Consider the following 245927-nt stretch of genomic DNA (forward strand, 5'->3'; position numbering starts at 1 on the left):
CAGAAGAATAGACTGTAAGCCCAGACATGGACTTGAATGTTGACACAAGCACCAGGGCTGGGCTGGGTCATGGTCTTTTTCAACATAAGCATGATGTAAGCCACGTAATTCTGCCCACATCTAAACAATACAACATAGACTAGGTTATTTGAAAGTAGCAGGGCTCCAGAAATGGTTCCCTTCCTCTCCTTTAGTCATTCCTTTCTTCTCTAGCTTTGCATTTTTGGGCATGCATGCATGTGGAGACACACATGAGTTTGTAGGCACAAATGCATATGTGCCCGTGTGTGTGTGAAGGCTAGCAGTAGATGTTGAGTATCTGTCTCCACTGCTCTCTACCTTATATATTGAAGCAGGGCCTCTCATTTGAACACAGAGATCAATTGGGCTGGTCTAGTCAGCATCTTGCCCCAGGGGTCCCCTGTCTCCACCTCCTGAGTTCTGGAATTACAGGCAGGCTACCATGCCCATCGAGCCTTTGTGTGAGTTCTGGGCATCGAAACTCCATTTCTCACACTTGTCAGCAAGTATTTTGCATACTGAGCCCCTTAGTTCCTCTCTTCCTCTTCCATGCACTCACTTCTTTATCCTGATTTCTTTCTTCCTTCCTACAGGCTGGTTTCTTCAAACGTCAATACAAGGAACTGCTGAAGGAAGCAAATGGGCAGATTGCCTCAGACAACAGGACATCAGACCCCCAGGCTGACCAGTGAGAACTTACCTCCTTGTCTTCTTTGAACCTGCCCTCCTGAGAGGTTTCCCAGATCTGTACTCTCCCCTAGGACAGGCTCAAGGGCAAAGAAACATCCTGCACCAGGAATGCCGGGACCAGGCCAACTTTGCTCTTTGTGTCTTGTTTGGGAAGGGACATTTATCCCTTCCCCTGGAACTCTAAGGACATGGTCTCTGCCATGGCCCAGAGAACATGACTAGGAATTTCTACCTGGGAATACATGGGCAGTTCAGTGGCCCCTCGGTGAGCGCTCTGTGATGAAGAGTGGAAGTCGTCAGTCACCCGTGCCTGTTTCCAGTTCCTCCTGTCTACTTTCAGGATGTTAGAATTGAGTTCTGCTCTCAGGAGGTGAACTTCAGACAGCCTGGGATGCTCTGTGCTTCTATGTCATCCCCGTCTCTAGTAAAATATTGTTAGCATCAGTTTGTAGTTTTCGCTGTGACTCTTAATCCAGCTTCCTCTGAATTGGCAAGACAACATCTGCATGACATAGCCAATGGCCCTGGCTTCTAGTGCCAGCGCTGTTGGCTGGGAAGAATGGGGTCATGTTCTCTCAGGAGGGACATTGCTCCTGTACAGCTCCAAGTCAAAAGAGGCCTGTGCCACTTTGCTGTGTGACTTCTTCTGGGAAGAAGCATAAGCAAACGTCTGTTTACCCAAGATAGAGCCCTGACCAAAAAAAAAAAAAAAAAAAAAAGCCGATCAGCCCAGTCCTGTCTAGTGCATGCATGAGGGAACGCTCCGCCCCAGCTTGGTTCTTCTATCTTACAGCCAACATGTGGCATCTTCAGTGGTAGGTAGGAGCTTACCATCGAGTTCTAGCATGCCACTAACAGTAGTGGCAAAAGATTTTTTTCTTTGTTTTTTTCCAGGCAGGGTTTCTCTGTGTAGCTTTGGAGTCTGTCCTCGAACTCACTTTGTAGACCAGGCTGGCCTTGAACTCACAGAAACCTGCCTGCCTCTGCCTCCTGAGTGCTGGGATTAAAGGCTTGTGCCACTGTAGCCCAGTGGCAAAAGATTTTTTTATGGCTTTGGGGATATCATATACCTCTTTGACTAATAAATCATAGGGAAGTAGCCCACTTTATGGCTCCTAAGAATGCCTTTCCCCATAAAGGCAGCATGCCTTCATTCAAACTCTTTAACTGCTGTTTCATTGTTCTTTCAGGTTCTTCCCTAAATCTAAAGGCACTGAGGACTAGCATTAGATAATAAAGCATTATTTTCCCCAGCCTGTCTTTGCAGTGGATGGTGGTTAGTGTAGACTCATGGCTGGTTTCAGTGCTAAGACCAGGAGACTGGTGAGGGCTTAGCATTAGATGGGACACTTATATCACCCTCTCCACGGCTCAGAGAACATCTCAAAGAAAGTGGAAAAAATGCCAGAGCTGAACAATGGGGAGGAGGGTTGTGAAATACTGTCTGATGGTGTTTGTGAACAGTTGCAATTGTCTGCACAGGGCCTGTACAAAACTGAGCTAGTAAATATTCATAGAGAAGGGGCCTGCCATGCCCAGGGGCGCTAAAAGCATTCAAAGGTTGCAGGAGAAGAGGTTACTGTCTTCAGCGATGTCTTCATGCTTCAGTGGATAGCCCCTATACCCATGCCCATGCCCATGCACTTGCCTTGGTTAAACCATGGATCACCATGCAAAACCAAAAAGCAAAGCAAAACCTCACAAAAGTAGAATGGGACTCGTGGTACTGGTGAGTTGGTTGGGGTGGAAAGAGAATAAGAGAGGGTAAAGGGATGGATAGAATCAGAATATAACATGGCCCCTACCTCCACACTTGAAGGCCTCTCTCGTGCAGGTTGTACAGCAACTAGCGTGCTAAATCCCCTGGGCCCTCATCTCTCTGGTGAGATCTCTGCACTTACAAGCCTAACTCCCATCAAGTAGCTCATGCACTTGTTGTCCCAGACCTAAATTAGTCAGGAAGCTTCCGTACTGGCCCAACCTGAGGCAGGCTAGAATCTCACACCGGACATGAAATTCATGAAAGAAGTCCACCTGGCCAGGTGTCATGGTCACAACAGAAACTATAAGGAAGATCAAGACCATGTGTCCCCACTCAGGCCCTCTAGTCCTGTACAAGAATGATCCAGACAGTGTGTCCTCACTCAAGCCCTCTAGTCCTTTATAAGAAAAATCAAGACAGTCTGTCCCTACTTAAGCCCTCTAGTCCTGTACAAAAAAGATCAAGACAATGTGTCCTCACTTAAGCCCTCTAGTCCTAAAGAATGTTCTCCAATGAAAGTTACTTAGATGAACTCTAGGACACAGAATTTAAAAGAACAACCATAAACGTTATCAAATAATTTCAAAGGGCTTTAAAAAAGGCACAAACATCGAAACAACTTTGTGTCTTCTATCTGACCACAATGCAATAAAAGTTAAAATCAAGAGTGAACACGTTTCTGGCAATTACTCAGACACATATTGATCAAACAGCACATTCCTTAATGGTGAATGGGTCAAAGAAGACATTAGGAAAGATTTCTATTTTTAAGTTTATTTTTACTTATGTATATATGCATAAGTATACCATATGTGTGGGTTCTGGAAGATGTCATTGGATCCTCTGGAACTGGAACTTGGGTTACAGATGGTCATGGGCCATCTGATATGGGTGCTGAGAACTGAACTTGGATTGTCTGGAAGATCAACAAGTACTTTTAACTGCTGAGACATCTCTCCAGGTCAGGAAAGTTTTTTTTTTTTTTTTTAAATCATGGAACAAAATGAAAATGAAAACACAGTACAAAAAATCTCGGAGACACAATAAGAACAGTTCTTAGAGAGAAATTTATAATGTCAAACCCCTACATTAAAAAAAATCAGAGCAAGCACAAGTAAATGGCTTGATGCAACTCATGGATTTGATTTTAAAAAAGGGGGGCAGTGCTAGAGTGATGAGTCAGTGGTTAAGCGTTCTTGCTACTCTTTCAGAGAACCTGAGTTTGGTTTTCAGTACCCACATGACAGTTCACAACCATCTATAACTCCATTTCTGGGCACCTGATGTCCTTTTCTGGACTCTGCAGGCACTAGGCATGCATACATTCATTCATGAAGGCAAAACACTCATAGTCAGAAAACAAAAGAATTTGGAAAACAGTAATAAACCAAATCCAAATCCAGTAGATGTCAAGGGCTAATAAAAATCATCCCTCCAGCCTTCCCTTCTAGCCCATCTCCATTCCTTTGTGTCAATGGCTGATTCCCAGAAACACTTCCTATCAGGGACTCACAGTGGCCACACCAGGCTGGGCCTCAGGTAGGAGTTTCTCACTGTCTTTCCTGCTCTGTGTTAGTCTCTGTTCAGACTTGCTCTTACTTTAGTAACAGCTTGCTTGCAGGAGCCCCTTTACCCCCAAGTCCGTCCCCGGGGAGTCCACCTCTTTGTGCAGACCTAAGGTTCTCCTAACCCTTTCATTCTGGTCTCTCCACACTTGTTCTTGTACTACTAAAGTCAGCTTGCAGGAGCCCCAGCTCCTACTACACCTCCACTCCCTGAGAACTCTGGCACTTGGTGCGGACCTGTCTCCTCAGCTCTTTCCTACAGCCCTCTTAGCCTTTTCTCCTGATCCACTGTCATAGTTGGGGTTCCCATGGCTGTGAAGAGACACCATGACCACGGCAACTCTTATAAAGGAAAACATTTAATTGGGGCTGGCTTACAGTTCAGAGGTTTACTTTGTTATCATCATGGCAGGACATGGCAGCATGCAGGCAGACATGGTGCTGGAGAAAGAGCTAAAAGTTTTACATCTTGATCTGAGACAACAGGAAGTGAACTGTGACACACTTCCTTAGACAAGACCACACCTACTCCAACAAGGCCATATCTTCTAATAGTGTTACTCCCTATGGGGGCCATTTTCTTTCAAACCACCTCATCCACTCACCAACCTGCAGAGGCACTCTCTACCAGGAACATCACAGCCACCACACTTCCTAAAAACCCAGACTGGGCAACACCAACCAAAGAATAGAACATTTGCCTAACAAAGGCAATACCAGACATCAATATCAAGAAATTGCTCAAATATTATGATTCCAGATGCGTAGACTGTTGGAAGCACAAAGGTCCTTGTGCTCACTCACAGATAAGCACTAGGGAAACTAGGAATGTTAATCACACAGGGCTATCTCTTCAAAGGAAGAGAGGTATAACCTGTTTTCCACCCAGAAGACTGGGAAAGGAGGCAGTCAATAGCCTAGTGACTTTTTTTGCTATCTGCAGGGTAAAGTCACACCAGGCTCCTCCAAGTTGCTATAAGCTGGACCAAAGGTGGTTAATAGCCTAGGTAATCTTTGCACTATCTTATGCATGAGACCATACCAGATCCTCCCCAGGCCTTTAAGATAACACATGTAGCCTATCTATATAACCCACCTTCATGGAAGAAATTACATGAAGTGTTTTGATATAATTATGCCTCATTGTACACATGATATTGTGTACACCAGGAAACATTTTCCCAATTATGTTGCACTTATATATGCCTAAAATAAACTGCCCAGTGTCAGACTCTAGAAGGTTGAGCCAACATGATTATTGAGTTGTGTTGAACTGGATTTCCTTCTTGCCTCATGCGGATCATTGCTCTGCTGGCCCTGGTATTTGCAGACACACACACACACACACACACACACACACACACACACACACACGCGCGTATACATGGGCACAAAACAAAAACAAATGTGAACAGCTAAGACAATATACCTCTTCCAGAACCCAGTAGCCCTATTACAGTAGGCCCTGAGAAATGGAGTATAGCCGAAGCACAAGACAAATGACTTCAAAATAGCAATTATGAATATCTTCAAGGACCTTGAAGAGGATGAATAAATCTCTTAATGAAGATTGTGAAAACACAAGCAGTTAAATGAAATAATGAAAATGGTTCAAGACATGAAAGTAGAATACAAAGAAATAACTCACTGAAGAAAACCCAAACTGAAATAAAACTGGAGACGAAAAAGTTAGGCCATCAAACAAAAACCTCAAAGGAAAACCTCACCAACATATTACAAGACATGGGAGAAAGAATCTCAGGTCTTGAAGACAAGATAGAAGAGATAGATCAGCCAAAGAAAGTATTAAATTAAAAAAAAATCAGGCACAAAATATCCAGGAAATCTGGGACACTCTGAAAAGACTGAATCTACAAATAAGAGAGAGAGAGAGAGAGGAAAGAAAAGAAACCCAGGTCAAAGACACAGAAAATACTATAAACAAATCATAGGAGAAAATTTCCCTAACCTAAAGGAGATGCCTATCAAGGTACAAGAAGGATAGAGAATACCAGATATACAGGACCAAAAAAATAAATTCCCTATCACACATAATAATTAAAACACTACATGAAGGAATTAAAAGCTTCAAGGGAAAAAGACCAAGTCACATATGAAGGCAGACACATTATAATAACAACTGACTTCTCAATAGAGGTTTTAAAAGCCAGGAAAGCCTGAACAGGTTGTCTACAAACTCTGAGAGACCAAAGATGCCAGCTCACTCTATTATACCTAGCAAAACTATCAATCACAATTGATGGAGAAAGAAAAACGTTCCACAATAAAACCAATTATAAACTATCTCTCTACTAATGCAGCTCTACAAAAGGCACTAGAAGGAAAACTTAATTCTGAAGAGGTTAATCTCACCTACTAAAAAAAATAAATCAAGATCAGAAAAGTAATTTAAGCAGACTCACAACCCTTAATGAAATAAATAGAAGCAGTAACTTTAAAAAATGTCTAGGGCCAGATGGATTAAAGTACAGAATTCTACCAGACTTTTAAAGAAGAATTAATGCCAATTAACACCAATACTCCTCAAATTATTCCACAAAGTAGAAAATGAAGGAACATTGCCTAATTATTTTTTTTTTACAAAGTCACTATTGCCCTGATACCAAAACCATAACAGACCTGAAAATAGAGAAAAATTATAGACTAATATCCCTATGAATATAGATGCAAAAACTTTTTAATAAAATAGTTGCAAACTGAATCCAAGAACACATCAAAAAGATTATTCATCATGATCAAGTTGGCTTCATCTCAGAGATGCAGGGATGGTTCAACATACATAAATCAATAAACATAATCAATCCACCAAATAAACAGACTGAAAGACAAACAAAACACAAGACCATCTCATTAAATTCCTTAAAGGCCTTTGACAAAAATTCAATACCCCTTCATGATAAAAGTCCTGGAAAGACTAGGGATGCAAGGGTCATACCTTAGCATAATTAAAGGTAATTTACAATAAGACCACAGCCAATATCAACCTAAATGGAGAGTAACTCAAAGCAATTCTACTAAAATCAGGAACAAGACAAGGATGTTCATTTTTCACCACACCTATTCAATAGGTGTAAGCTATAGTCTTAGAACAGTAAGACAGCTGAAGGTGATCAAGGGGATACAAATAGAAAAGGGAGATATCAAGGGATCTTTATATGCAGATGACATACAGTTTTATACTTAAAGGCCCTAAAAAATCTACCAGGAAACTTCTACAGCTGATAAACACTGTCAGCAAAGTAGCAGGATACAAAATTAACACACAAAAATCAGTAGCCTTCTTTTTTTTAAAGATATATTTATTTATTATGTATACAGAAGAGGGCGCCAGATCTCATTACAGGTGGTTGTGAGCCACCTTGTGGTTGCTGGGAATTGAACTCAGGACCTCTGGAAGAGCAGTCGGTGCTCTTAACCTCTGAGCCATCTCTCCAGCCCCGGTAGCCTCCTTATATGCAAATGGCAAACAGACTGCGAAAGAAATCAAGGAAATAGTACATTTCACAATAGCCGAAAAATATTTAACCTTGCTGGGCAGTGGTGGCACATGCCTTTAATCCCAGCCCTTGGGTGGCAGAGGCAGGCACATCTCTGTGAGTTCAAGGCCAGCCTGGTCTACAAATCGAGTTGCAGAACAGATTGTTACACAGAGAAACCCTGTCTTGACTCCCCACCACACACACACACACAAAAACAAACCTAAACAAAACAAATCTAATCCCCCAAACAACAAAGAACTCATCACTAACCAAACAAGTGAAAGAGCTGTATAACAATAACTTTAAGACATTGAAAAAATTGAAGAAGATACCAGAAGATGGATCTCACATGTTCATGGATCCCTCAGATTAATATGGTGAAAATGATCACCCTACCAAAAGCAATCTACAGATTCAATGCAATCCCCATCAGAATTCCAACCCAATTCTTCACGGAAATCAGAAAACCAACCTTTAACTTCATCTGGAAACACAAAGAACACAGGATAGCTAAAACCATCCAGATAATAAAAGAATTCCTGGAAGTATCACCATCCCTAATTTCAAGCTATACTACAGAGCTATAGTAATAACAGCATGGCATTGGAATAAAAACAGATATGTGGATCAGTGGAACTGAATTGATGACCCAGACATAAGTCCATACACATATGTATAGCATGAATCTTAAAGGTATTTATTAATAAAATCAAACCTGAGGCCAGTTATTGGGGTGAATGCAGGAAGATCAGAGAAGCAGAACAAGCCACAGCTTCCTCACCTTGCTAGTTCCTCAGCTGATCCTGTTTCCTCAGACTGGAAGCCTCTGAGTCCTCATATCCGAATGGATCTGAGCTGAACTGCTGCTAGAAGCCCAAAAGCTTAACCAGCCAAATGCTTCTAGTTTCTGGTTCTCACACCTTATATACCTTCCTGCTTTCTACCATCACTCCCTGGGATTAAAGGCTTGCTTTCTGGAATTAAAGGTGTGAGTCATCATACCTGGCTGTTTCCAGTGTGGCTTTAAACTCACAGAGATCCGCCTGGCTCTGCCTCCCAAGTGCTGGGATTAAAGGCGAGTGCTAGTACTGCCTATCCTCTATGTTTAATATTGTGGCTGTTCTGTTCTCTGACCCCAGATAAGTTTATTAGAGTGCACAGTATTTTGGGGAACACAATACCACCACATTTCCCCTTTTTTGTCTAAAATTTTAAAAAGCTTATAACCTTGGGTGCCAAATATAGATGTTAAATAATCTTGTTAAATAAGAAACACAGAGCCAGTGCAGAGATGAAAGCCCAAGGGGTCAGAGCAATGGCTAAGAGCTAAAAACCTTACCCTTCCTGCCGCTCCTGTCCTTCCCTCGGTAAGAGATCCACTTCCTGTGTGTCTGTCTTTTTTTATAGATGTTCTGTTCTGCCTTCTCATTGGTTGTAAACCCAACCACATGACCTCCTCATCACCGCCTGTCTGTACAGACATCCAGGTCTTCTATGGCTGGTATTGTGGCTGTTCTATTCTCTGACCCCAGATAAGTTTACTAGAGTGTACAATATTTTGGGGAACACAACACCACCACACATATGGACACCAAAAACACACACTGGAGAAAAGCCAGCATCTTCAACAAATGATGCTGTTCCAACTGGATGTCTGTATGCAGAAGATTGCAAATGAATCCATATCTATCCCCACATAAGACTCAACTCCAAATGGATCAAGGACCTCAACAGAAGACCAGGTACCCTGAATCTGTTAGAAGAGAAAGTGGGGAATAGGCTTGAACTCACTGGCACAAGAAAAGACTTTATGAACAGGACACTAATAGCACAGACACCAAGATGAACAGTTAATGAATGGGGCCTCATGGAACTGAAAAGCTTCTGTACAGCAAAGGATGCCATCATTCAGGCAAAGAAGCAGTCTACAAGCTGGGAAAAGATCTTCATCAATTGCACAACTGACAGAAGGTTAGTATCTAAAATATACAAAGAACTAAAACCAAACAAAAACCTGAACATCGAGAAACCCCAATTAGCCAGGTGGTGGTGGTACACGCCTTTAATCCCAGCACTTGGGAGGCAGAGGCAGGCAGATCTGTGAGTTGGAGGCCAGCCTGGGCTACAGAGTTCCAGGACAGGCGCAAAACTACACAGAGAAACCCTGTCTCAAAAAAACCAAAAAAAGAAAATCCAATTAAAAACAGGGTACAGAACCAAGCAAAGATGATCAAAAGATGAAATACAAATCACTGAGAAACACTTGAAATGTTCAACATCCTTAGCTATCGGGGAAATGCAAATTAAAAACTACTTTGAGATTTCATCTTACTCCTGTGTGTGTGTTTTGGCACTTTTGCACAGTCTGAAACTGTAGCATGAAGCTGTAAAACTTGTGAGTCATTTCAAAGTAAGAGAAATGACCTCTCAGGGAAAGAAACAGGAACGTGTTAAAACAGGGCAGCAAAAGAAAAAGAAAAAGAAAAACTGTTGCTGTGAGCTCAGTTAGCGTTAGCACACAGCATGGAAGGGGTAGCAAATCTGTAGCAGCCCAAAGGGGTGGCGATGTTCCTGCGGCAAAAGCAGGAGAAGTCACAAGCGTCTTGAGAAGCTCAGGCCGATCAGCTGTAGTGACAGGAGGAAAAAGTGCAGAACAAACAACTGTCCTACACAGAGACCTATTAATGCATGGACGCAAGAAGAACATTAAAAATGCAGACTGCGCCAGGTGCCTGCGGTTCCAGACATGTGGGAGGCTGAGGCAGGAAGTTTGCTTGCGCTCGCGATACAGGGGCCAGGCTGAGCACCCCTGGAAACCCTATTGCCCTCTCTCTCTCACACAAAAAGCACAATATTTCACCTTAAAAATATTTAAAAATTGTTTATTATTATTATTATTAATTTTTTGTTTGTTTGAGTGTTTTGCCTGCATGTGTGTCTGCGTACCACATGTGTGCACTTCCCACAGAAGCCAGAAGAGGGTGGCAGATCCCCTGGAACTGGAGTTACAGATGGTAACCATGAGTCACCCTGTGGGGTCGTCTGGAAGAGCAGCCAGCGGTCTTAACCACTGAGCCACCTCTCTAGTCCCATGCCCAAGTTCTTAACCACCTTTCTTTCTGTGCTTCTGTCCTCACCTCATAAGGATTGCCATAGCTCCAGGCACTTGTTCTCAGAAAACTGTACCCTTGGCAAGAAGAGTGATTTCTCTTTCTCCTGCTTTTGTCAAGGAGATCATTCGCTCTCATGGCCTCTAGACCAGTGTTAATTTTATTCTCTTACTAAGTGGAATGCTGAGAAGGCAGTCACCTGCTTTTTGGAGGTCTGATAATTAGAGGAGGTCCCTGGGCAGATGCCTACAGTGGTAACATGCTTGCTGTGCACACAAGGATTTGAGTGTGATCTCTAGCATCCTGTACAAGCCCAGGCATAATATTGTTGTGGAATATTAGTCAAAGATGTGTAACATTTGTTTATGCTGTGGAACATTTGTTTAATGATGTAAAGATGTGTTGCGTTCTTTCATGTTGCATTTGTTTAACTCGGTGAAGCTGTGTTATTTTGCCTGTCTAAAACACCTGATGACCTAAGAAAGAGCTGAACAGCCAATAGAGTGAGAAAAGGAGAGGGCCAGGAGGCCGCTAGGGGCCAGCCACACAGCCACAAAGCCACATAGCCACACAGCCATACGGCCAGATAGCCAGCCATGGAACAAGAAGGAAAGAAAAGATATATAGAATAGATAAAAGTACCCAGAGGCAAAAGATAGATGGGATAATTTAAGTTAAGAAATAACTGGCTAGAAACCAGCCAAGCTAAGGCTAGGCATTCATAAGAAAGATTAAGGCTCTGTGTATTTATTTGGGAGTTGGGTGGTGGGTGGGCCCCCCACAGAGTAAGGAGTAAAAAACAAACAACTGCGTAATATAATTCCAGTGCTCAAGAGACAGTGATTTGGAGGCTAGCTTGGGTTTGCTGGCCAGGTAGCCTGACCTTAGTGTGCTCCAGGTCCCTGACCCAGGGCTCCTGAGGCTAACTTCTGGCTTCTGTATACATGCACATATGTGTACTCTCCTAACAAGAACATAGGCATACAATTACACACACACACACACACACACACACACACACACTGACAAATACACAATAAAGAAAGAGAGGAAGCCGTTTCAGGCAGGAAAAAAGTGGTTGAGCTGATGGTGCAGTGTTTACAAACATGCTTAAATAAAAACACCCCATCCAGCCGGGCGGTGGTGGCGCACACCTTTAATCCCAGCACTCGGGAGGCAGAGGCAGGTGGATCTCTGTGAGTTCAAGGCCAGTTTGGTCTACAGAGCGAGTTCCAGGACAGGCTCTAAAGCTACGCAGAGAAACCCTGTCTCGATAAAACAAAACACTCATCCTTGACCACAAAAGGCTTGTATCGTGTCAGCCAAACAGCAATGACTGACCCTCGTGTGGGGACAGTAAGTAGATGTGTCACTTTACGCCGAAGTCTGATGTCTTATTGCTCAAAGCTTTCTGCCATGCTGAAATGTGGGAGGAGTTAGAATTGTGGCCGTTGACTAATCACATGTTCAGTGTTTTCATGGTGAAATAAACAAGTAGCTGGTCGCTCTCCACGTTAATGTCAAAGATAGATCACCCGTATGGGATTACAACATGGGCACTTTGTCGGCTTGGCTGTGTGTCTTATTTTACCAATCTTTCAGTTAGTGTAGCAAACAGTGGTTTCGTGGTGATGTTGTCCCGGGTGTAGACAGCCCTGTGCTTTGCTCACACTCACACCTGCTACCCCCTTGCACCCCCTCTCTTCCGCTGGTCGCCTTCCTGGCCTCTGAGTGGATGACTCATATGTAAATATGCCACATCTAGATACCACATGTGAAAGAACCAAGTGTTGTTGCTTCCCTCCTTTGCCGTCTCTCGTTTCTCGTTCCTTTCCCCAGAAGTCCCTTTCTTCCCTAACTCGTCCCTCTTCTATTTTCATTATATCCACGGAAGCAAGAGGATCAGGTGTTGAGGGCCAGCCTTGGCTCTATAGCAAGTCTGAGGCCATCCTGGGCTACTTGAGGTTTATTCTGCTTAATGGAGAGTCTCCAGTTCCATTGTTTCCAGCAAAGGACGTAATGTTGTTCTTCTTTTTGGCACTGTGTATGTATGCCAATAGCCTTTGTCCATTCACCTGCTGCTGGCAGCTTAGCTGGTCTGTACCTTGGCTACTGTGTATGGAGCCACAGTTAACATGACTGCGAGGTGTCTGTGGTGTGCTAAGTTCATTCAGATACCTACCCCAAAGTGTTGAGACCGGAGTGTGTGTGTTGGCTACTTACTGTTGTAAGCACGGAGTAGGACGACATATCCAGAAGTAGACTTGAGCAATGCATCAAACTGATTTGAACATTTGACAGGAGGACACGTACTGTTTGTCACAAAGGCCACACTGTTTTACGTTCTCTCTCACAATGCTTGCGCTTCTCTACCTGCTCAGTAATACTTAGTTACTTCCTCGTGAGCGGAATGCAGGCCACTGTGGCTTTGACCTGTGTTTCTCCAGTGATTCACGAGGACTGGCATCTTTCTGTATGCTCATTGGCCATTTGTATATTTTCTTTGGAGGAATGTCTAAGTCATTTGTCCATTTGTCCATTATTTATTTATTTATCTATTTGATTCAGGATTTCTCTCTGTAGCCCTGGCTGTCCTGGAACTCACTCTGTAAATGAGGCTGACCTCAAACTCAGAGCTCCGCCTGCCTCTGCCTCCCAAGTGCCAGGATTGAAGATGTGTGCCACCACTGCCTGGCTCATTTGTCCATTTTTAAAAATCAGGTCATTTTTGTTAAATTGCTGCATTATGAGGCTTCATTAAATGCCCTGCATATGAAAACTTTGACACAAATAAAATTTGCAAATATTTCCCTCGTTCTGTTGATTATAGCTTTTGAACACAGATTTTTAGTTCTGATGTACTCTAATTTGTCTAGTTTTTCTTTTACTGCTTTTTTGTTGTATTAGCCATGAAATTATTATCATATCCAACATTCTGAGGAACTTCTGAGCTTTTTAAAAGCTGTTTGTTGTGTTTAAATCTTTGATCTGCCTTGAAGCAGTTTTCTGTATGGTGTAAGGATCCAACTTTAATATTTCATATGGGTGCCCAGCTTCTCAATCTCTTGCCTCTAATTCTACATACCCAGGCAACTAATGTGTCTTCTATTGCTCTGGCTCCGGGGTTCCCAACCTTCCTAGTGCTGCGGCCCTTACTGCAGTTCCTCATGCTGTGGTGACCCCCCAACCGTAAGATTATGTCGTTACTACTTCATAACTGCAATTTACTCTTACAAATCATAACATAAATATATGATATGCAGGGTATCTGATATGTGGACCCCAAAGGGGTCACAATCCACATATTGAGAACCATGGCTCTCTATCATTTTTTTTTTTTTTTTTGAGCTGAGGATTGAACCCAGGGCCTTGTGCTTGCTAGGCAAGCGCTCTACCACTGAGCTAAATCCCCAACCCTTTAACGTTCATTTTTTAGGAATTGTGTTAGTGGTTTTGAATCACAAAGGCTATTCCAGAAGAGGGAATCAGCCACACCTTAATTAGAACCTTCTCCCAGCCACATGGACCAGCCTCAAAGCGGGGTGGGGGGACAAGATGAATTCTCTCAAGTCCTGTCTAATACTTGATTTAATTCCTCCAATAATCTGCAGCGCTCACAGGCCCTTCTCCTTCAGGCTCCATCCTCTAAAGTCTGTAAACGTAAGGGTTCTGTGTTCTTCTGGCTCTCTATCTGCCAGCTTCTCTTGCTGCAAGTGGCTGGTGTCATTAAAAGACTGATGGCCTGAAATCTGTCTCAGGGCTTTTCTCTGCTGAACCTGGACAGCATCTTTGTTATTTAAAGCAAGTGGAGTCATTATATATTACTCATCCTTTTTGTCTTCTTTTGTGTGGTATATTTGAATTAAGAATCTGTGGTTTCTGGTTAGCTGGGGCTGAAGAATCGGCTGTGATTAACAGGAGACCTGAAGCACTGGTGTAAACGTTTACTTTTACTGAGTCAATTGATTCATCTAATGTGACAGTCACATGTTGTGCATGATGGTATTACTGTTTGAATATTGTGTGTCAGAATCCAAGCAAAAGTGAACCAACAAAAGAGAAGAATTAGGCTCTGAACGAGGCACTTAAGCTGTGGGAAACCCATGAGTCAGGCTTCCCATGGCTGGGGCAGGCATGGGTGGCTTTGGTTAAAGGTTACAAAAACACTCCCAAAGATTATTACATATGCAGTGTACTATTAAAACAATTTTTGTGGCTGGGCGGTGGTGGCACAGGCCTTTAATCCTAGAACTAAAGAAGCAGAGGCAGGCAGATCTCTGTGAGTTTGAGGCCAACCTGGTCTACAGAGTGAGTCCTAGGACATCTAGTCCTACACAGAGAAATCTTGTCTCAAAAACAAAAACCAGAAACAAAACAAAAACAAAACAAACAAACAAAAATAAAAACCAAAACAATTTGTGTGTGTTGGAGCTTGAACTCAGGGCCTTGCAAATGCCAGCCAAGTGCTGTTTACTGAGCTACATCCAGCACTTGGTTTCTCTGTGAAGTCTTCTGTGTAATTCAGTCTGGCCTTGAATTTGCCATCCTTCTGTCTCAGATTCTGAGTGCTGGGATTACAGGCATGTGCCACTTCCCTGCGGCAGTTGGTGGCTCTCAAAGTTATGGTGCCCCCTGAAGTCCCCGAGGATGCTGGGTTTGAGGGGTGACACTGTAACTGTGGTAGGAGTCAGTCTTGGCAACTTTTGCACTGTGTCTGAGAGGGAGATAACTTCATAGCAGGTACCTCACGGCATTTGAGTATTATATCTCACTCTTTGTTTTTGTAGACTTGACACAGGCTAGAGTCATCTGGAAGAGGGAACGTCAATTGAGAAAAATGTCCTCACCAGAGTGGCCTATGGGCCAGTCTATGGTGCACTTTTCAAAATGAATGATTGATGTGGGGGGGCCCAGCTCACTGTGGGTGGGCGTCATTCCTGGGTTGGTGGTTCTGAGTTGTGTGAGAAAGGAGACTGAGCAAGCTGTGAGAAGCAAGTCCAAAGCAGCACCCCTCATGGCCTCGGCTTCCTGTTCCTGTCTGTAGTTCCTGCAATGACTTCCTTTTGTGATGTAGTGAGATGTGGAAGTGTGAGCTGAAACAAACCCTCTCCTCCCAAGTTGCTTTTAGTTATGGTGTTTTATCACAGCACCAGAAACCCTAAGGCACTCTTGGTCTCTAAAAAATGCTAGGAAACAAAACACTTTTGCTGAGACAAACAATAATCTAGTCAAGGAGAAGTTAGAAATTTGTACAGTTGTTGAAATCAGCAAGATGCGGGCCTCAAGCACTGTTTAGAGAAGGAAGTCCAGAATAAAAGATCATGTGTGAAATGAGCAGCGTTCCAGACTGTGTCTAAAAGATGTGGAGGAAAGGGAGGCGATTAAAATCTTTATATTTTTACATAAAAGAGAATATTGACTTGGTGTGGTGGCTCATACCTTTAGCACCATCACTTGGGAGGCAGAGGCAGGTGAATCTCTGTAAGTTTGATGCCAGCCTGGTCTACATAGCACATTCCAGGCCAGCCAGGGCAACATAGAAAGACCTGATCTCAAGAAAAGGGGCGTGCGGGGGTGGGGGTGTCAATGATAAAAACAAACAAACAAACAAACAAACAAAAAACACTTTGTAGTTCCAAACACAGATGTTCAGTGACCCACGGAACCGCTGAAGAGGTGTGGCTGTTGTGAAGACAATGTGAGGAGAGACCCTTGATATTTTGACTGGAAAGGAGCCTCACAGCCATCCCCCACAGTTCTTGGCCTGGTTCTCTGTAAGGGAATCATCCACACAGTAATGTAATCAACCTCCTGGGAGTTACATTTCAGTCCATGTAAATTAATGTAAAGTTTCTGTTTAGGAAATGATTTTAGGAGGCGAGTGAGCTGGCTCAGGGAGCTTGCCATTCAAACCTGATGACTTGAGTTCAGTCCCTGGAACCCACATAAAGGCGGGAGAAGGGCTGACCCCCCCAGTTATCCTCTGACCTCCGCAGGTGTGCAGAGGCACATGCACCCTTCATCACACATAATGATAATAGATTCAAATAAAGATTTTTTAAAAAAGGAAACCGATTTTAGGGGCTGGATGTATGCTCTGTTGGTAGAACACTTGGCTCACATTTTGTGAGGACCCGGATTCAGTCTCCAGCACTACAAAACTAAAGGCAAAGCAAAGGGAAACAATTTTATACTGTTTGTACTTACTTAAATAACTGTCACCTATGCACATAAAGAATAACGTATGCTATGGGCAGAGACTTTGTCACCTGCTCTAACCATCCAAGTCTGGTCCCCAGCCTCTCCATATATGACCTGCCCCCATGTTTCTGTAAAATGATTATTTATGCTGATTTGTAGAGCACCTCAAACACACAGAAATGAAAGAGAATGAAGAACTGTCATGCGCTTATCTGCCTGCCAGGCTTCTCCTCATTTAACAAAAGTTAAAATGTTAAGTGTTGATTGTTAAATGTAACAAATGTTATGCTAAAAAGATAAAGTGCCCCTTTGTTACCTAGTTTCTCTAAGGCTGTGGATTGCAGCCTGATTATCCCTAGCTTTGCATCTACTATTCACTTAGGAATGATTGCATACCATGTTAGTCTTTCTGGGTCTGAGTTACCTCACTCAGGGTGATTTTTTTTCTAGTTCCATTCATTTGTCTGCAAATTTCATGATGTCAATGTTTTTTACAGCTGAGTAGTACTCTGTTGGGTAAATGTACCACATTTTCTTCACCCATTCTTTGGTTGAGGGACATCTAGGTTGTTTCTAGGTTCTGGCTATTATGAATAATGCTGCTATGAACATAGTTGGGCAAATGTCTTTGTGATATGATTGAGCATCCTTTGGGTATATGCCCAAGAGTAGTATCGCTGGGTCTTGAGGCAGATTGATTCCCAAGACAGCTGACCTGAGCTCATGGAGCTCACAGACTCTAGACTGACAGCTAGGGAGACTATCTGGGGCCAAACTAGGCCCTCTGCATGGGGGTGACAGTTGTGTAACTTGGTCTGTTTGTGACCCTGCACAGTGGGACCATGAGCTGGCTTTCTTGAGCCCTTTCCCTATGGTCAGACGACTCACCCAGCCTTGCTACAGGGTGTGGGGAGGAGCTTAGACCTGCCTCACTTGATATGTTGACTCCCATGGGAGGTCTTACCCTTTCTGAGGAGTGTATGGGGAGATTAGAAAAGCAGTGTGTGGGGGGAACGGGAAGAGAGCAGGGAAGGGAAACTGTGGTTGGTATGTAAAATAAATAAAAATTTTAATTAAAAAAACAATAAGGGGTTGGGGACTTAGCTCAGTGGTAGAGCACTTGCCTAGCAAGGGCAAGGCCCTGGGTTCGGTCCTCAGCTCTGGAAAAAAAAGATAAAACGCCCCCTCCTCATGTCTCCAGAGGTGACTGCTCTCTCTCTGATTTCCAGTTCCAGAGGTTAATTTTTCCTGCTCTTCATTTTTGAACAAAAGGAATCCTAAGTCAACAGGGTATCTGGCTCTTTCCATTTCAGAGAAAATTGTTTCCACCCACCTGACCCTTATACAGCTGCAGACTCTTCTTGCTCTTGTGCCCATCGATTGTGCCCATCGGTTGTGCCCATCGGTTGTGCCCATCAATTTACATTCTCATTGTCTTTCTTCCCTGCCGTTCACTTATTTATTTACTTTTTTTTTTGAATCAGACTCTTGTGTGGTCTAGGTTGGCCTAGGTTCTGCTATGTAAGCAGGTTGAGCTCTAGATAATTTCTCACCCCCAGCGTCTCAAGTGCTGGGATTACAGGCTGGGCCACCATAGCCAGCAAGGGATGCTGTGTGCTTCTTTAATCAACACCTGGACTCAGGGTAGACTCCCTCCAGCCCTTGCCTGTGACTCTCTGAGATCTTCCAGCTCCCACTCACGTGCTGCATAGCCTGTCTGTCTGTCTGTCCAGCTTCTTCTATTTCTACTCTTATACAGACTTAGTGAGCCCCAAGGCCCGGAGACCTATAACCCCCTTAGTACTGTTGTGCCCATGTCACAAGACCTCCCCTCCCAGCAAGACCACCACAGAGCCAATATCCGATGCAAAACACATGGGGGTTTATTGATAACAAGCAAGCCCGGGCTTGGTCCGTGTCCAACACTCTGACACAGCGGATGGAGGAGGATGGCCTCGAACTCTCATGGTGAGGGGTTTTTAAAGGGAAAAACTGAAAGCAGGTATGTTATATGATTGGGTGAGGGTATGTAACCTTTGAATTTGCTGGTTGGGGGTTACAGTTATCATTTTTGGGCAGGCCTGGACAAGTCCCAGGCTCTGTCCTTGAGCTGCCATGGAGGCTGGCTGGCCTCACACGTTCACATGGGACCCATGCACGTAGCTCTAAGTTGGTGAGGGGTCCCAGACAGTAAACAATGGCTGAACCTTGAGCAGTCAGAGTACGTGCAGAGAGGGAGCTACTGCAAGGACTATGTATGTCTTTTGTTCATGGCCCTCCCAGAAACTGCTTGCTCAAGTCTCAGGAAACAGAAGTTGAGGCCTGATCTCTGAGAGAAGACTGACAGCCTGCTATGGCATCTGCTTGGACCTTTCAATACCAACTCTCACTTTCATCTGACTAACCACACTGGGGAAAGGTAGTCACCAGGAGAAGGAAGCCATCTTCGAATGGGTGATGGGCAGGGAAGCATTAGACCTTTCTTCGCGGGGTGACTTTTGCCTCCTGCTCTACATATCTGATCTATTAGCCAAAGCCCTTTCGCCCACTGAGGCTCTCTTCCCGCCCCCTGAGGTCCTGAGTCATTATTTTAATTACCCCAAGGAGGTGTAGCACCCTCAGAGCTTTATAGCTCTCTGCTTTCCCGTTCACTGCTCAGTGATGGCTTGTGGAATCATGATCCTCCTGTGCGCCTGGGGTAAGGCTTGGTCGTGGGGAGGAGGTCTGTGCGTCATGTCTGCCTGGCAGGCTAACTGGGGACTGTAGATCATTTCCAACGGCTCTTAGGAAGAAGCAAGGGCAGGGGTTGGAATCAAAGGGAGGAAGGGTAGGTGACTTTGTAAGCTATGCCTGTATGCAGAGTGAACGGCTTTTCTTTTTTCTTTCCTTTCTTTCCTTCTTTCTTTTTCTTTTTGGTTTTGTTTTGTTTTGTTTTTTGAGACAGGGTTTCTCTGTAGCTTTGGAGCCTGTCCTGGACTAGCTCTGTAGACCAGGCTGGCCTCAAACTTATAGAGATCCACCTGCCTCTGCCTCTTGAGTGCTGGGATTATAGGCGTGCGCCACCACTGCCCGGCTGAATGGCTTTTCTAAAGAGTCATATTCTCCAAGGCTTCCCATTTTCAGAGACCCATATACAGAGGTGTAGAGGGGAGGCCACAGAAGCCACCAGGTAGGAGAAAAGGCTGGATTCCACCTCTCTAGGCCCTGGGTGTTCTCCAAGTCTTGACTTCAGGTAGGCAGGTCCCACCACTATCAAGAGAATAGTCTACAATTTGAAGTCTGTAGTGGGACTTCATCCGTGTATCAGACTCATACAAAATCCTAGATTTGCAAATTTGCAGATTCTCTTTAAAGATGGTAGGTCTGGGTACTGAGCCTGCTCATGGCTGTCCTGTTAGAAAGACCTCTGTGGATTCTCCATTCCCTGGTGCCTGCCAACTACACCATTTCACTTTCTGCTGCCCCTGTCCATGAGGGTTTGAGCTTGCTAAGAAAGAGAGTCACTTAAAGCAGAAAGGTAAGTGTGTGAAGCTCCTGAGCATGTGACCATAGTGTTCCAGCTTTCTGAATATCTGAACCACAAACTCAAACATCTCTCTGGCATGGACTCAGACAAATAACCATTTTGGAGTGTCCTTGCTCCTGATGTGGTGCAGAATCCAGAATCCAGAGACAGCTGGGGATCCTGGTGGTGTGGGGGAAAAAGATGATTGCTTAGGGATATGAGGAGGCAGAAAGTCTTTTGAAAGGTAGAGCCCCCCTGAGGGTTTGGGCTTAGCCATCAACAAGGGGTGTGTGACCTGATAAGGACTAGGAGAACATGCTGGGATTTTGTGTACACTAGCTAATGGCTGTACTGTAAGGGGAGCTGGGGATATAGCCTAGCAAGTCCGAGGTCCTAAACTCCAACTCCAGTACTAAAACCAGGGAGTGAGGTATTCTGCGGCTAACACAGTAGATGGCCTAATTCTAGATTCCGATGTCCTTCGATATCCTGGAGGGGATGTTCCCTGAACTCTGCCATTGCATTGGGTTTGTCCTATATTTTGTTCCTTTCTTACATTTTTGGTTATGAGCCTGGTCTTTAATGGCTGAGACATCTGCACGTTGCCCTGGCTGGCCTGGAACTCACTCTACTGTAGACCATGCCAGCATGGAATTTGCAGTATCTTCATGCCTCTGCCCCCCCCCAAGTGCTGAGATTAGGGGTATGCACCACCACATCTGTTAGGTTTGGCTATTTGTTTATTTTTTAAAGTGTTACATCTTTATTTTGTGTGCATATATGTGCTTGGGGGTACAGGGGTATGGGTGTGGGTGCAGGGGTATGGATGCAGGGGTGTGGGTGTGGGTATAGGGGTGTGAGTGTGGGTACAGGAGTATGATGTGGGTATGGGTGCAGGTGTGTGGGTATGGGTACAGGGGTGTGGGTGTGGGTACAGGGGTGTGGGTGTGGGTGCAGGGGTGTGGGTGTGGGTGCAGGGGTGTGGGTGTGAGAGCACCATGGTGTGCAGATGAGGGCAGAGGACAACTTACAGGAGTTAGTTTGCTCCTTCCACCATGGGAATCCCAGGGATCAGATTCAAGTCATCAGGCGTGGTGGCAGGCCAGCTGAGCCACCTCACTGCCCTGGGTTTGGTTATTTCAGAGGGAGCCAGGAAAGATGAGGCTAGCCTGGAGCCACGGTAGAAACACAGTGGGAGGAGAGGGCCCGGCTCTCTGGCAACACCTAAAACCGCAGCGGGGTGGAGCATCAAGAGACCGGGAGGCCCTGGGGCGTTTGGCGTCTTCCATGACTTCCAACCCTTCTGCCTTCTGTATTCCTTAGTCCTGGCTTCCTGTGATGGCTCCAGCCTGGATGTGGAGAAGCCCATCGTGTTCAGAGAGAATGCAGCCAGCTTTGGGCAGACTGTGGTCCAGTTTGGTGGATCTCGGTAAGAAGACGCTGCCTGCTCTCCTATGGCAACCCTTTCAGGCCCAGCAGGCAGGTAGCTGCTGGTGGCACATGGGTGAGAGAGAAGTCCTCTCCTGTCTCTCCTGAGGCCCCTGACACCATTTGGGCCCAGGAAGGACAGCAAAACTGGAAGTAAGGCCTCGCTTCGCCCTGGAGCCTCTGAACTTCCCTCCATCTGGGGCTTCTCTGGGTGTGGCCAGGGAAATGCCCCAAACCCACACTCACTACAGTTGTAGTCTACTGTGCCACTCTGAGGCTCCTGGACTGCTAATGGTTTTACCTTTGCTGTTGTGTTTTGTAAGGAAGGAAGGATGGAAGCAGAGAAGCATGCTGGGGGTTGGAGGTCTTGGCCCACAGGTCAGCTCTCAGCATCTCTCTGCAGAGATACTCCATTTCTGCCCAGTGGCTCTTGTGCTGTCCTCCCCTGGCACAAGCTGGGCATGGGCAGGGTTGATGAACTTACCCCAAAAGCTTGAGGGATTGGGGGGGGTGGTGCTTAGAAACTACCAAGAGACTAGGAGACAGGGGAAAATCTCACCCAACCCCAGGAGGCCCCACATTGTTATTTTGCACCAATAGCCACAAATTATATACCTGCTCCCCTGCCCCCTCCCCTGCACGCCTGTTCTCTTGTCCCAGAAATGAGGACAAAAGGAGTTCAAGTCCCATGCCACATGGGTATAAATCAAAATGTGGGAGGCCCACGGAGGAAGGGAGGGAACCCAGGAGGGAATTCCAGACTGCTCCACAGGGGAGGTGGTAGTGAGCCTAAGAAGACCAGGTTTCACAGGCCAACAGAATTCTGCATAGCCACCCCTTCACCCAGCCGGCAAGCTGGGGAGATGGGGAAAAGCATCAGCTGCAGACTCTAGGTTCCAGGGTCTTGGTTTTTTTGTTTTGTTTTGTTTTTAAATGTATGTAATGCATAGACTGGTGCATGAATCTAAAGGGTCCAAATCAGTGATGCGTTTACACACATATATGCCAGGGTAGCTGTTGTTCAGATCAGCTCATAGTCTATGCCATCCTATCCCTGATGGGCACCAACACCCAATAAATCAGTAGGTAGCCATCATCCCCACATTTCTCACCAGAAATTTGTTTTTAGGTTCCATTAGTAATTTCCTGATTGCTACAAATCTACAGTTTGTGCTGAAAAAAAAAAATAATAATGGAAACACTAAAAAGATTGAATTTCTTTAGAAAGAATGAGTTTGGCGAAGCAAAATCAGCTTTGTTCTTCATTATTGCCACCAAGTCCCAAACCCTGTAGCCAGCCATTAGGTTTTCCTCGGGAAGCTCCTGGATGCCCCTTGAATCATGCATGACACAGAGAATTGTAACTTTCTGTAAAGCAACCTCTTGAGGAAAGAACCCTTAGAAGCCCATTGGATTAAGACCGGCTTGGCTGATGAAAAGATATCAATAATTGTTTGCTTTTTTGGTCTGGATGGGGAGACAGTTGGTAGTGATAAAATGTTTCCAGTTACAAAATATCCCCTTGAGGTGTTTTTCAAGAAAACTATTTACATGTCTACTATGAGATCTGATATAACCATGTTAAATTGTCCAATTTAAACTGCTTACATTATATTGAAAATTTCCAGTTAACTATAACCATCTTTGTTTGGAAAGCTTATGGTCTCAAAAAGTTGTTCCATTGAACTCAAGGTGACTATTTCTCAAGTGGCTCAGAATGGCAGATTCATAATGTGTTCCCATGACTGGGAAATGTCATTTTTGGTGCAAATATTTTTTTGGTTAAGAAAAATCTGAAGTATTTACTCACCCAGCTATACACATGTGTGTGCACATGAAAAAACAAGCCAGTGAGCACCCTTCCATGCATGTGGATAAAGCACAGGACTGACTTCTAAACTACCTCTCATGTAGAAAATGCCCCAAAACTTTCCCACAGTCTTACTTCCTCATGGCAAGATAGTTCCAGGTACCCAGGGTGCTCCTGTTCCTTCTCTGACTGTGTGTTGTGGTTGTTCTTCTAGACTCGTGGTGGGAGCCCCCCTGGAGCTGGTGGCAGTCAACCAAACAGGACAACTGTATGACTGTGTGCCTGCCACTGGCATGTGCCGACCCATCTCACTGCCCAGTGAGTGACTGAACCCAGGGACGAGCACTCCCAGCTCTCCTAATGTGTTCCTTCAGTGGATCCCAGCTACGACTAACCCCTCAATGAAGTTGTGTGGTTGAGTGTGACTATGTGTGTCTGCCTTCTCAGTTCCCCTAGAGGTTGTGAACGTGTCCCTGGGCCTGTCCCTGGTGGCTGCCACCCATCACTCCCAGTTGCTGGTGAGTTCTCTGGGTCCCCAGAGGGTCATGAGGGTCATGAGAGGCATAGCAGGGACTGGAGGAGGCTGAGGGTAGAGATGGAGTCGGGGTGGAAGAGTATGCCTGAAAAGCACTGCTCATGGAGGTGGTCTCTGTCTTCAGGCCTGTGGTCCAACTGCGCAGAGAGCGTGTGCGAAGAACATGTATGCAAAAGGTTTCTGCCTCGTTCTAGGCTCCAGCTTGCAATTCATCCAAGCGGTCCCCGACACCCTGCCAGGTGGGTTTGTTGGAGACAAGGCTTCTGGGGAGCACAGCTTGTGTTGTGTGGTCAGAGAATGAGGCCTTCTCCTCTATCCCCTTCTGGGGGGTTCTGGGGGTCTGGTCAGGAGCTTTGGCAAGCCAAAGAGGTGGGTGGGAGCACACTTTGGCCTGGCGACAAGGACAGCAACCCTCAGTTGGTTGTGATTGGATCCGAGGAGAGCCTGGGTGCTGGCCAAGCAGGGTATAGAGGCCTCACAGTTGCTACAGGTACTTAGACACTCCTTGGTTTTCCTTTGATGGCAAACACATGTCTTAAGGAAGAGAAACCCGTGAGGGAAACAGTGTGGATGGCTCATGACTAAGCTGCCGGGACTCTTCAAACTCTCTTTCTAAGGAGCTGCAGAAGATGTGATGTACAGTTGTGTGAGCGTCAATGTTGTCCACGGAGGACGGGACCTGGGTGCTGTCTCATTGAGAGTCAGTCTGTGTAATGACGATATATCAAGGTTTATCTAGGTTCAAGTAGTCTCATGTATTCAGGTAATAACACCTTTCTCTGGAGTTCAGCTCCCTCATTGGTAAAATGGGATTAGTATTCATGTAGATTTAAGATGAAAGGATTTGAGGTATACAAAGTGTTTAGATCCCTGCCTGGCACATAACATGTGATAACATGTGACAGAATGTAGTAACATTCTGTCAAACGACTGTGTATTTGCATTAAGGGGAGGGCATGGATAAACGCCTCATCTGTAGCCTAAGAGTGGAAGCCAGGAGTCACACAGGAAGCCACTGAGAACAAGGCTTTAGACTGGCGAGGCCACAAGGCCATTAACAGTGAACATTTAGTCCATGTTCAAGCAGCAGTAATAACACCCCCAGACTAAACTGCGAGATCAGAATCTCTTTGGGGAGCAGAAAGAACAGAGAAGCAGTTTCTAGGACTTTGGGAGTTGGGGAGACCGTGTCCAGCTGGAGGAGGTCAAGGTCTCCTCATAGGTATCCTGGGAAGTCACAAGGTTGGATGCCTGAAGGTAAAGAACACAGGTGCATAAACTAGGTACAAGAGAGGCCGGTTTGGCAGAGGTAGAGAGAACTATCTTCCATCTGAGGACCGGCGCTCTATAAGGCCTCTGGGTTGTGGGCAGGATTATTTCTATTTAGCTGGCGAGAAACCGTGATCAGAGAGGCCCCACTGATAAAAAAGAGGCCACAGAGCTCAGCCAAGCTTTGTCCGGTTAGTTTATTGCTTGCTGTCAGATACTCAGCTCTGTTCAGGTACTGGCTGTTGGAAGCCTGGTAGATTCAATATAAAGGGAAAGAAACAGGAGGCAGTTGACAGAACTTGACATAGACCAACCTGGCCGGATAGAAAACGAGGATGGTTGTTTTGTTATAAGGCTGAAACCAGACAAAATTCCAGGATGGCGACTACTCAGGTGTGAGCAGGGGCATGAGGGAGGCAGTCGCGCCTGCTGCGGTGAGTTATTGCAACAGTAAAACTGATTAATGCGTACATGGATGATGACTACGGGGCTGTCTGCCGCTTTGTGCCGGCTGTCCGGGCTCACCACCTTCGCAGTAGACATCTAGGTCTGCAGACCGAGGATCCCTGAGGCTTCTGTGCGGAAGGCTAGACTGTGGGCACTGCAGAAGTAAAAGGGAGGTATGATCCTCTTCTACTCCCCAGCACCCGTCCGACCACCAGATGAGTTTCACAGGAGTGACCAGCCCGAATAGCTCCAGCCGTCTTTATTTACACTTCGGAAACAAGCATGTTTTCCCATACCAACAAACATGTTTTTCCCTAGCAAACACAAGTATGTCAAATACGTTTTTTTCCCCAGCTTTTACGTCAAAACAAACCAAATGTGATGCTTATCATTTTGCTAGTTTGGCCAAATATCAAGCCAAGGTCCATCCAGTCTTGACAAAGCTAGAAGGTGATACCCATAGGCGCACATTCTCAAGAACAACAATATCATTCAAAACTGAACAGAGCATATTAATAGAAATAGGGGGGATCTGCCTCCGATCCTGTCAGCACTGAGTCAGAACAGCTCCCGGGGTCTGGAGTGACAGCTGACGTCCCCAGACAAGAAACCTGAGGAGCATCAGCTCCCAAAGAATTTTAGGGGAAAATATTTAAGAAAAAAATGGGGTTTCCAGGAACGATCACATCTGTCCCACGCATGATTGACAAAATGACACTGAAAACCACCAAGAGAATCATCAATATTATGAGAAGAGAGGGTACAGGCCGTGCTGTCCCCCCAGTATTCTGAGCTGTAGTGAAGTCCACTGGACCTCGCTTACTGAGCCTGACCGCCTGGAGTCCCCGCCTCATCTGGGACCCATTGAACAAGCACTCATATACTGGTCTGAAACCAGACCTCACAGTTCCCAACAGGCACCCTTGAAGTCCTGGTGAGTGGAGCCGATGAAGTGGGGGAGGCGAGTGGAGAGAGGAAAAAGTCTTTCTCTTTAATGGTGTGTGGGAGGAAAGCTCTAATACCTCGGGGTGACACAGAGTTGTGCTGCTGGTCAGCTCGCTCACCACCCTGTGGCTAACACCAGATGTAGGTGCTGGCGGAGGCAACAACGGGGTCCTGCACATAGGCCACAACTCCAGTGTGACTATGGGGACAATCTGCAAGTCCCTGTTGATTTATATGCATGCGGGATGTCTTCCAGCGATAGTGTCTTTTTGGAAGGTAGGGCTGTGCAGCCTGATTTTCCCAGAAACAGATTCTGAGGCTCGAGAATGTTCTTGAGAGCATTGCTGCTGGTAAGCACGAGGAAGGCCATCTGGGCAGAAGGCCAGTGCTGGCTAACCAGCACTCCCCTCCCAATGGAAACATCCCCTCCAGGGAGGAGTGAGGCTCCTGTGGCTGCGGAAGTGATGTCACCGTGAGAGAGCAGAAACTCCTAAGACTCCCCAGGAACCCTCCCTAGGGCTGTGAAAGCTTAGAAAACTGCTGGGGAGGGAAGCTGAGTTCCTGGGAAGAGGCGTAGTGACTCAGTTGAGCTGCCTCCAGTTTGGGCAGAGAGCTCCAGGACGGCAGTTTTCGGGTGCCGTCACCGGGGCTGGTGATCCAGGGGCCCTTGAGTCGCCCTCACCATACTCCAGCTAGTATCCCTGAGTCGGACTTGGATGCAGCTGTTACTTTGGGCTTCTTTATAGATGCTTCCCCGACCCGGGAGCTTGGGCTCTAGTTGGCCCCATCTGTAGGTTACCTTAGGTAACATGCCTTCTGCCCAGAGGGATTCTCGGGACTCTGAGAGCTGTTGCCGGCCAGCTCCGTGTAGCCAGTAGTGAGTGCCTTCACACTGGAAAGGGATGGGCCTGGGTGGCACACCCAGTATTCACTGCAGGTGTGTTCTGCAAGCCTAGAGAAGCCCTGGCTCGTGGGATAACGGTGCCGGTAATCCTCACACGGGGCCACGCCTTGTATTAATTTAAATGTGTTTGTTGTTGCCGTAATCTGATGTGGTAGGCACGACTGTTATCCCCATCTTAGAGACAGGGAAGCCGACGTGCAGACACATTAAACAACTCGCCTAAATTCATCAGCTTGGAAGTGGCAGAGCTGGGGTTCAAGGAAAGGCACTATGGTGCCAGAATGTAACCTTGAACCACCTTGCTAAATTACCTTGTGCTTTCTAATGCCTGAGGGTGTGTGTTTAATGAGGATTTGACTGCATTACTGCAGTCTACTCGTCCCTGGCCTTTACTTCTCCCTCCCCACTTTCCGGGCCTCTTTGGGGGTGAGGGAGGACAGCACCAGGGCTGCTGCTGCCTGTGGGAAGAAGAGGCAAGGGCCCACTCTGCCTGGGAAATCCAAGACTGCGCTCCTGGCTCTGTTTAGTAAGACAGAATTCTCGGCCCCAGGAGATGGTTGCGGCCGGCCCATACAGGCATCTGATTCCTCTCTCCTTCACTGCAGAGTGTCCAGCACAAGACATGGACATTGCTTTCCTGATTGATGGCTCTGGCAGCATCGATCAAAGTGATTTTAGCCAGATGAAGGCCTTTGTCAAAGCTCTGATGGGCCAGTTCACGAGCACCAGCACCTCGGTGAGTACCGGACATGGTGGCCTTGGAAGGGCGACACAGATGTAGGAGGGCCGCCTCACACAGCTGGTGGGGGAAAGAGCCCAGTGGAAGAGCTCATGGCAGGGCTATAAGCCCAGGGCAAGGTGCTAGCTAGTTCAGGGCCCATTTAAGTCCTAACCCGGAAGTTCTCCTATGGCATTTTATATGTATCCACATGTTCCATGCTGTTGAAAAACACTGAAGGAGCTGAGGATGATGATAGTGCATGCTGGATATCCTGGCACCTGGGAGACTGAGGCAGCAGGGTCATGTGAATTCAGGTTCGGCTGGACCATAAAACATGACCCGCTGGGCGGTGGTGGCACACACCTTTAATCCCAGCACTCGGGAGGCAGAGCCAGGCGGTTGTCTGTGAGTTCGAATCCAGCCTGGGCTACAGAGTGAGTTCCAGGAAAGGCACAAAGCTACACAGAGAAACCCTGTCTTGAAAAACAAAACAAAACAAAACGAAAGACAAAAACAAACAAACAAACAAACCCAACAACATGACCCTTTCCAGACAAAAAAGCAACCAATCAAAATAAATAAATAAATAAACATGCAACGCCAGTGAAGGGTTTTAAGACAATTTAGCTGTGAAACCTCACTGTCGGTAACTCAAGCAAGTGGGTGATTTCTTTATTGTATTTTCTGTATAATCCACAATATCTTTATTTTTTCTGTTTGCTTGGTTTTTTCAAGACAGGGTTTCTCTGTGTAGCCTTGGCTGTCCTGGAACTTGCTCTGTAAGCCAGACTGGCCTCGAACTCACAGAGACCCGCCTGCCTCTGTCTCCTGAGTGCTGGGATTGAAGGCGTGCGCCACCACTGGCCAGCCAATATCTTTATCTTAAGGTATATGGGAAGTGAATTGTAAATCCAAACTTATTCCAAAAGAAAAGGCTGATTGACAATAATGGCAGGACCCCTGGAGAGACTGCTCAGTGGGTAAAGACACCTGCCACACCAGCCCGAGGACCTGAGGTCTGTCCCTGGAACCTGCGGTGGAAGGAGAAAACCAACTCCTAAAGTTGTTCTCTGACTTCTTTTTTGTTTGTTTTTTTGTTTTGTTTTGTTTTGTTTTGTTTTGTTTTCGAGACAGGGTTTCTCTGTGTAGTTTTGGTGCCTGTGCTGGATCTTGCTCTGTAGCCCAGGCTGGCCTCAAACTCACAGAGATCCGCTTGGCTCTGCCTCCCCAGTGTTGGGATTAAGGGTGTGTGCCACCACCACCCGGCATTGTTCTCTGACGTCTACATGCACATTGTGGCCTGTGTACACACACACACACACACACACACACACACACACACACACACACACACGCTACAGAGAAGAGGTGAGGGCAAAGGAGAAGGGAGGGGAACTGGGAGGAAGAGACTGTGGAGAGTCCTGAACCTGGGGCTCCCTTGGCTTTTGCAGTTCTCGCTGATGCAGTACTCAAACATCCTAAAGACCCATTTTACCTTCACCAAATTCTGGAGCACCCCTAACCCCCAGAGCCTGGTGGATCCGATCGTCCAGCTGCAGGGCCTGACGTACACAGCCACAGGCATCCAGAAAGTGGTGTGAGTCCTCCAGCCTGCTGCCACCTCAGAGTCAGCCTACTTCTTAACTCTTCTCTGGAGGCCATGGGAGGCTCTGGATGACTATCAGGGAGAGGACGGGCTGTAGGCAGAATGTGTCCCAGCACCTAGTTCCCATGTGTGAGACTAGACTCCTCTGCAGTTACTTTCCCTTGGCCTGGTTCTAGGGACCTCAACAAGCCCTTTCTTCTACACGTCTGGCCAGCACTAGAGCCAGGTGGTCACACGAAACTCACTTAAGGTGGTAGGTCTGGCAGAGGGTGTGGCTCTCCTGTAAGGGAGTGAGGCTGAGTGCCTGGGACCCTTGGCTTCCTGCACACCCTTGGGTGCTGCGCTGAAATGTGATAGGGTCATCCCAAACAAGAGATTCTCTGGCTAAATACACTCGCTCTACTTTGTGGTGACTCTCGCACCTTGAACACAAGACGGAAAACCCGAAGGGTTCAAAGCCATGCAGCAGCACCCATCCTGGAGTCCTTCCTGAAGCACCCAGTGCCTTAGAAGAGAAGCATTTGAAACAAAGTGACCGTGGTTCACAACCCCAGGCCCACCCCCCACATCCAGAATGCACTGCATCTCTCCAGCAGCCCATATCCCAGAGCCAGCCTCATCCTAACCCTGAACTCAGCTGTTAATTTTCTTCTCTTCTTCCTCCCCTTCTCCTCCCTCCCCCTCCTCCTCCTTCCCTTCTTTCCCTTAAGACATTTCATTTCAAAAAGACAAAATGGTGATTTGTCTTAGTCTTAGCATTTAGTAGGGAGTGGCGGCCCTCTAGTTCTAGCACTTGAGGGGTGGAGACAGAAGGATTGAAAGATCAGGGTTATCCTAGGCCAACTTTGAGATCCGCTTGGGATATCTGAGGCCAGTTAAGCCTGCCATACGTAAGACCTTATGTCAAACAAGAACTCACAAACCCCAAAACGATGGCAACAAGATTACAGGACTCAGGGTTACCCATAACCCCTCTAGATATTCTACCATACAGAATATTAGAAACAAAAAGTGGTGTATGCAAATGAATCAGTGAATTCCATCTGCCTGGTATGGTCCAAATTCTATCACTTGCCGTTATGCAGACTGGATGGGCTATGATCACAACAGGGCAAAATAGATGTTCCTCTATTTTTAAAGGAAATCTTAAGTTTATAGCATGTTCCATATTTTGCTACAGTTTTGACTTTTACTTTTCAACGAAGGAGCTGAAGAAGCCGAGTTATGATTTGTCCAACTCCCTCCCTGATGTTGGGCAATTGGGTAGTTTCTAGCATTATATTTGGCAGGTGCTTTTGGTATGTTCTGGACTTGAGTGTGAAGGTACACAGGTACTTTTTAAACATCAGTTAGAGCTACCGCCTGACTGACTTTCACCCACAAGCCAGTCACTGTCACGTAATCTTTCCCATAATCAGGCACCATTTGTGCCAGTCACCAAATCTGGTGGCGTCAACAACACATATTCTTTCTTCCTAATCCAGGTGATGATGGCACGTCCAGCTGTTTCTGCAGATGTTCTTTCATGCAGCCGGAACCCAGAGAGCTCCTTCACCTGCCTGATGCTCGTGAAGGGCTGGCTGGAGGGGATGGGCTCAGCTGGGATGGTTGGGCTTGTATCTCCATGTGGTCTCTCTCCAGGGGCTGCTCCTGGGACCCCTAACAAACTAGCCAGACTTCTCTGACTGTGGCTTAAAAGGATAGCCATGAATCTAGATCTGGGATGAGAGTACTTGCCCAGCAATGCAAAAATAAGCCACTGCATTGATCTGGATGAAAGTGAGTCACAGGGCAGACCAGGTTCTCTGTGGGAGAATCATTTGGAGCCATTTTTAGAGCATGGTTACGGTACAATTACTATCATTTTGCTTGGAGAGAATCAGAGCTCGGAGAGGTTAGAGAGTACATACAAAGAACCTCTGACTCCAAAGGTGCCCAACACATACTGCCTCCTAGGAATGAAGTTCAGTGGCAGAGAGACTTCAGCAAATATCTAATATGAATACCTTTACTAATCTTTTTTTTTTTTTTTTTGCTTCTAGTATAGCGCTCTAGAAGGGAGCCCTTTGTTGTTTCCTTCCTTTCTCTCCCCTTTTTTGGGGGTACAGGTGTTAGTGGAGTGGGAAAGAGGTAAGGGAATAGGTGTGAGAATCAGGATGAGGGTGTGTGTGTCCAAGATCTCACTATGTAGCCTAGTCAGGCCAAAAACCATGTTCCTCCTGCCTCAGCCTCCAAAGGTTGAGATGGTGGTGGACCTGCATCACTACTGCCAATGCTGGATAATTTTATAGCATGCCCAGCACAGTCTTTCTAGCATATCCAGATGAACTTTCAGCCTTAGTAAATTGTCTTTCCAGAATCAATTAAGACTCAATAGTCATTTCTCTTTATTCTCTGACAGGAAAGAGCTATTTCATAGCAAGAATGGGGCCCGCAAAAATGCCAAGAAGATCCTAATTGTCATCACTGATGGGCAGAAATACAGAGACCCTCTGGAGTACAGTGACGTCATCCCCCTGGCAGAGAAAGCTAACATCACTCGCTATGCTATTGGGGTACAGTCTCTTCCCTCTTGCTCCCACAGACCCAGCCTTCTCTATACCCAGTGAAGGTCCAGTGGGCTTCTACTGCTCAGATGCTACTCTGCTGCAGGTGGGAGATGCCTTCCAAGAACCCACTGCCCTGCAGGAGCTGAACACCATTGGCTCAGCTCCCCCACAGGACCACGTTTTCAAGGTGGGCAACTTCATAGCCCTGGGTAGCATCCAGAAGCAGCTTCAGGAGAAAATCTTTGCCATTGAGGGTAAGTGGGAACAAGCTCCAGCCTTGGAGTTGAAGGGATTGCTACCAATTGCCCATGTAGTCTTGATGCTCATCCTTATTCACAAGTCACCCCAAAGTGCCCCATAACACTCAGGCCCCAAACCCCACTCCCTCTGTCCTGAGTCCTCATGCTCTCCTAGCTTTGGAGAATCTAAGTGACATGTCGCCCCACAGGAACTCAATCAACGACAAGCAGCTCCTTTCAGCATGAGATGTCACAAGAAGGTTTCAGTTCGGCTCTCACGATGGTGGGTGGAGCGTGCAATTGATGAACAGATGTCAACTCTGGGCCTTCTGTGGGTGGGATGGGACCCAGAAGGGACCAGGAGCAGATTTGTCATTAAGTCCTAGGACTGAGTGAAGAGTGTCATCTGTGGTTCTTAAGGTGCTGGGGACAAAGAAGGGCAGGAGACAGCCAAAGCCTGAACTTTTCCCGGAACACGATTCTAGTGGGTAGAGACCACACACCCTCCGACTCTCCTGGAGGTTGGGATAGAAAAAGAAAGATGGAAGCCGGGTGGTGGTGGTGGCGGCGATGGCGGCACACGCCTGTAATCCCAGCACTTGGGAGGCAGAGGCAGGTGGATCTCTGAGTTCGAGGCCAGCCTGGTCTACAGAGCTAGTCCAGGACAGACTCCAAAGCTACAGAGAAACCCTGTCTTGAAAAAACAAAACAAAACAAACAAAAAGAAAGAAAGAAAGAAAGGAAGGAAGGAAGGAAGGAAGGAAGGAAGGAAGAAAGAAAGAAAGAAAGAAAAAGAAAGATGGTCAGGTGACATTGAGTCATGAGAAAGGGCCAGTCCTGAGAAAATCTGAGGAACTGCAGTTAGAGGAAAAAGCTACTGAAATGGTTCCAGGGAAGAAATACAGCTGTTGTGCTACAGAAAAAGAGAAGAAGGGGCGGACACGCAGGTGCAGAGTGAGTTAGGGACAGTGCGCAGCTGGAGGGGTAGGAGGGTCCAGACCACACGGACCAGAGAGAAGCCAGTGCAAGGAGACCTGTTCAAAAGCAGGTGTCCAGAGAGGCTTTCTCCTCGTTACCTGTGGCTGAGAACAGTGTGGCAGGAACGAAGCAGGCTGGCTTTGAACTGGTCCCTGGAACTACATCAAAGGTGCTGGGGGGGGGGGAGGTCATCAAACACTTCCTTCATGTTTCTAGGTTTCTAAGTTCTCCATAATCATAAGTTAGAAAGCGTGAAAACAAATAAGGAATGCTGGGGAGCATGAAGCATTGCTACCCGAGGGCGCTGACAAAGACCCTGTGGGGATATGACAATGAGATTGACCCTGTCACAGAGGAGCTGAGAGAGGGACAGCGGGTGGTCAGGACAAAGCTCCGAGTGTTTGGGAACAGAGATTAACTGCCCAGGTCTGACTGAGAAGCAATCCAGATGGCATTCCAAGGGATAGTTTCCTAGCATAATGCTACCTACTTACTGGGTTTGTGGAGGCCCTGATGCTGGTGTGGGAGGAGGCAGGACAGACGCCAGGCACCCAGGAGGCAGAAAGGCAGAAAGGTGACAGGCTGACAATGTGTCATGAGACTGAGGAGTTAAGGTGCAGAGACTGCCGGTGGGAAAAAAATCAAAATGATGTTTGGAGGCAGGCTTCTTTGGATTAGGCTGGCAGCCTGCTCCAGCCTGCTCAGCCCTGCGATCCTTTCCTCCCAGGATGGACCAGTTCTGGGAGCTGTGGGAAGCTTCAGCTGGTCTGGAGGTGCCTTCTTATACCCCCCAAATATGAGGCCCACCTTCATCAACATGTCTCAGGAGAATGTGGACATGAGGGATGCTTACCTAGGTAAGAAGAGGCTGTGGGAGGAGAAGGGGCGGGGTGAGCTGCCCGAAGACAGGAAAAACCTTGATGCTGAGGTCTGGGCCCCTCAGGATACTCCAGTGCACTGGCCTTTTGGAAGGGAGTCCACAGCCTGGTCCTGGGGGCCCCTCGCCACCAGCACACGGGGAAGGTTGTCATCTTTACCCAGGAATCTGGGCGATGGAGGTCCAAGTCTGAAGTCAGTGGGACACAGGTGGGTATGGAAGAAGCCAGAGTGGAGTCTGAAAGTGGGCAGTGTGGCCAGGGTGGAGAAGGAGGAGACAAAGGGACTTTGGGGCCCACGGGGGAGGCTGTGGTGCTGGGAGAGGGGCAGGACCTGGCCCAGAGGGGCGTCTGTAAGGTGACTTCAGGCTCGGCCCACCAGATCGGCTCTTACTTTGGGGCTTCCCTCTGCTCTGTGGACATGGATAGAGATGGCAGCACTGACCTGGTCTTGATCGGGGCCCCCCATTACTATGAGCAGACCCGAGGGGGGCAGGTATCTGTGTGCCCAATGCCCAGTGGGGTAAGTGGTGAAGGGTCCCGGCTGGTGGTGTGGGTGTGGGTGGAGGGCCGCCCAGGTTGTTCTGACACTGACTTTGCTCTGCAGAGGATCAGGTGGCAGTGTGAGGCCAGTCTCCATGGGGAGCAGGGCCATCCTTGGGGCCGCTTTGGGGCAGCCCTGACAGTGCTAGGGGACGTGAATGGGGACAATGTGACAGATGTGGCTATTGGTGCACCTGGAGAGGAAGAGAACAGGGGTGCTGTGTACATATTTCATGGAGCCTCAAAACTGGACATCAACCCCGCGTCCAGCCAGGTGAGGCCTTGTCATTAGTCTCTTCCAGTTCCTTCGCTGTCTCCATGTCATGGGGTGGCTAAATGCATCCTCTGGTTGCTGGTGACAGCAGCTGTTGCATTTCAGAGTGTCTCGGTAGTCTGTTCCTCTGAACTGAGCACCGTGCATCCTTGCATGGACACAGCCTCCACTCTGTTGTGAACAGCTTTCTGACTAAGAGACCAAGCCTGGAACTTAAACTCTTGAGTCAAATCCATGGCAATAGCAGCCTTCATTTGCTTTGTGTTCTTTGTATGAATGATTGACTTAGATTCTGCAAGCTTTAGTCTTTTCTTGTAGAACAGAAATGATCAAGCCGACTCCTTCCTGTAAAGATAATAATACAGTGAGTGCGTTAAGTACTCCATATATCACATATTTTCTGGGTGACCATACAGATGACGAACAAATATATCTACTTTATCCTGGGGCGTATCTTTATTCCACTGCTGCTGAGACCCTTGGGGCAAGCTGAAGCTGTAAGAGGGCCCCCTTTTCTCGTTGTGAGAGTCTTCTAAGACCCCCAGACGGCTTGCTTGCAACTCGTAACCCTTTGTCTCTCCTTTCCCAATCCCTCTACCATCTTCTATTGGTTTTTCTTCTTTTTTCTTCTTGATCAGCGGGTCACTGGCTCCCAACTCTCCCTGAGGCTCAAATATTTTGGGCAGTCACTAAGTGGGGGTCAGGACCTTACCCAGGATGGCCTGGTGGATCTGGCTGTGGGAGCCCTGGGGCACGTGCTGCTGCTCAGGTGAGAACTCACCCACACCTCACCCTTGTCCACTGTGTCTAAGTCACTTGTGCGGGTCCTTCTCCCAGAGATCAGCGTCACATCCTCAACCCTTACGAATGTCCCCAGGGGTCTGCCTTTGCTGAAAGTGGGGGTTGCCATAAGATTTGTCCCTGTGGAGGTGGCAAAAGCTGTGTACCAGTGCTGGAAAAGGATTCCCACTGCCCTTGAAGCTGGGAAGGCCATTGTCTGTCTCACTATCCACAAAGCCTCACCTGACCAGTTAGGTGAGTGTTTTCCTAAGATTGGGTCCCACATCGTCCCATTAGGCTAAGTATAGGGCAGAGCAAGCCCAGGAACATAAATCTCTGAACCTTTCCTCAGGGGCCTGAGTTCTTTTCTTCCTTTTCCTAATGCCCCCAGGCCTATGGCCTCCTGTCCCGGAAAACCCACAGCCTGTTTCCTCTCCTCCCTACCTCAGCCTCTGTCCCTGCTTAAGCTACCACATCTCTGATTACCTACACAGAAGCAGAGACTCTCTCAGGGGCCCTCACACCTGTCCTTATACCCTCTCACTCACTGTCCAATGAGAAACTGGACTTGATTGGTCCCAACATGTGAAACTAGGCTCCTTGCTCCAACGCTTAACACCCTTAAACTGCTTTCTCTTACAATTATGGAGACTCCAATGCTTTCCTATAATTCCATCCTGCTTTGGCCCCTCCTTGAATCTTCACCACACCTCATCCCATGTACTGTTCTCCTCCGTGTACTTTTGTGACTGTACCAACCTCTGTCTCCCCCAGGGTCTCAGGAATACCAAAACTTGGAGCCTTTCTTGTCACTGGGCTTCATTCAGGGTCCATGTGTTTAGCTCCTTTACTGGATGAGCTCCATGAGTGGTCTACATATCATCTATCTATCTATCTATCTATCTATCTATCTATCTATCTATCTATCATCTATCTATCTATCATCTATCTATCTATCATCTATCTATCTATCATCTATCTATCTATCTATCTATCTATCTATCTATCTATCTATCTATCTATTATCTACCTATCTGCCTATCTATCATCTATTTATCTATATATCATCTATCACCTATCATCTATCATTTATCATCTATCTATCCATCTATCCACCTAACATTGTCTCCATGTGTATTCCCCAAACTTGATGTAGTCATGGAAAGTGCTCAACAGGTTTAAACAACTAAATGAAAGCAGGAAATTCTCCGTTTCTTTGCTTTGCATTTTTCCTTCTCACTTCAGGTGACGTCCAAAGCTCTGTCCGGTATGATTTGGCCTTGGACCCAGGCCGTCTGATTTCACGTGCTGTTTTTGATGAGACCAAGAACTGGACTTTGGCTCGAAGAAAGACTTTGGGGCTCGGCATTCACTGTGAAACGATAAAGCTGCTTTTGCCAGTGAGGATTTTGGGGTTTGAGGAAAAGATGGAGGGAGGGAAAGGAGCCAAGACTAGCTTGCCAGGTCCCTTGCTATCTACTGTCTGAAGTGGGCAGAAGGAGAACATTGAGACCAGAGAGGAGAAGGCATGGGAGTATGGTCTGCCTAGCCTGGATGTGGCACTGTCTGGATGCAGAGGAAGAGCCCAGTGATGGGAAGGAGGAAGGATGGTGGTTCTTCAAAGTTCCTTCTTTCTCAGGACTGTGTGGAGGACGTGGTGAGCCCTATCATCCTGCGCCTCAACTTTTCCCTGGTGGGAGGAGACTCTGCTTCATCCGGGAATCTTCGTCCTGTGTTGGCTGTGGGCTCACAAGACCACATGACAGCTTCTGTGAGTAGCTGTCCAATGGAGTCCAGGGACAGGATGGCTTCATTGTGTCTCTCTGCGCTTAAGAACTCACAACAGGTCTGCGCGCAATCTCTGTTTCTTTCTCTCCCTCTCCCTCTCTCCCCCTTTCTCTCCCTCTCTCTCCCAATAAAGCTCTAAAAAGGTAAAAAAAAAAAAAAAAAAAAAAGGAAAGGAACTCACAACAGATCCTAATTGTCCACCACTGGCGACAAATCCCACATGTTCCCCTCAGCTTCTGAGGTCGGCCTAGCTGGTATCCTTGCATGTGCCAGCTAGTTCTCCTATGCCCTGACATAACCACATTCTGCCCACTGCCCCTCATCTCTCGTCTGCTGTAACTCTCATTCGAAAAACATCTCCTTCTTTCTGTGTGAAGAAAGTGCCCTCCTCATCTCCTCTGACCACACTCGGCCCCAGCTCCCGCTTTGCCTGTGGCTCCTAAGTCTGGCTCCTAAATGGCTGACCATCCCATTTCAGAGTGATGTTCCTGGAAACTGAAACACTCTCTGTCTGCATTGGGGACTGTCTTGGACACACATTTCTTGAGCATTGCAGCCCATATCTGTCACCTGTTGTTTTCGCTTTCCCACACCACCGCCACTTGAAAATTCCTGTCCTGTTGCTACCATTAAACAGTGTTTGCCAAGCAGCTGCTGCGCTGCACGTGAGACTCGACTCATTTGACTTGGATGTGCTGAAGCCAAGACCTGCACTGTCATTCTTTCCATCCCAACCTTCAGCCCTAGGCAATTCTGTGCTAGTGTCTGTCAGAGTCCTGGGGACAGAGGTTTGCTAATAGTCCAGTGAGGGGGTTAGAGACGGATCTGAGCATGGATGAGAAAGGAGCAAACCGTTTTTGTGGCAGCTCCCATTTGAGAAGAACTGTAAGCAAGAACGCCTGTGTGAAGGGGACCTGGGCATCAGCTTTAACTTCTCAGGGTAAGTGCTGTCTCCTTCCGTATGGTGTGACACCCCCGCCCCCCCAGTGTCTTTCTAAACAAATGAATTCTGTTGAAATACTATCAGCTCAAAGTTTGTGAGTTCCCACTGTCTTGCCTCTGCCCTTGATCCACATTCGATTTCTCTCCATGGAGTCCAGCCTGACCTTCCTTCCTCAGCCTGCAGATCTTGGTGGTGGGAAGCTCCCCGGAGCTCACCGTGACAGGAACTGTGTGGAATGAGGGTGAAGACAGCTATGGAACTTTAGTCAAGTTCTACTACCCAGAAGGGCTTTCCTATCGACGGGTAATGGAAATACAGGTAAGCAGGCCCCTGGGACTCTACGAGACATCTAGTAGATCATCTAGGGCCTCTTCTGTCCCTGATAACAAAATACTGCAGCCTGGATTAATTATAGAGAAATTATAATCATTTTGGCTCATGACTCTGGAAGTGTAAACTTAAGAGATGCATCTGGTGGTGGCCTTGCTGGCAGAGTCTCAAGGCATTTCAAGGAATAATATGGCAAAGATGTGTGTACATGTGTGTGTGGGTGTCCTCGCCTCTTCTATCATGAGGTCCCATATTGATGACCTTATTTAATTTTAATCACTTCCCAAATGCCTCACTTCTAAATGCCACAGTCTGGTTAAATTTCTATGTTCTTAATATCTCATAATGGGAATTAAACATCACACACAAAATTTTAGAAAACTACACAGATGAAAGTATATTAAGTCTATGTGTCAATTAATAAATAATATTGAGCAAATACCCATAAAAATCAATACCTAGTCAAAAGTAAAAAAAAAAAAAAAAAAACCAAAACCAAAACCAAACAACAACTAGCATCCTTACCTTCCCCTACTCTGTATCTCTCTGTATCTTAACCCCATTCTCTCTCCTGCGATAATCAGAGTTTTAAGTTCCTGAGAATCACTCCCAGGTGTTTGTAGGTTCGCCATCCTTGAGTGTGTCCCTAAATCACACTGTCATTTCATTGGTTCTTGAACTTCATGTGGATGGAAACATGGTGTATGTGCTCTTCGATGTCTTGACCCTTACGTGTTGTCTGTGAGACCCTCCATGCAGCTGCAGGGGGCCTGTGGTAGCTACACCACTGTGACCGAATTTCTGCCAGAAACAACCCAAAAGAGGACAGGCACATTTGGCTCACAGTCTAGAAAGTGTGTTAGTTAGATCTGCTAAGGGACAGAGCTAGTGTGAATACATATTAAAAGGGGGGGGTGCACACTTTAGAAGGTGTGTTAGTAAGGGTTTTTGGGTTTTTTTTTTTTAAAGCTGAGGATCGAACCCAGGGCCTTTGCGCTTGCTAGGCAAGCGCTCTACCACTGAGCTAAATCCCCAACCCTAGTTAAGGTTTTTTAAAGGGGTGGAACTGGAATAATGGACATATATTAAAAGGGGACAGACTAGGCTAGCTTCTAGGATGTTGTCAGGGTGGTCCAGCAATGGCTGACTCAGGACAGGAAGGCAGAGGATATGGTGGCTGTCAGTCATGAAGCTGACACCTCGGCACTCTCAGTTTGCTGCTGGAGTCCTGGGGGACCCTCAGAGAGCCGCCTGTCTTCAGTCTGTGTTGAAATCCTGAAAAGGATGGATTTAATACTGGCCACAGCAACAGGCTAGATGAACTTGCCAGCTAGTGTTATGTGGTAATTCTACCAGAGAACCCACGGACACCCTTAAAGCTGAGTGGTATTGCTGGCTGGCGGCTGCATGGGAAATCATGCAGCCTCGAGTGTTACCTTTTTTTTTTTTTTTTTAAGATTTATTTACTTATTATATATACAGTGTTCTGCCTGCATGTGTCTCTGCAGGCCAGAAGATGGCACCAGATCTCATTACAGATGGCTGTGAGCCACCATGTGGTTGCTGGGAATTGAACTCAGGACCTCTGGAAGAGTAGTCAGTGCTCTTAACCTCTGAGCCATCTCTCCAGCCCCACCATTTTTGTTTTTTTGGAGCTGAGGATCAAATCCAGGGCCTTGTGCTTACTAGGCAAGTGCTCTACCACTGAGCTAAATCCCCAACCCCTTTTAATATATATATTGGTTTTTCGAGACAGGGTTTCTCTGTGTAGCTTTGCGTCTTTCCTGGAACTCACTTTGGAGACTAGGCTGCCTCAAACTCAGAGATCCACCTACCTCTGCCTCCTGAGTGCTGGGATCAAAGGCGTGCGCCACCACCACCCAGCCCCATTTTTGTTTTTATGAACAAAAAACGCATCCTGGTTGACACACTTTGGTTAGCAAGAACAGTTAGCAGGAAGCAAAGCTGCAGGAGCCCTAAAGCAAGGTTAGTACATTTAGGGACTGGTCTGCATCCTGAAACCACAGATGAGGTCTTTGTCCTCATTTTGGCAGGTGTTGGAGACTGTGTGCTGGGTTTTAATATCAGAATGTGGCCTCTAACACTGTGTCAGGTGTGCTAAGGTCCCAGGGCCTTTCATACGACAAGGAGAGTGGACAAAGGACAACATTTCCTCCTTTAATGTCCTTTTCTGTGGACTGCCACCAGAGACGTGGCCCAGATTTAGGGTGGGTCTTCCCACATCAAATGACCAAACTAATGAGTCCATCAGCTTGGAGTTTAGTTGATTCCAGATGTAGTCAAGTTGACAACCAAGATCAGCAGCCATCGCAGAAGGTGAGGTCTGTCACGAGAGGCACAGTGGCTGCAGCATGGTCTCTGTAGGGTCAGGAGGCTGACCGTGCCTTGGCAGCAAAGAAGAAACAGACTCAAGCAGGCTTCTGTCTACTTCAAGACCCATTCAGAGTAGCCTGGATCATCTAGCCAGGCTGTATATTCCCCAAAGTTCTACAACAACGCCCCCCCCTCAGTTTGTATACTGAGGACAGATGAGCCTGTGGGCAACACTTCACATTCAAACCCTAACGTAACAGTACAACAGTTCCACTGCTATGTGAGATCTCTGTACGAATGTGCCATGATGTTCTTGAGCTGGTATCCTGGTACATGATGCATAATACTTCGGATGATTTATACCACACATGGATTCTATAAACTGACTGTTTCCACAGCTGTTTTTTGCCTGTTTACACTTCTATGGGTAGCATGTGAGAGTTCCTGTGCTGGTCTCTCAGCCCAGGATGCTATCAGACTTTTCAACTGTCAATGTGATCACACATTCCCTTGCAGTTTTTGTTTGGAAACTTCTAGAGAAGTTGTGTAGCTTTGCACACATTTTGTGGTCCTTGGGGTCTTTTGTGTGTGTGGGGGGGTGTCTATCTACATTTTTTCTCTTGCTTTCTTGGATTTTAATAATTGGCCAGCACAGTAGCACACACCTTTAATTCCAGCACTCAGGAATCAAAGACAGGCAGATCTCTGTGAGTTCGAGGCCACCCTGGTCTACAGAATGAGTTCCAGGACAGCCAAAGCTACACAGGAAAACCCTGTCTCGAAAAAATAAAAACAACAAAGAAAGAAAAAAAGGGACAAGAACCTCGAGTGTGGAGGCACACTCCTTTAATACCAGAACTCTTGGGGGACAGAGCGGGGGGATCTCTGGGAGTTTGAGGCTAGCCTGGTGTACATAGTGAGTTCTAGGCCATTAAGGACTACCTAGGGAGACCCAGTCTCAAACATTGATTTGCAGGAGTTCTCTACATACTCCGTTTCAGTCTCTGCCTTGGGTCTTTTAACACTATAAAAGGTGTCTTGATTCAATTGCAATTGACTTTATCAATCTTTTCCTCTATTCTCAGTATTTTTATCTATTAATCTTGTTTAAGAAATACTTCCGGGTTGGGGATTTAGCTCAGTGGTAGAGCGCTTGCCTAGCAAGCGCAAGGCCCTGGGTTCGATCTTCAGCTCAAGAAAAAAGAAAAAAAAGAAAAAAGAAATACTTCCTCATATCCTAATGTCCCAGTGCGTATGTCTTTCCACCTACCCATAGATCTCGGTTGGGGGGGGGGCTTTTCTCTTTGTCCCTCTCCCCAAGTCCATACTGTCTCTCAGACCCTTGTACACCAAGGGCCATTGCTTCCTTGCCTACAGCCACTCGGTGTCTACCCATTTCCTGCCACCCCTGAGGTGATGTCAAAGCCAACTCCAGCAAGATCTGATCCCAATCAGGACTTGTATAGAAACCAAACTCAGTAATGACAAAGTGTCATGGTCACAGGCTGGCCTTGAACTTCTGAATTCAAGTGTGGGCATGTACCATCATGCCCAATTTATGAGGTTCTATGAATCAAGCATGAAACAACCACACCACACCCCCAGCCCAGAAAAGGTGCTTAAGGGCACTTGCCACCAAGACCAATGACCTGAGCTCAATCCCCAAGACTGGCATAGTGGAAGGAGAGACCAGGCTCTTGCAAAGTGTCCCCTGACTTCACACACACACACACACACACACACACACACACAGACACAGAGAGAGAGAGAGAGAGAGAGAGAGAGAGAGAGAGAGAGAATGAATGAGAATAAAAGCATTAATTTAATTTAAAAAAGAGAAGTATTTCCTAGGGAAGGGATGTAGCTCAGTGTTAGAGAACTTGCCTAACATGCATGAGTGAGGTTCCCTACCCCAAGGTTGTGATAAACTACATTCCCTTTAAAAATCTTTATAGTTTTACTTTTGTACATAAAAGTCTTTAAAACAACTAGAATTTATTTTAATGTATAAAATTAGGTAGGGGTCTAATTTCATTTTTCTCTCTGTACTTTTTCAATATGGGATGGATTCTCTTGGTAGCATTTATGAAAAGCCTGCCTTTCTCCCTACTCTGCAATGCTGCCACAGTCATATGTTAGTCCCGTAGATACAGAGATGGTTAACTGTGGACACGGGATGGAAAACATCCCCCAGAGTCTTAAGAATTCTCTCACTTGGTCCTCAGTTGGTGGCTCTGTCTGGGAGGTTTGGGGGGACTGCGGCCTTGCTGGAGGAAGTACATCACTGTTGGGCTGGGCTCAAGAGTAAAGCTTTGGTCCACTTGAAGCTCATACTTCCTGCTTGATGCTGTGGTTGAGGGTGTGACCCTCTGTTTTCTGCTCTGGCTGCCAATGCTTGCTGTTTGTTGCCCTACTTCCCTGACATGACAGACTCTTGCCCCTCTGGAGCTGGAAGCCAATAAACTCTTCTATATTTAAGTTATATTAAGCCTTGGCCGTGGGGTTCTATAGCAGCCACAGAAAAATTACCAATGTGGTAACTTGAACTCATCTGCTCTCCTATAAGCAACCTCATCAGCACCCACTCCGCTTGGCATGTGAGGCTGAGCCCACTGACAAGGAGGGCCTGAGGAGCAGCGCCTGTAGCATCAATCACCCCATTTTCCGAGAAGGCGGGAAGGTCAGTGCTATGTGCCCCCACAACCCCCCCTCCACCCCAGATCCTCAGCCCCGGCCTCCTTGTCCCAACACATTCCCTTCCCGTACTTTTCCACGACCTTCTCCATTTCCATCTCTTCTTTTCCTTCCCCCTGTCCAGAGCACCTTCATAATCACATTTGATGTCTCCTACAAGGCCTTCCTGGGAGACAGGTTGCTTATGAGGGCCAATGCAAGCAGGTGAGCCCAGGAGAGCGTTGGTGTTACGCCTCATCCGGTCTTATACCCCAGCTGGCTACTATTTGCCCAGATTCCTTCACTTCTACTCTCTTTCTCCAGCGAGAATAACAAGCGGGGAACCAACAGGACTGCCTTCCAGCTGGAGCTCCCGGTGAAGTACACTGTGTATACAGTGATCCGGAGGTACTAAATCCTTCGCCCTTCCCTTGGCCCTTCGACCTTCCTCCAAGCCTGCTACCTCATACTCAGCTGGCTCTTGGTGTAATTGGCATCTGAATCAGCCCGTTTTATGGCAGCGGACTAAGGCAGGACCTTACAAAGGGCCTGCTAGGGGCCGCGCACACCTCAGTGCCATTATTGACCTCTCCTTCCTCCATTGTTCGGTCCTTTCCCATGAAGCTTTGCTGCTAGACATGAACATACCAAGTGATGTTAATAGATTGAGGTCAAGACTTTTCTGGGCATCGTGTGCTGGGAGCTTGACCTAACAGGACAGGTCTGTCACCACACAGAGACAAGGTCAGAGAAGGGTAGAGCTGGTGGGAGAGTTGAGTGTAAAGCTGCTGCTATGGGCTTTGAAGGTGAGTAGGTGAGGCAGGGGCAGGGGCAGGGGCAGGGGCAGGGGCAGGGGCAGGGGCAGGGGCAGGGGCAGGGGCAGGGGCAGGCTAGAAGCCAGCAAGGGGCTGCACTCCAGGCAGCAGAGAACTGCGTGGAAGCCTGTGAGAACACCATGGACAGGCTTTGCTGCCGTGGCTGCTGAGTATGTAGGAGAACCGGAGGGGGTCAGGATCAAATGTGTCATTGTCAATGACATGACCCATGGACAACATGCGTGAGTTTCTCTTTTATCCCTAGGAAAACACAACACAGCTTACAGTTAAATATACTGGGGACATTTCAAGCGTTTTTTGGTTATTGTGGGGTTTGGGAAGAGTAGTATAGTTTTTTTTAAATTATTATACCCATTTAATCATCTGGACAACCATATTGCTATCCCTATTTTTACCAATTTAAAAAAAAACCAGGAGGTTAAATAGCGCACCCCTGCACTGACCAGGTAAGCCCCCCTGAATGTCTCACACAAGGCCAGCTTGCATAACAAACAGGGTTGCTTATGTGGTCCAAAGCAAGTAGGTGAAGCCCCGAGGCTTCTTCCAGAGCAGCTTTGTGCCCATGCTGTTAGTAGTTGTTAGTAGTTATGTGGCGCTAGGAACACGTCCCGAACACGACAGAACCACGGGAGAGTTTTATTAAAGAGGATAGAGGTGACAGGCCTGGGTGAAACACACGTGGGGAGAGAGAGAGACAGAGAGAGACTGAGAGCCTCGCGCAAGATGGCACCGGCTTTTTAAAGGTTGGGCCGCGCATGCGTACAGGGACTCCTGTGGGTACTCCACGCATGCGTGTAGATTACATGGCTGCGCGCGCGCTTTACGCAACCACGTAAGGCCACAGAGTCCCGGTCCCGTGAGATGTCTGACCCGGAGATGGCTATTCTACACCGGAAATAGTTAGGCGGTCCCCCGGGCAAGCCCAACTGTGTAATTGTCTATCACATGCTCACGTGCTACATACCTCTCAAGACTGAGGAAGGCTGAGTTTGGGTTTGAAAAGAGGTTTAAGGCCAGGAAGATGGCTCAGTGGGTAAGGTCACCAGGTGCCAAGCCTGATGCCTGAGACCCACATGGCAGAGGTAGAGAACAGACTTCTGCATGTTGTCCTTTGACCACTAAATGAGCTTGGTGGCACACATCCGCCCCCAGATAAACAAATAAATGTAAAATAATTAAAAAAAAAAAAACAAAACAAAACTAGAGATTTTAAAGTAAGAAAATGGATGCACAGAGAGAATAGGTTTGGGAAGCACAGAGGAATCCCAGCTAGCATACTAAGAGAAAAACCCCAGCGCTTATGGAGAGCTCAAGTGTGCTAGGTGCTGCTGCGGCCCTCATTAGGGAGAAAAAGTGTAAGACTCTAGTGAGGTAAATCGTTGGGTGGAAAGTGGTGTGTCTGACATGGGAACTCATGAAATTTGTCCCCAGCGCCTCAGTTCTGAGGCTTGAACCTGGGGCCTAGTACATGCTAAGCAAGTATCCTGCCACAAAGCCACATCCTCAGTCTATTCCAGGCGCTCTTAAATGTCAAGTTGATAGCATGAAAACTGTTGGGTGGTATGCAGGTTCTGGGTGGATAATCTGGCTTCTGGGTGGTGAAGCATGTTGGCCCTTCTTATTACTCAGTTGTTCTTCTTCTTCTTCTTCTTCTTCTTCTTCTTCTTCTTCTTCTTCTTCTTCTTCTTCTTCTTCTTCTCCTCCTCCTCCTCTTCCTCCTCCTCCTCCTCCTCCTTCTCCTTTTTCTTCTTCTCTTCCTCTTCCTCCTCTCCTCCTCCTCCTCCTCCTCCTCCGCCTCCTCCTCCTCCCACGCACTCCTCCTCCTTCTTTTTAAATTAGGTTCTCACTATGTGGTCCTTGCTGTTCTGTAACTCTCTCTATAGATCAGGCTAGCCTCATATTCACAGAGGTCCATCTGCCTCTGCCTCCCAAGTGCTGGGATTATAGATGGGCACCACTATGCCCAGCCTGCTTAATTCTATTGAGATCTGAGACAGCCAGCATTGGGAAGGCGGGAAATTACAACTTAACTAAAGAAATCATCAGGACAATCCCAATACCCTGGAAAAAACTTTTGTGTGTGATGCTTTTATTTATATCAGCATTGGTATACCATAACACATTTTCAAAAGTAAATGTGTTCTTTATTTTTCATTTAAATTTTTATTTTCAATACTTTAATGCGTGAGTAATGTATTTACATAGCCTCCTTCCCTCTCTCTCCCTCTTCCTACTCCTCCTGTGGCCCTCCCTCCTCTCTTTTGTAACAGTAACTGCCAACTGAAAGCCATGGATAAGACAGATGTGTTGGCTCCCAGCTGTAATCCTTGCAGTTGGAAGGCAGGGGCAGGGATATGACTGCAAATCTAAGGCTGGTCTGGGATACAGTTGGAGGCCTGTCTCTCAAATGCAAAAACAAGGAGCCGGTAGACAGAAACCTCTGTCAGTGTAGGGGCCCCTCTTGGCTTGAGCTCTTGGGCCACCCCCTTTCACATGTGCTAACTTGCCCCAACACGACCATACCGTTGCTTTTGTTACCTACCATCACAGATAGGCTCTTACTCCATTGGTCCCAAGTAATCTAACCTCCACTTCCTAGATCCCTCATGGGCTAATTTATTCTGGCAGAAGACTTCCTAGGAGTTCCTGGGGCTATTCCCTATCTGCTAGACTCGTATTAGCTAGAGGAAAAATATCAATACTTTCTCTCCACTGGAAAATGTTGAACATTACAAGAAATATGCACAAGTTGGGTCTTTAAGTGAAAATTCCTGGAACTTGACTAAGAACATTTCATGCCAAAGAAAGAGCTGGAACAATCCATAGGGGAATAAAGAAGCTGGGGCACCAAGGGAAGAGCTGTTAAGTACGGTACCCGGCAAAGGACACTGTAGGGAGATGAGCAGCATGAACGCTGAGGCTGCAGATTTCATGGAGACCGCTGTTATTTTCCTGCATCATCTGCTGGGCCCAGTCCTCTGCAGCAAGCCATGGCGCAGACGGAGATGGCGCCAGAGCTGTTTTTCACCAACATGCCATTTTCTCCAGGCAGGAAGATTCCACGAAGCATTTCAACTTTTCATCTTTGGACGGGGACAGAGGGAGAAAGGCAGAACATCGATATCGTGTGAGAAGCTAAAGCTTATGCATGTCTGTCTTGGCTGAGGGTGGGGAAGACTGGAGAGCTGTAGGTAAGAGATAAATGGGGTGTCCTAGGGATCATGTCGACATCCGGTCTCCATTTCCTGCAGGTGACTAACTTGAGTCAGCGGAAGCTGGCCATCAGCGTTAACTTCCGGGTCCCTGTCCTACTGAACAGTGTGGCTGTGTGGGATGTGGCTGTGAGGACCTCAGCACAGGTACCAGCCTGAGGTTTTTCTCTCTCTCGAATCCTTGTCTATAACAACACCATGCTCTTATCTGGAAAATGTCCCCCCACTCCCAGGGTGTCTCCTGTGCATCGTCGCAGAGGGAACCTCCTCAGCATTCTGATTTTCTGACCCAGATTCAAAGGCATTCTGTGCTGGTGAGAAAATCCTATTCACTGGGGGATACAGAGGAATGTACTGATGAATCAGGGTTGTGTAGTCAGACTGTAGTTTTATATCCTCCACTCCATGTTGGAGAGCCTTCTCCCGCTCCTTTTCGCCTCAGCTTTATTCCTCCCTGTCCCCAGGACTGCTCCATTGCTGACTGCCTGCACTTCCGCTGTGACATCCCCTCCTTGGGCATCCAGGACGAGCTTGACTTCATTCTGAAGGGCAACCTCAGCTTCGGCTGGGTCAGTCAGGTATGTGGCCAATGGCAGAGGTCCTCCCCCAGTCCGTGTGTGCCTGATGGGTCTGGAGCATCCTGGGGTCAGGGCAGTTCTTGAACCCTGAGCTCCTCACAGGTCCAATTCCCAGCTCTGCCCCACCCTCTCTTTTGCAGACATTGCAGAAAAAGGTGGTGGTCATGAGTGTGGCCGAGATCACATTCAACACATCTGTGTATTCCCAGCTGCCTGGACAGGAGGCATTTCTGAGAGCCCAGGTAGTGACTGTGGCAGGCGGTGGCCAGGCTGGTGAGAGGGCTCCTAATGCTCAGTCTGCAGTGATGGCTGGGGGATTTGCCAGCCTGGGGGGAGGCTGAATGAAGGTCGTCAGGCACTCGGTGCACAAGTGCTTCTGTAACTCAATGCTTGGCATAGGGCATTGGCAAAGGAGAGGGAATGTTAACGGCTGGGAGCCTGGTGTGTGTGTGTGTGTGTGTGTGTGTGTGTGTGTGTGTGTGTGTGTGTGTATGTATGAGTGTGTGTGTATGAGTATGTGTGTTAGTGTCTGTGTGTGTGTGAGAGAGACACACACACGGAGACACAGAGAGACAGAGACACAGAGATTGAGAGAGACAGAGAAAGAGAGCACGCACTCTGGTTTTCAAATCAGGTAGAGACAATGCTAGAAGAATATGAGGTCTACGAACCCATCCCCCTCATCGTGGGCAGCTCCATGGGAGGTCTGCTGCTGCTGGCTCTCATCACGGCCGCACTGTACAAGGTGAGTTATTTTCCCGTCATTTTCCTAACACTCCCAGTGTTCACCCTCCCCCCCCCCCACCTCCCCCCTACCCCTCCACCCCCCCACCCCCGGCTCTGCCACGCACAAGATCGGACAGTGAAAACTCGATCATGGTTGTGGGGCGGGCTTGGGAACATATTCCATCTCTGTCACTACACTCTAATTGTAGGCAAGTTGCTTCTCTTTTTGGGGCCTCTTTTTTTTGCTTCTTGTTTTTGAAGTACCAATAAGACTTACATTACAGACTGGATGAAGTGAAACAGAAAGGTCAGGGCGTGCATGCAAGTCCACCTGCCGATTAACCTGCGCTTTTCTCCTGCGGCTTGTGGTCTAACCGCTTGGCACACATTCTATCTCACCCTGGGACAGCTGTTTACGTGCATGTTCTGGCACACAGCTGGAAGTTAGTTTAGTTCTCTTAATTTCAGCTTCTTCTTCTCAGTTTTCTTTCCCACCCTCTTACCCAGTTTTTCTGACTTACTGCGTTTCATAGCTTGGCTTCTTCAAACGTCAGTACAAAGAAATGCTGGATGGCCAGCCTGCAGCTCCTACCACAGCCGGTGAGGCCGATTGCAGCTATGAGACTCCACATCTGCTTCAGTCCTAGGAATCCACTTTCCCATGTATCTCTGCCAGGAGGAGTTGGTCTTGTTTCTGCCTATGAATCTACTGGCATGGGAGCAAGCTCTCTGCAGCTCAAGACTAGCCTGGGCAACTTCCCAGGTGTGATGCCATGCTTCTGAGCTGGGAGATGTTTATGCTTTTGCCCATGTATTAGACTTCAGTGCTGATCCAGGAGCAGGCACAGGGTCAGCATACGTTTTCATATGGATAACAATTACCATACAACACAGAGTGAAGAGAATACGCTCAACATACAATGTATTGCTTGTATGAATTCTTTTAATAAAAGGGAAATGCAGGGGGAAATTCCACATTTTCCTTGTATGGAAGAGCCCAGATACCAACTGCCCTTCTGGAGTCTGCCCAGCTCCCTCCACCATGCCGTTCCCAAAGAGCCAGAGGACACAGAAGTTCCACACCTTTATTGCACTTAGGACTGTCCACTGGAACTTCAGGGGCTCTCAGCTGGGACACAGAAGGTCAATTTGGTGAATGAGTGTGTCGGCTGGGACTTCAAGGGCGCTCATAGCCGGTGGGCAAAGGATTGACATGGGGATTGTGGAAAAGTGTGTGGTTGCCATCCCCCCAGGAGAAGGGCTGTGGAGAGAAAGCATCAGATCACCCCAATCCCTCCCCTGGGCTTCCCGGGCCTGCCCTCCCTCGGCCATGGCATACCTTGGTGCGGATGCGGAGGTGGTGGTAAGGGATGAACTCTTGGCGCTGGTGGTGGCCAGCATGCATCCAGCAGTTGAGGGAGCAGAGGGCCACACTGGGCAGTGCTAGCACGAAGGTCAGGAGGCGCCAGGTGTTGGCTGGGGGAGCAGAGGTGAAGGTGAGAGAGACACTATCCCTGGGCCTGAGAGATCAGTGCCTGGTGGATCAGGAGAGGGGGGCTGGGAGAGGGAGGGGGAAAGAGGAGGACAAGAGAACAGATGGGCTAGGCTACTAAACCAGAGTCAGGCCTAGCCCCACTTACCTCCTGCCCCTCCATGGTCTCCTTTGGCTGCACTGGCCAAGCCCCGACTCAGGACCTTAAGAGGCAGAGCCATTGCTGAGGAGAGGCTGGGAATGGCTCTGTCCTTTTCTCTCTCCTTCACCCAGCCTAGAGGATCTCCTCCCTTCTGTGAGCCAATCACCTGCTGAGCTGGAACACAGATGGCTATTTTTAGGGGCTTTCTCTATCTAAAGTGGGGTTGACTGGCAGGGGAACCTCTCCAGGCAGCTGATGCAATGTGCCTTCCATTTTGGCAAGAGAACATTTAAGGTGAAATATGTGCCTGACTTGGTGATACAAGCCTGTCACCCCAGCACTTGAGCTGTGCAGGCAGGAGGATCAGAGTTCAAGGCTGCCTTTGTCTACTTAGGGAGTCTGAGCACAGCTTGAGTGGCATAAGGCCCTGTTTTTAAAATGAAATAAAAGCTGGGCAGTGGTGGTGCACGCCTTTGATCCCAGCGTGCAGGAGGCAGAGGCAAGCAGATCTCTGAGTTCTGGTCAACAGAGCAAGTTCCAGGACAGCCAGGACTACACAGAAGAACCCTGTCTTACAAAACAACAACAAATGGGTGGTAGGAGGGTGAGAAGAACGTAGTTTAGTTGGTAGAATGCCTGGAGTATCTGCCTGCCTAGTACTCATAATGCCCTGTGTTCTGTGCCCAGTGCTACATAAGCCCAATGTAGTGGCACATACAAATCTTTAATGCCAGCACTTGAGATATGGAGGCAGGAGGATCAGGAGTTCAAGGCCATCCTAGACTATACAGACCAAGGTCAAAGCTAGCCTGGACTACACTAGACTCTAAATAAAAAAATTAAAAAATACTACTACTTTTCATAGTGGTGGGGAATGATTTTACTTAATATTCTGATCTCAATAGCTAGCACAGAGTAGGCATAGAATATGCATAAAATTAATGAAGTGCCCATCTAAAAAAATATTTATCAGTGTGGGGAATTGCATCCCAGGGCTGTGTGCATGCTAATTAAATGCTCTTCCTGACAGGACTCTAGCCAGCCCAGGCCTGACAAACAGGGCTCCGGTAGGCCTTACCCTTTCTCCCTGATTCCTTCTGCCTAGTTAAAAACTGTTGGATTACATTCCTAAAGCTAGTCACCATGCTCTATTCCCTTATTTGGCTACATCCTCCTCCTGCGGCTGACTACCAAGGTCCAGTTATCAAACTATAGAAGCCCAGCAATCAAAAGCCCTATTTGGCTCACCTAATTAACATGCCCAATTAAAGTTAAACACCTCATCCTACCATGGGGTCTCCCACTTTACCTTTATAAACTGCCATTTTCCAATGGGCCATGTCTGTCTCCTCTCCATCCAGAGGCGGTCCTCTGTCTCCCACCTTGAGGGACAAATACCCTTCCCCCGTCCCTTGTTCCCTCCCTCCTCGGTCTCTTGTCTTTGTCTCTTATTCCTGCCCTTTGTCCCTCTGGGGCAAGTAAACCTTTGTGCTGAGAACTTGGTCTTGGGGTCCTGAGCCATGCTGATCTACTTCACTTCCGCTGAGTTCAGTCCTTGTCTTTGCTCTATTTTATTTTGTATCATCAGAGTGTGTGCACATACATGATAGCACTGTGTGGAATTCCGGGGCCGGGCAGCTTTGTTCTCGCCTACCTTCAGGTGGATTCTGGGAGCACGGACACCAGACTTGTGTAGCGAGCACCTTTGCCCACTGATGCAGCTAAGGCAGAGAGAGAGGAAAGATGGAAAGAGCTAGAGGTGGAGAATGGCTGCGAGAAAACGGCATCTTCTAGCACGGTAGACAGAGTTATAACCTCGGCCACTGGATGTAGCACAAATTCTAACTGGTCTTAATAATAAAAACCCAGAGCACGATATCAGGGTAAATGCTGAAAGATCAGAGAGATGAGGAAGCAAGCTACAGCCACCTCTCACCCCACCAGCTCCTCAGCCTGAAAGGGGCTGAGCTCCTGTCTCCTCCCACCTTACATTCCTCTCTCTGCCCAGCCATATCACTTCCTGTTCCCTCCTCCCAAGTGCTGCAATTAAAGGCACGTGCCTCCCAAGTACTGGGATCAAAGGTGTGTGCCACCACTGCCTGGCCTCTAGTGACTAGCTCCGCACTCTGATCTCCAGGCAAGCTTTATTTGTTAGAGCACAAACAAAATATCACAGTTGAACTTCTTATTCTTTCTGAGAAGGTGCTCACTCTGTAAGGCTAGGCTGGAATCAAACTCATGATCTTCCTGAACTAGTTTCCTAAGTGCTGAGGTCACAGGTCTGAATCACACTGTCTGTGCTCAGACTTGCAGTCTTAACAGGATGCCTCCAGCTTGGAGCAAAGTTTGATGTGTCTAATCTGAACTCAATTTATGGAAGTGAGTAAGGTACATTTTCCAGAAAGGCCTCTACACCCGTATCTCTTCCTTACTTTACACTTGGGCTGGTGAGATGGCTCAGCAGGTAAGGGTGCTTGCTGTCAAACCTGAGTTTGTCCCAAAGATCCACGAGATGGCAAGACTCCTGCACATCTTCAAGCTCCCCTCTCCCACACATAAATAATTAACTGTAACAGAAACTGAATAGTTTTCACCTACCAAGGTTCCTCCTTCAGTTTGTCTTCCTAGGTGACTCCTTACTACACTGTAATAACTTCTCTCGAGAGTCACTTTTGTCCTGTTGGAGTTTAGGCCTGCTGTGGAGATGGGACTTCATACTTACCTGTCACCTCCCTGTATATGCAGTTCCCTCCAACCGCCTCCCTATTGTGTACCACTATGGCGACCAAAGAAAACAGAAAGAGGAACATTTTTACTTACAAAGAGTCTAGGTCCCCCTTTCCTCCTAAGCACCCTCTCAGAGGTTTGCTGAGAATTCCCATCCCTGCCACATAGGCCTGGAAACACCAAGAGCTTTACTTGCTGTAACTTGGTGAGTGCTGCAAAGGTTGTTACTGTCCTCTGCCGCCATCGTGTGGTGTGCTTGCCCAAGTACCTGAAACGTTTTCCTTGTGGGCTAGGTTGTTGATTTTTGTGCTACGCTGAACCTAGAGGCTGGGCCTACTCGGCAAACTCACACTCCCAGCCCACCTTTTATTTCTTTTTCTCATTTGGTTTTTTGAGACAAGTGCTCATTGAGTACCCATCTGGCCTGGACCTTAAGTCCTCCTTGGAGGTGTTTTTCGAGGTGCTTGCTTCCACATCCAACTGTGTTTTATCTTAACTGCCCCTGTGTGGAGACTGTAGGTGCTGCACCCACCACTGTCTCTGAGCCGTTCATTACAGACCCATTCCTGGAAGTCTAGTTCACCAATTGCTAAGCCCCGCCATGCACATCCCAGCCATTTGTTATTTGCCAAGTGGTAGTGGCAAGGTGTGTGGAGTGACGGCTCCCATCAATCTTCCTATGCCTGTTCCCTGGGACACCACATGTTAGCAGAGGTCTTGTGAGTTCCTGCCAAAGTCACCATGCCACTGGGGAAATCAGACTCAGAAGGAAGGGTGACGTGGTGCAGGAGGGACCTGTCCCACTCTATTTTTAGAGAACATTGATCTACAAGGACAGGCGGGATGTCTAGCCAGGCATAAAACATTAATGAAGGTAGATAATTTTCCTAGAATATCTGTCATTCACAGGTCCGGCAGGCCTAACATAATCCTTCATGCTTGGCTTCACACCTTGGAGGCATGGTGGCTAGGCCTATAGGAACCATTAAGGTCAACAGTAACTTGAGTCCAAGCGGAGCAAAAGGCACTGTGATCACGGCCTCCAAATGCTCCTGTTGAATTCCTCAAGACTCTGCCATGCACAGACCCATCAGCTTCTGGCTTTGCCTCAGCAGCTGGGCTGTGGAGTTCTTCAAAGTTCTGCCATGTGCTGGCCAACCAGCTTCTGGTTGAGGGGGAGGAGAGCTGATGAGCCTGCCTTTGTCACTGGACGGTGACCTGGGGGGCTGGTCTGAGTAGGCTTTTGCAGTTCAGGGCTCCTCTTCCTCAGTTGGGGTTGCTGTCTTTACCCAGGCATGGTGGATCCACAGGAAGACATCCCCTACAGTATTTAGATGATTGTCCAGAGTTCAGCCCGTTGTGCTGGCTGGTGCTACGGCAGAGCATCTGCATTGTATTTATTTGAAACTGTGTTGGGGACTCCTCATAAAATCAGGTATTGACCTCTCAGCCCCGGAATTACCTTTGTTAAGAAGGAAACTGAATGCCAAGTTAAAGGATGTGCCAATTGAACTAGCCTGCAGGCTCCATACCAACTGGGCAGTAGGCTTATGTACAAGGTCCCCCTGTTTACAGCATCATAATGTGTCAATTGAGGAAACAAGTTACTATTTGGTTCTCCATTGCTTGAGATAGTTGGAATGTGGATCCAGACTCCAAGACCCTCCACTGGGCAAGCGAATCCACCACCACCACCACCACCATCACCCCACCACCACCATCATGTGAGACACGAGGAGCAATTCCTCTTTCCTACAGACAGGAGATTTCTCTAGTTCAGGCTGCGTGGCCACTGCCAGGAAGCAGAAGGCTCTGGCAAGTTTTATCTCCCTGTGCATCCCTATCTTGTATTGAGGCTCGCATGCAACTTACTCTGATGGAATGAATCTGTGTCCTATCCAGAGGAAAGTGTACCACTTGAGCCTGGGGATACCCTGCTGTGCAAATACACCAACCAATTACTCTCACAGAGTGCACACAGTGTAAATTTAACCCATTTTATTCAATTACTCAATTCTCCATAACCAGGTCTGATTTCTATAATTTCTTATTGCTAAAGTACTCTTGATTTTAAGTATTATTTCAGATGAGCAAACTTCAAGCTTAGTTTCAAACTTGCTCTGTTTTCCTGTTTTTAAGCTTTTCCTCTGACATTTTTGCAGCACAGATGGAAGACTGGATAATGGGAGACCTCAACTGGCCTCTGCCTCCAGTCTTATCTCTGTAAATAAATTACATTTGTATTTGAATGGCTACAAAGATATTTCAGGCATAGTAAAAACACTTAATCACTTATGAAGTGATGGATCATTAATTCATATTTTAATTACTTTTGTTCTAAAAATTAATAATAAACTAAAAACTCCAAGATGAAGATTTTATTAATTTGGATAATTTATCTTTGTTGAGATTTTGAGCCTTAAAAAATAATAAATTGGATTTGGGGATTTAGCTCAGTGGTAGAGCACTTGCCTAGCAAGTGCAAGGCCCTGGGTTCGGTCCTCAGCTCTGGCAAAAAAAAAAATAAATAAATAAATAATAATAATAATAATAATAATAATAATAATAAATTTTTAATTGAAGCTCTTTTTAGTACCAAAATAAACTTCAAACCATTAATATAAGCCACAGAGAAACTTGGAACCTCATTTTGATAATTATTTTATAGTGTACCTCTATAAAAATCTAAAACACTTTACTAGATTATGCATTAAGAATGTGGTTTTCTTTAATTCTATACATTTTGTGTTATTAATTTATATAATAAAACCATTTCAGAAACTCTTAAAGTGATTTCCATTTTCATTATATTCAAAATCTAAAAGGTGGCTTTAGCCATTTTTTCGCCCAAACTGGAATTTTCTTTTATTTTGGAATCCTCATTTCTAAAGTAAGATTTCCTAGAATATCAACATCTGACATTAGTTATCTTTTATATCAAGCACACCCATTTTCATCATAAAGGAAATAATTTAGTAACGAGGGTCAGACTGGTTCTCATAAGTCGATGTTTATAAGAATGAAGTTGTGTGCAAGGAATCATTACCACAGCTATTTTTGTGCCTCAGTTTTCCCAAATGGTAAAGTTTAACAAAGTTAAATAAAGACATGAGATTAGACATACGCTTTAAGCATATTTTTGCTATCATGAATAGATTGTTATAATCTTAGGAACATTAATAAACTCTAATCAGGAAACACATCATCAAGTCCCATTTCTCATAAACTTTATATTACTTACATAATTACTTATATGTTCAGACCTTTTAGGACTTGGCTTTACATTTTCATGGTTTTGTCCATTGCTATATTTTTACTTTTAGGACGAAGCTTATATATTGTATCTATATGTGATTCACTTTTATCTAAAATATTTTAATTATTTTTATTAAAGATATAACCTTATAGTTATATCTTTTGAAACATTTTAACTTTTTGTGTGTTGTAACTTAAGTAAACTTTTTCCACTTGCAATTTTATATCCTTTTAATTTTTTCCCTGTGGTCTAGAGATATATTTTGAATGAGGAACATTTTTTTATAAATAGAACTATCAGGAAAACGTACTCACAGCTAAAAATCTTTACAGATTGTATTAGGTTCTCCAGAGAAACAACTGATAGAATGAAAAAAAAAAATACATTGGTTTACAGGTTACAGCCATTCCATTAATGACAGTCTCTAGATGGAAGGTCCAAGAACCCAGCAGCTGTTCAGTCCACACAGCTGGATGTCTCAGCTGGTCTTCAGTGTACTCTGGCATCCTAAAGAAGTCAGCTCTAATGCCAGTGAAGGAACGGACTTGCCAGGGACAGCGAGGGTGAGCAGGCAAAGAAGAAAAACTTCTTTCTTCCATGTCCTTTCTATGGGCTGCCACTAGGAGGTGTGGCTCAGATCAGAGGTGGCTCTTCCCACGTCAGATGATCTGGATTTAGGGTGGGTCTTCCCAAATTTAATTTAAAATTTAATTAAGAAAAGCCCTCTCTGGTGTACTTAGCTACTTGGGTTTTAGTTAATTCCAGATGTAGTCAAGTTGACAGCCAAGAATAGCCATCACACATGTCTACCCTGTAACCGTATCTTTAGATAACAAGCCATATATGTTATTTTTTTCCTCATTAGAAGTCATGTGAAGTATTACCTCTTATTTTCTCTCTGAGTTCTGGAAACATCCAACCTTCTTAATTTTTATATGTGTCCTTTTTTAAAAAAAAAAGTTTTTTTTAATACCATGATATATAATTAACAAATAAATTTACCATATGTTGTGAGAAATTTTCCTAAGAGGGTGGGTTAAGCAATATCTATTTCCACTGGAGTCTTTCTTCATCCAGTATGGATGCCAGCTCCCCCATAGCTGCACAGATGGAACCCCCCTTTCTTGGTCTCTCCTAGATGCTATACCCTAATTTGTCCCCAAATACCTGAGATTGTATGCAATTAGATCCTAATTCATATAATTGGCTGGGAAGAGCAACTGGACACACAGGTGGAAGGTCAATAACCCTGTCCATCTTGTTCTTCTGTGGAGGAATATAATATTTAATAAGCTGTCTTATTTAGGTTTTTATTGCTGTGAAGAGACACTGTGACCATGGCAATGCTTATAAAAGAAAACATTGAATTGGGGCTTGCTTACAGTTCAGAGGTTCAGTCCATTATCTTCATGGTGGGAGGCGTGGCAGCAGCAGGCAGACATGGTGCTGGAGAAGGAGCTGAGAGTTCTACGTCTTGCCTCGCAGGCAACAGAAAGTGGTCAGAAACACTGGGCGTGGCTTGAGCATATATATTAGACTGCAAAGCCCTCCTCACAGTGACACACCTACTCCAACAAAGCCACACCTCCTAACAGTGCCATTCCCTTTGGGGGTCATTTTCTAACTACCACACGAGCCCAGCTGTGAACATTTTAGGCAGGCACATCTGTAGATAGAAGATGTCAGCTGTTTGCCTTAAAGATACTATGTAACATTCTCTTAATAAAAGAAGGGTTGGGGGATTTAGCTCAGTGGTAGAGTGCTCGCCTAGCAAATGACCTCAGCTCAAAAAAAAAAAAAAGAAAAGAAAAGAAAATTGAATCCAAATTACATACACAGGGCAATATAACACATTAATCATTAATATCACCTGTGAGGAAGCTCTCTGAGACAAAACAGTTCAGGTATAAAGTGGGCAGGTCAGATCCTGTTTCCAGAGCAGCTTTTCATCAACCTTAAACAGCATATGGCAATTTACTAACATTATCTATGCCCCAAAGGCATTTTTTAAATAAACTGAACCCAATGATTTTTATTCAATAGCAAACTCATTGTTGAGTCCAGTGACATTTATATGGATCCAAATCATCTGTCTTCCTTTTATTCTGTGTAGAGCTGTCCAAGTGTGTCTTATCTGCTGGGTCTGATGGGGACTCACAAGAGACAGACAACATTTTTCTTTGAGTAAACTATAAGAAATAGAACATTTGATTTAAAGGGTCACCCTCTGATATCTGTACATTAATAAGATTGTAGGTGCATGGCTGTTTGCAGTCATGTTCAAACAGGATCAAACTGACAGAGGTATCTTTTTCTATCAGTGTTTAGACATTCCGTAGCGGGCTTTGGGGTGACCAACTACTTGAAAGCCTATAAACATAATCAATTTTGTGTGCCTGCAGACAGGAGCAGTCAACCTGAAAAACTCAAATAGTTTCCCTTTAAACATCCCCTTTGCCCTCCTTTTAAACTCATAAGTACCCGTGACAGGAGAACATTAAACATAAAACCATAAAAGCCAGATATCTAAAGAAACTCAGAAAGTGATGGTATCATGCTGTTGCAGAAACAGCAAGGGTATCCAGGCTTGATGTGGCAGAAACAAAGGCAGCATACATGGAGCAAAGGGGTTTCAGGGAGGCAAAAAATATCCAGCAGAAAGAGCCCAGTATAAGCTTACATTAAGGGCCTAGCACAGTTCACATCTCTAGTCTTTGGCAAAGCATGGAATCCCTGCCTGGTGCCACAGCTCAGATAAACTCTACTGTGGTACACATGGGATCAACAACCCTATGGACCAGAACCATCTTGTTCTGGGAAGAATTTATGGAGTTTCTCAGAAAGGAAAAGGGACTGGGTTTGGAAGGCTCCTGACAATTGTGTAACAGTTTCTCCTGGAATTAAAATCTTCCATTCTGGAGGGAAACAAGAATTTATAAGACAGGTGAAACAACAAGATGTTCTAGGGCAGTGCTTCTCAACCTTCCTAACGCTGCGACCCTTTAATGCAGTTCCTCATGTTGTGGTGACCCCTGCAACCATAACATTATTTTCATTGCCACTTCATAACTGTAATTTTGCTACTGTTATGAGCTGTGATGCAAATATCTGTGCTTTCCAATGGCCTCAGATTACCCCTATGAAAGTATACAGGGGTCGATACTCATAGGTTGAGAACCACTGTTCTAAGGGGAGGTGTAATACTGCAGGGAAGCTCTTTGAAACAGGAAGTAAACAATTAAAAATAGCTTTAAGAAGTCCCTGAAACTGAGCCAGCCAGTGGTGGCACATCCTTTTAATCTCAGAATCCCAGGAGGCAGAGGCCGGCAGGTCTCTGCGAGTTCAAGGCCAGCCTGGTCTACAGAGGGAGTTCCAGGACAGCCAGGGATACACAGAGAAACCCTTTCTCAAAAAAAAAAAGTCCCTGAAACTGAATAGTTTTACTACCCCAGCCCCCACCCCAGAGTAAGCAGTGAAGACTGCCAAGAGTCGCTCTTGGACTTTGGTGTTGTGGTGGTTTGAATGGGAATGGCCCCAGGTCATGCTTAAATGCAAACATTCTTCTCTTTGGTGTATTATAAAAAGGTGAGTTATGGGTAGCAAGTGAGGGGGGGATGAGGGGTGCCAAGTTCTTGAGACTGCTTCCTGCTGACTTGGGATGAAGTGGGGAGGGGGAAGTTGGGAGTTGAGGTCACACACAGCGGGGAGGTGTGAGTGAAGAAGCATTCAGTTAGCTGCCATCCTGGAGACCTTGGGAATCCTTTCCTTGAGGGAGCTGAGAGGGCAGGTTGCTAGGAGAAAGAAAGTATATTGTTATCATTGGCCCCATGTGCAGGGATGCCACGGGGAGAGTGATAACTGCCAGAAAGAATGGAGTGGAGAAGTGCCCTGGTTGTACAGAAGAGGCAAGGGTGAGTGAGTGAGACATGAGAGCAGATATGTCCTTCATTAGGACATCTTGGAAAACCAGGTTCCAGTTGTTGGGTGGGTGCCAGCAGTGAAGTCCCAGGAGCTTGGGGAGGTGGCACACCAAAATGAGGATGATGTGTTCTTCAGGAGTGCCTGAGCCATCACATCTGCTGTTTCTCTGGAGATGGGGGATGCCTCTATCCATCCTGTAAAAGTGTCAACAAGTTAGGAGGTAATGGAGTTTTTATAAGTGGGCATGTGGGTGAAGTTACCCTGCCAGTATTCATCTCATTGGCGTTCTCGGAGCTGATAGAGGGGCTGTGTATCTGGAGGACCCTCTGTGGGTTGGCCTAGGCACAAGTCTGGCAGGACGAGTGAACCTGTGCAGGAACCTGCAGGTGTCTACGAAAACAACTGGAACAGATTTATATCTTAGTGTCACAGCAAAAGGCTAGAAACTTAAGGACTCCTGAAAACTGTTTGTAGTCAGCGCTCTATCAGTTTATCAGAACTGCATTTATCAGTGTTAAAAAACTTTGAACCTCCAAAGTTACATCTGAAACCAGTTAATCCTGTACCATGAAGTCTGTGAATAAGGTGCACCTGTCTGTACTTTTAATGGGAAGCTTACTAATGAGCTACCAAGGGTTGGGAGAGAGCTGTAAAACTGGCAAGTCTATTAATGCCCTGGTCATCAAACACCATCACACCAGACCTAAGAAGGACAAGTAAATGAGCAGGAGTGAGACAACTTTCCAGCTACCTGGAAATGCAATCCCAAGTCTCATAGTTGTTAGGGGACAGAAGTCCCAGAAGCAGCACTTGTCCAGCTGCCAAGCCCAGAAGATCTCACAGATGTTTTGTGGAGCAGAAATTTGGGGAGATCGGCCCACCTGTCTTGGAAGAGCAGGACAACTGATCCCCTGTTGCTCCTCTTATTCACAGTCTGGACAAGATCTCAGCAGCAGTCCAGAGTGCAAAGCAGCTCTTTGCTGCATGGCTGGCCCTGCCACACCCAAAGCAAGCCTCTAGGTGGAGGTTCTTCTGCATCCATCCATCTTCCTGGAGAAGATACAGGATGCTGCCAGGAGCTATCATGTCTCTCTATCATAAAAGGCTTCTATATTAAATGCCATATTCTCTGATCTCTAAAGGTGTTTGAGGACTGGGGGAACAAAATCTGTTAGGCATACCTAAATTAGACAACTCTGAGGGCATACGTAAGTCGTCTGGACCATTAATTACAGCTTACCAGTGTTAGTAAAAGTAAGAAGGATGGGCATATATTCTTAAGTTGGTCTTTGTTTGCCTGAATAGATCTTAGATAAGGAGAGACCCATTATCAGACTGTTTAGCTGTCATCAAATAAGAATATCTCACTCTCTGGTATTTAGCTGTAGTCCGAAGATATGAAGCATAATCTTTAATCTGTAGAAGACAAAACCATGGCCTGTGACTTCCCTGCCAGTAACCAGCACCACCACCAATGCCGTTTATCATAACCATCATTTGGTGCCATGAACTCAGATAGGAAATTCTGCACACTCGGCATCCAGGGCTGAACATTATCAGAAACCTAACCCAAGACCTGCGACTGCCTGGCAACTGCCAGATCCGCTTTTTTCAGTTTCCCAGCCACTGGACCAGCACACCACACCCGTCACTGCCATGCCTCCCTCCACTGCACACGTGATTGGTGAGTCCCGTTTCCCTAAGGCTGCAGCCTGAGCTATATTACTTGCACTGGACCCCTGGTGGGGTTCCTTGGGCTGTGCTGGCAATGACTCATTCTCTCCCTTGATGAAGGAAGGGGTCAATGCTGTCGGACCCCGGGAGGTCCACATGCTATGTATGCCCCAACCCTTAGCCTTATTGTGACGACAATTGGGGTAACTTGTGCTGATTCACAGATCCTTCTCCCACCTCAGGGACGCCTGTGACTGGAGTCTGATCCCGGTTTGTTATTTTAATTTTTTATTTTTCTCTCTCGGCTTCAGCCATGGGACATAGGGGCGGATACCAGTAAATTTGGCCACATAATGGCTTCACGGCAAATGCCAGCGAATGGCAAATGAAAAGAGTTACCTTGTCCCCCTACGGCCCCCTGCCATGTGCAACCACTTCTATCTATCTGGCTTCTGCTTTCCGGTATTGGGCGGGCTCTCCAGTGTTGGGCAGGCCGCTTCTGCGGCCTAACTCACCTTAACTCCTCCCACTCGTTCTCAAGCTGCTGTGAGGAGCACAGACAAGTGGGTCTAAAAAAAAATGTCTCTTATTCCCCAGACACACACACACCCCCACCCCCGCCGCCAACATAGGACTAAAACTTAAGCACCTAGAGAGCAAGGCTCCTGACCCCACAGGCGGAAGTTTCAGCTGTGGCATTTAAGGTGTACTGGGAAGAGTTGAAAAAAGCCCAAGAACGGAATTGCCAAGTGCTGGCACACACTGGCTCCCAAAAGCCATTGGGTCCCTGTTTTAAGTGAGGAAAAAAGGCCATGCAGGCTAGTGTGTGCCCTGGTAGGCCAGGCCATCCATTGAGCCTTGTTCAAAGTGCTGCCTAGAAAGACAACCAGTCAGCTGACTGTGCCCAGGCACCAAGATGGCATGAGAACATCAAGCTAAGACCTCCAGCAGACCTAGGCTTGGCCACAGGCTCATTCACAAGAACCCAGAACGTAGCATGGAAGTGATCTGTTTCTTTCCTTCTGGAACTGGAGCCATTAACCCAGTCTTGAGAGTTTTGGGGTCTCACCTCTCCTTGTTTCCCTATTGTTGGGGTAGGGAGAACAACCTTACCCACCTCACCAATTTAATTGTACTTTCAGGGTTACTTAATGAGAAAGATTTTCTAACTAAGGTAGGAGCTTTCATTTCATTGCTCCCTCCATGTGCCTCACTCCAGACCTACCCACCTGTGTTTCTCACGTGCACACAGACTGGGCCCTGATCTCTGCCTTGTCCCTAATTCCAAAGAAGTAAGTTCTCATGAACCACAAGCTTTTTTCTTCCCAGTTCCCCTTCTAATTGACTGCTCAGTTAATGGCTGCTTTGGACCACCACAGAACTGGAGTCCAGGGATCATCAAGTAAGAAACTGTAACAGCTAAAAGTGTCTGGGCTCTGCAAAAACAGACTTTAATATAACCATCTATTACTGTTAAATGCTCTCAACAATCGATCATCTGTGTCTCCTGGATGCTAAAGTAGTAAAGGAAACAAGTGCCCTAAATAATCTGTCTCTTGATAAAGCTTAAAAACATGTTCCAATCTCTCTGTCTCTCTCATTAACACTAACCAGCATAAGCAGAGTACTAAATACCACATATGGTCACTAATTTTCTCATGGCTGCTTCTTACCATGTTCAAAATTTTCCCCAAGCTCCAGAAACCAGCTTAAAATCCATCTGGACAGGCCAGATCTACTTCAGGCCTTTCCTGTCTCATCAGCATCCTGTCAGATACAAAAGCAGCCAGAATCCCAGCCATAAAGAATAGACAACTCCAGGGAAACAGACAACAGACAGACCATCATCCCAGGACTTCAGAAGCTATTCCCCTAAGAGCCAGCCGATGCCCAGCAAATCAGCTGGAAGCAGTTTTCTGGGAGAAACGACGCCCCTATTCCTATTCACTCGCTTTTTTTTATGATAAGCAAAACGTCTGGAATGTTAGAATGCTGCCCTCACTCCTGCACATGCGCAGATTGTGGTCTCTCGTCTTACATCATCAGTGGGCACAGGTGACTGCGTACCTGCCTTAAAAAGCCTACCCTCTCTCTGTGTGCTCTCTCTCTCTGTTCCCCCTCTGCTCCTGCCATCTTTCTTTCTTTCCAGACCTGGCTCTCCTCCCTCCTATCCCCTACTTCTTTCTAATAAAGCTCTTTGTAACTCTGGTAGTCATGGCCATGGCCGTGACTTTTCTGTTGGTAACCAGCACCACTACCAGCGCTGTTTATCATAACCATCAGTCACCCTCAGCATAGCAGATCATGTGGTATTGTCCAGAGCAGTTTTAATCTGGAGGTACAAGTTTTACAGACTTTTAAACCATACCCAATTTCTTAGCTGTTTTTTTATACTAAGGTAAGACAGCACAAATAACTTTCTCTGTCATCACAAAATCTGAGCCCAAGCAGCTAGCCAGCATAGGTGAGCTGTTAGCAAGACACACGGAACACATAATCTCAGGCATTTAAAAACCAGTCAAAAACAAACACACAAAACTCAGGCATTCAAGACCAATTAAAGAAGAAGAAAAAAAATACTGTGGCCACATTATTCACACATACATTTCAATAGAAAGACGAACAAGGGGTTGGTGATTTAGCTCAGTGGTAGAGCAAGTGCAAGGCCCTGGGTTCGATCCTCAGCTCCACATTAAAAAAAAAAAAAAAATTCTCCCAGGAAATGGTGTCAGCTGACCAACTTAAAGATCCTAAAAAAATAAGAGTTTACAGTATACCTGGTGTGGTGGCACATTCCTTTAATCCCAGCCCTTGGGAGACAGAGGCAGATGGATCTCTGTGAGTTCAAGGCCAGTCTGATCTACAGGGCAAGTTCTAGGATAGGCTGTTAGGATTCTGTCGCCACTCCGACTGCATGGCCACACACACATTCACAGTTCAGCAGCTAAGCAAGGGGGTCTTACGTCATCAGCGCGCATGGTGATTACGTGAGAGCAGCATGGTTACGCCATCAGTGCACGCATGGTGTAGCTCTGTAAGCATGCCTGTGCATGTACATGGGAATCCTTATAAAGCTGAACGCAGACTCCTCCTCCTTCCTCTTCTCTGTTCTCTCCTGCCCCCACTATCTCTCTCTTTCTCTCTCTGCACGTGCTTTTCCCCCAGGCCTGGTTCTTTTGTCCCCCCTGCCCCCTCCCTCCTAATAAAGCTCTAATACTGGGTTTTGCCAGTGGCTCGTGCCTCATGACCTTTCCACATGGTAACCAGCTCCTCTTACCATTTTTAAAACAACACTGGCTCCATAACTACTGAGAAACCCTGTCTGGAAAAAAAAACAAAAACAAAAACAAAAAACCCAAAAAACAAACAAACAAACAACAAACAAACAAACAAAAACAAAAACAAAAGAAAGAGTTTACAGTATAAAGCAGCATGTAAGAAACCATAAAAATGAAGGACGCTTCCTGGCCAAGGGGGTGGAGGCAGTGGCGCTGTTCTTATTGGGTCAGCCGCTGTGGGCGGCCAGGCTTGTCAGTCCAGGTGCACCAGAGCATGGAGAAGGTGTTGTAGGAGAAACTGGGAAACAGAATAGCAGCACAGCTGGGCAGGAAAGAAGGACCCAGGGCTGCAGCGTGGCGGGAGGAGGGAATGAACAGAGACATTTTGAGCAAGAGCAAGAGGTGCCAGCAGGCACTGAAACGGGGAGCAGGAGACGAGGGGGGGCGTCCAGCAGGCCAGAGCCCAAGTATGGGTCTCCCAGGCTGCTGGGAGAGGAGAGCCAACAAGACAGACAAGCAGAACAGAACAGAGGGAGGATGGGAGTGCATAGCTCAAGATTCCTGGGTAAGGGGGTTTGGGTGGAGATAAGAGAAAGCTTGAGGGGCTGGGGATTTAGCTCAGTGGTAGAGCGCTTGCCTAGGCAAGCGCAAGGCCCTGGGTTTGGTCCTCAGCTCTTGGGGGGGGGGGGAGAAAGCTTGAAAGTAGGGTGCTCCCATCTGTTGGGTCACTGGTGGAAGTTGTAAAGGTCCTGTGAAATATCAGGCTATGGCGTGCCCGTAAGGGTCATCTGGATTGAGATGTTGGGCTTATATTGCTGGTAAGCTTATTCCCCATGAATGAGGCACAAAAAACAAAAAAAGAGATCCAATGGCTTTAGAATTTCTAGCATCCCAGAAATTAAGTGAGGATCGATTGAGAAGGCACAGGCTACTCAGTGGACCATCATCCAGGGAGCAGGGGCCGATGGACTAAAAGCCTGAGTGAGACCAGTTGCCTGGTACCAGGACTTCGAGAAAAGCCAGAAGGCGAGGACTGTGCTCAAGAAACACCAGAGGTGGAGAAGGGGGCGCTTACCAATCATGCTGGTGTTGGATGAAGCGGTCCATAAGTTAGAAAAGTGGTGTGGCTAAGGTTCCAGGGTCCCGGTGTGCCTCAGACTGATGGGCAGGAGGGAGCACGGGGAGGGCCTGCCGAGTTTCATGCATGGCACCAAATGTTATCATTTAAAATGGTGGGCAGTGGCTTTGGCAGGTTGGAGCCAAGGGGTCCCACAGCGGGTGAGAGAGAGACACGGACCATGCAGACAGCACCCACATAGAAGATTTTATAGGGGGAAGGAAGGGAGAGAGGGGAGAGAGAAAGAGGGAACAGAGAAGCCTTGAGGGGAGGTGGGAGGGGGGAGGGAGGAGGAGAGGGATGGAGAGGGAGGGAGAGAAGGAGAGAGACAGAGAGAGAGAGGTGGGTGGGGTGGGGCCCGGCCCATCTCTTAAAGGGGCCTATGCAAATAGATTACGTAGGATGACCTTGTCAGGACCCTGAGCAGGCCAAGGTACTGCCGGCTTACTGGCAAGGTTCCCAAGGGGCAGGTCAGGTAATGCTTAAATGTTAACACCCCTTCCGCTTCTCCCTCATCCTCTAACTCCTGTCTTTGTCTCTTATTCCTGCCCTTTGTCTCTCTGTGGCAAATAGATCTTTGTGCTGAGAACTTGGTCTTGGGGTGTCCTGAGCTGATACCAGTCCTTCTCAGTATCCCCCTAGGAAAAGTGTGTCACAGGACAATGACCCGAAGGCCTTCCTAAGAAAGCCTCCTGGTGGGTCTAAGGCTTCCTTGATAGGCTGTCCTGAGAAACCCCTTCCCCAACCAGTTGGCTTTAAAGAACACTATAGGATGTGGCCAGGATCCTCTTCCACCTCTGTGGGGTGGGCTCTACTGGGACTTGGGGTCCAGCCCTGGCACCCTACCTAATCCTGCAGGTTCCCAGGTGAGTTTGTCTTTTCCTCCAGAAGAGTGTAGGGTGGAGGTCAGCCATTCTGGGGGGTCCGAAAGCCATTCAGAGGGAGTTCCCAACACACTGTCAGGGAGTGCTCTCATTTCATTCTCTGAGACTGGGTTGCACAGCAGCACAAAGGGCTGATGTGGAGGGAATCTTGCTGGGGAACCCATTTTTAAGGGGGAGACGATTCTTGGTGCTCAGAGACAACTCAGCTCTTTAATTAGCACACAGCTGTAGCCTCTCCCTATTGTTAAAGAGGTCCAGCCCGACCAGAAATATTTCATAGCTTATACAGGATTAGGCATTGCCATAATCTTGTCTATGTGGCCACTGGCCATCCCAGGGTGATCTTTTTATCCCACTCAAGGGAGGTTTTTCCCAGAGCTAAGCAAGTTTTACAGAAGCTGAAGTGTGCAGGTTTCTAGTTGCAGCCATTTTATATTTAGCAAACAGAACTGGCTGTCTATGTTTTTTTTTTTTTTTTTTTTCCAGAAAAAGAGGGAACACACAGCAGGTTTAGAAAAGCAGGCCCCAGTCACTCAGGTTCGGATCATTGTCTCAGAGCGGAGGCATTATTACTTGGTTTTCTTACTCTGGTGCAACCTAATATTTACTTCCTAAGCAAGCTCGTTAATCATGTTTGTTTAATGTTAGAGTTATTCCCCTTCTCTTCTTCACCGTGACATCTCATTCTTCCTGTACCACCACAGCCCTCCGCTTCAATAAGCCCGGTCACTAGTTTAGTCCAGGATTTCTTTATCTTATCTCTAGATTACAGTCTGTTTTCTTCGTGTCCTTTATTGGGGGTGGGGTGGGTTCGTTTTCTTTGTCTTCTAATTACTTACACAGGTTGTGAGGCATATTTGTTACATTAGGGACAGTGCTTCCTGTTTTGTGGCAAGGGATAGTAAGAAAACGTTACAATTTGAGCTGCACGCAGGGGTAAAAAGTAAGGTGCCTGTCCTCTGACCAGGGCTTTACCCCCCTCCCACCAGGGCCCCATCTACCTGTCTCGGGATTAAAGTAGTGGTCTTCAGCTCTACCTGCGAAAAGGAATTACCTAGGACTTTTTCAAAATCGTGTTAGCCAGTGCTGAGAAACTCGAGCGGAAGGCTTGGTTTTCATCAGTAACCTTCTAGGCCCGTCTTTTCACTGCACCTTCTTTCAGAGGAAGGGGTCCCAGGTGTTGACAAACTAATAAACAGAGGTCAAAGCCCTAAACTAAGGTGTTCATGTCTTTCAGCGTGTGAGCCGATGACAGATTGATAATATCATTAAAACTGAGTGTTTCCACTGGGATTTTAATCAAAATGATGTGGTAGACAGGTCTGACAAAAGTTGGCCCTGAAGGCGGGTGGGTGAGTGGTTATGCCAGAGTGTATGTGGTGATGGCAGTGGTGTGGGGAAGGCCTTGGTCTGATGGAGAACTTAGGACCACTGTAGGGAAGAGGTTGAGATTCCAAGGGGAGGAACCAGCCGACGGGATAATGGTGTTCCAGGAGACCAATAGAAGAAGGAAAGGTAGAAGGCCAGTGGAGCTGCTTGTTCCGTGCCTCCCAATGTTTGTGCAGAGACGATGTGTATCTCACTAAACACTCTGGGGTAAGGTGACAGAATATGTTCAAAGCATTCCTTTCTCCATGTGGTACCATGTGAGACCCCACACCTACACAGTTCCTGCAAGGTTCCCTAAGGTGCGACCTAGCAGAGGCGTCACCTGGAGCCTTCAGACAGGGCCAGCCCTAGCTGGGGAAGGCTGTTGGCACTGGAGACGGCCCCAGCCTCACAGGAGCTGCCCTGAGGGACGCAAAAGGGTGTGTACTCTTGGCTTCAATGAAGAGAATTTCAGGATGAGCCAGTATGTGGAGATGGGGTTCATTAAAGGAGAAAACAACACAGATTTAAGCACCAGAGAAACACACCTGAAAGTCTGGGTGTGGGCTTCTCTGAGAGAGCTGGGCTACACTAGTCAGGATTTCGGTAAATTTAGAAGCTAGCATCTTCAGAATTTCCTAAGGAATCTTTGGTGGGTACCTAACAGGTTTACAGTTGATAGGGTGAAACTCTAGGTCACCAGAGTGTAGGAAGCTAGGCGGTTTCCACTGTAAACAAAGGTTCTCAGAAAATGTTAGGGAGAGAAGTGAGGCCCTACCATGGTCAGACACATTTAGCCTTCAGCCTGGCGTATTGCTATTTTAACATTATTCATATATAATATATAATATAGATGTGGGATTTTATCTCATGCAACCTTCACAGCAAATGTGCTGGAATCCTTACTTCAAGCACAATTCTTACTGGGAGAGGCTTTTGCTGGTCTTCTTCTGGGCGTGAGGGCTCCTTTCCCATCCTGTGTCTCATGTCACTTACTTGCCTTTCTCTTCTGCCTAGACTCACTCTAATTGTGGTCTTGGTTCTAACACAATGTTATTAACAAGAGCATGTGGCTTTCATAGGTTGTACTTTGCTTAGTTTTCTTCTGTGCTGGGAACTTCACAAAACAGACCAAGTTCTCTGCCACTAAATATATCCCTAGCACTTGGCTTTCTGAGCTACTCTTGCGAGACATCCTAGCTAGGCTAGCCTGGAGTTTATGATCATCTTTTCTCCACCTCTGAACCAGAAGATTGTGGAATCCAGTGTCTATTCAGATTTAGTCCTTGTCTGTGTGTTTCGGCTTTTGGCATTGACCATGCTCACTGCCATCTTAAGGCAGAACAGTTGTGGTCAATCACCCACATGAACCCCTCAGATGGACCTATTAACACTCCCTCGTGGAGAGAAAGGGCCCTTCAAGAGCCTCTTCCCTGAAGTTAGAGCAGGGGTAACGGATTGAGGGAGCTCCCTGCCCTCAGGCTCTTCCATACGGAAGCTGCCTCATGGGCATTCCCATGAGGGATTATCTTTTTTTCTTTTAATCGAAAATAACTTTTTCATAAAATATATTTTGATCATAATTTCCCTTTTTCATCTTCCAGATCCTCCCTACCTTCTCGTCCATCCAAGTCCATGCCTTCTTTCTCTCTCTTCAGAAAACACTAAAAAGAAAATACACCAGAATAAAATGAAAGAAAAAGCATGAGAAACACATATAAAGACACACACACACACACACACACACACAATTGGAAAATATACAAGCAGAAGACTATAGAAGCGAAGTCCAGTATGGTTAAAAAACAAAACAAAACAACAACAAACAATAATTCAAACAATGCAATATGAGAAAAACTCTCCAGAAATACCACTGAGTTCATTCCGTGCAGACTATCTAGGCTGGGCATGGGGCCTACCCCTAAGTGTGATTTACACATCCAGGGAGACTCCATTAGTGAGAGTCTACATTAGTGAGAAAACTAATTTTTCCTTTGCAGGTGGTTGTCAGTTGAAGACAGTCTCTTGGTTAGGGATAGGCCACTTCCCCTTCTCAGCTCTAGGACCCCATGTGGCCTGGTGCAGGCCCTGTGCATGCTGCCACAGTCTCTGTGAGTTCATATGTGTGTCAGTCCTCTTGTTTCCTTGGTGTCTTACGACCCTGGGCCATATTAAATGGAGAGAGAAAGCTGAGTATATATGCATGCTGCCTTTGTGGCCTGACTATAGTCACGAGACCATTTCCTGCAGGCTGCCACAACCATGACGTCTCTGCTAAGATGGACTGTACCCTGGAACTGTGAGCCAAAATAAGCCCTTTCTCCCTTAAATTGCTTTTGTCATGGTGCTTTATCACAACAGAAAAGTAACTAAGATACCTGGTAAATTAATTAATAAGGAACTGTCTATACAAAACCCAGGTCTAACCTAAAATAAGAAAATTTATTCTTGAACCAAATATGAGTTACCTTTACTAAATACAACAAGAAGATAACAGCACAGGAAGCAGACACAGAATCCTTCAGAAATGAGATTTATTTGAATGAAAGAGCCTCAAGGCAGGGTGGGTCTGAGATGGAGGAGAAAGCATTAGACAAAGCAATACAATGCATGGCGCTTGGGACACAGTGGGGCCATAAAGGGAAGAGAGACCTCCCTCTAATGTCTGGGGAGGAGCTTCAGTAAGAGTGAGGATAAGAGAGGGATAGGTGTGTGTGTGTGTGTGTGTGTGTGTGTGTGTGTGTGTGTGTGTGTAATTTTACTCATTTTTTAGAGGTGGCAGGAAGTTCCACATCATACAACTTAGTTCAGCCTAGCATATGTGACAGGGAACATGAAGGAGACAGGCACTATACATTGAGAGCTGTCAATCACAACACAGATTGTTTCTTAATTGTATCAGAGAGAGCTGCAGGAAGGCATGGCCTGACTCTGGTTAAGGGGTCAGGCCTAAAGGTGCAGGCCCATTGGGCTGACCACTTTTATGTCAACTTGTCAAAAGCTAGTCATTTAGAAAAGGGAACCTTAACTGAGAAAATGCTCCTACCAGATTGGTTGTGGGGCAAGCCCATGGTGCATTTCTTGATTGATGTTTGATGTGAAAGGGCCAAGCTCACTGTGCACAGTGTTATCATCCCTGGTGGTCTTGGGCCTGATTTTATGGAGGCATTTTCTCAGTTCCCTCCTCTCAGATAACTCTAATTTGTTTTCAAAGTTGACATAAAACTAGCCAAGGCACTAACTATGTATTTTTGGGAGGCTTGTAAAAAGATTTTGGAACTTTAAGCTGGCAAAGCCATAGAGTGTTCAAAGCTTAAAGGGCTGTTCTGTGGGAGTGTGGCAGACAGAGTTGAGAGAAATGCCAATGATGTGTGCCTGGCTTGTGAACTTCCAGAGGGAGGTTTGAGAGCCCCTCCAAGACTTCACAAGGGCCATTGTATGATATTTTGAATGAAGAACTACTAAAATGAAACCTTTGCTTTGCTGGGACAATTGATACTAATTAGCTGAGGCTGAAGAGTCAGTTGTGATTAAGAAAGGGGCTGCATCATTGAAATTAAATCTTCGGGGAGTATTTCCTCAGGTCCAGCACACAGATGCTGTGGTCCAGAGTGGGCTGAGGCTGCATCTCATGCTGGCAGATTGATGGTACAATCCAGAGCTCAGGAAGCCTCTTAATGCTGCCTCCTGACAAAGTTGGCAACTAGGCACCACAAGCTATTGCAGGAAATTCAGCTCTTCTACTTTTTGGTCACCAGGGAACAGCCACTAGCTGCATGAAAAGTAGCTCCTTCCTAATTTTCACATTCCATGCAAGAATTTCCCAGCATCCACCACCAAAAATTATCTTGCCAATTTGTTGTACAGAAATTTCCTCTGAACAGAAACCTTTCACTCTGCAGGGAGGCTCCTTAAGACTCAGGAAGCAAACAACTCAGTACCCTCAGGATATCCCTGAAACTTACCAGATGAACAAGGCCCTTCTTTCCCCAAGGTAAGTAGTAAGGAATGTTGAGGAGACTCTCCAGCCTTTGAGCTGCATGCCACTTGTGCAGAGAGCTCTGAGGTTCCACATTTCATGAATTATCGTTTCATGCTGGGGTGAGCTTTTAGTGATCCTGTATATTACCCTTTATTCATACTCCTGTAACTCCAATAATTCATTGTTTCAAATTGGATGTTGTTGATGTAGTTACTTTGGTCTGTTGTTGGTTTTCTATCTAGGGTAAGTAGACACTGCATGTCTCTCCAGAAAGAATGTCACACAACCCTATTATATTGGCCCTTCCTTCACTTCTAGACTTGTTCATTGTCACCCAAGGTAAGGTGGGTGGAGAGAAGGTGCCGAACAAGACTATTTTTACATAATGCTACCTAGACCTAGACTTCTGGCAAATAAAAAGATTTAGGAGCTGAGATGTTTATTTCACCTATTATTTTATTTTCAGAACTTAGCATAGTATGTTTATAAATGAATGAGTTATTAATTAATAATCACTAAGGTCATTTTTTAGTACAGTGGCAATTTTTGGTATATAAATTAATGTCTTTAAACTAAACATTCCCAAACTGTCATATATTTGAGTTTATAGATTTATTTTTACACTAGAGATTGAAAAGTAGGATCTGCAAGGCAAGCATTGCCAGTGAGCTACAGTCTCACCCCTCCTTCCCCTTCAACTGACCTCCTTTTATAGACAGGGTTATTGTGGAATAGAATATTTGTTTAACTATGTAAAGATGTGTTATATTTGTGTTGCAAAATAATTGTCTAACTATGTAAAGATGTGTTGCTTTTGTTTATGCTACATTTGTTTAATTATGTGAAGATGTGTTGCTGTTTTACCTTGCCTGCCTAAGGTACCTGATTAGTTTAATAAAAAGTTGAACAGCCAATAGCTAGGCAGAGGAGGGGATAGGCGGAACTGGTGGGCAGAGAAAAAGGGGTGTCAGACAGACAGGTACAGAGGAAGCAGGAAAGCAGGGTGGATAGTACATAGATGAGGTAAATGAGCCTCAGGGCAACACATAGGTTAACAGAAATGGGTTAATTTAAGTTAAAGAAAAAAAACTAGCTAGAAACAAGCCTAAGCTAAGGCTGAGCATTCATAATTAATAATAAGTCTCCATGTCATGATTTGGGACATGGCTTGGTAGTCCAAGAAAGCCTGCTACACAGGCTCTCACGATGTAACCCAGGCTAGCCTTGAACTTGTGATCCTCCTCCTACTGCCTCCTGTTCAGACTGATTTTTTCTAAAATTATTTTAAAGCAGAAAATTACAAAAGTGATTAAAATCCAATGCAAAAATTTCCCTGAATGATTTGAGAATAATGTCCTAATGCACAACCTCTGAATATTTTTAATATGTATTTTCTACATACAAGACCATTCCCTTACCTAATACAACCTCCAAATACTTTAGTATGTATTTTCTACATACAAGACCATTCCCTTACAACCATCAAAATCAGGAACTTGACTGTCATCAAAACCTTAGATTTGGGTTGGGAATTTAGCTCAGTGGTAGAGCGCTTGCCTAACAAGTGCAAGGCCCTGGGTTCGGTCCTCATCTCCGGGAAAAAAAATAAAATTAAATTAAAGGAAAAAAACCCTTAGATTCTACTCCAGCTTTCTCAATTAACCTAAAATATCTATTTGTTATAGCAAAAAGGGTCCAGTACCTGTTGCATTAATGACCACGTCTCTTTAGTCTTCATTATTCTAAAAGTGTGTCAGCCATCCTTGATTTTTATTACCTTAACCCTTTATTACTGGGATGGCACTGGTTCAAGACCATGCAGAGCTAGGGAAAATCTGAACACAGGCACAAAGGTGTGTATACACACCTACATCTCTATTTATTTCTGTATCTGTACATTACTGACCATACTGTCTACTAATATTTTTAGTTCTAATCCAACTCAAGAGCTACCTAGGTTTCTTCCTTTTATCTCTTCCCTGACTTTCCTTACTCCTTACTGTACGTGCTTATTTTACCAGTGGCCAGTTGAACAATCTCTTACTGCTCCCGTCATCTCCTTACTTGGTTAATGCTCCCTAACCTATGTCAGCACATCTGTCATGGGGTTGGACACTCTTCACCTTGCCATGTATTACTGCCCACAGAAGATGCTTATTTTGCTGTCTGCCCCTAGCTAGACACCTTTATATTAAATTGTTTAGGAAGGAAAGAAAGGGAGCAGGAGGAAATCAACAAGAAGAGAAGAGCTTTCTTTTCTCCTAACTTGCTATTCAAAGCAAGTTCATTGGTTTGGACAGTAGACTTCATTTCATTCATTTGATGTTACATTTAAAAAAATGGCCGGGCGGTGGTGGCACACACCTTTAATCCCAGCACTCAGGAGGCAGAGCCAGGCAGATCTTTGTGAGTTCGAGGCCAGCCTGGTCTACAGATTGAGATCCAGGAAAGGCACAAAGCTACACAGAGAAACCCTGTCTCAAAAAGCCAAAAAATAAGAAATAAAATAAAATAAAAAATAAAAATAAAAAAATGAACCAAGTCTTTCCTGAGTTGAGGGCATGAGCTTGGGTACATGTACTTGGAGGAGCCTGCTTTTTGAACATGTAGAGTCGAGGCCTCCCTTACTCCATCCCTGGAGAGCAGTGGATGTTAGTAAACCTAGAGAGGCCTCACATGGCAAGACGACTTCAGTCTTTTTTATACTGTCACTCTGGTCTCTTCTAGGATGTCTTAGAATCTGTGGTCAGTCAGCGCTCACACTGGTGAAGAGAGGTAGATTGTATGAGTGTTGTGGAATAGAGTATTTGTTTAACTAAATAAAAATGTTTGTGTTACAGAATAATTATTTGTTCAGCTATATAAAGATGTGTTGCATTTGTTTATGCTGCATGTTTAATTATGTAAAGGTGTGTTGCTTCTGTTTATGCTGCATTTGTTTAATTATGTAAAGCTGTGTTGCTGTTTTACCTTGCCTGCCTAAGGCACCTGATTAGTTTAATAAAAAGTTGAATGGCCAATAGCTAGGCAGAAGAGGGATAGGCAGGGTTGATGGACAGAGAGAAAGGGGGTGTCAGCCAGCCAGACACAGAGGAAGCAGGAAAGAAGGATGGACAGTATGTACATGAGTTAAACAAGTCTGGGGCTGCACATAGATGAATAGAAATGAGATAATTTAAGTTTAAAAAAACTAGCTAGAAATAAGCCTAAGCTAAGGCTGAGCATTCATAACTAATAAATCTCCATGTCATGATTTGGGGCCTGGTGGTCCAAGAAAGTCTGCTACATGGGACCATGTCCAGAAAAGGACCCTGGGGTTCTCTGGTGACAGTGTTTCTGAGCTATGTATATTGGGATTCCAATCATAATGTGAGCCTCTGGGCCACAGCTGTTGCTAACAGCATCTTCTATGCTAATGTAAGTTCTCACTCCCACATTCTTCACAGTCATGGCTCCAAATGGAACTTCCTCCTCTTTCCAACCTTCCAACTCTTAACAGTTGTAGTATGGGAATGATGTAGGTCTGGGGTTGAGGGAGATGAGAGGCAACATGTTCATGATCTGAACAGCTGTGTGGGGAAGCAATGGGAAGAAAGGAGACTCAAGGACCTGCTCAGGAGTCAGAAACAAAAACTTTGAAGTCCAGGCCCTAAGCTAGAATCACTTTTGATGTACTCCGATCATCACACACAGGAGGGATGGGATGACAGGAATATCTTACTTCAATGTGGTATACCATGTTCCTGGACTCGTTGTTGAAGACTTCAAACCTACCCTCATGGGTAGCTTGGAACAGAAAGTCTTGAAGCCACTTTTATTTTCTCTCTCTCTCTCTCTCTCTTTCTCTCTAAGTACAGGGCTTCTTCACTAGCTGGCTTGAAACTCACTGGGTAAACCATAGTGGCTGGCTGCAAACACAAGAGATCTGCCTGCTTGCCTGTCTCCTAGAGTACTGGGGTTAAAAGTATGTACCACCATGTCAGGCATGAAACTTATTTGCTGGCATTGCATCTGCCCACCATTCTGTTTCCAACTGATCCCTGAATCTGAGCATGTCTGGAGATTTACCTGTCCCCACCCTTTGAAATTAAGAGCTCTCGGATCCTTAGCCTTGCAGCTACATGACTGAGATAAGAGATGGATATCTGCCGTAAGCCAGCCCCCACCTCCTCCTTTCCCTAAACTGGCTTTTTTCCCCTCAATTCACTTAGGAGATGGACCAAAGTCCTAGAGAAGAGAAACTGTACATCAAGTGGCCTTTCTTCAGGGCTATCTGCCCCATGGTGGGATTGCTGAGACTCATCCGGGACAGCATAGATCCAGGCCAGCATGGATCCAGGTCTTGCCCTCCTATAGTACACCAAGGGGAATGACCTGGGAAGAGAATAAGCAGACCTCCCAGAAGTCCTGCCACAGCAGATGAGCTTACAGGTATTCTGGACTCCAGTTGCCAGGCACATGGTCCATATACCCCATCAGGATCACATGAGACAACTTGATGCCAGCATTTTACTCTATCCCATGTCTAGAACTAGACAGGAGCTGGGCCATTCCAAGGGCCGCTTCAACACTCCCTGGTTTACTTAAGCCCTAAATGAGCGCTTCTGTATTTGCTGGATTCCCATCACCTCTCAGTGAATCAACCAGGGTTCAATACTTAGACCTCTTAACAAAGGCACACAGGAGTTTGCCCTCACTAGTCTGTGTGCTCTGCCCATGTCCACTTTCAGAGAGAGAAAGAGGCTTAAGGAGTGAGTGACAACCTGGGTGAGGAGATAGGCAGTCTCAGGAGGAGGGCAGGTCAGTCTCTGAGCAGTGTTAGGGAGGGGGAGGAAGGAGGGATGGATGAGGATACAAATGGGTACAGGGGACATTTTGGCTTCAATCTATGAAGGGTTCTTCTCATAGATGGTAGTGTTTGTGTATTATCCCCAGCGGCTTCTGTAGGGTCAGAAGAGTAAGAAAAAGTCCTCATGTTGAGTCAGAAATACAAGAATGATGGGACAGTTACTACCAAACAAATCATTGTTCTGTAAGATCTTATGTTGGGCGGGCAGTTAAGAATGCCTACCACCGGGCGGTGGTGGCCCACACCTTTAATCCCAGCACTGGAGGCAGAGCCAGGCAGAACTCTGTGAGTTCGAGGCCAGCCTGGGCTACCAAGTGAGTTCCTAGAAAAAGTGCAAAGCTACACAGAGAAACCCTGTCTCGAACTCTTGCAGAGGACTTGAGTTTGGTTCCCAGCACTAACATCAGGCTATTAATGCTTATAACTCTAGTGCCAGGGAATCCAATCCCCTCTGGCCATGATGGTGCACACCAAATCACCTCAGCACAGACACAGAAAAATAAATCCTAAAAAGATCAAACATTGATGGATTTATCTTTTCTTTGACTATACAAACAGAAAAACTAGAAATCTAAATTTGAACATGCAGTTTGAAAATTTGGATCAGTTTAAACATACAGAGACAGGGCCAAATGTTTGGCTTTCTGGCCTAAAAGCTGGTCACACCCTTGGATAATACTATCTGTTGGATTAAGCCCTCCCTCTTGCTTCTGAGATCTGCTTCTGTTTGGTCAGGAAATTTTGTTATTTTCTGGAGTTAAGAGAGTATGCCCAGGGGTTATCTGCTATGTGAGAAGTCAGCTTTCAACTCCCCTAAGAAATTTTGCTTCAATACTCACCCATGCCATATGCTTAACACACACACACACAGAGGTATGGGTAGAACATTTACACTCACTCATTGTAACAGGGCCAAAGGTCAATAGTAAGCAGTATCAACAGAACCCAATCATAACTATTTATTGAGTGCCAACTATGTATGTGCTATGCTCAGGTATTCAACTCAAACCTTGGGTTGTTTTTTGAAGTGCTGTTGATGGGAACACGTCAAGAATCATTTCTTTAGTTACTTACTCCTGTTTGGAGTAAGTTTCTCCTACCCATCTTGAGGAGCCAGAGCTGTTCATTAGACGTCACCTAGGTCATACCTTTCAGATTTGTTCCAGGCGACAGCCCTTCTCCAATGCCAGCATCTGTTATTACTGATCCATTGCCTTTATGGGACAACAGTCTACTCCAGGAGTGTCTAGTTCATTTCTGTAATCTTAGGGGCTGATCCGTGAGCTGCCATGATGCTTTCTGAATGATACAACCAACAGGACTCCAGTATTGAGGAGAACTGAGGCTTACTGAGCCATTCTCCTAACCAGGTACTTCATGAAGGTAGGTATATTCATGGAATCTTCACAGCCTGGTGAGGTAGACTGCATGCTTCATAGATGAAGAAACTGAGACCCAAAAGAGGTAATGGGTCACACAGCTAGGAAGAGACAAAACTGAGGCTGGGTAACTTGATTTCTTCCTCTTTAGCCTCTTACTCTATATAGAAACAGTTCTAGATGCAGCAAGGTAAATAAACGGCAGCAAAACTGGAGGGCAGGGGATGCGGAGTTTGCAGTTAAGGATGAAAGGACTGTCACAAAGGAGTTACTAGGTCTTTGAAACAAAAAGCTCCATCCTCAACCTTAAAAGGGTTAGTCCATGCCTCTCAGGCAAACAGGCAGTCTCTGCTTGGACTGTGCTCTGATCAAAGATTATATGGTGCTTTGGGAAACCCCCCAACTCTCATATACACTAATTTTAGCAGTAGAAATACATTTGGGCTGGGAGGCATTGGCACACGCCTTTAATCCCAGCACTCGGGAGGCAGAGGCAGGCGGATCTCTGTGAGTTCGAGGCCAGCCTGGGCTATAGAGTTAGTCCAGGACAGGCACCAAAATTACAGAGAAACCCTGTCTCAAAAAACAAAAACAAAAACAAGAAAGAAAAGAAAAAGAAGAAAAAGAAAAAAAAGAAATACATTTGGGTGGACAACCTGCCTCTATGTCAGACAAAAGGCCAAAGTCCATTAGTCTCCACTATTCTTCCACTGAGGGGAATAAGGAAGTGGAGGTGGGAGCAGGGGAATATTTTTTTTTTTTTTTTTTTTTTTTTTTTTTTTTTTAGGGATTGAGGACTAGGAAAGGGCCAGATGACAAATCTTGGGCCTTTGGCCATGCCTAGAAATACTACAAAGCATCCTGAACTCAAAGTCTGTTCCTTTGTTTTGACCTCATTTCCCCACCATCCTAGTATGAACAGTAAAGATAGTTATTAAGTGGTGAGAGTTCTTTGAATGGAATCCTACACTCAGAGCTTATGAAACAATCCCAAGTTCAAATTCTTTGGTCCTTTTGCTAGAACATAGCCTTCTCTGTGATTCCCTCTCGTCCACCTTCAACCTCTTGCTACTGTAGTCCGCAACAGGGACTTTGCCTGGCTTGTAAGTCTTCTTCCTCTGAGAAAAGTAGCTGTTACTCACCTCCCACCCCCGCCCCACACAGGGTTTCTCTGTGTAGTTTTGGTGCCTGTCCTGGATCTCACTCTGTAGCCTAGACTGGCCTAGAACTCAAAGAGCTCCATCTGTCTCTGCCTCCAGAATGCTGGGATTAAAGGTGTGTGCCACCACCACCCTGGATGCTATTGCTTTTGTTATGGTTAACCTATCTCAAAGCAGCTGGGTCAGGGTTATTGGCTCTGGACATGTAAAAACTTCCCTCTAGCTAATGGATATTACTCTGAATATAATTTCATAGAACAGCAGGACCTTGTTGTTTTTTAAGATCTTATCTTTGAAGGCAGTAGCCACAGCTCTAGTGCTATGCTCTAGCCTGGGGTTCCTGTCTCAATCCAGGTGGCAATTGTGAGTCCTATTATCGGCCCTTAATTAAGCCATCTTAGGGATGCAGAAAAGGTGTCTGCTTAAAAACCCTGGTTCCTGCAGGCTTCTCAGGTCTGGACCAAACACAGAAACAAAATCTGGGTTAAAACTGAAGCCAGGGATGTCTGCAGAAGCTCCCCTCTTGGTAATTCATTGGTGCTAGACAAGGTTGGGAGTTATGGGCAAAGGCCTTGCCACATTACAAACAGATGGAAGTCGTCTTTTGTCTGTGGGTCACCTGGTAGAAGAGCAAGTGGGAAATCTGCCTGAAGCTCCTGGCACACTTGCTGCAAATGTAAGGTCTTTGGTTTGCGTGGATATGCTGGTATTGTCCACAAAATACTAGCTGCAACCAGGAAACTTCTAGGGCTTTTTGCTCATGTGTTAACATTAATAGAGCTGTGGTGTAAGATTTTGCCACATTCTGGAAAGGTCAGTCATTGGCTCAAGTGAATGCGCTGGTGTTCAATGAACATGGTGCTCTCGCTAAAGCCTCGTCCACATTCAAGACACCTGAAAGGCGGTTCTCCATTATGAGTGCGCTGGTGCCTTAGGCAGTTTGAGCTGTTGGTGAAGTTCTTGCCACACTCACAGCAATTGTAGGGCTTCTCACCTGTGTGTGAACGCTGGTGTTCCAGCAGATAGGAACTGCGCCCAAAGCTGTCCCCACACCAGGCACAGAAGTAGGGTTTCTCACCTGTGTGACAGCGTTGGTGCTGTAAAAGGTTAGAGCTCAGGCTGAAACTCTTGCCACAGAGTCCACAGCGGTAGGGTTTCTCACCAGTGTGAGTACGCTGGTGCTGAATCAGGTTGGAGCTCACCCTGAAAGTCTTACCACACTCAGCACAAGCATAGGGCTTCTCCCCAGTGTGCACCCTCTGGTGTTTTGCTAGGTCTGCACTGCGGCCAAAGGCCTCTCCACACTCCATGCACTTATGAGGCCGGAGACCTGAGTGAGAACGCCGGTGTTTGGTGAGATTAGAGCTGAGACTGAAGCAACGGCCACATTCTGGGCAAGGGTAAGGTTTTTCACCAGTGTGCACCCTGTAGTGCTTAACCAGATCTGAGCCACGCCGGAAGCTTTTGTCACACTCTGGACAGCTGTACGGCCGGTCACACCCATGGCTGCTTTGATGGTGAATGAGGTCAGAGAGGCTGGCTACAGTCAGCCCACAACTGCGGCACCTGAAAGCTTTGGGGACTACAGGATCATTGGTCTCGGCAAAGGCTTCTTCCTCAGGGCCTGACCTATATAGGTACTGCTGGTCCAGCAACTTTGCCCCGGCGGCTGGTTGTTCCGGCCGCGCCAGGAGAGGGCACTCCTGCAGCTCAGCCCCGCAATCGAGGGGCGACTGGAGGGCTCCCGGGAATTTTGATGTCCGGTTCCCCAGCAGCTTCACATCATCTGGATTCTCCCTAGCTGCTTCTGGTGCCGCAAGTTCCATTTGCGGGAGAGGAGCGCTCGGTCTCCGAAATGCCACTGACTTAGCTCAGCGGGGGAAAGACACTGGGGACTTGGAGGCCAGCACCGGAAACGGAAAGGTCTACAGGCCCGAGCTGCTCTAGGAAGCAGCAGCGAACTTTCTTGGTAGGTTTAACTCTCTCATTCACTTAACGAAAACTTGGAGTTCTATGAGTTGATGAGTCCGGTTTCGGGACCTAGACCACCGCGCTTGAGGGTTGCCAATACAGTATGAACGCGGAAAGGCGGTCGCTGCCAAGGACGGACCGCCAGCGAAGTGGCTAAGTCACGCTGGGCAGCGCAGGGCAGCACCTACGGTTCTAGGCGCAACAGCTCACTCTCACGCCCATTTCGAACTGCGCTGAGCTTGGGCCGACTACATATCCCAGCATGCACCGCACACGCCTCTTACTTTCACACAGATAAATACCATTCTCGCCATGTCCTCTGCGACTGTGCAAGTACCCAAGTTCCAGAATCTAGAACTTCAACTTCCGACTCGCAGGATAACTGCGGCGGCGCTCTTCAGAGGAGCAGCCTGGCCACGCCCCTCTCTTCCAGTTCCGCTCTCCCAGAGAACCGGCGAGACGCGGGGCGGAGCCTTAGGCCCGGGCCAAGATGGCGGCTGCGAGGCCGGCCCTTACGGACTCGCTCTCGTTTTGCCTCGCGCAACTCACGGCGGCGGCCGGGGAGGGGCCGGGTTGGGGAAAGGACCCAGCTACCAACGAGACACCCCTGGGCCGCGCGCTCCTAGCTCTTCGCACGCGCCACATCAAGGCGGCAGAGGGAATTGAGCGCTTCCGGGCACGCGGCGGGCTCCGCCCCCTCCTCGCTCTGCTACGCCGAACGGCTGCTGCGGGCCCCGCCCCATCCCAAGCAGGCTCTGGCTCCGCCCCTTCGTCGGGTGCGTCAGCCGGTCCTACCCCTGGCCCCGCCCCCGCTGCGGAGTCGCCTTTGACGCCTTCGACGCCAGTGCGCCTGCGCAAGACGCTGGATTTGGCGCTCAGCATTCTAGCCAACTGCTGTACGGAGGGGGCGTGCCGGGCCGAAGTACGTAGACTTGGAGGCATTCTCCCTTTGGGTAAGTGCTCCGCCCCCACGTCTCAGAAAAGTTCCACCCACGGGACCTGTGCAATCCTTAGTTCTTTAGGTCATGTCTCTGAGTGCGTGCTTTGTGATGGTGCAGCGCCCGCCACTCATGTCCTCAGGTGTCATGCTGTGTGACGTCACTGCTCTCTATAAATTATACCTGGACCCGCCCCGAGCAGGACTAGGTACTGGCTCCCGCCTCACTTTTGAGCGAATGGTTTTGTACTTCCTAGCTTTGGCGTTTATAGCGGACAGTCCGTCCCTGTGCAAGGCTTCACGTGGATGAGCTGGAGGCCAGAAAGTGGTTTTGAAAGTTCAGAGAATGGACTTAGAAAGTGGTGCAGTCAGAAATACCAGGCAAATCGCCCAACCCCTCCAAAGTAATAACAAGTAGCTACCCGACAGGATTGAAGTGGGCATAAAGTGAAATTCAAATAGAGAATGCCCCGACGCCAAGCACAGGCTGGGTACTTAAAACACACACAGTAAGCAAATTCCTGCAAAGGATAAGCCTTTCTGCGTACCGGCTGATTTGGCGCCCCCTAATGGCAACGATGGGAACAAGGCTGTGCCATTGCCAGTTTTGACAAAGATCTTACTTTTTAAAGTGAAGCATTTATATATTTAGAACTTGGGTAGAACGCACTTGTACAGTAATGTGTTTGACAAGGGCCTTGACGACAGCCCTCATAAATTCCAAGTTCTCTCTAACCTTGATTCCACGTTTCTGTCCTGGGCAGGATTATCTTTGGATTGGCAGGGATGAAAGCTGACTTGGTTCAAGCTTCAACCACTCTCCCTGGCCTGTCCCTTTCTCTTATAAAACCGCACCGCTGGAGTGCGTAATGTCACTGCCCTTCTTAAAACCCTCTTGTGGCTGCTGTTGCTTTTACATTTAAATTTTGACTCCTTGGACAGTTAGGGCACTGTGAAATCATAGAACAGACACTATTACCTTGGAGCATTTGGAAAAGCTGCTTCCAAACCTGAGACACCAGCCTTTCCATTTACCATCCTTCTGACAAATCCGTTCAGTCCTCCAGCTCTTGCTCACCTTCTAGCATCTTCTGAAGACCTTCCCCAACCCTCTCAAATCCCGTTTTCCCCCTCCTCTCTCTCCCCTCCCTCCCCCCTCTCTCTTTGGGTTGCTGGAGATGGCTCAGGGTTTGGTACCAGCCAGACAAGCACTCTACCACCAACCTGCATCCCCAGACCTTGCCACACTCTTGAGCTGATGGATTAGAAACAAATAAGGGGTAGAATCCTCAAGGAGACAAACTGTGCTTGCAGTGACCATTCTTCAGTGTGTGAAGACAGACAGCATCCAGAACCGCACGGCTCGCGCTCTGGGGAACTTAGCCATGGAGCCCGAGAGCTGCAGGGACATCCACTCTGCCGGTGAGAGGGCTATGGGAGTGGGGCGAGACTTGCCGAAAGGCTTTACATGGCTACCCTTGCTCATGCATCTTCCTCTTCCTTCTCCAGGTGCTGTGCCCTTTCTTGTTGAGAGCCTGACGGCCTGCCAGGACTCACAGTGCCTACAGAGTATAGTTCGTGCCCTCCGCAACCTGGCAGACTCACCCCAGCACAGACTAGCCTTAGCACAGCAGGGAGCAGTCCGACCCCTGGCTGAGCTCCTAGCCACAGCCCCAGACCCTGCGCTGACCTCGGCCCTAGTCCGTGCTCTCTTGGAACTCAGCCGAGGCTGTTCCCGGGCCTGTGCTGAGCAGCTAAGTTTGGGTGGGGGCCTGGGCCCGCTTGTCAGCCTGGCTTCTCACCCTAAACGGGCAGTACGTGAGGCAGCCATCCTGATCCTGGCCAATCTCTGTGCTCAGGGCCTAGTGCGGCCCGCATTGGGCAATGCTGGTGGTGTGGAGGTGTTACTAGGTGAGCTTAGGAGGCGGCGGGGCCCCAGTGGGAACAGCTCAGCTTCCCAGCAGCCCCTAGTGCGGGCTGTGTGTCTCTTGTGCCGGGAAGCCATCAACCGGGCCCGGCTTCGGGACGCTGGTGGTTTGGAGCTGCTGATGGGCCTGCTGCAGGACCCTGCTGCCAGTGCCTGGCATCCACGTGTTGTGGCTGCTCTTGTAGGCTTCCTTTATGATACTGGGGCCTTGGGCAAGCTACAGACTCTGGGCCTCGTGCCTCTTCTGGCCAGGCAGCTATGTGGTGAAGCTGGTGAAGAAGAAGAAGAAGAAGAAGGAATAGAAGCCGCTTCCTGGGACTTCCCTGAGGAACGGAGCCCTGGGCAGACAGAGGCAGGGAGCTACAGGAGCCTTAGGTGAGTCCTCTTGTCAGGGCCCGAGGGATGGCTGGTGCTTTGGGGAGGGAGTTTGTGTCTGCCTTGGCCATCTTCCTTACCTCTTCCTCTTTCCTGTCTTAAGAAATTTACCAAGATTTATTCCTAATTCATTGCTCTACCCTAATATGACGTGAATCTGCCATCTGACCCTGGCTCCACCCATTACCCGGAACTCTGGGCCCTATGCAAGTTGATCGGGGGTGGCATGTGTCCCGGTTACAGTGGTATGCTGTGGAGCCCAGTTTTCTTTCTTTCTTTCTTTCTTTCTTTCTTTCTTTCTTTCTTTCTTTCCTTCTTTCTTTCTTTTTTTTTTTTTTTGAGATAGCATTTTACTTTGGAGGCCAGGCTGCCTCAGTCTCAGTGTGTAGCCCAGGCTGTCCTTGAACTTACAGCTGTCCTTTTGCCTGTTCTTATTCTGCCCCACCACCAAAACTAAGTGACTTTTCTGAGCCACTGATTGCTTGTGTGTGCAGTGGAGGGTACCCGCCTCATACCCGCAGAGTTGTTGCAAAGACTACCCCTTGCCTAGCTCTGGGTGATGGTCAAGAGTGTCTGTCTTGTGAACCGCACGTGCGTCTCCACTCTCCCTCCATGAAGGCCTCCTCTTTAGTTCCTACACACGATGAGAAAGTGCTATCCGAGGGTCTCTCTGTGGAGAGAGAGCACTCTTCCTCCTGTGTGCCTTCATCTCTCACCTCCTGCAAGTCTTTGTTGGGTTCTTAGCATCTCTGTAAGGGGTCATGGTCACCATCTTGTTTACTCTCTCACCTCTCCTCTGTTGGTCAGTATCGCTTCCCCTCCTGTTAGCACGCCTCACTGCACCGACTTCAGCAGCAACATGCCATGGAAAGTCTGTTTGGTTTGGTTTGGACAAGGGGCCTCACTCTGTAGCCTAGGCCGATCTTAAGCTTATCATCCTCCTGCGTCAGTGCCCTGAGTGCCAGGATCACAGCATGAAACACTGTGCACCTGGCCCTACTGTGTGGTTTACATGCTTGCGCGCTCTCTCCTCCGCAGGTCATAAACTCTGGGAATAACATGTTTTGTTCATGCTTTGCTTGAGCACCTGAAGCTGGACTTGGCACATGGTAAACACTAGTAATTCAGAACGAGGTGTGGCCCACCTCAGGTCGTGTCCTTCACCTTCACAGAGCTGGCCCCTTTCTCTCCTTTCCTGTCTCCTCCTCTCTTCCCTCCATTCCTTTCTTCCCTCTCTCCTTCCCATCTGTCTACCTTTGTTTTTCCCCCCTTTTTGAGACAGTATCTCAGCAGACTGTCCTGGAACTCACCATCCCGCGTTTACTTTGAACTTATCACGCGGAACCGTCTCTTTTGACCCTGCTCCCTCACCTTGGCTTTGGGTTCAGACTCCTTTTCTTCCTGTCCTCTGTAGGTTGTGGCTGATTTCTGAGGGTTATGCAGCAGGCCCTGGAGATATCTCCCCAGATTGGTCTCCTGAGCGTTGTCCGATGCCAGAGCCATCTGAGTCAGTCAGTCCTTCCCTTGGCCAGACCTCAATGTCGACACCCCGCACACTTCGCAAACTGGGCCGTGTCCCTGCTGCCACTACTGAGGAGCCTTGGGGCCAGGAGGGGCCAGCACTGTTGCTGCTGTCACGTTTCTCCCAGGCTCCTGACCCAAGTGGAGCCCTAGTGACTGGTCCAGCACTGTGTGGCCTGTTGGCCTATGTGACAGGTGCACCAGGACCACCCAACCCACGTGCACTGCGTATCTTGGCCCGCCTCACCTGTAACCCTGCCTGCCTTGAGGCCTTTGTGCGCAGCTATGGCGCAGCACTGCTGCGTGCCTGGCTCATACTCGGTGTCTCACCAGATGACTGGCCTGTGCCACGTGCCCGGCCTGTACACCGAAGCCAGCACCGAGAGCTGGGTATGTTTCCCCTGTCCCTACCCACGTGAAAGGCCCATTTCCTCCCGCACCTTTTGTGGCCCTAGAAGCTCTGCTTCCTGCTCACCTGTCCCCATTGTTCTCTGCAGCCTCCCATGCAGGCTTCTGAGCCCCCAGGCGTCGGGGCTATGGGGCCTGGAAGGCAGGGAGCTTCCCTTCTGTTCCATAGCCCTGGAAGACAGAGAATTCTGTTCTGTCCTTTGCCCAGACCTTGGGGCCCAAATAACCTGGTACCAGGTTTGGCTCCTAGTGCCCTAGAATCTGACCTTTCTGCATTTCTCTACCCATTCTGCTCTTGGTTCTGCACTGTCCTGACTCTCCCCTGGGCACACTCACTCAGGAACTCAGACCAAGCACCGAACACGGAGTCCTGTAAGGCCCTCCTGCCGTTTTCATCTGAGGCCCGCCCTGTCTTCCGGGCCTGACTGCAGGCTGTTTCCTTCCCCAAGGGCCCAGCTCTGCACCCTGGCCGTCCACTTGCCTGTCCTTGACCAGGGCTCTTAGCACCTCTGTTGATGTCTCGCCCTGAGATTTTACTCTCCTCCCTTTTACGGACCCAGAGTCCTGTCTTGCCCACAGCACCCCAACCTGACCTGCTGTGCCTGTCCCTGCAGGTGAGATGCTGCTGCAGAACCTGACTGTTCAGGCTGAGTCCCCCTTTGGAGTAGGTGCCCTCACCCACCTGCTGCTCTCTGGGAGTCCTGAGGACCGTGTAGCCTGCGCACTGACCCTACCCTTCATCTGCCGGTGAGGGGGAGACGGGTGTCTTGCAGGGATTGCGAGTAAGATTGCAACTCTCCTGTCCTCTAGGTCCTAGCAGGCCCTCATACCCCTGCTGAAAGGCTCTCTCTTCCCCACAGGAAACCTACTCTGTGGCGCCGCTTACTTCTGGATCAGGGTGGCCTCCGCCACCTCCTCTCGGCACTAACTCAGCCAGCTCCACACCCACTCTTCCTCTTCTTTGCGGCAGATTCCCTTTCCTGCCTCCAAGGCCTAGCGTCTCCCACCGTGAGCCCGGGCCTTTTCCCTGCCATGCCCTTGGAACTAGACTCACCGTCCCCTTGCCTCTATGAACCTCTGCTGGGTCCCGCCCCCGTCCCAGCTCCTGACCTGCACTTCGTTCTGGATTCAGGCCTCCAGCTCCCTGCTCAGCGGGCTGCTTCAGCTACTGCCTCCCCTTTCTTCCGGGCCCTGCTGTCCGGCAGCTTTGCTGAAGCCCAGATGGATTTGGTGCCACTCCGTGGCCTGTCCCCTAGTGCAGCGTGGCCTGTCCTACATCATTTGCATGGCTGTCGGGGCTGTGGGGCTGCTCTGGGACCCATACCCCCACCTGGCCAGCCCCTGCTGGGCTCCAAGGCTGAGGAAGCTCTGGAGGCTGCTGGCCGCTTCTTGCTGCCTGAGCTAGAGGAGGAGCTGGAAGAGGCTGTTGGCCGCATCCACTTGGGTCCCCGGGGTGGCCCTGAGTCGGTGGGTGAAGTATTCCGCTTAGGTCGGCCCCGGCTGGCTGCCCACTGTGCACGATGGACACTGGGGCCAGGGCAATGCCCGAGAAAACGGGCCCTGGCCCTTATGGGGCTTGTGGAAGCGGTAGGTGAGGAGGCAGGGCCTCTCACTGAAGCTTTGCTGGCTGTGGTAACGGGGAATGAGTCATAGCACGGATGCTCTAGGCTAAACTGTCGCCATCCCTGGGAGAGCACCCAGGGGATGAGGTGGCTGTCCGGGAGGCTTCTCTCAGCATGGCACGAGGGGAGACAGCAGAAGGAGCTAGCCTCAGGGACTGAAGAGCAGGTGGAACTGAGCCCCAGGCTGAAGATCTGAAGATCTACTACTAAAAAGTCAACACCGGACTCTGTGCACGGAGTCCAAGAGGACAGCTCGGCCCCAGGATCTGGTCTGACCCAGCCCTCCGGTGTTGGAATTAAAAACCTGACATTTGGACACTGCTGTTGTGCTTGCTTCCTTTGGGGGTCCACCACCCATTCACCTGCCAAGAGCCCCGCGCTTGGACATGGGCCCTCCTTGGATTTGAGAGTTCAATGAATAGTTGCCTCGTGGTTTCTGTAGGCCAGGACATGGTGGGTTTTCTATGGGATGGAGTTTTGGATCCTCAGGGGAGGTCTCCTTTCTGTTTATGGGTCCTCATTGCTTAGACACAGCCACCCAGCTAAACCCAGAACCTGGCCAGACTGAGGTCTGTGCTGAGGGCAACGAGTGTGGTGGCATGTCATAACAGTTCTGCCTTTACTGGTCAGTCTGTCCATTCCCATCTCTTGAGCCACATTTTCTTCCTTCCTTCCTTTCTTTCTTCCTTCCTTCCTTCCTTCCTTCCTTCCTTCCTTCCTTCCTTTCTTTCTTTCTTTCTTTCTTTCTTTCTTTCTTTCTTTCTTTCTTTCTTTTAAATATTAATTTGTGTGTGGGTGTGTGCATGCCATGGCTCCTGTGTGGAAGTCAAGTCAGCTTGGGGGAGTCAGTTCTCTGCTTCCATCATATGGGTTCCAAACTCAGGTAGTTTGGCTTGGCAGAAAGTGCCTTATCTGCTGACCGTCTTACTGGTCCAAGCCAAGTTTTAAAATGTCATCTGCCTAAGGGGAGACCTGCTGTATTCTTAGGGTTTCTGAGCCTGGTCTTAGTCACATTCAGAGAAAGCCACTTTTCAGGCATTCAGATGAAGGAAGAAGGGTCTTCATCACTGGGTTCTCAGGGCCCTGGACTAAGCTTGCCAGGGTCTGGGCATTTCAGAAAGGTGAGTTAAGGTGGTTCTTGCTGTCCCTGAGACTCTCTGGTTCAGGTTGTGCATATTAGGTGTGGTAGTACACGCCTTTAATTGCAGCACTCAGGAGGCAGAGGCAAATGGATCTTGTGTGAGTTCTAGGCCAGCCAAGGTTGCATAGTGAGATCCTATCTTTTAAAAAAGGTACTTAGCCTGGTCCCTTTCTGATTGATTTAGGCTGGCATGGAGGGCTGTCCTGAGCTTCAGTATTTTTACCAAACTTTCCAGGTTCTGACTTGCTCCTGGGTTGAGGTCCATTGTTTAGATCTGTCTTCCAGGATGGCTATAAGACAGCAGCCATCTGCCCATACCCATCTCCTCGGGTTCCCAATTTGGTTGTTTAGGGGGAGTTAGTTAGTCCAGGGACAGCTTCTTGTCACTCTGGCTGTAAGCTGCTTGCTTGCTTCTCTTTCATGAGTGCCCCAGGAAAGGGCTGTTTCGGAACAGGCTCTGGTCCCGACCTCAGTGTTAGGAAAGAGTTTTGTTTTACAAGTTGTCTGGGATTTGTTGTGCTGGGAGTTTACATGGGCTTAGGTTTTGGGGGTTTTGCTCTCTCTGTTCTGTGTATCTATTTCCAGGTATGTTTTGCAGGGAAAGTCCTGCCTTAGAGTCTGGATTGGTGCTCTCTGTGTGAGACATTTCTTAGTGTGTATGCCTCTTGCCGATCGATCGATCTCTACTTGGCTGCCTGTCAGAACCTGGAGTCTGGGAGATCCTTAGAATGTCACTCCCGTCTCTAACAAAATTCTGCAAGAGGCAAGTCTTTTAAAAAATTCCCTGGGTGGTAGCGGGGCTCTGTCTAGGACTCAGGTGCTGGCTTTGCGGGGAGCAGGCTCGAAGTGGGGGCTTCAGTTGATCGGACTCCTTAGGAGCTATGGAAGAACCACTTCTGACTTGGCTTCGGCTGGCTTCTGGGACTTGCTGCCGCTGAGGCAAAGGCTGGGGTGTGGCCTCCTCTGAGCAGAGCCAGAAGGCTGGGTGGGTTGGGTGGGCCCTGGTGCCGTCTTTCTGTGTCCCCACGCTCCCCCTTCATCGCTCCCCCCTCGACCGTATCCCAGCGGGTCCCGGCTTCCATACATGGTCACGGCCCTGCTTCTGACTCCCTGACGTCCCCCCCCCCCCGTCCCCCCCGCCCCCACCGGACACGGCCCCCGCCCTGCTCGCCCCAAGCTGTCCGCCAGCGCACCGCCATGGAGGACCTGGGTGAGTGGGGACCCGATCCCCTCAGCCACTCGCCCCTGCCTGCATCTCTTCCACTTCCCCACTCACACTCCCACGTTTCCCCCAGCCCGGCTTTCTCCCTCCATTTTCTCGCCTCTGCCTGCCTGCGCCTCCCTCCCCAATCCACGTACCCTTTCCTGCCTCTCCCTTCCTGCCCTGCTTGCAAAGCCGCTCGCTCCCTTCTTCCCTGGCTCTGCTCCCTCGACCCGGCTCGTGCCATGGACTAGGCGTTGAGACACCCCGAGGGGGGCTGGATTCAGGGACTCTGGGGAGGAAGGGGTTAAGGGATTCTTGGGTCTCGAGACTGGGAAAATAGACTGGAGAGGAGAGAGTGACATCAAGTTTCGGAGATGAAAAGGGGCCAGATAGTCTGCACCAGGGTTTCAAGGAGAGAGGAGTAAGCGCTCCGAAGTACAGCCTATGTCAAGTAAGCCCGCAGGGCAAGAAAGAGACTAATAGACAGGGAGTGCCAAGGTGACATAAAGAAGTTTAAGGCTTCTACCTAGATGCTCAGAGAAGAGTAAAAGGACCCGGAGCTCAAAGATTCAAAGCGCCCCTGGCGTCTTGTCCACCCTATTTGCTGAGGCTGGGATTTCTGGACCCAACAGCAGAGGGCGCTCCTCAATAATAGTACATGGGTAAGAAGTACACCCCAAAGCAGCTCCCTGCCAGTACCACTTGCCCCTGAGGAGGACTGGGTGAGACTTCATTGTGACCAAGAAGTGGGCCAGGTTGGCCAGGCCCTTTAAATATGGGGAAGAATTAGTGGGTGTGGCACAGAGAACATCTAACCAGGAAGCTGGGTGTCAAACACACAGCCAGGTGAACGACTGAGATTCTGTAAGAGCCCATCTCGGCTGCATCAGGAAAGATGGGGCGAATGATTGTCAAGTGACTAGCTTTCTGCTTGGCTCCCAGGATAGTCAAGGATAGTCATAAATATCCCTGCTACTATTCCACGTCTTTGCCTGCATCTGGCCATGGGTCTGTTTCTTAGCCTCCGCCTTTAACATCGGCTTCTATCTTTTCAAATACTGCCACTTAAAACCCTTTATCCACTCAAGACCTTGACCTTCCCCCACCTCTCACCTGAGGGCCTCTCACTGCAGATGCCCTGCTCTCTGACCTGGAGACCACCACTTCACACATGTCACGGTTGGGGGCTCCGAAAGAGCGCCCACCAGAGACACTCACACCTCCCCCACCCTATGGCCACCAGCCACAGGTGAGATGAGGTTCTGGGGCCTGGGGCAGCCACTAGGGCCTGGGTTGGTCTGGGCGAGGGGGAAATCAGAGCCTGAGTGAGACAAGGAACATGACTGTCTTTCCACATACACCTCTACTCTCTGTAGACAGGGTCTGGAGAATCTTCAGGAACCTCTGGGGACAAGGACCATCTATACAGGTGAGGGACCTGGGAACTGGGGCATGGAGATGGGGAAACCAGTTGAAGTTCAGGTGAGGGGACTTGGATTCCTTGCTCTAAACCGAGATTCCCTCCTGTCCCTTAGCACAGTATGCAAGCCTCGGTCCCCAAAGCCGGTGGCCCCTGTGGCTCCTCCATTCTCCTCCTCCAGTGGTGTCTTGGGCAATGGGCTCTGTGAGCTGGATCGTTTGCTTCAGGAACTTAATGCCACACAGTTCAACATCACAGGTACCAGGGGCTCGGAGCCAGTCTTTGATGGGTAGGGGACAGGGCAAAGCAGGGCAGGGCCCAAGGGACACAGATGTCCCCGAGGAGCAGCTGAAGGACATGAAGCCTTCACTCGGAGGGCGAACTGAGTGTGGCCCCTTGCCTAGTGTTATTTTCTCATCTCTCCAGATGAAATAATGTCTCAGTTCCCATCTAGTAAGATGGCTGAAGGAGAAGAGAAGGAGGACCAAGCTGAAGGCAAGAACACACCCACTGGGTGAGTTGGGCATGTCGGCAGAGCTAGGAAGGAGGCGATAGGACTAGATGGGGTGTCATGCTGGCAGGCTCTGAGCTTCTACAACCGTGTTCTCCACAGCCCTCCCAACCCGTTCCCTGCCCCGCCAAAGCCTTCAGCCACCTCAGCCACTCTGGAGTTGGATAGACTGATGGCATCACTCTCCGACTTTCGGGTGCAGAACCAGGTGAGTCTGGAAGGCTTTGGGCTGGTACCACCTTGCGGTTTACCCGTCCAGTTCCGATGCTTCCAGTTTGTGGCCTCGTTGACTCAACGCCCACATCCTCTCCACTGCAGCTTCCAGCCTCAGGGCCATCTCAGCCACCAGCGGCGAGCCCCACCCAAGAGGGGTGCCCTTCTCCACCAGGGCAGACCAGCAAGGGCAGTCTGGACACCATGCTGGGTCTGCTGCAGTCTGACCTCAGCCGCCGGGGTGTTCCCACCCAGGCCAAAGGACTCTGTGGCTCCTGCAATAAACCCATTGCTGGGCAAGTAAGTGCAGCCCCAAGAACGGAGGCATATGCTCACCAAACCACCTTTGAGAACCAGACTTTGTCCTTTTCCCTTTATAAATACTGTTATTCTTTGAGAATTTAATACATGCGTATAGTATATTTTGGTTCTCTCTAACCCCTCCCTTAATTCCTTCCGGTGCCCTCATCTTCCTCCCAACTTCATGTCAGCCTTTTAAAATCCATTCCGGGCCAGGACTTGGGAGGCAGAACCAGACGGATCTCTGTGAGTTTGAGGCCAGCCTGATCTACAGAGTGAGATCCAGGACAGGCACCAAAAACTACACAAAGAAACCCTGTTTCAAAAAAACAAACAGACAAAAAAATCACTCAGTACAGTTAGTGCCTCTGGTATGGGCATGGTGTAGGGCCACCCTCTAGAACGTTGGCACTGTCCAGGGGCCACATTTCTGGAGAAAACAGGAGTGCCCTCTCCCAGCAGGCCACAACCACCACCAGCTCCTCTGTTAGAGGTTGGGCTAAGTGAGCCCCTCCCTCTTCCTTGATGGAATTTTAACCAGCTGGATACTGAGTAGGTCTTGTGAAAGATCCACAGCTGCTGTGAGTTCCTGAGCATCAACCCTGTCATGTCAAGGACACACAGATTGACGCTGTCTTCCCCAGCTTCTGGCTTCTACAATCTTCCCAACCTCTCCTCTGTGATGAGCTCTGAGCCTTGTGGGAAGAGGGTGTGCTGTAGATGTTCATTAGGACACTGTGCTCTTCCCTTTTGATGAATACCCTTGAAGGAGAAATTGTTTTCTTGTGAAGTGGAGGCCTGACCCCTAGGCCCTTGCATGTGCTAGGCTGACGCTCTGTCACCAAGCTGTACCCTAACTCTCAGGTTCGTTGTTTTGATTTTGAGACAGTCTCATGTATCTCATGCTGGCCTCAAATTCAGTATATAGTCAAGGATAAACTCCAGTTTCAGACCCTCTAATTTCCCCTCCGAGTATTATATACCCCTGGGATTGCAGGCATGCACCCCCTCCCCAGTTTATATGTGATTCTTGGGGATTGAACCCAAGACTTTGTGTATTCTAGGCAAGCACTCGACCACCTGAGACACAACCCTAGCCTAATCCTTGGAATGTTGAGATAAGATCTTACCTTGTAGCCCAGGCTGCCCTAAAAGCCATGATTGCCCTGCTTTTACCTCCCAAGTTCTAGGGTTTCCAGCATGTGCCACTATGCCCACCTGAATGGGCATTATTATTTATATTTTATGTGTTTTTAAAAGACACTATTTTATTTTTTGAAGCAGTGTCCATCCCACTGGAGACTAGGCTGACCGGAAACACATCCTATATCCCAGGCTGGCCTTGAACTCATAGCAATGCACCTACCTCAGCCTCCTAAGTTGTGTGTATATGTGCTAAGGACTGAACCCAGGGCCTTTACAAATTCAAAATGCGTCAGTGCCATTGAACTAACCCTTAGCTACACACAAGACACACACACACACACACACACACACACACACACACACACACACACACGTAATTAATTTTTTGAGACATTGTTTCTCTGCGTAACAGTCTTGGCTATCCTGGAACTCAATTTGTAGACCAGGCTGGCCTTGAACTCACAGAGATTCACCTGCCTCTGCCTCCCAAGTGCTGGGACTAAAGGTGTGCACCACCACCACCTAGCTAGCACTACATATATATTTATGGATGAGAAACTGAAATGCTTAGTGATAAGCCATAGGGTAAGAATTCCAATCTGGTTAGAATTTAGGGTGTCCCTACTGTGTGCTAGACACTGTGCTAGTTCCTTTTCACCACTACTTCATTTAAACTTCACAAAAGCCTCATGGATTTTGCCTCGTATCTCTCAGTCATCACAAAAACTGTCTCTTCCCTTTCAGAGTCTGGTCCAGAAGTCATGGGCAGATATGATCCAGAATAGCTGTGCCTGGCTGGCCCAAAGCATCTCCTTAGATTAAATACCTGACTCCCACACCAGAATTGCTGGCCACAGAAAGCAGGGTGGTTTGACTTCTGTGAGGCTCTGGGTACTTCGTCTTCATAGGTCTCTTCCCCTGTGTTGGCCTAAAGATGACTGTTACCTGGTATGGTGGGATATACCTTAATTCTAGCACCCTGGAGGTTGAGAGGTAGGAGGACTGAGCTACACAGTGAGTTTGAAGCCAGGGCAGCTTAGAAAGATTCCTTCTCAAAAAAACAAGCATCCTACACAAACTTTAAAGTAACTAAACCTTTTTTGTGGGCCCTTAGAAGGAGTGTGGGCCCAAATGCACTATGCCTTGTGTGGTTTGTGAACATAGACCCCGGAGTTGGACCTCTAACACAGTTTGCATAACCTTGGACTTTTGGGTTCTTTTCAGCCCGATCCATCAGGGTTAAGATTGGGGAAACGCCAGGTCTATAAACTTCTTAGCTCACCCTGTACCTGCCGCCTGGAGAGCCACTCTGACGGAAACCCCCGTTCCTCCTTACAGGTGGTCACTGCTCTGGGCAGAGCCTGGCACCCTGAGCACTTCCTTTGCAGCGGCTGTTCCACGACCCTGGGAGGCAGCAGTTTCTTCGAGAAGGACGGGGCTCCCTTCTGCCCCGAGTGCTACTTTGAACGCTTCTCCCCACGTTGTGGCTTCTGCAACCAACCCATCCGACATGTAAGCAACCAACCCACCCATCCGACACGTAAGCAACCAACCCATCCCACACGTAAGCTCTGCAGGGCCGTACCGGTTTGCCTGTTTCATTCAGAGAGGACCAGCCAAATGCAGAGCTGTCTCTCCCACCTACCCCCACACCCATCCCATCCCATCCTGCCTCTCCTGTTCTCCCTTTGACCCCCAAACTCCTTGTCAGTTCTTCCCTCTACAGACACAGACTTCAGCCTGTTGTCCCCACTCCCTCAGGTTCCCAGAGGGGGTCGGCGGGAAGGAAGGGACAGAAGACGACAGCAGTGCCCTTTTTCATTTTCTGCAGAAAATGGTAACCGCCTTGGGCACCCACTGGCACCCAGAACATTTCTGCTGCGTCAGCTGCGGGGAGCCCTTCGGAGAAGAGGGTGAGAGCTCACACTTAAAAGCTACAGGCTCAGTGGTCTCCCTGCCTTGAGTTTCCTTCTAGTCTGCCTGCTCCTCCCTCTCCCCCGTGGCCCTTTCCTTGTCCTAGACCCTACCCCTCCCGCCCTACTGCCCACACCCACTGCCACTCTTGGATCTCCTTGTCCCGCCCACACCCTCTGTCCCCGGCCCAGGTTTCCACGAGCGGGAGGGCCGCCCCTACTGCCGCCGGGACTTCCTGAAGCTGTTCGCCCCGCGCTGCCAGGGCTGCCAAGGCCCCATTCTGGATAACTACATCTCGGCACTCAGCGCGCTCTGGCACCCAGACTGCTTCGTCTGCAGGGTGCGTGGCTGTGGGGAGCGGGCTAGGAGCCCAGAGTGGGACGTTCCTTCGTTGCTTAGTGGGGTTGGCTCTTTCTGGAAGCGCCCCTTCACTTCTGCTACGCTGCTGCAGAAGTCAGGGTAGATAGATGTGAGTTATCCACATCTACCCTGGGTAGATGTGCGTTGTCTGGTCAGGGTTTTTGGCTCATCTTGTCAATCCCTCCTTCTGGTAGGAATGCCTCGCACCCTTCTCCGGAGGCAGCTTTTTTGAGCACGAGGGGCGCCCGCTGTGTGAGAATCATTTCCATGCCCAGCGTGGTTCGCTATGTGCCACGTGTGGCCTCCCAGTGACTGGCCGCTGTGTGTCTGCCCTGGGCCGCCGCTTCCATCCAGATCACTTCACCTGCACCTTCTGCCTGCGCCCACTCACCAAAGGCTCCTTCCAGGAGCGTGCCAGCAAGCCTTATTGCCAGCCTTGCTTCCTGAAGCTCTTCGGCTGACCTGCTTTTGGGATCATGGATCTCCAAAAACCCAATTGTGAAAAAGACCCAGTCCTCCAGATGGAGCCACCCAGACATCCCTTGCCCTTCCCCCGACTCCCATCTCCACAGGAGAGACCTACCCCTAAGGTACTCTAGGTTTGTCAAGTTCAGAAAGGGACCCGCACTCCTAAAACACCCAGTAGCCGGGAATGCAGACCTCACTCTGACCTGGTCCGGTTCTTGTAATTCCAACCAATCAGAGGCCAGGATGTCCCTGTTTCCCCCCCACTGCTCACCATTCTGTACACTTTTTTTTTTTTCTACAAACATAAAAACACACTCCACATCTCACGGTGCCAGAGAACCTTGCTTTACTACCCAAACCCCTTGCCAGGCTCTATGCCCTGATGCTCTAGGCCACAGCTCTGTGGAGGAGACTTATGGAACTGCTCTCTTTCGCCTTGTGGATGAAAACAAATATCAGATGGGAGGTCTGGCTGTAACCCCAACATGGAGGCAGGGCAGGCAGGCTCTCCTCAGTTGTATAGCAAAATTGAGGCCAGGTTGGGTTTATGAGACAATCTCAACACCCCCCCCCCCCAAGAACAATAACTGGACACCAAAATCCAAAGCAAAGGCAAGAGTGAAAGGTATGGGAGTTCGTGACTGTAATCCTAGCCCAAGGGAGGCAAGTTCAAAGGCCAGCCTGGAACTTAGGCTACAATATAAAACCTAGTATCAAAGGCAGGGTGGGGTAGGGTGGGGAGAAGACCCAAGTTCAATTCCCAGCACTCACAGCTGTCTGTAACTCCAGTTCTAGGGGACCTGACACCCTCTTTTGGCCTCCCCAGGCACCAGGTGCACACATTGTACACAGACATACATGTTGGCAAAATACCCATACATACAAAACACAAATTTTTAGACAGGGTTGGAGAAACAGCTCAGTGGTTAAGAGTTGCTACTGTGCATTTAGAAGACGTGTGTTCAGTCCCCAGCACCCACATGGTGTAACCAGTTCCAAGGGGGCTCCTGCATGCATGTGTGCAAACATACATCCAGGCACACACATGCACACAAAATTAAATATTAAAAACAATTTAAAAGTTGTTGCCTGGAAAGAAAACCCAGCTGTAAAGGACTGTACAGGCAGTGGTGGAACCAGGCAAGGGCAGAAAGACAGAGTCTGGGGCGTCTTTCTTTCCCCACCTCCCAGCTCCCTCCATGTAGTCTGGAAATAAGTGCTTGATTTGTGTTCTTTCTCTCTCTCTCTCTCTCTCTCTCTCTCTCTCTCTCTCTCTCTCTCTCTCTCTCTCTCCTTAGTCTGGGTCCCAGATTTTATCCTCCAACTCCTTTGTTGCTGTTGTTTGGCTTTTCCAGACAGGTTTCTCTGTGTATCCCTGGTTGTCAAGGAACTCACTCCATTGAACAGGCTGACCTGGAACTCAGAGATCTGCCCACTTCTGCCTGGGATTAATGGCATGTGCCACCATGCCCAACTTCACCCAACTCCCTTGAAAGGACTCTCAGAGGTCATATCAAAGGCAAGAAGTTCCTTTAACTATTTTAGGGGGTCATCAAATCAGATAAAACTAGGTCCTTGCCTGCACCACAGAAGAGGATTTCAGGATGAACTAGTTTGTAAATCAGAATTGTTATTTATTAAAAAAGAAATTTTTACTGTAAGTCTTAACCACAGAGTCAAGAGAGAGGCCCTGGGGAAGAAAGGAAGGCAGGCCTCAAACTATAGGTGTGGGCCCCTCAAAGACAGACAAGTTGGGCCCAGTGTCCTAGTGGTGAGGATATATAGTATTTTGAGTGCTAATGAGTTCCTAAGGCACCCTCTACTTCTCTCTTTCTATTTCCCTTTTTGGTAATTAAGGTTATTCATCTGGACAAAGTGACAGGCTACAGAATGAAAAAAGATCTTTACCAATTACACATTCAACAGAAGGTCGATATCTGAAATATAAAAAGAACTAAAAAACCTTTGATGATAAGAAAAAAAATAACCAAATTAAAAGTGGACTATAGAACTAAACAGAGTTCTCAAAAGATGAATCACAAATGACTGAAGAACATTTAAAGAAATGTCCAAAATCCTTAATCATCAGGAAAGTGTAAATCAGAACTACTTTGAACAGTTCTTGGGAGGCAGAGACAGGCAGATCTCTGAGTTTGAGGCCAACCTGGTCTACAGAGCAAGTTCCAGGACAGCCAGGGTTACATACATAGTGAAACTCTGTATCAAAAATCAAAAAAGAACAAACAAAAAACCAAAACCACTTAGAGATTTCATCTTCAGTTAGAATACTTCCGTCAGAATGTTCAAGATCAACAAAACAAATGACAGCTCACACTGGTGAGGATGTGGGATACAGGGAACACTTAGCCATTGCTGATGGGAGTGTAAACTCATATCCCACTTTGGAAATCAGTGTAGAGGTTCCTCAAGAATCTGGGAGTTGATCTATCTCAAGATCCAGCTGTACCACTCTTGGGCATATACCAAAGGACTACATCCTATTACAGAGACACTTGCTCATCCATGTTCATTGCTGATCTATTCATAATAGCCAGAAATTGGAAACAGCATAGCTGTCTATCAACAGATGAATGGATATAGAAAATGTGATACATTTACACAATGGAATATCATTCAGCTGTTAAAAAACATGAAAATCACAGGTAAATGGATGAAGCTAGAAAAAAAAATCATCCTGAGGAAGGTAACTCAGACCCAAAAAGACAAATATGGTATGTATTCTCTTATTTGTGGATGTTAGCTCACAAGCCTTTACAGACATGCTACAATTCATATAAACCACAGAGATTAGGGATCAAGGAAGAGACTAGGAGGGAAGGTCTCCCAAGGAAGGGGAAATGGAGAGACAGGAGGAAGATGAATGGGAAGATTAAATGAAGGGAGGGAGAAAAGAGGGATGTAAGAGAGGGGGTGTGAGAAAGGGACAACTAATCCTCAGGGCTGATGGAGAGGCCATATGGAAACCTGCCACTATAGAGGCTTCCTAAAATATATACACACATATAAAAGGAATCTAAATGGAGTCACCAAATAATGGGGGAGACAATGCTTCAGCCAGACATCTTATACCACCAAGGGAAGCATCCAGTGCCAGGAGTGGGTTATATCTAGTTGAGTCATTGGCCAAAAGAGCTCCATGGAAACCCCCAAACATCTTAGGCTGTTACCAAGGATATTGGTTGCTCTCCACAAACTGATGGTAAGGCCCTATTGCTGAAGGGAACACTTAGATATCTCGTCCAACATGGAGAAGTCAAGCTGGTACCTAATGAGAGCCTTCACCCCTACTCACTAGTGTTCATGGTACTGGAAGGTACTCTCCATGCTACTGGAGAAGAAAGGCAAACACCAATCTAGCCACAAGCCCTTCAATATATAATATGGTAACCTGCCTGTGTGATACGCTGGTGCAATTGTGGCACATGGAGGGAGTAACCAACTACTATCTGATTGGATTTAAGGCTCGCTCTATGAGATGGAACCCATGCTGCTCAGGTGGCCAAGAAACTGAGACTAAATAGGCCATAGACCTGGGGAAAAGCAAAACACTATGTTCTGCTAGGAATGTGGCAATAGAATGACTCCCAATGACATTCTCCTGTACCCATAGATCAGTGTCTCTCTCACCCAGCTATCGTCAGAGAAACTTCTTCCTGCAGTATATGGGAACTAATACAGAGACTCATGACTGGTTTTTTGTTTGTTTTTTTTAGAGACAGAGTTTCTCTGTGTAGTTTTGGTGCCTGTCCTGGATCTCACTCTGTAGCCCAGGCTGGCCTCAAACTCACAGAGATCCACCTGGCTCTGCCTCCCGAGTGCTGGGATTAAATGCGTGCACCACCACTGCCTGGCGGAACATTCAGTTCTTAATGGCATATCTTCATCAAATTCCTCCCCTTCAGGGCTCAGGGAACTATGCAGAAGAGAAGGCAAAAATATTACAAGAGCCAGAGGGGATGAAAGGCATCAAGACAACAGTATCTGCAGACACAACAGGACTGACTCAAATATGAACGCACAGAGACTGTGGCAGCATGCGCAGGGCCTGCACAGGTCCAAGCTGGAATGGAACCCCAGTGCTGAGGAGAAATGGACAGGAGCGCCCATCCTTAACCAAGAGGCTGTCTTCAACTGATAGCCACTGGCAAAGGAAAAATTCATTTTCTCCAATGGAATCTCACTGGGTATACAAATCGTACTTAAAGTTCCCACCCTCAGCTGTAGATGGCCAAATAAAATCAACCCAATGGCTTTTTGGATTGTCTCATATTGCTTTGTTTGGGCTTTTTTTTTTTTTCTTTTAACCTTCTGGTCTTTTGTTTGTATATCATGATTTCCTATTTTGTGATTATATGTTTGTGTGTCTGTGCCTGTCTGTCTCTGTGTGCATGTTTCTCGTACTTTTTCTTTGTTTTGTTTTATTCTGGCTTGTTTGTTTTATTTGCCTGTTTTCTAAAGAGAGAGAGAAGAAAGAGGCTTAGAGATGGGGAGGTGGGCAGGATCTGGGAGGAGACAAGGAAGGGGAAACTGATCAGAATATATTGTATGAAAAAATTATTTTAAATTGAAAAGAGGTTATTGGGTGGCTTTGGGCGTGCCATGCTTGGAATCAAACCTGGGTCTTTTGCCAGAGAAGCCAGTGTTCTTAACTATTTCTCCAGCCCCCTTGTTAGAATTCTTGATTCTCAGATGGTGAGAGGCATTAACCATTTTCTTGGAGAGGGCCTCCTTTGCCTTATGATCTATGTATTCAGTAGGTTGAGATGTGTGTGTGTGTGTGTGTGTGTGTGTGTGTGTGTGTGTGTGTGTGTGTGCACCTGTGTGTATTTATGAAATTTTCATCCCACTGAGAGACAGGGATTGGTGAATAAGTACCCCAATTCCCTAGTCCATTAATGATCCATTCTGAGGTGCATTCTGTGTAGCATTTCAACCCCCTAGCTAATGGTCTATTCTGAGGCTCAGTCTATACAGCTAATGGTCCATTCTGAGGTGTTTTCTGTGTAGAATCTCAGTCCCCTAGTCAATGGTCCATTCTGAGGTGCATTTTGTACAGCATCTAAGACCCCTGGGGGGCTGGGTTCCAGCTTCTCGAAGGTTCTGCCCATTCAGCAGTGCATCACTTTCTGACCTTTCTCCTTTGTCTGACTTCCTCTGCTCCTTCACAGTCCTTACTAGAATCATGTGTCCAGTGAAGTTTGGTTGGCCTTCCACATCTGTGGCCTCCACATCTGTGGCCTTCCACATCTGTGGCCTTCCACATCTGTGGCCTTCCACATCTGTGGCTTCCACACTCCCTCCTCTAAGGCTTATTCTCAGACAAGAAACTCAGGAAGCAGTGAAGAGTCTAGGTGACTTGGAAGGGACTTTTTGTGTCTTTAAAGATGGGACATGTGTATATGGGCAGGGCACCCAGCACGTCTGCTTCAGGGGATGGTATGAATTCAACCAGCCTTTGAACAAACTCATTTGAGGAAAGAAACCTGTCTTTGTACTGGGCATATGCAGGCCTTTTCTGGTCATTATTTTTTAAACAATGTAGTATAACAACTGTTTTCATAGCATTTACATCATTTAAGGTATCATAAGAAATCTTGAGATACCATAATATCTGGGCATGTGTGGGACTTGAGCACCCTTAGATCTTCACTTCTGTAGAGGATTCTGGAACCAAGACTTTACAGTTCCTGAGGAATGAGTATACTTTGATGATCAAATGAACTCTAGGCTTAAGATGGTGGTGACCTGGGCCATTCTGTTTGGTGGAATCATGACAGAAACTTCAGCTGGATCCTCACCAAAATGTCTTTCTCCCATTCTTATGTCTTCGGGGACTTATATGTTTCTGCTCGTCTTAAGGTCTATTTTTCGCAGCACTAGGCCCTCCTTAAACACAGGCCATCATATTCAAAATGTCTTTCTATGCTTCCCATTTCAAGGATGCTTGCAACTGCCCTAATCAGACTAGTCCTCCTGACTCAAGATGCCACTTTCTGACTTCCAGTCTGATCAATTCTAGAAGGCAGAAGTGCGGGTATTTATTGTCCCTTCCTGTATTCAGCCTGGGCCACCAAGAACCAATCACATCAGTCTGCTCTTGAGGAGTCTTTAATCTGCTGGTGCGAGAGAGCAGAACCTAGACATGGACCACAAGAATATCCACAACGATATCAGAAAAGTCAAATAAGCACCCCTCCCCCATTCCATCTCTCCCTCCAGGGCTCAGAACCAAAGCCAGGGCATAGGCACGTGCTAGGCAAGTGCTCTACCACAGTATCATTTACTTTTGTGCCACAGAGACTGAAGTACCTGACAAGGTCTTAAAAGGAGAGTGTATCTCGGCTCACAGTTTCACAGGATTTATCTGGTGTGGTTGAGAAGTCATGTGGACCAGGTCAGTTCACTACAGTAGAGGCTCTTCACATCATGGTGGACCAGTGAGCAGAACAAGCAGGAACCAGGAACTGAGTATTATCTTCAAAAGTCTCTAGGCTTCCAAAATAATGCCACTATCTTGGGCTCAGACATTCAAAACATGAGACTGTGAGAGACAGTTCATATTTGCACCATAACAACCACCAAGTTACATGCCCAGCCCTTGGGTTCTGGAGACCAGATCTCATTATGTAGTCCAAGCTGGCCTTGAACTTAGGATCTACATGTATCCACCTACAGCAGCTGAGAAATCTTTGTCAAAGAGGTGTCACAGACTAGGTACTGAAGGCTGAGGAGAACTGGTCATTTAGGAGTCAGGGAGCTCTGTAATGAGTCTTTCTCTGTCCCACCAGCTCCCAAATAATGACATGGAGACTTCTTATTAATTATGAAAGCTTGGCCTATAGCTTAGAGTTGTTCCTAACTAGCTCTTATAACTTAAATTAACTCATTTGTATTAATCTATGTTCTATCACACAGCATTACCTCTCTCCGATCTTGAACATCTGTTTTCTCTCCACATCTCCTAGCATCTCCCACATGCCTAGTCTCCTCCTCCTCTTCCTTTCTTTCCCTGTAAATCTCACCTGCCTCTCCTGCCTAGCTTATTGGAGTTCAACTCTTTATTAAAAAAAAAAACAACACAAAAGTATATCTCCACACAGTGTACAAATATCCCACAACAGAACTCCTCTAAGTAAAAGACAGAACATATGCAAAGACTTGAGGGATATGAAAGTTTCCAGTAAGCTAAACTCATTGGTATAGGAAAGGACTTTCTGAACAGGACCCTGATAGCACAGGCATTGAGACCAGTAATTACTGAATGGGATCTCATGAAGCTAAAAAGTTTTGGTATAGCAAAAGACACCATCATTCAAGCAAAGAGGCAGCCTACAGATTGAGAAAAAAAATCTTTACCAATTACACATCTGATAGAGGATTAGTATCTGGAATATACAAAGAACTAAAAATCTGAACATCAAGAAAAAGTAATCCAATTTTAAAATGGGGCATAGAAGTAAGTAGAGAGTTCTCAAAATTAAACACAAATGACTGAGAAAAAATTTTCAGTAAAAACAATGGCAGCTCATGCTGGCAAGGATTCTGGGAAAGGAAACACTTATGCATTGTGGGAGCACAAACTGGTACAGCCACTATGGAAATCAGTATGCAGGTTCTTTAAAAAGCTGAAAATCAGTTACCATAGGTTCAACTATTCCTCTTTTGGGCATGTACCCAAAGGACTTTACGTCCTACTACAGAGACACTTGCTCACCCATGTTCACTCCAGCTCTGTTCATAATAGCCAGAAATGAGAAAGAGCCTAGATGTCCATCCACTGACGGAAGGATAATGAGAATGTAGTACAACTGTACAAAGGAATATTATTCAGCTGTTAAGAAAAATGAAATATGAAGGTAAATGGACTGAGCTAGAAACAATAATTCTGAGTGAGATAATCCACACCCAGAAAGACAAACATTACAAGTTTTCTCTTATATGCGGATGTTAGCTTTTAAACTTCAGATATTTTTGTTTCGTTCATAAAATCCACAGGGGTTAGGTAGCCACTAAGTGGCCAAGGAGGGGAGAGAATTTTCCAAGGCATGGGAAATAGAATATAGTGTTTGTTAGAGAAGGACAGAGAGAAAATTAGAATAGGAAGATTAAGGGGGGCACGGGTAGAGGAGGGATGGGAGAAGAGACAACTAAGGGCTTTGGGAAAGCTGTACGGATCATCAAAGTAGCTTCCGCATGCTGTAGATGGGAACTGATACAGGAGCCCACATCTGGGCAATGTGCAGAGAGGGAGAGAGAGAGACAGAGACAGAGACAGAGACAGAGACAGAGAGACAGACAGAGAGATAGAAAAAGAGAGACACAGAGAGAGACAGAAAGAGAGACAGAGACAGAGAGACAGAAAAAGAGAGAGACACAGAGGGAGAGACAGAAAGAGACAGAGAAAGACAGAGACAGAAACAGAGATAGAGAGAGACAGAAGAGAGACAGAGAGACAGAGGCCTTGGAGCATTCAGTCCTAAATGGGATGTCTGCACCAAATCCCTCCTCTCGGGCCTCAGAGAACTTTGCACAAGAGGAGGCGGGGAGAGTGTAAGAGTCAGAGAGATTGAAAGACACCAATGAAGCAAGGCCTTCTAGACACAACAGGACTGATGGACATGTGGACTCAGAGACTGTGGCAGCATGCACAGGGCGCCCAGGTCTAAGCCATTCAGGTCCAGCTCTGAGAGAGGAAGTACACACGAGCCTCCATCCCTACCACAGAAGCTATCTCCAACTGATATCCACTTGTAAAGGAAAAATTAGTTTCTCCAACAGAGTCCCAGTGGGTATACAAGCCACACTTAAGGGTAGGCCCCATGCTCAGCAGTGGACTCGAACACAAACACAAATTCAATGGTATTTTGGGAGGTATTTTTGTCTGTCTCATAATGCTCAGTCTGGGATTTTGCTTATATATTATGGTTTCTGATTTTGTGTTTTTATGGGATCTTTGTGTGTGCAAATATGTGTGTATGTACATCTGTATGTGTTTCTTGTGCTTTTTCTTTGGCTCTTTTTTTCTTTTTGTTTTGTCCTATTCTGTTTGTTTTTATTTTATTTACTTTTTAGATGACTATTTTTTAATGAAAAAGAGAAAGGGATTTGTGGATTTGAGTGGGTGGAGAGGAGGGGAGGATCTGGGAGGAGTTGGGGGAAGGGAAACTGTAATCAGAATATATAATATGGAAAAAAATCTATTTTCAATAAAAAAGAAGAAAAAGCTGTATGGAAACCTACTACTGTTGAAACTTCCCAAAATACATACATACATTCATGGAATTTCAACAGAGTTGCCATATAATAAGGGAGACAATGTCTCAACTGGACATCATATGCTACTAAACAAAATCCCAGTACCAAGAATGGGTTACCATCTGATAAAGTTGTTGGCCACAGAGGTCCAGTGGAATCCCAAACATTACAGGCTATTGCCGAGGCTACTGGTTACTCTCCATAACCTCATGGTAAGACTCTTTTGCTGAAGACAGTACTTATTTACGTCATTGAACATGGAGAAATTGAGAAGGTGTCCCACTGGAGGCCTCACCCCTACTGACTAGCATCCATAGTGCTGGGAAGTACTATATACACTATCAGAGGAGAAAGTGATCATCACTCTCTGCCAGCTGCAAACCCTGCAGCTTATGACAGAGACCTGCTCAGAAGATACACCTGTTGGTGCACACATATAATGGGAGAACTAACCACTTTTTGTTTGTATTTAAGGTCCACTCCATGAGATGGAACCCATAACTGACACTGCAAAAGTGGCCAAGAACCCGAAACTAGATAGAGCATGGGCCCTAGGGACAACCTACTATGATTATTCTGCTAAATGCACACAGCTGTAAAATAACTCCTAATGACACATTGCTGGGTCCACTGCTCAGTGTATCACTGAGACCTCGTCAGACAAGCTTCTTTTTGTAGTACATGGTAAGTAACACAGAGACCCACAACTGGACATGCAGAGAGTGAGAGACTTTGGGGTACTCTGCCTTAAAAGGGGTGTTTGTATCACACCCCTCCCCTCAGGGCTCAGGGATCTGTAGAGAAGAGGAGATGGAAAGACTGTAAGAGCCAGAGGTGGAGGTTGACTCCAAGGAAGCAGAGTTCCCCAGATACAACAGGGCTGAGGTGTGTTTGAACTCACAGACTGTGGCAGCATGTGTGACCTGCACAAGTTCAAACTAGACAAACTCTGAGCACAGAGGAAGGGAAGTGGGCACAAAGTCCTAACCAAGAAACTATTTGCAACTGATAGCTACTGAGAGAGGGAAATCAGTCTTCTCTTATATTTTTGGTTGTGAGCCTAGCCTTTAACGGCTGAGCGATCCCTCCAACCCGGAAATCAGTCTTCTCAATGGAGCGACATTGGGTGTATTAACTACACCCCAGGGCAGGCCACATGCTCAGGAGTAGATTGTCAACACAAAACAGCCTCCGTGTTTTCTTTTCTTTTGTTTTGGTTTTGTGGTTTCCTTCCTTTCCTTCCTTTCTTCCTTTCTTTCTTTCTTTCTTTTTCTTCTTCTTTTCGTCTTCCTTCCTTCCTTCCTTCCTTCCTTCCTTCCTTCCTTTCTTTCTTTCTTTTTTTCTTTCTGTCTTTGTTTCGTTCTTTCTTTCTTCCTTCCTTCCATCTTTCCTTCTTTTCTTCGACATTGAAAAAGAATATGAAGTTGATTGGGGAGGGGAAGGGATCTGTGAAGAGTTGTATGAAAAAGTTTTAAAATAAAATTTAAAAAATTCCTGGGATAGGTCACAAAGAAACTAGCAAGTATTTGGGTTGAGAAGGGGAGCGTGAGAGCAATGTGATTTCTTTCTGGGTTTTGTACGGCCAGTGTCAGGTCTGGCAGGCCTGGGCAGTCAGCCTGCGGAGCATGTACTTCCTACTGACGGTCATGGGGAGCTATGAAGGGTTTCTGGCAGAGGAGTAACCCCTGCTAGCATTGGATTAGAACCTAGAGGCTACCTAAGCCAGGCTCCCTTCGTTGAAGCTAGAAGTATATTTTCAGAGACTGCAGGAAGTGACTTCACCTGGAAAACTGGGTATAGGGTGAAACCTAAACCCAGGAAGGCATGCTCCTGAACTCAAAAGGGCCCAGCGCCCCAGGACCAGCCTTCGGCCTTAATAGAACCTGATTCAGCTAAATAAAGCTGGAGAGGGAGGTTGAGACCCGGGAGACTTGTCGGCTCAGTGCTCCTGAGGTAACCATTAATCCTTCCCCTGGGAGAATCCAGGGACTAGCCCTCTGAGGGGCAGATGCTGGAGAGGATGGAGGGACGCATGAAGGAAGGCTCTGAACTTGGGGAGCAGAGGGTCCTGATTGACAATCCTGCTGACATTCTGGTCATTGCTGCGTATTTTCTGCTGGTCATTGGTGTTGGCTTGTGGGTGAGACGTTGAGAGGGGCTTGATAGGGGATTGCTTCTGGGGCTTGAGGGCAAAGATTTAGGGAGACCTCAGAGAGAGGTGGGAGAAGTGTACTTGGATAGTTGAGGGAGAAACCTAGGTCCAGTAGGAAAGCAAATCTTTAACTCTCTGTCTTCAGATGTTCTGGACTGTGCAAAAGAAGGTAGGGGGTATCAGTGGGTTTTCATTAAGCTAAGCAGTCTAAATGAGGTCTCTGTTTCCCTGTCTGCATTATGGCTGCAGCCCATATCTGAATCCGCCAGGTAAGTCAGGCTGAAGCCAGCCATATTTAGGCTCTGGCAGTATGCACCAGGATTAGGGCCTGGGTTGTTTTGGGAGTCTGGGAGGAGGTTGGGTGTCAGGGGACAGACAATCTGGGGAGTCCAGTGCTGGTTAATCTTCAGCCTGAAACAAGGCTGAGGAATGTGTCGAGGAAGCTAATGAGGTCCAAAGCTGTGCCCCAATCCCAGTCCCCCCACCCCCCACTTCTGTTTCCCAGTCTATGTTCAGAACCAACAGAGGCACCGTTGGTGGCTACTTCCTGGCAGGACGAAACATGGTGTGGTGGCCGGTGAGAGGGGCTGGGCCATGGGATGGGAGGGACCCTAGAGGAGCAGCCTAGCTCACCCTCATTTCTGGCCACCCAGGTTGGAGCCTCTCTGTTCGCCAGCAACATTGGCAGCGGTCATTTTGTGGGCCTGGCAGGGACCGGAGCGGCGAGCGGCTTGGCTGTGGCTGGATTTGAGTGGAATGTGAGGTCCTCTTTTCTATAATAACCCACCCCAGTGGAAACTCCTGGAAAGACCACACCGTGGGGAGGTTCCTGGTGTGGGGATCTGAATGAGTTGGAAAAGCCCAGTTGTGGGGTGAGGTTGGGCTGGGAGCAAGGATCACATGCTAGATTACAGGCAGTACAGTACAGGTAGGTCCTCCTCCTGACTTTCTGTATACGCCAGCATCAGTCCTGGTAGGCCTTGACCTATGTACCCCACTCTGAAGTGGGGCAGGCAGCTCACCTCATGGATGGAGAAGTACCTTTCCCGATGTTCTTTGGCACTGTGGTCTCTGAGCATCTCTAGGCCGCATTGAAGACTTCTGCGCAAACAAGGAGACCAAGCCCTGGGCCTGGGCTCATCTCAGAGGGTTGGAGAGATGAGAGTTTGAGCCTTCCTGGAGGAGATCTCTGAACTGAGCCTTTGAGGATAAAATTATTGGGTGGGTGGAGGAGGGGAGGAAGCCGGCAGATGCTGTGTCAGTCTGGAGTCGGTGCACACCGGTTTATTTGCTAGAGAGGAAGGGAGGGGCGGTACAGACCTCCTTGGGGGAGACTGGTCAGAGGTGATGGTCTGTTCGTGCAAAATGGGCTCTAGTTAAGGTGCCAGGAAGAGGTCAAGATTCCGTTCTCTTCCTGTTCAGGGCCCAGGCTCTGCTGATGTTGTCCTCTGGGTCCTGGTGTGAGGACTAGTACAGGTCTGTTTAAGATGCTAAGACAGAAGCACCCTGGGCTGTCCCTTGTTCGCACAGGCGCTCTTTGTGGTGCTCCTACTTGGCTGGCTCTTCGTCCCTGTGTATCTGACCGCCGGTGTGATTACAATGCCTCAGTACCTACGCAAGCGCTTTGGTGGACGCCGCATCCGCCTCTACCTGTCGGTGCTCTCACTTTTTTTGTACATCTTCACCAAGATCTCGGTGCGCATGTGCGGTGGGCAGTAGTGCTAGAAAGGCAGACCCACCCAATGGGGAACTTTAGAGAGGTCTGGAGGGGGCGGGACCAAAGAGAAATGCAAGACTCACAGCGGGACGGTGGCTGAGAAGAGCAGGTCTGAAAAGCTGTGGGCGCAGTGGTTAGGACCCGGGAAGACTAGGCCCTTGAAAACTGAGTGGACTTTTGAGGTGTGTCCACAAAGGGTGGATGGATGGTTCCGGGGGCAGGAGGGGGACCTGCGTCACTGCCTTTGCCTCTGATCTATGCTTGTTCTCGCCTGAAAGGTGGACATGTTCTCCGGGGCGGTGTTCATACAGCAGGCCCTGGGCTGGAACATTTACGCTTCTGTCATTGCACTGTTGGGCATCACCATGATTTATACTGTGACAGGTGGCTGACTGCACGGGGCTGGCGGTGGGGGGCGGGGAGTTTGGGGCTGGTGATGGAGTTGGCTTGGAGATGATTTGGAAGCTCCTGCCCTTCTTGGATGGCGGAAGAGTTGACTTGGTCAGTCTCCAAGATCTTTGGCCAAATCTAGTGCAGTTCAGGATCCCAGATCACACAGAGAATTGGGTAGAGTGGTGCCAAAGCAGGCTTGGAGGCCCTGCTGCAGGATAGGGTGCAACCAAGCCTTAGAGGGATCTCCCCTGCCATATTACCCAGTTGAGAAAATCGGCCAAGGAGTGTATTGTGGGAATCTTGCACTGCATGGATTCCTGGCGAAGAAAGAATCAGCAGACTCCAAAACCCAACTCTGCTTCCTGGTCCCCCAGTGCACAAACCTAGCATCGTTTTATAACATTTGTTCTCTAGAGTGGGTACTTCCCCAAAAAACATGGGTGCCAGGGTCCAGCAGCTGTGCAGTCCTCCATTGACTTAGGGTCGTTGCAGGAGGGCTGGCAGCATTGATGTATACAGACACTGTGCAGACCTTTGTCATTCTCGCCGGGGCCTTCATCCTCACTGGTTACGGTACGGGGTTTACCCAACGTGGGCAGGACTTGGATCTGTGCTGTCACAGAGCTTTTAACCTAGGGGTCAGCATCTTGCTTGTTTCTGCCATGTGGGTCCTAAGGAGGGCCTTAACACTTGGGCCAGATCCCCTGACAACCTTGCCTGCACAGCTTTCCATGAAGTGGGCGGGTACTCGGGTCTCTTCGACAAATACCTGGGAGCAGTGACTTCACTGACCGTGTCCAAGGATCCCACTATTGGCAACATCTCCAGCACCTGCTATCAACCGAGGCCGGACTCCTACCACTTACTGCGCGACCCGGTGACAGGAGACCTGCCGTGGCCTGCACTGCTGCTGGGACTCACCATTGTCTCAGGCTGGTATTGGTGCAGTGACCAGGTGAGGTCAAGGTTTGGCGTGGTATGTGCGCGCACACCTGGGATGGAACTTTAAATGCCCTGTGCTGGTTGACAGGTGGGCCTGACACCACCCTTTGGAGTTAGGTTGAAGGCAGGGCCTGAGCTGATGGAATCACGCCAGGGTGGATCTAGAAGTCAGAATCCGCTGGCAGAATCTGAGGATGGAAATGTCGTAGGGGGCTCCGTAGAGCTAGAGGTTGAGTATGAATTAGAGTAGGGGTGAAGGCTAGCGTTAAGAGGCCATGAAGGGTGGAGGCAAGGCCGGTGGGGGTGAGGTACAGAGATGGCCCATATAGTTGAGCACCCCATCACAGGTCATAGTGCAGCGCTGCCTGGCTGGAAAGAACTTGACTCACATCAAAGCTGGATGCATCTTGTGTGGCTACCTGAAGCTGATGCCCATGTTCCTTATGGTCATGCCGGGCATGATCAGCCGCATTCTTTACCCAGGTAATGTCTGCATCACGCCAGGCTCAATAGTACTGTGCTCCAACCAGCACCCTACTTTCTTGTGCAAGGACCCAAGTGCCTGTCTCTTATACTATCCTAAGACTTGGGAAGCTGGTATCTGGGTCCTGCATGCCACCAGGAACACCATCTCTAGGATCCCCGGTCCACACCAGGAACACCATCTCTAGGATCCCGGTCCACACCAGGAACACCATCTCTAGGATCTCCAGTCCACACCAGGCTTCAGAGATCCTCCTTTCCAGATTCATCTTTCCTAGCCACCCATGGCTTCTTTCTTGCAGATGAAGTTGCATGTGTGGTACCTGAGGTGTGTAAGCAAGTGTGTGGCACTGAGGTGGGCTGCTCCAACATCGCCTACCCACAGCTTGTTGTGAAGCTCATGCCCAATGGTGAGAGCTGGAAGTCGGTTTGCCTTTGGCCCAGCCTGCGGAGATTGCCTATGGGAGGATCTCCTCTTGCCAAGCCTTCACCACCTTGAACACACTAATGGCCCTGACCTGACAGCTCTTGTTGGCCACAGGTCTGCGTGGACTCATGCTAGCCGTCATGCTGGCTGCCCTCATGTCCTCTCTAGCATCAATCTTTAACAGTAGCAGCACACTTTTCACTATGGATATCTACACCCGCCTGCGGCCTCGTGCTGGTGACCGGGAGCTGCTGATAGTTGGAAGGTACGGCCTGGGTCCCATCCCCTGCTCCATAAATGAACCTGGGGGGTGGGCACAGAGCACCAGCGGGGTGATCAGGAAGGTGGGTCCTTGGTAGGATCTGACTGTCTCCAACCACAGGCTTTGGGTGGTCTTCATCGTGGCTGTGTCAGTGGCTTGGCTCCCTGTGGTGCAGGCGGCACAGGGTGGGCAGCTCTTCGACTATATCCAGTCTGTCTCCAGCTACCTGGCCCCGCCTGTGTCTGCAGTCTTTGTGCTGGCGCTCTTTGTGCCCCGGGTCAACGAGAAGGTGAGGAGGCCATGCTGTGGGAAGTCTGGGTGAGGCCAGGGCATCCTGAGGAGGCTAACGCCCTTTCTCCTGCAGGGTGCTTTCTGGGGACTAATTGGGGGCCTGCTGATGGGCCTAGCACGGCTCATACCTGAGTTCTTCTTCGGCTCGGGGAGCTGCGTGCGACCCTCAGCATGCCCAGCGCTCCTCTGCCGGGTACACTACCTCTACTTTGCCATCATACTCTTCATCTGCTCTGGTCTCCTCACACTTGTGATCTCCCTGTGCACTGCACCCATCCCACAGAAGCATGTAAGTGCTGGCCTGCAGGGGGACTGGGAGACCAAGCATGAACCATATTCACCCCTTCAGCCAGTTTGCTTCAAGCCACAGAGAAAGACACGCCGAGTCTTGGTTGGAGAAAGCTGGGTCTTCAGTGTCAAGGTTTATTTCTAGGGCAAGCACATTGACTTAAGTGACTCTTGGGGGAAGCAGAACAAATGACAAGGGGAACACACTGTGACCAGAACTTTAAGACCAGTCTGCAGAACTACAAGTCTGGGTGTAGATACAAATTTGGGGCGAAACAGGGACTTGGGCAGGGCCTCTGTCCTTACTACTCAGATGAAGAGCTTAGGTGCAGTGTGAAGGCAAAGGCCAGCCTGGAAAGAGGCGTCTTGAGTGAGCCGAGCCTAGGCAAGTGTGTAGGCCAGGACTGGGGCTAGGGAGGCAGTGATAAAGTTGGTATGCCAGGATGGACCTGGGCTGGAGAGCAAAGCTCCCACCGGTCCCTTCTCCCTGACTTCCCAGCTCCACCGCCTGGTTTTCAGTCTCCGGCACAGCAAGGAGGAACGAGAGGACCTAGATGCTGATGAGTTAGAAAGCCCAAGCCCGGCCCCTGTGCAGAACGGGTACCAGGAACATGCAGTGGTGTTCGAAGGTAAGGCATGCCCCAGCAAGTGTCGTGGGGAGCTAGGGGAGCTGCCTCCCCTCACACTAACTGTATACGCCCCATTTCTTCCAGAGGTCCAGCCCCCAGCCCCCAGCCTGCTCCGCCAGTGCCTGCTCTGGTTCTGTGGAATGAGCCGGAGTGGGTCAGGGGGTCCTCCACCCACTAGTGAGGAGGTGGCTGCAACAACCAGGCAGCTAGAGGACATCAGTGAGGACCCTGGCTGGGCCCGTGTGGTCAACCTCAATGCCCTGCTCATGATGACTGTGGCTGTGTTCCTCTGGGGCTTTTACGCCTAAAGTCAAATGTGTTCCATACCATGAGTCTGAGCCTCAGAGAAAGTGAGGGTAGGGGGCCTTGTAGTGGGTCTCAGAAGAGGAAAGGGGGCAAGAATGTGGTGGGAAGGAACCGGTTCCCTTCCTTTTGGCCTGGGGTCCAGTCTTTGATTGGTTGTTACTTCTCACAAGGTGGTGGCCAATTGGTCACAGCAGTTTGCCTATGCGAAAATAAAGTCGCCCTTCTAATACCCTGTTGTGGCTGAAGTAGCCTTGCTCCAGGCTCCTGTCCTGGGCTCCAGGCTCCTGTCCTGGGCTCTGGGTCTTTAGCCAGGCTGCTTATAAGACCTTCTTTTCTGGAGACAGGGGCCATGTGGCCCTCCACTCATCCACTTCTAGATGGTGCTTCTCTGTCTTCCAGCCAGCAGCCTGCAGTCCTATGGAGAGGTCACAGGGTGAGGCCAGGAAGGAGGCTCAGGGCTGAACCTGGGGACGGGGATGGGAGCAGAGACACAGGCTGGTGCAGCCTTTCACACTACTTGGCTCTTTTGTTGGGATGATCTATGGCAGAAGATGAGGCTAAAATTCATTTGCGTGGTTAGGGATCAGCTCTAGCGCATGGGAAAGGGGCCGGGTGAAGTAAGTGCTTTAAGAGTATCAAGAGAGCTTCAGACCATCCTACACACCAGTCCTGTAGGTAGGGAACAGTGACCGAGGCTGAAGATCCCAGGCAGGGCCCAAGGCTGAAGAAGCCCGGAGCTGGTGTTACCTTTCAAGAACTTTGGGAACAGTGTGTCCAACACCCGATGTGTCTCCCTGACGAGAATCCAGCTTTCTTTCTTAGGACCTGGTGGGTGTAAAATCAGAAATTCTCATATCCTCATCAAAATTGCCAGCCCACCCCTTCTCACATCTGCCGTAATCAGCACTGGGCCATGAAGCTCTTACCAGCCCGAGCCTGCTCCCTCAGCCCCGCCAGCTCATTTGGAAGTGGTCCATCTTCCTGCAGGGCTCCAAGAACCAGCCCATGAGTGGCAGCCCTTAAGACAGTCTCAGGGCCTGCTACTTGGCTCAGAACAACCTGGACCTGGTCTGGAGAGACCCAAGGGACAGACAAAGATCAGAAAAGAACTGTTTCTCAAAGCCTTCCACTCATCCTTCTGATTCACTCATCTGCCTGAGGCCACTGCCAGGCGTGGAGGTCCCCACTCTTCCCTTCCCAACTTCAACTTGAGTTGCTTCTTCAGCCAAACTCAAATGCTCAATTTCACAGTAGCTCCAAGAGGAAATTTCTTTCGCCAGTGAAAATTAATGCCCTTAACACACCACAAACAATCAGTGATCCCAAGGACTTGTTTCCCTACAAAGGACCCAGGGTAAGAGACAAAGTATTCTCCAGAGAAGCCAATGGGCCAGTCTTATTTGAATATGTTATAATGTACAAAGTACTATTTACATAATCACCCCATTCTGCAAGTAACAAGGCAGCTTGTGCAGCTTCGTGTTAGAGACCACTGGTTCTCACCTTTCCAATGCTGCAGCTTTTTACTGCAGTTCCTCGTGGTGTGGTAGCCCAACTGCTAAAATTATTTTCATTGCTACTTCATAACTGTCATTAGTTATGAACTGTAGTATAAATATCTGCTATGTGACCCCTGTGAAAGGGGTTGTGACTCACAGCTTGAGAATTACTGTTACAGAGAGATACAGTGAACTCATTAGGCATGAAGCTGTTAATGTGAATGCATCAAAATTTTAGTCTAGAGCACTCTCTAGGGCAGCCCCAACTGTCCGGAGCGAGGCCTGGAGTCAGGGAATCCGGGACTGGGAGGAGGCAGCACACTCACTTCTCGACTGGTCCCAGCAGAGGAGGTATGGTTCCTGATGCCCTTCCGCCAGCTGCTTCAGCTCAAAGACACTGGTGGAGAGAAGAGCGAACTGGGGCTGGGGGAGCAGGGCGGAGGACCCGCTCGGTCACACTGCGGCCTGGAACTGTCCGTTTGCCACTGACCTTCTGCCCTCTGCCATTTCTTCCTAGCTACTACTTTACCCCACTCCCACACCTTCTCCGTCCTCTCTCTGGTCCTCCATCTCCCCTCGCCCCACCCTTCCTTCATCTAGAAGCACCTCTTTTGCTGAAATCATTATTTAGTTGTGCATATGCACATCATGCCCACTGATCACTTAAACACTCCCCATACCTCCCACCCCTCTCCATCCCCTCCCCACAAATCTCTCTCTCATATTTGCTGACTATTTGTTTTGTGGCCCACTGAGATTAAACCGCGGCCTTCTTTACGACCGACTGGGAACTTGGAGCTATAGTTAAAGCCTGGTGGGCTCAGCAGTGGATACACGTCTAAAGACAGTGATTTTCCCTTCTCACAGAATCCGTTAATAGCGAATAGTCCTCCTCCTTGGCTGACTGGTAGGGCCAGCCGTGTGTGGGCTTAGTGCAGGTGACTTCAGCTGTGTGTTAATGACTGCATTGGTTGTAACTGTGTGGTGCTTAGTTTTTGGCAACTTGACACAACCTAGAGTCACCAGAAAGAAGGGACCTCAACTGAAGAGCTGCCTTGGCCAAGCTGGACTTTGGATTTGTCTGTGAGACTACTACTGTCTTGATTGATGACTGATTGGAAAGGACCAGCCCACTACGGGTGACAGCACCCTTACGCAGGCAGGCAGGGTTGCATAAAACAGCTAGCTGAGCATGAACCAGTGAGTGAGCTATCAACAGCACGGCTTCTGCCTTAGTCCCGCCCTGACTTCCCTCGATGATTGATGATTGACTGTGACCTGGAAGTGCAAGTCAAACAAACCCCTTCCTCCCCAAGTTGCTTTTGGTCATGGTGTTTATGACTGCAAAAACGTAAACCCGATCATACCAAGTGTAGAAAATGGTATTCAGAGCTCTTTACCCTATTTTCCAGATCTTACATACTTTCTGCCCCTTATCCCTCAATTTTCCATGAGCCTTAGAGGGGATGGTGTAAGTGACTGTAAGGAAGGTCTACACCCTCCATTTATTCTGTGCACGTTGGGTGGCCGTGAGTTTCTGCACTCACCACTATCCATAGGAGGGGCTGAGGGCTGCTTTTGTCTGTGGGCATGTACAGAGGTGCGTAGAGGGCAGTTCGCCGCTGAGACACATCTACTCTGTTCTATTCACTGCTTCCCTCAAGCACTCGGGCTGATCTCTAAGCCTGTACAATGACAATAAGAAACCTAGACCAGGCTATACAGGAAAACCTGACCGAACATCAGTGTGTGGCTGAAAACGGGCACATGTGGGATGTGTGGGGAGCAGCAGGGGACACTGGGCCACTCACCTGGAGACCAAGCGGTGTAAGGGAACACCCAGGGACAGAGACAGGGATGGCCAGAAACCTGTAGGAAGCTGTAGTCAGAATGCTCAGGCAGAGGGGCAAGGCTGGGAGACAGGGGACAAGAGACCAAAGGGTTGGGTCACCTGTCCACAATGGCTCCATCTGGTTGGCTGAAGCAGGCTCAAGTACTTCTCCCCTCTGAAGGAAGTGCTTTAGGACCAGCTGGAGCCGGCTTTCATTCAAGGTCTCCAGGACGAGGGCTCGGACTGCTCGGTAGTTGGCATAGATGTGGAGAGCAGTCAGGAGGATGAAACATCCAAGGCTGAGGCTAGGGAAGAGAGTAAGGTAGCTGACATGCATAGGAAGAGGCTGAGCTGGGCGTCTTTGCCCTAGCCTCGCTCCTGGCTTACCTGGGGCAGCTGGATAGCAGAGGAAGCATCAGAAGGCTGACCAGGAGCCCTGCTAGGTTCACCACTGTCTCCTGAAAACAGCAGAGAAACCAAGCGTTAGAGGGCTTCCCTTCAAGGCAGAGGACAGCCTTGGGGTCCTTTCTGCTTCAGAACCAACCAGGGCTCCCTTCCTTAGTGGGAGTGGCCAACTACATTTTTAATGTTTTGGGGAGTGAGCTGCTGTTTAACAGATGCTGAGAATTTCTCTACTCAATAGACACAAAGCCTTCAGAACACTGGTGGGACGTAACTTTGTTGCTTCCAACAGTCATCTGAATTCCTGCAAGAGCACTCTTGGCTGGGCACAACTGGTTTTCTACAGTGTGTTGGGAAAGGTGGGTCCCTCTGATTGCTTGGTATCCAATACCGGCAACAAGGAAGACAGGAACAGGCCTTGACCTTGGCTTGTGGGCCAAGGAAACCAGAGCCCTAATAGCCGAATGAAGACACCCTAGGGGGAAAGAGGCCTGCTCCCCGCCCCACTGCATTATTCAAGAGTATGAACTGGGTTCCTAACTACTGGGGTTCTGGGAAAAGCTGGTCTTGGCACACAAGCCCCCCCCCCCCCCCCCCCCCCCCCCCCCTCAGGCTCAAGAGCTCTTTCTGCTCCCAGCTTTCCTTGCAGGGAGGTAGGCTGGGGGGAGGGGGGTGATGAAGGCTGTGTATGAAGTGGTAAGCCAGGGATGGTGGTGCTGAGGAGCTCGGGAACAGAAAGGCCCTGCTTTGGTAAGTAGAGAAAGTCAGTTCCAGCAGCCACGTAGAGTGCAACACTATACGAGCACGTAAATGAAGCACCTGAAGAAGCTACCTCAAGACAGACATGAAGGGAGCCAGGTTCAGAGGAAGACTCCCACCTTTATTTACCTAAGCGTCATCTGACAGCAGCGTTCTCCAACAGAGAACTATGAACGGGTGTGTGTGTGTGTGTGTGTGTGTGTGTGTGTGTGTGTGTGTGTGTGTGTGTGGTGGCGGGCAGTGTGTGCCTGTTCACGAAAGAACACACAGCTTGGCTGGGTGCCTTGTGAACTCTTTCCTCAGCTCACCAGCCCACTTTCATTCTTGGTAGACGTTTACCCCTTTTAAACAATCTATTTCTATTCCAGGTCTAACTTAAAAGTTGTGATGTTTTTCTCCATCTTCCCTCCTGGAGACTGCTGGGATTTTTCACTTAACTTGTACTATTTTTCTCTTAAGCTCTAATAAAATCATCCTTGAGCTTCCTTCTCAATCTGTTTCCAAACTTCCATTACTGAGACTTAGAACCCTCACAGGGAACATTAGTTTCCCCTGTAAAATGTGGTAACCTGGAAGGGATTCCAAGGGGCTCCTCAAAGATTCAGCTCCCTGTTGTCCAGATTCCTTTCCAAGCACTCAGTCCAGGCTTTATCTTCTGTTCTGCCTCAGGCCTTGAGGCTCGGCACCCGGATCCCTGGTGCCCACAAACCTGGCTGATTTCTATGAGGGCTGGAGCTGTGATGGCAGAGCCCAAGGGAGGGTAACGATGGCGGAGCCCCCCGCTTCCTAGTGGGCCTGCCTTTCTGAGGTGGGTGACAGGCTGCAGGGTGTATGAAGGCAGCAGGGACAGCCAAGAGGCACACACCCCCAGAGGCACACCCCCCCAGAGGCACCACCCCCAGAGGCACACCCCCCAAGAGGCACACCCCCAGAGGCACACCCCCAGAGGCACACACCCCCAGAGGCACACCCCCAGAGGCACACCCCCCAGTGTCCCCAGCCATCCTGGCCATGCACTCGGCCAGCGTTCATTGGCATGTCCCAGTCTTCTCAACATCCCATTTGTCCCTGTCATTCTTTAACCTTAGACCCGCCCACCAGGAGCAGCAGCTCTGGGCACAGAGGCTGCTATGAGCTGTGTACCTGACCCCAAGGGTTCAGGCAGGCGGGGGCCCAGGCAAGATGAAAGCACCACAAAAAGGTGCTGAGGCTTGAAACCAGGGTCAATTCTTTTAATAACTTCATTTAAACAAAATACTGTCTGTGTATTCCTGACAATTCTGGTGATGTCTCTTTTGCTTTGTAAGATCTATAAAATCAGACTGTGACCATGCCAAATACCTCCCTCTCATTGGTAAACAGATTTAGAATTGGATCGCTAGATTTTTGTGGCCCAAATGGATTATGTTTATTATAATCTTTTTTAGTTTGTTTTGGTTTTGTTCTGGTTTTTTGGGACAGGGTTTCTTTATGTAACCCTGGCTGTCCTGGAACTCTCTCTGTAGGTCAGGCTGGCCTCAAACTCACAGAGATCCTCCCGCCTCTGCCTCCCAAATGCTAGGATTAAAGGCGTGCACCACTACTGCTCAGCTATTATAATCTTAATAGTGATAGAGACATTGTATATTGTTTAACTTTATGTCCTGTTTATAGTCACACCCAGATGGCCTGTGTAACTCTTAGCTCCATCTACCTGGGTCCTTCTGGTCACCCTCCACGGCCTGAAGTTAACAAGAGCGGGAATCCCAAACTCCCCAAGTCCTGCATTATGTGATGCCTGTTCTCCCTGATTCTCTTCCTTTATTCTCCACCCCTTGGTCTCTACCCAAGTGCTCCTTTGTTAAGAAGGGGTGAATGTCTCCCTTGCAGGATCTTACTGCTTACAGCTTTGAATGTTGGCATCTACTGGTGCCTCCCAGCTTACATTTATTTTCTCTACAGGGACAATTCTTAATGGGGCAAGGGTTTACAGTCTGGGGTTCTATCTCGATGACTCAAGGACTAAGGAGTGGCATTAGGAAAGATCAAGTCTAGAACTGAGTGATATTGACTTGTGGCCCTGATCCCATGTTGCTCAGGAAACCTAGGTCTCTGTAGCTAAGAGAACTCTGGATTTCGGATTCACTTCAGATGTCTTCTCCGTAACAGGAAAACAGTTATCTTCCAGTGAAATGATCTAGAGGTAAAACACAAACAGAAAACCACACCCATTCTGCACTTTTCACCTATACAGTGATTTAAAAAAGAAGAGTTTGAACTCACTTGTTTTTTTGCTTTTCTCCATTTTTGTTTACTTTTTAGAGCATCTTAGGAGACCGTGTTCAATCTCAGTACAAGAAGCACCTCAGAGATGCTAGCAACATCTGCACCCAGTGGTTTGGGATGAAAGAGAGAGGAAGAGGTATCCTGGGGAGGGGAGCACAACCCAGGGTTTCTAATTCTTTTGGGGCTACACTTGGGGGCATATCCTCAAGGATGTTTGGGTAGCTAAAGACATTAAGATTGGTCTTGGGTCCAGAGTGGTATCAGGGGACATTCTACTTTACTTCGGGGGCTCTGATGAGGCAGGCACACACAGGAGATACTTGGTTTTGGTTTACACACATCTATCTCTTGTTACAATGCACTGGGCAGCTGGGTTCCTTTATCTGCATTACTACACACACACACACACACACACACACACACACACACACACACACACACACACAGTATTCCCTGCCCCTGGTAACCATCAAATGTAGACAGTTTCTATTCAAATGCACCCACAGTGTATCCAGGTATAAGGAGTAGAAAGGTCAATCTGGTCTGCACTGGTTTGGGGTGCATGAGCAGTAAAGCAAAACTGTGTCTGTCCTCTAGTAACCTTTTAGGGAGAATTCCCTATTTATCATCTCAAGTCTACAAAATTGAGTTTACATATGACTACAATTGGAAGCATTATGGGAAGGGGGCATACACAGTAGAGAAACAATTATGTAACTTATTAATCAAAATATTGAACAACCCAAACTATGCCTGTTAGTAACCAGTTCCTCCTTTCCTTAGGCCCCATAAAAAAAAAAAAAAAAGACACCAGGCTGTACCCAGGGTCCTTGAGTATTTTCACTCATGTGGCCAGCTGTCAATCTTGACTGTGTATCCCATTTTAATCTGTATGACAGCTTAGTTCCAAATCTTGCTTCTTGTACACATCTCTGTGAGCTCTAATTTCTAATTCTTGGGCTAAAAAGCCAAGAACCTGAAAACACCCTGTCCAGTCCCCAGCCACGGATAATACCAGTGCTGCCTCTCACCTTACACTTGCCTCTATGACATGCTAGGATGAAGCCCTAAATGCAGAGAAAAAGAGCCTAATATTTTACCGTAATCTCTGGCCTCAATACAAGCTGGTGAATGAAAAATCTGGCCAAAAGATAAATCTTAAACTTGAATGCCTTCCTATAGCTTGATTTATTTTGTATAAGTCAAGGGAAGTGATCTAAAGCCCCACTGGGCACACTATGAGGAAAGAAAGCTTCATATACTCCAATGTCTATAGCACGTCTTGGAGGTGGGAGAATGCCTGGATCCTCAGGAATAATCACTGTCCATGCTCCTTTTTAATCATCTACCCTCAACAAAAGCTGGACAGTGTCTCTGGAGATTCCCCAAACAGCAGTCGACCTCATCTAAGTCTATGTCCTTTTGTGACTATCTGTTGTCTTACAGTGACTTAGAAACCCCGGTTCCCTGCCCCACTTCAGAACAGGTGCCGCATCCTTCCTGTTGCCTGCCCAAGGGAACACCCCCCACCCTAGCTGACTCCTCTTTTTTTTCTTAAACTGCACAAAGACTATTCCTAAACTTACTAGCTCAAATAACAATGTTATTCTAAGATGATCTCTCAATGATACAGGACTCTCAGCAACCCCCCACCCCAACTGCTGGACACTACCATGTTAAACAGCAATGACCTGAAAAACCCATCCCTGGGCAGGGCAGTGGTGCACACCTTTAATCCCAGCACTCGGGAGGCAAAAGCAGGCAGATCTCTGTGAATTTGAGACCAGCCTGGTCTACAGAGTGAGTTCCAGGACAGCCTGGACTGCTTCACAGAGAAACCCTGTCTCAAAAGACAAAAAACAAAACAAAACAAAAAAACCAAAAAAACCCATCCCTGACTCAACCTTTTTAGAGACGCAAGGTTCTAGACACACAGACAGAGGGCGGCCTAACAGATTCCCCAAGCACTAATCTTGCTCCCTCTAAAGCTATAGAAGGGAACTTCTGAACACCTGACTGTAATTGTGTCATGTGTTTACAAGTGATTAGCAGTATGACAGTCTATGTTAACACAATTTGGAATGGAACTTACTCTGTCCCTAGAATTGGAGTAACAGGGACTACTTAAGATTTTTTTCATCCATTTTCTTCTGTGTACTTAAAATAATTGTATGTGTATTATATATATAACACACATATATATGTATATATACATATATATATACATAAATGTTATCATTAAAAATTTTGCAAATAAAAAAAAAATCTCATGCTGGAAATTTAAATTTATTTTTTAGTCTTGGCATACCTTAAACTGTGTTTTAGCATATATTTAAAGGCCTTATATGTGTGTATTTATAAATTAAGACTCTCATTTGCTTTCTTAAAACCCGTTAAAATGGTATCTTTGGGTCTATAAGTTACTTCCCAAAACTCTTAAAATGCTATTTTTTAATATAAAACAAACAATTCACAATCTAGGTTAGCTTGCTCGGTATATAACCAAGATGACTACATTTTTAGGTCCAAAGGTATGAATAATGAATACCTTACATTTCTAAAGCTAAGTTTTACCTTAGAACTATACATTATGAAGCAAGAACTGTTGCCAGCCCCCCTCTGCACTCCTCTACAGACAGAGTTTTCTAGTTTCTTATCTTGTCCAATTGATAAGCCTGTTCAAAGCCTTATCAATAGTCAGGTCACACTCTGATTTTAAGATCCACGATCTCTGACTTTATATTAAAATCATGTCTGTATAAACTTATTTTGGATTAGGAATTGCTAGTTCTATTATAATGTGATCTAATCAACAGTTGAACCTAAGACTGATGAGTGGTACAGAATCTGGCACTATCTTTACAAAAACTCTGTTCATATATGCTTGTATTTTTATAGTTTACACAGAACCAAACTGTTTTATAAGTAAATGGTCATATTAATTAAAACTGCTAAATTTTGTCAAAATTCTTTTTGATCCATACTATAACTAAAGTTTGAAATGAAAAAGGAGTCAGTTGTAGCCGAATGCTAGCTTGTTAGTGTTCAGTGCTGGCCTGACGGGTCTAAAACGTCCTCTGCTTGGGAAATGAACTGGCTTTTTGGATGTGATTAGTTCCACTCCAAGCCTCAGCTCATCAGAAAGCGACTCTCCCGGCTCTGCTATTCCTAAAATCTAAAAACTGGGACAATGATTTAGCCCTGGGCCTTTAGCTTTTCTCAAGCAATTAATAGACTTAAAAAGAAAGGTTATGTTTTATCAAAGTAATTGCTTATAGTTTCTTCTGAATGTGTCAGGCCTCTAACCAAAGAACGGACTCTAAGTTGGGTTCATTAAAACAAAATATGCTGTTGTTAACCCTCTCTGGTGCGCCCACCAATGTATTCTAAACCTGCCTTGATTTGTGTCTTTCTTGGTTCTGTGAAACTATAAAACCTCATGAAATTGCTTCCATATTGGAATATGGAATTTGGAGCAACCTAATTCTGTGTTCCTGGGCAATGGTTACTTAAAGTGGCTCCAGAAAAAAAACACTCTTATTTCCTTTAAGATGACAGCTGTGGTTTCTGTGTTGACAGTCGCTGCCCTTCCTTACCCTGGTATCCTCTAACAAAGTCTATGTGAAACAAAGCCTGCAAAGTACAAACGGGAGGCGGCTCTGAAAGACCACAGACTGCATGGCTGGATGTTCCCTGGAGTCTTTCTCTGCTTGCTAGTCACTTCCATTCTTGGGAGTGCTTCTTCCTTTAATAAGCTGTTTCTAGTTCATGCTTAACTTAAAGGGCATTAACCTTTTTCCAGCCCTCCTCCAGGAGGCTGCTGGGATTTCCACCTAACCTCTGCTATGTACTTCTCTTAACTAAGTATTTCTGAGCTGCTTTCTGAGTGTTAGGTCTCAGGCAGTCTACATGTCCAGACATGAGCATAAGCAGGACTATGGAAGGGTTTCTGGTATTGAAATAAAAGGCATCATATCTCAGGAACCCATGAAACACCTTTTCTGTCCCCAGAAGGAGGCGTTTCCTTAGCCTCTAGCAGAAGGGACCTATGGCTCGCCACTGACATGCACCTGTGGTTTCATGTCAAGTCCATGCTGACCTGCAGGCTCCTCGCTCGGTCCTTCTCACAAGTACTTATTACACATTTCAAAGCTCCGCACAGCACCCTGCCCTTTCTTTATACCCTGTCTTCCCACTCCTGCAGTCTCACTATTCCATCCCTTGCTCTTCCTAGTCTCCATCTCTTATATCTTACTAGTCTCCATCTCTTATATCTTCCTAGTCTCCATCTCTTATATCTTACTAGGCTCCATCTCTTATATCTTACTAGTCTCCATCTCTTATATCTTCCTAGTCTCCATCTCTTATATCTTACTAGGCTCCATCTCTTGCTCTTACTAGTCTCCAACTCTTATATCTTACTAGTCTCCGTCTCTTATATCTCCACTATTCTTTCCTGATCTCTCACCTCTCCTGCAGATACCCCTGGCCATGTCCAGTCTTCTTCTTTTCTCTCTGTTATAGATGTCTCTGGATATTTTCTTTCTCTTATCTACAATAAAAACCTAGTAATAGAAAGAATAAAGAACCTAATAATAAAGTGACCATTTTAGTAGTTTCTTCACGGCTCCTATCACATACACTGAATCTGCTTCTAAATTCTTTTATTGATGAGACTAAGCACCCCCCAAAGGGAACCTCACTTTCTCTGGGAACAGGCAGAAAGGGGGAGGGGCAGCAATGGGCCTGAGCTCGTGCTCTACAGTGCCCTGGAGATGCATTTCTGCCTCGCTGAGGTTGGGGACTGAGGCAGGCCGGGAGCCAGGGAGAACTAGCCTGAGAAGCTGGGAGACGCGTTGGGAGAAGGGCCTGACTTCACTTCATCGGTCCAACCATCTCCCGAGAGGAGGGAGGCGCCCACGGTGTCCGGGTGGATTTGGGCCTTTCTGAGCTTTAGTTCCTTACTTGTGAAATGGTCACAATATGCACAACTTCACTGTAAAGTCTGGACTGAGTCCGTGGACGGGACACACTTGACGTGCGGTGACCGCTTTACAAATATTAGTTAAGGATTGCTGAGCAAAACAACGTGAAGTGGGGCTAGAACTAGGACCGGACAGAACAGGTTTCTAAACTGATTCAACAACTCCAAGGAACACACAAATCAACAACAACAACCCTTCACGTTTCTGGGACCTGCCCAAGCCTTCTGTTCCCCATCTGTGACACAAGGCCAACAGTACTGGCTTACAGCGTGGTGTGAGTTATGAGAAAACCCACAGAGCACTCAGCACAGAGGTCTGGGGCAGAACCCAGGGCCTATGGGGGTCAGCCTCAGGGCTGGCCCTCTCAGTCTCACCCCGCTCCAGGCTCCCACAGTCAGGGGCAAGGGTGCTGGGCCAGAAGGACCTTCCCAACTCCTAAGTGGAGGCCTCTGGCTGGTGGCCCTAACAACCTCACATGCCGAGTACACCTCAACTTGCCAACCGCTCCCAGGGCGGAGATGCGGCCTACAGAGGCAAACAGGCAGTGAGCAGGGGCTGAATCAGCTTGAACTGGTCTCCAAAACTGTGATGTCAGATCCGCCCCACGGCCTGAGTCCCAGCAGGCCACTTAGGTTCCCTACTCACCTCCCTCCTGGGGGCACTCACGGGCCTCTCTCCACACTTCCAAACTGTGGCCTGTCCTGGCCCCTTCCCTACCTCGTGCTGTCTCCCAGTGCTCGATGCTCACCTGGCTGCTGTCCTTGGCTGACACATCAGCCATGTTGTTTCTTCGGGCCTGGTGCATGGTCAGCGCAGCTCGAGTGGCTCCGCCAGCCACTCCCACAATGCACTGGGTGGGAAAGGGAAGAGTGAAGGTCAGAGCAGCCACGGGCGGTAGAAACAGACCTTCTGTGGATGCGCGCATAAATAACTCAAACCAACCAGAACAAATGAATGCAAACCATAAATAGATCCCCCCAAATACTCAGAGAAATCTTGAGCTGGTCTCCCCTCCAGTAAACATGGAATCTAGTCCTTGGCTTTTAACTCTGACTCTCCTTTCTTTAGGCACATGCTCCCTATCTTGTTCCATGAGAAAAATGCAAGGCTTACCTGCCACTATCACCTTGCGGCCCTGACTATAGGGAATTCCAACTTCCTTTCTGAAGTTTTTGCACCCAATAAGCCTCTCCACCAACACAGCAATCCAAATCAGACCAAATCAGAAAAAGCCCCAGTTTAATGGGTAAAGCGTTCCCTGGGTGACTCTTCCACCCCCACCCCACCCCCCAAGGGGAGACAGGGGCAAGAGACCAAAAACCATGTGTCTGTTTTCTGGGGTGCAGCTTACACTGTGGGGGTGGTCTTGGGCATCTCTGGGGGAGAAGCCGTGTTTGGCAGGACTTTCTGAGAGGCAGGGTCTGGGCGGAGAGGTGGGCTCCCACCAGAACCCTTTCCTGCCCAAAGGTCTTTTTTGTCCTTTGAGTCAGGTCTTGCTATAGAACCTAGGCTGCCCTAGAACTTGTATTAATTCTACCCCAGACTCCAACATGCTAGCATCCCAGGTGTGTGCTTCCACAGAGATCTTTTTAAAGCCATACCTCCTATCTCCGTTTCTTACTCTGGCTGAACAATGAGGACCAGTTTGGTTTCCATTCTACCTACGCGTAAATCCTTTCTTCTCCCAGCCCCCGTTTAGGCCCATTTAGCCTTTCAGGCCAATCCAAGCTTACTCCAGCGGCCCTGGAATAAGGAACCTCTCCTGAGATCTCACTAGTTGTTGAGTTCTCATCAGGCCTCTTGTAGATAACAGACAGGATGATATGCTACACTAAATCGCAGACACAGCTTCTTGAAGAGACTCATGTAGCTATTAAAGTGGAGGAACTAATTTGTTCAAAATCAAGAGAAAAATGGTACAAAATGAGGCTAGAATGAATGACAGGAAACAGTCTGGTTCAAGTAGGGCCTTGGAAGCCTCTAAGGTCCCCAAAGAGCAACAGGTCAGATAAGTAACCAATTTGATTCCCTCCTTTACTATTTTTAATTATTTATGTGTATGTATGCATGTGTGTGAAGGTGGACACATGGAGGTCAGGGGAGAATTTGTAGGAGCTCCTGGCTTTCCTTCCACCATGCTGGTCTCAGGGACTGAACTCAGGCTGGCAGGCTTGCTGCTGCCATCTTGCTGGCCCAGTGACTTCCACTTTCAAGAGTACTGGACTTTGTTAAGGACTAGAGAAGGATTATGCTACCTAGGAAAGAACTGCTTCTCAGCAGAGGTGCTGACCGGGAGAGGGGGGTGGGAGAGGTGAGGAGGGGTTTGGAGGGGGTGAAGGGATGGAAGTAGGAGGAAGATTCCCGAGCACCAAGTAGAAGGTTTCAGTTGAGGAAGTGTGGATGACAGCCACCTTCTGGCTGCTGTAGCTGTGGATGGAGTGCTTGTCAGAGACCGAAACTCTATGGTGAATTGAAGGGGAAAGACCATGTCTTGTTCTAGTACAGTATGTGACAGTCACACAGGCCCCGGAAGCAGTTTGGTGCAGAATCTGAGGGCATGCCAGAAGCTATGACCCTTGGTCCACAGCTCCAGCAGTGTTACACTCTGGCATTTCCTACCTTGGTGAAGGTGAACAAGGCAGAGTTGAAGGACACAGTGTGCATGGCATTCCTTAAACAAAAAGACTGCTCACCCCCAAACACTAAAAGTGCTCGCTTGGGTGTGGTGTTAACAGACCAGCCTTTGATTTGGGCCCAGAACTGAGTCGTGGAGCTTTACTGTGTCCTACACACCTGACCATAGTGGGTCCCAGAGGAAAACTTGCATTTGCTTCAGTCTGTCCATCTGAATCTGATGCCGTGTTATGATTTGTGGACTGCTGTGTGTGTGATTTCCTGGCCCTAGACCAGCTTCCCCTCATCATAAACCCTCCCCTTCTGCAGGACTCTGCCACAGGCAGAGCCTGTCTACATCCCCAGACCATTTCCCATCTGGTATGCTCAGAACTATGATTCCATAAATATTTGTGTAATTATGCATCATTTCCTTTAGAGATGGGAGAGTCTGCGGTCTGTGTCACTCATGCAGTAGGCACAGAAACGATGTTTTACTGAAGAAAGGAAAGTAGCCAGGAAGCGAGGCCCCAGACACTGGTGTCAGACTACCTTCCAGCTCTCAGCTCAGGCTCCATCACTAGTATGGTGTGCAATGGGTAGCTGTTCCAGCTTTGACCTTGAAACACTGCCTCTAGAGTGACAGCAGGTAACTGCCACACCTGCTTATGACCTCCTAGGGCTGACCTGCCCCGGGGGCATGGCTGAGAGGGAGCCGCTTAAGACTCGAGGTGCATATGTGTTTGGCCCGTCTAGATACCTTGTGGTGGTCTGGATGGGACACCAAGCCAGAGTTCTTTGCTGGATGGTACCCCATCTCTCCCAGATCCTGTAACCAACCCCTATTGGCTGTAAGTTATCCCAGAAATAAACCTCTCTCGATTACCAGATAAATTATGTGGAATTGCTTCATTGATTACAGTAATAATGGTGTTCCCAACATGGCCTTGCATTGCCTGGCTGAGGTACAAGGACTGTACAGTCAAAGGAGGACCAGAAAATTTGTCTGTGTAGAAACACATGAACTTTGTCCCCTTTTCAGAAGTGCCCTCAGTACAGGGCCCAGGAAAGCCATGCACAGCATCATCAAGGCTGATGCCTCAGGTACAGATGTGCCCCAGAGGTGAGTACCTTGGCTAGGTTGCTGGTACTGACAGTCACGGTGAAAAAGATTGGGTACATGGGAGCCATAATTTCCAGGAACATGGCTATATCGTTGAGGATGTCAGCAAAGAGCCTAGGGGAAGGGTCAGAGGTTAGAGGTCATAAACAAGAAACTTGTATAATGGCAGATCTCCCCATCCTCTCTGCCCCCTCCCCCCTATCCCATCCCTCCTCACCTCCACTGCTTTGCGTTACAGTCCAGTTTGCTCCTGTTGGGGATAAGGGTTGTTGCCAAGTTAGAACAAAGGGAAATGCTGTGGGCCGTAAGGGAGTTGTCCTGTATCGTGGTGAGGTCTAAAGGGCTCAGGGAAGAAAATATACCTTCAACCAGGAGCTGTGGCCCTGTCACTGTTGGCCACAAATCATCCAGCTGCTTTTCAGTATCCCAGAACCAGGCCAGGCCCTGCTGCAGCTGGATGAGAGCAGCTGGTGAAGCCTTGCAGCCCTTCCCAGCTCAGCCGCAGAGTAAGTTCAGGCCCTCTCCAGTGCTGGCTCCGTTCCCCTTAGCAACAGACTGGGCCAAACTAAGTCACATGGTGTGCCATTTGCTTCCCCTCTGAAAAACCTATGAAAGTCAGATCTGCCTGAAATATGACCCTTAGCTGGGAGGACCCTCCATGACTGCTGGGTATCTCCCCATTACTGGCTCCAAGGAAAAATCCTGTCTACTGGCTGGTCTCTCATTCTCTGGGCAACCTTTGAAGAGGCTCTTCCTGGATCATTCTCCTTCTCTCCTTTTCTTCTTGGTTCCTCACAGGTAACCAGGCCAAAGTCCACACACCTGGGACTGCTTAACACCACATTTGGTATAACTGCAAGTTACAGATAGCAGCCCAGCTTCTCTTGGCTCACAAAACAATGGGTGGGTAGGAAGGAACACCAAGAGAATGGCTGGGCTCCAATATCCAGGCCTAGGATATCTCTGTTATACAACGCTGTAGGTGGCGACCTCTTCTGTCTCCACTCTACAATTATTTCTGGCCCATGCATAAACACCTGAAGGCAATTTCTCTAAGATCCTTGTGTTAGGAGATGCTGCAGTGTAGTCCAGCCCAGAAATTGCATCATTAGCTCTGGATCTTAATCTAGAATCTCTCAGAGGAAGAAGGAGTCCTAGGCAGGGTATACTATGCGCACAGGGGAGTTTCTGAACACATGAGCACTCTTCCTACTTAACCAGCCTGATGCTATGGTAAGAGGAAAGGTCTCGGTACCATCCCCAGAAAATTACTGTGAGTGGCTTGAGAAAAATAATTTCCTCTTCTAGGTGTATTTCACATCTTGAAAAGTATCTTTGTCATCTTCTTCTCAATTTGAGGGAACTGATCCAGGGCCTTGCCCATGGCAGGGCAGATGCTCTCCATCTGAGCTATATTCCAGACTTGCATCTCCAAAATGCTCAATCCTACCCAAAAAGCTTACAGAGACTGGAGATGATACAAGATGCAAGTGGGACATGGAATGTTAAGTACTTTGCATAGATTTTTTTTCACTGAACTTTCTCTAACAAGCAAAGGCTTGTATTATTACCAATGCCACTGGGAAATACTACCAGAGTCAGCTGACTGGGAAGAGAGACAAACTTACCCCTTCCACCAGGCGAAGATGATGCGGCCCAACATGCCAGTGGAATCTGGGGATGAGAAGAAGGCATCGTAAGGACAAGGAAGGAACTCAGGAGCTACAGGGCAAGACAGACACTGGCACTGAACTGGCTGATTCACTTGCAGTCACATTGCCCTTGGGAAAACATCTGGTGACAAGTTCTAGACAGAGTTAATACAGAGGGGTGTGCTGAGGTCGGCAGCTTTTCGATATGTACAGGAGAACTATGTGCCCATGTACAGCATAGACAAGAAACACTGTTTGCAACATCATTAGACAGGCACTCTATAAGGTGAGCTGTATCCTCAGCCTGCAATGCTGTTAGCAACAGCAAAACACTAAAATGATGCAAATGTTTAAAGACAAGGGGATTCACAGAGTCTTGGTAGATCTTCTCAGTGGCATATTAGAGAGTAAAAATGACATGAGCCAACTATTCACAATAGATAAATACTTAGTGTTATAATCTTGTAGAAAGACTAATGCATAGAAACTACATACAGCACAATACGCTTCTCAGGACGCTCCACAGCTACAGTGTTGAGGAACATGTGGCTACTTGGCACAACTACTCTAAATCTGTCTAGTCTCTAGCTGTTTCTATAACAAAATGGTAGAATTGAGTAGCTTTGCCAAAGGTAAAACTGTCTGAGCCACAGAAAACATCTGCTAATTCAGCCTGGCCCTATGTGGACACAGCATCCACTAGGTCTAGTGGAGGACTGCAGGGAAGGAAGGTTTTAGAATCAGACACCTGGGGGGGCTCCCAGGGTGGTACTAGAAAGGACAGACTGAAGGTGGAGGATTATATCTTGTTTGAGTTTGAGGACACAGACCCTTAAGTGCAGAAGGTTGTGAGAAAGCCAGCTGGGAATCCCCTACCACATAAAACTGTAGGCAGAACCTCCCTTTCTTTATTAATAAGCATGTTCAGCCCTTACAGAGCCTCCATGCTTGTGTGCCTTCTACTACACACACTGAACCCTGGACTTGAGGGATGTGGGGGTCTAACTTTCCTCGCTACCACAATCTTCCAAAAGATACTATGTGCATGACACTTTCCTACCCAGTCTGCTCTAATTCTCCATTTCTATTCTTGCCTGGTCCTGGAATAGCCATCAAAGCAACTTTATAGGTATCCTACTTTCTAAAACTTGAACGTCATCCCTTCAAGCATATTACACTATAAACAAAATTCTTATGTTTGAGATTTTTTTATTATACCAATTTTTAATTTTGAACATGGCAAGATTACTATTACTGATTCAGAGGGAGTCACTGGGACAGACTCCACTTCTTCCTTTTAGTTGCACACTTACATTACCAGGGCATATATCCAACTTGGGCCATTTACAGAAACAAGGGGAGGTCTGTGGATCAATAGAAGCAGTCTCTAGGGCTGGAGAGTGGCAATATGGGAAAATAATGACATAATGTCCTAGCTATTAGCTGAAAGTCAATATTGTCTACCAGAATAGGAAACTTAATTCTCATCTCCTCTTCTATGTTTTATAATTAGCAGAGTTGAAGATCTAGAACTTTCTCAGTCTAACTGATGAATTAGTAATCACCTGTCCACAAATTATCTGTGGATCTACTGTAAAACCTGTGCAAAAGAATGGCAGTTAAGGGACACACAGCTCACAAACTGCCTTTGCCTGATGGGTTTCTGACCCCAACCCATTCCAGCGCCATTGCCACACCTGCAGGCCGACATTCAGGTGCCCTGACCCCGCCAACCTCCGCAACATCTCCACACTTGAAGGTCCAGCTCCAGTCCAGCAGCTCATTCACCAGCTGTCCCTAGCCTAGCTTTGGTCTTGCAGTTCCTGGACCAGCTCAACCTAAAGCTGGCCATAATCTCACATCAGATACACAACCAAAGAAAGAAGTCCACATGTCCAGGTCACATCATGAAAACACGGCAATACAAAAGGTCAACAGAGTACATCCTCACTCAAATCCAGTAGTCTTCCAGAAGTGTTCTCCAGTGAGAACTACATGAACCCAGGACACCAAATACAAAAGAACCACAAACTTTAGTAAAGAATTCAGGCAGCTGAAGAAAGACTCAAAGAACAGTTCAATCACCTAAAGAGGATACCAATAAATGCCCAAATGATGTCCATGAAAACCCTAATGGAGACAATTCAGTATCTGAAATATTAATTCAGTGAAGAGATACAAATATTGACGAGAACTCAAGCTGAAATTAAGATGGAATTGAAAAGCTCAGGAGGGAAGCCCTGTAAGTGTAATGGGTCAAGTAGAAAGTAAAATATCAAGATCCTAAGATAGAGGAATTAGACCACACAGACCACAAAGAACACACACAAAATAATAAAACCATACAAAACGAACATGCAAGAACTGTCAGACACCATGAAAAGACCGGATCTTTGAATTATAGGAACAAACACACAAGAACCCCAGGACAATGGCATAAACTAGATCTTCAACGAGGTCCCAGGAGAAAAATTCCCTACTGTAAGGAAAGACACACCCATACAGCTACAAGGAGCACACAGAACACCGAACAGACTGGACTAGATAGAGACTCCCAGGACACACTGTATTAAAGCACTTAGTACCCAGAACAAAGCGTGGGTACTGAAAGCACCAAGAGAAAACCACACACAACAAATGGTTTCTCAACGGAAACCTAAGAAATCAGAAAAGCCTGGGGCAATGCACTTGACCTAACTAGACTCTTATACCCAGCAAAACTATCTGCCGTGGTTGATGGTGAAGAAACAGGTGGAAAGAACTCATGCACACTAAACGAGACACACAGAGCACTGGAAGCAATACTTTGGACTGAGAGAGGAATTAGCATAGCTGAGACTATAAAAAATAAAACAAAAACAAATGAAGCAACAATTACTGAAACACTGGTTATGACTAAGATCACCAACAGAAAAAACAAAAACATGGAAACAATCAACACATACCACTTATTAATAACTCTAAATGTTAATAGTTTCAACTCTCCAATCAAAAGGCATAGGTTTAGCTGAATAGATTAAGAAACAAAATCCACCTGCCTGTTGTCTACAAGACACGTCTCCTATCTAAAGAACGGGCAAAATCTTAGGGTGAAAGATTGGGAAAAGTATTCCAAATAGAAACAGAAGGAGTACTTCCAAACTCTTTCTAAGAAGCCAGTATCACTCCAATATCAAAACCAGTAAAGACACAACAAAAAGGATAACTACAGGCCAATATCCTTCATGAACATAGATGAAAATCCTCCATAAAATACCTGTAAACAGAATATAGCAATATAACAAAAAGATCATCTACCATGATCAAGTTGGATTTATCCCAGAGATGCAGAGAAGGTTCAGCATATATCAGTCAATAAATAGAAGGACTAACTCTCACAGTGTCTGAAAGAAGTATGTAAGGCACCAACAGAGAAAAGTAATCAATAGTCCTACTCAGCTGCAATACCCACGAACCACAATGACTAGAATGGCATGACATTCCTAAAGCTGCAATAGTTATATTCTTATATAACTTATTATATTCTTATAATACTATATTCTGGTACGTATATTCTGGGGATAACCAACCAATTGGACTTAAGTCCTGCTCAAAAATTTTTTAAATGATGTTTTAAAACTTCATGTGCATTGGTATTGTGCCTACATATATGTCTGTATGAGGATATCAGATTCCCTGAAACTGGAGTTGCAGATAATTGTGAGCTGCCATGTATGCACTGGGATCTGAACCCAGGCAGGACCTCTGGGAGAATAGCCAGTGCTCTTAACTGCTGAGCCATCTCTTCAGCCCCTATGCCTGGTATTGTGAACAGAGCCCAGTTCCCATGCCCAGTGATGCCATAGACCCTAGAGAATAACCCATTGCTTCTACTTCCCTCAACCATGATAATTCCTAACTGCATTCTAAATACTTATTCTTATACCTATAGATAAGTAGCTCTCATCATCCCTCATCAAAAAACCCTTCTTTTTACAGCAAATGGAGATCATTATAGGAAGGCACAATTGGTCAAAATACAAAGAAGAGCTGGCCATTGGGTACCCAGCCTCGATACATCTACAATACAACTCCTATATCTAAGGCTTAGGGAACATCTCAGAAGATGGAGCAGGAAGAGTCTAAGAGCCAGAGGACCAGGATGTCTTCTGTGAGACTGTGCCTTCTTTGTATGACAGGGAAGCTGAACTCATGAAATCTCAACAATATGGTTGCCTAAACAAGACCTGAAAAACGGTACCAGCTGACATGCCAGCATGGATGGGGGAAAGCTCACAAGGCTCCACCCCTAGATAGAGCCACAGGCAATTAACAGTTGCTGAGAGAGAGAGAAATGTCTTCTCCAGGAATGTGCTCCCTGATAGCTTATTCCAATCCCAACATTAAATGAACTGTGTGTGTGTGTGTGTGTGTGTGTGTGTGTGTGTGTGTAACAATAATAATTAAAAAAATCAGAGGCTGTGAATTTTAGAAGTGGGGGTTGGTGAAGCGAGAAAAGAGGGATAAATTATGTAAATACAGTATTCACATATGAAATTCTTATAAAAAATAAAAAGGAGACACAAGAGTCACTTGGCCTGGGTCTGCTTGGAGTTTCTCTATCTAAAAAATGAATAACGTCATTGAGCTGGCTATAGTAGGCATTGAGAGACAAATTATATGTAAGAGGGCAAAACGCCTGGCATATAGTAGGCTGTTGAAATGCTAACTGCTAGTGATATTACTATTGTTGGTTACAATTAACATGGTTCCAATAGAGTACTGTATTAACTGGGGTTCTACTGCTGTGATAAAACATATGAGCTGCAGCAGCTCAGGGAGGAGAGGACTTGTTGGCCTATGTACCCTGGGTCACAGTCCACTGAAGGAAGTCAAGGCAGGAACCTGGAGACCAAATGGCAGGGTACCCAATGGCAGGAACCAAAGCAGAAGCTATGGAGGAAGGCTGCTTACTGGCTTGCTCTGTTTGCTTTCTAATACACCCCAAGGACAGCCTGCCCAGGGATAGCACTGTGCAGTGGGCTGGGCCCTTCCACATCAATTAAGAAAGTTCCCGGGTTGGGGATTTAGCTCAGTGGTAGAGTGCTTGCCTAGCAAGCACAAGGCCCCAGGTTCAGTCCTCAGCTCAAAAAAAAAAAAAAGAAAGTTCCCACAGGCTCAGAGCAATCTTAGGGAGGCATGTTCTCAATGAGGGTCCCTTTTCTCAGATGACCTTAGCTTGTTTCAAACTGACAACAAACAAAAACCACTAAGCAAAACTAACTTGCCAACCAATCGGGACAATATGTGTCTGAAAATGATTACAACATACATTCCAAAGCCAGGTACAGGAGTAGATGCTTATAATTCCAAGTGAAGACACAGGGGTTATCTCCAGTGATAGGTGGAGTTCTAGGCTAGCCTGGACTACAGAAGATCCTGTGTCAAAAACAAAGCAAGCAACAAAAACTCCAAGGGTTTTTTTATGTGGTGCATATAAACATCTCACCCTTGAGGGAAACAAGCTTGTCAAATCCTTCCTAACTAGGAGGGCTTTTTTTTTTCCCCCCGAGACAGGGTTTCTCTGTGTAGCTTTGAGCCTTTCCTGGAACTCACTTGGTAGCCCAGGCTGGCCTCGAACTCACAGAGACCCACCTGCCTCTGCCTCCCGAGTGCTGGGATTACAGGCATGCACCACCACCGCCTGGCATAGGAGGGCTTCTTTTAACATGGGTAACAGGTTCTAAAGTGCATATCCTTTCCTATCTTAAACTGGTCTCAGCTCTTCTTAAACACTGTTAGACATATGTAACATGCTGGTGATAAGAAAGTGATGCTTAGAAATGACACTAAAATACTGACCCAGACTTCACCTGTAGTTTTGAAACTTGGCTAACAGGAGAACAATGGAAAAGATGAAGTCAAGCACAATGTGATACTGTGAAAAGGACTAAATCACCTACGTTCAATCCAGGCCCTATAAGTCACCAGATGTGTGACCTTGGCATTTCTGTTTCCCCAGGTATAAGGTGGGAAAACAGCAAGACCTGTCCTACAGCTGCTATGATGTCTAATCAGCAAATATATAAAAACACTGCCAGCAGCTACTATTATTATTACTGCCATTATTAAAAGACAATGAGGGCAAGAAAAGAATCGATCACTCCTGCTTTAACATGCCCTCTCTAGAGGTGACCCCTAGTTACACAGTGTGCTCAGTTCTAATAGTTAGGGCATAAACAGAAGCCTCCTGATCTCTAAAGGGTCCAGGGAGCTCACCAAAGACATGACCAGGACGCTGAAAGGAGAGGATGCGCTTGCCCCTAGGTTCCATTTAAATACCTGCTGAGTAGGCTGTTGGGTTCACATGGGTCCATGGGACAAACGAGGTCACTCTAGGATGATTTTTGGCTTTTGCAGCTGCAGGGACCCAGCTTCCGGTGAACTGACTGACTTTAGCTTTGCAAAAGGCTTTTTGGCTTTTTTAATTGTTACACAATTTACACCTTAGTAAGCCAATTTCTTCATACCCAAGCCTCTTAGCTGAAGCTTCCCAAAGAGACAAATTCCAAAGCGATTCCCAGTCACAAGACATCTCAGTTTTCTGAGTTCTCCTAAAACCAAGTTTTACATAGGCTTTGATCCTCTAGGAAACTCTCAGATAAGATTTACATACTTCAAACACAAAGTACTGGACACAAAAGACAGCATCACAAAAGGCAGATCAAAGCCCAGGTGCTAACACTCTGGAATCATTCCAGCTGCAAAGCTCCAGCTACAAATACCACTGGGAACAGCAGGCAGGGACAGAGGCCAGAAGACTGAGCCACAGCCCTCCTACACGTGGAACAATGACCATTTCCCTTTTCTCTGTTTTGCTCTCTAGGTAACATGGTGCTATCTTTTTTTTTTTTTCTTGATTTTTTTCCGAAAAGCACTGTCTTCTACCCCAGAGGAGTCAGAATACATTTTAGCCTTACCAATTTAGAACCAGCTACATGCCCCTTTCCCCACTTGAAGTATCTGATTTTCACCATCCCAAGAAGCTGGGAGCTTTGTGTAATAAACCGCATTTTTATGCAACCCTGCATAAAGTAGGGTTAAAGTTAATCTAAGGATGAGGGACCTAGATAGATAGATGACTTAGGGATTCTGAAGTTTGCAAGGGTAACAAGTTGTGTCTTTTGGGCTGATTCACTGATTACTGTATTCTAGCAATGGGCAACGAGAGTACTCTTCTAAGCATGGGGACACGAGGCTTCTGTGTACAGTCTCGCTAGACAGCAGACCATCAATAAACACACACCAGAGACACTGTTGGAGGTCAGAACACTGCGGAACCTCAGGACTAGGATTTGCAGTGGAGGAAAAGGAGGCCAGAGAGAGAAGGCGGTGTGTGTGTGTGTGTGTGTGTCCAACAGGTAAGGCTCCCGGGGTCCAGCTCACCTTTCAGGAGCCAGGTGGACGTGGCAGCCGAAACAGAGGCTTTTGCGTCGCCTACCCCTAAGCCCTGCAATACTGCCTGGGTGGCTAGGGAGCCGGAGAGGCTGGAAGCAAAGGCCTGGAGAGAAAAGAAGTGGAGTGAGGCGTGGTCGCAGGAGCACAGGGGCCTGCCGTACTCTACCAGCTCTCATTGGTGGTGTGTGACCGGGAAAACTGTCAGGACTCTGCCGTGCACCCCAGCCTTCCACGTGCAAATGCAGACTGCAGTGGCCTGTTCCCTTGGTCCCCAGCTATACCACCGCCCCCCTCCCCGGCAGTCGGCCAGCCGGACCTGCACGGAATCCCACAGCTGATAGGACAGGTAATCCGGGCTGACGCTATCTGGGAAGCCCTGAGGCAGTAGCACGGCTCTGAGGCCCGAAAGAACGGGCAGCGCTGTCCAGGGCCCCCCGCCTCCACCCGCGTCCTGCCCGGGTTTCGCCGTCGGGGCCCCGGAGAGCCAGCCCCACCGCCGAGCCCCGTCCCACTGCAGGCTCCCATCGGCGGCAGCGTGGCAGCCGCGCGGGGCTCGGGAGCCGAACTGTTCCGTGCACAGCTGCACTCGCAAGCTCGCAGAGTCAGCCATCCCCGGGCGCAGCCGGTCTGTGCAAATCCAACGCGGCAAAAAGCGAGGCGAACTACATTTCCTGTTCGGCTACGGCGGCCGCAGAGGGGCAATAATCTTCCTTTACTGTCTTGGAACTCAGACTGTTGTCAATGCCAATGGGAAAGATGCCTTCCTGGGGGAAATAGTTGTGTGATCGAGACCCCATTCAGATCTCAAACTTTTAGGTGTGTAAGTCTGAAGCGTATCCCTCTCTGGGTCCCAGGTGCCTTTTTTCCCCCCTCTGGGAGGCCAGGGACAAAATAGCTTTTGAAATTTTTAAAATTAGCTTGTGACTCAATGAGCTTCATGATGGCATTCTTATACATACTTTCTTTTGTTGTTTCTCCTTCACCACGTGCCTCCCCGGTTCCCTTGCCTGACTGCTACTGGATAGAAACCCACTCACCCACCCCCAATTTTGCTTTTATGTCACATGATTTTTGTCTTCCTTTTTTTTTCTACTCTCCTTAAGATTCCTTCTTCCCTCCTTATGGTTCCATATCTAACTGCATGACCTCTACCTCCTCCCATACACACATGTAAAAGTTCAGATCTAGGAACTGCACATGAGAGAAAGCATGAGGTATTGGTCTTTCTGAAACACTCTTCAGTGCATTTTCCCGAAACTGTCATGATCTCACTTTTCTCTATGGCTGAATAAAATCCCACTGTAATTCCACATTCTGTTACCCGTTTGTCTACTGACGGAGATCCAGGCCGATTCCATTTCTCAGCTGTTATGAAAGCTGCAGTAAACACAGATGTTCAAGTATTTCTGTGGTAGGACATAACGTCCTTTGGTGCATACCTGCAAGCTGTAGAGCTGGAGTCGTGTGGTAGTCCTGTTTTCTCTTCCGCTTTTCATAGCAGCTGCACTCGTCTACATTCTCACTAGCAGCATATAAGGGTTCTTTGCCAATATTTGTTGTTACTTTGTTACTGGGGAAACTGAGGTTCCCATGGGAACTTCTTAGTCTCTTTAATAAAAGAATTTGGAGTCTGAGCGGTGTCTTAGTGGTTAAATGCCTGTAATTCTTCCAGAAGATCAGCATTTGGTTCTCTGCACTCACGGCAGTTCATAAACCACCTGGAACTCTAACTCCAGGGATCAGACACCCTCTTCCTGGCCTCACAGGCAAACACATGACTGCACTTACACACACACACACACACACACACACACACACACACACAGATGTAAGAAAATCTTTTTAACAAGATAATTTAGAAATGGAATGAACAGGAATCTTGAGGACAGTTGTATTAGTTTCAGAGGGAAATATAGTACAGGTTGAGCAGAAATCCTGGCAACCACCAGGAAGAGTGATGGAGGAAAAACATGCCTTTTAAATTAGGCATGGGATAGAAGAAAGAGTAAATGCTCCACCAAGAATGGAAGTGGGCTAGAATGGAGGAAAGAGCCCAAACACATCCAGCCAAGTGCTGTTTGGTCATTCAGAGCCGACAGGTAACCGTTTCTTAAACATGTAGGGTGATACAAATAGTCCCCCTGACCATTGTCCATTCCTACCCCTTGAGAGCATGCTCTCCACAATGGTCTCTTTGTTCATTGTCCGTTCTCACTCTGTGAGAGTGTTTTCCTCCACAATGGCTCTCTGGCATTGCCCACCCTCATCCTTATTATTATGCATTAAACTCGCTCTTCCACACTACGCCCTGTATCTCACCAGAACTCACACAATAGGGAACTCAAGGACGGGGCACCGAGGGAAAAACAGCAAGATCCAGTAACAACGTCATCTTCACAGGGTCTCTGTGTCCTATGCTACCTTAGTCTTGATTCAGACCATTTCTATCCAACCCTGCATGCAGATATATTAATCATTAAGAACTATTTTGTCTCGAATAAGGTTGATTTGACTTAAATTTGCTTACTTCTCTTCCCTTCCAAGGCTGAAGACATCAAGATTAAGAGTAACTGAACCTACTAAGGCGCCTACTAGTGGCTCCAGGAAATCACGAATCATCAAGTTTTTGTTTGAAGAACGCCCTCAGCTGTTAGCTCTCCCTTGCCTGATGCTCTGCCTCCCTCTCTAAGAAGCTATTCCACACACCAGACAGTTTTTACTGGCGTTAACCTCTTCGTTTCCTTGGCTTTCCAAACAAGTTTTTTTTTTTTTCTTTGCCCGGAGTACTTAACCCTGAGTCATTGGCTTTTTCAAGTATCAAGTAGACAGCTTGTTTCACTAACACCTGGAGAGGGGATTCTCTGTCCAACAGCTCTCCCAAGTTGGAATTTATTTCTAAAAGGCCCGTCAGGATGCTAGGGGGTAAAAGCATCAGGAGGCTACAGGAACTGTGTCAGAAAGCAGCCTAAGCATGGGAAAGTCCTTGTGTGTTTCTTTCCATGGGGTGGGGGGTGGGGGAGCTGCGTGGAGTTAGGATCGTCTCTCCCTCTAAACTCACTCCTTTTCTTTGTCCTCCTCCTTCCTACCTAGTTTAGGGAACTGGCCCTAAAGTACGAATTTGCCAAAAGCATCTTTTTTTTTTTTTTTCTTTAAATCAGAAAATAAAATATCATTGTCCCCCTCACCCACCCCTACCCTGTTTGACCCTGGATAACAACTCCATTCTGGAAACTCCTGATCCTCGAGGGCTGCTGGCTTCAGGAACCATGGCTTGAAGTACCTTCCAACCCATGCCACAGATCTGACCCCACACAGAGTCTGTCTGAGGTTGAGATAAACACTGGCACTATTGTGAGTTTGAGTTTCCAGGAAGAATGAAAAATTCAATGGTTACTGAACACTGCGTTGTTTTTTATGCTAGCTTCTGTGAATGAACCAAACCCGAAGCCACTTTCTATTAATGAATTCACCCAAGGGCCTTACTTGGAATGCAAGATTGTAACCGTGAGATCTTGGGAAAGTTACTTCTTTCTCCGGCATTCAGTTTCTCCATCTTAAAAATGAAAACAATACCAGATAGGGTGAGGGTAAAGACTAAACATTATATGTGTAGGGGTCTAAGTCAGATTTGGCACGTGCTACATACTATTTACATTTATTTATTTATTATTTATTCATTATTAATTATTTGTGTGTGTGTGTGTGTGTGTGTGTGTGTGTGTGTAAGAGAGATGTGCATATACATCATGGGGTGCATGTGGACATCAAAAGATAACTTGTGGGAATCATTTCTCTCCTTCCACCATGTGGGTCCCAGGGATTGAACTCAGGCCATCCATGTTGGCAGCAAGTACCAGTGAGCCATCTTGCCAGCCCAGTACCTAACTATTTAGATGTTATGAATTATTTGGAGATAGTGGCAAGTATTCAAAGATTCCTTTGCTCCCCTGAGGCAAAGACATAATTTCAAAGACATAATTTTCGTTATAGTTGAAAAAGCTCCATTTTGTATATGTTCTACATTTTCTGAAGGAATTTTAATGATAAATACTTAATATATGCTTGAAAAAGTATCTGGCATAAAAGAATACATAAAATGTCAAAAAAAAAAAAGGAGTATAAACTCCTTTTTTGAGAATAAGGTTTTGTTTGGACATAGCCTGGGACCATTCTTCAACTTGATTCTCCATCCTCTGCCTCCTGAATGTGGGGTTGTAGCCTGGCTTCTAAATTTCTCTGAATACAGAAGCTGTAGATGGAGAAACAAATGTCATTGCATTGTGTATAATACAAAAGTGTCCATTCTGTAATGGGGTCCAGTGAGTGTCAGGTTCCTTAGAATTTAGAGACTGGTTGGGGTTGTGGGAAAAGGAGCAAGCATATATGTCCCTGGTTTGTTTCTCATTTTCTGTCTTCATTTATCTATTTTTTCTTGGTCCCTCTATCTTTCTAACTCCAGGGAGGCCTCACCACCTACCTTCCCCGCCCCAGGGTGACCTATCACGCTCCTTCAGGACCTCGAAGCAGGGCGTTTCCATCTTAAACTAACCCAGGACTCTGCCTGCATCTGCTTAGTGCAGAGGACACACCAACCCTGAAGAGTGTGAGGCAAGCTCAGCACCTTTGGACTTGAAGGTGAGCCTGTGTGGGTAGAAATGTGACTTCCAACAGAGCAGGACTTGAAGGGTTTGGGAAAGGAGGCATTTCTCACTGCCTTGAGGGATGTTTAAAGGTGTGTGTGTGTGTGTGTGTGTGTGTGTGTGTGTGTGTGTGTGTGTGTGAGTGAGAGAGAGAGAGAGAGAGAGAGAGAGAGAGAGAGAGAGAGAGAGAGAGAGAGAGAGAGAGAATGGGGGGATAGTCAGGCGTGAAGGAAAAGGATACATTTTATCTCTTTCTTTACCTGACAGATGGCCCCTTCTCAAACCAATAAGGAGCTGATTGCTGCGGGAATAAAAGAATTTAATGTTCTGCTGAATCAGCAGGTAAGCCCGTGCACTCTGTTTCAAAAGACAGAGATGGACAGAGTGTGTGTTGGGAGGACAGAAAAGGTTCATATGAAACTGTAAGGGCAATGGTGGCATTGGTTCAAATGTCTAGAAACAGGGAATGCAAATCCAGGAAAAGAGGGTGTGAGCATTTACGAGACCACCCTGGCACTCTGCATCGCTGACTACATTCTCCCTTGCCAATCTCTCCTTTCTGTCCCCACCCCACCCCCAGGTCTTTAACGACCCTCTTATCCCTGAAGAAAGCATGGTGACTGTGGTGCACGACTGGGTGAACTTGTACACCAACTATTACAAGAAGCAGATGCTTGGGGAGCAGCAGGAACAGGACAGAGCTCTCCAAGAACTCCAGCAAGAGCTGAGTACTTTGGGCAGTCAGTTTCTGACCAAATATAGGACCTTTCTCAAGTCCCGAGAACCCCTAAACAGCACACCGCCTTCCTCATAGCCTAAAGGCTCATGGTATCTCATCTAAGAACCCTGAAGTCTTGGCTCTGGGCTATGTCTTCAGACTGTTCTCTCATGGTGTTGCTGGACCTTGATACCTCAATAAAGACCAATACTTAACCTGTTGACTCCTGGCTCTTTTTTCCATCATTCCTGGATGTGGGTGCATTTGATCACTTTTTCTTCATTAAACACTTTTTAAACAATGATTTTAGAGGCTTAATTCAGTACAATAGAGGTTGGTAGCTTTAAGAAAACACTGGATAATGCTAGAGTAGGATGGAGATGTATGTTCAGCCAGTCAGGGACCAAAGAGGAAGTTCTGGGTGAGGAAGTAATAGAAAAAAGAGAAGCAGATAGGAGTCTTCTATATATTGCTATTTCCCGACGTGTTCGTCTAGCAGAGCCTCTGGTTCATCTTCTGCCAGGTCATCTGCTTTGATATTTCCATCTCCCTTAGCTCCAGCTTGACAATATTTTAGTATCTGCTATTACAAAGCACCCCAGTGGACACTCAGAGGTGTGGCATCATCATTTATAGTTGGATAGGATGTTGGGAACCATTTGGCGCATCCTTTACATATCAGGTGGGAAATCCTTACCTTGGGCTCCGCCGTTACCCAGTACAGATTCCAGGCCCCAGAAGCAGTCAGCTTTCCAACTGCTTTAGCTGTCTCCTGTCACTCATGGACTAATGGCTCTTTTATTTATTTATTTATTTTCTCTCTTGGAGCTCTAGGCTTTTTACTTTAGGAAGTTCGGGTGAATACAGAGCCAGGTTAGGGAAAAAAAAATGAAACAAAATTTTAAAACCACAGTTCAGTCTTCTGTGAAAGCTTGACAACACAATCAGGAAAGATGGGGATGGCGGTCTGGTGAGCGGACTTTCATGTCATTTTTCATGGTTCCTTTCCAGTGGGAACATTTGGGAGGAAAATGATGCATCTGTGAAGCTCAATTTCTGAGAGAGAGAGAGAGAGAGAGAGAGAGAGAGAGAGAGAGAGAGAGAAAGGGACACATGAGGGGCAGAGCTGGACCTGGTTCAGAGTAAGAGTGAGCCAGCACAGTGTCCCAACATCCTTCCAACATACGGGGTGTCCCCGACTTCGGAGGATGGCTGTTTCTGACGGTGGCTGGAGACTTAGCCCTGGACCCCTCGGCAAACCTCAGGCTGTTAATGGGAACCTGGTGCCTTTCTTCACACTTGGGCCAGGACCTGGAGCAGAGTATAGGTGGGTACATCACTGAGGAGCCAGATAAGGAAGTTATTTGATTTACACTGTCATTGTGCAGTGTACCTGCAAAGAAGTCAGAAGCCAGTAGGCCTTAATGTATGAAGGCAATCTTTTTGTAGGCCTTGGGATGCTATTTAACCTTTCCTCAAGCATTCAGACCAGGGAAGATGATAAATGAATAGGTATGTCTAGTAAGGTGAACAACTAAACACCAGCCAGTCCTTAAACTATGAAATCGAGAAGGTACCTTTTAGTGATGTCCATGTTCTTACATTCCTATCCATATGTTTAGTCATACGTCTACCCAGGAAAAAAAAATCTAGACTGCTTTGAGCTTTGTATTTAGAGGTGGTAGAATCTCTACTAATCCAAAACTATAAAATAAATAAAATAAAAACAAATTTACTGAATCGGTGCGTACCTCAAATCCATGGCTGAAGGAAAGTTAAGCAGACTTTAGCTGCAAGGATGACTCACTCTGTGATAGAAGCCATTGAATCAACCCTAGAGAGACATTATAGGCAGGAGGTGAGATGAAGCCACAGTCCCATCTTATCTACACCCCAGAGTGAACCCTCACCAAGCTGAGCCATGCCTTCCGCGGCAGACACCTCGCCCTGACAACGTCCCTGCATGGCACACAGACATTTTATTCACCCTAATCCTGATGGTGAAGGCAGCATTGACTAACGGCAGGATTCTAACCCTGAATCTAACTCTCTCTCTCTCTCTCTCTCTCTCTCTCTCTCTCTGTCTCTCTCTCTCTGAGAGTTTCATAATTTTTTTTTTTTACTTGAAAAAATTGTAGAAAACATCACTCCTATAATCAAATTTCCCCACGGGGTTCATGCAGCTTCCCACCTTAAAGGTTATGGTACGGCACTCAAATGAAGGTTTTTTCAAAGAGCCGTGTAGCTTCAAAACCTACAAGAGATAGAGATATTTTTCAAGTGCTTTTAAGGCGTGAAAGCAAGTGATATAACTGTGGAATTGTTGACTCTATTTGAAAATGGCAGACATGGCAAACACGTCACAGCTGGTACAAGACTGCCCCTGTTTGGTTGTAAACACAAGAACAATGCAGAAGATGGCATTCTCTGAGAGGCAATTCCAGATGCTGCCACTGTGTCCTAACACCAGTTCAGATAGTAGGCAATCAATGAATGCTCAGTCTACCAGCAGAATACTCAAGTATTCAGATTTGCTTTGACTTTTAAAATATCACCAGTAAAAGGTAAGAAAACAGCTGCCGGACCAAGCAGGGCACCTCATTTCCAACTCCATGTGATGACTGTTTGCTGGATGTGCCCCAAAAACCCATCACCAGGCTGCAGAATGTGAAGCCCATCCCTTCTCTGGTTTCTCTGTTGTAACCCAGCAGCCTTGAACTGGCAAACCGTCTGCAGGTTCTTCTGATGCTTCTGACAGAACTCTGAGCAAAGGCTGACTGGGGTGCTGGGGATGTTGATAAAAATGCTTTTAAATGACAGTTCCAGAAAAAGCTCCTGACACCCTTGACAAGGGTGCAGGTTTCTTCCGATTTCCTTGGATTTCTTCTTCCACAACGCTGTGGCTGGCATCGCTGCACGTGGCCTCCTCACAGCACCCCCACCCCAGGAGCATCGCTCCCACTAAGTGTCGCTGCAGACACTGTGCTCTCTCCATCTAGACTTCAGGGTGGAGTTCCCAGAGACAAGAATTCCATTCACATGGACTAAGACTCTGTAAACGTCAGAGGAGCTAGGCAGCGTGCCTGCCCCACTGCTCTTCCCTCCCTGGTTGGCTTCCAGTTTCTTTGCAATGCATTTGAAAATGGTATTTTTCTGTATTTATTCAAACCATTTTAGAATCAGCAGTATGAAAAACAAATATATATTCTCGGTACAGAATTATCTCCGGAAGCACCAAGGTCATTTTCGTTATCACCATCATCATTGTTGTCTTCATTATTGTGGAGGCAGCAAGGCAACCCTGTGTCCCCGGGGGGCCCTCAGGCCTGTCAGCTCCCCTACTTCCTCTACCCGTCCTAGCTGAAAGGGGGTGGAGTCTAGGAGTGTCAGTCCCAGAGGGAGGAGGCACTTTACATTTTTAATTAATTAATTGAACTTTATTTATTTCGTTGCCAACAAACATTTAATTCAAGAAAAACGCATTAAGTAAATGTCAGAATGGTAACAATGAGAAGGGAAGGGTCATAGCTATATTGATTAGTCTCCTTTTCTCCACTCTGATCTTAGGTCTTCCATGTACTTTTAATTGATTTATTTGATATTTTAAGAGATTAAAATATAGTTTCCCTGAGGACTTTGCACCCCTTGGTGCAGACCCAGGGTCCCCCTAGATGTTTCCCTCTGTCCTTCTCTTCCTTCCCTTCTAGCTCATCTCCAGTGCCTTGTATCACCTGCTGACCTGCAGAAACACTTTCTACCAGGGAACCCCAGTGTCCACACTGGGCTGGGACTCAGGTAGCAATTATCACTGTCATTCCTGTCCTCCATTCCAGTCTTTACCGACTTACTCTTAGTCCTGCAGAAGCTCCTCCCCCAACCTTGCCTCTATTCGCTGGAGATTTCTCATCTTGGTGTCAACCCAGAGACCCTCTAGTTCCTTCCCAATGCCCCTCCAAGCCTTTCCTCCTAAAGCAGCTCCGTTTCTTTGTGATACGGGCTGATCCACACTATTGGAACCCCACAGCCTTTACATTTGCTAGGATCCAAAGCAGGCAACCCGAACCAAACAGAATACCCACCCATCAGAGAGGAGACCAGATATCTATACCAAGAAACACGAAACCTCCTAAGATGCCTAGATCCCAGTGCAAAAACACAAACATGAATATCCAAGACAATACACCTCCTCCAGAAGCCAGTGATCCTATTGCAATAGGTCCTGAGGAAAGCAGTTTAGCTGAAGCACAAGATGAAGCAGCAATCATGGATCTGTTCAAGGACCTTAAGGATGTCAAACAAAAACCTCAAACAAAAAAACAACAGATTAAAAACCCTGAGAGATGGGGTTGGGAGTTTAGCTTAGTGGTAGCAAGCGCAAGGCCCTGGGTTTGATCCTCAGCTCAAAAACAAAACAAAACAAAACAAAACAAAACAAAACAAAACAAAACAAAAAACCCCTGAGAGAATCTCGAGTCTTAAAGATAAGGTAGAAGAGATGGATAGTTCAACCAAAGAAAATATTAAATTAAAAAAAAATCCAGGCGCAAAACATTCAATAAATCAAGGATACCATGAAAAGACCAAATCTGTGAATACTAGGTATAAAGGAAGAAGAAACGCACAGAAAATATTTTTAACCAAATCATAGAAGAAAATTTCCCCTATCTAAAGAAAGAGATGCCTATCCAGGTACATAAAGCATATAACATATAGAACACCAAATAGGCTGGACCAGAAAAGAAATTCCCCATGACACAAAATAACCAAAACACTAAATATGCAGAACAAAGTAAGAATATTAAAAACTTTAAGAAAAAAAATACCAAGTCCTATATAAAGGCAGGCCCAATTAGAATACTCCTGTCTTCTCAATGGAGACCATGAAAGCTGAAAGGGCTGTATGGATACTCCACAAGCTCTAAGAGACCACAGATGCCAGCCCAGAGTATCACAGCCAGCAAAAGTATCTATCACTGTTGACTAAGAAATAAAAACATTCATACTATGATGATAACATAGTTCAGCAGACAGCCTCTGATGAAAAACAAAAAACAAAAAACATTCTATGATACAAACCAAATTTAAGCAATTTTCATCTACCAATCCAGATCTACAGAAGGCACCAGAAGGAAAACTTCATTCTGAAGAGGTTAATCACACCCAAGAAGATGCGAGGAATAAATAAGCAATAAATACAAAGAGAGGAAATACACCCACACCACAACAATAAAATAGCAGGAATCAGTAAACACTTCTCATTGATAACTCTCAATATCAATGGTCTCAATTCCCCACTAAAAGAAAAACACAGACTAACAGACTGGGTTAAAAAACAGGATCCGTCTTTCTGCCACATCCAAGAAACAACACCTCACCATCAAGGATAGCTGTTGTCTAAAGGTAAGAGCATAGAAACAGGTATTCCGAACAAATGGACCAATAAAACAATCAGGTGTAGCTATTTTAATATCTGACAAAATAGACTTCAAACCAAAACTCATCAGAAGAGATGGGGAAGGACACTACATACTCATTAAAGGATATTTCAGTCCTAAACATTTATAGATCAAACACAGGGGCACTCAAATTCAAAAAACAGCAACAGAGCAAGAGCTAGAATCAAATACTGACACTCACACAGTGACAGTAGGTGGTGGTTTGAATAGAAAGACTCCCATAGGCCCACATAGTTGAATGCTTAGTCACCAGTGCATGAGTGGAAGTCTTTGAGATAGCATTAGTAGGATTAGAAGGTGTGGCCTTGGTGGAAGAAGTGTGTTACTGGGGTCAGGCTTTGAGGTTTCAGGACCAGTCTCACATTTTTTTTCTGCCTCCTGCAGATCTGGATATAGAACTCTCAGCCTCTTCTCTAGCACCATTTCTGCCTGCAAGCTGTCATGTCCCCCCACTATGATGTCAATGGACTAGACCTCTGAACTATAAGCCAGCCCCAATTACATGTTTTCTTTTATAAGAGTTGCTGTGGTCATGATGTCTCTTCACAGCAATCGAACACTAACTAAGCCATAGTGGGTGACTTCAAAATCCCACTCTTGCCAATAAACAGGTCATCCAGACACACTCAACTAAGAATGCCTGAAGTTAAATAACATCATAAATCAAATGGATCCAGCAGATGTTTGCAGAACATTCCACCCAAATAGGAAAGAATAATTTCTTCTGAGCAACTTAATAAACTTTCTCCGAAACTGACCACATATTAGGACACCAAGCAAGTCCCAACAGACATAAGAAAATTGAGATAACAGCCTACATCCTGTCTGACCACCATGGGCTAAAGATGGATATCAATAACAGCAAAAAATATGCAAACTCATGGAAACTGAACAAGTCACTACTGAATGAAAATTGAGCCAAGACATAAATCAAGAAGGAAATTAAAACCTTTATAGGATGAGTGAAAATGAAAACACAAGACACTCAAACCTACGGGACACAGCGAAGGTCTAAGACACAACAGCCTATGTTTAAAAACTGGAGAGATTCTGTATTAGTAACTTAACGACACACTTATAAGCTCTATAAAAACAAGAATAAATAACACCCCAAAAAGGAAGATGGGAAGAAATAATGGAAATCAGCCCTGAAATCAATGAAGTAGAAACAAACAAAACAAAATAAAGAATCAGTGAAACAAAGACTTGGTTCTTTGAGAAAACTGAGATTAGCTTAAACAAATTACCCAAACACACAAAGAGAATATCCAAATTATTATTGTTGTTGTTGTTATTATTATTATTATTATTATTATTATTATTATTATTATTATTATTATTTGGTTTTTCAAGACAGGATTTCTCTGTGTACTTCTTGCTGTCCTGGAACTCACTCTGTAGACCAAGCTGACCTCAAATTCAGAGAGATTCACCTGCTTCTGCCTCCTGAGTGCTGGGATTGGAGGCATGCACTACCACTACCCAGCAAGATCCAAATTATTAAAGTTAGAGATGAAAAGGGGGGCATTACAACAGACACTGAGAAAATTCAGAGAATTATGAGGATGTACTTTAAAAATCTATATTCCACCCAAATGGAAAGCTGAAAGAAATGGATGAATTTCTTGATTTATACAACCCACCAAAGTGAAATCAAGGTGAAATGAGGGATTTAAACAGACTCAGAAGCCCTAGTGAAATAGAGGAGGTTAGTGTTAGGACTACAGGTAGGGTTAGAGGCAAGGTTAGGGTTAGGGCGACAGGAAGATTTAACATTCACACTAGATTAGGGTCTGTGTTAGGGTCACTTCTAGGATAGAGTTGGGATTAGTGCTAGAGTTACCAATGTGGCCAATATTAGGGTTAGTGCTAGGAATAGGGTTACAGCTGGGATTACAGTTTGGGCTGGGGCAAGTCTTAGGTTTAGGGCAACTTAAAGACTAGTTTTTAGCTGGGCGGTGGTGGCACATGCCTTTAATCCCAGCACTGGGAGGCAGAACCAAGCAGATCTCTGTGAGTTTGAGGCCAGCCTGGGCTACAGAGCAAGTTCCAGGACAGGCTCCAAAGCTACAGAGAAACCCTGTCTCTGGGGGGGGGAGGGGGGGAGGGAAAGACTAGTTTTTGTGTTAGGGTTAGGATTAAGATTAAAGATAAGATTAGGGTTATGGCTAGGTTTAGGACTAATTTTATAGCTAGGTTTAAGGCTATTTTTATGCCTGTGTTGTTTGGGCTATGGTTAGTGTTAGGACAGGGAAAATATTAGAGATAGGTATAATGTTAAGATTATTATTAAGTATATGGTTAGGATTAGGTGAGACCAGGATTAGGTTAGGACAGTGATTAGGGTTATGGTAGGGTGAGGGACAAGTTTTGGGTAGATCTAGATTTTGGGTTTTGGTAAGTCTTGGATTATTAATTATGTTCCAATTAAATGTAGGGTTAGGTTTAGGATATGTCTGGAATTATGGTTAGGAGTTGGCTTGGTTAGGTTTAGGGTTAAAGTTAGATTACTGTTAGGTTTAAGACTAGATTTGGGTATCCAATGAAGGTTATGTCTTTGTCTAGAGTTAGGGTTGGAGTGAGGGCTGAGCTAGGCCTAGTGCTAGAGGGGGCTCTGTTGGGTTAGGGTTAGGATCAAGGCTGGGTTAGGATTGTGTTATGGTTAGTTTTAAGGATAGTGTTAGCATTAGACTTGGGCTAGGGTTATGGTTATGGTTAGGGTTAGGGTTAGACTTGGGCTAGGGTTATGGTTAGGGTTATGGTTAGTGTTAGACTTGGGCTAGGGTTAGGGTTAATTCTGTTTTGATTAGGGTTGGGGTTGGTGTCAGCATTAGCACTGTTGTTCAGGTTAGAATCAGAGTATAGGTAGACCCTGGGTTGGTGATAGGTCTAGATAGGGTTATGGGTAGGACTAGTACTGCAGTTAGGGTTAGGGTTAGGTCTAGACAGGGTTATAGGTAGGATTAATACTATAGTTAGGGTTAAGTTAGACAGGGTTATGGGTAGGATTAGTACTACAGTTAGGGTTATGTCTACAGTTATGTTTAAGTCAACTGTTAGAACTGAGTGGGGCTAGTTTAAGGTTAAAACTGTTTGATAATATGGCTGGGTCTAGGCTGAATATTTATGGCTCTGACCAGTGTCAGGGATAGATGCAGAGCTAGGATTTGTTTGCGTTAGATTTGGGCTATGTTTGTGTTAATGTTTGGGCTGGGGTTATGGTTAGTTCTATGGTTCAAGTTAGGGTTAGAGTTAATATTATGGCTGGGTTTAGGGTTAACACCACAGGTTAAACCTATAGTTTATTAAATATTATTAATATAGATTATGGTTAGAGACATCACTAGGGTTAGGGTTAGGGTTAGAGATTTGGTTAGCTTAGGGTTAGGGTTTAGGGTTAGAGATTTGGTTAGCTTAGAGTTAGGGTTAGGGTTAGGGTTAGAGATTTGGTTAGGTTTGAGTTGGTTGTTGGATTAAGTTTGGTTTAGTTTTAGTGCTAAGGTGTGTTTTAGGGCTAGGGTTAGGGTTAGGGTTAGGGTTAGGGTTAGGGTTAGAGATTTGGTTAGGTTTGAGTTGGTTGTTAGATTAAGTTTGGTTTAGTTTTAGTGCTAAGGTGTGTTTTAGAGCTTTATGAAAGACTTAATGTTAGTGTTAGGGTTATTGCTAATGTTAGGATTCAGGGCTTAGCTCAGGTCAGGTTTAAAGTTAAGATTGGTGTTAGGGTTATGGTTATGGGTAAATGCTAGGGTTAGGGCTAAGCTTACGTTAGGTTTAATGTGAGGGTTGTTGTTAGTCTAATGCTTGGGCTGGGTTTATATTTGATAAGTACTGGATTTTCTTGGCTGAGTTTTTTTGTCAGGAACCTTGGCTCCCAAATAACCACACAAAAACTTAATATTAATGATAAATCCTGGGCCAATTGCTTAGGCTTGTTTTTTTAGCTAGCTCTTATTACTTAAATTAGTCCATTTCTATTATTGTATGTGCTGTCCCAAGGCACGTTTACCTCATGTATGTACTTCACATCCTGCTTGCTCTCATCTCATGGTGTTTCCTCGAGACTTCTCAGACTCCACCCTTTTTCCCAACATCTTCCTCATTTGACTCTCCCACCCAATCTCATCCTGCCCAGCTGTAGGGCACTCAGCAATTTTTTTTTTTTTTTTTCGTTTTCCAAGTCAGGGTTTCTCTGTGTAGCTTTGTGCCTATCCTGGATCTTGCTCTGTAGACCAGGCTGGCCTCGAACTCACAGAGATCCACCTGCCTCTGCCTCCCGAGTGCTGGAATTAAAGGTGTGCACCACCACTTCCCGGCTAAAAACTAGTCTTTAAATTAACTGTTGCCCTAGACTTACTCAGCTCTTTTATTAACCAATGAGAGTAATGCATATTTACAATGTACAAAGATTGTTCCACAGTGAGATCTAGGTTTATGTTGCGTTGTGAAAGGTGTTGGTTTAGGGCCATGTTTAGGGGTAGGTTAGAATTAAGGCTTGTCTTAATGTTAGAGCTTGGGGTAGATTTAGAGTCAGAGTTGGTGCTTTAGTTAAGATTATGGCTAGACTCGGGGTTTGTGCAGGTGCCATGTTTAGGGTTTGGGCTAGGATTAAGGTTGGGGTTATTGTAAGAGGTGAGTGTAGTGTTTGGGTTAGATTTAGGAACAAGTCTTGGGTTCTGATTAGGTTGATGGGAAGCCTGAAGCTTAGGCCTAAGGTTATTGTAGTGAGAGATCCCACAAGTCCATTGTTTGTGGCATGAATTCCAGAGTGATGGCAGCTGGGCTTTGACTGAACCTCTTGTGCATAGTCATTGTTATCTGAGATTTATGGAGTTGCTTTTCCTGAAAGATTCCCAGAGTTTTTGTATAACTTAGTCTCCAGACATACCTGCAAACCAGGAAGTCTCACATGGCTGAGAATTGCTTAGGTAATGGTTGCGTGGATACCTCCTAGATCAGCTAAGGGGTTTTGGTATGTAGAAACTGACTTGCAAAGAGTGCCTTTGTGTAACAACAGAGAGGCTTCTGCAAAGTGGTTCAGAGTTCTGTCCATGAGAGACTGTTCTGACCTGCTGCTGTTGCTCCACTGTAAACCATCCCGCAGTGCCTTTTTCTTTGACTGGCCCATGTAACTAAAAACACCGACTGGTTATGGTTAGATTATAATTACAGTTATGACTAGGGTTACAGCTACATTTAGAGTTAGGGATAGTGTTAGGTTGTGGCTGTGGTTAAGGATCAGAACTGGAGGTGAGAATTAGGTTTAAGGCTGATGTCAGGGTTATGACTAGGATTGAGGTGTTTTGTGTTAGGGATAAGGTTGTGGTAAGGCCTGAAGCTTGGGTACAGGTATAGTTAGGGTTAGGATCAGGGATGTGGAATTGTTTAGGTTTAAGGCTAGTGATGTGGTTAGGGTTAAGGCTAGGACTAGTGTAAAGGCTGAGGCTCGGGTTAGGGCCACTTCTGGTGCTAGGGTTACATTAAGGACTTCAGCAAGCTTAGATTTAGGGTCACGTCAAATGTTAGGGTTGTCCCTGGGTTAGTGTAGGGCTTGGGTTAGAGTTAGGAGTAGGGTTTGGGTTAGGGCTGGATTTAAGAGTAAGGCTAGGGTTAAGTTTAGGACTAGATTTAGGTTTAGGTTTGGGATTGGGCCTGGTATTAGGATTATCTATAGGTTATAGTTAGGTTCAGGACTAGCTAGGGTTAGGATAAAAGTTGGAGCTTGGGTGAAGTCTAGGCCTACTGCTAGAGTTGGTATTTGGACTGTAGTTTATGTAAGGGTAGTGTTATGCTTATATTAAGGGATAACTTCATGGTTGTGGTTAGGATTTGGTTAGGTATAGTATTAGGGTTATGATTAGGGCTATGATTATGACTAAAGGCAGTGCTAGATTTAAGTTTGGGGTTGGGCATGTTGTTAGAATTAGGGCTGAGTTAGAGTTTGGGTTAGTATAGTGTAAGGCTAAGTAAGGTAAGTTAGTGTTATTTATTTACTGACGTTATTTACCGGGCACAAGAAATGAACCATGTGGCACAACAAACCCACTTTGAGAGTTTATTAGGGAAGGGACAAAGATGGATATGAGCAGGCCTGCTGGAGAGCATGTGCGGAGAGAGAGGGAAGACAGGTGGAGTCTGCTTTTAAGGGTTAACTCAAGCATGCATTATATAGATACCACAGGCGTGCACATGGATTATGTGACCATGGTATGCATGGATTACACAGGATGTGAGGACCTGGAGTAACTAAGCATTTTGCCTGACTGCTGACAGCGCATGCGCAGTCATGTGACTCCAGAAGTGGCTAGGAGGGTGTCGGGAATAATAACATTCCACCCTTTTTGTTATTAAAAGAAGTAAGGGTTAGGGGTGGTGGGTGAACAGGAATGGGGGCACTGGGTATCTTGGAACTGCTTCCAGGTGACTTGGTTAATTTTTGGGGGGTGGGGGGACTTTCCCCAAGGTAGCCGGTTGTCCTGAGGTAGCTGATTGTCTTCGCTGCTGTTTTGAGCCCTGTGGAATCATCCAGCACCACTTGGATCTGACAGCTTGGACCCAACAAGATGCTGGAGAGGCAGAAGATGAAGTTTAGAAATTTTTTTTCTTAGATCCTGGTGCTTGGGGGTGGGGGGAGGGGAGATGAGGGAGGTCCCCAAGGGGTCCCAGGAAAGGTTGAATGATACTTATCTGAAGTGAATCTGACCTATCCTGGAGGGTTGGAGCTCAGAAGAATTTTTAAGTTTACAAAGGAGACAAAGTTTAAATATATTAAGAAGCAACCAAAGGGAATTTAAGATCCCGAGCTTGTAGCTATGATAGTGTTTAGTACTCTGCTATCAGAATTTTATTGGTTAGTGTTAAAGGTATGGAGTCATGGAGAGAGAGGAGAGGGAGGGGGAGGGAGAGAGAGAGGGAGAGAAAGAGAGAGGGGGGGAAGTCTGGAACATGTTTTCTTTTTTTCTATTATTATCAATTAGGCTTCCTATCTTCACCTGAGACAAACCTTTAGGCACCTGTTTCCTTTCATTATTGAGGTATCACTTCAGCATCCAGGAGACACAGGTGGTTGTTTGCTGAGGGCATTTATCAATAATAAACTGTTATATTAAAATCTGTTTTGTGAGTATCCCTTTTGAGTCTGGGGGTGTGAATACCTCTGGAGTGTTACTGTTTCTTACCACCCGGGTATATTTGATGATCTTTGCATCTCTGGCTCTATGGCTGGCAGTGGTCCTGTAACTGTCAGCTAGGTCATTAATTAGCAATTTGAATATGTTATTAGAGACGCAGAGGGAAACTGATGAAGCAGAGTGTGATCAGTAGAGACAGGAGAATGCGGAGGGGGAATCAGGAAGAAAAACATATGGGGTTCCCAATCCAATGGGATTGAGTATGGTTGTGGAATGAAGCCTCATTCTTCTGGAATAGGAGACAAGGTAGACTCCGTGTCCTCTGGAACTTAAAAGAGCAGGACACTATTTGCGTTACTATGGGGCGGGGATGGAATAAAAGGTTTTAGGTGAGATGTGTGAATCCAGTGAGGGAAACCCTCAAGCTTAGCAGCTGTGGAGGTTACAAGAATTACCTTGAAGGGTCCCTACCATTTAAGGGAAAAGGGTGAGGGACATTAGCCTGGGGGGGTAAAGAAGGACCTGATCCCCGATGGATGTTGATTGGAAATGGGCAGGTGTTGTCACATGGGCTGGGTAGGGAATGGTCAGCAAACTTCCATAGGAGGGAAGGGAAGTGATAGAGTAGGGGGGTGAGCAGGTGGTCAGGGAGGGGCGAAGGTTTGAGTGGAAGGCCACAGGGTTAGAACTGGCCTCCCCTCTGTGACTTCAAATGGGTATGATTGAAAGGGGTTGCTTGGGAAGAGCCTAGAGCCTGAAAAGAGCCAGAGGCAACAGTTTTACCTTTACCTTTACAAGGTGAAGTTCCTGTGAATCTCAATGAGAATTTTTTTTTTTTCTTTTTCCTCTGGAGCTGAGGACCAAACCCAGGGCCTTGAGCCTGCTAGGCAAGCGCTCTACCACTGAGCTGAATCCCCAACCCCAAGAATATTTTTTAAGGAACGGTTAGTCTGTTCTGCCTTTCCTGAGGAATAAGGATGGTATGGGATATGAAAATGCCAAGTAATGTTAAAAGCTTCAGGTAGGGTTTGGGAAATCTAGGAGGTAAACTCCAGGTGATTATCAGACTGGAGAGAGGCAGGGATCCCAAATTGGGGGGGGGGGTGATCTCCCAGAGAAGGAGGTCAGAGACTGTCTAAGCCCATTTGTTAGTGACTGGGAAAGCCTCCACCCATCTCGAGAAGGTATCCACAAGGACCAGGAGATATTTAGCCTGTCTGACTGTGTGCATATGGGTAAAATCAAGTTGCCAGTCATTCCCTGGAAGGGAGCCCTAGTCTGGTGGGTGGTTCCGATATTTGGAATTGGGATTTGACTTTTGACAAATTTCACAAGAGGCAGTAATGGATTTTAAGAACTGTAAGTCCTCAGGGGTGGGCTGTAGATGAGCCTTGACAAAATGAGACAGAGCCTGACTACTAGGATGAAAGAACTGGTATAGATAGCTGGTCCGAGTGTCAGGGGGTGGCTGTGAGGATGTATGTTGTGGTGTATGGATTCCCTACAGTGGGTGGGATGGCTGGAGGGCTGCTGTCCTAGCTCCTGGTCGGCTTGGTTGTTTCCCTTAGAGATGATGGAGCTGTCAGCGTGATGAGACTGATAATCCCTGGAGCTTTCGGGAGGTGGGAGGCTTCCAGCATGGCCATTATTTGGCCTGAGTTAGTTATGGGTCCTCCTTTTGTTGTGAGAGGCCCACACTCTTTCCAGATGGCAGTGTGGGACAGGAGGATATGAAAAGCATATTTGGAGTCTGTGTAAACATTTAGGGATTGCCCCTGTGACAATTGGAAGGCACAGGTGAGAGCTATCAGCTCAGCCTGTTGGTTGGTAGCGTGGGTGGGCAATGCCTGTGCTTCTACCACCCCAGTGTCTAAGACTACGGCATAGCCTGCTTTATGAGTCCCCTCATGTAAAAAGGAGCTGCGTCTGTGTACCAAGTATAAGTAGCCTGAGGCAACGTGCCCTCCTGAATGTGTGAAGGATGGGGCAGTAGTTCCTCTAAGGTTTCAGTGCAGACATGAGATGGGGAATAGTCAGTATTGGGTTGAGGGAGAAGTTTTGAGATATTGAGGGTGGGCAAGATTGGAAAGTAAGTGTGGCATCCTCTAGTAATGCCACTTGGAGAGAAAGAACTCGGGAAGGAGGTAGAGTTTGTCAGCCTTTATAAGTTGAGAGATGGGACAGGTTATGGTGGGAGAAGATAGTGGTGGGTGACTCAAAAGTTTGTTTCTTTGATTCAGGAATGAGGAGCTCTGCAGATGCTAAAGCATGTGTGCAGGGTGCCCAGCCCTGAGTGATGAGGTCCGTTTTTTTTTGTTTTTTGTTTTTTTTTTTTTTTGACAGGCATGCTACATGCACAAAGGGTCTCAGCCAGTGCCCTGGGGCTCCAAGGGCTTAATCCCTCTCTTTCTGCTACATAGAGGGAGAAGGGATGAGTTGGGTCTGGGAGATGGAGCGCTGGAGCCTGAAGCAGAGCCTGTTGGAGCTTCTAGAAGGGTTTAGTAACAGGGTGAAGGAGAGATTCATGTAGGGAGCCAAGAGCTGCCTCATATAAGGGGCAAGCAAGGAAAAAAAGATGGGACCCAGGACCATAAGAAGCCAGCTATTCCCAGAAACAATACAATCTGTTTAGTAGCGGGAACTGCAAGAGACTGGATTGGGTAGTTTCTATCTAAAGTAATAGCCTCATGGGTTGGGGTAATGGTTAGACCCAAATAGATGACCTGTGGAGTGGACAGCTTGACCATGGAAAGCGTGTCTTTATAACCCCGGCTGAGCAAGAAATGTGGGAGAGCAGAGGTGTTAGTTTGGCTAACTTGTAATGACGGGCTGCAAAGTAGATTGTCATCTACATATTGTATGAGTTTAGAGTTGGGGAGACACAAAGGAGTAAGTCAGAAGCCTGACCAAATAGGTGTGGACTGTCTCTGAATCCCTGTGGCAAGACAGTCCAGGTCAGCTGTGTGGACAGGTGGGTGTCAGGGTCAGTCCAGGTGAAAGCGAAAATATTTTGAGACTGCGTCCTTGGGGAGGTTTAGTGGAGAGGAGTGCATAAGGATTGGGGACCACAGGATAGAGGGGTACCATTGCAAAATTAATGAGCCAGAGGTCTTGGTCTTGAACTAGGCAGTAGGTTCCATTAGGAAGTCTTTCTTCTTCTTCCTCCTCCTCCTCCTCCTTCCTTTTTTTTTTTTTTAAGATTTATTCATTTTTTTTATGTATTCAGTGTTCTGTCTGCATGTATGTCTGCAGGCCAGAAGAGGGCACCAGATCTCATTATGAATGGTTGTGAGCCACCATGTGGTTGCTAGGAATTGAATTCAGGACCTCTGGAGGAGCAGCCAGTGCTCTTAACTGCTGAGCCATCTTTCTAGCTCTCCATTAGAAGGTCAGAGATGATAGGTTTGAGCCCCCTAAGGCTCTGTCTGGAGTGTGAGTGGATACTGAGCTTGGGTAATGTATTGGGTAGGGTCCTATAACAGGATAACAAGGGGGAAATGGTGTCTAGCAACAGCAGGGTTTTGGGTATCCCAGACTAGGGGGTCCAATTGAGAGGCTGGCAAAGGAAATGACATGTTAGAGCCAGTGAGGTCAGGGGGCCTCTCTCCAGATGCTTAAGCTTGGCTCTAATGTCATGGAGCTCTGGGAAAAGAAATGGGTCCTAAGGGTTAGAGCTGGTACTAGCTAGCACTTAGGGGTTATGGGGTGGGGGGGAGCTAGATTTCGGTTAGGTGTTGTGGAATATTAATTTAAGATGTGTTGCATTTGTTTATGCTATGGAACATTTAATGATGCAAAGATGTTTTGCATTCTTTTATGTTGCATCTGTTTAACTCTATGAAGTTGTGCTACTGTGCCTGTCTAAAACATCCGATTAGCCTAACGAAGAGCTGAACAGCCAATAGCAATAGCAAGTCAGGAGAAAGGCTAGGTGGGGCTGGCAGGCAGAGAGAATAAATAAGAGGAGAAATCTGGGAAGAAAGATCAAGGAGCAAGAGAACAAGGAGAGGAGAGCACTAGGGGCCAGCCATCCCCCCAGCCACCCAGCCACCCAGCCACCCAGCCACCCAGCCACCCAGCCACCCAGCCACCCAGCCACCCAGCCACCCAGCCACCCAGCCACCCAGCCACCCAGCCACCCAGCCACCCAGCCACCCAGCCAGCCGTGGAGTTAAGAGTGAAAGTAAGATTACAGAAGTAAGAAAAGGAAAAAGCCCAGAGGCAAAAGATAAATGGGATTTAAGAAAAGCTGGCTAGAAACCAGCCAAGCTAAAGTTGGATATTTATAAGAAATGATAAGTCTCCGTTAGTGTTTGTTTGGGAGCTGGGTGGTGGACCACCAAGAGAGCCAAGAGACTATTAAGAGTAAAAAACTATCAACAACAGTAAGGTTTGGTGCCTAGTTTAGGTTTACACTTAATGTTAAGGTTAGGTCTAGGGTTAGGTTTTAGGTTAGTGTTTGGTTTCAGAGTAAGGTTAGGTTAGTATTTTGGTAAGGGCTAGTGTTAGGTTTCCGATAAGGGTTAGTCCTAGGGTGAGGGTTTGTTCTGAAGTGTGGGTTGGGGTTGGGTGTGTTATAAGGGTTAAGGGTTAGAGCTCTGTCTGGGTTTTTGACAAGGGTAATGAATGTTAGGGCCAGGTGTGGAATTAGGATTAGCCCTGGAGTTTGGGTTAGGGCTGGGGTTAAGATTGGTGCTAGGATCACAGTTATTGAGCTAGGGTTAGTATTAGGACTAGTGTAAGGCTTAAGTTTAGGTTAGTTCTTTGACTATGTTTAAAGTTAAGGGTAGGGTTAATGTTAGGCCTAAGGTTACAGCTGGGGTCATGGTTATGTCACACTTAGGGTTTACATTAATGCTAGGGTTAAGAATTTGGAGAGGGCTAATTTTAGACTTAGGACCTGGGCAATGCTTAGGGGCGCTGGATTTGAATGACTGCTTGTGTAAGGGTTAGGAGTCAAGCTATGGTTGGGTTTAGAACTGGGGCTAGGGCTGGGCAAAGAGTTATGGCTAATGTTACACTTTGAGTGAGGGATGAGCTTAGGTTGGGGTTAGGCCTTGTTCTGGTGTTAGTTTTAGTGACACGGTTAGTTTCATAGTTCAGGCTAGTGTTAGGGGTTAAGGCTTGGGCTAAGCTTAGGTTTGGGGTCAGATTCAGTTCTAGCTTTAGTGTTAAGAGTAGGGTTAAGGGTAAGGTCTGAACAAGGATTATGGTTATGTTTAGGATTAAGGCTAGGGTTAGGTTTAGGGTTAGATTTAGAGTTAATGTCAGCTTGTCCTGGGTTTATGTTGTAAATAGAGATATAGGGCTGAGACTAAGATTAGTATATGGTTAGTTTTAGTTTTGAGATTAAGGTTAGGGTTATATATTGGGTTAGAATTGGGGCTAGTATCAGTTTTACAGCTAGGTTTAGGATGAAAGCAGGAAGTAGGATTAGATTTAGGCTAGGATTGGGGATTAGTTTAGGACTAGTGATACTCTCATAGCTTGGGCAACAATTAGGGTTAAAGCTGGCTTTAGATTAGTGTTGGTACTAGTTTTGAGGCTGTGTTTGTGGTTTGGATTATTCCTAAGGCTTGGTTGAGGACTACTTTTAGGTTTAGGGTTATGGATAAGCTTAGGTTTTATGTTAGAGCTAGAGTTAGTGTTAGGAGGGTCCTAGGTTTTGGCTTAGGGCTATTACTAGGGTTAGTATGAGGGTCTAACCTAGATAGAGTACAGCTGTGTTTGGGGCATTATTCATGGTAAGGGTTTTCATTAGTGCTGATGCTAACTGTTAGTAGTTGGGTACAAAGGCAAGACAGGATTATGACTGTGACTAAATCTAGTTTTATGTGCAGGTTAGGTTTAGGGCTAGGATTAGAGTTATAGCTGTGGCTAGAGATAGGGTTAGGGTGAGGGTTAGAGTTATGGCTATGGCTAGGGTTAGAATTAAGACATGGGTTAATAGTAGGTTTGCTAGGGTTACTGACAGGGTTAGGGTCAGGGCTAGGTGGTATAGCCTTGAGTTAATGGTAAGGTTATCACTAATGCTGAGGCTAATGCTAATGGTAGGGGTAGTGTTGGGATTAGGGTTAGTGTTGGAGTTTATCATTTGTGTAGTGGTTAGGGTTAATACTTTTGCTAACCTTTGGTTTGTGGTTAGAGTTTAGGTTGGTGTTGGTGTATCCTTTCATGTTAGGGTTAGGATTAATACTTCTGCTAATCTTTGTTTTCTTTTGAGGGTAAGGGATGGTGTTGGTGTATTCTTTGTGTTAGGGTTAAGATTATGGTTAGTAGCACTGAGGATATCCAGAGCAAGAGGGCTAGTGAACTCTGGATTTGTTGAGAGACTATGCATCAGTGATTAAGTTCTTACAGGGATGAAGGATGATTCCCAGCATCGATCTTGGGCCTCCATATGCATATCTACACATTTGAACATATACAGCCCCATACACCCGTGCCTATACACACACTAATATCCAAACATAGACTTACATAAAGGATGGAAAATTAAGAAGTTAATGGATAGGTATTATATACAATGGTATCCATTATGTTAGATTCAGGCTGACCACAAGCTTGCATGGTAAACAGAAGTGTAAACAAAAATACCTCAAAAAGAATGTTCTGAGACAGGCACAGTGGAACATGCCTGTAATTCTGGTACATGAGGCAGGGAGGGGCGCTGATAAAGGGGACAACTTATGGGTTTCATGCCAACTGGGTTACACAGAGCATATCAGAGTAGCTAGGGCTTCATAATGAGACCGACCATGTCTCAAACAAGGGAAAAGATAAAATCAGTACATAAGCAAAAAAACAACTGTCCATCCCAGGACTGTGGTCTCCCATTTTCAGTCACAGAGGTCAAGGGTCACTACTCATGCTGGGATAGAGTAGATGGCTCAGTTGCTAAAATAGAGCATAAGGACCTGAGTTAGATTATAGCCACACATTAAAAAAAGAAAAACCAGGCATGATGGTATGTGGGTTTTAATTTTTTTGCCATTTTATCTTAATAAATGTCTCTAAAACTTGATTTGGAAAGAAATGTTAGTAAAATATTTTAACTTTGTTAACGTAGTTAGAAGGGCTTTAAGACTTTGTCATTGATGTCCACAAGTGACTAGACAGGTGACCACACGGAAGGCTGAGAGAAGCTGAAATGCAGCTTCATTTCAGCCATGGAGAGTGGCGCTTTTGTGAGTACCGTAACTCCCCCACTGCCTCTGACTGCTCCCACGAAGTGACATTTATTCAGATGTATCTTGAAGTGCTTTTGTAAGGGTGCTGAAGAAATAAAAGCAACAATTGATTAAATCAATAATGTTGAGCACTTAAACTTGTTTTTCAGGCAGCTGGGAGAACAAAACCAATTCAAACAAAAGCAAAATAGCAGTAATATGCTAGAGACTGGTTGGGCTGCATGGGAAATGAATGTTGGATAGTGTGCAGCTGCTGTTGAGCTGGCATTCTGCCACACCATAGGGAACTGCGTGACCTCTTACGGCGACAGATTACCTGCCTTTCGTGCACATGTCACATGTCGTCTACCGGGACAGATAGAATGTGTCAAGGACAAGGCGAAATTATGTTGCTTGGTTCTAAAACTGCCTGACTGCATTTCAGCCAAATAATACAGATAAAAACCAATGTTTAAAACCTCTGGGGGGTGCTAGAGATATGTTAATTAGTAGTTTATTAATTCATGACTATCCAACAATTTCTAACAATTACTTACCGAACTCTACTGACTCTTATAATTCATTGAACATCTATTATTTAATAGAATCACCCAAATGTTCTTGTCATTACCCTGTGGAAGATGTTAGCATTCCTCTGACAACAGTTTAATGAATAAATTCTCTTATCAAAAATCATAGTTTTAATAAATAAATTCCCCTTTGCCAAGTCATTCTATGACTTGCAGTGTTGGCTTGCACGTAATGTGTTTTGTGTTGGCTTCAGATTGTCATTTGCTGTGGACAGTAATTGCTCCTTATGGAGCTCCTGCTGGTGAAAGGTGCTGGGAAGGACTTGTGTTTGCAGGCTGGGTTGTCCCTGCCCATCGCTGGTGCTTCCTCATGCCTGCCTTTTTTCTGTCTGTTAAGTTGGAAGTGATGTGATGGCCAGGCGGTGGTGGCCCATGCCTTTAATCCTGAGGCAGAGCCAGGCGGATCTCTGTGAGTTCGAGGACAGCCTGGGCTACAGAGCGAGTTCCAGGACAGGCTCCAAAGCTACACAGAGAAACCCTGTCTCGAAAAAAACAAACAAACAAAAATGATGTAATATATGTAAGGAAAGCCTTGGTCACCTTGGAAAACCTAATCAATGTAGCAAGGTACCAAAATGGCTGTCCACAGAGCTATATCCCTAGCTTAAAGTCGAACAACTGAGATAACCACTGTCCCGATGACTGTCTTTAAAAACTAGTTTTCTGCTTTTAAATTAAAAGAAAATTGCTTTTTGAATGGGAATATATCATCTTCATTTGGCCATGTAAGAGGCTTCCAAAAGTCTACAAATCACTGTTTACCATATTTAGCATGTATCAGCTCCCTCTTGGACATATAAACCTGTATTACTTATTATTGAAATGTATGAGTGTTCATTTTTATTCTTGTGTGTGTCACTCACATTTGGGGTGGGTCTTCCTACTTCAAATAATCTGGTAATTAAAAAAATAATCCTTTACAGAGTGCCCGGCAGCTTGTGCCTTAGTTGGTTCCAGACACAGTCCAGTTGACAACCAAGTGTATCATAAAGTCAAGGCCAGCCTGGGCTATGTAGGAAGACTCTGCCTCACAAAGAGAAAATAGTACAAAAGCCAAGAGCTGTTGGTAGCTGATGACTGCTAGAGGAGGGAAGGCCTGTTTTCTTTAAGGGTATCACCACCGGTGAGTTCCAGGGGAAGGCCACACATTCATGAATATATGGGAAGCACTGACTGGACTTGATGGTGGGAGAAGTTGGGGGAGAGGGTGAATATGTTCAAGAATCACTGTTAAAAAATTCTCAAAGAACTAATAAAAAGAAAGGCATTTTCTTGAAAGTTACAGTAACCAAGGCAATTTGGTACTAGAATAAATAGACATGTAAATCGATGGAGGTAGTCCAGAAAGAAAATGTCACATGTATGGTCACATAATGCCCAATTGTCCACCCCCATGACCAGTTTATTCTAAAACACAATCCAATTTCAACAAAAGTCTCATGTCTTTGTGTTTCTGCCTCTAGTCCTTCACAGAGCCCATGCATCCGGTGCATAAAAAACATTATTCCTGAGCTCAGAGATGAACACGCTATTTATTTATATAAATAGCCACACAGTAAATATTTTCAGTTGTTGGGGAGATTTGGTATTTATCAGAAGTACTCAACTCTGCCTGTGTAGCAGATAAAAACAATGTATGTGTATCTGTGTCAATAAAACTATTGCCTAGGCAGGTTGTTAACAAATTCGGCCCTAGCTTGACTCTACCATCTAGTTTGATTCACCATCAGTTTGCCTTTAAAATAAAATGTAAGATCTTTAATCTAGATAGGATGCTGCATGATCTGTTTCCTGCTACCCTCTTTCCACTAAGTCTCTCTTCATATTCCGGTCACAGATTTCTTATCTCCTTCCCAACTGAATAAGAATTTATTATTGCTATGACATGTGCCCATTAAAAGGGTGAGCTATTCTTCTAGGCTTTTGCTCAGCTTCTTCCCTGTAATTCACTCTTTTCAAATGTTATCTCTGAAAAGAAACAGTATTCCCCAGACTACCTATCCCAATGCTCTTCAGCCCTAGCATTCTCTATCTAAATGACTCTATGTAACACGAATTTCTAAAAGGTCTTTTAATAAAAAACCCAGTTCCAGATATTGGTGTAAATGCTGAAAGATCAGAGAGACAAAAGGACAATGTAAGATGAATATTAAAAGGTCTTATTAATAAAAAAAAAAAAAACCTCAGGAGCCAAGTATTGGGGTGAATTCTGAAAGATCAGAGAAGCAGAATAAGCCACAGCTCTCACCAACTTCTCAGCCGATCCTGTTTCCTCAGACTGAAAGCTTCTGAATCCTCACTCAAATGGATCTCAGCTGAACTGCTGCTCAAAAGCCTAAAAGATTAAAAAGCCTCTAGCTCCTGGTCCTTGCACCTTATATACCTGTCTGCTTCCTGCCATCACTTCCTGGGATTAAAGGCGTGTGTCTTTCCCAAGCAAGACGTGAGATCTCAAGTGCTGGGATTTTAGGTGTGTCACCATGCCTGGCTATTTCCATTATGACCTTGAACTCAACAGAGATCCAAATGGATCTCTGCCTCCAGAATGCTAAGATTAAAGGCATGTGCTACCACTGCCTAACCTCTATGTTTAATATCATGGCTGTTCTGTTCTCTGATCCCCAGATAAGTTTATTGGGGTGCACAATATATCTACCACGGAACAAGACACCTCTTACCTCTAGGATCCTCAGCCTGAAAAAGCCTTTAGTTCCTGTCTCCTCATGCCTTATATACTTTTCCTGCTGAGATTAAAGGTGTGTGATTCCCAAGTACTGGGACTAAAGGTGAGTGCCACCACTGCCTGACCTCTGAGTTTAATCTAGTGGCTTGTTCTGTTCTCTGATCTTCAGGCAAACTTTATTAGGGTACACAATATATCACCACAACTCTGCTCTACTTTAATTTCTTTATAACATTTGCATTGAAGTAAAATGATCCTTTGCTCATCCCTCTGAGTATATTTTTGCTCCTACCTACCTCTTGGTTAGGCTGCAAGCCTTGAGAATTTAGGGCCTTTACCTTCCCTATGTCTGGCTGTACACTTCATGTCTAACAAGTGCCTTGTACACTATAAGTGCTTTCTAAATTGTTAACAGAAAAAAAATAAAAGATGCACCCAGAGAGATGTTCATTTACTTCTAATACACCCTCAACAGAGAGTAATTCATTGCTGTCACCATTTAATATACCCCACAGCTAAGCCCCAAAGACCATATCCACTGGCAATCTAATCACAACAAACATTGCATTTCATGTTTAATCATAAGCAAATGCTTGTTTGCTCCACGTGTCAACAATCGACAGTGAGATATAAAGCTAACTGTTAGTGTTGTCATCCTTTATTAAAAATTTTTTGACGGTTTCTTAATATTTCAGCACAAAAATTGTGTACCAACAATGCAATAAAGAAGCAAACAAGGAAAATTCTCATAAAGCAGGAAACACTGCATAATCATGAATTTTCTGTTCTCATTAAAGTGTGACACCAACTGGATCCCAGGGTAGAATCTGCTAGGACAAAATTCCGTGGGACTGTTTCTCAGCTTATCTTGCATGGTGGTGTCGTTATTATCCACCACAAAGCTTAGCGATCTCGCTCAAGCACAGCCCATAGCGGGCTTCTAAAGGGCACACACATACTTTATTAGTATATTCCAAATGTTCAAAGTAATGCCATGATGACATTTCTATACATTTATATGATACATTTTGATTATATCCAACCCCATATTTTTATTTTTAAAATTATCAGTTTTGTTCACATTTTAAAATTTAAAAACCAAGCGCATTTTGTTGTTGTTGTTGTTGTTGGGTTTTTTTGTTTTTTATTTGTTGTTGTTGTTTTGTTTTGTTTTTTCCAGACAGAGTTTCTCTGTATAGCTTTGGAGCCTATCCTGGAACTCACTCTGTAGACCAGGCTGGCTTTGAACTCACAGATATCTGCCTGCTTCTGCCTCCTGAGTGCTGGGATCAAAGGCGTGAGCCACCACTGCCCGGCTACTAAGTACAATTTTGTTCATTAACTTCAGTTATTTTTTTTTTAATCTTTGGTATTTTAATACTTTATCTCAGCTTTTAATATCACTTTGTGCTGTGGAACCATCTTTGTACATTGTAAATATGTATTACTTTCATTGGTTAATAACAAGCTGACTGGTCTATAGCTGGGTGGGAAGAGATTGGGCAGGAGAGACAGAGTAGGAGGACGCTGGGAAAAAGAAGGGCGGAGCCTGAGGAGTTTTGAGCCAGATATAGAGGAAGCGGGACACGTTCAAAATGAGGTAACAAGCCGGGTGGTGGTGGCGCACACCTGTAATCCCAGCACTCAGGAGGCAGAGAGGCAGGTGGATCTACAGAGCTAGTCCAAAGCTACAGAGAAACCCTGTCTCAAAAAACAAAAAAACAAACAAACCAAAAACAAAAAAAATGAGGTGACAAACTATGAGCCACATTGTAGAACTTAGATAAGAAATATGGGTTAATTTAAGTTATAAGGGCTAGATAGTAAGAAGCCTAAGCTATCAGCTGATCATTTATAACTAATATTAAGTCTCTGTATGGTTATTGGGAGCTAACTGGTGGTCCAGATGAAAAACTCCACCTAAAGCTTTGACTATTGACTCAGTGTTCTCTTGTATTTGACGATCTTCTGAGTGTGTTATATATAGATTTGATGAGGTTTTTATCTTTGCTTTTCACCCAAGCATTCACTTTAAAATGTAAAGAGTTTTAAACTGGATTACAAGAAAATATGTAGCTGTAAAAATCTCAGTGGCATTTTATATATTGCTGGTTTTCAACTCAAAGTCATCATCCACCAGAGGACTATGGGAAGGACTCCATAGAGTACTATGCGGAAGACTGTGTGGAAGACTGTATGGAGGACTATGGGAAGGACATGTGGAGGACTACATGGAGGACTATGGGAAGGACTACATGGAGGACATGTGGAGGACTATGGGAAGGACTGTGTGGAGGACATGTGGAAGACTGTGTGGAGGACTATGGGAAGGACTACATGGAGGACATGTGGAGGACTACATGGAGGACTGTGGGAAGGACTGTGTGGAGGACTACATGGAGGACTATGGGAAGGACTACATGGAGGACTATGGGAAGGACTACATGGAGGACTATGGGAAGGACTGCATGGAGGACATGTGGAGGACTACATGGAGGACTATGGGAAGGACTACATGGAGGACTATGGGAAGGACTACATGGAGGACTATGGGAAGGACTACATGGAGGATATGTGGAGGACTACATGGAGGACTATGGGAAGGACTGCATGGAGGACATGTGGAGGACTACATGGAGGACTATGGGAAGGACTACATGGAGGATTATGGGAAGGACTACATGGAGGACTATGGGAAGGACTACATGGAGGACATGTAGAGGACTACATGGAGGACTATGGGAAGGACTACATGGAGGATTATGGGAAGGACTACATGGAGGACTATGGGAAGGACTACATGGAGGATATGTGGAGGACTACATGGAGGACTATGGGAAGGACTGTGTGGAGGACTACATGGAGGACTATGGGAAGGACTACATGGAGGACTATGGGAAGGACTACATGGAGGACATGTGGAGGACTACATGGAGGACTATGGGAAGGACTGCATGGAGGACATGTGGAGGACTACATGGAGGACTATGGGAAGAACTACATGGAGGACTATGTGGAGGACTACATGGAGGACATGTGGAGGACTACATGGAGGACTATGGGAAACCACTTAGCTAGAACCATGTGAATGATACAAAGCAGAATTTTGCTGCCTAGAAACCTAAGATTGGACTGAGGCATCTCTATCACAGAGCACACCTGAGTTCTATCTTAGATATACATCAGGACTTTAATATATGAATTCTCAATATAAGGCACAGATATTAAAAATAAGCAGATTGCCATCAGCATAATCCTCAACCATAATTTGACCACATCACCCTATTAATTGAAATCATTAGCATACTGATGATCTCCATTGCTATAAAAACAACAACAAAACCACATAACTCACATAAAACTTTGTGAATAATCTTTTCAATATTGCATTTACAACATTTCAATGCTCCATGAAAGAGTCAACATTTCTCAGTTTCAATCTTTCCTTTTTAGCTACATCCCTATTGAGTGTTTTTGTTTTTTGGGTTTTTTGTTGTTGTTGTTGTTGTTGTTGTTGTTGTTGTTCTTTCCAGAGCTGAGGACCAAACCCAGGGTCTTGTGCTTGTTAGGCAAGTGCTCTACCACTGAGCTAAATCTCCAACCCCTATTGAGTGTTTTTATTCAGAGCATAAATCATGAAGGAAATCCTTCACAGCCGAACAGGCTCCATCAGTCCATGTGCCTTGTGTTTACAGCTGTGCGTCTGCCTAATTATAGCTGTGTCAGCCTACAAGCCACAGTTCAGAATGGTCCAGTATGGGGCCGTATCAGGGTCTTTACACAAGACAATACAAAAGACTTTTATTTGCTAGCAATTTCCCCCTATTAATAAACATATAATTTCTGAACTATTTAAATTGCTAACTAGATCTGTACAGGAAGTGCTTCCTAATGCAGCTGATTACAATGGTAAGTATTTGCTTTCCAGTTGCTAATTACTGCAGAAGCCAATTAGTTGGCTTTTTGTATTCTTTCACATATTGCCAGTTAATATTTATATTTATAATGAGGACAATTGGCAAACACTGTGTCATTTTGTAATGACAATTCCAATGTTTACACAACAAACACATCATCCTCATCCGTGTCTGAGGAGTGGGATGATGGGCACATGTTCTGTGAACACTTGAGTATTACTTTTTTTTCTCCAGGGTAAAAACATCACATCGTTGCAGGACATGTAGGTGCAATGTCACCAGGCTCTGGGAAATGTTTCCTGCCTTCTGCTGTCCATTAGGGAACAAAACAATAGGTCTATAAGAGCACACCTTTAAATCATCTGAGTTTTTCCATATAGGTATATGTATTAGTTGCCTTACCCTTACTGCAGCAACGCCTGATATAAGAAGATTGTAAGTAGAAAACATTGATTCTGGTGCATGGTTTTAGGCCATTATAAGTTGGCTCCTCTGTTGCGGGCCTGCACTGAGGCAGCAGCCATAGCCCTACAGAAGCATGTTTACAGTGTGCAACCCTTCACCCTATGTCCAGAACTACAGGAGAGAAAGAAGGGGCTGGTGCCGTGATAGGCATAATGCCAAGAGGCTCCACTGCTTAAATTTCTGTGACTTCCCAATAGTGTCATGCTAGGGATCAAGACTTTAACTCACAGACCTTTGAAGAACGTTCCAGATCTAAACTACAACAGCACAAGAGAAATACAATTCTTTCTGCCAACTTCGTGTCTCTTCCTGCCCCTGCATTCTCATAGTACAGGGTGCTCTCACTATAAATGCTCAAAGACCAAATAAACATATTTTCAAGCTTCTTTCATGTCTATGATTGGCACCGAGAAACCATACTGACTCCATTTTGTCCCTGGGAGCCATTTTAAGACTCTACCTAAATTAGGTTTCTATTTACTGTTAAACTGAAGTTTCTGTTTTTCGGAATTGGGCTGCACCCCACCCCTGTGAACACAGAATGGTCAGTAATAAATGTTACAGGAAGATTTCCTTACCTGCCTGGTCTCACTTCTGTAATCATGAATGTTTGTAAAATCTCCCACCTTGAGGTTTTGCCCAATAAAAGAGGCTTGAGAAATTGGCTCAGGACTGCTCTCTTGAACCTCATCTTGGGGGAGACAGCTGCTATCCAGAATAAAGCTTGCTTTGACTTGGCCATAATTTGTGGTTAGTGGCCTTTCTCAAGTCTGTGGGATTAACAGCTCTAGTTCCGTCTATTAATAAAATGCATCTTTCCTGACTGTTTAGCTGGGAAGCTCTGCCTCAGCCCCCTCCTCTCTCTCCAAACTCTGCCCCTCAGAAAGACGGCCAAGCAATGACTCCTCCCCCAGAGCTGCTCAAGACCACACCTACCAGTTATTTAAGCTCCAGTCAATAAACCTGCTGTGGGATTTCTCTTCCTTCCTCCCCCCCAGATCATCCGGGAGTGCTTTGCTCAGATTGAACCTGGTCTTATCAATTTGGCTTGATTAGGCTCATTGCAATGGCAGACAAACCTCCTACCAGGGGATTCAAAATGCTTGTTGCTGTTCTGCATTCAGTTTCTAATAGGAAAAAAGAAACAAAAAACAAAGAACATAACAATTTTCTAGTCATGATGGAAGTCAATAAGCATATAATAGTAGTACTAGACATAAGATGGAGAGCATGATGCTTCGGACGTCAATGAACAATAACAACACACACTGTTTTAGGTGTTGTTTCCTTCCTGGCTTTGCATCCCTGTAACCAGTCCTCCAGTGCTCCTGCTGGTTCTAAGAGCAGCCTAGTCATTAAAAAAAATAATTCTTTCCCACGTTGGCCCATTCCTTTTCTTGGCTGTTAAGAACAATTGCATGTATTTTGCAGGTCTGAGAATGGGAAGGGTAAACATCCATTGTTCGGTGTGTGGTGCTCTATGTATTTTGTTTTGTTTTTGTTGTTTGAAACAGGGTTTCTCTGTGTAACATTCCTGGCTGTCCTGGAACTCGATTTGTAGACCAGGCTGGCCTTTAATTCACTGAGCTCCACCTGCCTCTGCCTCCCAAGTGCGGGGATTAAAGGTGTGCACCACCACTGCCAAGCAATATGTATTTTTTTATATCTTATTAAATAATATATTCAGATTTCTTGCAGATGCCTTCCGGATGGGCAAGGCTTCTTACCTGCTCCCCCAGGAGATGTGCTCTGCAGCTCTTCCCACACCTCATTCTTCCTTCTCTAGCAAACACTCCAGTCAGGCTTGTGACACGGAGAATTAAAAAGGAAGAAGGAATATGTGGTCAGTGAATACTTTGACTCACAAAATTAAAAGATGCAAACACCTAAGAGCTTTGAAAAGGGTTTCAACACAATGCAAAGGTTCTACAAAAATAATAGGAAAACAGGAAAAGGAAACGGAAAAAAAAAATGTGATGCTTAGCAACTCAAGTCTCCCAAAACACAATACAGTGAAAACTCTTGTACATTGCCTTTTCCCTGGTTTCTATACCACCACCAAGGTCGTTTTCAGTCCACAAAGTTCCTGAACACAGTGCTGGGTAGAGCCACTCAGTAGCACCCTATGTATGTTTCCACCAGATGCTGTGCAAGAATTGGTAAATGATGTTTCCAGTTCCCATGGCCATAATAAAACTGATTTAATTATATTGTTACAGAAATAATGTGCCTTCTCAATGAGAAATCCCTCCACCAGGTTAGAAATGAAGGAAAACTCTTAAGTACCTGGTTCATTGGGGCTAATGCCCAAATAAGAGTTGACACCCAACAGGTTTCATTAGCTCATATACATATTAGGGTTATATATTCCACATATGCCGTCATCCTTATATCTCTTTGGCCCCAGGTTACACTTTCAACAGGAGATTGCAATTCTCAGACAGATGGGAGATTTACACAGGAAAGAGATTTCATATTGCCAGATGTATTAGGTACACCAGTGTTGTTCTTTTCCAAGAGTTGTTACCCAGTTCCATCTTGCCCACCTGGCAGAGCTGTGTTCTTCCTGATAAGAGCATGGGAAGTTAATGGCAAACTGGCACTTAATGATGGTTGTGACCCTGAGCTACCCGGGTGAGCTGCCCATCAGCTCGGCAATCCTGGTGAGTAAACGTTAACTTCTGAGGATCCTAAATTGCTCTCGTTTCCAACAGGCCTGGTTAGCAGACCACTCACCTTTGGGGTATTTTGGAGGCAGAACTGCTTCAGCTAAATTCCACTTGTGTGAATTAAGGTCTCCTAAGCAAATCTGTTAGTGAGTCCTTTATAACAACAGTTCTATTACTTTGAGTTTCTACATCAAGCTTAGATTGTAAAAACTGGTTACATGGGAAAGCCAAGGGAGTAACGCTGATTGCTACATTGTTGTCCTAACGGCAGGTTAAGCAAACAGTCTTGAGTACACAGGAGGGTGGCAGTCTTAAGTGACTTCAAGGTGTATTATTAACTCCTGCTGTGAGGTCCAGCAAAAGTTCCAGTCTCTTAGAATGTAAGAGGTATTTCCAGAATATTGCATATCGCCAGAGGGAGCAGGGAACAGAAACATTCATGCTGATTTCTGAACTCAGCCACTTCCAGCTTTCTGAGGAAACTCTATACCCACACATATTTTAGCATATTTGATTTTACTTCCCATTTTAATTTGATTAAGTTTTATCTGGAAGCCATCAAGGCCAGCTTTACCCTCAGGTCTGCAGCCACATTGTCTTACTGCCTGGCTCAGGACTTCCTCCTGAGTGCTGCCGAAGCAGTGAGCATCTCAAAATTATTTTGAATTTATTATTATTATTATTATTAGTGTTGTTGTTGTTATTTATTCCTAAGAATCAAATATTAGCTCCTAACTATTGCTTTTTTGTGGTGAGGAGGAAGAAAGGGAGACAGGTCTGGCAGGATCTCTTTAGTCCTCTTCCCAGTCTGGCCATGTTAGATAAACCTTGTTCTACTTCTCAACAACCCGGTGGCGCCCTTCTAACTTCCTGCCCCGTTCCGCCCCTGCATTCCACGTTTCTTTCAGTTTTGTTCATGTTTATTTATTGTGGTATTATGCATTCATTTCTCTGAGAGAGGGGGTTCCCTGCATATTCCTGCCAGGCACTGGCCAGCAACCCCAAACCTGATTTGTAGTTGTTGCCTAAAATGAACACAAGGTACCAAGAACTTCCCTCAACAAGGGAAGGAGGGTGGAGCACAGTAAGCCCTGTTATTGCCTTCATTAATCTCTTTCTTTTCTGTGTGTGTGTGTGTGTGTGTTTTCTTCTTTTGAGTCTCTAATTAGTCTTTACACTGTATACTTCCTGTGATTTTTCTGCAAGCCTGATCTACAGAGTAATACCCTGTCTCAATAATAATAATAATAATAATAATAATAATAATAATAATAGTAAAATTTAAACATCATCAGAATAGATGATACTTAGTAATGTCACTGATCTTGAAGGAAAGATGTCCCTCCATTAGGACTGGTTTGTTTTCGTTCTGGAAGAAGCATGCCTGTGTTTTGTCCCCACACGTACCTACAATGCATTGAATTGTTGGTTATTTATTTAGAGGAGAGAGAGAAGCCTTTATCCACAAAGTATTTTTCCTGCCCCCAAACTGTTTTTTTTTTTTTTTAAATAACATCTAGAAAATGGCTTAAAAGCAAACCATATTTGCTTTTAATTAAATGCTTTTCAAGAATACAATCAGTCTGCCATTTTGGTATCTGTAACTGAAGAATGTCATAATTGTCATGTCCTCAATGCTGATGCCTGGCCCTGCATTGCTCTTGTCTGGTGCATTGTTCAGAGCTACCTACTGCTGCTCATAAGAAATTCCTCACTTGTGGAGCACAAAAGTGTTCCAAGAAGTGGAGGATTGACCAGTATTTCATAATAGATTATGATCTAAAGATTCCATAAATGCATTTAATTTAATTTTGTTTTTATTTTTGAGACAGGGTCTTACCATGTAGACCACTGGCCTTGAACTCACAAGATCCTCCTGCCTCTGCCTCCCTAATGCTGCGATCAAAGTTAACACTCTACCTGGCATGCACTTGATTTTAAATTCGGGGAAAACCTTTAATTTAAAGAAAACAGAGAGAGAAAGAGAATCACACTTTTACACACATACATGCATTTTAAGTTAAGGGTCTAAAGCTTGTTGGCTAGTTCGTGTTGGCAGTAATTAGAGTTGTATGCATTCATAATGTTACTCAACATCCTTAATTACGGTGTAAGTCTGGCAGTTTCCCTTGATTTCCTGTGCTCTGCGAAATCACCACATCTAAATTGTCACCTTTGCTGTCTCACTTACATTCCATTAGTTTTTAAGATCCATGGGTCCATCTCATCATCAATATCATGCAAATATGGACCACCTGCTGATAAATCTGTCTTCCATTTTTTCCCCCAGCATCTGAGGTATGAGGGGGTAGGTGGAGTGATATCTTCCTAATAACTATTTTTGAAACAGGGTTGTAGGCAGAGTTTACCTGTCCCACAACTGATCTCAAATAATCCACTCAAAAGCTTAATATTAGTTACAAATGTTCGGCCAATAGCTCAGGCTTGTTACTAGCTAACTCTTACACTTAAATTAACCCATATTTTTTTACCTATGCTTTGCCATGTGGGCCATGACTTGTTACCCCATTTTCTACACATCCTGCTTCCTCAGTGGCTGGCGTCTCTCTTGACTCTGCCCTTCTTCCTTCTCCTAGTTTGGTTTGTTCCATCTATAATTTCTATCTGGCTACCAGCCAATCAGCTTTTTAATTAAACCAGTTTGAGTGACAAATCTTTACAGTGTATAAGAGGATATTCCACAGCACAGGGTCTCACTATGTAGCTCAGAGTTCGCTATGTAGACCAGGCAGGCCTCAAACTCACTCTAAGGTTCTACAACTATACACCAACCAATCTGGTATCAGTTTATGGATAGCCCATTGCTTTATTTAAAAAAGTGGAAATACAGGCTTGAGCAAGTCGACCATAAAGTTTACTTCCTTCTGGGGACTATATCAAGTGTGTGATTGAGGATGCTTAGGGGGTCGGCCTTCTGTGTCCCACCCCACCCTGCTTCTGGAAAGCCCAGGAACTTTTTCTTCCTTTTCTTCAAGTGCCCTCCATCCCAGACCAGTCTCAGAGTCCTGGGACTGTGGATGCTAGGGGCCCAGCTTGCTGGCCAGCCTGACTCCTCTCAGGGAGTTCTGGATTTTTTTTTTTCTTTTTTCCAAGTGCCCTCTGTCATATACATACCTGCCTCCCCATGCACACACCCATTCACTCACACACATGACACCCTCCAACCCCCCAACTCCCATTATCCAAACGAGAGAATGCTAGAGGCCTAGCAAGACTGGCTGGCCCCTCTCTAGGGAGTTCTGGGCCTTTTCCCACATTTTCTCCACGTGTCCTCTGTTACAGGAAGACCTCAGGGTTGTGGCCTGAGAGGATGCTAGGGACCTGGTGTTTCTACCAGCCTGGCCCAAAATCCGTGGAGCCCTGGAGCTTTTTATTTTAAAATCTTCATGTGACCCTGTATTCTGAGCAGGTAGTGTCAGAGTCATGGTCTGGGCAGAGAGGATGCTAGAGGCCCGGCCTCCTGGCCAGCCTGGCACTCTATCCCGGGAGCCCTGGAGCTCTACCTTCTCCAAGTGCCTTCAATCAGGGCAGACCTCTGGTTCTCAGACTTCTCCAGAGCCCAGCATCTCTTCTGCCTGGCCCCATCTCAAGAGAATCCTAGATATTTTTCTTTTCTCCAAGTGCCCACCGTCTCTGGAGAACCCCAAGGCTGAGGCAGAAGAGGATACTAGACGGAGGATTGCAAGCAGCCTGCCCACCGCCCCCACCCCCCCCCCACTGTGGGGAGCCCTGTAGACATCCCCCTCCCTTTTTCCAAGTGCCCTCAGTACTGCATAGTCCTCAGGATCATGGAAGAGAAGGAGATTATGGGACTAATGTCCTATGCGGGCTGCTCGACCCCCCACCACCACCCCCCATCCTCGCTTTGAGGAGCCCTGAGCTCTCTTTCTTTTCCTGAGTACCTTCATTACAGGGCAGGCCTCTCTCACTTTTTCCATCTGCCAATTGTCGCCCTGGATCCCTGGGCAAATGGAGTCCTCTTCAGACAGTTTTTCCTCACACCTATATCCTTTAGAGCACTGTCTATGTTTTCTTCTCGAAGTTTCAGGTTTAGGTCTTTGATCCATTTAGAGTTCACTTTTTTTGTGCAGGTAACTGACACATGTCTCATTCTTCTACTTGTGGACATCCAGTTTCCCAGAATCATTTGTGGAAGGTACTGTCTTCTCCTGTGTATGTTTTCGGCATCTCTGTCAAATGTTGGACGGCTGTAGGTGCTTACTCATGTTTGAGTCTTGGATACTGTTCCATTGATGCAGGAGAAACCTGAAGTAATAGAATTGATGCTTTAGAAAACTGACTAACAAACCCACTTAGTTACACAAGTAGAATTTAGCTAGAGGGGTACTGCCTCCACAGTGACAGAAAAGCAGCACACTGACCAGGTTTGCTAGAAACTGTCGGAATGAAAACTTTGTACCACACCTGAAGTTTAGGCTTGCTGAGAAGGTTTGCACTAAAAGTTTGCTCACTCACGGAGACTGACTTCCAATTAGGCTCTATTCCCATAACAAAGGGAGACAGCCTTGACTTACAACCAGCCCGGATGCCCATCCCCATATCAAAGAACATGTTGGCAGCTCAAGGGGACAGTGTAGGGTCACAACCACCATTAAGTCCTGGTTGCCAGTAAGTCCCTGTGCTCTTACCACAAAAAGCACTAGTCCGCCAGGTGAGCAGGGTGGACCTGGGCAACAACTATTTGAAAAGAACAGCACAGCTGTACTTAAGAAACTATCCCCGTGATATCTTTGCTGTGTAGATCTCCCATCTGCCCAAGTGGACAGACTTAGTTCAAAATGTAACCAGGTGTCCGGACCAGAAAGAGATTTAAGGATGATAGTGTGTGTGGAGTGCATAAGCCTGAGGTGTACATACATTAGTCAAATCTTCTATTCACAGCCAGCTCCTCTTGGGCCCCAGCCCGATCCAGGTGTTCGCTTTCATTGAAGAGTCCCCCATCCATTCTTCTGAGTATGTGGAGTGAATTCTCATAGGGCGAGGTGGCATATTTCGGCATCATCTTGGAGACCCTAGCAAGATTTCTTCCATACCAGCTTCTTGTACTGCTAAAACAGTTGCTCAGATTGGCCAGAGAGAAGGACTCCTGGAAAGTAAAGGCGCTCCCAGATGGTACTCAGGGCACTTCCTCTGAACAGCACTGGGATCTCTGGGCTATTGTTCACTAGCCTAGACTCTTTCTGAGATAAAGAAAAACTCATCAGGGAACCTGAAGGATAAGTTAAAATACTGAGACCAGACCCTGGGAGTGACAGCTGAGATGCTCTTCTTCTTGACCTGGGCCTGGGATGTCAGGTAGGCGGTGAGAGGCCCAAGTCAGGTGCACAACTATCTGCTACTAAGTTGTGAGGGCAAAGCCTTGGCCTCGCTCCACCCTCTTTTGGCTGACGTCTTGGCAAATGTCAGGCTGACCTGGGAAAATGCAGAAGAGGCTTGCTGTGTACTTGAGCATAGGTGTTCAGACAGTTCCACTTATCCCTGGGTAAATTCATTCTCCTACTTAACACAGCTCGCTGATGTTTGCCCCTTCATGCCTGGCCCTCATCCCCCAAGCACCTGCCACTTTCTTTAAACCACTCCTCCAAGTCTACGCAATGGCACCCTGCAGTGGCCACATACCCTGACCTGAATTCAAGAAGAGACTTTTAAAATTAAAAGAGCCTTCTAGTACCAAGAAGTCTTAGTAGAAAGTGGTTTTGTGTGTGTGTGTGTGTGTGTGTGTGTGTGTGTGTGTGTGTGTATGTTTAAGATATAAAGATGTATACTGTGTTCTGCGTGCATGTATGCCTGCAGGCCAAAAGGCATCAAATCTCATTACAGATGGTTGTGAGCCACCATGGGGTTGCTGAGAATTGAACTCAGAACCTCAGGAAGAGCAGCCAGTGCTCTTAACCTCTGAGCCATCTCTTCAGCTCTCAGAAAAGAGTTTGATGGGTGAATAAAGGAAGCAAAAGAACAAAGTTGGAGTGCTCTGGTAGTTTGTGGATACCTTGAAGCAAGGAGGGCATACCAGTGAGGTACATGGCCCAAAGCAAGATTTTGGGCTCTGAAAGAGGTGCAATAGAGGTGGTGTGTGTGTGTGTGTGTGTGTGTGTGTGTGTGTGTGTGTGTGCCTGCATGTGTGTGTGTGTGAGATGTGTGTGGTGTGTGTGTGTGTGTAGGGTGTGTTTGGTGGTGTGTATGTGGTATGTATGTGTGTGTGTATAGTGTGTATGTATATATGTGTGTTTGTATATGTGTGGTGTGTGTGTGTAGTATGTGTATGTGCATGCCTGCATATGTGAATGTGTGAGTTGTGTGTGTGTGTAGTGTGTATGGTATGTATGTGTGTTTGTATATGTGTGGTGTGTGTGTGTGTATACATGTGTGTGGTGTGTGTGTGTGTAGTGTGTGTATGTGCATGCCTGCATATGTGAATGTGTGAGAGGTGTGTGTGTGTGTGTGTGTGTGTGTGTGTGTGTGTGTGGTGTGCATGTATGTATGTATGTGAGGTGTGTGTATGAGAATGTGTGCACGCATATACAAGGCATAAGCAGTGCACATATGCCTGTGTGTACAGCTTCCCAGGAGCTCCAGTTGAAGAGACAAAGAGAAGGGCTTCTGCCCTCTTGACCATTCCCAGGCCACACTGGGAAACAGGATGGGCAGCCCCACGAAAGCCTCATCACAAATGCTGCTGTGACGCTTCAGAGGGGTCTACTCCAAAGCCAGACCACACAACTCCTTACACCCCCAACGTCAGTATCAGCAGACTTTGCAGGAGGTGCCTGCCCTTTCCATTTGTTCTTGCCATGCAGAGAACTTTGGCTTGTACTTCCTCCCGTCACCCAGACCATTCCCATGTCCATGTTCTCCCCCGCCATGACGACATCTCATACTAACAGAATCTCAAACATTGTGTTGCACTTTGCAGATAAGGATAAATGCACCCTCTGTTGGAGGCTGAGAACAAAAGCCTGAAGGCAATTGCCAATTCTTTTGTCCCTTTCTGACCAGCTAGCAGGTGGCTTTCTTCCCTGGGATTTTCTGTACAGTGGGAAGAGGCCGTGAAGGTGGGTCCTGACAGCTGAGTCAGACTCACACTGTTTACTGTGCCTGTGTTTATATCCGCCGTGTTTCTGTATTGACAGCAGACATCATATGGAGGGGAAGAAAGCCCGCCAGATGAATTCTTAAGGAGTCACAATATCGGACATGAAATCTCAAAATTGCTCTTGGAAATAGGGGGTTATCTCATGCCAATCAAATAAGAGATACTGTGCTTTCTCCCATACTTGAGTAAAACTGACTCATGGCAATTTGCTACTTGGTTGGAAGAAGGTGTAAAGGTTTGTTTTTCTTCCCTGTAAGGTGGTGTTGAGTAGAAGGCAGTGAGCAGTGGACTGCGCAGGGCCTCACGCTCACAGATGCTACAGCCTGAACCACAGTGGCCAGGGTCTGGCCTGTGGCTATAATCATACTCATCTAGCACGCCGTTTCATAAGTATCACTTGCAAGTCTATCTGCTAACCCACATGCATCCCCCGTTACCCCTTCCTCCCCACCCCGTTTGGAACCTGCCATACACCAAAGCTAAATACTTTGTGGAGTGGCTACTTGTGAACCATTTGTGCCCAGAGATGTGGAGACTGTGCCCACACTGAAGGGCAAAGTTAAGACTAGAGTCCAGTGCTGGTCTGAGACCCTGAAGCACTTAGGGAGGGGTAAGTAGAGGTGGACTTGGCATGTGGCTCATCCATGTTGATCAAAATATTCACTAAAGAGAAAGATGCATTAGTGAGTGACATCTACATGTCATATTTAAAATCTGTGAGTTCCTACTAATGGCCCCTGCCTTCCAGCCATTTCCTCACAAAAGGAGCAGTGTACATCTGCTCCCTGCATCTTCTTGTCAACATAGATGCCCAGGCCTCAGGCTGGGCTTTAGCTGCCTGGAGGAGAAGACATCTTATCAGTCCTAAGTCCTAAGCACACTAGAGGTAAGCAAGCCTCTCTCCAGGAATCTCAGGCTGTAGCTTTGGGCTAGGGTCACAATCTCTGACCTCAGTAACTAGCTCTGGCTATGGGCCACTCCCTGAACCTACAGCTGTAGTCAGGAGACAGGCTTCCAATCTGGCTATGACTGAGTCAAGTGCCCACCTTTGACCTTATTGTTGTGTTGTGGAGACTGAAGTTTCCAATTGGCTGGGACTGAGTCCTCTGCCCATTCTTTGAACCTGTCACTGGGGCTGGGAGACAGATGACTCTGATCGACTTGGGCTGAGTCACTAGCCATTTCCAGAGCTTGGGAGGTATCAGCATCTCAGAACCAGACAGTTAGATGGGGATTTGTTCAGACTTGGGGAGAGGATGTCCCCTAGAAGAGATGGAACAGACTAAAAGGACTTAGCTCCAGGCTAAAACCAGGTCCACCCAGCCCGGTTTGTGGACAATTGTCCCTGCTCCTCCATAGCTGTCAAGGACACAGCCCTTCCTTTCTACCACATTGCTTCCAAGTCTATCAGTTTGGGAGTGGCTGCAGAATGAAAGTCCAGATGCCCAGTGCCAGGGAGCATCTGAAGCAGCAGGCTTCAGTCAAATCCTCAAGCATTCCCTGGCTGGGGAAATCTCAGAGTAGCTTTAGCATCATAGGGAAAGAATCCTGGTCCCACTTGGTAATATTCTGATCTGCCCCTTGAAATTCCACTCCTTGGCACCGACCTGTGTCCTGATATAAAAAGCCTCATTCTAAGAAAAAAAACTCCCCCACCCCTTCCTCTCTGTCTTCTGCTTTTCCTCCCACGAGGTGTGCACCCCGACCTCGACTTCTCCGTCTCTCTCTCTCTTTCCTATCTTTCTCTTCATCTCTCTATTATAATAAACTCTCCATGTGGATGCAGCATCTGAGTTGTGAATTACTGGCTGCAGAGGCTGCCATGCCCACATGGCGTGCATCTGCTCAGCCGGCCTCTGCATCTGCCCAGCATATTTCCCTGCATGCAAGGGATACCCTCGGGGGTCCCCCTTCCCTCCCCCCATGCAATTATTCATAACTCCTCTCCCAAATCAGTGCTTTGTTTTCAGAGGAGAAACCATGCTCACACAGAGAGTATGCTGGCTGGTTTTGTATCAACTCGACACAAGCTAGAGTCATCTGAGATGGGGGAGCCTCAGCTGAGGAAAGGCCTCCACAAGATCAAGCTGTAGGCAGGCCTGTGAGGCACTTTCTTAATTAGAGATTGATGTGGGAAGGTCCAACCCACTGTGTGTGGTGCTTGGCTGGTGATTCTGGGTGCTATAAGAAAGTAGGTTGAATAAGCCATGAGGAGCAAGCCAGTAAGCAGCACCCCTCCATGGCCTTGGTATCACTTGCCTCCTGGTTCCTGTCCAGTTTGAATTCCTGCCTTGTCCTCCCTCAATGGACTGTGACTCAGGCTATGCAAGCCAAATAAACCCTTTTCTTCCTGTAGAGGAAAAACTGAAGGGCCGTGGCACCCTGCATTCACTCTGGAGCAGTGGCCACTTAGGCCGTGAAGTAATCTCTATAGGCTGTAAGTAATCAGTGGTTGTTACCTGAGATGTATAGGGATGCTCTTCCTTGGGAACTTTAGAGCCTTAGCATGACCTCAGTCATAAGACATTCCTGGCAAATCTGGAATTCCTACAGTGACTGAAATTTGCTTAGGTAAAGGTTCCTTCAGACAATTCCTAGATCAGATAAGAGGTTTTGGTATTCGGAAACTGACTTGCTAAAAAAGCCTTTTGTGTAACAATCAATAAAAGCACTTCTGCAAGGCTTTTGGAGTTCCAATCCACCAGAGGCTGGTCCCTCTGCTGAGGGTGTGAAGCCTTAAAACACCTCACAGTCTCTTTCTTCCATCCTCCCATATAACTCAGAACACCGACACCTCCCCCAAGTTGCTTTGATCATGGTGTTTCATCACAGAAACAGTAACCCTAAGACAGAGTAAGCTGTAGGAAGACACAAAGCAGCCCATGGCTAACACTGCGCCGCCTGGCCTTGGGGCTGAGCAAATCACCTTGTTTTCTCTTCAGACCTCTCTTGACTGAAGTCTAGCCACTGTCTCTGTCTGTTCAGCTGGGAAATGCACAACTTTCATAATTTGAAGAATCTGAAGAGTATGTTTGCTTCACTTGGGAGAAGAGGAAGAAGAGGAGGAGGAAGAGCACACAACACCATTATTTATTAGTGATAAGTTTTAAATCCCTGGTTGCTGGTTTCCTACCGCCACTGATGTAATTAGCCAAACAAACCAAATTAATAAATCCATGAGCAAAGCAATCCTGGGTGACCCTTGGGAAGGCAGGGTAAGGATCATAGGGGAAGAGTCACAGAAGGGTCACAGAGGAAGTGTCATATGGCAAATATGGCTACCAAGCCTCAAGTACACTGGAGGCATGGTCTTGAGCAGCCCCAGGGAGGGACTGGCTTTTGGTGGGCTTTGAGGGGGCCGGGGTCTGGAATGGGAGGGCAGCTCTAGGGGAGGGGCTGCTGTTTGGCAGGCTTTGAGGGGGTAGGTTTGGGGAGAGAGATGGGGAGGGGAGCTAAGGTGGACCTTCGACCAGAACAATTAGTTTTCAATTAACTATAAGCAATTTAGAACTTTTCTCAAACCTTCCTAAACAGAGGGAATGTGTTTCCTCATAGATCAGGTTTTCAGAGGTGGTTTGGGTTCCAGGCAACACTCCATATCTAGCCCAGGTCCTACATCTGGTGCCAATGGACAGATACATCTACAACACACTGTCACACCTAAGGCTCGGGGAAACATAGCAAAAGATGGGGTGGACATATTGTAAGAGTCCAAAGACCAGGGAATATGCTACGAGATTGTGTCTCCTAGCAATGTCAGAAGTGACACCCACAAAGTCTCACTAACATGGCTTCCCAAACATGGGCTCAACAAGGATGACATCAACAGATATGCCAAAGAGGATGGGGGAAAGCCTGCAAGACCTCAGCCCCACAAAGAACTCAGGCAACTGAGGGATGCTGAGATGAGAAGAAACCGTCTTCTCTAGGGAAGAACACAACAACTGGTTGTCCAATACCCAATGGACAGCCCTGAAAACACACATATGAGTAACATAATGCAGACCAAGCAAGGTAGATTTAGGAATATACATGATATTAATGAAATAGCAAGTAATGAGAAGGAAGCCATGATATGGAAGAGAGCAAGGAGGGGGATATGGGAGGTCTGGGGGGGGGGGGAGAAATTGGAAGATGAGAAAGGGAAGAATTGTTGGGGTGGTGTTCCCGTCAGTTACTTCAGGACAGCAGAACACCTAACAAAGGCAGCTTAGGGAGGCAGGCTTCCTTTGGGCTCACAGTTTGAGGGTGGAGTCCATTGTGCTGGGGAAGTCTTGGTGGCAGGAGACTGAGGCAATTGGTCCCATTGCAGCCACAGCCAGGAAGCAGACAGTGGTGAATACAGGCCATCTTCTTCTAAAACAAAAACAAACAACAACAACAACCAAGCCTGCCTGCCTGCCTTCCTCCCTCCCTCCCTTTCAAGTTTTGTGCATGGGTGCTTTGCCTATGCATATCTGTGCATGTTGTGCATGGCTGGTGCCCTTGGAGGCTAGAAGAGGGCATCTGAGATAATTATTAGCTACTGAATAGGAGCTGAGAATAAAACCTATATCCTGTGGAAGAGCAGCCAGGGCTCCTAATCTCTGAGCCATCTCTCCAGCCCTGTTTTCTTCTTTTTATGGAGATGGAGCACATGGAGGATGACACCGTATTTAGGGTCGATCCTCTCATTTCGGTTCACTCAGTCTAGATAATCCCTCATTCAAAGCTTGCCTTCCTGATTACAAATCCTGTCAGTATTAGCTGCCACAGCTTCCAAGTTCTGACTCAAGCAATTGAGAGAGTGAAACAAGGCTCAGGCTATGTATGGGGAGGTCATGCTGGGAGGAAATCAGGAGTTTCTGTCTACAGCCTGAGCCTCTTTATCATTCAACTGGAGAAGTCTAACAGACATGCATTTGAAGATATTCCAAGAGTGAGAGGCATCCGTGGAGCTCATGGGGAAGGCTTGGGCTCCGGAAGAGAAAACCAAGGGTGTTGTCATGCATCTGAGACACAAAGCCTTGGGCTAGGGGAGCCCTCTTACCCAGCAGGTAGATGCAGCCACATCAGTCACAAGGACCAAAGACAGGACCAGGGCTGCTCCCCATCTGGAGCATCTGTAGACCTGTTGGGAGAGTTGATGACACAGAGCAGGGTCAGGCTAAGCCCAGGATCTGGTAGAGTTTTTCAGCCCTATGTTCTGTTAGATGTCTCTGTTTGACATCTCTGTTTGAGAAGGGAGAAAATAAAGCTCAGTGGCTGCCCATTCTCACTCTAGGTGTGCACCAGCTTTAGCTAGGACACTACTCACAGGCTGAGGTCCAAAGGTCACTTTGGATCATTCCTGGTAGTTTCAGTCTATACCCTAGCATGGACAGAGCTCTGTTCTTCCTTCACTGATCCCATCCCATATGTTATGCCGAGATGGCACAGTGATCTCTGACCTGGGCCTGGGCGGGCTGCTCAAATGAGGAACATATGACAAGCCAGAACAGGTTTGGGGTAGGTCAAATTAATCTGACCCCAAGCTTCAAAGGTGTCCCTCGTGTAGTGGCCCTGCATTCCAGCAAGGGAGCGGAAAGGAAGCTGGTTGGAGCTCACCTACCTGCAGCATGGTACAGGTAATCAGCTGGGACTTGGCAGGGAATGAATACCCATTTGAAGTGGGATGTGGTTCAGGACAGGGCACTTTACAAAGTACACACAAGGTGAGAGAATTATCTCATTTAGTTCCCCTGCTCTGTCACCACGTGCTGGCCTGCTCAGATGAGGGAAGGAGTTGACACATGAGGCTGGCCTGCTATAGCCGGGTCTTAGAAGAAGATCCGAGGACTGAGATGCCAAGGAGGAAGGGAGCTGGGAAAAATATTACACCTTATCACCTTCCTTCCCTTCTGCTGGGTGGGAAGGGCTTGTAGCTAGCCTAGGACAAAATAAAGGAGCTAGCATTTATTAGGCAACTATTGCATACCAAAACATTATATTCCCCATTTTCCTGAGATTTCATGACAGTTGTCTGGAGTAGTGGGAAATGAGCTCACTAAGGAACTGCAGGGCCTATTCAGCAGTCTTGGCAATAATTCTACCACCTAATTTCCAGTGTGTGGACAGACAAAGATCTTCAGTGGTTGACTAGATGTCCCTTTTGCATTTCTTCCCCACTCTCCAGGCTCTGACTATGAGAATAGTTAGGTTCTGTGGAACCTAGCTTGAAAACTGCTGATGTAAGCCAGATTGTTGTTTCTTCATGTAAGAAGAGAGAGGGACTTGATGCCCTTGGTCACACAGCTTGAAAGAAGAGACATGAATGACACTAGGTGAACTTTCCACACCCCGGATTAGAGACAGAGAAAGGGCATCCAAAGGAATGCTGCCTGGTTTGGCTTTCCATCTTCCACCATCCCTGGCCCGCAGCTGCTCTTGTTCATGCCAGTCAACGTCTCCATGCTGCCCTGTGTGCAGTGCCTGGCTTAGTGGAGAAGGTGACTGGCGCCATACCACCCACACTCACGCGTTCAACCATCTCCCCTCTTCCCTACCAAAAGTGAGCTTTCTGCTGAGGCAGGAAAGAGAAGCATTATAGCACTTACTGTGTACCACACAGGGCTTTGTGCTTGTAGCTCATTCCAACCTCGTTAGGGTCCCAAGTAGAGAACAACAGTTGTCTCCATTTACCCGGGGCCACATTCTTTAGCAATAATGGAAGAGGAAGAGCTGCAAACAGGGGCTCAAATAGACACTTGCCTGCCAATGTCCATAAGGGCATTATTTATAATTGATGGACTAGAAACCAAGTGTCCATCAACAGATGAATGATGTTCTGACTCAGGCTACACCGCAGATGAAGCTTAAGAACATTGTGCTAAGTAAAAGAAGCCAATATACTACATCAGTTCATTTATATGAAATTCCCAGATAGGTAATTTTAAAAGAAACTGTTTAACTCGTGTGTGTGTGTGTGTGTGTGTGTGTGTGTGTGTGTGTGTGTGTGTGTGTGTGTGCATGTGTGTGTGTGTGTGCGCGCGCGCGCGCGCGCGTGTGCGTGTGTGTTGCACATGCTCACACATGTCTGTGTGCCAGTGTTTATGTAGAAGACAGAGGACAACCTGTGAGAGTCAGTTCACTGCTTTCATTGTGTGGGTCCCAAGGATTGAACTTCACTTGTCAGAATTGGTGGCAGGTGCTCTTACCTGCCCAGGACGGACAAACTTACCGAACGCACCTTGGAGCTCTCTGAGGGCTGGAATGGGGAGGAAGGGGCAGTGACTACTTAATGGGTACAGTTTGTTTTAAGGATGATGAAAATATTTAGGGAAAGATGCTTACAAGGGTGAATTCATTACCTCTGGACTGTACACTTAAAAGTGATTAAGTGTCACATTTACTCTGTAAAAGAACAAGGGAGTGAAGTGGAGCTGGGATGAGACTCCAGTCTGCCCAAATCTGGAGCCTGTGATCTTCCCTCCACTGTGTGGTTAACCAAGAAAAAAATGTCCCCTGAATTGGCTCCCGGGTGAAGCCAGGAGTGGCAATTACCAGTTTTGCTCTAAGGCGAAAACGGATTCTTCCAGAGCCTCAGCTTGCTTGGAAGACTTCCGAGAGCTCGGATGTCAGAAAAGAAAAGATGGGGGGCCTCCTCACTGCCTAGCCAACACTTTCAGCCATGGCCAGGCCTTGTCTCAGCTGTGGAGCTGCCTGTGTCTGAGGGGGCCATCTCTGAGCTCTCGCTGGGTATCAAGAGGCTTCCCACAGTTGGCCTAGTAAGTAATCAGGCACCCAGCAGGAGCCAGGGTTGAGGGTAGCTAGGGGAGCCAGGCAGAAGGGCTGGCCTAACAGTTGTTAGTCCTGAGCAGAGGCCACCATGTTCTGGGCCTTCTATGTGGGTTTTTTTTTTTTCTACCCATTTACACCTCTGCTGCTCTGGGAAAGGATGCTGTGAAGTGGGGTTCATGGTTCTATGGTATTGGATGTGTATGGTGAGCCTTAGTGAGCTGGAGGGTGGGGGAGCATGTTGGTGTTTCACGGCTATCTCCCAAAATGGAGTGTTCAACAAAAGACCAAATATTCAGGAAGTGGTGGACTTGACATCTGAATTCAGGGCCACCTCAATTCCAAACCTGACATCTCTCCATTCCACTTCTAAAATGAACGGATGGGGCTCAGCAAACGGAAAGTATTCAACATGGCTTGTTGAATAAGTGTGTGTGCACTTATGTGTTTGCTCATGGTGGAGAGTGCTTGCCTAGCAACCACAGGCCTTGGTTTCCATGACACATTTTAAAACACAAGAATTTCCTGTTTGGACACTGGAAGTGTCTTTGTGGAGTCATCTGGTCTACCTCTGCTTGATGCTCTAGTACTTGTACTCAGAGTCCTAGTAAGCCTTGAACTACTGCTGCTGGCCGGCTCTGTTGACCGTTAAGTTCCTAGGCTGAGGCCTGTGACTTGGATGCAGAACAGACACTCAGGTGACCTGTAGCTGCCAGATAAACTTGGATCAGACACCAGGTGCGTGTCACTCAGAGTCCTCTACTTCTGCTTATTCTTGGCCTAATGGAATCTGAAACTGTCCTCAGGGCCACCACCCAAGAAGGTGCAAGAGGTCACCCCCAGAGAATCATTTACCAGATTCCCTGCACTGTGATAGAATTGTGGGTCTTCTATAGGTTGTTATTACTTCCAAACACAGAATCTGGGTGTTTCCTATGCACCTCCCATCCCGCCCCACCTTAACCCCCACCCAGGCCTTGGGCACAGACAAGACATCTAAGGCAGTGGGTAGATCTGGGTGAATTCCATGCCTTTTGGGGAAGTGCTACTCTTCTTCATCACTACTACCTGTGCATTAAAATCTTCACTGAAGAAAAGGCCAACCAAGCTTAGATGAACAGTGGTAGCATTACCTTCCAGTTGCTCCAACACCCAACCACCGGAGATTCCACAGAACTCAGACTCTGGGTCTTTGAGGTCTTCATGAATCAAAGGGGAAGATGGCAGGTTGGGCTCATCTTCCTAAAAGTGTGAAGGCTGCCAAGGTATGAGTTAGGCCTTGGACAGGTCTCTGGAGAAGGGCCTATGAGACTGAGCATGAACACTTTGCACTGGAGGCAAGAGCAAGTCCAGGTTTTGTGAGGCCTACATCTTTAAGAAAAATGAATAGCAACTGGGTGTGGTGGGGTACCCCTTAGCACTCTGGAGGCTGAAGCAGCAGGAGCACCACTATTTTGAAGTCAGCCTGAGCTATACATAGCAAGATCCTACCTCATGGGGCTAGAGGGATGGTTCATCTGTTATGAGCACTGCTGCTGTTGTGGAGGGCCCAAGTTCAATTTCCAATACCCACATGGTGGCTCACAACCATCCTAACTCCAGTTCCAAGGGCATCCAATGCCCTCTTCTGTACTCCAAGGGTGCTAGTCATGTGCAAGCAAAACATTCACACACCTGAAATTAAATAAATAAATCTAAAAGAAGTCCTGCTTCAGAGGTTGAGGGAGGGAGGGAGGGAAGGAGGGAGAGAGGGAGGGAGGGAGGAAAAGAGCATCTTATGGGGATTGGTGAGATGAAGGCTCTGCCTTTAAGAGCTCAGGCCTTGCAGCCGACCTGCTAGGCTGACCTTGGGGACCCTGAGTGAGAAGAGTGGCATTCCTACCACCAGGTGCCAGATATCAACTTTATTCCCAGTGCAGAAGACACTGCTTGTGAGCTGAACTGATCTATTTCTCACCAGTGACCCAGAAACAAAACCTTTCTTTTTCCTTTGATCTCTTCTTGTCTGGGGCTTGTGGGTTGTGTCTCCTTCCTGGCCACAGACTAAGAGAAACTATCCCAGATGGACTTAAGGGCAGGCAGCCCCTGCTCTAACACAAGGCCCTGAGATTTTGATTAAAAAGATGGAAGAAGGGTGCATTTTCTTCCTGTCATCCAGACTTTAAACCAGCCCCAGTAGGGAATGCTCTCTGTGGGCTGCCGTCCACCAACTTTCTCCTTTGTCTTCTGTTTAAGATTGGAGAGCACGCCAAACTTCGAGGCATCCAGTCTAGAACAAGTCCCTTCTACCCCTCCTCCCCCGCCACTCTCCCCACCCAGGTCTCCAGCTTCTAGCAAGTGGCAAGGGATTATCTTCCAGTCACTCAAAGGAGGAAGTTATTAGAAAGCTGGGGATGAAACCACCAGAGTCAGAGCAGTACCTGGACTAGGCTGGGGAGTATCTAGGCCCAAGAAATATCTTCCAAGTGCAGCTCTGTCCTCCCTAGCCTTCAGCTCCAAGTACCTACCTGAAACTCATCCTAGCTCTCCATCCAGTTCTGACTAAGAAAATTGGCCCCACTTGTCATCAAGGCAGAGGTAGATCAGATGACTCCACAAAGACACTTCCAGTGTCCAAACAGGAAATTCTTGTGTTTTTAAGTGTGTCATGGAAACCAAGGCCTGTGGTTGCTAGGCAAGCACTCTCCACCATGAGCAAACACATAAGTGCACACACACTTATTCAACAAGCCATGTTGAATACTTTCCGTTTGCTGAGCCCCATCCGTTCATTTTAGAAGTGGAATGGAGAGATGTCAGGTTTGGAATTGAGGTGGCCCTGAATTCAGATGTCAAGTCCACCACTTCCTGAATATTTGGTCTCTTGCTGAACACTCCATTTTGGGAGATAGCCGAGAAACACCAGCATACACCCCAACCCCCAGCTCACTAAAGCTCATCATACACATCCAATACCATAGAACCATGAACCCCACTTCACAGCATCCTTTCCCAGAGCAGCAGAGGTGTAAATGGGTAGAAAAAACCCACATAAAAGGCCCAGAACATGGTGGCCTCTGCTCAGGACTAACAACTGTTAGGCCAGCCCTTCTGCCTGGTTCCCCCAGCTACCCTCACCTGGCTCCTGCTGGGTGCCTGATTACCGTTCTTGCCTCACTCCTGAAGCCAAGCTTCTCGTAGCTGGTGAGATGTCCTCACAAGGATCAAGAGGCAGTCAGGATACAGTTATAGGCATGTCCGCCCCTTGTTTTCCTCTCCAAGAAGAAATGAAGGGTCCTCAAGAAATAGCTGTCTGCATCCTGGTCCAAAAGAACAAAAACCCCCCTTGTTTAAAAAGAAGGGGACCCCTGGGGAACCCCTTTCTTCTAGAGTCTTGCCTCTGCTGCTCCACTTTTCCTGAAAGCTGACTCTGTCCGTATTGGAAAATTGCAAATTGTTTATCTGGGAAAGTCAGCCGCCCACATATGAGAATGTACACATCATTGAGACCTAAGTACTTGCATCTGGAGATAGAGCAGATGTGTCCTGGGCTGACCTTTTGCCCACTGACAGAACCATTAATGAGCACTCAGCTCCTCTGGGGGATGCTTCCGTATGTTGAAGAAAAACATATGTTGGACATTAGCCTTTGTGTCTATGTGAGTGTCTGTTCATGTGCGCGTGCGTGTTTGCATGCATACCCTACACGTGACAGCACCATACAGGCCGCGTTTATCAAAACATCAGAACCAACTGCACTTCCTTTTCCATAATCCATGGGCCTCCTGACAAGGCCTGCTCTTCAAGACCGAAGCCACATTCTTTCATGCTGCCGAGAAAGGAGCCGGCTGCCTTTCATCTCACGCTGCTGCTTAAGGATGGGGCTCTCTGGCCAATTCACCAGGGTCTGTAATTCATTTTTAAAGCTCAGGTATGTGACCTTGAGCAACTTCTGAGCTAGTTCTGCTTCTGTAAAATAGAGACAGCAATAGTCAAACTCTCCTAGACAGGGTTGACAAGATCATGCTCTGACAGCACCTGGACCTGGCATGTCGAGATGTTCATCACAGAGCAGCTGTGAGGACAGTGGTTGTGGTGGGGAGGTGAGGTAGAAGGCCCTACCTGCTCAGGAGGATTTTTTCGGCTGTGGGTCCAGAAGCCTCTCTTGGGTCATGGATACCATGGTGGATGAGAAGGACTATGTCCATGGGAACAAGCAAGGGCCTAGTGGCTGGAAGTACAGAGCCCACCCAGGACATGGCCAGGACATTAGGAGAGAAGCCAGAAACAAGAAGCAAGTCCAGAAGGGCATTTGAGGGACAGCTCCCAAAAGATTCATATCTTGGTCCTGAAGGTAGCAAGAATTGTGGGGTATATGAAAACTCTTTGGGGGGAGGGATATGATATTAAATCCAGGGACAAGGACAAGTAGTTAGCAGGAATCCATGAGGGGCCTTCCTGAGAGAGAACTCTGGAAACCAGAGAAGTGAGGTAGAGATGGAGAGACACCAGGGCCAAGGAGGCTAGAGACGTAAAATGCACACAAGCTGGTTTTTAGTGGAGCTGATGAGGCCAAAGCTGTTTCTTTCCCACGAAACTGGACCAGAGTTCATGAGATGTCTCTTAGCCCTATCATGAGCCAACATCGGAACACTAGGGTTTATTTTCTTGGTTTTTCTATCTGTGACACTGTGGGTTGAAGTGTAAGCCCCAAGGGGGTCTTCTTTAGGGGGCTGCCTCTGAACTTTCCTTCCCATCTGTAGGGTGTGTGTTTTCAGATGTCTCAGAGGGTGGCAGAGGACAATGGATAAGCACCGAGGAGGTATGGGCTAGGGGAGTCTGAGGATCCCAGGAAGCCTGCCTGTGCCCATCTCCTTCCCATCCGACCTCTTTAAACAGGAGAATTTGATGCAGGGACAAAGCATTGGTTGTGAGAACCAGAGACATCCAGGCCTTCTCAGATATGCAAAACTAGCCCTTCCCTCCTTCCTGTCACCCATAGTGCAGAGGGAGATAATGCCCAGGAGAGCAGGTGCCGCCACCGCAGCTGTCAGTGATGCCGCCAGAGGATGTCCCCCACAGGCTGACGATGCACGTGTACACCGCTCGTTCATGATGTCTGCATTGTCTAGACTGGTCTCACCCAGCAGCCTCAGGCCTTCACCAAGCGCTCCCTCTTGAGCCTGCCAATCCCCTGTCTCTCCAGAGGTCCAGCTCTCTTACCTTAAACTGCTCAGTCCCCCACCCCTTCCAATTGGTCTGTTATTTTCCCCTTTCACTGTTCCAGTCAAAGGCACACTACTGGGATGGAAGTAATCTAAGGTGACTGTTTCAAGTGTGCTCCTCTGGCCTCCCACACTTTAGAGCAGAAGGCTGGCCCTGTGGGGAATCCTGTGCTCTCTCTCCCTCTCCTTGGGAAGCAGTACCAGAGGAACTCCATTTTGCCACTTCCTGGGCCAGTGATTGGACTGTTGGCCTTGGTGGAAGGGTGGAGGCTGAGCTGGGACCTGGCATCCAGCTGCCACTGGGTTTGGAGTCAGCTCTCTGTAAGGGCGCCAAGGGTGGGTATGTAATTGTCCAAAGAGGCTGTGGGTGGAGGGATCATCCACACCTGCTTCCTGGATTGAGGGTTGAGTAAAGCTCCAGCCGGTGTCTTTATCCCAGGACAGGCCCATCCCTGCTCCTCCTCCTCGGCCTACCTCAGTTCTCCAGATTCCCGGTTTATCCTGTTCTGAGACACCACAGGCAGGACTCGGGAGGGCCAAGCCCTGCACAGTGCTGTGCCCAGGACACTGAGAAGATGGCAACTTTCCACACACGCTCTTGCAACCATTAACCCCTTCCCTCCCCCCAGCCCAGCGTGCACTCACCCCAGATCCATTACTTTACCAGTATGCTTTGGGGTCCCCTGAACTCTTTCATACAAGCAGACTGCTACCACAACCATCTCCTCTGCACATTTGAAGGCCTGTGGTGCCTGCATCATGCATAACTGGCCACCAGCACCATGGTGAAGCCATGCAATGGCTGTGTTCCTAGTTGGCATGTTGAAGCTTAGAGTCACAGAGCAGATATCACAGGAGATAAAGACAAAAGAGAGGAGAGAGGCCTGGGCAGAAATGAAGGGACCTTGGCCACTCATTTTCAGGGGCCTGCCCCGCTTCAGTATGGCACAAAGGTTTGTGTTTGCTCTTTGTCTGCCTAGGGAGGTACAGGCTGGTAAACTTGGACTTTGGTAGCTGTTAGGATCCCTCAGAATCTGTGGAGAAGCCTCAGGAAGAGTAGTGGACAAGCCAGAAAAGGCCATGATAAGAACAGCAGGAGGGATCCCAAGGGAGTGGCACAATGACCTGGCATCTTCTGACTCTCCTGGAGAGCTCAAGTTTCCTATCCAGGCCTGACCAGAAGCTCCTTGGCCCCTTCTTGTTGACATAGCTCTCCCTCCCTAGAGTCACTAGGAAGAGGATCTGGTTGAAGTCACCTAATCTCTTCATGTAGAAGTAGAGGCTGAATTTGAAGCTATGGTTGCTAAGTCAAAGGACATTGTTATCTGTCCTTTCTGTGGCTTCACTGCCTGGGCTCTCTGCCTGCGGGAAGACAACCTGGAATGTGAGGATGGCCTCATGTCATATACATAGATGGGTTACCTCTGGACTTGGGGTAGACCAGTTGTCCCTGAAAAGAGACCCATTAGCTGCCGTCACTACAGGGCCAAAGAAGATGAGAAGCCTCAGGTTAGGTCTTGCCTTGTCTGACTCTATTTCCCAAAAGTCCCTCCCAGATGATTTCAGCACATCCTATACTTTCTTCCTGTCAACCTCTAGGCTAGTCCCCCTTGACTACATCCCCCACCTCACAATGTCTTGGTCTCCACATTGACAGACCTCAAGGACTGAGGTCATACCTGGGGACCTCCTAGGAAATGGGCAAGGAAACAAGTTAGACCACTACTTCCAGTCAGATCTCAACCAAGAATAAACCAACTTCTCTACCACTTCTTGGCTGAATGGTCTTGGGAAAGTAACTTGACCTTTCTGAACTTTGATCTTCTGCAAGATGTAGTCACAGAGTCTCAATGTAGATAAAGTAGGATAATGTGTGCCAGGGTTCCATTGATTGTTGACTAGTATTGGCTTTCAACGTATGTAAAACACTGTTATAGATTATTTTATTGCTTTTCAATGTTGGGTCTATTTCATTTTTGAGTAGAGAAAAACCAGGGGTTAAGAAAGTTTAGAGGCCATCAGTTCTGATTTTAGCCCATTTTGTAAATGTCACCAAGGGACACTGGGATTTTTTTCTGGCAGGGCCCATCATTTGTGAGGCTTCCTGGAGAAAAGCACTTGAGGTCAAGACCAGATTGGCTTTATTTATCTTTTTCTTTATTTACCTTTTTCTCTCTCACCTTTCCCATGCCAGCTGCTGGCTGGGCTGGTAAGGCATAAGCTGGGTCTTGTGTGGGTGACAACAGATGGATCCTGGCAGAACTCTGCACCCAGTACAGACAGGTGGGCAACTCAGACCTCTCCTCTGTGAAGCTCAAAACTGTCCTCACTCTCTCCCCTCAGCTCCCACACTCAGCATCTCCATGCTGACTTTGCTGACCCACACATGACACAGGCATTCTATCACCTCTGTGATTGGCACACATGCGATGAGCAGCCACTGTGCCGGGCACAGGTGCTCCCCGCTTCCAAGTGGTCCACCAGCCAGCTCTCTTCTTCTGAGAAAGATTTCCCTATAGCCAATGGCCTGTCCCCATGTTTCATTGCTCCAAGACAGCCTGTAGTTACTGGCTCCAAAAAAGACTAAACTGCCCCCAATTTAGCCACTTCTTAGGGGGAAACTTTTAAAAATCCATCAAGTCTCAGAGTTCAGAGGAGCCTTTGGCATCTCTGGAGCACCTCCCTCCTGCCACAGGAGGGGGTGGAGCCACAGGATGGCCAGATCAGAGGCTAGAAGTAGCACAGGCCCCTGGCTCTGGTACAGCCTCCAGCAGAGGGTAAACATGCTGCAGGGCAGCGTGGTGAGTTCTTAGAGAACAGAGATGGGACCAAGCAGGGTGGACAGATGGCAAAGGGAACTGCCACGCCCCAGGACAGCTCATATTGGAGCATGGACTCCAGCTAGTGCTTGTGAAAACAACTTTGCAGTCACAGGCCCCCCACCAGGGCTGGGGTGTCCCCAGTCATCTAAGGAGGGAGTCCCCAAGCGCAATGAACCCCACAGAAGGCAAGGATTGGAAAGGAGAGGTTTCAGCATTCGAAACGATGGGGATCAGAAGGTTAGCCACTGCCTTCACTCAGCAAGGATGTGCCCCCCTCAGCTACTTGTCAGAAGGTCTGAGCATCTTCAGTGGCTACGAGGGGCAGAAGGTGGGACTGGGAGAGGGCTACCTGAAGACAGGGAGCAGGTAGGGCGAGCTACTCTGTCTCCTCCATTCCCTTTACATCACAGCTTTAAGATCCTAAGGGAGGGCCAGGAGCCAGTGGCAGTCAGTACGACCTGACCGTGGTGCTGTCTTGTGTTCCCAGGGCAACCTGGCCTATGTCTATGAGACCAAACATGCATTGTGCCTAGTACTGATCATTAGAAATGGGAGTGACCTGAGGTTTCACATCTTTGTGGGGAACCCTGGCTTTGAGGAAGAGTGAGCCTTGGTATATTTGACCTTGTGTGTCCTAGAAAACCTGCACACTGTCTATAGTGTTCCCAGGATCTGGCAGGGCCCTCACACCACCTCCAGCAAGAGCCCAGGAACCCAGCAAGGAAGAGGAGCCGCTCTTGGAAGTATCACTGGCCTGTAATTAGGGAAGTCAAGCTTGTGAAAGCTATTCCCCAAACTCTTCCTCCAAGTCAAGGAGGGTAGACTACACCACCACCACACCCTGCATCCAGGCACCATACACTGGCTGGTGGCCACCATCTGGAATCAGCCCCAGGAGATGTCGGGAATGTCACTGTCCAAGGGCATCGCAATGCCATATGTCCTGCCCCATCCCATCTTAAGCCTGTTCTTACCTTCACCCTGTTTCTCTCATCTCAATACCAACATGGCCTGAACTCTATAGAGCCCCGTTCCTAGATGCTTCTCACAGTGAACAGGGCTTTGTTTTGTCTTTATAGCCATGCACAAAGGATTTTGAAAAGCTCTGTGCCTTTCCTGCTGTTTTAAAAAGTATTTTGTTATTTTTTTTTAAATCATGTGGGTATGTGTTTGTAGGTTTGTGTGAGTGAATGCATTGCCTGCTGAGATCAGAACAGGGCAATCGATCCCTTGGAGCTGGAGTACAGGGGCTTGTGAATCACCTTGATGTGAGTAATGGCTCTTAAACTCCGGCTCTCTAGAAGAATGGTGAGCGCTCTGTCTCCCAGCCATCTCTTCTGCCTCCCTTCCTGCATTTTGAGTGAACACTGAGCTATTCCCTTATGTGTTCAAGAAAAGAAGTTGATGTTTTGGGTTTAGCCAGTTACGTCACATTTCTGAAGGGACCCAGGGGAATCTAATTGCTATAGCAAATTGATTTCCACCAGCATCTGTCTAAAAGGCTGTGTGGGAAGCTCTTGAAAGGTAAAGGATGACGTCAGGAACTCCCCACTGGACACTACCACTGTGTGCAACCCTGTCAGCTCCCCCAGGCACTCACCAAAGTCACCATGATTCCTTGAGAAATGTGATGTAATGAGTCCCTTGAGAAATGTGATGTAACTGGCCAGCATCAAAACATGGTGACCTCAGACATCCATGGGCACCATATAGTCAACTGATGACTTTGCATGGATCTCTGGGTAGAGATTATCTTGGGACCCCAAAAGGCTGAAAACTAAAGAACCTCCTTAATTGTCTTGATTGCCTGTCAATTAAAAGGAAGGGTAGGGGAACCCTGGAGTACCAGTTTCTCTGGTTGTCCTGACCACCTGGCCCTGGACTCGCTGTGATTTGGTTTGGTCGATGGTTCCTAGCAAGCTGTCATATCCAACCCATGGCCACTGGTTTCTTGAGATGAGAGTTTTTTGCCCTTATTTAGAATTGCTAGGGTATTGTAATTTTGCCCATGTAAATTACAATGAGCAGCAAGCTGGTTTGGAATAAGGATGAATATGAAAACAGTCATCTCATTTGGTGAGATTGCCCAGGATTAGGATGCATGAACCACTTCCCAAAAGGATAGATGCTGTCTTTTAGGATTTCTATTGCTGTGACAAAGCATCATGACCAAAAGGCAAGTTGGGGAGAAAAGGGTTTATTTGGCTTATACTTCAGCTTTGCTGTTCATCCCTGAAGGAAATCAGGACAAGAGCACAAGCAGGACGGGATCCTGGAGGCAGGAGCTGATGCTGAGGCCATGGAGGGGAGCCGCTTACTGGCTTGCTTCCCCTGTCTTGCTCAGCCCACCTTATAGAACCCAGGACCAGCTGCCCAGGCATGGCATCACCCATCATGGGCTGGACCCTCCCCCATTGATTACTAATTAAGAAACTGCCTTACAGCTGGATCTCAAGGAGGCATTTCTTCAGCTGAGGCTCCTTCCTCTGATGACTCCAGCTTGTGTCAAGTTGACACACAAAACCAGCCAGCGCAGATGCCATGCGTTAAACGAAGAGAACCAGCTGGTGCTGAACTGGAACCTGCATCTAGATGCCAGCATTGTCAGCCCTGGGTTGCAACACTGCGCATTTTACCTTTATCCGATTTCCACTGGGAAATCCAGAGTCTTCTGCCTGTCTTACTCCCTGGAAAGTCAGACGGTCTCCTTTGTGAGCAAGAGCCTGTCACTGAAGAGAGGAGACATTGGGAACAGGGTGAGTCCCGCTGGCAACTGTGCCTTCTGCCTGAGTGCTGCGGACTACAGGAATATATCATAAGAACTCAGCTGGTTACGGCAAATTCACTACCTGGAGGGATCAAGGATTTCCTCCACAGGAAGACAAATTCCAAGGAGCTTTTGGTGTTACTTGGCTAGTTATATATCAGCTGTATTCTGTTATGAAAATCATGTGTGCCTTCATAGTTTTCCCAGTTAATTTTTCCCTAAGAAGGGCTAACAGTGTGGACTGATCACTCTCTGGACATACACATTCAAGGTATTTGGAGAACAGCCTCAGGAAAGGCTTCCTCTGGAATCAGATATCTCCCTTAGCCACTTTCAAGGACTAACAGAAATAACAGTCCAGACCACCACATGCTAGTCTCCTGATTTAAGGTAAATTCTGCAAGGAGACACCACCTAGGTCAGGTGGACGTTAAATAATATCTTTATACAATTTAGCTTGGACCCTCCTTTCTTACAGCCTTACTAACTTTATAGACCTTTAACTCCTTACCTAACCACTTCTAGAAATATTTAGATAACCTTCTGCATAGCTATACTCAGCCAGAACCCCAGTTCAAGCCTGCCTGTAATTATCATCATTGGCAGCATCCGGCCAGGTCCATCCCCAGACGGAGGAAAGTACCTTATCAGAGATACCTCTGTATTCTCTAAGAACAGACTTAAGCATCCAGGCTACCTGTTTGAGAAGGCCTGGAGGATGTGCCAATTAAGCTTTACTTCCTCCTTTCCCAATTTTTTCCTCTAATTTCAGATCTCCCTTTAACTATCACCGGAGGCATCTAGCTGTACACAGGTTGCCTAGCGACCGAGCACATTTTTCCCCACCCTGCAGAAAAAATGGCAGATAGCTTGGACAGATAGGAGCCACAGGAAAAAAAGAAGACAGTTTTATTTTCTCCCATTGACCTAGCAACTTATAGATTCTTAACATTTTCTACCAATCACGTTTAAGATTACAGTTGAGCACATAAGATGCCTCTTCTTAGCTATTACCCGAATTTAGCCTTTAGTTAATTCATTAGTCACTTCCCTTCTCTTCTGGGTTGCAAATGATAATTAACAATTACTGCCTCTCTATGTGATTCTTATCACCCCTCTTGGAAGACTGGTAGTCACTGCCTGAGGAAAATTCTTATCTGCCTTTATGACCTTGTAGAATTCAAGCCTGGTGACCTTGCTCGACCAGGGGATTGCTATTGCCTGGGTTTATAACTAGATTCCTGGGAGACTTAGGAGGACCGTGGAGAAAATAGAGATGGAAATTAGAGAGGGTGAAGGAAGATTTTGACCAGAGAGTACATGTGGACGAGATGGAAGATGAGGAAGAGTCAGATGGGGAAGTGCTAGCTGGGTAAGAACGAAATGAAAGGACCTAGATGAGGCAGAGTTAAGACGAGGGAATTAAGATAGAACTTGGAGCAGTCGATAAATAAAGAGAGAAATCAGGCAAGAAAGGAGCTAGGCACGAGAACAGAAGTGAAGCTGTGTAGATAGGATGTTATCACAGAGGGATTAAAGCAAGTGGACGATAGAGCTCGTTGTGCTGAGGTTCTATTTCCCAAAAATAGACCTCACTGTTTGTAGTTTCTCTCCTGAGCCCCTGGGAAGTAATGATGTTAAGGCTGGTCCCTCTAGCATTATACAAGACCTGAGCTTCTTTCCAGGATGTGGCACAGCGGGACTTAGGTGATGTGACAACCCCCTGGGACCCCATCCATAGGGGTCTCTCCTCTGGCCCATACTTGCCTTAAGCAGTTACTATCAGCCTTCATAATGTGACCCTTTAATACTGTTCATCATGTTGCAGTCACCCCCAACCATAGAATTATTTCCATTGCTACTTCATAACTGTAATGTTGCTGCTATTCTGAATTGTGATGTAAGTATCTGTGTTTTCAGATGGTCTTAGACGGCCATGGGCTTGGGACCCACAGGTTGAGAACCACTATCTTACCGCCTTCTTCCCAATTGTAGGGCTGGTGTTCTGGCCTTGGTGTCTTGACCTCCCAGGAGTCTCTGACCATAGTAGCTTGTCCTCTGCCATCCGTGTAAGGATGGCTTTTCCTAACCTCCTAGCCAATGGCAAACCCCAGCATTTGTATTAAATCACTGTGAGGACAGAAACTAGCTCACAATGGCCTTGACCCAGAGAGACCAGACCACTTCAGCCTAGAGGTGGGAGGCAGACATTCTCTCTCTCTCTCTCTCTCTCTCTCTCTCTCTCTCTCTCTCTCTCTCTCTCTCTCTTTTAGCTGAGGACCGAACCTAGGGCCTTAAGCTTGCTAGGCAAGCACTCTACCACTGAGCTAAATCCCCAACCTGGAGGCAGATATCCTATGACACTTGTCTCACAGAGGAGCCAACCTGACCTTGGCAGTAATTATACCAGGTCTCCAGCATGCTCCTGACTTCCCACATTGAGTGGCCCAGTGTGGTACTCACATGCTCTCTTCCCCTTTCCTGTTAAGCATCACAGAGCTAGGGCTATCTGTGACACTCAGGCCTGGCAGGTCTATGGCCCAGGGCCCTGCAGAAAGGCATGTGTTCCTTTGTGAGTATCAAATGTGCCTAGTGGGTGTGACGGAGGCAGAGGCAGAGCCTTCAGGGCAGTGTGGTCTGGGCCTTGGGGGCCACATTGGACTCTGAGCCCAGATTCCAGGGCGGGCCTTTGCCCTTCTCATGTCTCCATTTCTTTGAAGAAGAAAAAATAAACCACCTCCAAAAACCTAAACAGTCGGGAAAGGGGGGGCTTCCCAAATTGCTTTAGAAATTTTTCTCCTCCAGCCAATTGTTGCAAAATGTCAAGAACTTCATATTTTTCCTGTGAAGCAATCCCAGAATCCTCCAGGACATTTTTAATTCTGTGACCTCTACCTTCCAAGAAGCCCAGTGGGCATTAAATGTTGCAGGCCAGCCAGCAGCTAGCCTCAGCCAGACATCCTTCTGCATCTTTATTAATGTTCCTCTCCTAAAATGTGCAACCTCCACACGTCCCATCTACATTCCCCCAGAGCCACACGGTCACCCTGAGAGGACAAACTGAGATCACATCTTTGTTGGCCAGAAGCCTTGCAAGTCGCTGGCCCTGACCTGGTTGATCGTTTCTTTAGCTGCGCAGAAGCTTTTTAGTTTTGTGAAGTCCCATTTGTCAGTTGTCAGCTTTAACTCTTGTGCACGTGGAGTCTTGTTCAGAAAGTCCTTTCCTACACCTCTATCACGTAGAATGCTGCCTGTGTTTTCTTCTAGCACTTTTAGTGTTTCAGGTTTAGGTCTTTGATCCATTTGGATCCATTTGGAGTCAAGTATTTTTGCAAGGTATACAGATATAATTTCATTCTTTTGCATGTGGCCATCCAGTTTTCCAAGCACCATTTGTAGAAGATGCCTTCCCCCCTCCCCCATTATATATTTTGGAGTCTTTGTTAAATACTAAGTGGCTGAAGTTACTTGTGCTCATGTTTGGATCTTGGATTTTTTTTCCCTTGGTCTGTAAATCTCTTTTGTGTGCCAATACCGTACTGTTTTTTATTGCCATGACTCTGTAATGCATCTTAAGATTTGGAATTGTAGTTATATCAGCATTGTTCCTTTATTCAGAATTGGTTTGGATATTCAGAATCTTTGCAGTTCCTTATGAATTTTAGGATAGTTTCCCCCCTGCTTCTATAAAGAATGAGATGAGGATTTTGGATTGGGATTGCACTGAATCTATAAATAGCTTTTGTTAGAATGCTCATTTCGCAATGTTAATTCTACCAATCTGTTAGCATGGGATGTCTTTCCATTTTGTAGTGTCTCTATCTATTTCTTAAGACATTTAAAGTCTTCATTGTAGAGATCCTTAACTTCTCTGGTTAGGTTTGTTCTAAATATTTTATTTTTTATGAGGCTATTGTGAATAGGAGTGTGTTCATGATCTTCTCTGTATGTTTATTGTTGGTTTATAGAAACTATTGACTATGCAAGTTGATTCTGTACCCTGCCACATTGCTGAAATTGGTTATCATTTCTGTAAGTCTTACGATAGAAATTTGGGGTCTTTAATGTATAGTGTTGTGTCATCTGTAAACAAGGTAGTCTGGCCTTTTCTTTCCCTGTTTATCCCTTTAATTCCCTTCTCTTGCCTTACCTCTCCAGCTGGTACTTGGAGCACAGTATTGAAAAGGAGTGGGGATAATGGACATCCCTGATCCCTGTCTCATTCCTGACTTCACTGGGATTGCTTCAAGCTTTTCTCCATTTAGGATGATGTTGCATGTGGTTTTCTCATATGGAGCTTTTATTGTGTTGAGGCATGTTCCCCTTAGCCCTACATAATAATGTTTGTCAAGGGCTTTTCCTGCTTCTATTGAGATGATCATGTGATTTTTGTCTTTAAGTCTATTTATATGATTTATCACATTTATTGACTTGTGTATGTCGACCCATTCCTGCATTACAGCGATAAAGCCCTTGACCATGGTGCATAATCTTTTTGATGTCTGTCTGTCATGTATTTGCAAGTATTTTACTGAGTATTTTTGGGTCTATGTTCATTGTAGATATTGGCCTACTGTTGTTGTTGTTGTTGTTGTTGTTGTTGTTGTTGTTGTTGTTGTGTCTTAACCTGTAGGGTGACACTGGTCTCATAGAAGGTGTTTGGGAGTGCTCCTTTTTTTTTTTTTTTTAAGATTTACTTATTTATTATGTACATAGAAGAGGGTGCCAGATCTCATTACAGATGGTTGTGAGCCACCATGTGGGTGCTGGGAATTGAACTCAGCACCTCTGGTAGAGCAGTTGGTACTCTTAACCTCTGAGCCATCTCTCCAGCCCAGGAGTGCTCCTTTTGTCCCTAGTTTTCTTTTTGAATAGTTTAAGAAGGACTTGCTATATAGCTTCTTTGAATGTCTGTTAGAATTCTTCTGATCTGATCCTGGGCTTTTTTCTTTTTAAGATGGAAGGCTTTTTGCTACTATTACAATTTCCTCATTTGTTATGGCTCTGTTTAAGTTGTTGACTTCTTGGCTACATTTTGGTGGTTTGACTGAACCTAGAAACTCATCCATTTCTTTTAGGGTTTCCAGCTTAATGGAGTAGAGATTTAAAAATATTCCAATACGATATTCTGAATTTCTTTTGTGTCTCTTGTAATGGTTCCCTGTTCATTTCTGACACTTGCTAACTTGGGCCCTCTCTTTCTTTTGGCTAGTTGGGCCAAGGGTCTGTCAATTCTGTTTCTTTTAAAGAACCAGCTCTTAGATTCATTGATTCTTTGAAATGCTTTGTTTCTACTTCATTGATTTATGTTCTGACTTTTATTGTTCCTTGCAGTTAACTGGATTCAGAATTGGTTTGTTCTTGGATTTCCAACTTTTGCATGGCATCATTAAGCCATTTATTTGTGTCCTTCCTGAGTTTTTATTGTAGGCACTGAGAGCTATAAATTTCTCTCTTAGGACTGCTTTCAATGTGTCCCAGAGGTTTTGTTGTGTTGTGTTTTCACTTTTCATTTAGTTCCAGGAAGTTTTTTTATTTACTTCTTGATATTATTTTACCCATTCATCATTCAGCAATGAGTTGTTTGATCTCCATGAATTTGTGTATTTACTAGAGATTTGTTTGCCATCAATTTTAGGTTTTATTGCACTGTGGTCAAGTAGGATACAAGGAGTGATTTCAATCTTCTTGAATCTGTAAAGATTTGTTTTGTATCCTAAAATGTGGTCTATTTTAGAAGAGCTTCTATGCATTGCTGAGTAGAATGCGTATTCTTTGTTATTTGTGTGGCATATTCTGTAAATATCTGCTGAGTCCATTTGATGTATGATGTTAATTAATTCTGTTGTTTCTCTGTTTAATTTTCGTCCAGAGGACCTGTCTATTAGGGGAAAGTTGGCTATTGAAATCACCTAATATAAATGGTTTGTTGTCAATCTCTGTCTTTGACTCCAACAGTACATTTTTTAATTAATTGGGTGCTCCAGAGTTTGGTGCATGTTTATTAGAGTAGTGTCTTCTTGGTTAACTGCTCCCTTGGTTAAAATGAAGAGTCCCACTTTATCTCCACTGATTAGTTTTAGTTTAAAGTCTATTTTGCTTCCTGGTACCATCTCATTTGATTGAACTATTGTAGCCCATCTTTTACTCTAAAGTGACACCTATCTTTAAAACTAAGCTGTATTTCTTGTAAGCAGCAGGTCGGTGGATTTTGTTTCTTGATCCATTCTGTCAGTCTGTGTCTTTTGATTGGAAAACTGAAGCCTTTGATATTTAAAGGTACTACTTAGTTTTGTGTTAATTGTGGTCATCATGTTGTTGATTTGGGGTGTTTTGTTCTCTGTGGTATTTTGTGTTTTAATAATTGTGGCTTTGTATTTCTTACACAGCCTCTCTGCTGTGTTCCTTCCTCTCACCAGCCTGAAATAATGCTGCCTAGATTCTCCTTACGTTTGGTTTGTTTGATATAATTTTTTAGGCTGATTATGTCATGGAAATTTTTTCTTCCTCCTTCAATCATGGCAGATAGTTTTGCTGGGAATATTAGCCTTGGTTGGCTGTCATAGTCTTTGAAGATTTAAAATGTATTGCTCCCAGGCCATTCTGGATTTCCAAGTTTCCATTGAGAAATCAGCTGTTATTCTGCTGGGTTTTCCTCTGTATGTGACTTGTGCCTTTTCTCCTGTAGCTTTCAAACTCTTCCTTTGTTATTACACTTAGTGTTTCCACTAGGATATGCTGCAGGGATTTTCTGTTCTGGTCTTGTTTGTTGTGATTCTGTGTGCTTCTTGAATTTTTATGAGTGTGTCTTACCTTAGTTTGAGGAAGTTTTCACCTATGATCTTGCTGAAGGTCTGCTCTATACCATTGACTTGGTACTCTTTGCCCTCATCTATGCCTATAATTCAAAGGCTGTTCCCCTTCTCCATGGTGTTCCACATTCCTTGTGTGCTCATTTGCTGTGTTTTTAATTTTTTTATGCTCCCTTTTTATTTGATCTTGATCGTCTATTTATATTATATTTATTCTGTAGACCTGATATTCAGTCTCCAGTTTGATTATTTGACTTGTCTTTCCTGAGAGCTTTCCGGTTGGATTATTGGATTTTCAGTTCCATCTTCATTTCATCTTGAGTCCTTTTCAGTTTCTATCTCCTGATTGAATTCCATTTGCAATTCTTGGATTGTCTCCATCATTTCCATCAGCCTCATGCTTGTGTTTTCTCGGGCATCACTCAGGCCTTTATTCATCTTAAGCTCTTTCTCCTTGATTTCACTGCACTGTGTCCCTGTGTCTTCTTCAAACTCCTTAAATTCCTTGGTGATATTTATGATGGTTCTTTTAAATGCTGTGACCTGGAGTTAATTTAGGTACTTCTAATCAGCAAACATTTCTACAGGACTGGCAGGTTCTGGAGAGAAGATGCTGGCTTAATCCTTCATGTTGTTGGCAATCCTGTGATGAGATGCAGGCATGTGGGCTGCTTTGCTAGTTCTCAATTTGTTCTGAATGGAACTAGGTGAGGGAGAAGAGATGTGGGAGTGGGGTAGGTCTAGGGGTTGGAAATGGCCTGAAGGAATGTAGTCATGTGGGCAAGGGTGGCTGGGCTGGTACACAGGATATGTTTCCTGATCCAAACCTGAAGTGTGGGGGTGAACAGGTCTGAGTGGAAAGGTTGGATATGCAGTGGGAGAATCCTGTGGTATGGGGGATAGGTATGGAGGATGCTGGCTCAAGCCTAAAGCTCCTCTACAGTGGAGGCAGGGAAAGCCAAACTAGGCTGGTGCATTCTTTCTGGGACCTAGGCTAAAGCTTCTAGATTGCAGAAAAGACATGGATATAGTCACCAGGCTAGATCTTGGAGGGGAACCTGGGATGTTTGGATATTGAGTGAGGTGGTGGAGGTGGTGCAAAAGTCCTGTAGGGTGGATACAGATAGGGCAGGTCCTGGAAGAAGCCTAAAATTTGGCTCAGTGCAGAAGGAGGTGGTGGGACTAGGCCAGGGCAGGGGATGTGGGGCCCCAGGAAAACCTAGAGGTGCCTACTGCAGGGCTTGTGTGGCTACACTAGGCCAAGGCACTGGCTATAGGACCCAGGCTAGATCTGGCAAGTTGCAGAAAACCAGATCAAGTGGTGGGGGTGCTCACCAGGCTAGACTCTGGAGCAGGACATGGAAAGCCTAGGTATGGAGTCCATGTGAATTCTTACAGAGAAATGTGTCAGACAGGACATAGGATGGATGGATGGATAGATACCGGGGAGGTGATGAATGGTTGGGAGGTGGATGGACAGATGGATGATAGATAGATAGCTTTAGATACACCTGTTCATGCACCTGCATGGACATCCACTTACATCTTTACATGCTCTCCTTCTGGACACAGTGCTGTGTGCTTTGTCTGTGCAGACTTTGTCACATGCCCACCAGTGCATGTCACAGGTGCATGCCTCTGGCTGGCCTCAAGACATGCAGCTCTCATTTTTGTACTTCCGTGGAGAATCTGCAAGTCACTTTGTTAAAATGGTAGGGAGGATGAAGTAAGAGATTTTTTTAATGTATTTTTATTTTTTATGTATGTGGATATTTTACCATGTGTGTTCCTGGTGCCCACAGAAGCCTGAAAAGGGTCTTGGATGCCTTGAAACTGGGGTTACCTACAGTTGTGAGCTGCCATGTGGTTGCTGGAAATCAAACCCTGGTTCTCTAGAAGAGCAGCCAGTGAGGGCTGTTAACCACTGAGCCATCTCCAGGCCCCATTCCACCCCCAAGGGATGGTTCAAAGTCCAGGTAGATTGAACGTAATCTTTGAGGTAGGTAAACACTTCTTCACTGAAACAAATATGTGTGCAGCAATTCTATTTGTGGGCGTGTTGTTTGTCACTGGGACACAGTAGTGAACGCTGCTGTGCACCTTCTGTCTGGGGAGACACCATCACCTTGGTAAGAATTCTGAGACCACGGTCAGAACCCTTGAACACAGTGAAGCTCCAATGAGGGATGGCTTTCTGGACCTAGTGGTGTTTACAGCACCTGCTGGGTGGCAGTTGGAGGTTGGAAGTTAGATTACCCTGGCCCAAGACTCCAGACCTTCTGTGAGAACTCCCTCAGTCTTGGGTGTGCCAGGTTGAGGAGCAGCACTGGCCAGCATGCTTGGGGTGCATCCTGCTGCCAATTGGCCCTTACTCTCTTTATCCCCCCACCCCCATCCTCAGAGCCAGATGTCCTGAGAAGCCAGCAATATGGCCTGAGCCTTGACTACTGGAGCCTGGGCTGTCTCGTCTGCGAGATGATCAAGGGTCAGTCACCATTCCAAGGCTGTAAGGAGAAGGCAAGCTAGAAGATACTGGCCAAAGGCTACTGCCCAGAGGTGGCCCCAATCTGTGCTCAGTGCACCAGACATGCTGAATGGGAAAGGAACAGGATGAACGAAGCTGTGGATAGTATAGCCCTCCACACCAGAATGGTTGATGCTCCTCCAGGATAGGGATGGTCAGAAAGTTCTTGGAGGAATCCTGGCGTGTTGGGCAGGGTTACTCCATAAACCAAGGGATGGGGGTTGAGTGAACATCCATGTAGGTGTGGGGAAGTCATCAAAGGATTCTTGGTTCACAAGCAAGGCCCTGCCCTTGAACTTAGGCCTCCCATTCCTTAAGCTCTGGACCCCAGATCCTGGCTTAAGGCCAAGAACTATAGGAGATGGTGATGTCCTCGGAGTCTTGAATATCTTCTAATTTTCCATCTGTTATGTGGAAAGCTGGTCACAGCTCAGGTTCTGTGTGACAGCATCAGCGAATGGGCGGAACATACATGAGGCTTGGACTGGCTGGAGTGGCATGGGCCAGGTCTGGATGCTGGACAGCCAGAGGGAGGAAGGAGTAGAGGTGACCATCAAGTCCTCTGTGGAGTGCTCCGCCCCCAGGTGGGATGGGCACTGCTCTAATGCTGGTCCTTGGGCCCTTCCTTTGATGTTATGTGGAATCAGCCACTTCCTGCTCCTGCCTGGCTCACCACAGGCAGCTGTCCTCTGATGTCAACCCCAACCACACAGAGGCAGGGAGGGCCTGGGTGCCCAGCTCCACACCTGTGCAAGGCCATAGGCTACCTTTTCTTGGAGCCCCATTGTTCCTGGAGCAGCAAATGAGCAATCCAGCCTGAAAGGGATCCCTCCTCTTCCATCTCTGCATCCCCAAGTGGCCTTGGGCAGGTCCAAGTCCAGACTGGAACTTAGGGAGGGCCAGGGCTGAAAGTCTGAAGGGAAGCGGCTATGCTTCTACCCTCGAAGGGCCAGAGAACCCTGGGGCTTAGCTCCCTCGTGCCCAGGGACCCCTTTCCTGCAGCCACCCTGCCTGGTCATTTCCTCTCACTGACTTCATTTCTGTGTCATAGAGCTTCAGGATGGCTTTGCGGCTGGATCTGCCATCTGATTAAGTCTAGGAGAAGAGGAGCGTGGCTCCATCAGTGACATGTGTGTAAAAGGCGCGGTGAAGAATGGCCTGTAACATGTGTCATAACCCCAACCCCACGACCTCTGCATCTCCAAACAGTCACTGTAGTAGAGTCAAGGTGGGGAACTGGACTAGCAGGCGGCAGAAGTCAGGGGTGTGGAGAGATGGCTGCCAGCAATACTGGATGATACCGGGGTCAGCTGTCTGTACAGTCCGATAAGCCTGTGAACAGGGCACCACGGCCACCATCAAGTGTACCACTGATGTCTTAGGTCAGGGTTTCAAGAGACCTCGACAGGGACATGGACATAATGAGAGAATGAAACAAAGGTGACCCCTCACGACTACCCCTCCCTGCACCTCTCCAGGCCCACTAAACTGCCACTTCAAGGCCAACAGGGACACTGCTGTCCCTCTGCTGCCACCTTGTGGGCACCAAGGGAAAGGCGGTGGCCTGACCTGACACTGGCCTGTGGCTGCTAAGTGTCACATGGTTGTACCCTCATCCATGGTACTGGGAGAAACCGCCAGAAGCCTCAAGCCTTGCTCTGTCTTTGGGGACTGTGGTCTGGACCTCCTCACCCACAGAACCTTAATCAGGCCACCCTCCCTGACTCTTCTCATGGGTTAGACTCAGGCTACTGCCGAGCCTGACCTATGAACCTTGGAGGCAGCTACACCAATAGCCAGGAAGCTGGTCTCCATCCATCTTGGCAGCCTTGCTCCTTGAGGTCTAGAAGGTCACACATCTGACTGCTCTGTTCCCTGGATCCAATCCTGAGGCCGGGACGTGTACCATCCTTAGGTCCCCACTGAGCCCGTCTCTGGACCGTGCCCAGGCTCTCTTGAGCGCTCCCAGTCATCCCAACTCACTTGTAGCCCTCCCCCTCCAGGAACCTACGGTGCCTTCTCCTCCCATCCATCCACACCTTCTTTCCAGCTAATATGCTTGCAAACTGCTAACACGGTGGGCGGGTGTTTTGTTCCACCTGTATATAGTACCTTAGAAACAGTTAACAGCCAACTTTTCAAATGAAGAGATTTCACATTAAACACCTGGTTTCCTGGCACTCCTTGGGGAAAGCAGAAGTCTTAACGAGCTGCCAACCCTGCCTGGCAGGAGCCGATGTGCAGCCCAGTCCTGCTTCTCAACCTGTCTCTCACCTTGCCTTCCTTGATGATGCTACCAATTTGCCAGCGCTGCGGGCTCTGGGGCGGCGATGGCAGGCTCAGCCACTGCACAGCCTTTTATCATTTGTGTTTCTTGGGATGGAGACAGCACAACCCAGTTCCTTCCCTCAGGAAAAGATTAGCCCAGCGAGGGAGAGATGGCTCGGCAGGTAGGGCATTTCTCACACAGACCTGGTGACTTGTGTTCAGCTCCTGGAACCCATGCGTACGGTAGAGGGACAAAACCAACCCCACAAAGCCGACTTCTGACCTCCACACACATGCTGTGGCACATCCATCCATGCATATTAATAAGTAAATATTAAAAAATTAGATACAGAAGAGAAGCTCAGTCGTGGGCACCAACCTGAGTCACTGACCTGATGGGGCACCACGGGTGACTGAGGGCGTGGCTTGGTGTTTTACAAGATCTGGTATTTGCCCTGCTGCTACCTCAGTTCTTCTCTTCGGGGAGACCCCCCCCCCTCCAGACTGTGAGTTCTAGGAGGTGACAGTGGGGAGGCGAGAGAGGAGGGACCCTTGGAGAGGCCACAGCCACAGGTGTTCCTTTGCCCTCTGGCCTCTAGGAGATGGGGAGACCCAACCTCACAGTCTCATGGGACCCTCCTATCACGGCTGCTCGTCTCAAAGCAGAGGCTGGGCTGCCAGGAGGAAGAGGCTGCTGAGGTCAGGAAGCACTCATTCTTTGGGAACATAAACTTGAAGTGCCTGGAGGCTGGGACGTTGGATCCTCCCTTCGTTCCAGATGTGAGCAACCACCACTGCTACTGGCCATGCTTGCTGACTCCCCAGGGTGGTGCCTCACCTGGGACCTAAATCAGCTAATCCTGCTCCTATAGGGCACCAAAGACTGCCCACTGCCCCTTCCTATACTCTGCTTACTTTGTGGCAGTGCTACAGATATCGATGTCAGAAAATATAGGAGAGGTATGAGCTCAGGAGCCCCACATTCGTTGTCCAGAGACTTGGGGGGCTCTCCCATGTATGGGGGACTGGGACAAGTCCCCACCAACCTTCAGTCTCCTCATATGCCAATGAAGCCCAAGACACCTCCCTCCCCGAACCTGCCAGAGACACTGGAGGGTGACATGAGACCTCAGTGGAAAATGCTGTCCTGAACAGAGGACCACCACATGCAATTCAGTTTAACTGAGCATCCACTGCCTAGTTGAATCAATATTCTCCTTAAAGATGCCTCACTAGGTCTGTATACCCCAGGCTCACAATCAGAAGTCCAAAAAAGAACCACCCATCAAGGCCTGTTTGTGCCTCTGAACCTGCAAAGTCCCCACAGATTGAGGACCCCTGGCAGGCATTGGGGGATGGAGCCAAGCAATGCCCGTGGAAGCTACGTGAGCATGGAGGATTGGAACTGCCTTGTCACCACTTGTCCAAGTTGGCAGATGTGGTACCCATTTCTTCCCAGCCCTCTGCTCAGTCACTGAAGGATGAGAGCCTGCCACAGACCAGGATGGGGATGCTGACCCCACAGTAATTGTCCAATAAAACAAATCAGAGATTTCCAAGACCCCTCTTCCGGCTGTTAATCAGTTGTTAGCACAGCACTGAGGAAATGAGGCATAGTGCCGCATCTCTAGCATCTTCCTGTAGGTGAAGGTTCTCTGACCATCAGGGTAGGAGGCGGCAGCAGGTGTAGGGAGCCAGGACTTCCTGCTGGTTCTGAACGGCGTCCGTGATCACCCACCAGAGAAGCCACATCATGGGGCTGACCAGGAAATGCTTTCTGACACTAGGAAGATTAAGTCAATAAATGCTGCAAACTCCACCTGAGAGGAGGCCCAGGAGGCACTGCAGGGAATGCCAGGCAAAGTCCTGGCTCTCAAAGCTGTCTGCCCATTTGGAATCACCCAAGGAGAAAGAAAAGTACAGGTCCAGGGCTGGGGCTGCTCAGTTTGCAGAATGCTTCTGTAGCATGTACAGAGTCCTGGGTTTGGTCCCCAGCACCACAGGAACTGGGTGAGATGGCACACACCTGGAATCCCAGCACTTAGGATATGAAAGCAGAAGGATCAGAAATTCAAGGTCATCCTCAGCTACGTAGCATATTTGAAAGGCCAACCTAGGGTACATAAAAGGCTGTCTCAAGGGAAGAAGGTGGGCACAGCCAAGGGGATAGCTTAGCTAGTAGTAAAATGCTCGCATTGCATCATGAGCATCTGAGTTCAAAACTCAGCCCCCACCGGAATCTGGATGTGCTGTGTGCTTGTAATACCGGCCCTGAGAAGGTAGACACGGCAGGGCCCCTGGGGCTCCCTGGCCAGCCAGTCTCACCTAATTGGGAACTCCAGTGAGTCGTCCTGTCTCAAAGGAGGTAGATAGCGTTCTTGAGGACAGACACAGACAGACAGACACACAGACATAGACAGACAGACAGACAGACACACACACACACACACACACACACACACACACACACACACACACACACACGAAGCACTAATCCTGTACCTAGGCCCTGGTAGTCTTGGATCAAGCCTGGGCACCAGGATTTGTCAAACTTCAGGTGATTCTAAGATGCAGCTGGGGTTGACAGCTGCTGATTTACAGCAAAGGCCAGCTGGGAGTGTGTCATTCTGTTGTTATTTTTAAGTTTGTTGAGAGCTTTATGGGATGGGCGCTGCTCTTTCTAGATTAACAGTGAGGACATAACGGTGGTTTCTTGGTCAGTGCCCCGTGTTGCAGATGAGTTGGGCACCCAGTCTGAGGTTTGTCGAGGACTGGAACCACCCTCCTGGCCTTTGGGCTATCTGTTGCTATGGTGATAGGATGAGATCATGCATGACACAGGATGTATTTCTCAACCTCTCCACAGGCTCCAGGCTCTGTGCCAGGCCCCAAGGGACACATGATGAATAGGACACTGAGTTATTTCTATCGTGGAAGTCTTGGCCTGAAGAATCCAAGTGCCGGCAAACGCCCCTTCAACAAAGTGTGCCCGGAGTCACAGGAAAAGAACAGGAGACTGTGGGGGAGGTGCGAGGCATCTTTGGGGTACAGGGCTGGGAGAAGAACCTCCAGGTCATGGGGTGGTATATGGAAGGGAACATCTCTGGTCATTAATGCGCCTAGCCATCCAGGACTGTCCTGGCTTTAGCACTGAAAGTCTTATGTCCTGAACAAGAAGAGACAGTTGGTCACCCTCAGTATGACAATGCCCTGCCAGGCTGAAGAGCCCCTCGGCTGCTAAAGCCAGTGGTTTCCAAGAAGTCTCTGGTATTTGAGGACTTCTATTATTTTTTGGAATTGTGTACTCATGAGAAGGACTTGTCATCGGTCCCAGGTATCCCAAACCATGGGACAACAGAGAAATAAGAGTCAGGGTCATCCTGAGTGACCACCTCCATGCCTTCAGGGAGGAAGGGAGTCTTGCTCAGGTCCTGGCTGGGTGCTGAAGTGGCCACCAGATCGTGGCAACTTCATGGGGCCTTACAGATTCATTGGCCCATGTGACATGATGGAAGTCAGCTCTCCAGACAAATGGCATGCCTAAGGAGAAACCCAGTCACCAGTGAAGTGTAAGACAAACTCATTGTTACTTCCCCAGGAGAGATGGGCAGAGGCAGGTTCTAACCAGGCATCTCAACGTCTCAGACACAAGCCACCCCTGGAAGACTCAGTGGCCTGAACTGTACCATGCTGGGGAGCTGCTTCCCATCCCCTAAAGCCCCAGGTGACAGGGAGCAGGTCTGCCATTGACTCTTCACCAGGACAGGGCCAGCAGCCGGTATTACCACTTCTCTAGACAGCTGAGGCCCTGAGTTTACCTCAAAACTGGTAAAACTGTATTAGTCAGGGTTCTAATAACAGAACTTTTAGAATGAATAATACACACACACACACACACACACACACACATACACACACATGTACACACACACATACACACACGTACACACACACACATACACACACACATATACACACACGTACACACACACGTACACACACGTACACACACATACACACACGTACACACACACATACACACACACATACACACACGTACATACACATACACACACGTACACACATACACACATGCACACACACGTACACACACACACATACACACACGTACACACATACACATACACACACACATACACACACACACACACACACACACACACACACACACACACACACGCTATTAGAATGGCTTACAGGCTGGTGTCCAGCTAATCCAACCATGGCTGCCTGTAGCTGGAGTTTTTCTGGTCCTTGCCTGGCTCATAGTCAGGACAAATCCCTCTCACCCACCAGTCCCACAGCTGCTCAGACCCAACCAAGTAAACACACAGAGACTTATATTGCTTACAAACTGTATGGCCGTGGCAGGCTTCTTGTTATATACTTCTTATATCTTAAATTAACCCATTTCTAATAATCTATACTTTGCCATGTGGCTCATGGCTTACCGGTACCTTACATCTCAGTTGTCATGGCAGCGGCTGGCCGTGTCTCCCTGCCTCAGCCTTCCACTTCTCAGAATTCTCTTCTCTGCTTGTCCCACCTATACTTCCTGCCTGGCTACTGGCCAATCAGTATTTTATTTATTAACCAATCATAGCAGCACATTTGACATACAGACCATCCCACAGCAGCTGCCTATCAACAAGGTCCAAGAATCCAGTAGTTGTTCAGTCCATGAGGCTGGATGTCTCATCTGGTCTTCAGTCTACACAAGAATCCCAAAGCAGTAGGCTCTAATGCCTGTGAAGGAACAGACTTGCCAGTGAGAGTGAGGGCAAGCAGGCAGAGAGAAAAGGCTTCCTTCTCCCATGGCCCCGATTAAAGGTGGATCTCCCCACTTCAAAAGATTTGGATTAAAAGAATCTTTCCACGTCAAATTATTTAATTAAGAAAAAAAGTCCCTCTCAGGTGTGCCCAGCTGCTTGGGTTTTAGTTAACTCTGGATGTAGTCAAGTTGACAACCACCACAGCCACCAACAACCAGAGTTTCTCATGGGGAGAGACAGGTGTGCCTGAATCCATTCCTGTTAAAATGCAGATTTCTGGCCCATGTCCCACACTACTTCTTGGTGATTTCATTATGTAGTCCAGGCTGGTCTCAAAATCCTCCTGCCTCAGCCTCCTAAGTGCACACTACATTGCTCCTCAGGTCCTCCTGAAGCTCTGCATTCTGAGGACCAGATCTGAGGAATTGGTTATCCCAAGCATGCTTTTCCGAAGGACATGAGAGGTTTGGGGCCTCAGTCTGTTTGGAGGATCCCAAGCTCGACAGCCTCATATCTCTGACTGCAAGCTCTCCCACAAACTCTGCCAGGATCTCAGGGATCATTGCTAGAAAGGGGCCTGGCCTGGGGGACTAGTCATTGTGAATCATTTGACCATGGGAGAAAGGAAACAGCCAGCTTCCCCCAGAGGCCTCCATGGTGCAGGATTAATTTGGAGCCCAGCCCCTAGGTGGCTTCCACACCTTTCTTGGGCTGAACATGGAGCAAATGCAAATGGCAGCGTCCAAGTTCTACTGGGGAGCAGCACACTCAGCACATCAAGATCTTCACAGACACATGAGGTCCTGCCTCTGGCCCAAACTGAAAAGTGACTTAACATGTGACAAGCTAGCTCACCACAGGAAAAGCTGTGGACAAGACAACAAACAGCGGATGAATGCTGCTCATTGAAACTCTCTCAATATCACTGGTCTCCATCTCCAATAAAAAGACACAGACTAAAGGAATGGAAACATGAAATGATAACAGGATCCACCCTTCTGCTGCATCCAAGAAACATACCTCAACATCAAGGATAGACATCACCACAGGGCCTTTAAAAGAGTAGAAAAAGTTTTTCTAGTCAAATGGGCCTCAGAAGCAAGCCAGTGTAGCCATGTTAATGTCTTACAAAATAGACTTCAAACCAACACCAATCAGAAAAGATAGGGAAGGACACTTCAAACTCAGAGAAAAAAAAACTACCAAGAAGACATTGTAATTCTTACTATCTATGCCTCAAACATAAGGGCACCCAAGGTCATGAAAAAAAAAAAAACACTATTACAGCTAAAATCACATATTGACCCTCACACAGTAATAGTGAGTGGCTTCAGTACCCAACTCTTGTCAATAGACAGGTCATGCAGATAAAAACCAAACAGAAATGCTGGAGCTAAATGATATAAACCAAATGGACTTAATCTATATTTATAGAACATTTCACTCAAACACAAAAGAATATACCTGCTTCTTAGCAGCTCATGGAACCTTCTTCAAAATTGACTGCATACTTGGACACAAAACAAGTCCCAACAGAAATAAGAAAATTTAAGTAACACCCTTGTCCTATCTGTACTGACTAGCTTTATGTCAACTTGACACAAGCTAGAGTCATCAGAGAGGAGGGGGCCTCCTTGAGAAAACGCTTCCATAAGATCCAGCTGTAGGGCATTTTCTTAATCAATGGGAGGGCTCAGGCCATTGTGAGTGGGGCCACTCTCAAGCTGGTGGTCCTGGGTTCTGTCAGAAAACAAGCTGAACAAGCCATGGGAAACAAGCCAGGAAGCAGCACTCCTCCATGGCCTCTGCTTCAGTCTCTGCCTTCAGGTTCCTGTCCTGCTTGAGTTCCTGCCCTGACTGCTTTTGATGATGAACTGTTATATGAGTGAGTGAAATAAACTCTTTGCTCCTCAAGTTGCTTTTGATCATGGTGTTTCATCACAGCAATAGTAACCCTAACTAAAACATTGTATTAGTCAGGGTTCTCTACAGTAATAGAACTTAAGGTATGAACCTGTCTATATACTTCTATAGAAAGCAGATTTATTAGAGTAACTTACAGGCTGTGGTCCAGCTAATCCAACAATGGTGTGACTATGAATGGAAAGTCCAAGAATCCAGTAGTTTCTCAGAATCTACAAGGCTAGATGTCTCATCTAGTATTCACGTGTAGCTGAAGTTTTCCTGGTCCTGCCTGGCCCATGGTCAGGACAAATCTCTCCCACTCTCATCCCCCAAGTAAACATACAGAGACTTATATTACTTAAACTGTTTGGCCTAATGGCTCAGGCTTCTTGCTATCTAGTTCTTCTATCTTAAATTAACCCATTTCTATTAATCTATATCTTGCCTTGTGGCTTGTGGCTTACCCAGTACTTTACATCCTGCTCCTCATTGCAGCGGCTGGCAGCATCTTTCTGCCTCAGCCTTCCACTTCCCAGACTTCTCCTCTTTCTTTGTCCTGCCTATACTTCCTGCCTGGCTACTGGCTAACCAGTGTTTTATTTGTCAATCAATCATTCACAGCATTCATGAGATGCTGGAATCCAAAGAAGTAGGTATTGGTGAAATTATTAAGGCCACTCCACGTAGTTAAAAGGGAGGTTTATTTTGTGGGGTAACTTACAAATGAAGGGGTAGGTTGCAGGCAAAGGTATAGGGTAGTCTGGCGGTGTTCTCTGGAGAACTCTGCTCGGTCCACCTCTAGTGTCCCGCGTCCCGGAACCAAGAGACCACCTCCTCCTGCTCCTCTGTCCTCCGCTCCTTCCTCTGCCCCGCCTTGTGGGCGTGATCATTACTGAAGCCTCAATGGGGGTTGAAACTTCCAGGCCAATGCTGGGATGGCTACCCACTACATCTCCCCCTTTTGTCTAAATAAGAAAGTTTTAACCTAATACAAGATTATACACAAAGAGATGGTTATCAAATATTGTCCAGGAGTAATGAGGGATAATGACTCAGATAAGTTGGAATTACAGTAAGTGCAAACAATATCAAGCAAAAAACACATAGTAAAATCCAGGGAAGTCTAGAGCATGGGTAGGTGGCATGTTACAAAGATCATTTCAAAAGGTATCCTATCCTAAAGAACCTGAGTCTAATATATAATATATTTTATCTAAGATATTATATATGTATATATACTAAGTTGTAACTATAACTGTTAATCTCCAACCTCATCAAAGACCTGAGAAGGAATATAATAATACCTGAGAAATGGGAGAAGGACGCAAGCAACTTTCGGGAGTCTTGCAAGAGTAGACAGAGACAGCTAGCAGCCTGGACAGTCACCTAACGGTTCTCAGTATCGTTGGTGCATTCAAATTGGCTACAGGCCTAGAGTATCTGACAGACCATTTCAGAAGCAGGAATTCTGAAAGACCATCTTACCCTGTCTTGGCAAAGTACAGTGGTCGTTTTCCTTGTGTCCCATTTGTCCAGAAAGGACAGCATTTGTACTGTCAGCAGTTGAGGCAAGGGCAGTTCTTTGCCCAGTAGGCCATTTTGTGCCAAGAAGACAAACTTCCAAATGGAAATGTCTTAGAAGCCCAACATTCTCTCGGGATCAAATTGGTGCTGCCAGGAGCAATTGTGTCTCACGTCAACAGAATTCCAAATTATTTAAATGCCATATTCTCTAGGTCCATGAAGTGGTTGAAAATTACCTGTCCATCTGACCTATGTATTTATAAATCTGGATAACCTAACTAACATAATTATAGAGGTGACAAGCATAGGTGACAATAACTCTGTAAGTCTCATCTACCTAAACAGCCTAAGGACTAAGGCTTCCTATAAATAAGGCAAACAGTCTGTAAGTAATTGTACAGTAAAAGGACAATGACTTCAAATTGTGACAATACACAAAATATCTTTAACAGAGGTAGGAATGTATAGTGCAATATGCAATATGATAATAATCCTAAATATATATAAGTATACAGAATATCTTAAACAGAAGTAGAACATACATACAGTATGACAGGCATAAATTTACATTTGTATCAATATACAAATATTTCAAATAAGAGTAAAAATATGTGTACAATATAACAAACATAGTTCTATATTTGTATCAATATACAAATTATCTTAAATAGGAATATAAAAAGTTTATATTTGTATCAACATATAAGAATTCATAACAGTGCAAAGGCTGCTATATTGCTGAATTTGTTTACTAATGTATGTGATAGTCTACCATAATATCTTATACATATCCATTCCATTTCTTCTTTTCCTTTTTTTTTTTTTTTTGAGACATATTTTGTTTCCTTAAGGAGAGTACCGAGTTTGACCATTTCTTCTACCCCCCAACCCTAGAACCATTATCCATAACCCTGAGAAATATGAAACCCAAGGGATAAGGGGCGTCGTTTTCTTAGAATTGCTTCCTGCTGTTTAGGGGGCGATGGTATCTCTGTTGGGTATTGTGAGAAAGCTCAGATAGGTAATCTCAGTCAGACTAGCTGTAGATTCTGTAGTAACTCTTAGAGTAATGGGTAAGATTGTCTGAAATTCTGGCAAGAAGTGTAGTATGATGATGATTACCAAGGTATCATTCTGGATTGAGTAGAGTTGTTGTTGTTGGGGCCCCATCTTCCTTCTGGAGACTTCAGAGATTGTCTGTGTAGATTGGTACCAATAGATTCTTTTTTCCTGCTGTAAACATCCGGATATCCAAGGCCTTATGATTTCTGGAAGATGGGTATTTCCATTATCCTGGAAAGACAAAAACAGAAGCCTACCCCAACCTTTGATTGTTAAATTTTTCTTACAACCTGAGGAGATGTCACATTGGTGGGTGATCTTTTATTTCTCCTCATCAAGGGGTTTCTCCTGTTCAAATCGAATTTTTATTAATTTTGTTGGTATCCATAGCTTTTCTTCTCCTGTGGAAACAAAAGCAAAACCCCTTCCCCAACGTAGGACATATCCAGGTTTCCATTCTGAGGTCAACACATCTTTGAAATAAACCGGTTGGTTTAGCTCAGGAGTTTTGTTTGTCGTCCAATGTCTCTCCGCAGCTGTTGTTCCTTTCTCATCAGCATTGAGAAAATTCAAGGTTAATAAAGCACTATGCACTCTATTTCTAGGAGTCAGTGTTACCTGTTGATGTTTATTTAGCATATCCTTTAAAGTTCGATTGGATCTTTCTATGACTGATTGGCCTGTGGGATTGTGTGGTATACCTGTAACATGCTTTATATTGTAATAAGCAAAGAACTGTCTCATTTTATTGGAGACATATGCTGGGGCATTATCTGTCTTGATTTGTACAGGTATTTCCATGATGGCCATAACTTCTAATAGGTGTGTAATCACAGAATCAGCCTTTTCAGAACTCATAGGAGTTGCCCAGTGAAATCCTGAATAAGTGTCAATGGTATGGTGTACATACTTTAATCTTACAAATTCTGCAAAATGAAATACAATGCCAGTGAAGGAATAGACTTATTCGCAAGGTGAGAGCAAGCAGGCAAAGAGCAAAAGCTTCCTTCTTCCATGTCTTTATCTAGGCTTCCAGCAGAAGATGTGGCCCAGATGAGAGGTGGGTTTCCCCAGCTCAAAAGATCTGGATTAAAGATGTGTCTTCCTACCTCAAAGATCCAGATTAGAAGTGGATCTTCTCACTCCAAATTAAGCAAAAATCCCTCACAGGTTTTTTGATTAACTAAATTAAATTAACTAAAACCCTCCATTTTGGGGTTTTAGTTAATTCCAGATGTAGTCAAGTTGACAACCAACAATAGCCATCACAGACACCATCTGACTATCATGGGTTAAAGCTAGATATCAACAACAACAGAAACAACAAAGGGCTTACAAACTCATAGAAACTGAACAACTCACTAGTGAATAAAAAATGTGCCAAGACAGAAATTATGAAAGAAATTCAAAACTCTCTAGAATTGTCTCCCAGATACAGCTGATACACAAATAAACTCACAGAGACTGTGGCATCATGCACAGGGCCTGCAGAGATTCAAGCCAGATGGGGTCCCAGTGCTGAGAGGGAAGTGGGAATGAGCGCTCCCATCTCTAACCAAGAAGCAATATATCTTCAATTGCAATCGCTTGCAAAGGACAAGTTAGTTTTCTCCAATGAAGTCTCACTGTGTACACAAACCACTTTAGGGCAGGACCCATGCTCAGAAGTAGATAACCATCACAAAACAAACTTAATGGTATTTTTGTAGAATTTTATCTCATATTGCTTTGTGTGATCATTTTTTATCTTACTGGTCTTTTGCTTATATTTTTGGTTCCTGACTTTCTGTTTTTATGGATTTGGGTGTGTGTGTGTGTGTGTGTGTGTGTGTGTGTGTGTGTGTGTGTGTGTGTTATTGTTGTTGTTGTGTTGTGCTTTTTTAAAATTCTGTTTTTTTGGGTTTTTGTTTGCTTATTTGTTTTCTAAAGGGAGAGAGAAAGAAGTCAAGGAGCTAGGTGGGTGCAGAGGTGGGAGGATCTCAGAAGAGTGAGGGGAAGGGAAATCATTACTGGAATATATTGTACAAAGAAAATTTATTTTCAATTAAATATGTTTGGGAGAGCAACTGAGGAAATTATCCCATGCCAATCTCTGGCCTTCACATGCATGCACATATATGCCTATACACACACATAAACACACATAATTTTAACACCCCCCCAATAGTAGCTGCTAATATTATTATTGCCTTCCATCCACACCACATTTCTTCTAGATGCTTCTACAATATACACAAAAGTAGAGGCAAGGAAAGGGTGTGGGCTTAGATTTTACTCTGAAGAAGTCTGGGCAGGACCCAGGCCACCTCTCAGTCCCTAAGGACAGCTACACATGTCACTTGGGCCATAGAAGCCCATAGGGCACAGGACAGGAGAGGAAGCAGCAAGATCCTAGGGCGAGGGCATCCCCACCTGCACCTCATCAGCACCGGAGCGAGACATGTGGTCCTCCGGCCCTCTGATGACCTGCAGCCTGTTTGTTCAGATGAGCTTCTGCTAAAACCACCAGCAAACGTTCTTTCATGTTAGCAGGAACTTGGACAACAAAGCCGAAAATAACTCTGCTCTAAAGAATCCAATCCTGTAATAAAGGTTTTTAGCTTGGCCTGTGCTGCTGCTGCTTTATGGGGTGAAAATAAGAGGTGAGGGAGACAGATTTCCTCTCATTGCTCTGTCCCCGGGACAGAGCACTTTAGATACTGTCTCAATTACTTCTCTATCGCTGTGATAAAATACCGTGACCAAAGCAACTTATAGAAGAAAGGGTTTATTAGGGGCTTTCAGTTTCAGAGGGATAGAGTCCACGACCCCCATCATGGTGGGAGCGTGGTGGCAGGTGGGGAGCCATGGTGCTGGAGGAGGAGCTGACAGCTTTCATCCTTATCTGGATAAAAAGGAGGCAGAGAGAGCTAACTAGGAATGGTGTGAGCTTTTGAAACCTCCAAGCCCACCCCCAGGGACACTTCCTCCAACAAGGCCATGCCTCCTAATCCTTCCCAAACAGTTCCACCAACTGGGGACCAGGCATTTGAACATACCATCCTTTGGGGACTTTCTCATTCAAATAACCGCAAGTAGTAAGCTCAGTTTCCTATTTGAAGTGGCCTCTGGGTTTTCTATCAAGCAGTGTTGTTGGAGTAAACCCACAGGCAAAAGCCTTGATGAACTCTGGGTTCTGGTATTTCCTTCATACGCCTTCTGTCTTTCTGAAGTCTGCTTTTGGTAGATAAGTGAATTCCAGTTTCTGTACTTACACCTCTGGGACAGCTCAGCCAACTGCCTACCTGTTCTATGTTCAATTTCCTACTTTGCACAGGGGCATAGGAACTATCTCACCAGCAATGGAGAGACCTCAGTGAGGTCCTCACACAGGTGTCCACTAAAGACCAAGGAGATGGCTCAGTTGGTAAAGTACTTGCTGTACAAACAGGAGGACTGGAGTTCAACTCCCAGAACCCACATGGAAAATCTGGGCAGATGGTGGTGTCCACTTACAATCCTAACCATAAGGAGGCAGAAGTAAATAGAGCATCCTTGGGGTTCACTGGCCAGCCAGTCTAGCCTGTTTGCTTAGCTACAGGCCAGTGAGAAATTCTGCCTCGTGGAACTAGAGAATGGCACTTGAGGAACGACACCTGATGTACCTCTGTCCTCCACACACACTTACATTGTGGACACATGAGCATGAACATGAATACACACAGTAAAGTGTCTATCAGTGTTTGGCAGATGGAAAGCATTCCAAGTGAGTTCCTAACTACCACCCACTGAAGTCAATGTGGGTTAATCAAGAAATGTTTGCTGTCTCACCATTCTGAAGACAGAAGCTTTGGGTGACAGAGAGATCCAGGTATGAAGAGCCACAGTTCTGTGGCCTCTGGTATTGGAAGCTTGTGGGGAAGCACAAGCCCCAAACAGCCCTTTCCTCTGGCCCTCCTGGGCTTGCCAGTGAAGGCTCTGTGAGTTTGATTAAGGAAAGAGGGATTAACAAGAGAAAGCACGTACCAGTGGACGGGCGCCTCACCCTACACACAGGAGCATTCCAATGAGTAAGTTAGAATCTGGCCCAGTTCCATCCAAGCACCGTAAGCAGAGAACACTTAATTTTCAGAGACTTGACAAGACGAGGGAAGGCACTCTGGGGTGTGGGAAAACAAATAAACGGGCTAACTAAGGTAGGTCAGGATGGGTAGGCAATGCTTTTCTACACAGATTCCTCAGATGGCGTCCTTCAAGTTGTAAAAATATCCCTGGTAGAGCAGAGTGGACACTTTACGAACCCTGCCCAACAGCAAAATGGAGGTGGCTCAGTGCATAGCAGCCCCGTTTTTAGTGGACAAGCACAGATTATGCTTAGACCCGCTTCTCCGTGGTCTTGAGCTCCCACTAACCCTCATGCTAAAGGGACAGAGTCTGCCACCTTCGGGCTGTCCTTATCACTGGGACATGAACCTTTTCCTTAACCATCTCAAGAGTTTGCCCAGACAGCAAGTTAATCAATCATCCTTCCACACTGTCTGCATACAGAGATAGGGGCCTGAAATGACAGGGCAATGCCATGAACTGACTCACCTGCCCAATGTGAAGACAAACACTGAATGAATGAGCTCCAAGAGGAAAGAGTGATTTGTGAATAGCTCTCTTTTGGAGTTAGCAGGCCTGGGAGAGTGATGATAGCTTGTAGGTGAGTGATGGGATGTGTGGATGGATGTGTGGCCATGGTCCTGTGAACAAGACATGCCCTATATGTAGATATATGGATGAAAAGGTGGGTAGGTGGGAGAGATCTATTACATGCATGGTGCATGGATGGATGCACAGATGCATGGGTGAATGGATAGATCAGTGGATAGTGCATGCATGCATGGGTGGTTGGATCATGCATGCATGGGTAGACAATGGGCACATATATGGGTGGGTGGATGGATGGATGGATGAGCAAATAGATAATGCATGCATGAGTGGATGGGTAGGTTGATGATACATGAATGGATGGGTAGGTGGATGACACATGCATGAATGAATGTACAAGTGTGTGGATAGTTGGATGAATGCATGGTTCAAACATGGATGGGTGGATGGCTATGGTGCTAAGAACAAGAGCTGTTCTGTCTGCATTCACAGCGGGATCTGCTGTTTTAAAGGCAGAGCAGACTTTCCTCAAAGAAAGTGTATCTGGCAAGCATTCAGCAGGGTTCCGCTAATTCTTCTGGAAAGTTACTGTGACTCAGAGCGCAAAGGGGCAGCATTAGAACTGGGCTCAGAGTCCTCTCTGGAGGCCAGAGCACTCACCGTGCTGGGAAGTACAAGCAACAGGAGGTCCACACAGTCTTCCTCTACCACTCCATGGTCCCGGCAGTGTCTACCCATCAACATTAGCATTTCCTTGCTCGTCTACCCCTGGACCTCACAAGAGCAGCTCTCCTCTGAGCTACAGATCCTGAGTCACAGCAGCCTCCTGCCTGAACAGCACCTGGTCTTGCATGGCTGCCTAGCTCTTTCAGCCTCTGCCCCTCCTGCCAATCACAGAGCTATTATACATCCCACTCCAAATCCCAATGGGGGGCAAGGGCTGTAAGTAGGTGGTAGAGCACTTGCCTAGCACTTGCTAGGTGGGTTCTGTCTGAGAGGAGAGTTCTCAGGGGATGAGGGTTGCTGCACAGAGTGGTTCTGCTTGGGTAGAAATTGGTACCCAGGTCTTGTCATCCCCGAGATGCTGTGTTAGTTTCTCAACAATGTGACAAGACAGCTGACGTAAGTCAAGGGAGAGACTTATTTTGGTGTGGGAGATCTGCTCCCACTTTTTTTCCCCAGGGTACTCTCGAGGAGTGAGAGGTAAAAGATTTAGACAGGGGAGAGAGACAGATAGAAACACAGGACAGCCACTCTCCTATTCGCACACTTCCAGTGACCTCCTTCCTCCGACCAGGTCCCATCTCTCAGTTCCCAGTACCCTTCCAAGCTAAAGACCAAAACCCCAGCACACGAACCTAGGGGTTCTAGTTTGCTTCTCCATGGTGATAAAACACTCCGAACAAAAGCAATTTAAGGAGTAGACTGGTTTCGCTTGAAGTTTCAGCAGAGTCCATAATGGCAGAGAAGTTATGCCCTGGTGTCGGGAGCAGGGAGCTGTCTGATCCACATTGTCACTCACACACAGGAAGCAGAGGGAGAGAGCAGGAAGTGGGGCAAGGCTAGGAACCCTCAAAGCTTGTCACCAGAAACACACCTCCTCCAGCAAGGTTACACCTCTTCAAGATTCTATATCCTCCTCCAAACAGCTGGGGGACCAAGTCTTTACCTACATAAACCTGAGAGAGATATTTCTCATTCAAACCTAGACAGGGGTCTGTGGTGGGCACAGCCGCTCATGGTCCACAACACACTGAAGGGAAGGGAATCGGAACCAAATGGTGCCCATGATGCTGCCAGTATCACACTGTGTCTGTGCTAGCCCAAGGCTGGATCATCTATCGGAGCAGTGGGCAGGTTCTCAACCCAGGCATGTGTGTGCTTTTCTCATAGCTTCCCGGTTTCCCTTCTGATCTCTGACAGCCACAAAGGTGACTGTGTGCAGCTGTGAGGACCAGGTGTAGGGACTCCTAAAAGCACGCTTATTTTCGTCATTATTTTTAAGTGTTTGATCACAGTAGTACATTATAAATCAAAAAGTCCTGAGTTCTCAAATTACCTTTCCACTTCCCTGTCCAACTCTATTGATTCTAGGCATCTAACCTCCATAGCCATAAGAGAATGAATGTGTAGCTTTAAGCCAATAAATCTGTGGTAATTGTTAGTATAGCCATAGGAAGCTAAAAACAATATTCCTTTAAACAAGAAAGGATTATACTTTATAAGGTCAATATTTTATTATGAAGTCATCATGTTGCCCTTATTTATTTCCATTTGGAATTTGTAGATTTTCAGTTAAGTTACATTTGAAAACCCCTGTCAGTGCCCTGCAAGCCAAGGCAAACACAGGGAGCCTGCTTGACCCACTCTTGGCCACAGAAAAGAATGATCAGGGGCCAGGTGTGGTGTTCAGGGCAGGGCTTTGAGCCAAGACAGCTGGTGTATCACCAGGCTCTGCAGCCCTCTGGCTCCATATGGTTTATTGCTGTGGAATAATCCTTCTGTACAGTATGTAAATACATGTCCCTATGATTGGTTTAATAAACAAGCTGACTGGCCAATAGCTGAACAGGACAAAGTTAGGCAGGAAAGCCAAGCTGAGAATGAGGGATGAGGAAGGGCAGAGTCAGAGGAGATGCCAGCCAGACACAGAGGGACCAGGAGATGAAAGCATCATGCTAATCAAGGTACTGCCACATGGCAGAGCATAAATAAGGAATATGGGTTAAATTAAAATGTAAGAGCTAGTTAGTAATAAGCCTGAGCTATTGGCTGAGCATTCATAATTTATATTAAGTCTCCGAGTCAGTTATTTGGGAAGCAGCTGCTGGTTATTTGGAAGCAGGTGGTTGGGAAAACTCTGACCGCAGTTTGTCATTTCAAGGTCCACAAGCTGGAGACTTGGACCCCCCAGTGCAATGGCACCTAAGCGTGGTGGAACCCTAAGAGGTGGGACCTAGTGAAAGGACACTAGATCCCTGGGCTCCGTGCTTGGAAGGAACTAATGTCACTCCCTGATGTAAGTTAGGTACTGGGGTGATGGCTCAGCAGGTAAAAGCTTTGCTACACAATCCTAGTGAACTGAATTCAGATTCCCAGAACCCACATCAAAGCCAGACACAATAGCACTTATGTGTAATCTCAGTGCTCCTGTGGGGGGACAGGTAGAGACAGGAGAATTCCTGGAGCTCATGGGTAACTAACCAGGTATATGCGTAGCAAACAATGAGACCCTGTCTCAAACAAGGTGGAAGGCAAGGATGACACCTGAGGTTGTCCTCTGACCTCCACATGTTTTGTGGCATGTGTAGATCTCCTTTCCCCAATACACACGCACACACACACACACACACACACGCACACGCACACGCACACGCACACGCACACGCACACGCACACGCACACGCACACGGAGGCAGGGGCACTAAAATAATAAAATAAATTAAAGAGTGAGCAGGAGCAGGTCGTGTGAACCGGGCCGGCTACCTCCAGAACCGCTGCTGTAGAGGAAGCTGAGCTTTCTGTTCACTGCCTTTGTTTCAGCTCCTGCCCCATCTTCAACCATTTTATGTGTCCTGTCACCGACCGTTTCACACACAGCACCAGGTCCTCACCAGATGTGACTTGGACCTTCTGACCTTTGAAACCATCCTCCACAATGAACGCTTCTTTACAGTTTGCCCAGCTTCTGACATGTGTGACAGCAGCACAAAGCAGAGGAAGTGCACTCCCTGTATCCAAACCTCCTCTTCTCTAACATTTCAACATGGTTCCCCAAACACTTAAGCCCCACCCCCTTCCTCACTTGCCATCTGGGTGACTTTGGACATGTTTCTGGACCTCTCTGAGTCTGGCTCCTCATCTATCCAGCTGTTCTCACAGCAACTGTTCCTTTTTCTACTGAGAAATGTGCATGTGCGGTGAGCACCCCCAATCGGAGGCAGCATTGGTACAGATGTGGGGCCCTTCAGCACACCAGGGAAACCCCAAGCTTCTCCCTGGGGCCACTCACATGGCCCTGAGGCTGAAGAAGAGCCTTACGGTGCATCTAGATGTGGAGAGGACTTGGAGCATCAGCAAGGGCCTGGAGGTTGACACCTGCCTTCCTGTGAGAATGTGCAAGGCCACCAGAGAAAATGTTATCCTCCATCTTTTCCTTCCTCCTGGGACACACCAGGGAGTGTGTTTCCTAGTGAGTGCTACAGATAACTGAACCAAAGTGACTGGTATCTGGGCCTCTGAAACCCTTCACGGCTTGTAGCTTTTGGGGAAGACAGGACAGGCAGGGAATCTCTTCCTCTTTCCTGATGTGGACAGCTGTACATCCTCCAAACGGCCCCCGGGGGACATCACCCCTGCTTTCTTAGGCTGGTTCTGGGAAGAACATGGCCCAGAAAGACAGCTCAAGGAACTTAGCCACAGCATCTCCTTCCTCAGCTCGTTCACACTCTTCTTCCTGATGCTGACTGTGTCTCTGTCTCCCTGGGGCTCTCGGACACTGTGTCCTTCCTCCCCACATAAACTTCCCCTCAGCAGCCCCCTTCACCTTGGAATTCTCTCTGAAAATACATCCATCCTCCACCATGTGCCAAGCCCTTAGAGATGCCCAGGAAGGCAGTCTGGGGACCCAAGTCACAGAAACTGCTAGTGAAGTTCTCTGGGACTTCCATTTGCCACAGCTCTGCTGACTCCATTTGGCCACTGAATGGTGTTTGGGTGGGAGCTCCACCTCAAGCCCTGGCACCCTGGCATCCCTATACCCAAAGACTCTGGCATGTTTGGAAGGAGTCTGGTGGAAGATCCACCTCAGCTCCCCTCCCCACCTCTTTCCCTAAACCCGCCCCTTCAAAGCCCTCCAAACACAGCTCCTCCCCCAGAGAGACTCAAGACCACACTCACAGGGGATATAAGCTGCGTCCCAGAAAACAGACACATGGTTCTTCCAGCCTCTCGACCTGTCTCCTCTCTGAGGGGCTGGGAATCACCCAGGATCGCTTTACCCATTAAACCTGGGCCTTTCCTGATTCGGTCTGATTCCGTTTGCTGAAGGCAGAGAGGCCTTCAGGGTACAAAAACTTACCAACTGGATTTTCTTCTAAGACACACTGCATGGTGTTAGCATGTGCTTCTAACAGCAGCCAGCACCTTCCCCTTCCCTCCAGTGTGCCTTCCTTCCAGCCCGCAGGATCTGAGGGAAGAAGTTGGGCTTTCTGTTTGCGGCTCACCTTAAGGCTGCTGTGCTTGGTGCGCATTGCAGAGCTTGAATGTATAGTGGGGGACGAATTATCCAGGGACACAACAGTGGAGCACTCAGGAGACCTTTCTCATCTATAGACATGTCCAGACTTCTGCTGGGCTGGGGCAAAGGCAGGATTGCTGCCAAGTGAGCTTGAGGCCACCCTGGGCTACATGAAACAGTACGAAACAGTATGAAAGCCCTCTCTCTGGTCAACCTTTGAACTTCTGTCATGCCACATCCTTATGTTCTGTGGCACACATCCCTCCCTGTAGAGGCTCTGACCTCCATTACAGGTCAAAACTCTTCTACAGGACACAACACAAACGGTGGAGGGAATGTGCTGTGGAATAATCCTCTTGTACACTGGAAAGATTTGTCACTCAAACTGGTTTAATAAAACGCTGATTGGCCAGTAGCCAGGCAGGAAGTGTAGGCGGGGTGACCAAACTAAGAATCTGGGAAGAGGAAGCGCAGAGTCAGGAGCCGCCAGCCAGATGCAGAGGAGGCAAGATGAGAGAATGTTGTACTGAGAAAAGGTACCCAGCCGCGTGGATAAACACAGATAAGAATTGTGGGTTAATTTAAGTGTAAGAGCTAGTCAGTAATAAGCCTGACCTATCGGCTGAGCATTTCTAATTAATATTAAGCCTCTGTGTCAGTTATTTGGGACTGGCAGCCAGGATTGGGAAAGAAATATCTGCCAACAAGGATGGCCACTGGAAAGTGCACAGCCTGATTTAGACAACAGCTGAGCAGCAGCAGGAGAGCGTGGAGGACTGCAGACTAGCAGCACCAGCCAGCTTTGCAGACAAACTCATCAAACTGGAGATATAGGAAAGCCCTGAACAAAGTGTACACAAGATTGACGTCTACATGGGAACAGGGGTACAGTGGAGAGGGTTCAGAATTGCGAGTCAGGGCCCCACGCTCACTGAAGGACTCTGCTGAGGTGGGGAGACGTGTCACATGACGTCTGCCCTCGGCTTCTGTTCTGAAAGAATGAGGAGATAGCCTCCCCCACCCCCCAGCCTCCAGAGCTTGAGACACTTGAATCAAGTTCTGCACAGCTAGCAGCATCTTGCAGTCTTGTTCCTACACCATGAAAGGAAAGGGTTCAGCAGATTGGTTTGATCTCTTAAGAAGCTATGGTTTCTACAGCCTGAACATGAGAAAACCGGCCCAGTAGAGACTTCCATGTCAGTTCATGAGGTCACCCAAAGAATGTCAAAAATCAGCAAAGAATGGTTATTTCCCTACTCTGAGTCCACACAGAGGTTTGGGGACACAGGGTGAGCCTTGACTGAGCTCCCTACAAGGCTGTCTCCAAAGCTGTGTTTAGTGTCTCCTCTCACCCCTCCCTTTTGTCCTGTTCCGTCACTGACTTCCTTGGGCCCATGGAGTGGTTCCTTCTAGAACGGGTAATCTTTGAGACAGTCTCACTCAGATGAGCTTCCAAGTCAGTTTATTTGATTTTTCTTTTTCATCTAGACCCCAAACACTCCAGAACTGCGTCTGCAAGTTTTCCAGTCCCATTCTTTGACCTGGCCACAAGTTAACCCATAGATTTCGTTTCCTGGTTGCGGTTCAGGCTGCCTTCTGTCGCTCTGCTTGCTTCCAAGAGGCACCTCAGTTCTCCCCTCCCTCCCTCCAATGCAACCAAGGTTGAAAGCAGAACTTCACAACAGCACCCTTCCTCAGCTTGGGGTTCACACCATGGAGAGAAGAAAGCTTTGGCTGCCTTGCCCTCCTCCCTCACGCCTGCGCTTGGAACACCATAAGCGGCGACCATGCTGAGGCAGGCAGACGGGTACATGAGGACAGGACAGATGTAATTAGCAGCATCGTTTCTTTGTGTGTGCAGAATAGATAGCAGGATGCCACCACCCACACTATGTTTTGGCAGATGTACCATCACTCATTTTCGCAAACGATTCAATGGGGCTTTGAAAACTGTAACAAGCAAATGAAAGCATGGGGAAAAAAAAAAAAAAAACCAACTAGACTGACGATTCAGCCCAAGTTCCAAAGTTACTTGAGAGTTTCTCTGAGGATAGTGAAACCAAACCAATCGCCAGAGGATGGAGCCCAGCATTCACAGCGCTTTAGCAGGGCATGATGGGAGGAGCATTGGGTGCTGGGTCAGAAAAAGGAAGCACAGACAGCGAGGTTTCTTCTGCAGCTTCTCCCGTGGGGATTCTTTTGCTATCCACTCAGTGGGCCGAGGGTCCCCGTGTGCTGGTCCCTGGACTTGCAGAGGGTCTCGAAGGAGATAGACGTGGAAGTATTTGTGACATATAGGGAGGGGTTCTCAGGGAATTACAAAGGCAGCCCACCACTCAAGGGACAAATCAGCTGAGCAAGACAGTGTTCCAGTCCGCACTCCACGGCAGTGTGCTTTCACTTCTTGTGTAGCCCAAGGGCAAATAGAGTAACCATCACAAAACCCAGGACCAGTCTAGCATCTGGCATTGAACACGCATAGTCTGATGTATTCTGCCCTCCCCCCATCCCCGAGAAAAGCCAAATACCAAGTTCTGGGAACTAATTAGCACCACAACCCTCACCCAGGCAGCCGCCCTGACATCTCCTGCTGCCCTTAAAAACAAGATTTACTTTATTATTTTTATTTATGTATATGCCACATACATCACACATACAATACACACACACACACACACACACACACACACACACACACACACACACAGAGGCATGCAGGTGACACCAACCCAGGAGAGGGTATCAGATGCCCTGGAGCCAGAGTTGCAGGCAGTTATGAGTCTGTGGCTGTTGGGAACCAAACTCTGGTCCTCTGCAAGAACAGTAGGGTCTTAATCACTGGCCATCTCTCCAGCTGCTTCAACCATCTCTTTCCCCTACTTCCTGTGTAGTGGAGCTGAACTTGGCCTTTCTGGCTCATGAAGAATCCTTCCACTCTAGTGAGGTGGTAGAGCGGCTAGCGATGGGAGCTTCAGAGGCTGCTGGGAACCAGGGAACTGGTTAATATTTATTATCCCGCTGCAATTGTTTTGAGTGATGCATCCTCAAAGCTCTCCAGAGCCTGGGCTAAAATGTTGTGCCAAGACTGACATAAGTCAGGTTTTTAAGGACATTTTTTTCTTTCTTCAGTCTCCCTTCTTAGCTCATTCTTTTCCTTTGTGGAAAATGAAAATTTGGGTTCCTATCTTTTTAAAATGCGTTATTTAACGTTATGTGTATGGGTGTTGTGCCTGTATTTACGGCTGCACAGCAGGTGCGTTCCTGCTGTCTGTAGAGGCCAGAGAGGGCATTGGATCCCCTGGGCCTGGAGTTACAGATGGCTGTGATCCACCATGTGGGTGCTGAAAATGGACCTGGATCCTCTGGAACAGCAGCCAGTGCTCTTGACTATTGACCTGTCTCCAGCCTGCCCCCGCCTCCCCGAAAGGGTTTCATGTAGCCCAGGTGAATATAAAATATAATATGTAGCTGAGGCTGCTCTTGGCCTCTGATCTCCTGCTGCTGCCTCCCAAGTACTAAGATCACAAGCATGCACCTGGGTTGTGCCTGGCTTGTGCAAGCTACGTAAGCACACAGACTCAGCTACCTGAGTTCCTGTCTTTTCTTGACAAGAATCTTCCAGAAGCCAGTTCTCAGCGTTGGAGAAGCCTCTGAGTTCCGCTTGTACCAAATCAGGTCTGGAGTCTTTGGGATGATGGATAGCTGGTGGCCCTACCCTGCATGGATGCTCTGGGCAGCTGTGGCTCTGCTGCGTCTTGAGGCTGAGCAGACTAGGCTTGATTTCCTCCCAGGTAAACTTCCTGGAAGGGTACTTGCCTTCCTGCCCCTGCCCCTGCCCCTTTCCCACCTCCACCCCTACTTCCAGTGGGGGCTGTGGAGGACCTAGGAGATGAGGAGCAATATCCCCACCCTGTCTTTTTTGTTGTTGTTGTTTTGGGTTTTTTTTGTTTGTTTGTTTTTTGAGACAGGGTTTCTCTGTGTAGCTTTGGAGCCTGTCCTGGACTAGCTCTGTAGCCCAGGCTGGCCTTGAACTCACAGAGATCCACCGGCCTCTGCCTCCAGAGTGCTGGGATTACAGGCATGTGCCACCACCGCCCCACCCCCCGTCTTACATAGAGTAAGTGTCCAAACTGTGAGCGATGGAAATTGTTACGGAGAGGTATTTAAACCTGATCACACTTGGATGGCGGCTTTGCAGATTAGAGGCTGAAGCTACTTTTGACACCAGTTTTGAGAAAGTGCTGCAGCTAAGGGTGTGAAGGCAGCAAGGCTCTTGCTGGACCAGGGCATAGCTCTGCAGTCACGAATCTCGTGGGGAAGGGAAACAGCTCTCTGCCTCAGATCCGTGCCAGCTAGTGGACGGGGCTGCTCTGTAGGCCTCACCAGACACTTTTAGTCCCAGTGCAAACGTAGGGGGGGGGGTACTTTATACAAATAGATCATTATTATTAATTATTAAGGAATAATAAAACTAGAAATGCTCCAACATTCCAATTTAGAATTTTAATAATTCATCAAAGAAATACTGGTATTTTAGTTGAAAAAAAAAGCCCCAAACTCCTTCTACCTAATGAGATTTTGGCAAAAATGGCCTCATTAAGTATGAGAGTGGGAGGGGGCATCATAAAATGACATCTCTATCCATACCTCCTGGAAAACTGCAATAATACTGTTAGATCAACTCAAGTCAGCTCTGATAGACACTCCATACTGGGGACTGAACCTACAACCTCCTGCATGTGAAGAGAGCATGCTACCTCTGAGCTATATCTTCAGTCTGGTGGACACTGTTCCTGTCCTCTACGCAGCTGCAGGATGAACTCATGGGCAAGACTGGGCTTGTTCAACTCTGGCAGCTCAGCTTGAGCTCAGTGGCCGTCCCATGATGTCTCAGCCAGAACACATTCCGGACAGCAAGTTAGCCAAGGACAGTTAGCGCCACTAAGCTCCGTGCTGGCTGGTGAAGAGAGGGCTTTGTCACAGGCCTTTTCCTGTCTTCTCCCCTAGAGAATTCTGTCAGAGGTGACCTAAAGGAATCGTGCTAACACATAATGGTGACGTGAGAGGTGAGATGAGTTTAAAGATTACGGATTGGGGTCTGGGAAGGTGCTTCAGTTGGTAAAATGTTTTCCATGCAGCCATGAAGACCCCTATTTGATCGCCAGAACCCAAATACAAGGTGGGCACAGTGGCACATCATCCCAGCACTGGGGACAAGGACACAGGAGAGACCCTGTCTCAAAAAGCAAGGTGGAAAGCAACTAAGTTAGATACCCAACAACTGCTGCCCACCCCCATTCGTTCACATTTACACACACACATAGAGGTGGGGGAGGATCCTAGATGTTTGCCTTGACATTCTAATGCCCTTTTTTTTATCCTACAAGATTTCTGTTTTACAGTATGTTCACAGGAAAGCACCAGACCTGAGCAAGGGGCTCCTGACCAAGAAAGAGGCAGTGGGTGGGGTGTGTGATGGCTAGTCTTGATCGTCATCTTGACTACATCTGGAATTAACCAAAACCCAAGCAGCTGGGTACGCCAGTGAGGGATTTTTTTTTTTTTTAATTACATCATTTGAAGTAGGATAACCCATTTTTAGTCTGAATCTTTTTGGGGTGGAAAAAAATACACCTTTAAAGGGAAGATCCACCTATAATGTGGGCCACGCCTTCTGCTGGCAGCCAGGATAAAGGACATGGAAGAAGGAAGCTTGCTGTCCTCGCCTGCTTGCCCCCGCTCCCACTCTTGCTGGCAAGTTCATTTCTCCACTGGCATTAGCCCGGCATTCCTTCAGACAGAGTCAGAGCTTTGAAAAGTTGAATTTTCATGTTGCTATGACTAAGAGGGAACTCAATACAAAAGCATGTTACGTTTATGTATGAAATTGGCACAATGAAATCTATTAGTCTGTATTAATTAAAATCCGTTAGTCTGTATAATTAAAATGCTGTAACAATAAAAAAAAAAGAGGCTGTGAAACAGGAAATGAGTTGGCGGTGTCAATCTAGCACTGAGGTTTGAAAGGTTTTTTTAAATATTTAATTTATTCAATAAAATTGCCCCAGCCAGCAGGAGTAGAAAGAACTGAATTTTAGCCTCTTGTCTCTGAAGTTTAAGAAATAATTATAGTATAGAAGGAACACCCAAGGCAAAAAAAAACTGTATTACTTGATTATGTATGCACCTGTATGTATGTATGGGGGGAGGGGCATGCCCAGGCCATGGCGCATGTGTGGAGGTCAGAATATAGCTTCTTTCCTTCCACCATATGGGATCTGGGGATCCAGCTCAGGTCATCAGGCATGGCAGCAGGCAAATTGATTTGCTCACTCATCTCTTCAGCTCAAGATGAGGATTTAAATATTTGCTTTTCAAGTCAAGTAATGGGTAAGAAAGAAGTTTAATATCTCAACCATTTTAAACCTTTAAGCTTCTGTGTACCCAGCCAGTCATTTCTTGATCTTTATTAATGTAGCTCTGGGGTCAGGCAGTGTACTGTTAATAAAATAAAATTAAAATCTGCAGTCCTTTTAAGTAATAAACTTGCATTGAAACAATGTTTCTGTTGGGTATGGTGATATATGCTTGTAATCTCAGCACTTGGGAGACTGAAGGAGGACTGTCCTGAGTTCAAGGCCAGCCTGAGCCACCTAGTGAGTTCAAGACCACCTGGGCTACATGAGTAAAACCCAGTACCAAAAAAAAAAAAAGAAAGAAAGAAAATCCTACAACATGTTCCTTCCACACATTACAAATAAAATCAGCATTAATAAAATGAGCATAAGCTTCCCACTGACGGCCTTCCGGGAATATGGGGTCTTTGAGGTCGACAGAGCCCAAAGCATAGGATGAAATCAAAATTAAAAACAGGAGTTGAGGGAACGCTCAGTGTGCCGGGAAGTGCCTTGAGCCTCTTCCTCCTGTTTGAAGAGTCCCAACCTGGGGACCAGAAGAGAGATGCAGCTGTTCCTCTTCCGGACTGAGTCTCAGCCTCTGAAACATTTGGTTGCCAGGTCAGTGCCCTGGTCACCTGGCACCGAACCCGGCAGGTCTTTGAAGATTAGTACAAGAGCCTTCACAACCAGACCTGGGGAAGGGACCTTTCAGGGCGCCCTCTGGTATAAAAAAATAAATCTATCCAGGAGGTGATCGGAACGGGGGAGGGTCCTCTCTCAGCAAAAACTTCCTCTGCCAGGAGCCAAGTGGCTCTCTTTCTCTATAGCTCACTATCGCCCCCCTGAGGTAGAGCTGTGAACTGCAACCCTGCGACCTTCCCTTCCAGAGCTTGGTCGTTTTGGAGGCCAGAGAAGACACCGGAAATCTTCTGTTACCCTCCACCTTACTTTCTGAGACAGGGTCCCTCACTGAACCTGGAGCTAACTGACTGGCTAGACTGACTGGCCAGTGAACCTCAGGGATCCCTCTGACTCTGCCTCCACAGCACTGATGGCTAGTGGGACTACCATCCCATCCGAGGCTTTTTCTTCATTTGGGTACTGTGGGCCCTAGTCAGTCTTCACCAAGTGAGCCGTCCCCCAAGCCCTGCCGGATGACACAGAGACCCCAGGGTCCCCCTTCCTTCCTTCAGATGCAGAATGTCTAGAGACTCACACCCCAGCCTCCCTAGATACTCCCCATGGCCCTCCAAGCCTTCACACTCCCCCGCCTTCAGCCTCTCTGCCGCTCTCCTTGATGAGGAAGCTGGCTTCAGATTGGAAACCGAGCTATGTCCCAGCTGTTGGGAGCGCTGCCATTAGTTCTCTGTCTCTTGCCTAGTTGCTCCTTGGCTGGCCCTCCTCTGGGCCTCAGCAGATCCTGCTCTGAAGATGTGCTTGATTAGGACACTAATCGTTTGAGCGACATGCAGACCCAGCTCTGGTCCTGGGGTGCTTCCTGTGGCTGCTCCAACAACACCAGGAGCAGCATGTGTTAGGCCTGCACAGTGACAGTGAGAAGAAACCGAGTCGAGGACTCAGACCAGGAACCTCTGTCCTTCCCTGTGTGGCCTCAGACGAACCAGGCAACCTCGGTGACTCCCCGATACACTAATATTCATTATCCCGCTGTGTACCAGGCACGGTGTATTGAACATGACATGTACTCTCTTATGAGTCCTACGCAGTGCTAGAGTCTGAAATTTTTTTTTATTTTTTTATTTTATTATTTATTTATTTATTTATTCATTTATTTATTTAGGTTTTTTGGGACAGGGTTTCTCTCTGTAGCTTTGGAGACTGGGATTACAGGCGTGCACCACCACCGCCCGGCGAAGTCGGAACTTTTATGTCCCCTAAAGTCACGTGTTGGAACCCTGTCCCCAATGTGGTCTGGTTGAGAAAGGTAGCCTTTGGGTAGGGAACTTACCTCTTGAGGGTTCTGACCTAAGAATGGAATCGGTGCCCTTACAAAGGAGGCTGAGGGAGTCTGCTTGCCCCTGTCAGCATCTGGGAACACAGCAAGGAGGCATCCTGTGTGGGGAAGCTGGCCCCACCATGAGCTGCCACGTCTGCCAGTGCCTTGACCTCCGACTTCCAGCCTCTGGAAGTGAGTGTCTGTTGTTCATAAGTTACCCAGCCTAGGGTGTTCATTCAAGGGGCCTAAACAGGCTAAAGTACAGGCACCCACAGGATCACCATCTCACAAGAGAGGAAATGGGCTTTAAAAAGATGTGTGGCTTACCCAAGGTCACACAGCTAGGAAGGTATAGAGCTGGAGTGGAATTTAGGCAGTTGGAACATCACAACATAAATGAACCAGAATTCTCAATATCAAGGGGATGATGTCATCAACAATGGTGATGAAGATGATGGTGGTGGTGGTGATGTTGGTGATCAGGATGATGGGTTATGATGATGGTGGTAGTTATAATTGATAGATTATCTACTAAGATTCTGAGGAAAATTGCTAGCTTATTAAAAGTACACACACATTTGGGTGTCTCTGTGTCATGACTTTGCCCACCTAGGAAATTTAAGAAATGTCCTTCCCTCCAAGAGGGAGGGGACAGGATCACCCTCCTGAGATGCCAGAGTCTTGCCTCTGTCTTCCGTCCCCATCTGTAAGTGCAGATAGTTGTAAGGCAGCCTGAGGCACTGTATTTGTCTCCTCAGTCTTGAGAGGGTGACAAGTAGACCACAAGACACATATTTGCGCCGTCACCCTCTTCCTCTGGAGAGCGGAAAGCAGCCAGTTATTTTCCTGGGAACCAACTCTATCAAGCAGACATCTGTTATTCTGAGGCGATCTGTATGCCATAACAGTTTAAAAAACAGAGTTTAGATGCTTAAATAAGAAGAAAACAGTTTGCCTACATTGCAAAACAGTAATGTAAACTGAGCTAGAATTAGCACAAGGGAAACATTTATCTTCTATCTAATCTCCAAACAAGACATTGGGGGAATGGTGCATAATTATGTTTATTGGCATGGAAAGGAATTCACTATATATCAATAAAGAAAAAAATCGGTTGTAAACATGAAACTGAACTTTCTGAAGGAAGATGGTCTCTGCCACTGGGCAGGTGCAGGGTTCATCTGTGTGTCCTGGAGACCAAAAGACAGACAGACAAAGACTGTGTGTCCTGTAGCCCTTCTTCTTGAGAAACAGGACACATTTTCCTTCTCTCTCTCTCTCTCTCTCTCTCTCTCTCTCTCTCTCTCTCTCTCTCTGTCTGTGTGTGTGTGTGTGTGTGTGTGTGTGTGTGTATACATGTACATGTGTGCACATGTCTGTGGAGGCCAGAGAAACAGAACACATTTTCTTTCTTTCTTTCTTTCTTTCTTTCTTTCTTTCTTTCTTTCTTTCTTTCTTTCTTTCGTTTTGTGTATACATGTGTGCAGAGGCCAGAGAAACAGGACACATTTTCTTTTTCGTGTGTGTACATGTGTGCACGTGTGTGGAGGTCATAGGACAGCTTTGGATGACATTCTTCAGGTGCCATCCACCATTTTTCGGTCATATCTTTCGCTGGCTTGGCATTCACCAGGTAGGCTAGGACAGGCTTGCCAATGAGCCTTAGGAATGTTCCAGTCTCCATCTTCCCAGCATCAGGGTTACAAGCACTCATTGCCACCTGGCTTTCTGAAGTGAGTTCTGGGAATCAGACTCAGGTCTCAGGCTTGTGGGGCAAGCATTTAGCAAACTGAACCATCTCCCCAGCCTCTGGAGACATACTTTCTAGACAACATAGCCTAAGCATGGCTCAAGCTGGAAGCTGGCCTGTTTTGGTGCAGGGAAAAGTCTTGAACTACCGTGTCTAGAAAATGTAATTATGGTTCTGGTGTACCTGAGTACAGTCCCAGTGACCCATGATCGTTTCAGATACCTGAAGATCAGTGCCCCACAGGCTCTGGAGAATCACACCTGCTACACTGTAGTGTCACCTGTGACAGGGGAGGAGAATGTGGGAGGTGTGACCGTCTGGTCCTCCAGGCTTTACTGTTATGTCAATGGCATGGGCTATGAATGAGACCAGTTGAAAATTTCAGATTCCTTTCCACTCTCATACCCTCAACACAGGGAGTGTTTCTGGAGTGGCTTCTGTGTGGCTTCTGTGGCCAAGAAGCAGCACTGAGCGGGCCACTGTGTTCACTAGGAAACAGACCTGGTCCCTGCCCCTGGGGAGACAGAACCAGCAAACCTGAAAAGAGCCAGGAGAGGCCCCAAGTGAGGGGCTGATTCAAGGGGTCTTCAGCATGTTTTCTCTCAGGAGCTAGCAGTCAGTGCGGGGGTGGGGGTAGGAAGGGAGGGAGGAGTGGGCCTCCAAGCCAGGAGGCCACCCTAAGCAGAGGAGAAGTCTGTGAAAGGGAGCCAAAAGTGTTGTGGCCTGAATTCTCATTCTGAGAAGGAGGAGGAGGGGGAGGAGGAGGGGGAGAAGGGGGAGGAGGAGGAGGAGGAGTGGAAGGAAGAGAATAATGAGAATGAGGAGGAGGAGGGGGAGAAGGGGGAGGAGGAGGGGGAGAAGGGGGAGAAGGGGGAGAAGGGGGAGGAGGAGGAGGAGTGGAAGGAAGAGAATAATGAGAATGAGGAGGAGGAGGGGGAGAAGGGGGAGGAGGAGGGGGAGAAGGGGGGGAAGGGGGAGGAGGAGGGGGAGGAGAAGGAGGAGGAGGAGGAAGAGGAAGAGGAGGAGGAGGGAGAGGAGGAGGGAGAGGAGGAGGAAGAGAATGAGGAGAAAGAAGAGGAAGAGAATGAGGAGGGGGAGGAGGAAGAGGAGGAGGAGGAGGGCACACAGAGAGGACTTAACAGGGTGAGCACATCTGGCCAAGTTTGCTCTTCTAACAGATGGTGGACAGAATGGGCACAAGGGACACTGGTAGGAACAAGGTCACTTGATCAGGGCTGTGGCAGTGGAGATGGAAGCATGATGCGGCACATTAGTTGAAGATGTGTTACATTCGTTTATGCTGTGGAACATTTGTTTAATTATGCAAAGATGTGCTGCATTCTCTAACATTGCATCTGTTTAACTCTGTGAAGCTGTGTTACTGTGCCTGCCTAAAACACCTGATGGTCTAACGAAGAGCTGAACAGCCAATAACGAGGCAGGAGAGAGGACAGGCGGGGCTGGCAGGCAGGCAGGATAAACAGGAGGGGAGATCTAGGGGAAAGAGAAAGAGGAGACAGAAAGGAGGGGCAAAAAAAGGAGAAGAGGAGGGCAACACAGGCCAGCCACAGAGTAAGAAGGGAAGAAAGGCATGTAGAATAAAGAAAGGTAAAAAGCCCAGAGGCAAAACATAGAAGAGAAACGGGATAATTTAAGCTAGAAAAGCTGGCTACAAACAAGCCAAGCCAAGGCTAGGCATTCATAATTAAGAATAAGTCTCTGTGCATTTATTTGGGAGCTGTGTGGTGGGCCCTCAAAGTGTTTTTAAAAAAACTATATAGCACAGCTGGATCTTGAGGAATCTAGAAGACTTGAGCTGGAGAGAAGGCTCGGTAAGTACTGCTGTACAAGTACAAAGACCTGAGTTCAGATCCTCAGCACCACACAAACACCAGACAGGGTGGCTGTACCTGTAACCCTAGAGCAGGGGAGGCGGGATAAAAAGACAAGGTGGGGAACAATTGAAGGAGAATAAATTATGACCTCCACACATGCATGCACACCTCTACACATACATGCACACCTCCACACATGCACACATACCTCCACACATGCATGCACACCTCCACACATGCACACACACCTCTACACATACATGCACACCTCCACACATGCACACACCTCCATACATGCATGCACACCTCCACACATGCATGCACAACTCCACACATACATGCATACCTCCACACATACATGCATACCTCCACACATGCATGTACAACTCCATACATACATGCACACATGAACACACACACATACACCCCCCCTAAAAAAACCCCAAAACTCAAGGTGACTTAGTGATACATCATATGTGATAGTATGGGAAAGAAAAGATGCTGTGATCACCCAGCTGCCTCTATCCTTTGGCTTGGTGAGAAATTGAAAAGGACCACCTTTCTCCAGGTGGGCAGCTTTGGAACCACCCCTCTGGCCCTCAGCACACTTACCACCTGCAAGGCCCTCACCCACAGGCTCCTACAAGAGGGCCCCACAGCTTGCCATGTGGCTTTGGACTCGCAGTGTGGGTGGGAATCCTATGGAAGCTCACAGTGCCTGCTCGAAGGTTAGGGCTCATTTCAGTTTCTTCGTGCCCTCACTGGCCACTGGCCTCTTTATAGCACTCACTGCCCTGTACCAGGCCAACCTTGTGAAGAAAGACAGTTAAGAACAGAATCTCCAAACGCTAATGAATGGTACAAGACCCTGGAGCAGTCAGACAAATGGACATCCACAGGCAAAATGAAAGTAAATGGCAGCGGATGTGAATCCAGACTGTACTCGCCTGATAGTTTGCAAGGCTTATAAACAAAGAATCCTCCCCAAGGCAGAGCTGGGGCCTGGGAGCTGGCTATCAATTAATCAGCTTCTAACTCTGTGACACATGACACAATGCATGTCCACGTCCCAGTCAGCACGACTATAGGAAGAAGCTTAGCTCAGGCCCCCGCTCTTCTCTGAGGCTGAAATGGAAAGCCCATTGCCAGAAGAACAGAGCTCACCCACCATTGCCCATCTCAGACTAACACCCCCCATATAACCGAGTCTTCAGGGCTGAGCACAACTGACCAATCATGTCCATCAGTCCCTCTTTGGGGCCAGTTCCATCATTATCTGCCCCAAAACAGTGTTAATACAGCACTTTTCCCCATGGCATTCTCATTGTATCCACTATTTGGCCCAGGATGTACACAGTAGGTGCTCATTAAATACCTGTTGGGTGAGAAACGAGCATGCTTACTTAAAGGCCGGCATTCACCCCAGCCTGGCTTTGCAAAGGTTCTGTCCAGTGAGGGGATGGGCCAAAGGGGAACTGGGTCAGAAGACAGGCGTGGCTTCACCCTCAGATTCTGCCTCTCACAAGCATGCATTTGTATTTACCATTCAACTTGATGTTTTCCCCCAAATCTCTTTGGGTAGGAAGGTAAGAAAAAGAAGCACCAGCGGTTCCTGTCATCTTTAGAGAGGAGTCTGCCATGGAGAAGGAGCAGCAGGAGTGTGAGATGGCTCCGCAGATAGGGCACTCCCTGCCACGCCTGACTACCTTCGCTCAATTCCGGGGACCCAGGTGGTGGGAACCAACTCTCGAAAATTGTTCTCTGACCTACATATGTATGCCCTCATGTGATGCACAATAAACATAATTTTAACAATAAAAAGGAGGCAGACAGTGCAGAACCCCCAGGGAGGAAACCACCGTGGCTTACTTACAGAAAGCCAGGCAGGGCAGTGGAGCGGATAGGGAAGAGAATGAGTGACCATAAAATCAGAGAAGCAGGTCCCCTGGGCTGTGCTCTCTGCAGGTGGGAAAATGGAGGTGTGGTGCACATGAGAATGAGCCGCTCACAGAAGCACGTGAGTGGCCTGAGACAG

At 46.7% G+C, this 245927-nt stretch overlaps 8 protein-coding genes across 11 annotated transcripts; 5 read left to right on the top strand and 3 right to left on the bottom strand.

Annotated features, from left to right (window-relative positions):
• The first annotated feature begins 19491 nt into the window (after positions 1–19491).
• On the top strand, positions 19492–51209 carry LOC118588118 (integrin alpha-D-like). The gene is made up of 30 exons (XM_036194414.1): positions 19492–19547; positions 21678–21783; positions 23807–23910; positions 24040–24110; positions 24252–24366; positions 28298–28428; positions 29865–30010; positions 32421–32574; positions 32672–32822; positions 33017–33090; positions 34513–34642; positions 34729–34871; positions 35043–35183; positions 35268–35477; positions 36116–36246; positions 36355–36512; positions 37503–37657; positions 37897–38028; positions 38912–38985; positions 39165–39306; positions 44219–44332; positions 44471–44550; positions 44650–44733; positions 48210–48288; positions 48413–48520; positions 48607–48687; positions 48838–48951; positions 49092–49193; positions 49586–49696; positions 50211–51209. The coding sequence occupies exons 1-30, from the start codon at positions 19511–19513 to the stop codon at positions 50322–50324; spliced, it is 3492 nt and encodes a 1163-aa protein (XP_036050307.1). The 5' UTR covers positions 19492–19510; the 3' UTR covers positions 50325–51209.
• LOC118588150 (cytochrome c oxidase subunit 6A2, mitochondrial) lies at positions 50749–80248 on the bottom strand. Of its 2 annotated transcripts, XM_036194417.1 has the most exons (4): positions 79516–80248; positions 51318–51485; positions 51017–51153; positions 50749–50938 (listed from the first exon to the last, which is right to left on the bottom strand). In XM_036194417.1, exons 2-4 carry the CDS (start codon positions 51388–51390, stop codon positions 50855–50857), a joined length of 294 nt encoding a protein of 97 aa, XP_036050310.1. In that variant the 5' UTR covers positions 51391–51485; positions 79516–80248; the 3' UTR covers positions 50749–50854. The 2 variants fall into 2 exon arrangements, with proteins under 2 accessions (XP_036050310.1, XP_036050309.1); XM_036194416.1 differs by lacking the exon at positions 79516–80248 and having other exon boundaries at positions 51318–51769.
• A 746-nt stretch (positions 80249–80994) lies between these two features.
• LOC118596345 (zinc finger protein 239-like) lies at positions 80995–83604 on the bottom strand. The gene has a single exon (XM_036207192.1). The coding sequence runs from the start codon at positions 82730–82732 to the stop codon at positions 81725–81727; it is 1008 nt and encodes a 335-aa protein (XP_036063085.1). The 5' UTR covers positions 82733–83604; the 3' UTR covers positions 80995–81724.
• Positions 82396–89983, top strand: Armc5 (armadillo repeat containing 5). Its single transcript, XM_036207179.1, has 6 exons — positions 82396–83830; positions 85129–85236; positions 85324–86116; positions 87531–88027; positions 88660–88792; positions 88906–89983. Exons 1-6 carry the CDS (start codon positions 83368–83370, stop codon positions 89696–89698), a joined length of 2787 nt encoding a protein of 928 aa, XP_036063072.1. The 5' UTR covers positions 82396–83367; the 3' UTR covers positions 89699–89983.
• A 1849-nt stretch (positions 89984–91832) lies between these two features.
• Tgfb1i1 (transforming growth factor beta 1 induced transcript 1) lies at positions 91833–99059 on the top strand. 2 transcript variants are annotated; one of them, XM_036192171.1, is made up of 11 exons: positions 91833–92018; positions 93146–93261; positions 93389–93441; positions 93548–93690; positions 93859–93946; positions 94046–94151; positions 94262–94456; positions 96941–97114; positions 97434–97515; positions 97708–97856; positions 98071–99059. In XM_036192171.1, exons 1-11 carry the CDS (start codon positions 92006–92008, stop codon positions 98335–98337), a joined length of 1386 nt encoding a protein of 461 aa, XP_036048064.1. In that variant the 5' UTR covers positions 91833–92005; the 3' UTR covers positions 98338–99059. The 2 variants fall into 2 exon arrangements, with proteins under 2 accessions (XP_036048064.1, XP_036048075.1); XM_036192182.1 differs by lacking the exon at positions 91833–92018 and having other exon boundaries at positions 93245–93261; positions 93389–93438; positions 93610–93690.
• Positions 99060–110283: 11224 nt separating this feature from the next.
• Slc5a2 (solute carrier family 5 member 2) lies at positions 110284–115725 on the top strand. The gene is made up of 13 exons (XM_036194487.1): positions 110284–110349; positions 110426–110530; positions 111303–111467; positions 111768–111873; positions 112375–112455; positions 112608–112837; positions 113172–113307; positions 113610–113717; positions 113849–113999; positions 114117–114285; positions 114361–114576; positions 115075–115204; positions 115289–115725. Exons 1-13 carry the CDS (start codon positions 110335–110337, stop codon positions 115510–115512), a joined length of 1836 nt encoding a protein of 611 aa, XP_036050380.1. The 5' UTR covers positions 110284–110334; the 3' UTR covers positions 115513–115725.
• Positions 114676–141651, bottom strand: Rusf1 (RUS family member 1). Of its 2 annotated transcripts, none has more exons than XM_036194476.1 (13): positions 141516–141651; positions 140065–140179; positions 132616–132661; positions 131205–131237; positions 130996–131101; positions 128000–128101; positions 119228–119298; positions 118961–119145; positions 118821–118878; positions 117336–117406; positions 116437–116580; positions 116258–116335; positions 114676–115925 (listed from the first exon to the last, which is right to left on the bottom strand). In XM_036194476.1, exons 1-13 carry the CDS (start codon positions 141570–141572, stop codon positions 115828–115830), a joined length of 1164 nt encoding a protein of 387 aa, XP_036050369.1. In that variant the 5' UTR covers positions 141573–141651; the 3' UTR covers positions 114676–115827. The 2 variants fall into 2 exon arrangements, with proteins under 2 accessions (XP_036050369.1, XP_036050363.1); XM_036194470.1 differs by lacking the exon at positions 141516–141651 and adding an exon at positions 140393–140836.
• Positions 141652–143280: 1629 nt separating this feature from the next.
• LOC118579571 (alpha hemoglobin stabilizing protein) lies at positions 143281–145565 on the top strand. Its single transcript, XM_036180933.1, has 4 exons — positions 143281–143427; positions 144536–144711; positions 144984–145058; positions 145297–145565. The coding sequence occupies exons 3-4, from the start codon at positions 144984–144986 to the stop codon at positions 145528–145530; spliced, it is 309 nt and encodes a 102-aa protein (XP_036036826.1). The 5' UTR covers positions 143281–143427; positions 144536–144711; the 3' UTR covers positions 145531–145565.
• Positions 145566–245927: the final 100362 nt, after the last annotated feature.

Source organism: Onychomys torridus, chromosome 1, assembly GCF_903995425.1.
Source record: "Onychomys torridus chromosome 1, mOncTor1.1, whole genome shotgun sequence".
NCBI lineage: Eukaryota > Metazoa > Chordata > Mammalia > Rodentia > Cricetidae > Onychomys > Onychomys torridus.

Bases quoted from the DNA above. Each gene is read 5' to 3' on its own strand.
- LOC118588118 (XM_036194414.1), top strand. From the start codon at position 19,511: ATGGCTTGTGGAATCATGATCCTCCTGTGCGCCTGGG. The intron at 24,367-28,297 runs GTGGGTTTGTTG...CCTTCACTGCAG, and splicing joins GGTCCCCGACACCCTGCCAG to AGTGTCCAGCACAAGACATG. The intron at 32,575-32,671 runs GTACAGTCTCTT...ACTCTGCTGCAG, and splicing joins TCACTCGCTATGCTATTGGG to GTGGGAGATGCCTTCCAAGA.
- LOC118588150 (XM_036194417.1), bottom strand. From the start codon at position 51,390: ATGGCTCTGCCTCTTAAGGTCCTGAGTCGGGGCTTGGCCAGTGCAGCC. The intron at 51,154-51,317 runs GTAAGTGGGGCT...CTGCTCCCCCAG, and splicing joins AGACCATGGAGGGGCAGGAG to CCAACACCTGGCGCCTCCTG. The intron at 50,939-51,016 runs GTATGCCATGGC...TTCTCTCCACAG, and splicing joins ACCTCCGCATCCGCACCAAG to CCCTTCTCCTGGGGGGATGG.
- LOC118596345 (XM_036207192.1), bottom strand. From the start codon at position 82,732: ATGGAACTTGCGGCACCAGAAGCAGCTAGGGAGAATCCAGATGATGTG.
- Armc5 (XM_036207179.1), top strand. From the start codon at position 83,368: ATGGCGGCTGCGAGGCCGGCCCTTACGGACTCGCTCTCGTTTTGCCTC. The intron at 86,117-87,530 runs GTGAGTCCTCTT...TGTCCTCTGTAG, and splicing joins GGGAGCTACAGGAGCCTTAG to GTTGTGGCTGATTTCTGAGG. The intron at 88,028-88,659 runs GTATGTTTCCCC...CTGTCCCTGCAG, and splicing joins AAGCCAGCACCGAGAGCTGG to GTGAGATGCTGCTGCAGAAC.
- Tgfb1i1 (XM_036192171.1), top strand. The intron at 93,691-93,858 runs GTACCAGGGGCT...TCATCTCTCCAG, and splicing joins CACACAGTTCAACATCACAG to ATGAAATAATGTCTCAGTTC. The intron at 97,857-98,070 runs GTGCGTGGCTGT...TCCTTCTGGTAG, and splicing joins CAGACTGCTTCGTCTGCAGG to GAATGCCTCGCACCCTTCTC.
- Slc5a2 (XM_036194487.1), top strand. The intron at 112,838-113,171 runs GTGAGGTCAAGG...ACCCCATCACAG, and splicing joins GGTATTGGTGCAGTGACCAG to GTCATAGTGCAGCGCTGCCT. The intron at 114,000-114,116 runs GTACGGCCTGGG...CTCCAACCACAG, and splicing joins GAGCTGCTGATAGTTGGAAG to GCTTTGGGTGGTCTTCATCG.
- Rusf1 (XM_036194470.1), bottom strand. From the start codon at position 140,686: ATGGCTGACTCTGCGAGCTTGCGAGTGCAGCTGTGCACGGAACAGTTC. The intron at 128,102-130,995 runs GTACTCACCTCT...TTTCCCACCCAG, and splicing joins GTACCAGCAACCTAGCCAAG to TGCATTGTGGGAGTGGCTGG. The intron at 119,299-127,999 runs GTGAGCATCGAG...TGCTGTTTTCAG, and splicing joins CAGCCAAGGACAGCAGCCAG to GAGACAGTGGTGAACCTAGC.
- LOC118579571 (XM_036180933.1), top strand. From the start codon at position 144,984: ATGGCCCCTTCTCAAACCAATAAGGAGCTGATTGCTGCGGGAATAAAA. The intron at 145,059-145,296 runs GTAAGCCCGTGC...CCCCACCCCCAG, and splicing joins ATGTTCTGCTGAATCAGCAG to GTCTTTAACGACCCTCTTAT.